Source organism: Jaculus jaculus, chromosome 1 (genome assembly GCF_020740685.1).
Source record: "Jaculus jaculus isolate mJacJac1 chromosome 1, mJacJac1.mat.Y.cur, whole genome shotgun sequence".
NCBI lineage: Eukaryota > Metazoa > Chordata > Mammalia > Rodentia > Dipodidae > Jaculus > Jaculus jaculus.
Genome location: NC_059102.1, coordinates 257,775,327 through 258,029,062, shown reverse-complemented (window position 1 = coordinate 258,029,062; position 253,736 = coordinate 257,775,327). Strand labels below are relative to the sequence as shown.

At 48.8% G+C, this 253,736-nt stretch overlaps 6 protein-coding genes across 11 annotated transcripts; 3 read left to right on the top strand and 3 right to left on the bottom strand.

Annotated features, from left to right (window-relative positions):
• Positions 1 to 28,213: 28,213 nt before the first annotated feature.
• Positions 28,214 to 105,077, bottom strand: Cngb1 (cyclic nucleotide gated channel subunit beta 1). Its single transcript, XM_045143079.1, has 36 exons — positions 104,871 to 105,077; positions 101,686 to 101,740; positions 101,337 to 101,409; positions 100,310 to 100,427; positions 100,155 to 100,197; positions 98,218 to 98,254; positions 96,500 to 96,575; positions 95,227 to 95,266; positions 94,780 to 94,927; positions 92,528 to 92,603; positions 91,081 to 91,117; positions 82,393 to 82,957; positions 80,434 to 80,508; positions 79,554 to 79,571; positions 78,285 to 78,336; positions 77,264 to 77,470; positions 76,934 to 77,064; positions 72,438 to 72,513; positions 71,867 to 71,903; positions 66,416 to 66,578; positions 64,135 to 64,242; positions 62,119 to 62,276; positions 60,467 to 60,625; positions 58,578 to 58,786; positions 56,021 to 56,071; positions 55,577 to 55,663; positions 53,465 to 53,529; positions 52,624 to 52,746; positions 47,517 to 47,658; positions 46,692 to 46,851; positions 46,021 to 46,118; positions 45,844 to 45,927; positions 45,271 to 45,389; positions 44,540 to 44,686; positions 34,256 to 34,475; positions 28,214 to 28,535 (listed from the first exon to the last, which is right to left on the bottom strand). The coding sequence occupies exons 1-36, from the start codon at positions 105,075 to 105,077 to the stop codon at positions 28,257 to 28,259; spliced, it is 4,443 nt and encodes a 1,480-aa protein (XP_044999014.1). The 3' UTR covers positions 28,214 to 28,256.
• Positions 105,078 to 118,298: 13,221 nt separating this feature from the next.
• LOC101596636 (testis, prostate and placenta expressed) lies at positions 118,299 to 124,489 on the top strand. Of its 2 annotated transcripts, none has more exons than XM_045141864.1 (7): positions 118,299 to 118,521; positions 121,361 to 121,422; positions 121,696 to 121,870; positions 122,252 to 122,333; positions 122,470 to 122,592; positions 122,763 to 122,795; positions 124,433 to 124,489. In XM_045141864.1, the coding sequence occupies exons 1-7, from the start codon at positions 118,299 to 118,301 to the stop codon at positions 124,461 to 124,463; spliced, it is 729 nt and encodes a 242-aa protein (XP_044997799.1). In that variant the 3' UTR covers positions 124,464 to 124,489. The 2 variants fall into 2 exon arrangements, with proteins under 2 accessions (XP_044997799.1, XP_004663565.2); XM_004663508.2 differs by having other exon boundaries at positions 122,252 to 122,313; positions 122,528 to 122,592; positions 124,433 to 124,480.
• Positions 124,490 to 129,945: 5,456 nt separating this feature from the next.
• Znf319 (zinc finger protein 319) lies at positions 129,946 to 136,376 on the bottom strand. Of its 4 annotated transcripts, none has more exons than XM_045152798.1 (2): positions 136,268 to 136,376; positions 129,946 to 133,729 (listed from the first exon to the last, which is right to left on the bottom strand). In XM_045152798.1, the coding sequence occupies exon 2, from the start codon at positions 133,477 to 133,479 to the stop codon at positions 131,731 to 131,733; it is 1,749 nt and encodes a 582-aa protein (XP_045008733.1). In that variant the 5' UTR covers positions 133,480 to 133,729; positions 136,268 to 136,376; the 3' UTR covers positions 129,946 to 131,730. The 4 variants fall into 4 exon arrangements, with proteins under 4 accessions (XP_045008733.1, XP_004663564.1, XP_045008740.1 ...); XM_004663507.2 differs by lacking the exon at positions 136,268 to 136,376 and adding an exon at positions 135,602 to 135,887; XM_045152805.1 differs by lacking the exon at positions 136,268 to 136,376 and adding an exon at positions 135,390 to 135,503.
• Usb1 (U6 snRNA biogenesis phosphodiesterase 1) lies at positions 136,132 to 149,541 on the top strand. 2 transcript variants are annotated; one of them, XM_004663505.2, is made up of 7 exons: positions 136,134 to 136,594; positions 137,467 to 137,630; positions 140,185 to 140,368; positions 143,726 to 143,779; positions 145,707 to 145,812; positions 147,387 to 147,470; positions 148,583 to 149,541. In XM_004663505.2, exons 1-7 carry the CDS (start codon positions 136,290 to 136,292, stop codon positions 148,685 to 148,687), a joined length of 1,002 nt encoding a protein of 333 aa, XP_004663562.2. In that variant the 5' UTR covers positions 136,134 to 136,289; the 3' UTR covers positions 148,688 to 149,541. The 2 variants fall into 2 exon arrangements, with proteins under 2 accessions (XP_045008766.1, XP_004663562.2); XM_045152831.1 differs by lacking the exons at positions 147,387 to 147,470; positions 148,583 to 149,541 and adding an exon at positions 146,993 to 147,155 and having other exon boundaries at positions 136,132 to 136,594.
• Positions 149,542 to 154,648: 5,107 nt separating this feature from the next.
• On the top strand, positions 154,649 to 186,202 carry Mmp15 (matrix metallopeptidase 15). The gene is made up of 10 exons (XM_004663504.2): positions 154,649 to 155,020; positions 177,343 to 177,491; positions 178,108 to 178,236; positions 179,463 to 179,770; positions 180,097 to 180,258; positions 181,258 to 181,511; positions 181,776 to 181,914; positions 182,783 to 182,933; positions 183,078 to 183,193; positions 184,359 to 186,202. The coding sequence occupies exons 1-10, from the start codon at positions 154,859 to 154,861 to the stop codon at positions 184,796 to 184,798; spliced, it is 2,010 nt and encodes a 669-aa protein (XP_004663561.2). The 5' UTR covers positions 154,649 to 154,858; the 3' UTR covers positions 184,799 to 186,202.
• A 50,441-nt stretch (positions 186,203 to 236,643) lies between these two features.
• Positions 236,644 to 249,188, bottom strand: Cfap20 (cilia and flagella associated protein 20). The gene is made up of 6 exons (XM_004663503.2): positions 248,859 to 249,188; positions 239,989 to 240,068; positions 238,869 to 238,980; positions 238,136 to 238,324; positions 237,499 to 237,609; positions 236,644 to 237,068 (listed from the first exon to the last, which is right to left on the bottom strand). The coding sequence occupies exons 1-6, from the start codon at positions 248,940 to 248,942 to the stop codon at positions 237,063 to 237,065; spliced, it is 582 nt and encodes a 193-aa protein (XP_004663560.1). The 5' UTR covers positions 248,943 to 249,188; the 3' UTR covers positions 236,644 to 237,062.
• Between the last annotated feature and the right edge of the window lie 4,548 nt (positions 249,189 to 253,736).

Here is a 253,736-nt window from a genome sequence, read left to right as displayed (position 1 = left end):
GGATCTGGAGAGTCAAACATGGGTGTGCCGGCCTGCAGCACGAAGGTCGAAACAGACCCCGCAGGAGGGAGTGGGGATGAATCTGAGACAAGAACACAAGGAATGGAGCCAAGACAAGTTCTGATCAAGGCTCGGGTTTATTCAGGCAGACTCAAGATTATATACAGAAGACAATGCCCTCGTGCCCAGGGCCATGTGGTAACGCCCCTCTATCAGGTGCCTATGCCTTATGTTCAATGATGCCTGGGGTTATTTCACCTGGGCTGCCTTCTCACCTAGGCTGCAGGATGAGAGATTAAAGACCACCTGGAGCTCCCCTGCGGCTCCCGACACATGGGTCCTTAGCCTTTACGGGCCAGTGCCTTAACTGCTAAGCCATCTCTCCAGCTCTGTTGTTTTTTCATGGCAGGGTCTCACTGTAGCCCAGTCTGACCTGGAATTCACTATGTAGTCTCAGGCTGGCCTCCAACTCATTGTAATCCCCCTACCTCTGCCTCCTAGGTGCTGGGATTAAAGGTGTGCACCACCATGCCTGGCTTGAGTTCTTATTTTTATATTTCCGTATTTGTTTGTTTGTTTGTTTTGAGGTAGGGTCTCACTCTAGCCCAGGCTGACTTGGAACTCTGTAGCTCCAGGCTGGCCTTAAACTCACAGCCTCACAGCAATCCTCCTCCCTCAACCTGCTGAGTGCTGCAATTAAAGGCATGTGCCACCATACTGCATATATATTTGCAAGGAGAGGGGGAGAAAGAATGGGTGTCTCTTGCTGCTGCAAATGAACCCCAGGAGCATGTAGCACTTCATGTATTTGGCTTTATATGGGTACTGGCAGGCTTTGCAAGCAAATGCTTTAAACCTCTGAACCATCTCCCCAGTCCTATTTTTTTTTTCCATCTTTTGAAACAGATCTCAGTATGTAGCCCAGGCAAGCCTTAAACTTATGATCTTTCTGCCTCAGACTCTTACTGCTGGGAGGATAGGCATGAACCACTATGCCTTGCTATTATCTAAACTGTTCTTTATTTGTGTGTGTATATGTGTATATGTGCTTATGTGGGTCCTGGAGAGCTGAGCCTGATCAGGCTTTGGAATCAAGGGCCTTTAACCACCAATCCATCTCCTCCCTCTCCTATCTAAATTATTCTTTTGAGGCTGGAGAGATGGCTCAATGGTTAAAGGGCTTGCTTACAGAACTTGATGACCCAGATTTGATCCTCCAGTACCCATGTAAAGCCAGATGACAGGGTGGTGTATGCATCTGGAGTTTGTTTGCAGTGGCTAGACACCCTGGCATGCCCATTCTGTCTCTCTGCTTGCAAATGGATAACTAATTTTTTAAAAAAATTTCTTTTGGACCTGTGTGGAATACTTCAAGTTTTGTTGCATGCTATTCCCTGTGTCTTCTCCAGGCAACCCTTTTCTTTAAGGACCAACACTGTCAGGTTCAGAAATCAGGAAATGTAAATTTGGGGTCCCCAGTGCCCTGAGACTCTTCACTTGGGTAATTAGTTCCAGAGCCATTTGTCTAGTTAATTGCTTTCTTGGGAGAGATGACAAAGTCTGTTACCTCTGGGAGGACAAATGACTGCATCTGAGTGAGGTCCCTAGGTCATGCCCCAAGGGGCCCAGAGGATTGCAGACTGCCTCCTCAGACACTGACATGCTTAAAAGCATGAAGCCCCAGACTCTGAACCCCCAAGGTTTAAAGGGAGACACTTGGATCTCTTACCCTGGAGAAACTTTACACGCTAAAGGGCTAGAGTTACGTTTCCTGTTTGTGGGGAGAATCTCTCAGGAAGGAAGGTGGGGATAGCTATATCTATCTCCTTCCCTACATAGAAGAAATGATCGTCCATGTACTTGACCTCCAGAGCAACCTGCTACTTGCATAGACCAGTGGTAAGGCCTCTGGAAGAAAGGGGGTGGGTGGGTGATGGTTTTATTACTTAAAGGTAATTAATAGGAAGTCTCTCTCTGATCCAGAACACTTCATGTGTGTGCATCTGGGACAAAATTAATGAAGATAAATGTTAACTACTGAACAATTACAGCAGAGAGTGACTGGTACCTTTTCTCTTCCTGTGATAGGCCCTTAGCGATCCATTCTGCTAAAAATCTTGGACTCCTCCCTTGGATCTGCACAGGACTGAAAGCAGGAGGGAAACCTGACACCTGTCCCTTAACGTTGGGTCACCTGCTTACCTCTGCAGTAGGTATCTTAACCACTCAAATAGTGTCTTCCTGCAAACTGGTGATAGCCAGGCATGGAAATGCATGTCCGTCATTCCAGTGCTTGGGAGGCTGACACAGGAGAATTGTGTTCAAGGCTAGCCTTAACCAAGTACTAAGCCAGCCCAAGCTACAGATTGAGGCCCTGTCTCAAAAACAGAAGCAAAGCCAGGAATGGTGGTGGACATCTTTAATCCCAGCCCCCAAGGAGGCAGAAGTAGGAGGATTGCTGTGAGTTCCTGGTCAACTTGGAGCTACAGAGTTTCAGGTCCACCTGGGCTGGAGTGAGACCCTGCCTCAAAAAAACAAAAACAAGGGCTGGAGAGATGGCTTAGCAGTTAAGGTGCTTGCCTCCAAACTGTAAAGACCTAGGTTCAATTCCTCAGTATCCACATAAGCCAGATGCACATGGTGGCATATGCATCTGGAGTTTGTTTGCAGTGGCCGGAGGCCCTGGTGTACCCATTCTCTCTCTCTCAAAAAAAAAAAAAAAAAAAAAAAAAAAAAAAAAAAAAAAACAAGCCTGTGGTAAGTGACCTATCCTCTTCAAGGCTAAAGGCACAAAGAGTAACTGAAATACTTTCCTGTCAGCTACTAGAAGGTCTTGTTCCAGACCCTCAAAAGGTGCATAAAGATCTGTTACCCTGCAGCCCCCTTAGATTCCAGACGACCCACAGGGCTGACACCGCCTACATGAAGGCAGTTGTCTGTCATGGCCAGGATTTCCCCAGAAGCGGCTCGTCCCCTCCAGCAGTGAGGACTCCTTCGGAGCCCCTTGAATAGCCCTAACTGAGCAGTGACCAACCAGACCACACCTCACCCAGGACTGCTTAATACGCAGATCTCCTGCCGCCCTGCCCCAATTCTTCTATTTGGACCTAAAGTTCATGTCCATTCCCCAAAGATGAACTTGGACTCACTGCACCCCTTTATCTGTTCCTTTTCCGAATGCACAGTGATCATCACGTCTGCACTCTCTGCTTTTTACCAGTATGTGTCTCTGCAAGCGGAGGTTTGGGAACCAGAGGCTGGGGCTAGCCTGGTGGAGCTGCCAGAGCTGGGGCTTTTACCCTATAACTCTGAGTTGAACTCCTCCACCAATCAGAAGTGATGCTGGAGAAGGGAGAGGTAAGGTGTCCAATCAAAAGCCTAGTCCCAGCTAGAGAAACGGCTTAGCGGTTAAGTCACTTGCAGGTGAAGCAGGTGCACAAGGTGGCACATGAGCTCCAATATGTTTGTTGTGGCTAGAGGCTCTGGTGCACCCATTTCTCCCTCTCTCCCCCTGCCTCTCTCTCTCAAATACATATAATTTTTTTAAAAGCCTAGGCCCACCTCCCCAGGCTATGAGGTACTGAGGGCTGCGCCCTAATTCTGCAGAACAGAATACTTTGGTCTGCCTTGAGTTGGCATGTAATATACACCCAAGTGAATTTCAATTTCAGATAAGTAACACATTTAAAAATACTTTTACTGGGCTGGAGAGATGGCTTAGCAGTTAAGCACTTGGCTATGAAGCCTAAGGACCCCGGTTCGAGGCTCAATTCCCCAGGACCCACGTTAGCCAGATGCATGAGGGGGTACCCACGTGTGGAGTTCGTTTGCAGAGGCTGGAGGCCCTGGTGCGCCCATTCATATTCTTTCTCTCTGCCACTTTCTCTGTTGCTCTCAAATAAATAAAAATTAAAATTTTTTAAAAAAACACCCTTTTATTTGCAAGCAGAGAAAAGGAGAGAGAGAATGGGTGCACCAAGGCCTCTAGCCTCTACAAATGGACTCCAGATGCATGTGCCATTTTGTGCATCTGGCTTTATGTGGGTACTGGCGAACCGAACTCCAGTGGGTTAGGCTTTGCAGACAAGTGCCTTAACCACTGAGGCATCTCTCAAGCCTCACCAATACATTTTTAAAAATCTTACTAATTTGGTATGCATGAGTGCTGCACGTGTGTTGGAGGTGTGAGGACAATTTGGGGGTTGGTCCTCTCCTTCCACTTAGTGAGGCAGGGTCTCTTGCTCACCTCTCCATTCATGATCTTCTCACTGAAGGGTCCCCAAGATTACAAGAGCCCGCCACAGTGTCTGGCTCTTTATGTGGGGTCCAGGAATCTGAACTCAAGTAGTCAGAGTGACTCAGCAAGTACTTTATCAATGGAGCAATCTTCCCAGGCAAAATAGCAAATGCATTTTAAAAAAAAATTATTTGAGAAAGAAGAGAGAGATGCACAAGGGGCGCATGCATCTGGAGTTCATTTGCAGTGGCTGGAGGCCCTGGTGTGCCCATTGTCTTTCTCTCTCTATTAAATAAAATGTTTAAAAATGTTTATCTGACATTTAAAATATTTATTTACTTATATGGTTATTTGAGAGAAAGAAGTAGAGAAAAAGAGAATGGGCACACCAGGGTCTCCTGCTACTGCAAACAAACTCCAGACACAAGCACCACGTTGTGCATCTGGCTTTATGTGGGTACTGAGGAATCAAACCCAGGTTGTCAGGCTTTGCAACCAAGCACCTTTAACCACTGAGCAATCTCTCCAGACCCTTCCCTAACATTTAAATTAACTGGGTATCCCAACTGTTTCTTGATAAATGTGACACTTTACCATGATAATCAGGGATGACCCTTGGAGATGCCAACACTTCAGGCCGTTTGAAAGAATAAAAGAAGATAGGCACTTAGCCTTCCTTCCCTTCACTCCTGGGATGCTGGACGAGGTGGGCGCAGCACATAGGGTCCAGGAGATGTTTGCAACCCCACGCTTTAGGTTATAGTTAATTCACCAAATATTGAGAGGGAGGTGTGGTGGTGCATGACTTTAATCCCAGCACTCAGGAGGCTAAAACAGGAGGATTACCATGAATTCAAGGCCAGATTGGGCTAGACTGAGTTTCTAGTCAGACTGGGCTGGAGTGAGACCCTGCTTTAGTCCCCTCCCACTCAAAAAATCCAGAGCAGGGCTGGAGAGATTGCTCAGTGATTAAGGCGCTTGTCTGCAGAGGACCCAGATTAGATTCCCCAGCACCCACATAAGCCAGATACACAAGGTGGCACATGCATCTGGAGTTTGTTTGCAGTGGCTGTTAGCCCTGGTGCACCCATTCTGTCTTGCACATGCTTCCTCTCTTTGCCTCTTTCTCTCAAATTGTGTGTGTATACACACACACATTTTTTTAAATCCAGGGATGAAGAAATAGTTTAGTGGTTAAGGCTCTTGCCTGCAAAGCCTAAGAATGCATGTTCAAATCTCCAGGTTCCACATAGCCAGACACACAGTGACATAACTTCACAATGCTGCACATGCACACAAGAGGGCGCAAGCGTCTGGAGTTCATTCACAGTGGCTGAAGGGCCCTGACATACCCATTCTCTCTCCCTCTCTGTCTCTTAGAACAACAACAACAACAAAAAAAAAATCCAGGGCTGGAGAGATCTTAGTGGTTAAAGCACTTGCCTGTGAAGCCTAAGGACCCATGTTCTACTCTCCAGATCCCACATAAGCCAGATGCATAAAGGTGAGCCAAGTGCAAGGTGGCACATGCCCACTAGGTGGTGCAAGCATCTGGAGTTCATTTGCAGTTCCTGAGGCCCTGGCCCACTAATTCTCTCTCTACAATTAAAAAAATAAAATCCATCAAGGGCTGGAGAGATGACCTAGTGGTTAAAGAGCTTACCTGAAAAGCCTAAGGACCTAGGTTTGATGTATAAGGTGGTTCATATGTTTGGAGTTTGTTTCTCTTTATCTCTGTACACCTGCTTCTCTCTCATACTCAAATAAAACAAACCCATTGAATGTTCCTATAATAACCTGGAAGGAATTGTCCCATCACTTCTACTTTAGATATGAAATCCCTGGGGCCCAAAGAGCAACTAGAACAGTGTCAATCTTCTTTCTTCAGCCTTCCAAGTGCTGGGATTATAGGTCTGACCTCCCAAACCTACACCAAAGGACTTACTGAATGAAGGTTGCATGGTTTAGATGATTGTATAGATTAGTGGGAGAGGCAGAACCATGGGGCTTTCTTCTTGGCTGTTTCTGTCCCTAGCCAAGGTGCTGATTCTCTGAGGATAAATCCTTTTGCCTATATTTTGTTTGTATTATTTATTTTTGATTTGCTTGTTTTTGTTTTTTCGAGGCAGGATCTCACTGTAGTTCAGGCTGATATGGAAATCACTTTGAAGCGTCAAACTCACAGCAATCCTACCTGACTCCCAAGAGCTGGGATTAAAGGCATGTACCACCACACCTAGTTTATTTTTGATATTTATGAGACAGGATCTCATGTAGCCCAGGCTGGCCTTGAACTCAATATGTACCTGAGGATGCCCTTGAACTCCTGATCCTTCTGCCTCTCTATCCCATGTGCTGGAATAACAGACATGTACCATCACTCTTGGTTCTAGTTTTATTTTAATTAATTTAAGAGCGGGGGGGGGGGCGCATGCCAGGACCTCTAGCTACTGCAAACGAATGCCAGGCGCATGTGACACCTTACACATCTGGCTTATGCAGGTACTAGGGAAGTGAACCTGTGTCCTTAAGTTTCATAAGCAAGTGCCTTAACCACTAAGCAAACTCTCCAGCCCTAGTTTTATTAGTGAGAAAAGGTCTTGCTATACACCCAGGCTGGCCTTAAACTCATCATGTAGCCCAGCTGGCCACCACAGACTCTCAGTCCTTTTGAGCTTCAGCCTCCAAGCACTGGGATTGTAGGTGTGCTTGAACTCCTGACGTCCTTTATCCGTATGAAGTTTGAATTTCCTCATCTGTCCTTCAAGTTGACCTTTGCCTTCTGATTACCTTGCAGGAGCATGGTAGACATGACCCACTGGATGGCAGAGATCTCTGCAGCCCCGAGAACAGTTGCCTCTATTTGTCATTAGGAATTCACAGAGGCAGAATCAGACTAGCGAGGCAGGGTCCATCCATAGGCTTTGGCTGGAGTTCCTCTGCAGCCTGTGAGGGAGTTGTAGAAAACCTTGATGCCCAGGTTCACCTCTCCCCGCCCCCCCCCACTAGTCACCCCATGTGCTGACTATTCATTCTCAAGGAAGTATTTGACCTCGGTCTTGGTCAAAACAGCCCACTCTCTCCTCTGTTGCCTTCTCTGAGCTATGCCTGAGATTAGGTTTGTGTCTAGAAACAATTACCTGTTGGTAAACATGTTCCCAACAGAAACCAAGGGCTGTGTGCTAGACCAAAAGTCACACCCAGTATGGATGGCCAAGATACTGAGATTTAAATCACCAGGAAACTTTCACATGCATCTGTAAGGTTTCTTCTTTCCTCATGAGCAACAGAGAGAAGATCTGACCCGCTGGAGCACAAGGTGGCTTGTGTCATTCTGGGAAAGGCTGAAGGCCAGGCCGGGAAGGGCAGGAACACAGCTAGTAGTGAGACTCTGACCAGGAACTAATGTCACCCCTCCTCAGGAGGTCCACATTGTGAGGTGTCTCATTTCAGTTTCCGTCGGACCTCCATTTCTTTGCTTACGTCAGGTTCAGAGAATGGCTTTTTTTTTTTTTTTAATTTTTTTGTTGTTGTTCATTTTATTTATTTGAGAGTGACAGACACAGGGAGAAAGACACATAGAGGGAGAGAGAGAGAATAGGCGTGCCAGGGCTTCCAGCCTCTGCAAACGAACTCCAGACGCGTGCGCCCCCTTGTGCATCTGGCTAACGTGGGACCTGGGGAACTGAGCCTCGAACCGGGGTCCTTAGGCTTCACAGGCAAGCGCTTAACCGCTAAGCCATCTCTCCAGCCCGAGAATGGCTTTTGTAACACCAACATACAGTTGCGTCTTACAACTGGTACTCTGGAATGGAGTGGTCTTGGAGTGCACTTGGCAACTTGAACATGGCACAGTCTGCATCTGTCTCATACTTTTTTTAGGCAGGGTCTCGCTGTAGCCCAGGCTACTTGGATATCACTTGGTAGCTCCGGACTGACCTCAAACTCACAGCGATCCTCCTACCTCTACCTCCGGAGTGCTGGAATTAAAGGCGTGCGCCACCATGCCTGGCTGCCTCAGATTTTGCTGAGGATCAGACCTAGGGCCTCACACATGCTAGACGAGCATTCTCTACACCCCCCCCCCCACCTTGGTTTTTGGCTTTGTGGTTATAACATGGCTGTTCCACATCAAATATATTTTTACATCAAGCATCACAAGGAAGGAAATGCCACAGTACCAGAAGGAAAGAAGGCGGACAGTGATGGAGGGCGATCCTTTTATCAAGAGCTCCTGTTATTTTTCTCTTCATAACTCAGTGGTCAGAACTGGGTCATGGGGCCCCTCCTACTACAGAGGAGCCTCAGGCAAGTGTCAGGCAAGAGAACAGTGGGAAGGAGCAGACTCAGACTGGCTTTGTCTCCTTGGGCTGGCATGTACTGCCCATAATCTCTTTTGTTGGCGAGGAAGAAAGGCCAATAGCTCTCAACATTCAGCTGCCCCAGGAAAGAGAGGCAGTAAATCTCACTGAAACCACTATGTCAGAGTCACCAAGTGAGACAGACAATCTTCCCAAAGAACTAGAGGAAGGACAACAGAAGATGAGTGCAAAAAAGACATCTCTACCTCCTTTTTCCACTGGCTTTTTCAGATATTGCATGATAGCCCAACTGTATTAGTCACCTTTTGTGGCTGTGACAAAATAGATAAATCAACTTCAGTTATGATATATATTTAATATTTTTATTGACAACTTCTGTACTTATAGACATTAAACCATGATAATTCCTTCCCCTCTTCCACTTTTGCCTTTACCACTCCACTATACATCATATCCCCTCCCTCTCTCCATTGGTCTCTATTTTGATGTCATCTTTTCCTCCTATTATGAGGGTCTTGTGAAGGCAGTGCTAGGCACTTCAAGGTCATGGATATCAAGGCCAATTTCTGTCTGGACAGTTGCATATTTGAGAGTGTGAATATGGGTGCTATAGGTCCCCTGGTCACTGTAAACAAACTTCAGACTCATGTGCCATTTTGTCCATCTGGCTTTATAAGCAAGCGCCTTTAACCACGGACCCATCTCTCCCGCTCAGATAAATCAGCTTCACAGAGGAAACACTGATCTTGGCTCAGAGTTTGAGGTCTCAACCCAAAGTCAGCTGGATCCATTGCTTTGGACCAGAAACAGTGCATCCTTGTGGCTGGACGGACGGAGGGAGGGAGGGAGGGAGGCTGCTCCCCTCATGGCAGCCAGGAAGCAGGACAACAAGACTGGCAAAACACTGTGCCAAAGGCAATAAGAACAATGCAGTCACATCTACCAGCCCCACATTAAGCCAAGAGGTTCTAGAGAAACGGTTTTCTCATGCATGGTTACCAGACACTAACCTTGGCTTCCACTGTACTGTGTTCAGGATATTTGTCTCAAGCCTAGACATATTTCAAGAATTTTACCTCCGATTCCTCAAGACTGAGGTCTAAAGACAAAGGGAAGTGTACCTATCCTGGCAGGAATAGAGGTGCCCATCCCTTCAACTATCCAGCTATTGAAACAGCAGACTCAAAAGGAGTTGGAAGAACTGGGATCTCCCCGAGAATCTCATGCTGGAGGAGGGAACATCGGAAGCCTGGTGCCAGCCAGAGGAGGAATTTGCCTCCCAGGAGGAGATGTCACACCATTCTGACAACTTGTCAAGCCGCCTTGCAGGACAGACTGGAGCTGAGACAAGGACAGGTCAGTGAAGGGCAGGACCACACCTTGGCTGGGACTGCAAACCTCTTGCCTTCTATCTGACCCGAACTTTATGACAGCACCCAAAGGATGGATTGGGGGCCGGGTAGTTGCCATCAGACCTCTTTATTTGTTCCTCTTCCTAATGTGGCCACATTGAATAAACCTGTTTTCCCACTTCTCACTACTCCTTATATCTTTAATTGGCCTCGTGAGGGTGGGTGGGCGGGCCTCATTTCTTAGGGATACCAGGGCCCAGACTCGGACTCTGAACTACAGTAGCAGCACCCCTGATCTCTGGAGTGTGCTGTTCAGTCTCTGTGTCTGTGTAGTTTCTCTTGCTATTGAGTTCTAGTCTTATTCCATTATAAGACACAAGAAACTGGGGCTAGAGAGATGGTTTGGTGGTTAAGGCGCTTGCCTGAAAAGCCAAAGGATCCAGGTTCTATTCTCCAGGACCCATGTAAGCCAGATGCACAAGATGGCATATGTGTCTAGAGTTCATTTGCAGCAGCTGGAGGCCCTGGTGCACCCATTCTCCCTCTTTACCTCTATCTCAAATATAAATAGACATTAAATTGCCAGGAGTGGTGGCACATACTTATAATCCCAGCACTCAGGAGGCAAAGGCAGGATTGCTGTGAGTTTCAGGTCAGCCTGAGCTAGAATGAGATCATATCTTGGGGAAAAAAAAAGAGGCTGTGGTGGCCTCGAAGCCGGGCAGCAGAGGAGCCGGGCCAGCATCGGCCGCCGCATGGACAATACATGTCTTTGTCCCAATAAGAAACTCAAAGAAGCTTTTGAGATTTAAAGGTTAGATGGGGCTTGATGCTGTTGGGCAACCCCCAGCTGGTTCCCTGGCTGAGCAGAGATGACTACAGAATGCAGAGAGGCCGTGGTCCTAGCCCCTTGGGACCTACTGAAGGTGAAAAAGGACGAGGATGAAAGTGTCCGGAGTCAGTCATCCAGCCAACAAGTGCACTCTGAGAATGGCCAGGTCTGGGCCCCAGGGGAGGGTCCTCAGGCAGGCCTTAATGTATCGGAAGAGAAGCAAAAGATGATAAAACTAAGAAGCTGCCATTATGGATTCCTAAAACTGAAGTCTCTGAGGAAGCTGAAAACTCCCTCATAGCAGGAAGAATCCAGAAAAGTGACCCTCAAGGACCTGAATTACGAGAAGCCTGTGAGAACGGAAATGTGTTCCAGAGACAGAGAAGGTCGAGGGAGAAAAGAGATTCCCGACGAGTGACTGAGAGAGACTGTTCATTATCTGCAAGCTTTAAAGAAAAGGAGGACCATACTTGTAGGAAGGCTGGAGGGAAATACGGGCTTGGCTCACAGAAACCCTATGTTTGTGCAAAATGTGGGAAAGCTTTCACTCAGAGTTCCAATCTGACTGTGCATCAAAAAATTCACTCTTTAGAAAAAAACTTTCAGTGCAGTGAATGTGAGAAAGCCTTCAGTTACAGCTCACAGCTTGCACGGCACCAGAAAGTCCACGTCACCGAAAAATGCTGTGAATGCAATGAGTGTGGAAAAACGTTTCCTGGGAGTTCAAACCTCATTGTCCCCCAGCGGATCACACTGGGGAGAAGCCCTGTGCCTGCAATGACTGTGGCAAAGCCTTCACTCAAAGTGCAAATCTCATTGTACATCAGCGAAGCCACACTGGTGAGAAACTATACAAGTGTAAAGAGTGTGGGAAAGCCTTTAGTTGTTTTGCACACCTTATTGTGCACCAGAGAATCCACACTGCAGAGAAACACTCCGACTGCAGTGAGTGTGGAAGAGCCTTCGGCCGGCTCTCTTGCCTTATTGTCCGCCAGCGAATTCACAGTGGAGACCTCCCTTACGTGTGCAATGAATGTGGCAAGGCCTTCAGGCAGAGGTCAAGCCTCACTGTGCACCAGCGAACCCACAGTGGGGAGAAGCCCTATGAGTGTGCAAAGTGTGGGGTGGCTTTCGTTTCTAACTCACACCTCATGCGACACCACAGAACCCATCTTGTTGAATAGCAAGGAAAAGAAGAGAACGATCTGCGGCTTGCTCAGACTCCTCCTCCGCCCTACATCAGACATCTCTGTGCTGCTGCGTCCTCCATTGTGAGCATCCTAGTTTGCAGGGAGATGGCCCAAGCATTGCAGAGGCGAACTGAGAAAACCAAACTCAAGCACCTAAAGGCAAGGAGGACCTTCTCTGAACTGTACTGGCCTAACCTGTCTTATTTTCTGAAATGAGATGTGGCTGTCTTAGGGAATGGGTCATTTTTTAGTTACCTGATAATGGGCCTATTGGGGAAAGGTGGATTTTTCTCGGTTTTGCTTTTTTTACACAGGGAATTAATTGAACAGCAGGCAGGTTGTCTGCCTGGTTGCATTCTGGAGCTTTAAATTTATATTCTGGGTGAATAAACAACTAGTTAGGGAAAAAGAAGAGATAAGGTTACTACTTGTTACTATAGGAATAATTTATCAGGATAATACAATGACATATATTGCACATACATTTGTGGACCATTGGTGCAACCAATTGCACAAGACGAAGGGACAAATAAGTCCAGATACAATAGTAGATGACTTTAATATCTTATTTTCATCATTCAGACCAAAAAAAAAAAATCATCCAAGAAACTTGAGTTATACTATACCATAGATAAATTGACATAAAAACATGTATAAACAATATTTCATCCAGCCAGGCATCAGCTTTTTAACATCTTTTTGTTTATATTTATTTGAGAGCAACAGAGAAAGAGGCAGAGGGACAGACAGAATGGGTGCACCAGGGCCCCAGCCACTGCAAACGAACTCCAGATGCATGCGCCACCTTGTGCATCTGCTTACATGGTACTGGGAGTCAAGTCTTGAACCAGGGTCCTTAGGCTTCACAAGCAAGCACTTAACCACTAAGCCATCTCTCCGCCCCCCTAGGCATAGGCTTTTAATCCCAGCACTTGAGAGGTTGAGGTAGGATGATTGACATGAGTTTGAGGCCAGCTTGACTACAGTGAGTTCTAGGTCAGCCTGGGCTAGAGTGAGACCTTGTTTCAAAAAAATTTTATGCCAGGCATGGTGGCACACACCTTTAATCCCAGCACTCGGGAGGCAAAGGTAATTGGATCACCATGAGTTTGAGGCCACCCTAAGACTGCATAGTGAATTCTAGGTCAGCCTGAGCTAGAATGAAACCCTACCTTGAACCCCCCCCCAAAAAAAAAATTATATAAATATTTCAACCAAACATGTTGGTGTATGCCTTTAATCCCAGAACTTGGGAGGAAGAGGTAAGAGAATTTCTGTGAGTTTGAGGCCACCCTGAGACTACATACATAGTGAATTCCAGGTTAGCCTGGGCTAGAGTGAAACACTACCTCAAAAAACCAAAAAAATATTTCATCCAATAATGTAAGAATAGACATTCTCCCAGTAGCCCATTGTATTCTCTCCAAAATAAATTGTGCTTTAGGTCATTAACTGAGTTTCAACAATGTGCTGATATTGTAATTACCTTCACGTTACTAGAACAAAACACCCATCCAAAAGCTCATGGGAGGTAAGAGTTTGTTTTGGCTGACAGTCTGTAAAGGACAGTAGAGCAGGGGCTGGTCACACTTCTTGGGACAGCAGGTGGAAGACAGCAGCAAGAGAATGACCTGAGGGCTGGAGAAATGGCGCAGTGTTTAAGCTGCTTCTTGCCAACCTTGATGGCCCAGGTTCAGTTGCCCAGGACCCACATAAAGCTGGATGCACAAAGTGGCACATGCATTTGGAGTTCATTTGTAGTGGCAGGATGCCTTGGTGCACTCATCTTCCCTCTTAAAAAGTTTTTTTTAAAAAAAGAGTGAGCTGAGCTCTGACAAGGGAGAGCTGGCTATAACACCAAACCCACCACCAGAATCACACCTCCAGCAAGGGTCTACCTGCCAAATTGCCATTGGTTCGGAATCAAATTCAAAACACGAATTTATGGGTGTATCTGATTTAGACCACCACAGCTGGGAAGATAGTTCGGTGTACAAAGTACTCTCTGCTCAAGCTGGAGTCCCTGAGCTCAACCTCCAGAAGCCACTGTGAACTTCTGTAATCCCAACACACTGCTATCGAAGGCAAGGTGGAAGCTGCAGAGAGAGACAGGAGAATTTCCCAAATGCTCATCATGAGCCCAGCAAAGACAGCAAAGCAAGAATTTAGCATGAGATACTCTGCTTTGAATGAGGTAGACAGGTCAAAAGTTGTTCTCTGGGCTGGAAAGATGGCTTAGTGGTTAAGTGCTTGCCTGTGAAGCCTAAGGACCTGGTTTGAGGCTCTATTCCCTAGGACCCATGTTAGCCAGATGCACAAGGGGGTGCACTCATCCGGGATATGTTTACAGTGGCTGGAGGCCCTGGCACGCCCATTCTCTCTGTTTCTTTGTCTCTCTCAAATAAAAGTTGTTCTCTGACCTCTATACATATATTGAGGCACTTACATGTGCACACACGTATATACATATAAGAAATTCGCTTTTGAAAAAATATGAGTTTCAACAAATATATAGAGGTTTGCTGGGCATTGTGGCACATGCTTTCAATCCCAGCACTTGGGAGGCAGAGGTTGGAGGATCACCATGTGTTCAAAGCCACCCTGAGACTACAGAGTTAATTTCAGGTCAGCCTGGTCTAGAGCATAACCTTACTTAGAAAATCCAAATACATACACATACATGTAATTTCTTGTATTTTTTTTCAAGGTGGGGTTTCACATTAGCCTAGCCTAACCTAGGACTCACTCTGTAGTTCTAGGCTGGCCTCAGACTCATGGTAAGCCGCCTCCTCCTGCCTCCCGAGTGCCGGGATTACAGGCGTGTGCCACCACGACAGGCAATTTCTTGTATGTTATATCACAATGGAATAAAACTAGAACTCAAGAGCAAGAGAAACTACACAGACACAGAGACTGAACAGCACACTCCCGAGATCAGGGGTGCTGCTACTGTAGTTCAGAGTCCAAGTCTGGGCCCTGGTATCCCTAAGAAATGAGGCCCGCCCACCCACCCTCACAAAGATACAAGGAGTAGTGAGAAGTGGGAAAAAAGGTTTATTCAATGTGGTCACATTAGGAAGAGGAACAAATAAAGAGGTCCGATGACAACTACCCAGCCCCCAATCCATCCTTTGGGTGCTGACATAAAGTTCGGGTCAGATAGAAGGCAAGAGGTTTGCAGTCCCGGCCAAGGTGTGGTCCTGCCCTTCACTGACCTGTCCTTGTCTCAGCTCCAGTCTGTCCTGCAAGGCGGCTTGATAAGTTGTCAGAATGGTGTGACATCATCTCCTGGGAGGCAAATTCCTCCTCTGACTTACACCAGGTATAAATAACACTTGCCTCTTAGAACTGGTACTCTGAAATGCAATGGTCTTGGAGTGCATTTGACAACTCGAACATGGTATGATTTGCATCTGCCTCATTTTTTTTTTTCCCCGAGGTAGGATCTCACTCAGTCCAGCCTGACCTGGAATTCACTATGTAGTCTCAGGTGGCCTCGGAACCCCTTGTGCATCTGGCTAATGTGGGTCATGGGGAATCAAACCTGGGTCCTTTGGCTTTGTAGGCAAATGCCTTAACCGCTAAGCCATCCCTCCAGCCCCCAACTTCTTATCCATGTTTCTGACTTGAAAGTATACCCGCAGGGGCTAGATTCTTAGATTTTGTTTCTTTTTAAAAAAATATTTTATTTGTTTAAGAGGGAGAGAGGGAAATAATGGGTCTGCCAGGGCCTCTAGCTGCTATAATCGAGCTCCAGATGCATGCACTACCCTGTGCATCTGGCTTATATGGGTACTGGGCAATCAAACCTGGGTCCTTAGGCTTCATAGGCAAATGCCTTAATCTTTAATCCATCTCTCCAGCCCCTAGATTTGGTCTCTTGATCATGTCCCAGCATTCTTGAGTTTTGTGGTCATGCTTGCTTTTTTAAATAAATAACTACATATGTATATTAAAAAATATATAATTTATAAATATATAATATATATATATATATTATTTACTTAGAGACAGAGGGGGGAAGATGGGTGCACCAAGGCCTTCTGTCACTGCAAACAATCTCCAGATGCAAGCATCTTTAACCACTGAGCCGCCTCTCCAGCTCTTTTTTTCCATTGTTGCCAGGGTGTAGCATTTCCTCACCCTTCAGCCTCTTGTCTTCCATCCCTGACATTCTTTCTTCTGCTTGATCTAGGCTGCTGGTGATGCTTTCCTTTTTTTTTTTGGGAGACAGAATCTCACTATATAGCCCAAGTTGTCCTGTAAATCTGGAACTTGCAGCTGTTCCCCTGCCTCAGCCACTTGAGTGTTGCATCTACAGGCATGAGCCACGAGCCACCATGTCCAGCTTTAGTTGGTTGGTTTGTTTGACAAAGTTTTTCATTACCAACATTTCTGTTTGTTTTTCTAAGATCTCAATTTTATTGCTGAATTTCTTCTTCTTTTTTTTTTTTTTTTTTTTTAGCTTATCCCTTCTGTTCCCTCTCCGGATAGGCATTGGCACCCCCACCCCACTGGCATCATACTTTATTCTTTACTCTGTTGCCACCTGGTCTCTCTCAACCCCACCCACCAACTTCTTGTCCATGTTGTTGACTTGAAAGTGTACCCTCAGGGGCTGCAGAGATTGCTCAATGGTTAAGGAGCTTGCCTGAAAAGACTAATGACCCAGGCTCGATATGACCCACAGATGCCAAAAAGAAGCCAGATGCATAAAGTGATGCACACATCTGGAGTTCATTTTCAGCATCTGGAGACCCTGGTATGCCCATTCTCTCTCTCTCTCTCTTCATTCTCTTGCAAAAATAAATAAAAAGAAAGTGTACCCTCAGAATTGATTGACTTCATCTGCTTATTTCCTCCTTGAAGTCATTTTAGAAGGAGACTTTTAGATTCTTTGGCCACCTTTTGTTTTTTTTTTTTTTTTCTTTTGATTTTTCGAGGTAGGGTCTCACTCTGGTCCAGGCTGACCTGGAATTAACTCTGTAGTTTCAGGGTGGCCTTGAACTCACAGTGATCCTCCTACCTCTGCCTCCTGAGTGCTGGGATTAAAGGCGTGCGCCACCACGCCTGGCTAAAACCTGATTTTTATCTTGAACTTGAGTTGCATTTGCTCAGAGGGTGAAGTAGCAAGTAGAGTGAAGTCTGATTTACCAGTTTCCTGCCGGTTCCTCCATTCTCCATCCCAGAAAAGGCGCCACTCTGAACTCCTGCAGCTCCTGCTTTGACTATGCTCTTCTACAGCTCTAAATTCTGCTTTTCAGTCTTGCTATTACTGTTCTGCCTGCTCTTTCTGGAAAACAAGGCTTATCTCCTTTTTACTGGCTCTCTAACATGCCATGCACCAGTGAATATGCACATCCACATACTTCTATCCCTGACATCACATTTTTGGATAAATAGAGTATTCAAGGCTGACACTATCATGATGGCATTCTATCTCTATTGGCCACCATTTTAACCATGGCAAAACCTTTGGATTCGGTAGTTGGGTTTGTCACTTGGAGGCATTGTGTTGCCTTGCCTTGTCTTGTCATATTTCTTGTGTTTCTGTGTTGTGTTTTGCACATGTTTTGCTTCTGGTTTTCTGTAGGGATCTTCTTAGTGATAGTCTACTTATTTTCTTTAAAACCCTTATTTGAGAGTGAGAGAAAGGCAGAGAGTATGGATGCATCAGGGTCTCTTAATGCTTGTTGCAACTGAACTCCATATGCATGTGCCACTTTGTGCATCTGGCTTTACGTGGGTACGGGGGAGCTGAATCCTGGCCCAGCAGGCTTTGCAAGCTAGTGCCTTTAATCACTGAGCCAGACCCCCAGCCTGAGTAGTGTAGCCCTGGCAGCTCAATTCCCTAGTACTACTCAGAAATAAAAACTTTTTTAAAAAGTTAAAAAAAAAAAAAAAGTCAGGCATGGTGGTGCACGCCTTTAATCCCAGCACTAGGGAGACAGGTAGCAGGATCACTATGAGTTCAAAGCCACCCTGAGACTATATAGTGAATTCTAGTTCAGCCTAAGCTAGAGTGAAACCCTACCTCGAAAAACAACAAAAAACAAACAAAAAGTTTGACTGGTATAATATCACCACCAAACTGAACAAGGCAGAAATACATGTAAAATCAACTAAAGCCAACCAATACACCACCAATGGCCATAGAACATAAATTGCAATAATGCAGAATATGCTATGAAGGGGCTGGATAGATTGCACAGGGATTAAAGTGTTTGCCTACAAAACCTAGTCACCTGGATTTGATTCCCCAGTACCCACATAAATCCAGATACACAAAGAGGTGCATGCAGCGGGAGTTCATTCATTTGCAGTGGCTGGAGTCCCTGACACATTCTCTCTGTCTCTTTCCCTCTCCTATCTCTGCTTGAAAACAAATAAAAATATTAAGAATGTGCTGTGGGGCTGGAGGGATGGCTTATCAGTTAAGGCATTTGCCTGCAAAGCCAAAGGATCCAGGTTCGATTCCCCAGGATCCACGTTAGCCAGATGCACAAGGGGGGCGCAAATGTCTGGAGTTCCTTTTCAGTGGCTGGAGGCCCTGGCATGCCCATTCTTTCTCCCCCTCCCCTCGCTTTCTCTGTCAAATAAATAAAATATTCTTAAAAAGAATGTACTATGAAGTTAAAAATTAAGGTAAATGTGGAAATTGTAAGTGAATGAAATAAATGAAGAAAGCAGGGGAAAGAGGTTTTAAAAAGTTTAAGCATGGTTAAATCAAAGAAAGGAAACAGGAGAATTGAGAAGATTGTTGCAAAACAGAAAAAAAAAAAGCAGAAATAAAAACAATTGATTTGGGGTTGGGGAGATGGCTCAATGAGTAAAGGCCCTTGCTTGCAAAGCCTGATGGCCTGAGTTCAATTCCCCAGTAGTCATATAATGTTTGATGCACATGAGGTGGCTTGTGCATCTGGAGTTCATTTGCAGCAGCAAGAAACCCTGGCTCACCCATTCTCTCTCTTTCTCTCTCTCTGCTTGCAAATGAAAAAATTGGAAAAGCAAAAAAAAGTTGATTTGCCCAATAACAAAAAAATGCATAAAATATAAATTTAAGTAAAGGAATAGAAACTGGGCTAGGGAGGTGGTTCAATGGATAAAGTCCTTGCTATGCAAGCCTGAGTTCCCAAGTTTGGATCCCCAGACTCTACATATAAGCCAGAAGTTATGGCAGGCTCCTGTAATCCAGGAGAATTTTCTGGACTCTCGCTGACCAGCTAGCTGGGCCAATGCAGTAATAATGAGAATGAGAGAATGAGATGGAAGCAAGGACCTACTCCTGAAAGTTGTCCTCTGACCTCTAAGCATGTGCTGTAGCACACACATCCTCACTCACATGCACATGAACATACGCAGACATATACACACATCACATATTTAATAAAAAACAACACAAAACCTTTCTATTTTTGCCTGTGTGTGTTACATGCATGTATACATGCTCCTGTGGCACTCCATGCACTTACCTGCGGTGGCCAGGGCAGAAAGTTGGGTGTCCTGCTCCATCTCTCTTCTGTGCATTCTTTCTTCTTTTTATTAACAACTCCCATAAATGTAGATAAAATACCATGAGCCTAAGCTCTTCCTACAACTCTCCATTTTCCCCATCCTCAATCCCCCCTCCACTGAATCTCTAGTTTCCAACTAGTCTCCTGTTTGTTTTTTTTTAATATTTTTTGTTCATTATTTATTTATTTATTTGAGAGCGACAGACACAGAGAGAAAGACAGATAGAGGGAGAGAGAGAGAATGGGCGCGCCAGGGCTTCCAGCCTCTGCAAACGAACTCCAGACGCGTGCGCCCCCTTGTGCATCTGGCTAACGTGGGACCTGGGGAACCAAGCCTCGAACCGGGGTCCTCAGGCTTCACAGGCAAGCGCTTAACCGCTAAGCCATCTCTCCAGCCCTAGTCTCCTGTTTTGATGTCATCATTTTTACCTTCTCTTATGCAGGGCTGGTGTAAGCCACATGACCTCTGTGAGGTCGTGGCTCTCAAGGCCCTTTTGCATCTGGAAGACGGTATTGTAAGCAGTCCTTCTCTTCTTTTGACTCTTACATTCTTTCCTTCACCTCTACCACAAATAGTCCCTAAGCATTGGAGGATGTGATAGAGATGTCTCACTTATGAACACTCCACTGTCACTTCATGTCCACACTTTGGTGATTTTGAGTCACCTCAGTGGTCACCACCATCTAAAAAGAGAAGCTCCTCTGACTGAAAGTGCGAGTAGGCAGCATTAGTATATGGGCATAAATATAAATATTTAGAGGGCAGTTTGGTGGGGATTACATATTCATTTAGTCAGACAACGGTAGTAGTTTCCCTGACACACACATACCCCTAGGGCTTATGGTCTTCTTAGCCAAAGACTTTTGACCAGGTTTTCAGTACCAGGCATGAATTCTCTCCTGTGAAGCAGGCCTGAAATCCAATAAGAGAGTAGTTGTTTCCCTCCATAGCAGACATTCCATCGTTGCACCAGTTGGCACATTTGGCCAGGCTGGCCGGCTCTAGAGCTTGCAGAGTCGCTGCTGGTTAAGACCACTGATGACTTTTCTCCCCCAACAGAGTGCATAGGTCTTTCCAGCATCCTGACACCTAGTCAACAGGGAGGAAGCTTCCAGCTCAGCTCCAGTTTGATTTCTCAGTGACCCACAGCCCAAGCATGTGGTGTCTTTAGCAATAGGGTCTTACCATCTAGTTCTGGTGAGCAACCAAGAGACTTGACAATAGTTTGTAATGTTTTGGGAGTCCCAGGGGCCTCCTGGCCAACATCTCGCTAGATGATATCCCATTCCTTACACTGAAAATGCTCTAATGACAGTCTATTGCTCCTGGGTACAACATTTTCCACCTCCACAGGATACTTCTGCCCAAACTCTCTCTTTTAAAGATTTTACACACACACACACACACACAGAGAGAGAGAGAGAGAGAGAGAGAGAGAGAGAGAGAGAGAGAGAGACTGAGTGCTAGAGAATAGAGAAGTAGGTTTTGATACCATTATTCAGAAGATCTTAAATTTTGATTAGTCCTCCTCCTACCCTCTCTTCTCCCCTGACCTTACTTAGACCCTTTTCTGCTCATTTTTGTTTGAGCCAGGATCTGTCACCAGAGCCTTACTGATTCCAGAGCTCTCCTACAGGACTGGGGTTGTAGACATATATGGCCATGGCCATTTACATAGCTTCTGGAGATTCAAACTCTGGAGGTCTCAGGCCCCCCAGGCCTTCATGCTTGCACAGGAAGCGCACTAAACCCTGTTGCAGTTACCCTCACAGGTCTGGGACAAAGCACCAGACCAAAAGCAGCTAATGGGGGTAAAGTTTTTATTTTGGTTTACAGTCTTGAGCTCCATTATGGCACAGGAAAGCATGGCATGAGCAGAAGCTGGACATCCCCTCTGCCACAGCAGGTGGAAAACAGCAGCAAAATGGTGAGCTGAACTCTAGCAAGGGGGAGCTGGCTGTAACACCCCTAAGTCTGCCCTGAACAACACACCTCCTCTGACAAAGCTCCACTCTCCATTGCCGTCACCTGGGAACTAAGCATTCAAAACACATGAACTTATGGGGGGAAGGAGCATCTGATTCAAACCACCACAATGACTTTTTAAAAAATAAAGTTCAGAGGGAATTAACATGGGATATTTTTTATAATCATGGAAAATGCTAATAAAAATAAAAAAAAATTAATAAAGTTCAAATACTACTAAGGTTATAACAAAAAAGAAAAAAGGGGAGCCCACAAGAGGGAGAATACACCAGGTATCTGAGAACTTTCTTCTGGGTGCTGTGAAATTGGAATCTGCCTGTTATGCCCAGTTCTTGGTGCCTCCAGTGACCACCAAGGAGAACCAAACACGTATGCAAAGGCAAGGAGCTTTATTTCGGGCTTAAGCTCAGTCTCTTGACTTCAGCAATGCAGTGGATCCGTACAAGAGCCCTGAGCAGCAGGGGGTGGGGGCAAGTTTTTTATAGGGATTTGAGCAAAGAAGTAGGGAGAAGTAGGAGAATGGTTACATGATTGGCTGATTTAAGCAGTAACTGCACTTTTATTTTTCTGACAGGCTTAGGATACTGGTGGGCAAAGCTGGTGGGCAGGGGGCTAGGGGGATTCCAAGCAGATTAGGTAACCTTTATTGTAATTGGCTATGTGTATTTGAGAAACTTTAAACAAACTTATTTTTAAGCAAACTTTATCTATGACCACAGGAATGCATGGTGCAGACAGTCTATTCCCCCTTATCAGGAAACTGACCTTGCTGGGAAGCAGAAACTTAGGCCTGTTGATGATTCTGAGGCTTATTGTGGCTTCCTGAGTTCTTCATGCCCAGTGGAGGCAGGGATGGGAAGAGGCAGTCCCTCTTAAGTCTTTTGTCTTTCCCACTATTCAAAGGCTGGTGCTGAGCTTGGATTGGAAGAGCGTCAGACCTTCAACGGACCACCTGTCCTCATTTAGTAGCTGCGTACCAGCACCCTCTGCTGGCCATGTTTGGCTTTGCAGCCTATGCGCTGGCGGGAGACCCTCCCCTTCCCCCTAGTCTATATCCCCTGTGTAGCTAATGTGCTGGTAAGGGGTGCCTCCCAGGTCGAGTGTATTAGTAGAGGGGGCAGCAAACAGCTGACATCTGTACAGGAGGGGACCAGTCTCTGCACTTTCAAAACCCAACTCAGCTTTAAGGCCCCTGCTGGACGAACGAGGGTGTGCATGGCAAGTTTCTGAGTCTTCTCGCCCCCAAGCCCTGGGCTTTCACACTCTTACAGCTTTCCTCAAGTGATGGGCTAAGCGTCTAGCCACCAAGGAGGGGATGGGACCACTGTGCGCAGTACCCTTCACTTTGCTGGAGCTGAGGCCCTGCCACCAGGACTTGGTGGCCTGTCAGCAACCGGCCCTTCTGTGCATGACTGTTTCCTGTGGCTGCCTGACTTGGGATTGCTCCTTGTTCTCAAAGGGCTCCCAGGGTTGCTCAATCTTAAACAAGTGGTTCCCTCTCAAAACCATGCCCAGCCAAAGCCTTCTGCGACAAGACCTGCTCTCCACTGCTGTCTCACAGAACCCCCAGCTGGATTTGAAGCTGTGGGCTCGTCCTGTGGAGAGAAGGGTGTTTTGAATCAAACCGTGATTTGATTCAGGTGTGCCCCATAAACTTAGGTGTTCCGAATGCTAGGTCCCCAGCTGATGGCAATTTGGGAATTGAATCCTCCTGGAGACAGTGACTGTGGGGGGCGGGCTTGTGGGTGTTATAGCCAGCTCCTGTTGCTGGTGTACATCTGATGTTGGCCAGGGGTGATGTCCACCCTCTGCTCATGCCATTGTTTTCCCCTGCCATCACGCAGCTTCCCCTTGAGCCTGTAAGCCAAAATAAACCCTTTCTTCCCACAAGCTGCTCTTGGTCGGGTGATTTCTACCAGCAATGGGAACGTGGTTGCAACAGATGGCCAATCACTCTTCACGGTCGTCTGGCTCACCTTTTGGGTAAGGGTTCTGCTTGCCCCCCTCTACCTGGAGCCCTGTGCTGCTTGCTCCTTTGCATTGTGTCATACCCCCTCCCTCTTTCGTCAGGGTGTCCCTGGGTAGCCCCAGCTGGTCTTGGACTTTCAATCTTCCTGCCTCAGCCTCCTGAGTGCTGAGACTTCAGGCTTGCACCTCTACACAGAGCTAGCATCGTCCCTTTGTTTCTCTGCACTTTCCAGCTTCCCTGTCACCCCCTTCATGGTTCCTGATGCTTTCTTTTTCTCTTTGGAATGGAGTCTCCTTTTTATCTGTCCTGCCTCTTCTCATTCACCACATCACACAGAAGCAGCTTCTAGTCCAACATTTTACCCCAGAAATCCTCAGAAGGGTGTTGTCATACATGGCTAGGGGTGTGTATGTGTGTGTGTGTGTGTGTGTGAGAGAGAGAGAGAGAGAGAGAGAGAGAGAGGGAGAGAGAGAGAGAGAGATGGTGACCTGTATGCTTGCTTATGTCAGGGTGTGCTTTCCCATGGTGGCCAGAGCAGAAGGGCAGATGTCTCCGCTGCACTGCTGTTTTGTGCTGGAGTCTTTATTCATTCCAGGGCTCCAACAATTCTCAGGTCTTTGCTCCCCTATAGGACTGGGGTTACAGGACTGACCATGCCCAGGGCATCTGGAGATTTGAACTCTGGCCATCTCCGACCCTCATGATTGTGAAGGAATTATACTTAACCACTGATCCATTTCTCCAGCCCTTGTTTATTTTAAACATTATTTTATTTTATTTATTTATGTATTTATTTATTTATTCAACAGAGAAAGAGGGAGAGAGAGAGAATGGGCACTCCAGGGCCTCCAGCCATTGCAAACAAATGCCAGATGCATGTGCCCCCTTGTGCATCTGGCTAACATGGGTCCTGGAGAGTTGAACCTGGGTCCTTTGGCATTTGCAGACAAATGCCTTAACTGCTAAGCCATCTCTCCAGCCCCCTTCTTTTGGTTCTTGTTTTGTTTTGTTTTTCAAGGTAGGGTCTCACTCTAGCCCAGGCTGACCTGGAATTCACGTGGTAGTCTCAGGGTGGCCTTGAACTCATGGCGATCCTCCTACCTCTGCCTCCCAAGTGCTGGGATTAAAGGCGTGTGCCACCATGCCCAGCAGTTTTTTTGTTTTTTGATGAAAAACTGTTTTATTCATTTTCAAACAAAGAGAAAGAGAGAGAGAGAGAATGGGTGCACCAGGGCCTCTACCCACTACAAACACTCCAGATACATGCGCCACTTTGTGCATCTGGCTGTATGTGGGTACTAGGGAATCAAACCCTTGTCATTAGGCTTTGCAGGCAAGCACCTTAACTGCTGAGCCATCTCTCCAGCCCCTTGCTTGCTAGTTTGTTGTTTTTTTGGGGGGGATTGAGGCAGGGTCATGCTGTAGCCCAGGCTGACCTGGAATTCACTATGTAGTCTCAGGCTGGCCTTGAGCTCGCAGTGATCCTCCTACCTCAGTCTCTGGGATGCTGGAATGAAAGGCATGCACCACCACACCTGGCTTGTTATTATTTTGATGCAGGGTTTTACTCATAGCCCAAGCTGGCCTGGGATTCTCTATCCCTCTGCCTTAGCCTTCTGAATGCTGAGATTACAAATATGTGTCACCAAGTCCGCCTTCAAGGTGGTTGGTTGGTTGAATAATTGTTTTCTTTTTTTTTTCTAATAAAAAAAATTGTATTTACTTAGAAGCACTCAGAATGTCAACAAAACAGAATAATTGTTTTCTTGAAGCCAGAACGCAACTCATGTCGCTTAGGCTGGCCTCAGTCGTGCTATATAGATGAGGCTGGCCTTGAACTCCTGATCCTTCTTTTATCTCCCAAGCACTAGGATTACAGGTAAGCACCACCACACCCATCTTTAGCTTCCAGTTTTTTGTTTTGCTCTTTTCTGGGGGGGGGGGGGCTGCCAATTTTTAAAATGAATATTTTAAAACAAAATAAAAGCCAGGAACATTTGTCTAAATACTTTAATTAAAATGTATTATAATATGAAAGTGTTGATGTACATAAAGTATTCATGTTTACTAAGAAAACAGATTACAATAGTCCTAGCAGCTGAACACATTTTGATAATGATATTTTAAATAGCTTATCTGTTTTAATTCTACTAAAATATTTGAGTAGTTAAAAAATGACTTACTATTCATGTTCTACCAAAATGCAGGACATGGTGAACTAACTATTTTAAACGAACAGAGAATCAACATAAATATATAAATGCCCTGTTTCAACTGCAGGATCACAGAAACCTTTGAGCTGTACCATTCATACCTCAGTGACTAGTCCAATTCAGTATGGAGAATACAGCCAGTCTCCAACTTGGTTTACCTCCCATCTGGGTTTTGGAAAGGTGTTGTGATGAATGAGATAGCTCAGAGAAAGGACGCTGCCAATCTCATTTCATTTCAGGACAATGAATAAGAACCCCTCACTTCATATAATGAGCAGTATACATCCAAGGGTTGCCATTGAGAAGACTAACGTACATTCATACAACAGATTCCTTGTGAGAAGAATCTGACAGTGAAGGTGTCATTGAAACATTTTCCCATCTACTGAAGGGCCACATGTTTACCATATGGGAGCCTCTGAAAGACTGGCTACAGGTGGAAGCATTGCATTACAGAATATAAGGTGCAAATATAGGGATCAAAAATAGGGTGGCAAAAGGTTGGAGAGATGACTTAGCAGTTAAAGTGCTTGCCTACAAAGTCAAAGGACCCAGGTTCGATTCCCCACGACCCACATAAGCCAGTTGCTCATCATGGTGCTTGTGTCTGGAGTTCATTTGCAGCAGCTTAATGCCCTGGCATACCCATTTTCTCCCTCCCTCCCTCCCTCCCTCTCTCTCTCTCTCTCTCTCTCTCTCTTGGCCTCTTTCTCTCTCAAATGAATATACATACATATATAACATATATATTGTATGTATGTATGTATGTATGTATGTATGTATGTATGTATTGGGTTTTTTGAGGTAGGGTTTCACTCTAGCCCAGGCTGACCTGGAATTCACTATGTAGTCACAGGGTGGCCTTGAATTCTTGGCGATCTGCCTACCTCTGCCTCTTAAGTGCTGAGATTAAAGGCATGTGCCACCATGCCTGGCAATAAATTTTTTTTAAAAAAATAGGGTGGCCTTGGAAAAACTGTCTGACTAGACTCCCAGACTCCTTTACATTTAAAAACAGTGTACCAGTGAAATTGCATACGATTTTTTTTTTTCAGTGCTGGATCAACCCTAGGGCTTCACTTGTTCTAGGCAAGTGTTGTATCACTGAGCAACATAACCATCCAGTAAAATATTTTTTTTAAATATTTTATTTATTTAGCTGGGCATGGTGGCGCATATCTTTAATCCCAGCACTTGGGAGGCAGGGGTAGGAGGATTGCCATCAGTTCAAGGCCACCCTGAGACTAAATGGTGAATTCCAGGTCAGCTTGGACTAGATTGGGACTCTACCTCAACACCCCCAACAAACATATTTTATTTATTTGCAAGCAGGAAGGGAAAGGTAGAGAGGGAAAGAGATATATAAAGAGAGAGAGAGGTAAATAAATGGGTGTAAAAGAGTCTCTTGCCGCTGCAAGCAAACTCTAGATGCAGGTGCCACTTTGCATTTGTGCATCTTGCTTTATGTGGGCATTAGGGAATTGAACCCAGACCATCAGGCTTTGCAAGCAAGCATCTTTAACTGCTGAGCCATCTCTCCAGCCATCCCCCCCAATGTTTTTAATTGCAGTGTTATTTTTTATATTTATTTTATTTGCAAGGAGAGAGAGGATGGGCACCAGGGCTTCTAGTTGCTGTGAACATACTCCAGATGTATGCACCACTTTGCATATCTGGCTTTATGTGGGTACTGGGGAATTGAACTGTGAGGCTTTGCATGCAAGTGCCTTAACCACCGAGCCATCACCGTAGCCCTTCCAGTGTTATTACCAGAGTAGTGAGGGGCTGAAATGTCCTGACACATTCATACAATGAACCACACTGCCATCAGGAGCAAACAAGCACATTTAGAAGAAAAATCTTTTTCTTTTTGAGACAGGATCTTGATTGCTATTTAGCTCAGCTGGCCTTGAACTTGTGATCCTCTTGCCTCAGTCTCCTGAGTGCTGCATTACAGCTTGTGCACTACCACGCCTGGCCATAAGCATACTCTTTAAGCACTGATGGGGAATAGTTAGTAGTTATTTAATAGTGGTTACTCCTAGAGAATGGTCCAGGAAGGATGGGCACCAGAGGTAGGATGGGGGCTTTTAATGTCATTATTGAAATCAATAAATTCTTTGTAAGCGGTAAAACAATAATGCCAATTACCATTGCACTCAATATGAAGATGATGCAGATCACATGACATGTCGTCAACTACATGAACGTGCTCATTATATGGGATCTGGAAATGCTGACACAAACTTTTGCTTGAGGTAATCTTGTTATACATCATTCACATATCCTCAAAACTCCCTGCCTCAGCCTCCCAATAGCTGGGTTTATAGGTGCACACTGTCACTCCCAATGCATCCCCATCATTTAAACAGGGAGATGGATTCCTGCCTACCGCCAACCCTTCTCCTGCAGAGTTTCCCATGGTATCCAAGTCCTTCTATAAAATTTCGAAGAGGGAAGTGCTGTTGTTCTTAGAAATAACAGTCATCTGGGAGAGGCAGGGCTCTCCTGAACTTAGGACCTTGGTTTCCACACCAAGTCTGTAAGGTGTTCTAGAAGCAGGAAGCATGGCTGCTAACTTGACAGACAAGGAGGAATCTTGGTTCTGGTGGGAGCAGGCAGACAGGGGCTGGCAGTTCCTTATGCTTCTTCCTCCTTCTTCTCTGGCATCTCCACGGACAGTGTCTGCTCATCTGGATCAAGGCCTGGGCTCACCCTGATCTGCACGGAGGGCTCTGAAGGTCCAGCCGCCTCCTCTCTGCTTCCCTCTGGCTTCCCTGAAGAAGCTGGAGGTGGAGAACTTGGGGCTGGTGGTCCCTGGGGTTCTTGGGGTTCCTGGGGCTCCCTGGGAGCTGGCTGGTCCACAGTAGGCACTGGGACTGCCTCTCCCTCTCCAGAGGCTTCCTGTGAACTCTTGGCCTACAAGCCAGAATGAAAGGGTGCAGTGAGAATTACTCAAAGGATAGTGGGAGACCTCCTTGTGGCCACCCTCTGGATCTCCCTAAGTGGACATCACAAGGTGGAGGTGAAACCAGATGGGTCAAGGTTCATTAGAAGAAACAAAACGCATTAAGGGGAGGTTGAGGATGAAAAGGCCCAGCTCGATTTGGTAGAAGCTATTGGGGGTCTCTTAATTTATTTTGTAAAAATTTATTTGCAAAAGAGAGAAAAGAGAAGAGAACAGAGGAGGGGAGGAGAGTATTGGCATGGAAGAGTCTCTCTCCACTGCAGATGAACTCCAGATGCATGTGTCATTTTGTGCCTATGGTTTTACGTGGACACTGGGGAATTGAACCAGGGCCAGAAGGCTTTCCTAGCAAGTATATTCAACTGCTGAGCCATCTCCCAGCCCATTTATTTCATTAGTTAGTTAATTAGTACAGGCTTTCCCTATGTAGCCCAGGCTGACTTTGAATTTTTGTTTTTTTTTTTCGAGGTAGGGTCTCACTCTAGCCCAGGCTGACCTGGAATTCACTCTGTAGTCTCAGGGTGGCCTCCAACTCATGGCGATCTCCTACCTCTGCCTCCCGAGTGCTGGGATAAAAGGTGTGCGCCACCATGCCTGGCCTGACCTTGAAATTTTTAGGAGACCAGTTGGCCTCACACTTAAGAGCTTTCTACCTCAGAACTGGAATTACAAGTATGAGCTACCATACCTCACTCTTAGGAATATTTTAGACTTTATTAAGGACAGGAAGCCTGTGTGAAGTTTGGGTTCAAATGCAGAGGCATCACTGATTTAATAAAGGGGCAGTCACCCAGGACTCTCAAAGACTGAGCCATCTTGATACCCACTCCATTACCAGGGATGGACAGTCCTGGAGCAAGTAAGAAAACCTCTAGGCCGGGTATAGTGGCACACACCTTTAATCCCAGCACTCGGGAGGCAGAGGTAGGAGGATTGCTGTGAGTTCGAGGCCACCCTGAGACTACAGAGTGAATTCCAGGTCAGCCTGGGCTAGAGTGAGACCATACTTTGAAAAGCCAAAAAAAAAAAACCAAACAAATAAAAAACAAAACAACAATAAAAACTTCTTAAGCATACAAGGTAAAGATGATGAGGGAAGAAACACATGTGCTTTTTGGAAAGTTCTAGTGGTTCAAGTCTGCATAGAAAGAATGGGGTGAGATGCCATGAGCTGAGCTGACCCTGTGTTTAGGAACTTGGTGGCACCTGCAGCCTCTAGCCTGTGCTTGCTCCCATAGGTGTTGGGCAAGATCTGTGTATCAGAGAGGAATTGGGGAAAAACAAGCCTTTGAGGATACCTGGAACTCTCTCTCACCCCAGCTTTGCAGAAAGGGAAACTGGAGTGCTACAGAAATGGCTTAGTGAGTAAGGCATTTGTCCACAAAGCCTAGGGACCTAGGTTTGATTCCCCAGTGCCCACATAAGCCAGATGCACGTGGTGGTGCATGTGTCTGGAGTTCATTTGCAGTGGTTAGAGGCCTTGGTGCACCCATTCTTTCTCTCAAATAAATGAATAAATATAACATGTAAAATATTTAAAGAGGGCTGGAGAGATGGCTTAGCGGTTAAGCACTTGCCTGTGAAGCCTAAGGACCCTAGTTCAAGGCTCCATTCCTCAGGACCCACATTAGCCAGATGCACAAGGGGGTGCACGCATCTGGAGTTCGTTTGCAGTGGCTGGAGGCCCTGGCGCGCCCATATTCTCCCTCCCCCTCCCTCCCTCTCTCTCTCTCCCTCCGTCTTTCTCTGTCTGTTGCTCTCAAATAAATAAAGATGAACAAAAATTTAAAAAATACATTTAAAGAAAGGGAAACCAGAGAGGGAACAGCCCCAGGGGATGAAGTCAGAGAGGTCCTTAGCTCCCCAAGACCCAAGGAACAGCAGCTGGCATGCTTGTAAGGAACAGAGAGTCTTGAAGTTTACTCACATCACAGGTACTCAAAGCAGAGAATGAATACCATGGGATATTGTTTACAGTTATGGAAGTTGTCAATAAAAAATAATTTAAAAAAGGAAAAAATAGGGGGCCAGTTGTGACGGTGCACGCCTTTAATGCCAGCACTTGGGAGGCAGAGGTAGGAGGATTGCTGTGAGTTTGAGGCCACGCTGAGACTACATAGTGAATTCCAGGTCAGCCTGGGCTAGAGTGAGACCCTACCTTGAAAAATCAATAAGTAAATAAATAATCAAATAAAAATAGGAAAAAAATAAAAGAGGATGAAGAGTGGACAACATGCTCCCAGAACCCCAGGCAGCTCTGGGGACCTGCCGTTCCTTGTTCCCACGTTTCTTCACGGTTTGGTGGCCCTGTCCCACCTCGCCCTCCCACCCTAAAGTCTGACATGCCCTGCTCGGGAGGAGGCTCGAGTGGGAATCTGGAAGCATCTATAAGCGGCACGATGAGCAGGAAGGCTGGGAGAGCACCTTGTCATGTTCAGCACGCTTTTACAAAAGGCATCCTGGCTTTATCTTTACAGCCCCTTGGCCACCATGAGCCATTGGGCTCGTCTCAGAGAGCACGGGGACCTTCCCCAAGGTCACGGAGCTAGCAGGTGATGCAGCTGGGACTTGGACCCCTACCTCTGCACTTGCAGTGAAAAGCTCCTTGCATTTGCCATTCCACGCTGATTATTCTAAGATGCTGGGGAAATGCCTTGTGTCATGCAGGTTTACTTCACATCTCTGACAGGAGCAACAAACGCATCTCAGCTAAAGCCTTGCATGTTCTAAGAGAGCCTTGGGTTTAAGTCTACCCGGGCAGCACAGAAGCCAGCACAAGAGACCCCAAGTTGCAGGTTCAACCTTGACATCGATAGCTGGTGAGCAAAACAAACTCTGACAATGTCCTAGAATCCTAAGTGGCTTTGATGTCATTCACCAGACACCTGAGGTTGAATGAGCTCCAGATGGGTCCCCCAACTTATGTAGTAACTTGGGCTGAGGTCAAGTTCATTGGGCTTCTTTTTTAAAATTTATTTTACAGAGAGAGTGAGAGAAAGAGAATTGGTGCGCCAGGGCCTCAGTCACCGCAGTTGAACTCCAGACATTTGCGCCATCTAGTTTAACTCGCCCCTGCAACTTGCTATCTACTTCTGCAGCAAGCTTCCTGCGAGTGCCCGTCTCCCCCAGCACCCCCTGGCCCCAGCAGCCTTTCTAAATGACAGTGATGAGCAGACACATAAGTAGTGCAATTATTCTAATTGCCCTTCTTGGCTTTAGTCACAGAAAAAAAAGTCCCAGAACTAATTTTAATATTCCCTTCAGGTTTACGGGAGTGGGGCAGTTGGTGCCATGCCTGGCTGCGGGATTTTTCCTTTCAAGTCTTTTAAATTGTCACAGACATAGTATTCAATAGGAGACCATCACTGTCACCCGGGGGAGGGATGCTCAGGGCTCACACTCCCTCCTTCACTTCTGTCAGCACCAGGACTTCTCCCAGGGAGCCTTGACACCCCCACTCCTGATCCTGCAGTGGGAAAGTCTGGGACTCAGACCTGTGCAAACACCCTGTTGTCCTGGACATACTGAATGGTTCAGAAAGTGGCATGCGACTCAGTTGTGTCCGATCATGCTGAGTCCTGAGGACTTTTGCTTGAATCTGTGGGGTGGCTGTGCTTTTGAAGGTCTGCCTAGCGATGGGTCATCATCCAAGGAAGCGGCGATGACAGAAGGGGAAAGGAAGTCCCAGGGCTTTGATGTGCTAGGAAGCACCACACCACTGAGCTATATCGCCAGCCCTGTGGGACTTGGGACCCAATCTTATTGAGCTTGTTAATTCTGGAAACATCTGTTCTCCCATCTTGCAATTTTCCCAACCCAATTTCTTATTCTCTATGTATTTATTTGTGGTTTTTTTTTTTTTTTTTTGAAGTAGGCCTCATTTGAAGTAGCCCAGGCTGACCTGGAATTCACTATGGAGTCTCAGGGTGACCCTGAACTCACAGTGATCCTTCTCCCTCTGCCTCCTGAGTGATGGGCTTAAAGGCGTACATCACCACACCCAGCTCCTTTATTTTATTTTTTTAATATTTCTGTTTGTATGTGTGTGTGGTGTGCTAGTGAGGGTATGTGGGGAAGCAGTGGGTGTCTTCCTCCACCTCTCCCTTAATATTTTACTAAGGTAGGGTCTCTCACTTGAGTGCAGAGTTGCCTATTCAGCTAGTTTTGCTAATCAACTTCCCCTGGGGATTCTATGCCTCTGCCTCCCACACACACTGGGATTGTAGGTGGGTGCTGGGGATCTGAACTGCATTCCTCATGAGACACACACAGAGAGAGAAAGAGAATGGGTATGTCAGAAATTTTTGCCTCTTCAGATAAACTCCAGATGCATGGGCCATTTTGTACATCTGGCTTTACGTAGGTAGTGGGGAATCAAACCCAGGCCAACAGGTTTGCAAGGAAGTACTTTTAACCAGGATGTTATCTCCCTAGTCCCCCATCCAGTTTTAAATTTTATTTATTTATGAGAGAAAGAGGCACAGACAGAGAGATAGAATGGGTGTGCCAGGACCTCTAGCCACTGCAAATGAATTCCAGACACATGTGCCACCTTGTGCATCTGGTTTGTGTGGGTATTGGGGAATCGAACCTGGATCCTTATGCTTCACAGACAAGTGCTGTAACCCTTAAGCCATCTCTCCATCCCTCCCCCCCACCACACACACATCCTTTTAAAGACACAGATTTACATTGTAGTACAAGCTGGTCTGGAACTCACTATGTAGCCCAGGCTAGTTTTGAATTTGAAGCCATCTTCCTGTCTCTGCCTCCTGAGTTCTGGAATGATGAGTGTAGTCCACAATGCTTAACTTCTCAATCTAATTTAGACTTGTCTCTTATATTTGCAACAAAATGGTTACTTCCTGATATAAAAGAGGGGCAGGGGCTACAGGTAGCTCAGTGGGTAAAGTTCTTGCCTTGCAAGCACAAGGACCTAAGTTTGGTCCCCAGAATTCACATAAAATGTCCAGTGTTGAGACAAACACCTGTAATACCAGTACTGGGGAGGTGGACACAGGGAGACCTACTTGGCAAGCTCCAGGCCAATGAGATACCCTGTCTCAAAAAAGTGAATGGAGGCTGGAGATATGACTTAGCAGTTAAGGCACTTGTGTGCAAAGCCTAAGGACCCAGGTTCCACTCCCCAGTATCCATGTAAGCCAGATGTACAAGGTGGCTCAAGCATCTGAAATTTGTTTGCAGTAGCTGGAGGCCCTGGCATGCCCATTTTCTCTTTGCCTCTCTATCTTCCTCCTCCTTTCTCTCTCTAATAAATAAAAGTAAAATAAAAACTAAGGCTGGAGAATAGCTTAGTGGTTAAGGTGCTTTCCGGAAAAGCTAAAGGACCCAGCTTCAATTCCCCAGTACCCATGTAAGCCAGATCCACAAGGTGGTGCATGTGACTGGAGTTTGTTAAAATTAAATTAAAAATTAAAAAAAAAAACTTTAAAAAATTTTTAAGTGAATGGTACATGAGAGGAAGGATACCCAAGGTTGTCCTCTGACCTCTACATGCTTACGTGCATTTGCGTGTACACACACACACACACGCACACACACACACACACACACACACACACACACTAAAACAGAAGAAGGTAACAAAAAGTCTGAAAGTATGACCTGCTGTCTGCACAAACCTGCCACGGCTGGGTCCCCACTCCATTACCTGTTCCAGCAACTGCTGCTGTTTGGCAGCTGCCTCCAGTGCAGCCAGTTCCTTGAGGCGGGCTCGGAGGTGGGCCAGCTTGCCGCCTTTGGCTCCCCTGGCACCCAACTTCCCTGTTGCAGCAAGAGCAGCATTAAAGAGCTTGGGGGTGCCCGCACGTGGGGGGAGGATGAGCACGCTCTTCTCCTCCTTGGGCTTGTTGTTACTTCTCAGCATTCGCCTGAAAGAGAGCAGCACCCATTTACAGGGCAGTCACCTGCCGGGGAGGGAGCAAGACCCTGGGGTCGGAGCTGCCTCTGGTGGCTCATGACTTTAGGGAAGATTTGCTCCAGGCTAAGCCCAGTGCTGCATGCACAGATCTTATTGGATGATTAGAGTCACTGTAATAAAGTGGTGACCTAGGGATAAGAACACTGAGCCTCAGACAGGCTGATGAGCTTGCCTGAGATCACAGTTAGGACAAGCTGAAGGACACGGCTATGGTTTGGATGTGGTTTGAGTATATCTCCAAAAGGCTATGGATTGGGAATCTGGCCTTCAGCGTAGTGTTGGGAGGGGAGCATCCTGGAATCCTTCAGAGGTGGATTCTGTTGGGAAGTCATTAAACATTGAAGGAATGAAGTTGTTTTCTCTGGGACCCTGGTGAGTTCTTGTGGGAGGGGTTGTTGTAAAAGAGTCTGGCTGGGGCTGGGGAGATGGATCAGGGGTTAAAAGTGCTTGCCATGCATGCCTGATAACCAGAGCTCAAATAATCCAGGACCCACATAATTATCAGAATTCAGTACCACATACATCTAGAATCCCAAAGTGCTGACAGCAATGGGAGGACACTCAGGCAGGAGAACCCAAAAGCTCACTGGCCAGCTGGTCTGCCATTTGCAGCAGCAACCAAGAGAGAGCTCGTCTCAAACAAGGTGGAAGGAGAGGACGGGCACTTTGAGGTCGTACTCTGACCTCCACGTGTGCACATGCGTGTGCACGTGTGCATGTGGTCCTCTCCACTCTCTCTGGCTTCCTGTCTTGCCATATGATATCTTCTCCCCTTTTCTTTCCCCTCCCTTCCCCGTACCTTTCTCATGTGCCCCCACCATGATGCCACCTGCCATGGGGTGCTCACCATAGCCAAGCCAGTACCAGCACCAATGCCACTGACCCTACAGACCTGGCTTATTCCCGGCTTCAGGGATTTCTTTCTTTCACTGGGCTTTGTTTCGCAGTGTTGGGTCTTCCTGCCTGCTAGGGAAGTGCTCTGCCACTGAGACACTCCCCCACCCCAGGTGCTTCTCATAGGATCAGAAAACAGTTGGATATAGACACATTAGCAGACAGAATCAGAAATGCAATGTCCAGATGAAAACAGACTCGGAGAGTTTCCTCCCTTTTCTGCATCTTTATCATATCCCACTGTGACCATCACCAGTGTCCCGCATGTGACAGACCTATGCCATGCCAGGTCCTTCACAGGCACCCCCTCCCCATAGTCCTCCTTGCTGATGATCAGGCCTTGAAGTGATCCCCACCTCCTTCCCCCCTGAAGATAAAGGCACACATTACTTGCTCTTAACCAATAGGACACAACCAGGGAGAAGGGCCATTTCTGGATGTCTTGTGGTGAGACGCTCCCTTGCTGGCTTTAATGGAGCCACCAGACTTGCTAACGAAGGCCACGTGGCCAGAGCCTGGAATAGCCACTGGCTAACAACCAGCTGGGACCTGAGGATCCCTGATCTAGAGCCACTGGAATCCGAATTCAAGATGAGAACCCATTCCTGCTAACACCTTGTTACCAGTCTTGTATGGGGTCCAGCTAAGGCAGCCCCAGACTTCTAAATCATAGACACCAAGGCAACATGCATGTGGTGTTAAGGTACTAAATGTATACATTCTCATTTAAGTCTCAAGGGGTCCTCACAAGTAGGCCTTACTACTCAGCCTTCTCTCCAAATGGGAATATGGAAATCCAGAGGGAATAAGGAACTTTCCCTAAGCCACACAGAAATGGTAGACCTGGGGTCCAAACCTATACCTGTGACCCCACCACCCCAGATCATAATCATTACAGGCACCTCACAGTCACTACCTTGTTGGACGCTGATAATATTTCCATGACACGGAAAAGGCTAGGACTGTTATGCTCCCGAAAGCTGGGTAAACTGAGGCTCGGAGTGAGGGCCAGGAGTGACCTGCTTGAGGTTGCCAGGAAGACACAGAGGCAAAACCACAACCCGGATTGAAGCCCTGTAGCTCCTGTTTCTCTGAACAAGGGTAGAATTTTCGATCAGACAGAGCCTCTTCCTCCAACAAGGAATTTTTCATGCTATGAATATGTGATGAGTGGTCTGGCTCAAGAACAAATGAATTTTGCCTGCAATCTAGCCGGCCGAGACTACTAATTGGCAAATTCATTCATCAGGGTGCCAGCGTAACTTGTTTGTTTAGAAACGAGGCTGCTACTGGCAGCGTGTTTAATCAGAGGCGATGGGTTTAAATGGCATGTGGTGATATTAATCGCTGGAGATTTGCATTTCTCACTGGCACCCCCAGGAGATGCAGGCGCGATCATTCATCAGAGGCCCCCAGGAGCCAGCCAGCAACTGTCACCTGCGCTATTTGAGTCCATAATTCATGGCACGGCAGTTGGCAGGAAGGCTCAGAGTGGTGCTAAAATGACACAAAGGAGCTATCTAGGGAATGGCTGCTACTTTGAAACACTAAACCGGCGTCTGGACACGCACACAAGAAGGGAGTGATTCCGACCCAGCCATCAGCCCTGGAAGAGGGTGCGCCTGAGAGTTGAGCACCTTGCTTCTCGGGGGCTTCAATCCCCATCTGTAAATTGAGGGGTCTTGAACAGAATCCCACAGTGACCCTCACGGACTCAGACGCCCAGTCGTTCTGACGGTCTCTCTCCTTTGACTGGCTGAGTTCACTCACACATGACCCCCACCTCTCCTGGCAGGTCACCTGATTCGAGAACAGCCACTGTAATGGGTCAGGGCCCTCCCATTACCAAACCCTTGGTGCTGGGGGCCAGCAGCCCCTCCTCTTCTTCTGGCTGCCTGGTGCAGCACTCTACCATTAGCACCCCCAAGATGTGGAGGCATCACCAGAAATAGGGCCCTGAAGGGGGGCTGACCCAGTGGATTCACCAACCTCTACTTAACCCACCCAGAGGAGGGAGTGACAGCAGTGAGTCTGGCTTTCCAGAACCTTCTTCTTGCTGCATGAGTAAACAGTAATCAAGTCATGTAAGGTCCCTGCAAGCCCTGACTAGCAAATACAGAAACACTGCTCCAGGGGAAACGGGGCTAGGGGCCTAGCATCCTTCGCCCTGTAAGGCTCTGGATTTGTCTTTAGTCATAAAGAACATGGACTTTTGGAAGCCGGGCATGGTGGTGCATGCCTTTAATCCCAGCACTCAGGAGGCAGAGGTAGGAGGATTGCCATGAGTTTGAGGCCACCCTGAGAATACAGAGCTAATTCCAGGTCAGCCTGAGCTAGAGTGAGACCCTACCTTGGAAAACCAAAAAAAAAAAAAAAAAACAAGGCCTTTTGGGGGGCTGTGGGATGGCTTAGTGGTTAAGGCACTTGCCTGCAAAGTCAAAGGACCCTGGTTCGAATCCCCAGGACCCACGTTAGCCAGATGCACAAGGGGGCGCATGCATCTGGAGTTCATTTGCAGTGGCTGGAGGCCCTGGCGTGCCCATTCTCAGTCTCTCTCTCTCCCCCTCTTTCTCTGTCAAATAATAAATGAATAAAAATAAAATATAAAAAAAGAAAAAGGACTTTTTATGGTCTTGCCCCTGCGTGCATATGTTTCACAACACTTCGAATATAGCTGATTTGTAACAATGGCTGCACAGCCATTAACTAGCATGTAATGCTGGAGCTTGGCACACATGCAGTCTCCCGTGGTTAGGGAGGTGAGGCAGCACTTGGCACCATGCTTGGGAACTGTTGGAAACAGCAAAAACACCATTGAAAACACACATGTGACACTAAATAGGTCACAAAAGACACCTGGCTTAGAATAGATCTTAAATGTCTCCCAAAGGCTACAGGGTTGAGGGCTGGGTCACTAGCCTATGGCACTTCAGGGAGGTGGAGGAGCCTTCAGGAGGTGGGGCCTGGTATGACCTTGAAGCAGATATTGAGGTTCCAGCCCACCCTATTTCTCTCTCTCACTCCCTATCTCTCTCTGTCTTCTCCTTTCCTCCCTCCCTCCCTCCTTCTGCCCCAGACCTTGGAGGCTGAGCAGCTTCGCCTCATCACAGGCTCCCAGGATGTTCCAACTCACTGCAGGTCAAGAGCTAGTAGGCCTAGCAACCATGGACAAGAACCTTTGAAACTATGAGCCTAATAAACCCTTCTCTTGAGCTGGTCACCTCAGGTGCTTTGAAATAAGAAGGCAGAGTATCACCTGGTTGGACATCAGCAGGAACCACCTCTCTGGAATAGAACTTAATTTGTGGGCACTCCGCCCATCTGTGAGAGACCACAGAGCCTGTGAGCCCTATGGTAGTCTCAGAGCTCCCTCTCCCTCCCAACTGGCCCAAACTGAGGGTTTCCTTCAAAGGGCCTCCTCACTCCATGGGGAATTCAACCACCTGTCTCCTTCCTAGGGCACTGGCCCACACCCCCACAAGTCCCCTCCCATGAGCCAGTCCATCATGCCCTCAGGGCATGGGCAAAAAAGCCCTGGCATAATTCGTTTTGCTCTCTTTCTTCTGATGTGGACACAGGTACACTTTTCTTTGTCTCTCTCTCTATCTCTCTGTTTCAGTATTCTGTTCACCTTCCCTTTCTCTTTCTCTTTCTGTATCTCTCTCTCCCTCACTTCCCACCTGGCTTGAGCCTCCTAACCTTCTGACTGATCCATTGCAACCCATGGATCCCCTCTGCTTCTCTGTCAGTGGGCAGTGGGCTCACTCTCCTCCTCCCCCTCCTTCTCCAAAGCCATGCCACCCTGAGCCTCAGGAGCTGATTCTCTGGCTCCTTGATCTCCCCCTTTTGTACCTTTGTCTAAAGGCTCCCCCTCCAGGCCATTTCTAAAAGTGTGGTCACTTTTAGAGCCTCTGTAGTTGGGCCTACATTACACACTGAGCTCAAATAAACATCAATACACAGGACAGTCCACCTAGGGTCTCAGCCAAGCATGGTGGTGTGACATACATTCAGGTGGAAGCCAGAGGATCAGGAGTTCAAGGATGGCTTCAGCTACATAGTAAGTTCATGGACAACCTGGGCTATAGGAGACCGTCTTTAAAAACAAACAAACAAAAAAGGAACACGTGGGGTTGAGGAGATGGCTTAGTGGTTAAGCGCTTGCTTGCCTATGAAGCCTAAGGACCCCAGTTTGAGGTTCAATTCTCCAGGACCCACATAAGATAGATGCACAAGGTGGCACATGCATCTGGATTTTGTTTGCAGTGGCTGGAGGCCCTGGCATGCTAGCGCTCGCTCTCTCTCTCTCCCTCCCTCTCTCTCTGTAGCTCTCAAATAAATAAATAAAAATTAAAAAATGAACACGGGCTATTATGATTTGGTGGTTCCAGCTGGAGGCATTTTTTGTTGTTGTTGGTTTTTCCAGGTAGGGTCTCACTCTAGCTCAGGCTGACCTGGAATTCACTATGTAGCCTCAGGGTGGCCTCGAACTCTCAATGATCCTCCTACCTCTGCCTCCCGAGTATTAGGATTAAAGGTGTGCACCATCATGCCCGTCTAGAGACATTCTTATACATTGTCTCACTTAGTAGTCTTCACAAAAGGCAAAGTAAGGATACTTACATTTTTTTTAACAGATGTGAAAACTGAGGCCAGAAAAGTTAAGTCACATAACCAGTACTTCACAGGGAAGAGATCGGAGCCCCACCACCCTCCCAAGTCTATTGCATGCTTCTGCCATGTCGTATTTTCCCATTTGCTAGGTTTAAACCCTTAAGCTTAAGGTTTTAAGCCTCAGGACTTGAAATCAAAAACTGCTTTTCTAAAAATAAAATAACCTAGGACTGGGGAGTTGCTCAGCAGTTAAAAGCACTTGCTTACAAAGTCTGCTAACCCAGGTTCAATTACCCAGAACCACATAAAACCAGATACAAGCTGGGCATGGTGACACATGCCTTTAATGCCAGTACTCAAGAGCCGGGGTAGAAGGATTGCTGTGAGTTCCAGGTCAGCCTGGGCTACAGTAAGACCCTGCCTTGAAACACAAAACAAAGAACAGATGCACAGAATGGCTCATGCATTGTACATTCTCTTCTACTCTCTCAAATAAAGAAATAAAAATTTACAATACAATAACCTATTCCCCCACAATACAAAATACAGATGCTCATGCATAAATACAGCAGCGCCATTCATGACGACAAACTACTGGCCGGGTTCCCAGTGCCGGCCCCTTATGGGGCACTCAGCCGCTGTGGGGAGGATCAGGCATGGGTTTGTGCCTGGTGGAGGAAGACTCCAGTTATTTCTCATCATAGGATAAAGCAAAGTGCAAAAATAAAAATGAATCTACAGTATGTTTAAAAAAAAAACACATAGCAAAGAAAAAGTAAAAAAAAAATTTAGTGATGGGCCTACCTATTTCTGCAAAAGTAAACACAGAATGGAAAAAGCAGGAATCTGTGAGTTTGGGTGTAGCACAAGATCAGGGCCCACCTGTATTACTGAGGTAGGCAAGCATAGGGAATATAGTTAGCCACCCAGGAAGCCGTTTGTCTTGAGCAGTCAACATGCCCTTCTCCTAGATACCTGTTTGGAATCTGGGATCTCCCGCTCCACCCCACCCCTGCTTCTCATGATCAACTAGTTTTCTCCTCCCCTTAGTGACCACTCTTCATGATCAGTTCCTATTCAAACATGTTCTTAGATTGGTATATCAGGGCGCATCCAGCTTGGACTGGTTTGGGGTACAATTGCAGTAAGACAAACTGTGTCCTCAAAGTGAATTTTTTATCATGTGCATAACTGGGTTTACATTATGACTGAAATCCACTGCATCATGGGCAAAAACACTAGCAGTAGAGAAAACATTACATAACCTGAATCTGTGACTCCAACCAGAGTACTACCCAAACTGCACACCTAACAACTGGTCCATCCTCCCCTAAAAATGCTCTGAATGGGCTGGAGAGATAGCTTAGGGGTTAAGGCACTTGCCTACAAAGCCAAAGGACCCAGGTTCGATTCCCCAGAACCCACATAAGGCAGATGTACAAGATGGCACATGTGTCTGGAGTTCTTTGCAGCAGCTGGAGGCCCTGGTATGCCCATCCTCTCTCGCACACACTCTCTCTGACTTTTTCTCTCTCTCATATAAATACATAGAATTAAGAAAAAAAAGATAAAAGAAAAAAATGCTCTGAAAAGACACTTCCTGGAGCCCTTGCATACTCTTTGCCCCTTTAGCAATGTTCAAACCTTTACTATAGCTTTGCTCTGAATGAAGCTTCTTGACAACTCAGAGTAACATTATGGAGCAAGTTCAAGAACAGCCTAATCAACTTAGCTAGATGCTGTCTCAAAATAAAAAGGAAAAATAAATAAATAAAGGGGAGAAGAGAGTTTCACTTAGAGGTAGAACACTTGTCCAACATGCATAAGGTCATGGCTTCAATCCCTAGCACAGAAATTAAAAAAGGAAAAGGAAGGAGAAGAGAAAAACAAACTAAAGAGGCTAATTGAAGGGTTAATAGCTTTCCCTGAAAATCAGAGAGAACTAAAGAGTTAATAACTATCTCTAAGGCTAGAAGGCCCCAAAAGAAACATCAGAGGGGTTCAGCCTGACTCCCTGAGCTCAGATGGCCTTGAAGGACCAGAGACCATCTGAGCACCCTCCCTTAGACAATACTGGCTGAAGAAGACTATTGTGAACAAGGGCACAAATAGCTCCAAGTTCCTGATCTACTGCACCTGGTACAGTCTGTTTCTTAGGATCCTCCTTATAAGTTTAAACCCCAGCCTGGCTCAGTGCTTTAGCCTTCATCCCACGGAAAGGCTGCTGAGCCCCTCACTGTTCCTCTCGATAAACAGTCTGTCTGTAGAGGTCAGGTCCCTTCTTCTCTCTTGCTTTTTTCTTATGCTTCCCTTACGTTGATCACCTCTGGGGGCAGGTGGCAGTGAAGATGGAGTTCAGTGTGAGGGGTCCTGTGACACTTTTCTGAGAATTTGGGATCACAGTGCTCAGGAAGCTGAGACAGGAAGTTCAAAAGCTCAGGGGTAGCCCGAGCTGCAGAGCAAGCTCCTGTCTCAGCATCAACAAAGACCAGGGTGGGTGGACCCCTGAAGCAGAATGTAAATCCAGTAAATGAACCCACCGAGTTTCTACCATAGAACTGAACAAACAAATAAGCATAAGGGCAGACAAGCTTCTGAGTGTTGGGAAAGGGATTTAGAAGTATGGAAAGGGAGATTAGAATGAACCCTGGTGTTAGATTGAAACTGTTTCATAGATAATTCATCATTATCAACAGAAATATCAACACAGACATGCATGTGGATATATTCATATTTATGTACACAGGTGTGTATGTGGACATGTTTCTTAGCTGTAATCACTGAGGAGAACTAGTCTCACCTCTGTAGCAATGAGTTCTCCTAGGGATCATATTTTGGTACACATCTATCTATAGCTACACAGTAAGCTAGCTTGGAACTTGCTATGTAGACCAATCTGCAATTCTCCTGCTTCTGCCACCCAGATGATGAGACTACATGAGACACCACAGCTCATCTAGATCTTGTTTTTTTTTTTTTTCTTTAAAAAAAAAATGCTGGGCTTGGGCTGTAACTCAGTGGTACAGTACATCCCTAGCATAGGCAAGGCCTTGGGTTCCTATACCCTTCCTCCCAAAAAGAAACAAATAGTTCCCATTAAAAAGAACCGTGGGGGGCTGAGATGGCCTAGCAGTTAAGTGCTTGTCTGCGAAGCCTAAGGACCCAGGTTTGAGGCTTGATTCCCCAGGACTCACATAAACCAGATGCACAAGCTGGCACATGCATCTGGAGTTTGTTTGCAATGGCTGGAGGCCCTGGTGTGCCCATTCTCTCTCTATCTATCTGCCTCTCTCTCTCTGTCACTCTCAAATAAAAAAAGAATGTTGGGGCCTGGAGAGATGGCTTAGAGGTCAAGGCATTTCCCTGCAAAGCCAAAGGACCCAGGTTCAATTCCCCAAGACCCACGTAAGCCAGATGCACAAGGTGGCACATGTGTCTGTAGTTTATTTGCAGTGGCTGAAAGTCCTGGGATGCCTATTCTCTCTCTCTCTCTCTCAAATAAATAAATAAATAAAGTTTTCTTTTGTTTAAAAAAAAAAAAAAGGAATTCTGGCTCCTTGAACAAACTACCATTTCCAGGGATATGGTGGGACAATCCCAAGGTCAGCCAGGTTGCTGTACCTGACTGCTCCCCACCAAAGCAAGGACATGCTGAACTATGTCTGATGGGGACATCACCGAAGGCAACAAGAGTATCTTGAAGAGGTGCCCACTGGCCAACAGAAGCAACTAGAGCCTCAAAATAGCACTTGCAATAGGACGTTAGTGAACAAATGCAATCCGTGCTCATGTAAACAGGTCAATGAAGAAACACGGGAGAGAAGGGCAGGCTCTGGAGAGCGCGCAGTAGAGAGCAGGCTGCAGGCGCAGGGGAGGGATGAAGTTGACTGATGACAGTCTACAGCCAGCACAGCGATCACTCAGGGCACAAGGAGCTGAGGGGCAGACGGAAGCTCAGTGGGAGCAAAGACATCTATTACACAGTCCCAAAGACACTCCCTTTATTATCACCGAGGATAATGTAGTGCCAAAACCTTGTCCATGTGATTGAGGCGAACTCACCGTAGTGGCAGAAACTAGGACCATGTGCCCTGCCACTTGCTCTACTCCTGTCCCAAATGTACTGCCAGAAGGTAATCATCAGAAAACACCAGACAAACCCAAACTGAGGGGCATTCTACGACTTGGCTGGCCTGTCCACTGCAAGCATCTGGAAAGCCTTAGAGATAGACGCTGACAAATAGAATCTGCTGGCTCAGAGGGGACAGGCGACAGGGAGCCTAACGCAGTGCGTGACCTTAGACTGGCTCCAGGAAGGGAAAGAAGGACAGCAAAGCTGCAAGACAATTAGCAGCATTTGACTATGGATTACAGAATCTGAATACGTATTTGAATATGAATATTAAATTCATTCCAAATGTACTGCAGCTATGTAAAACTGCTGATTCTAAGACTTTTTTTTCCCCCTAAGACTTTTTTTAACTGAAAAAAGAAAATACTATGTACCTGGCCTTCTTCCGGAGCAACTTCTGAGATTCAGGATAATGTACCAAAATCTCATTCAAATCTTTCTTGTCCAGAATGAAGAGGTTGGTGAACCCATGGGCCACCACGTTGGCTGTGCGCCGGTTCCCACCCCCAACAGCCAGCAAGCTGGAATGGCAAAGGAAGAGAGGTGAGATGGTGACACCCTTGTTATGTAGTCTCAGGGTGTCCTCCAAGTATTGGCGATCCTCCTACCTCTGACTCCCGAGTGCTGGGATTAAAGGTATGCTCTACCACACCCAGCAACATATAGTTAGACAATTATTTTTCAAGGTAGTGTTTCTCTCTTGCCCAGGCTGACCTGGAACTCACTATGTAGTCTCAGGGTGATCTTGAACTCACAGGGATCCTCCTACCTCTGCCTCCCGAGTGCTGGGATTAAAGGTGTGCGCCACCACACTCGGCAACTTTGTTCATTTTTTGAAATAAAGTGTCACTGTTTTGTCCAGGCTTATTTCGGGGCTCAACTGATCCTCCCACCTCAGAATCCCTGGTGGCTGGGACTACAGGTGTGTGCCACCATGCCCTGTGACTTTGGTCTTGGTCACCTTCAACTCTCCATTCTCCACCCCCACCCCCGCGTGGAGCCCACCGGCGGCACCCACCCTGCACATACTGGCAGGGATCAGCACCATACCCCCTAAGGACTCCCCAGATCCTGCCCCCAGCCTTTGACCCCAGTCCCTCCTGACCTTATCTCTCCAAACACAGATCCAGCCTTGAGCGTCACCAGCACGGCCTTTCCATCCGGGCCACCCAGCACCTGCACCTGCCCGGCCTGGATGATGTACATCTCACGGCCGATTTCCCCCTGGAACAGAGAAGGCCTGAGTCCCTCTGCCCAAGACTTCTCTAATCCTGCACCACCATGTGGCCCATTGTGTGAATAACACTGATCACAAGATAAGCAGGCCCAAGGCACTTTCATGCCCAGGAAGGGAGGATGAGGCGGGGCTTGGATTTGAATCCAGACAGCCTGGTTGCTATGGGTTAAACTGCTGGGGAACACCAGTTCATCTGCTGAAATGCTAATCTCCAGAACCTCTGAATGTGACTTCAACTGGCCGCAGGTGTAATTCAATTAAGATGAGGCACTACTGGAGTGACCCTAATCCAATCTGACTCGTGGGAAACAGGCATAGGAGGAAGAGACCTAGAGACCAGGGATCAGGTGATCTATGTCCCACACTGCGGCTGTTCCTCTCCCCTTCCTCTCACGGCTCCTCTAGCCCTGGTGCCGCTGTCCCCTCCCCGCCGGAGCTCACCTTCTTGCACACGTAGTCATTGGGCAGGTAGACAACAGAGCGAAGCCTCTTCAGCATGTCGAAGATCATCTGCCGGTCACAGCCCTGGGAGGGGCGGAGGACACAGAGAGGGGCATCAAGCAGGCGCCTGCTTACAGGAAGACTGGCGCTTGGCTTCACATTGGGGGGGGGCGGTACCTGAAAGAGTGCCACTTTGCTGACGATGTCATAGTTGACATCGATGGCCAGGTCCAGCCGCATCTTGTCGGGAAGCTGCACCATCAGCTCTGACTCGTCTGTGAAGGAGACCCCGCAGGGGCTGAAGGCCAGGCCTGGCCCCTCACACACGGGCACACCTCCACACTGCGGCTCTGCACTGGCTCAGCCCAGATGGCTCCCCTGCCACCCATGGTGGCTCCAGAGCCCAAGTGCCCTGGGCCTTTCCCAACACTGGTCTTTCTACCAGGAACGCCCTCCCCTCCTGCGCTTGTTAAACTCCCACCCATTCCTCGAACCCAGCATAATGTCACTTCCTCTATGAAACATGCCTCTGTGACAACCCACCCAGCTGCTGCCCTAATTTAAACAGTTCTTTCATCTTGGATTGTTCTGGGTCTCAAGGGTGGGGGGGGGGGAGCGAGGGGAATGTCGCTGGTCAGAGGACGAGACCCTCAAGTCTTAAAGGTCTCAGAAGAGCCCAGCTTAGGGCTCCTTCACAGGCCTCATGAGGCTCCTCTCACAGCAATGCTGGACCCTCACCCAAGAGAGGTGCCGGCACTTGGGACCTCAGGGTCAGAGAGGACGAAGGATGAACCTGGAAGTCCAGGCACAGGGTGACCAGGGTGGGCTGGGGACGTGGCCGGTCTTACCCAGCATGCCTTGCGAGTGCCAGGTGTACTCATACCAGGTCTTGACACGGTTCTGCACAGAGCTGGGGATCCGGTAGAAGTTCATGTACTTCACGGTGCTGTCCATGCAGCCGCGGTAGTAGGTCTGCCCGGCTGTGGCGGCCCCCACCACGTCTCTCATCTGGAGCAAGAGGGCAGTTAGTGGAGGTTAAGAAGCTCTGAGCCAGGACTGGGGAGGACACAGGTTTGGAATGTGCCAGCTTACACAGACCAGGGGCGCGGGGGGTGGAGATGTCGGGAGCAAGGAAGACAGATGTTCACACACACAAGACTCGCTGGTGGGAAAGAGTCTTGCTTTCAGCGTGGATGTGGGGAGCGAGGCATGAAGCTGCTGACCCTCTGCAGGTCTTGGGTCTCTGACTACCATGCGGGGGGGGGGGGGGGGGAACCTTTGGAGGCCAGGTTCATTTGGGGGCGTGGCCACTTTATCCAAAGAAGACTCTCTTGAGACTCCTAGCTCAGTGTAGAGCCCTTCCAAGTTTCCTTTGAGGACCCCTGTCATCTAGTGCACTGCCTACAATAAAAGTTACACCCCCCCATACACCAGGAACTCTTGGGGCTCTCACAGGGCACAGCCCAAGTCTTTCCTGTGCTCCCCAGAGGGACTCAAACAGATTGACCTCAATAAGTAATGGGACCTAGACACCTTCCTTTTACCCACGTGGCACGATCCTGACTCAGCCAGGGTAGAGTCTTTCCTGGCCTTTGAGACTGAGCCTTGGCACAGAAAAGGAGGTTTCCAGCAGCAGTGGGAGGGGCCCCAAGACAGATGGTCACCCCAGCTACCTGTCCGATCATCACAGAGAAAGCGAAGACACCGGTGAAATAGTTCAGCAGCTGGAAGACAATTTCAAAGAGCGTCTGGGGGTCAGGCAGGCCCCCGATGGTGATGAGGGTCTTCACAGCCCAGTAGTAGCAGCGAATGTAACTAGTACAAAGTGAGAAAAGGGACCTCGGTCATCACAGGACCCACCCCACCAGCCATGCTCCGAAGGGTCCCGTGACAGCCTCCCACCCAGGTGGCCCTGCTGTGCCAGAGGAGGCTCGCCAGTGTGGCTGTGGCTCTGCCCAGCCCTGCAGGAACTTGTCATCTCCAGGCACAAATGTGGAAACTGAGGTTCCAGGAGACATTAAGGATGGCCCAGCCTTAATGACCGGGCTCCTTCGATGGCACTCCAATTTCTATATTTTTTTCCTTTGTTCTCTCCTATGATGTCAGCTCACCAAAGCAACAAGATACCATCAACCCTCTACGTATGAAGGGTTTGCATTTGGATTCAACCCACTGAAATGGAAGAGTTTGGGAAAAAAAAAATACTGTGTCTAGTGGGGTCCAATCCCCACTAACACACACATGGTTTAAAATAGCTTGTCTGGGGCTGGAGAGATGGCTTAGTGGTTAAGCGCTTGCCTGTGAAGCCTAAGGACCCAGGTTTGAGACTCAATTCCCTAGGACCCATGTTAGCCAGATGCACAAGGGGGCGCACACATCTGGAGTTTGTTTGCAGTGGCTGGAGGCCCTGGCATGTCTATTCTCTCTCTCTGTCTCTCTATCTCTCTGTCTCTCTCTCTGTGGCTCTTTCTCTCTCTGTCTGTCGCTCTCAAATAAGTAAATAAAAATAAACAAAAAAATAAAAAATAATCCAGGCGTGGTGGCGCACGCCTTTAATCCCAGCACTCAGGAGGCAGATAGGAGGATCACCTTGAGTTGGAGGCCACCCTGAGACTCCATAGTGAATTCCAGGTCAGCCTAGGCTAGAGTGAGATCCTACCTCAAAAAACCACCAAAAAATAAAATAAAATAAAATAAAAAATAGCTTGTCTGCAATGATGACAGGCTTCTTTATATATAGATTTGTATTGTAAAAGGCATTGTGGGTAATCTACAGATGCTACAATGTATATGAGAGGATGGCACAGGCTACATGCAGCATTATACCATTTCATTTAGGGGACTTGAGCCTCTTCAGATTCTAGAACCCTTAGGGGTCCTGGAGCCAGTCCTTATAGGTATGAAGGGACAATAGTACCTTTTATTATCCCCCACCCACCCACCTTTTCCTCACACAGAGGTCCACAAAGGGACAAGAAGGGCTGATGGTCACCAGCTGGATTGTTCCAGAGCTGGGAAGAGAGCCCAGGGTGCAGTCTCTCTGAGCTGCCTCGAGCCATCAGCGAGTTTGGACCTGGGTTCATGATTTCCAAGTCAGGAGGTACAGGTGGTACAGGTCACGGGGTCCTACTGTGTGAGAAAAGTCACAAGAAATGCCCTGCACTTGTCTCATTGTCACAAAGCAGCAAGGGTTCTGTGTGTAACTGTCCATAGCTTGGGGCTGAGACTTCCTTGGAGAAGCCAAAGGGAAGACAACAGGGTCTACCTATGGGCAGTCCTGATAGGGTTTCCTTAATCTTCTTAGATTCCATTTGCCAGCTACCTGTGTACAATTACAGCTAGAATGCTGGCCTTGGAGCCCGAAGCCTCTTTCACTCTCTCCAAACCTAGGTCTCTTCCATTAGTGGACATTGAGAAAGTGTCATCCTTCACCTCGACTGTGAGACTGAGAGCATGTGGCCCTCTACAGCAGCAGTCAAGCCCATAGGGCCTGTGCCTGCCAAGTGCCTGCTGTGGGGAATGGAACAGATCCACCCGTGCGTGCTCGTCTAGTGGGACAGGCACATCATGTGCACCAAGGGCTGCAGTGGGAGCAGAGGCGTCTGGGAGTGGCCTGGCAGGAGTTGGATAGCTGCGAGGTCTTGGTGATTGTCACCTGTTTCCGGGCAGTCCTGCCAGCTCCTCCATGACCCAGTCCAGTCCCGACCACCAGAGGGCGTGCGAGGCAGCCTTTAGAGGAACTGGATGGTCCCCATCCCTTCTATATGGACTATAGGCCTGTGGGGGCAGCTGGGCATTTCTATAGCCACATTGTGAACAGGGAGAAGACATACAAGCTACGTCCCCATGGCCCTGGCTTCCCCGAATGCTTCCAGTTGAAGGAACATGGCACATCTTGGGGTCTCCAGGAGTGGCAGCGTGGGAGAGCCCACAGAACGCTGAAGGTCTGGCCTGGGTGGGATCAGAGGGTTCTGAAGCCCCCCAGCACAGGGCAAGTTCCCAACAAATGGCAGCTATTTTAAAGTTATTATTATCCATGCTATGGGACTTCTTGAGAAATTTTCTTTCACTGTTTGTATTTTGTGCACATAATGGAGTCCCTGCAGAATTTCACCTGGAAAGAAGACTGCTTTGACAAGTGTGCTCTCCTCTCTGTGGCGGAGCTAGAGCTCCCATGGGTCCTTGAGAAGGTTCTAGAGCCCTGTGCCTGCCCTCTCTTTCCTGCTCATATCCCTTCCAGAGATGCCAGCCTCACATGTGCCTCAAGGAAGGGAGTCCTGAGATTGTGGAGGCATAGACCCTTTCAAGACTTGAGGGAAAGCCAGGAAGCTCTTGAGAATAGCTGGCATGTTCTCAACATCTAGCTTCAGTTTCCAGGAGGGGGGTGTGAGAGTCTCTGGGGCCCAGGTACAAGCCCCTTTCCTGGCATGCTGGCTTCTGGAGGTGGGAGTGGACACTGTCCTGGAGTCCAGGCACTGACTGGACATCTCTCTCATGCACATAGGTTTCTTACTCCTCACAAGAATCCTGTCATCATAGCACCTAGGAGGCTGAGACGAATGGAAAGTTCAAGCCCTACTTGGGCTTCAAGGCCAAACTAGGCAACTTAGCAAGACCCTGTCTTTAAAACCTTTTATAAAGTTTTGCAAGGAGAGAGAGAGAATGCTGGGAGTGGGGGAGGGGGTTGCACCAGGACCTCTTGCTGCTTCAAATTAACTCCAGATGCATCCCCCATTTTGTGCATCTGGCTTTATGTGGGTACTGGGGAATCAAACCCAGGTCTTTAGGCTTTGCAAGCAAGTGCCTTAACCACTAAGCAATCTCTCCAGCCCTAAAACCTATTTATTTTCTTTTTTTAAGGACTGTGATATAGTTCAGTAGTAGAGCCCTTGCCTAGCATTGTGAGACTCTGGGTTCTATCCCCAGTACTGAAATAAAAAAATATATATTTATGGAAATAATTAGGCCAGAGAGCAGAGATTCCCATATAATGGTGTGTGTGAAATATGCACAGGATGAGGAAGCCTCATATTTTTTAAAAATATGGTTGTTAGGGCTGGAGAGATGGTTTAGCCATTAAGGTGCTTGCCTGCAAAGCCAAAGGACCCAGGTTCAATTCCCCAGGACCCACGTGAACCAGATGCACAGGATGGTGCGTCTGGAGTTGGTTTGCAGTGGCTGAAGGCCTGGTGCACCCATGCTTGCTCGCTCTCAGTCCCTCCTTCCCTCCCTCTTTCTATCTCTCAAATAAATAAATAAATAAGAACAGGATTCCTTAAGAAAAATATACGGTTATTAGAACATTTAAACTTGCTTGGATTCAAGCCTTATTGTTATTGGATGGAATTGCTTTAGGCAATGGGAACCCAACCAATGTTTCTTTCATGCTGTTCTTTGTCATATATATGTGTACATATGTGTATGCATGACGGCATTTTTGCTGATTATAAAAGAAAGTTCAAGGGCAGAAGAGGTGGCTTAGCAGTTAAGGTACTTGCCAGCAAAGCCAAGGGACCCAGGTCTGATTCCCCAGTACCCATATAGAGCCAGATGCACAAGGTGGTGCATGCATCTGGAGTTTGTTTGTAGTGGCTGGAGGCCTTGGTGCCACCATTCGCTCTCTGCCTTCCTCCCTCCCTCCCTCTCAAATAAATAAATAGTAAAAAAGAAAGTTAAGGCATGGACTGTCCTGTGTATTTATTTGGTTCTAAGATACATTTATTGCATGTCATAGTGACATGTGCATAGTACATGTCACAGTGAGCAATTCAGATTTTTTTTGAGGTGCTGAGAGTTGAACCCTTGTTCACGAAAGGCAAGTGCTCTAACACCTCGCTACATTCCCAGCCCCAATTCAGTTTTTCATACAAAAATAAATATTACATTAGATTTACATATGGATTACACGATACATCTCAATCTTAGGAATGCTAAAATCTGAAAAAAAAAAAGTAGGTCATCCAGAAAGAAGTAAAATAACGTAACATTGTGTAGACTTTTAAAACCATGCCATTGCTACCAGCCATCTTCTTACTGGTCCTGACGCTGCAGGGAGCGTCTTTACCCATGAGCCTCCTCCCCTGCCCCTCAGGATAAATGGTGCAGTGTGTCTGCCTACCTTCCTGAACATGGGGTGTGAAAAGATCTTTCTAGCAAATTTCATCATCTCTGGCACAGCAGGTACTTAGGAAACCTTATCTTAGGAAATTATGGGAAAGGAAAACTCGGTCCTTGAACTTTAGATGCCAATGACTCCTTTTTAAAAAAAATTATTTAGCCAGGCGTGGTGACGCACGCCTTTAACCCAGCACTCGGGAGGCAGAGGTAGGAGGATTGCCATGATTTCGAGGCCACCCTGAGACTACAGAGTGAATTCCAGGTCAGCCTGGGCTAGAGTGAGACCCTACCTCAAAAAACTAAAAAAAAAAAAAATTATTTATTTATCTATTTATTGGTAAGCAGAGAGAGAGAGAGAGAGAGATGATAGACAGATTGAGAATAAATATGGGTGTGCCAGGACCTCTAGCCACTGCAAAGGAACCCCAGGTTCATGTGTCACTGTGTATCTGCTTTACATGAACACTGGGGACTCGAACCCAGGTCGTTATGCTTTACTGGCAAGTGCCTTAACCACTGAGCCATCTCTCCAGCCCCATGATACCAATGACTTCTTAAGAATAAGATTGCCTCAGCAACATGGTAACCATGGACTCTTTGTGCTATGACTTGTAGAGAGCAAGAATGTCACGCAGGCAGTGCCCCAGGAGAAAGCCAGCTCACCTGTTCCCCACGCCGTCGTAAACCCAGTGTGTGGAGCCGATGCCCTGGTAAGCTGACGCCCAGTAGTACAGACACGAGTTCAAGTGTAAGCTATACAGCAAGTAGGCTGTGGTCCTGATGACTCTGCAGAAGGAGGCGGGGAGTGTGACACAGCCTTGATGGGAATGATACCTGCCCCAGGGGCAGGACTGCAGGGAACAAGCCAGGCCCCTGCTCCCCTGAAGCTCATTCAGAAGTTCCCCGGCTGGAGACCCCCACAGAAGTAGACACCTGACCACTGGGGACCAGCAGTGGCTAGGCTGATCCCAACAGATGCTGTTTTGAGGTTGTGAAGTTATCCCAAGGACCAGAGGGAAAATGTGGCCATGGGAAGGAGTCGAGGGGGGCAGGTACCTGAGGAGAAGTGACAATGAGGATGGTATGCCCCTTGAGATAGGCGCATGGCATCTTGGGGATTCCTGGAGTGTGGCCTGGTTGGTTATGCCCCTGCCTTGGGTGTCTGTGAGATACCCATTGGGTCCTCTTCTATTACAGTTGGTTGTTGGGGGGGGGGGTGATCAGTGCCCTGCACTGACACCAAAACGCTGGCTTGCCACACATGGGACCTGCACGTGCCCTCGTCACAATGGGAGGAAATAGGACATTCCTGGTTCTCGGAAAAACAAACATCTCTTCAGAGAAAAGGTTGGGCCAGGAAGAGGCTTGGCTTCCGGTGGAAACGGGGCCCAGAGAGCGGGGGAGCTGGAAAGGGATGGCCAGGGGACGGGTTTTGTGTATGTGCGTATGTGAACACTGACACGTGTGAGCGCATGCGTGTGCACACGCGGAGGCGGGCTCTCACCTGTAAATGTAGGCTTTGCTGAGGATGGCTTCCAGGCGGCTGTTAAACTCGAAGAAGGCCATGTACTGGGAGGGAGAGGAAGACATGGGAAACAGCTCTACACAGGCCTCACCTGCCGCCCTACCTGAGGGCTGCTAGGCCCCGGGCCCTCCCTCCCGGAGCGAGAGGGACGTGAGCTGTGAGCATTCACAACCAGAGGCCCTTAGCCCAGGAAATTGGCACCTTTGCAGGGAGGGGAGGTACTGAGGCACAGACCTAGGCACACTGGCGCTTGCCCCTGAATCCCATGCCCAGCCCCATCATTCTCCTTTGAGAGAGGAAATGGGCACTATGGGAAGTTTAGTAACATGCCCAAAGCCCACGCTGGGAAGTGGCAGAATCAACCTTTGAACCCAGCGGAGACCAGGCTGCCAGCTCTCCCCTTTCGGCTGCACTCTTCTACATCTCTGTCCGCATGTAGTTTCCCGTACTTGAAAATAACATTTGTGGGGCTAGAGAGGTGGCTTGGTGGTTAAGGTGCTTGCCCGCAAAGGCTAAGGACCCAGGTTCAACTCCCCAGAACCCACATAAGCCAGATGCACAAGGTGATGCACGCGCACTTGTCCGGAGTTAGATTGCAGTGGCTAGAGGCCCTCGCCCACCAATTCTCTTTTTCTCATTAAAAAAAAAAAAAAAAAGAAAGAAGAAGGAAAGAAAATAACCTTTGTGAAGGGCTATTAAAGGACATGGTAGCTAGCTCCCAGCCATTTACTCTGATTTCCATGTGGAGTTTGAATTGGATTCAGCACGGTCTCCTTGGGTCCCTCCTCGCACCTCTGAACTGTGCACAACACGAGGCCCACAGGCCATGGGCAGCTGCAGGGCTGCGGGCCCCCGCTAGGCGTGGGGCTCGTTTTCCTGTCTGCTGAACCTCACAGGCTGCAGGGCCTCCCTCACGGCAGCGCCCCGCCTGTCTCTCCAGGAAGCCCCGCACCTGCAGGAGGGGCGCGAGTCGAGGAGGAGCAGTGCTGCTTAGTACTCCCTGCCCAGGAAGCTCAGGGGCAGCGTCCGCGCTCAACCTCAGCCAGGCTGGTTTCTTTCTCAGGGGCTCGCACTCCTGCTCTGCCCCAGGTTGCTAACAGTATCGTGCTTGCTCTTGCATAAATTTACCCACTCACTGCTTTCATTTTATTTTTATTTATTTATTTTGAGGTAGGGTCTCACTCTAGCCCAGGCTGACCTGGGATTCACTATGGAGTCTCAGGGTGGCCTCGAACTCATGGCGATCCTCCTACCTCTGCCTCCCGAGTGCTGGGATTAAAGGCGTGCGCCATCACGCCCGGCTCCCACTCACAACGTTTAAAAGCAAAGCACCAGACATCCCGAAAGGGCCAAGGGAGTTTTATCAGTTGGCTAGAAAAGTGCACTTAGGGGATCCCAAGGGATCCCAAGGGCTTGGAGACCCTGCAGTGAAACCGCTTGTCCCCCACCAGCACACACCTCAAACTGGTGAGGCTTGAGGTAAATCGTCTGCCCTGGTCACATTCAACCGCCAGGTTTCCAGTCCACACTGCGCAAGGCAGACCCTGTGCGGGACCCTGCTTCTGCCCAGTGAGTGGCAGAACAAGCAGCTGAAATGACACTGGGCCATGATAGGTGATAAGTTGTGCATTCAAATCTGTCCTTGACACACCCTCATGCCTGTGACCTTGGGAAAGTCATACAGCCAGTCCAAGTGCCAATTTCCCCATCTTCTAGATGGGAACCATCATAAAGCAGAAACCCCTCCCTCCCTGAAAACACCGTGAGTGCCATGATAAAAACAGGAGACAAACTGTCTGCATGCAAACCCAAACTCCACTCCTGCCTAGCTGTGTGACTTGGGAAAGTCTCTTAGCCCGTCTGTGCCCCTTTGCTCATTTAAAAAACAAGAACAACGTTCACACCACTGAGGAACCAGTACTAGTTAAGCACCCGGAATCAGTACCTAACAAGCCGTGTCAAGATCAGAGGCCACTATAGTGAAGTTCTCTTAAAGATGCGTGGCCTCTGGGGATGCCTCCCCTTCCCCAGGTGTCAGTGCCCTCAATGAGCACAGAGGAGCTGAAGACCTTGGGGACCTGCCAGTCTTACCTTCAAACAGCGGGGCAGACGAAGGAGGGGGTTCACACCGAGTTTCAAGTAGAGGAAATCCAAAGGCAGGAGGCAGACTAAGTCCATCTGAAACCCCAGCAGAATGCCACAGTGTATAAAATGCAGAGCCCCAGGTCTGGGTGGGGGCGTCTCTAGAGAGAGGGGTCAGTGCCCCAGAGGCACATGGCTTCCCACCAACACCCACCTATGTGGTTTCAGAGTCCATTGCCCCAGGACAGCACTATTACCACAGTAAATGCCACCATGCCACCTAGCGGGAGCTGAAGTGGCACTGACATGGAATGCCCGTGGAGCTTGTGGTCTGGAGGGCACTCCCATGAAAGATGGGCCCAACCTCCCTTTGAGTGACAGGAACCACAAAGCATGGCCCCCAAAGCACTCCCTGAGACTCCAAGACAAGGCCACTTGTCCCTCAGCACACACCTTAAACCGGCGAGACTTCAGGTAGTTATTCCGCATCTCCTTTCTATCCATCTGGAAGGAAAGGGACAGTGGTGGGAAATGATTAGAACATAAGCCCTGACCTAGGCCTGGGATCCCTGTAAGCCCTGACCTAGGCTTAGGACCCCCTACCCATCAGAGCAGCAGCCTGCCCGCGTGCAGCCGCACTTCAGGGGAAGTCTTACAGTTAAAGGCCAGGGGCTGGGCTCTACCACAGGTCTTGCTGGGTTCACCGGAGGGATTCTGATGTTTGGGTGGAACTCCAGGGCTGGCAGCTCCTCCTTGGACCACACACTGCTTTATTTGCTGAGCTACTGCTGTGATAGGACTTCCCAACTCAAGTAACACTTTCTAAGTTTATCGTAAGTCCACGTTGTATGTTATCATTCACGACACCTGTTATTATTCTAGTACTCAGCCTGCAGAGCAACCCAGCATTACTTGTTATGGCATCAAACATATTTTGTACTCTATCCAAAATCTTAACCTTCTACAATGCTAACAATTATCTAACCTGCTATTATACTAACTCCTTAACATGGTACTGTCAAAAGCTGAAATCTGAGCTGGGCGTGGTGGCACACGCCTTTAATCCCAGCACTTGGGAGGCAGAGGTAGGAGAATCACCTTCAAGGCCACCCTGAGACTCCATAGTGAATTCCAGGTCAGCCTGGGCTTAGAGCAAAACCCTACCTTGAAAAAACAAAACAAAACAAAAAAGCTGAAATCATCTGAATTAATTCTACTTCCCATACATTAATTAATGATAGCCCTACTTATCTTAGTATTATGAAAATAAATGTTTCATAATTTTTTGATCCATTATCAGCTCCCCTCTTCTGATAACTACCTGACTTTCACCATCTTTCAAAAGAATATCTTATCTAAAGCAAATCAATAGCAAGTCGTTTTGGAGGTAAACCTCCTCTGGGCTGCAGTGTGGGATGTCTCCTTGGAGGTGCTGGGCATAGAACACACAGTGCTCCCCACCACTGAGCTGTACACCCAGCCCGGAGGGTGGGATTTTAGTAAGCGATTTGCATACAGTGATAGGGACAGCTGCCGCCTTGCCTTTGTCTATCTTATTCTCTATTCTATTCTATTCTATTATTCTATTCTACTCACTGTGTATGTGTCTATGTGTGTGTGAGTGTGCACACTCCAGTGTCTTGTCAGTAGAGCTGAATGCCACATGCATGTGCTACTTTACATCTGGCTTTCCATGGACACTGGGGAATTGAACCTGGGATGGCAGGCTTTGCAAGCAAGAATCTTTAACTACTGATCCATTTCTCTAGTCTCTAGACTTTTTCATTTTTTACTTTTATTTATTTTTGAGGGGTGGGTTGAGGTAGGGTCTTACTCTAACCCAGGCTGACTTGGAATTCATTATGTACTCTCAGGCTGGGTTTGAACTCACAGTGATCCTCCTACTTCTGCCTCCCAAATGCTGGGATTAAAGGTGTGCACCACTACGCCCTGCTTGAACTGTCTTTTTTATTTTTTATTTTTTTTTTTAAGGTAGGGTCTCACGCTAGTCTAAGATGGCCTGTAATTCACTATGTAGTCTCAAACTCAAGGCAATCTTCCTACCTCTGCCTCCCAAGTGCTAAGGTTAAGGGCATGTACCATCATGCCCAGCTTGGACTGACTATCTTTTTAAGACAAGGTTTCAGTATGTAGCCCAGGCTGACCTTGAACTCAAGATCCTCCTGTTTCTACCACCTGAGTGTTTAGATTATAGGCATGAGGCCCCTCAGTGAGGTCACCTGCTTTTGATGTCATAGTCAGAGCCTTGATTTCCTCCCTGGTCAGGAGCTGGCTCAGAGCACAGGGCCTTACGTCCTCTGGCAGCAGCGTGCCAGCATGCCCTCTACAGGAATCCCAGTATATGGGCTGGGGAGATGGCTTAGCGGTTAAGCACTTGCCTGTGAAGCCTAAGGACCCCGGTTCGAGGCTCGGTTCCCCAGGTCCCACGTTAGCCAGATGCACAAGGGGGCGCACGCATCTGGAGTTCCTTTGCAGAGGCTGGAAGCCCTGGCGCACCCATTCTCTCTCTCCCTCTATCTGTCTTTCTCTCTGTGTCTGTCACTCTCAAATAAATAAATAAATAAATTTAAAAAAAAAAAAAAGGAATCCCAGTATAGGTTGGCTGCCAGCAGTTCCTGCGCTGCACACTCTGCATGCATCATCTCAGTGGGACCCCCTAGCAAAGCTACCCCATGGAGGGAGCCGTTTTCATCCCCAGTGTAGAGATGGGAAGACAGGCACTCAGAGAAGAGATTGCGCTGGAATTTGAGGCAGGTGTGCCTGTTAACCACTTCCCCATCTTTAAATCCATCAGATGGTCAGCACCAGCATACCTACGAACAATGACTGATTTGTAATTTAGACACAGCAAAGCTATGCAAGATATGTGGGCTGCTGCTCCTGAAAATTCCTTGTTTAGACATTTTGTCATCTGTCACAGCACCAGGGCTCAGTGTCCTGAAGGCCTGGCTGTGGCCTGTGTCACCCCCTCTGCATGCACAGGACTCACAATGATGTCCCCGCCTTTGACAAACTGCAGGCGGGTCTGGAACACAGTGATGTCCAGAAAGTAGATGAGGTCACACAGGTAGTCCATCAGCAGCCACAGGTGGATGTTGCCCGGTGTCTGGTACGGGAAGGCCCAGCGCACAGGAATCAGCCAGCAGTTCCAGTTCCAGGCCAGCACCACGAAGAACAGCCACAGGATGTACATGAGGTCTGTACAGGGAAGGACCAGAGCTAGGTCATCAGAGAAGGGTCCTGCACACTGGCATTGGTGTGGCTTTCATCACATGGAAGATGGGCAGACAGTTGGATGAATGGAGAGATGGACATGGAGGTCACCACTAGGTCCTACCCAGTGAGAGTACTGTGAGGAGGGGACATGGTGGCATTAGGAGGTGGTAGACAGCTAGCTAGAAAGCCTTTTTGCTTTCCTTCTTTTTCCCAACAATATTATTTCCTGCCTTAAGAAAGCAAAGTACAGCGGTTAGGGGATGGTTCAGTTAGTAAAGTGCTTCCCATGCAAACATGAGGATCTGAGTTCGGATCCCCAGGACCCATGTAGAGAAAAGCTAGGTATGGTGGCACACACCTGTAGTCCCAGGGCTAGGAGGTGGGGTAGGAGCGGCAGAATAGGAGAATCCCCAGGACTTGCTGGCTAACTAATCTAACCAAATCAGTGAGCTCCAGGTTCAGTGAGAGACCCTTTCTCAAGAAAAGAAGGTGGAGGCTGGAGAGATGGCTTCGCTGTTAAGGCGCTTACCTGAAAAGCCAAAGGACCTTGGTTTGATTCCCCAGGGCCCACATAAGCCAGATGCACAAGGGGGTGCATGTGTCTGGAGTTCATTTGCAGTGGCTAGAGGCCCTGGCACAAACATTTTCTCTCTCTCTCTCTCTCTCTCAAATAAATAAATAAAAATAAAAATAAATAAATAAAAATAAAAGTTTAAAAGAAAATAAGGTGAAGAGCGATAGAAGACCAGCTGATGTCAGCCTGTGGCCTCAACATGCACACACACATGCACCGCCCCCCCAAACATATGAACCTGCACATGCACCCAAAAGCACACACACATCCCACGGGCACATATACATGCCAATACATACACTCAGAAGAAAGATATGCAGAGTAGCACGGGGCAGCTGGGTGGACAGACAGGTGAGCAGGTGGGTGTGTGGGTAGACTGTAGGTCACCTGATTGTTTAAAAACCCAGTGGACACCAGGGTTGCAGGTCTGCCCACTGAGTGACTTTCTGTCTAACCTTGAAGTCCCTCTCTGGCACCACCATGCTTTTCTGAAAGTCACAGGAAACTGCAGCTAAGGGCTCAGGGCTATTCTTTGTGAACTGTGAAGAGTTGCTCCTGAGGACTATGGAACGGGGTTAAAGGGAGGCAAGAGGAATTCGCTTTAGACACTGTGAGGAACTCCACCCTGTCCCTGCGCAGGGCAGGGACTCCAGGAAGGAGCCAGCATGCCCAGAGGGGAAAGAAAACTTGGCCAAGGTCAGAAGTTTAGCCGCCTTTTCAAGCTGGCTCATTCATTGCTCTGTGTCTCAGTTTCTCCACTCGTAAGATGGGTGCGACTTATGTTCCCATCCCAGGGGTTTGCCGAAAACTCAGATGAGGAAGCGCGACTCATTTAAAAAGCAGACACCCGTGGCCGGGTGTGGTGGCGCATGCCTTTTATCCCAGCACTTGGGAGGCAGAGGTAGGAGGGTTGCCATGTGTTCAAGGTCACCTTGAGACTACATAGTGAATTCCAGGTCAGCCTGAGCTAGAGTGAGACTCTACCTCGAAAAGCCAAAAAAAAAAAAAAAAGGTAGACACCCATGTTATCCGCACCCTTCCCACTTTCATGGTACACGGGAGGACCCCGTTTCTCTGAGGAGACTCACTGGTCAGCGGGTCAATGCTTTCGGGGAACTGGTATTTCTTCCAGGGCTTGCGCTTGAACTTGCAGCAGAGCATGTCACAGTAGTGTTCTTCCTCCTCGGGCTGCTGCACCTCCGCGGGCTTCTGGGCTGCCGGTGGCTCTGGAGCTTTCTTGGCTGGGGCTGTGGGATGGTATTAGCCGCTATTTGACCCAACCCTAAGGCCAGGTACAAGGTGCAAGGAAGAGGGTCCCAAGTGCAGAACTAAAACTGAGCCCCCCCCACCCGCCACAACCTGCCACGATCTCTGGACACCAAAGCCAACACGCTCCCCTGGAGTGGACCCCACAGCCTCTTCCACAGCAGCCCAGACAGCTCTTAACCAGCCCTGGCCAGGAGAGCTGCTTCCCGGGAGCTGCCCACGTGAGGCGCTCCTGGGCCACCTGGACATTTCAGCTCAGTGCCGTGCGTCCGTGTCTGCGTGTGGGCACGTGTGCACGTGTTTGGACTCCTTGCTACCTCTATGGTGTACTCTAAGGCCTCAACAACTCAGGAACGTGTTGCTTAAGGTTTCTCAGAGCAGGACTCCTAGCTCTGCCATCTCTATGGAGACCACTGGCTGGGATCCCAGGCTCCCTGTGGGCCTGGGGGTCTGTGCCTGATGACCACCGCCTTGGATCTTATGGGGCCAGCATAGCATCATTCCTGGTATTTGGACTGGGAAGCAGGCTCTGCTGAATCTATTGTGGGCATATGAGTTCCACGATACAACCCTTCTCCAGAAAGACATGGAAAAATATCTCTGGTAACACGCTCACTCTCTTTACTTTTCTTTCCTCACTTCTTTCTGTTTTGTGTTTCGTTTCTTGAGACAGAGTCTCGATGTGTAACCTTGGATGACCTGGAACTTACTATGCAGACCAGGCGGCCCTTGAATTTGCAACAATCCTCCTGCCTCTGCCTCCCAAGTGCTGGGATTATAAACTACCATACCTGGCTTAATAACATCTTCCCTCGCCTTCCTTTCCTTCTTTTTTTTCTTTCATTTCTCTTATTTAATAAGACAGGGTCTCACTATGTAGTCTAGACGGGTTCAAACTCAAGATCCTCCTGTCTCAGAGTTTACAGGCATGCACCACCTCATACAGCTTGGAGAATGTGCTTCCTCTTTCTTCCAGGCTTTTTAAAAAAACGGAAATGTTGGCCAGGCATGCTGCCTAATATTCATAATCTCAGCACTTGGGAGGCTGAGGCAGGAGGATTGCCATGAATTCCAGACCAGCCTGGGGCATATAGTGAGTTCCAGACTAGCCTGAGCTTCAGAGTGAGATCTTGTCTCAAAACCAAACCTTCAGAGAGGCTGTGAACATCCCTGGGACTAAGACACACATCTTTGGGTGGCTCACCCACCACCCCTTGGAGAGTCTCTGAGTCATGGGCCTGTGGGAGAGGGGACCAAGCTTACCTGGATTGTCAGTCATAAGTCTGACCTTGTTACCTCCCAAATATATACCTCAACCTGTGCACAGGAGTCCCCAAGTCTAGAGTATGGAGGCCTGGACTTCTCTTATGCACCTTGGCCTTTTGCTTGAGTCAGTTCTCCCTCCCTAGTATGCGATAGGGGCCCGTGGACACCCACCCTCCCTGGCCAGGCACCCAGCTCCAGCTCTACTCACAGGGCTTGGGGCTGTCCTCGTCAGAGGTGACATCGGGGTCAATGAGCTTCTCCTTCACCTTCTCCGTCCGCTCCTTAAACAGCTTCACCAGCTCTTGAAGTCGGTCGTTGATGATGGCGCTGTTCTGGCTGGCCACGGAGGCTGCACGATCCTGGCCACTGCGAGAACACAGCCTGAGGCTGAGGCTGGGGGCTGAGCAGGAAGGGGCCCTGGTACCCCAGGGTCTGCGACTCCCCTCCTAGCAGAGCCTGAGGGAAGTAAAGCCAGGCCATTTTCCCTCAGTGTTAGGCCACTTGACTGGCCTAGAAGGAAAGTCTTTCTGGAGTGACACCCAGGAGCTCTGGCCCAGATCTCAGGAAGTGGTCCACATCGCCTGATTCACACAGACCATTGGAGAACAAGCTTTCATTCCTTTTTTTTCTGAGATAAGATCCAAGGTCTTATGATGTAGCCCATGCTGGCTTTAAATTCACGATTCTCCTGCCTCAACCTCTAGAGTCACCAAAATTACAGGCCAGCACCACCACGTCTGGAGGCAGCTCTTTCTAGTGATGACCAGGGGATCTTGGAAGCTACACGCTTGTGGACAAGTCACTGTGTCACCTGTGTTTCTAAATGATTTCATGGAACAGAGCCTTTCATTGACCTGAAACACACAACTAGTTAGTGCCATGACTATGACGTGAGCTGTCTTGTCCCTTCAGCCATTGAACCTCGAAGGCCTATTGGTTATAGTGACTTAACCTGCCTAGCTAATACATGGGTCTCCATGTTGACCACCTTATGTTATGTCAAGAGTAATTTTTTTTTATAAGACAGAGAGAGAGAAATGGCACGCCAGGGCCTCTAACCACTGCAATTGAACTCCAGATGTATGTGCCACCTTGTGTGCATGCGTCACCTTGTGCATCTGGCTTACGTGGGTTCTGGAGAGTTGAAGCTGGTTCCTTATCCTTCTCAAGTAAGCACCTTAAGTGATAAGCCATTTCTCTAGCCCAAGAGTAATTTTTATTATGTGTGATCCCTGCTATATTTTCTTTTAACTCTTTTTTTAGTTAGCTTGTTTTGTTTTTATATTTTGAGGCCGGGTCTCACTTTAGGACAAGCTGATCTGAACCTCATTCTGTAGCACAGGCCGGTCTCACACTCCCAGTGCTGGAATTAGAAGTGTGCGGGCCACCATTTTTTCTGTTGTTAAATCCTAACGTCCTTATTCTGGTGCATAAAATGTAATTCCACTGCACCAAAAAGAACAACGGGGGATTCCCCGAGTTCTTTTCTCAACTTTCTATAACTCTGGTAAGTACAAACTGTATAAAATTATGGACAGAAAAAGGACTTGAAGGAAAAAGGTAGGCCGACCTAGAGTTTCCTGTAGCTAATGCAAGGGTCATGGTTGGGGATCATGATGATGTCTAAACCAGAGCTCGTAGCTGGGCGTTCACCATCAACCAGGGCTACTGAAACCTTTTAGAAAAACACCTAACACTGGCCCAGCCTTGGGGACAGTTAGATGCCAGAAACCCATGCTCCAATGCCATCACTGTGGCCTATAGCCACTGTTTTGCACATACCAGCTACACCAGAATCACCAGGGAGCTGTGGAAATGCAGATTCCCAGGTCCAGTCTGGAGATGTGGCCAAGTAGAGCTGAGCAGAGGTCAGGAACACTGAACTGGGACCCACTACGGATCCTGTGCCCACCTTCTCCCCACGGACTTGTTCAGGGCTTAGTGTGAGGATGCTTTGCAGAGACGCTGCCTACAGACCCCTCCCTCTCTGAACCCTGCTGCAGTGCGCACAGCTAGCCCAGAGTCCAAGCCCATTCTGCTAAGTCTGTAGAACTCCTGGGCCAACCAGGAGTGGCCTAGGCAGAACAGCCAGCCTTGTCTTACAGCCTCTGGCAGAGTGGGCCTTGGGTGCAGATCTATAACCATTTAGGTTCCCTGCTCATCCCCTTGCCTGCCCATCCTCCCAGCTTCAGCTTCCTGAGACTCCAGAAGTGACCCCACTCACTCAGCCTCCTGTGGGGTGGTGGGGTCCGACCAGGCGACCCCCAGGGGCTCAGTTGGTGACAGTGCCTTGAGCTCTTCAGCCTCATCATCCTGAGAAGGCAGCTTCTTCCTGCAGGGACCCAGACAGAAGAGGGGCCTAAGCAGATGGCTTTGACTCTGAAGATCACCTATAACCAATTCAGGGGAGGGGGGAGGAGGCAGGGCGGCATGGTGAAACTGCCCAAAGGGTCCTCTTTTGCCTGGAGGGTGGCAGAAAGGGAAGAGAGGTTCCTGCTCTTGGGATCACATTCTGCACATCTCCTCAGACTTAAGCCAACAGCATCGACTTAATATCAGGTAAATTTGGGTTTGTACTCCAATGCTATAACTTTGGTGCTATGAGCCACCTCCATTTCCTTCTCTGTAAAGTGCAGCTGAGTGAGGTTTTGGGTCCATATGAGCCAGGTCACAGGCAAAGGTCCAGCATATACAGCTATAGACAGTACAGTGATTTGTGAAAAACTGTATTTAAGCTGAGGGGGAACAATCAGTGATCATTCTGCACTTGCTGACTAGAAAGATGGCTATTTTCTCTCAATTTTTGCTCTTGTGATGAGCTCTTGAAGAACGTATCAGTTGAGATCAGGAGCCTTCCAGAACAGAGTGGCTGGACGTAGCAGCTGAAGACCCTCATATTTAAACACAAGAAAAGAATTACAGTCTCAGCGAGCCCAGGACACAGCTCACAGCTCCATCAGTTCCCTGTTGAATTCGCCGAATCAGACACAGGATACATTCGAGCCCTTGTACAGCTACTGAGAATACGAAATGCTCAGCCACTACGAAAGCTGATATGGAAGTTCCTCAGAAAGTAAATCAAATAAATAAAACCATATATGATCCATTAATACTCCTCGGAATATTTACCTAAAAGCATTTGAATGAGGCTCTTGAATTTGCACCCTCACATTCGTATTAACCATGAAATGGAAACAGCCTACATGCCACTGCCTGACTGGGCGAGGAAGCTGCAGTCAGCACGTGAAGAACAACGTGCAGAAAGCAGGAAGTTCCATCACGAGCTATACTGAGGTCGTGACAGTGGTGCACAGTGATAATCGGCGAAATCAGTCACAGAAGGTCAAACAGCATCAGAGTAGCCCAGCCCATGGGGACAGAAAAACGGAGTGATGGAGGCCAGGGGTTGGGTGGGGAGGGAGGAGAGGGCAAAGGGCTGGTAGGTGGATATGGAGGTTGCCATGCAAGACTGTTCCAGGGAGCTGTTGTTTGATGCTGTGCAAACATGTCACTATACTGTACTGCACAGTTAAAAACGTGCTAAGTGATAGATCACTTGCCTAGCACGTGAGGGCCTAGCTTGGATCCTGCGCATGGAAAAGAATTGTTAAGAGGGTAAAAATAAAAACCCTCTGACAACCTAGAAATTCCTAACCATATATATAGGAAATGCTTAAAAGTAAATGTTTTTAAACCTTTTTTGTTGCTTTGCTTTTCTTAAAATTTTTTTGTTACTTTTATTTATTTACTTGAGAGTGGCAGACAGAGAGAGAAAGAGGCAGAGAGAGAGAATGGGCGTGCCAGGTCCTCCAGCCACTGCAAACGAACTCCAGACACATGTGCCCCCTTGTGCATCTGGCTAACGTGGGTTCTGGGGAATCGAGCCTCAAACTGGAGTCCTTGGACTTCACAGGCAAGTGCTTAACCGCTAAGCCATCTCTCCAGCCCTTGTTTTGCTTTTTTGATGGAAAGTCTCAGTCTAGCCCAGGCTGACCTGGAATTCATTATGTAGTCTCAGGGTGGTCTCAAGCTCACAGCAATCATCCTACCTCTGCCTCCTGAGCACTGGGATTAAAGATGTGGGCCACCACACTCAGCTAAAACCTTGTTTTAAACAATATGTTAGTCTATTTCTAATAATATTCTTAGTCTATAAATATATATAATCTTAGTAAACAACATTCCACTAGACAACAAAAGAGGGCATAGAAGTCGTTTGTCACATTATTATGTGCCACTCTATTACTTATTACTTATTACAGTACCTGTCTAACCTGCCTCTGAGGGCAGCTGGGACAGGCCTCCTCTAAGAGCTCATTTACAGAGCCCTAAGCCAGGCAGTAGAGGAGCAGGAGCGGGGATTTAGCCCGGCTCCTGTCACCGGTAGCTGGGACCTTTAAAACCCACTGCTTCTCTCTCTACCTCATGTTCTCCTCTTCAAAGAAAAACAAAAAACAGGTGGTACAATGCTGACAAAAAGCCCCAAGTAAAGCATAAAGGGTGACCTGTGGGTGCCCGTGGCTGAGCCAGGGACCACGAGGGTGTCACAGGTGGCTGGTGAAGTTGGTGGCAGAGGTGGCGAAAGCGACTTTTCCTCCAAGATGAGGGGGTGGTTGTCAGCATCCGTGTCTTCCACTTGCACCTCTGGGTGCTCTTCCGTGGCAGGCACTGGGGAAAGGGAGGAGAGGACAGTCAGACAGTCAGGTCCTCGAGCCAACCAGCCCTGAAGAAATCCTCAAGGCATGCTTGGAGGGTGCTGGCAGCATTATCCCCCCATACACACCCACCCACAGCAGAGCTTCATACACCCATCACCCTCTGAGCACCACTGCCACCCAGCCTCAGCACAGGACCCCCCCCCCCAAAAAAAAAAACACCTGCATGCCACTGAACCCTCTCCTGGCCTCCAGCATGGCAAGCAGAGGTGATCTTTGGGGGGGAGGATGAGTGAATCCACGTGCCTGGGACCTGGCCACTCCCCCTCTAAGACCCTCGGTTTCTCTATCTCACAGTGAGGGCAACAGTGCTTTCCAAGCCTGTAGGAAAGGGCAGGGGGCAAAGTCTCACAGTCTCGAAGGACTCCGGTGCAGACACGGGAGGTCCCTCCTGCCACAGGAACGAGTGTCTTGGCCATACTTCTCCCAAGAGGGAAGCTGCCTGGCACTTGTCCGTATCCACACCAGGAGTCCCAAGAAGTCACCCTCTGTCCATCTGAGACTCTGAAGAGCTTACTGCCCCACCCTGAGAATCAGGTCCTCTCGGGGATCCCGGGTGTGGCTTGCACCTCTGGGACTCAGAGGATGCTGGTGTCTGGCTTGGTGCCCTTCACCACAGCAGAGGCAGCTGGCCCCAGGCCTGGCCTTTAGCAGGGAGGAGCAACCTTGGCAATAACTTTCCCTAGGGAAAGCCTTTATAGCTGGATGGAGGAAGCTAAGATGCTGGGTTCGTGATAAAGGTTTGAGACAGCTTCTTGGGCCCAAAGTTTTACTTAACACCAAGCGAGGGAGTGTCAGGGTTCAGAGGAAATGAGATCGAAGGGGACTCTGAACCACCCAGTAGAAGAAGAGAAGTAATTAGCAACCTTTTTTGGAAGAAGGGGAGCCGAGTACCTCTGACTCAAAACTATGTGATGGAGGAGCGTTTCTTTTCTGGCTCCAAGCTGAGCCCTGCAACACCTATTAGAGCTCTCTGGAGTGCCTACAGAAAGGCCTTTAGGGAGGTAGGGTTTGGATTGCCACATCCTCATCCAGGCCACTGGTAGGAGCTGGGAGAAGGGCTCATTCCTTATGGAAGCCCTGGAGCAGGAAGGGTTAGTCAATTCCCTTACCAGAGCCCACAGGATTATCTAGTGCTGGGCCTGCGTGTTGGGAGGGGATGGACAGGCAAGGCAGCTTCCTCGAAGTCTAAGAAACTTCAGCAACCTTCCAGTTTTGGGACCTAAGCTCTCCTTGGGAAGACAACCAGAAAGAATGGGAAGTTTTGAAAACTTGAAGGGAGATCCTTTATAGACTGACAAGAGATCCTCTGGGCCCCAGGGAGAAAGAAGAGGCAGCCCCGAGCTAGGGGCTGCAAGAGAAGGACTTCAGGGGCAGCCAGGCCACGCGTGCTCAAGGTCCCCGCCCTGCAGGCAACGGAGAGCTCTGCCTGCAGCAAGACTGCCTCCTTAAGCCTGGGCTGAGGATGGATCCGCAAGTGGCTGAGCTCAAATAGCAATGGCATTGGTTTGTATGATATTGATTTCTAGACTAAGAATAACGTTAGAAATAGATTAACATTATATTATTTACAAGGTTTTGAAAACAATGCTTACTGTTAAGCACTGCCAATGTGCCTGCCTGTGACCAGCAATTCCTTCCTTTGGTTTTTTTTGGGTTTTTTTTTTTTGGGTTTTTTTTTTTTTGGTTTTTTGAGGTCTCACTCTAGCCCAGGCTGACCTGAAATTCACTATGTAGTCTCCGGTTCTCACCACCACTCCCAGCTATATTAACTTTTAACTTTTCTAGACGCTTTCTGGAAAAGTTGTTATCTTTGTTCCACTTTATGGATCAGGAAACTAAAGTATAGGGAAGTTACAAGCTGCAGAGCCAGAGTTCAGATCTGGGCCAGAAGGTGCCAAGTGGCATCCCTGACATGCTTTGACTTGAGACAGTCTTGCTGTGTAGCCCAGGCTGATCTTGAACTTTCAATCCTGTCTCAAGTGTGATCCCCCATGCCCAGACCAGGAATGGCGTTGCTGCTATTCTTTGTTGTTTCCTTGTCCGTAACATCTATTTATTTATTTATTTAACAGAGAGAAAGAGAGGGAGAGAAAGAGAGATGGAGAGAGAGAGAATGGGCACGCCAGGGCTCCAGCCACTGTAAATGAACTCCAGATACTTGTGCCCCCTTGTGCATCTGGCTTACATGGGTCCTGGGGAATTGAACCTGGGTCCTTTGGCTTTGCAAACAAATGCCTTTACCACTAAGCCATCTCTCCAGCCCCTCCTTGTCTAAACACCTAAAATCATCATGTGTCACACTGTCACTGAGTCAGCCACTGTCTCAGAGTATTATAGGGAATATTTCCCATTGTGGAGTCCCCAGGGCCCAGGAAGATCAGAGATGATTCCAGATGCACAGACTAGACAAAGAGTAACATAGACTGAGACACAATACCACTTTATTCTCTTTCCATCCTTAGTATAGAGGGTATGCATCAGGCCAGTACTGTCATAGCTAGTGCCTCTGGGGCCAAAAGCCATGTGGGCTATGAGACTTCAGCAAGCTCCTGTGTCTTACCGGGATCCCCAAAATACACAACACCAGGGTGGTTGTGGTTATTTCTATCAACACCATCTGTTTTGTTTTTATTTTGAGACAGGGTTTCAGGGTGGCTTTGAACCTTTGATGCTCCTATCTCTGGAGTGCTGGGATAGGTACATGCCAATATGTGTAGCTTGCCACCTTCCATTAGAATGGTAGAGATTTCTCTGTTTACAAAAAATTACTTTAAGAAAAGAGGATTCAACCCAGTGTTTTGGGCCTGTCTGGGCACATTGCCATTATCAGTGGGCAGTGGTAACCTGAAGACCACTCCAGACAGACCCTCCACCTGCACTGGGCCCCCACAGAATCCTTCCTGTTGGCCTGCCCATTCACATGTGCCAGCTTCTGCCTTCCTGAAATGGAACTCACTGACCACATGTCAACAGTGCTCAGGAGTACAGCTGGCATCAGACTCATAGTTGAGAGATTCTATCTGAAGTAGGCCCACACACTTCTATTTTCCTTCTTTCATGGCCCTTGCCCCCTCCACCAGCTCTCTTCCCAAGCTTCATGGGTCTAGAGATCTGAGTGACATGTTTAAACTAGAGTATGAGTGACTATGTGGAATTCAAAGAACCAAATTGCTAATTGTGGAATTTTAGGCCTGAGGAGAAGGTCAGTGACTCCCCCCCCCCCCCCAACAAGTCATCACAATGCAGGAGGAAGGTCTTGATCAGTAGAGGAACAAAGGAGGAGGCTTCCATGAGCACAGAGCAGGTTCCCACACCACAGCCGTGGAAAGAAGCCCAAGCCATGCAGAAGCCCATGACACGCTTTGGCCAGAACATGCTGGAGCAAGAGCACACTACCCAGGCGACGGATGGAGCTCCTGGCCTCCTTGGCGAAGCTGGAGTTGGACAAGGCTGTCCTCCGGTGAATGAGGACAGGGATGCGAGTGACTAGGGGACGGTAGCTGGGCACATTGGGTAGGTGCTCAGCTGGGTTTGGAGGTCCAGGTTTGGGGGCCACCTGACCAGGTGGTTGGTCCTGGACCAGGCGACTCAGCTCCACATCCCGGCCTGGCTTAGCCATAGTGCTCAGTCCAGAAGGTCGCAGGCAGAGGGGTGACCCTGGGGACTATAATCAGGAATAAAGTTGGGGAGGTAGTAGCTGGAACTCCTCCCCAGCACCAACACAGAGCAGCCTGCTAACCACCTGCATCCATAGCAGCTCCGCCTGAGATCTCAAGTGTCACTTCTATCCCCAAAACTCAAGATCAACAGGCTCACCAGATCATGTGGCTAGTGGTCCACCCAGCAGTTCTGATGAACAGCCCAGTACCCCAACTTATCCTGGTATATTTGCATACCACCCAATATAGCATCCCCACATCAGACTTAACCCAGAGCTCAAAGACCCATAGTGCCCCAGAGCCCAAGACTCAATGTGCTTAGATGAGCAGGATTTTCTATCCAAGGAAACCCTGTGGGCCGATTCACCATCCTGAGAACTGGAAGCAGTCACTTTTCCTGGCCCCAAATGGGCTGTGGATTAGAATTACCCAGGGAGAGCCATGCATTCTAGCATTGGCCTGGCCATCCACTTTGAGAACCAGGGTTCAAGGCCTCTCAAACACTAATGTGAAGGCCAATCACTAGACCTCATTTAACAGGCAGATTGGGGTTCTGTGGGTTTTGTAGGTCCCAGGATTCTGCTAATTCCCAGGGGTCTCTGAAGCTGCCAGCTCCTGGGTTCACACTTTTGAGTAAAGATGGACATGTGGCTTCCAGATCATCTGGGAAAGGGGACAGAGCTCACTCAGCTGCACTTCTTTGATCCTAAACTTCTCATTGCTGTGGAGACCCAGTGTCCCACCTGGACTCTGTAAATCTCCTATGAGGCATGTTGACATTAGCAAAGAAGACTTTTGAAAGACCAGCTGGGGTGGGGGAGCATGCTCAGGACGCCCAGTGGGACATGATATTGTCTCCGTGAGCACAACGCGGGGTGCATAGTGCCCCCTGTACTCCCTCACAGACTATGAAGAAAGCACTGGCATCATATCAAGCCATTTAGTTAAAATTAGCTCTTAGTCCTACACCAAAGAAGAGGAAGAGGAACCAGGAGCCACACACAGGCCTGAGCCTTGGCTTTTGGACCAAAACGGGGACACACCAAGCCTCCGTTCTGTCATGTATGAAGTGGCCTGTCTGCCTCTTTGGATACCTGCAGCACAAGGGCCTAAGGAATAAGGCAGTGGGAGGCGCACGCAGCTGTTGGCGAGGACGCGCTGCCATCTACCTAATCATCCCTTAAGTCCCCTGGGACCTTCATCTGTGCCTCAGCCATCAACCTCAGGCCTGAGGATGGGGTGGCGGGGAGCAGAGTGAGTGGACAGAGTGCAGCTAGAGACCCCAACACATTAGCTCACAGAGGGGTTCAGCTGCACCATTAATGGGCTCAGGCCTCACACGTTGTATGGGTTATTCTGGGTGGAAGTCCACAAGGGCTGCATTCTCTTTGAAGGAGGGGAGCACAAGCTTTGTAGCTTCCCCAGTTCTTGGGAGACATTCCCCGAAGACCTTTTAATGACTCCGTCCCATTGAGACTTTCCCCATGACAGGGTGACAGGACCTCAGGCAGGAAGCAGAGTGAGTGAGTGGAGAAGGATCACCCCGGAACATTCTTGGGCAGCTCCCCTATCCCCCTACCTGCTGAGTCGATGTCCTCGACGTCCTCAGGCAGCTCCTACAGAGACATGGAAGAAGTGAAGCAAGATGCCCTTCACCCTCTCAGGGCATCCCCCTTCTAGTCCAGACCACCCAGCGGTCAGCCCTGCCTCCTATCTCCTTGACCAACTAGGGAGGTAACCTACCACCTGTGGAGGGCAGCATGTTCCCCACGCTGTGACTGTGGTCTTTGTCCTATATGTTGAAGGGACCCTATGCAGCACTATTCATAGGGGACAAAGCCACTTAAGCAGCGCCCTCCCCCAACACACACACACCTAGGACCTCACAGTTCATTGTTCCATTGGGATCTTCTTACATTCCCTGGAGATGTCTATGTATTTTACACAGATGGCCGCCTTAGGCCCAGAGTGAGGCCCACCTACTTCCCATCATGACCAAGGCCTTTCCTGGCAGTGGAGGATCCCTGGGGCATGTGTTAACCCTCCCCTGATCCCTCAGTGCTGTAAGCAACTGCCCCTACCATCTCCCTACTGCCAGCCTTTGCCAACATCAGCTGGCTCAGGTACCTGGGTGTATGTGGCCCTCCTACCTGGAGTGTCTGTTCCCAGTCAGCTTGGCTCTGGTCCACACCTGCCTGCACCACCAAACAGCTATCCAGCAGGACACTGTGACCCCAAGGCGTAGAGGAAAGAGCTGAGGTTAGAGGTCTGCGGCATTTTGAAACCCTGCTGAGGGCTAAGCTGTGGCTGGGAGCTGGGGACATAAAGATGTCTAAGACCAGGTCTCTGCCCATGCCAGACCCTCAGGGATGCATCCCACAGACAAGTCACCTTGTCTGCAGGCCAGCTAGTCTGACATCCACAGAGCTAAAACAAGAGAGACTCAGTCTCAAACGAGGTGAGAGGTATGGACCAATACTTAACTTTGTCCTCTGATTTCCACACATAAACTATGGCATATGTTTAACACACACGCACACACACACACACACACACACACACACACACACACACACACTAGAAAAGCAAGGGCTGCGGGTGTAGTTTACTAGTTGAGTGCTTTCAAGTATGCAAAAGACCCTGGGATTAATCTCCAGAAGTGCAGCCGAAGGAAGAGAGGGAAGGAAGGAAGGAGGGAGGAAGAGAGGGAGGGAATCAAGAAGGAAAGGGTAGGGAGAAGACGGTTGGTAGATGACTTCCCTATTACACACAAAGTCCTGGGTTCAGTTCCAGGAACCACAAACTGGACATGGTGGTGCACTTCTGTAATCATAGTTAAGAGGCAGGAGATTCAAGGGTTCAAGGGCATCCTCAGCTACATAGCAAGTTTGAGGCTAGCCTGGGTATGTAACCTTGATTTGAAAAGAAGAGAAAGAAAAAGAGAAGGAAAGGAAAGAAGAAAAGAAAGAAAAGTAAAGGGGAAAAAAGGAAAAGAAACGAAATGAAAGGAAAGGACCAAAGAGGTGAACTGACTCAGCCAAAATAACTCAGTAAAGCTCCCAAAAGGTACACCCCTGACTCAAGGCTGTGGTTGTCTCTACAGCGCTGGTACAGAACTACAGGGCAATGCCAATGAGTCTCTGGCACAGGTATCAGGTGTACATGAGTGTCAGGGTAGGATATGGGGAAGAGATCGCAGAGCAGAGAGAATGGTAGAAACTGGGAGAGGCTTGCTCCCTGAAAGGGGAATGGCACTCCACTTGGAATGGGAGCTCTGAGGAGGGGGTTCAGGTCCTCCCATTTTCCAGAGAAACCTAAGCTATCTGGGTTTTTTTTTTTCAGCTAAATTTCTCAATATTTGGATTCTGATAATTCCCAGTAACATATCCATATTAATGTGCTACATATAACTATGTAACTATCCAAAATTTTTACCTGGACATGGTAGTTCATGCCTGCAATCCCAACACTAGGAAAGCTAAGGCTGTAGAGTCAGGAGTTCAAGACTTGGCTACATAGTGAGTTGGAGGCTGGGCTACCCAAGACCCTGTCTCAAAACAAATAAACAAAAAGTACCCTCCAACCCTCACCCCTGCCACTCTGCAAATAAACAACACTAAGAAGCAATCTCTAGGTAGAATTAGGCCCTTAGGTGTCTATGGGTGACCTCCATGTTACAATGATGACTCAGGCTGGGCATGGTGACTCACACCTATAATTTCAACACTCTGGAGTTTGAGGGAAAAGGATCACTGTGAGTTTAAGGTCAGCCCTGGGGTGCTGAATGAGTTCTAGGTCAGCATGAATTAGAGTGAGATTTTGTCTTAATTAAAAAAGGGGGGGGGCTGGGGAAATGAATCAGTGATTAAAGGCACTTGCTTACAAAGCTTGCTGATCCAAGTTCAGTTTCCCAGTACTCATGTAAGCCAAATGCACAAAGTGGCTCATGTGTCTGAAGGTTGTTTGCAGCAGCAAGAGAGCCAAATACACCAATACATACATACACAAACTCTCTCCCCGCCTCAATTTCTTTCTTTTTACTTTACTTTTCTTTTGTTTTTGTTTTCTGAAGTAGGGTTTTACTCTAGCCCAGGCTGATTTGGAATTCACTATATAGTTTCAGGCTGGCTTTGAACTCAGCAATCCTCATACCTTCACTTCCCAGCTGGGATTAAAGGCATGTACCACCATGCCCAGCTTGCTCTCACTCTCCCGCGCACTCGCTCTCTCTCTCTCTCTCATGATCTTTATCTCTCTTTCTATCTATCTTACATGCATGCGAACAAATAAATGAATTTTAAAAAAAGAAAAGATGAGCTTTGCATGGTGGCACACACCTTTAGTTCCAGCACTTGGGAGGCTGTGATAGGAGGATCACTGTGAGTGTGAGTGTGAGGCCAGCCTGGAAGTACAGAGTGAGCTCCAAGTCAGCCTGGGCTAGACTGAGACCCTGCCTGGAGGAAGATGACTCAGGACCAGGAGCTAAGGTGAGTGTGTGTGTGTGTGTGGTGTGTCTGTGTGTGTGTGTTCACGTGTGTGCTTTGAAACAGGGTCTTACTAAGCTGCCCTGCCCAGGCTGGCTTGGACCTTGTGATCCTCCTGCCCTTCAGCTTTCCTAGTTCTGGCACTCCAGGCATGCACCACCATGCCCAGCTTCTAATATGATTTTTGTAGTTAGAACTAGTTCCTGCTTCCTAATAGCCCCGCCTTCCCTCTCAGAGTCCTGTTTCAAGGCGCTCATGGTGGGTGCTGTGGGTATCTGCTACCCAGAATACTTGGATTCCCCATCCTCTATCCAGGGCCCATGTTTCAGTCCTCCCAAGATAGAAGCAGATGGGACAGGATAGAGTGGAGTCTTTGTGGAGCCTGCGTACAGCCAGCCACCCAGGAGCTTGAATCAGCCCACAGTCATATGGCCACAGTGGCTCCCATGGGCTGCAAGCCAGGCACTGGGCCAAGCACTTTGCAACACAGCGTTCTTCTGAACCTTCAATGCTCAGAGACCTGAGCAGGGGCTGAGACCGTGCCAGCTTAGAAAATGCAGGCTCAGAGAGGTCCCATGATCACACAGCCTGCTCAAGGCACGATGTCTCTGAGCCCAGGAGCATCTGTTTGTCCTGCTGCCCTCACTGAGTGTCTACATTGCCGCATGGCTTGGGGCAGTAGGATCAATGTCAGAATGAGCCAAGCACTTAACTTGTTTTGTTTCTTTCTGCTAGACAAACACAACTCTGCAAGACCAATACTCCCTACCCAAACCAAGGAAAACTCCAGTTTCTTATAGAGACTGAAGTTACAACAGCAAAGCCATACTAGACGTTCATTAGCCCTCACGGGTCCCTGCTTCCCTAGAACATATGAAAAATGACTTCGTGACTGCATTTGTACACAGCTGTACATTAATATGTCTTGCAACATTTTCTTCTATTTAAAGCTTCTTCTGTTTTTTTTTTTTCTTTTTTAGTTTTGCTCTGATTTTAAAATAAAACGAAAGGTTCTCAGTGAGGAGCACTTGGTAGCATGTATGAGGCCCTCAGTTCCATATCTCGCACAGTAAGCAATGAGATATCGAAAGTTCTCCCAGGCTTCTAATAGATTTTGGGTGCCTCCTGCACCAAGAAGCCGACCTCATGGGTTAACTTTAGGTCTCCTGCGGTGGAGGGATCTGATTGCAACAAGCACACTGTCCTTCTGGAATCCGCCTACAGCACAAAACACAGACATGCACTGTCCACAGTACCAGCCAAAAGCCCCTGGGGCCCTGCTCCTCCCAGTCAGGCCAAGATGGCATTGTATGGCTTTGGGTGAGCCAGGCTGAACCCTAGGGCCATCTCTGCTGCACATCTCTTAAAGGGCAAGACTGACCTTCGTGTATAGCCTAAGGTCAGGGGATCAGTGACCCTGTCATGGAAAAGTGACAAGATGTCACTTTTGGTACTACCTAGTAACTCTTCTGGATTCTTCTCTGTAAACACTGTGAGCCTCTTTTCCTTCTTTTTCTTTCTTGTTTATTTACTTGAGAGAGTGAGAGAGGGAAAGAGGCAGACACACACACACACACACAGAGAGAGAGAGAGAGAGAGAGAGAGAGAAAATGCACCAGAGTCTCTACCACTGCAAAGGAACTCCAGATGCATGTGCCACCTTGTGCATCTTGCTTACACAGGTCCTGGGGAATCGAACTGAGGTCCTCAGGTTTCACAGGCCTGCACCTTAACTGCTAAGCCATCTCTCCAGCCCGAGCCTCTTTTCTTGCTGTAGCACCAAGTGTTCAATTTGGAGGAACCCAACTTGAGACAGAGCACATCTCCATGCTTCCTGGCCAGGCAGTCCTGGCCACAGGGGCACCATCTCTGAACCTCATAGTTCCTATCTGTGACAAGGGATCAGTAACAGGCCTATCATTCCAACTGCCTTAGCCTGGTGTCTGGCACCATTATTATTACTGTTCTTATTGCTCTTACTGTTAATTCCAAAGGAGGAGGCCTCCTCCGCAGGGTTAGGAAACTGCCACGTGGATCACAGAATGTTTTGCATGAAATAGCCTCTGCTAGTGAGGCAGCTAACCGTCAGCATCAGTAAGGGATGCTGGGAGCAGTCCATGGACCAAAGCCATGTTGCCCCTACTCAAAAGCGCTCCCTGTACCTGCCATGGCTCCCTTTGGCCCAATCTAGAAGCAGCAGCAACCTCAACTTCGAAAGTTCCCAAGCCCCAGCGATCTCTAAGCAGAGGAGCACAGAATGGCTAGGGTAGGTTTCTGCCAGGGCCCCTGGATCCTAGAAGGTCTCAGGGGTCAGTAAATGACAGCCAGCTTCAAGTTTTACCAGTCCACTCAACTCCCTCAACTCCCCCACAGGCCATGCCCCCTAAGTGAAAACCTGAACACCAGTCACCTTCAGAAAGTCACTCCCCTAAATTCCAGCCTGGAAGGAAGAGAAGGGAAAAGGGAGCTCAGAGGCAGAACAGGCCACCTACTTGGGTCTCTTGAGCTCTGTCAGCAAGGGCGTCCATGGTACCAGAGGTCAGCTGGGGGCTGTGGCAGTCACCCCAAGCCTGGGGTCGGTGCATGGGAGTGGAGATGCCCAGAGCCTCTGCCTGGCCAGGGTAGCAGCTCCTGAACCAGTGCGGCTGAGACAGGAGCTTAATGAACTGCGCCTCCGTGCTTCCCGTCACACCAAGGGGCTGCAGAGAACTGCAGAAACGCCCCAGGGAGGCCAGGTGGGGACCAAGAGGCTACTGTTGCTAGGGCAAGCCGAGCTGCTGCCTGCAGAGGTGGGGTTGCTAGGCGACCATGTGCGTTACCAGGGCCCTCGCGTCATCAGTAACCTGTATCTCAGCAAAACTGGCCAAGAGCATCCTTCCCCACTGACAGTCTAGCCCCACTTGACCCCAGCTTTACATGCTCTGCCTGTTCCTGGGACCACTGGTTCTGTCACCACAGAGAACCTTGTTCTACACTGGGCCTGGGACCCAACTTTTCCCGAGTTTAAAACTGCAGGTGACCGTGGGCCTATGGTGTCTGTGTAGTGTGGCCACATGGAAGTGTGTGCATGTGCAAGCGAGCACATATCTGTGTGTACTTGTCAGAGGGCACAGCCCAGTGAATAGCCGTGTGTGGGGATGTGTGTCACACACATGTGTGGGCCTGTGTGCACTGAGTCTGAGGACACATGTAGCTGTGTGTGCATGTGTACGGGCATAGGTAGCCACTGGCCAACTGGGGTGTTTAAGCTCAGGAGGAGGCGTGCATGCAGGGGCTTTCAGGCCTGCGTGCCAGGCACAGGGTTACTGGGGGAACAACTCAGCTCTGCATAGTGGTGAGTCAAAAGCAGCGTACAAGGGCTGGGGAAATGGCTTAGCATTTAAGGCACTTGTTTGTGAAGACTAAGGACCTAGGTTCAATTCCCCAGTATCCATGTAAGCCAGATGTACAAGATGGTACATGCATCTGGAGTCCATTCTCTCGCTCCCTCTCCTCCTCTTTCCCTCTCTCTCTCTCTCTCTCTCTCTCTCTCTCTCTCTCTCTCTCTCTCTCTCTCTCTCTCTCTCTCAAATAAATAAAAAATTTAAAAGAGCAGAGTACAAACCAGGCTGCACTAAGAAAGTGGGGTGGCATCTGAGATTAGCACCTGGTTCCGGGTGTAAGGGGAAGGCCCAGAGGGCAGAATGCAGAGGGACACAAGGTTAGTTTTCCTATAAGAAATACTTTCACAAGTCAGGGGTATCTGTGGATGGAACAGACAGCTTTCCAGAGGTGGTGGGTGAGCTCCCCCCACTGCAGGAGTACAAGGGCGGGTGCCTGCCTTCCAAGGTTGTCCCGGAAGATGGCATGGGAATGGAGCAAAGGGGTACTAAGAGCCAACAACACCCTGTAGACTTCCAGCTCTGAGAGCCTCTGCTGGTCTCGTGATAGCTATTTCCTGCCTGGGGCTGAAGTGGCCCTCTGTGGAGACAAGAACATCAGTGTATTAATGGGGTTCTTAATTTAGGCAGGCCCACTGTGTCCACTCATAGCTGCCATCCCTGTGACCCTTCTTCAGTGGTGGAGGCGATGCTCAGCAGGGACTCTTGCCAGGTGACCCTGCTAACTGGAGTGAGTACTGCTTCTGGGCAGAGCTCAAGCTGGGACCACCCCAGCAGCCCTGGACGCTCTCCAGCCACACACCTCTGAATTGCGCTGGTGGTGCTGTGAGCTTCAGTGGGCCTCGGTTTCCCCTTCTGTATTTCTTAGTGATGTAGATCATGAGCTCGAATTGTTCATTATCTGGACCAAGGGTGCACTCCTGACATTCATGGTACCATCCAGCCTCAGGCTATGGCCAAAGGGACACTCAGAGGGGACAGTGTGGGGCTAGAACAGGGGACAGATGAACTCCCAGTCTACAGCACTGCCTCCTGTCCTCCTTGCCTGCCTCCCTCCCTCCCACACAGCTGCAAGGCCATGGCCCCCTCCTGCTCATAAACCCTCACTGGCTCCCCCTTGATTCTGGGAGGCCAAGTCCAAGGCCACCAAAGCCATCCTTGAATGCAGCCGGCGGTGCGCTCTCCTCAGCCCACATCCCGTCACTGGGGGAGCCCTCTCCGGTGTGCCTCATCTCCTGACCTCTGATCTAGTCTTTGGGTCTCTCTTCTCTCCTCACTCACTCCCTCCATCTCTTCCAGCCCCTACCTTCCAGTTCTGTCAGATCTTCCTATAGGTTTCTGTCTCCCAACTCAGCTCAGGCCACTGGCCGCCACCTGCCTGTCACTCATCCCGGCCCTTCACTCTCTTCGCTCCCTCTTCCTGATCTCTGAACCCTGGTTTTGAGAGAGGAAGAGAGATTAGTGTTATGCTACAGTTGTTTGAGATGGGGACTGGCGATGTGGGCCAGGCTGGCTTTGAACTCATAGCAATCCTTCTGCCTCAATGCTCCCAATTCTTGGTATTTCAGGTATGCACCACCATACCTGTCTTCCATTTTCTTTTATTTGACCTCTATGCATTTCAGTGCTGACATCTTTATGAAAGTGGGTGGGAATCAAGCAGTAATGGACAGTAAAACAGAATGCAAGTCAGCCTTAGCCACTACAGGATCACAGGTGTGCGTGCGTGTGTGCATGCGTACGTGTGTGTTGTAGAGGAGGTAGCCTTGGCTTTGTTATTAAGCAGCTCGCCATGAGTTCCGGGCCACTCTGATACTCATTGTGAATTCCAGGTCAGCCTAGCTGAGTGATAGAATGAGACCCTACCTTGAAAAAAAAAAAAAACGAAGAAGAAGATGAATCTGTGAGCCCAACACACGCATCCACTCATGCATCCATTCCTACATTGAGTCGACATTTATTTAGTGCTTACTGACTACCAGGTATGGTGCTGGACTCTGAGGGTGTGAAAGTGAAAACAACAGACGGAAGTCTCAGCTCTCATGGAGGGTGTGCTGGGTGTGTACACATGCGTGTGTGTGTTGGCAGGGGGCAGGGTACTGAACAGTGAATAACAAGATCCTCAGTTCAGTATGAGCACAGTAGGACCCTAGTTTCTTGTAGCCCTCTGGTCAGTACCCTGCACAGAACAGAGAGGCACTGGTATGGGCAAAGCCTCCCACCCAGGAGCCCCAACATTCCTCATTGGAACCCCATCATCCAGACAAGCAACTCACGCTAGCTCCTCGTCCTCTTCCTCTTCCTCTTCCTCTCCCTCCTCCTCATCTTCTCTTTCCTCTTGAATCTGGGGCAGCTCCCTACATTGGGGTCAGAGGCAGGAGATAAGCTCAGGGCTGCTGCCCAGTCCCCCTCTTGCCGCATCTTCTACTGCAGGTCCTGTGACTACCTGGAAAGGCCTGGGTAGAACTCGAACTGGTAGCATCCCAGTAGCCATGGGCTCTCTTCAGCCCCGAACTTCTGTACTGCACTGCTGGTGCTCTGAGCCTCAATGGTCCTCAGTTTCCCCTTCTGTGTTTCTTAGTGATTTAGGTCATGAGTTTAATTGTTCGTCATAATATTTTGGAATCAACCTGCTATAGTTTAGATCTGGAATGTCCAGATCCAAAGGCCTGCGTGCTAAGGGTTTGGCAGCAGCCAGAACATCACAACTGGAAGGTGATGGTACTTTAACAGGTGGGACCTAAGGAGAGGTCTTCAGGTCATTGGGACAGGCCCTCAAAGGGACAGTGGGAACCAGTCCCCTCTTTCTTTTGCTTATGTTCCATTGCCATAAAATTCATTCTTTTTGTGTGTGCTTTGTTTTTTTGTTTTTCAAGGTAGGGTCTCACTTTAGCCCAGGCTAACTGACCTGGAATTTACTCTGTAGTCCCAGGCTGGCCTCAAACTCGGGGTGATCCTCCTACTTCTGCCTCCCAAGCACTGGGATTAAAGGTGTGCCATAAAGTTCATTCTTTTGTTCTCCCACATACTCCCACTTGGGTCTTACCACAGACCAAAGAGGAACAGGCCCAGAGACTGAAACCCCTGAAATATGAGCCAAAAATAAACCTTCTCTCTTTGAAAGTTGGTGATCTTGGGCTGGAGAAATGGCTTAGTGGCTAAGGCGCAAGCTTGTGAAGCCTAAGGACCCTGGTTCAATTCTCTAGGTCCCACATTAGTCAGATGCACAAGGGGTGCATGCATCTGGAGTTCGTTTGCAGTGGCTAGAGGCCCTAGCGTGCCCATTCTCTCTCATTCTCTTTCTCTCTGTGTCTCAAATAAATAAAAATAAAATCTTTTGTAAAAAGTTGGTGATCTTGGGTATCTCGTTACAGTAACAGGAAGCTGTCTAACAAAAAAAAAACCTCAATGTCCCCCAAGGTGAACAGATTAAACAATAGAATGTCCATGTGATGGAATAGTATACAATGGTGAAAACAATAATGATGATCTCTATGTAGTGAATGTAGAGGACCTCATTATATATTATTGACCAAGTCCATCAAGGAGCAGATGATAGGTACATGTGAAACACCATCGTTGTGTTAAAAAGAAGGAGGAGGAAGAGGAGAAGGAGCAGGAGAAGAAGTCAGGTATGGTGGTGCACACCTTAAATCTCAGCACTCAGGAGGCAAAGGAGGATCGCAGTGAGTTGGAGGCCACCCTGAGACTACATAGTGAATTCCAGGTCAGCCTGGGCTACAGTGAAATCCTACTTAAAAAAAAAAAAAGAAAAGAAAAAAAGACGGGGGGGGCTGGAGAGATAGCTTAGTGGTTAAGGCATTTGCCTGCAAAGCCTAAGAACGCATGTTCAAATCCCCAGGTCCCCATATCCAGATGCACAGTGACACAAGTGCACATTGTCCCACATGTGCACAAGGAGGCACACGCATCTGGAGCTCGTTCACAGCGGCTGAAAGGCCCTGGTGTGACCATCTTTTCTCGCTTTCTCTCTGCCTCTCTCGCTCTCTTTCAAAAATAAATAATAAAAAGAGAGGGGGGATTGCAGATGTGCCTATGCCCGAACAGTTTCTGGAAAGGGGCATCAGAACCTGGTGCCCACGTGTCCATGAGGAGAGGGCAACTACTGGGGGTGGGTGTGAGGACAGGGAGGCCTTTTGAAACCTGTAGCATCCTGTGCTGGCACCTTCTGAAACAATAGTTTTTGTTTTTTTTTTTCAGGGATGTCTTTGATTCCGTACCTGGGCATCTCCACCATGGCTTCGCTCTCTTCTTCATAAGCCAGAATCACCTCTGCCTCCTGCTCCTGGGGGCTGGCTCTGTTGTCCTGCTGCGTGTCCTCCCAGTGGGGGTCATCCTCCTCGAGGACAAGATCGGGCTCCTCTCGCTGCGTGTCCTCCCAGTGGGGGTCAACCTCCTCGAGGATAAGATCAGATTCCACTCGCTGCGTGTCCTCCCAGTGGGGGTCATCCTCCTCGAGGACAAGATCGGGCTCTGCTCGCTGCGTGTCCTCCCAGTGGGGGTCAACCTCCTCGAGGACAAGATCAGGTTCCACTCGCTGCGTGTCCTCCCAGTGGGGGTCAACCTCCTCGAGGACAAGATCGGGTTCCACTCGCTGCGTGTCCTCCCAGTGGGGGTCAACCTCCTCGAGGACAAGATCGGGTTCCACTCGCTGCGTGTCCTCCCAGTGGGGGTCATCCTCCTCGAGGACAAGATCGGGCTCCGCTCGCTGCGTGTCCTCCCAGTGGGGGTCATCCTCCTCAGGGATTAGGTCCGGCTCCACTTGCTCCATGGGAATGACGCTGACTGCAGGGGACACAGAGGAGCCAAAGGCGTGGTGTGAGGAGGATGGGCTGCAACTGTGCACGTCAGGGGTCTGTCCCCAGCAGCGCCCCAGCTCCTGGCTGGCAGCATGACCTGCACTCAGATCAGTTCCTCAGGGACCAGTTGAAGCCATGGGGAACTCTCTGTCTCCTTCCTTCCTCTTCTGTCTTGATTACATAGCTTTGCTTACAGGTGATCAAAAACAATTTGTTTTTCCTCACCAGGACCTCCTTCTCTTTGGCCCAGAGCAGAAAGAATGTTCTACTCCCAGCATCATAGCTGATGCCAATGGACCAGACTCTTGACACCTTGCCACATGCGGGTTAGAGTGGCCTGGTTGGCCCGGGGGTACAGTGAGTGACTGACTGTCCACTGTCTATCCTGAGAGTTCATCCCTTGCTGACAGCATGCCCACTTGCTTCTGGGTGCCCTTCTCTCTCCTGGGTAGGGGCTCCACTCTCCTTCTTCAAGGGACTTCCTCATGGGGCAGAGAATGAGTGTCTGTCATTTTCAACATTTATCCAGTATACCCTGACCCCAGACCAGGAAGACTATCCCGGGTCTGGACTCTCAGGAGAAGCAGGGACAGGCAGCTGGGCAGGGTAAAGGGCACCTGAAATCCCAGCACTCCAGAGGCTGAGGCAGGAGGATCATACATAATACAGTTGTGCTCCAGGCCAGCCTGGGTCACACAGGAGGACCCTGTCTCAAAATTCAAAGAAGTGAGCTGGGCATGGTGGCACACACCTTTAATCCCAGCACTTGGGAGGCGGGGGTAGGAGGATCGCAGTGAGTTCAAGGCCACCCTGAGACTACAGAGTGAATTCCAGGTCAGTCTGGGCTAGAGTGAGACCCTACCTTGAAAAGCCCCCCCCCCACAAAAAAATCAAAGAAGTGAGTGTAGGAGGGTCTCATGAAGAACCGACGCCCACCCTGGACAGGTGTCAGGAAGAGGGGAGACTTTCTGGACATCAGGTATCCCCAGCGGTCTTAGTGGGCCTCAACCTGAGCATGGGTTAGTAATGGTGACTTCGTTTTTGATTTTTTTTTTTTTTTTTTTTTTGGTTATTAGAGACAAGGTCTTGCTATGCAGCCCAGACTGGTCTCAAACTTGTGATCTTCCTGTCTCCATCTCCAGAGTGCTGGGATTACAATATGTGCTACCACACCTGGCAGATAATAGTGACTTTAAATGGACATCAGCCTTGAGTCTTCGCTAGTGACCCTGGATGTCATCGCTGAGGGTGAAGCCTGAGGACTGTGGCGTTAGCACAGTCCCATTCCTGCATGCCAGGCCCCTGCACATGGGGCCTGCATGTGTCAACTCACTGGTCCTCACAGCAACCTTTCGAGATGAGAACTATTCTCCTCTTTTCATTGCCCTGGTTCTATATTCTATTCTCCATTTTTCAGATGGGCAAACTCCACTGTAATTACCATTTTCTTTTGAGAGGTGTTTCCTGTGGGCCAGGCTTGGATGTCTGGCTTCTAGCTTCAGATATTATCCCTCCCAGCCCACTCAGGAAAGGCCCATGCACACCCAGAACTGTTCTTCTGCTTCTCCGACACCACAAACATCCCTGGGATTTGACCCAGGAACTCCTCCAACTGTGAAGCACCCCAAAGGGGTGAGGACAATATTGTTAGGACAATATAGAACAAAGAGCCATCTCAGAGAAGCTAAGCCATGGGTCCTGGGCCACATGGCTATCAGAAGGCTGATATCCATAGATGTCAGGAGACCCACAGACCCACTTCCTTGGTGATCCGATCCAGATGCTAACGCGTCTATGAGTGCCTGCCTGTGTGGCACTGGGTGCCACTTCACACTGGGTACTATACCCCAGTGTCCCACTGTGCTTCTTTCCCAGCCTGCTTTCCTCCTCATTCACTCTTTTTTTCATAGGTGCTACTGGGGAGTGAGGCGATGAGATATGCCCTAGACTGTCCCATTGACAGCCAAAGATGCCCCAGCTCAGCACCCTGGTCTCCAGCTAGGAAGAGTAGAGACGGGGTCTACTGTCACACTGGGCTCTGGTCCCTCTCTGCGAGAGTCTGCTTCCTTCGCTTCTCCAAGGCCAACCCAAGGAGCCTAGTGACACTTGGCTCCGCCCAGCTAAACATCCCTCCTGGGATTGCTTATGGACACACCACCTTGGGGTCAGCAACTTCTCTGACCCTAGGGTTATTAAATAAGTTCTGACACTGACCAGTGGCCACCAGTAGCATGTAGCATCACAGAGAAAAGAGCTCTGTTTGCAGTAGGGGAGCCTCCTGCCGTGCCCTTAGGTCACCAGGAAAACCCAAGCCCTGGTTCAAAGATGTGAGACTCCCTTGCTCTAATCTAGGTGACACCTCCTGACACGTCCTCCACCCAGAGCGCTGACCCTCTCTCACTGTGCATTTCTGAACATATGGTACCAGCAGTCCCCATTACCAGAATCATTTGGGGAGGCAGTTGCTTCTGGGAAATGCAGATTCCCAGGCTTCCTACACCCAGTCGTGAGGTCTGGGGTGGGCTGTTCTTCATGGTGGACCCCAATAGTATTTTTAATTTTATTTTTATTTATTTGAGAGAGAGAGAGAGAGAGAGAGAGAGAATGGGTGCACCAGGGCCTCCAGCCACCACAAACAAACTCCAGATCCATGTGCCACTTTGTGCATCTGGCTTATGTGGGTCCTGGAGAATCAAATCATGGTCCTTTGGCTTTGCAGGCAAACGCCTCAACCACTAAGCCATCTCTCCAGCCCCTCCCTAATAGTTTTGGATGCTTTGATTGCTTTCCCTGCCCCCATTGCTTGCTCAGGGCTGAAGTAAGTAAAGTCTGGCCTCTGCTCAGCCACCTTACATGGCTTCCCATTGCCTATAGCCTAGTCCACAAGTCACACCCCAACTCCTTTGTTCCTCAGGGGTCGCAAACTCAAATGGTGGATCCAAATACAGGGACAGGTGGTAGCTGCCTGGAGGTGGCCACTGTAAGAACCAGAATGACTCCGTCTTTGGACTCTGCCATTACATTGTAACCCTCTATTTTCCAAGAGTGACTCAACCACCCCTCCCAATTATCACATTCCTGGAATGACCTGGGCCACCTGTCTGATTATCACTTCTCTGAAGTGGCCCAAGCCCTGATGCAAGGTAGACTGCACTGCAACCAAGGGATTCCAGTGAGCCCTACGGTCCCCTAAGTATCCCCTAGTCTGGAAGGGAAAGGCTTCTCACCAGGCCTGCTCAGCGCCCTTCTCAGACGTTCCCAAGTAAAGCCTGTCCTGGCAGTTGAGCCGAGTCTTCCCTCTCACTTCCTTCCTGTTCTCGCAACAGCCTCGGCTGTTCAAACCATCCTCATAAACACAGGGTAGCCCTTCCAGCCAGACCTTCCTTTCCAGTTTCTGAGGGAAGCCAGGCTTTTTCTGTGTGAAGCCAGTTATGGTTGTTTGAGTGGAAACTGTTCCCATAGCCTCATGTGCTTTTGAATACATGGTCCCCAGCTGGTGGCAATTTGAGAGAACTGTGGAGCCCTTGGGAGGTGAAGCCTTGCTGGAGACGCTGTGTCATGGGGCCAGAGCTTGAGGATTATTAATCCAGCCTACTAGCTGTTCACAGTCAGCTCACTCTGGCTGCTTCCTCCCAGCTGGTATGACAAGATGTCGTGTCCCAGCTGTCTGCTGTGCCATGCTTTCCCTGCCATGGTGAAGTTCCCCTGGAACCTGTGCGCTGAAATAAATCCTTCCCTCCCAAAGCTGCTTCTACACAGATGTCTTTCCCCAGCAACAAGAAGGTAACTGCTACACCACTTGATTTTTTTTTTTTTTTTTTTGACGTAGAGTCTCACTCTAGCCCAGGTTGACTGAAAACTCACTCTGCAGTCCCAGGCTGGCCTTGAACTCACAGTCATTCTCCTACCTCTGCCTCCTGAGTGCTGGGATTAAAGGCATGCAACACCACACCTGGCCTACACCACTTGATTTCTAATTATTTTTGTTTTATCTTTATTTATTTATTTGAGAGGGAGAGACAGAGAGAGGAAGAGAGAGAGAAGGGGCAGGCCAGGGCTTCCAGCCACTGCAAACGAACTCCAGACATGTGCGCCCCCTTGTGCATCTGGTTAACGTGGGTCCTGGGGAATCGAGCCTCAAACTGGGGCCCTTAGGCTTCACAGGCAAGCGCTTAACTGCTAAACCATCTCTCCAGCCCACCACTTGATTTTGAAATGCTGACTCCCTGATAGAAAGAAAGACACCAGGGATCAGCAGAGATCTCAGGGCTCTGGCAATTTCTTCTTCCAACACAGCCCCAGTACCTCAAGCCATACCTATTCAGCCCATCTCCTTTTAAAACTTAAATATTGCTGGACTAGTGGTGCACACTTATAATCTTATCTGTCTGAATGCTGAGGCAGAATGGAGAGTTTGAGGCCAGCTTGGGCTGACTAGCAAAACCCTGCCTCAATAAAAGAATAAAATTGCCAGGCGTGGTGGCGCATGCCTTTAATCCCAGCACTTGGGATGCAGAGGTAGAAGGATCGCCGTGAGTTCGGGGCCACCCTGAGACTACATAGTGAATTCCAGGTCAGCCTGAGCTAGAGTGAAACCCTACCTCTAAAAACAAACAAGTAAACAAAAAAGAATAAAGCCTAAAACTTGTTTCAGCTTTATCCCAAGCAAGAAAATCACAAGGTCACAGGCTTGAAAATCTAGTTCGTGTTTTTTAATGTCAATTATAATGTCTTGTCACTGGTGGTTCCCTGCTTGTAGAGGAAGAGAACATGGCCAGGCCTCAGGAGATCCACTGGTGGGGGAGTTGGGTTCTACAGAGGCATAGATGTGCAGGACACCCCATGAAAACTGTGTGAGCTCAGCATCAAGGCCTCTGTGGGGCCACACTAACTACCAGGAAGGCCTCCTGGTATCTAGCCTGGATCCAGGCTCCCTATGCCTGACCTTGCCCTTGCTGTGGTCTGGATGCTATGCCCTGGCCAAGAGCCCTCAGAGGGCCTTTGGGGCTGTCGCTGGAGACTCTGGTTGACTTTGTCCTATCTGGGAGTTTGAAGAGTCAGGAGTTCACTGCTCAAGTAGGGTGGGGATCAGCTGCCACTACCCCCTGCCAAAGGTCTTCTCTTCAGGGTATCCTTCTGTCCTTTATCCATCCATTCGTTTGTCCATCCGTCTCCCCAGCTCCCCTTCTCCCTTGTTTCAGAGGCCTCCAGCTGCTGCCACCCCTGAAACGAAGGAGGAGACAGAAGGGTAGGCATCTGGGTGGGCAGGCGAAGGGATGGATAGATGAATGGGTGGGTGAGTTGATAGGTGGGTAGGTGGATGGATGAGTGAATGGGTGGGTGGACTGGTGGGTAAATGGGAGAATGGGTGGATTGGTAGATGTGTGAGTAGATGGGCAGATGTGTGGGTATGTGGGTAGATGGGTGCGTGGGTGGGTAAGTGGATTGATGAATAGATGGAAAGATGTGTGGGCAGGTGGATAGATGGGTGGGTGGGTGAGTAGATAGGTAGGTAGATAAATTGAGTAAGTGGGTGGATGTGGTGGTTTGAATCAAATGTTCCCCATGTGTTTTGAATGCTTGGTGGCAATTTGGGCAGTGGAGCCTTGCTAGAGGAGGTGTGTTGCTGGGGGTTGACTTAGGGGTGTCATAGCCAGATCCCCCTTTCCAGAATTGGGCTCAGTCTCTAGCTGCTGTTTTCTACCTGCTGTGGCACAAGCGATGCTCATCCATGTTTTCCCCAGCCACCATGAAGTTTTTCCTTGAGACTGTCAGCCAAAATAAATGCTTTCCTCCCAGCAATGGAAAGGCAACAACAACCGTGAGTGGATGGATGGATGGATGGATGGATGGATGGATGGATGGATGGATAGGTCAGAGAACAGAATAAGGGAAGGAAAAGGACGTGCATCCCCCATTCCCTTACTTCCCCCATGTAATGGGTTGAATGGTGTCCAAGTCCTACGCTATTACCGGTGAATTTGGAAATAGGATCTTTGCAGATGTGATTGCTCTCAAGATGTCACAGCAAGAGTCTCCTAGATTTGGGGCGAGCCCCTGACCCAGCAAACACATGGCCTCCAGATGACAGAGGAGCAAAGGGGACAGGGCATGCAGATACCCAGAGGAAAAAGCCAGGCAGCAGGGCAGAGACAAGAGGGAAGCTAGGGGCTGGAGAGACGGCTTAGTGGTTAATGTATTTGCCTGCTAAGCCAAAGGACCCTGGTTCGATTCTCCAAGACCCATGTAAGCCAGATGCACAAAAGGCACATGTATCTGGAGTTTGTTTGCAGTGACTGTAGGCCCTGGTGAGCCCATTCTCTCTTTCTACTTTCTTTCTGTCTCAAATAAATAAAATATATGTTTATAAAAAAATAAGGAAGCTAAAAGTCAGAGTGGCCCAAGATGGGGCCTCAGGAGGGCCTGACCCTGCCGGAACCCCCATTCTGGACCCTGAATAGGGAGGACACACCTCTTCTGTGGTAAGCTTGCTGTGTGCATTATTCATGACAGTCCCAGAGACAACCATCCAGGCTCCTGTCCCTGTGCCAGGCCTATAACCACTGTTGCCTGGTGTCCACCCAGGACCACGTGTTCCAAAAACTGCAGGGGGCCCTAACTGAGCTGGTTAAGAACCCTGCATCCTTGGGCTGGAGAGATGGCTCAGCAGTTAAGGTGCTTGCCTACAAAGCCTAACAATGCAGGTTTGATTCCCCAGTATCCATGTAAGTCCAGATGGTGCATACATTTGGATCAACCACTGCCAGGTTGTGGAGGGTCTAGTTCCTGCTACACATGATTTGCCCTGTGTCCTGGGCAGGTGTCTTGGTTCTCTGAGCTCTGTCCCTTGCCTGCCCCAACAGTGTGGGGATGCTTCCTCTGCACATTCTTGGATGTTCAGAGCCCCATGAGAGACCAGACATGTCATACTAAGGCTGGCAGAGTCCCTTCCCCTTCATGATGTGGTCAAGGCTACTGTGAACTGTCTTGCCTCCCGTGGCCAAGCCACTTGTCTGTGTCCTCCTAGCTTCAAAATGGTCACCCAGCTTCAGAGTGCTAGGACCAGACATAGCATTGTAGACCCTGTGGGGACAGGCCCTGACCAAGGTCTGAGGGCGTGTGTCCAGGAGGGAGCAGGGCCTTCAGCACACACAGGCCTGAGAACAGCTTTGCTTACACCCCAGGAACCCACCACAGCCCAGTACACAGGCCCATTTGCCCATCGCTGTTTGTTGAGTGAATGGGTGGATAAACGCCTATCTATCACTTTCCAGGACTACAAAGGGAAGGAAAAGCCGCTTCTGGGCTGGGAAGATGGCTTAGCAGTTAAGGCACTTAGCTGTGAAACCTAAGGATCCAGGTTCCATTCCCCAGTACCCACGTAAGCCAGATACATGTGGTGGTGCATGCATCTGGAATTCCTCTGCAGTGGCTAGACACCCTGGTGTGCCAACTCCCTCTCTACTGCCTTTTTCCATAGATAGATAGATAGATAGATAGATAGATAGATAGATGGATGGATGGATGGATGGATGGATGGATGGATGGATGGATAGATAGATAGATAGATAGATAGATAGATAGATAGATAGATAGATAGATAGATAGATGATTGATTGATTGATTTAAGCCAGTTCTCACTACTGTCCTACTGCCTGACTTCAGTACTCTGTTCGGCAATCCTAGGGCCATATGCTTCCTCAACCCACCACAGGGGTGGCCACCCCCAGGTCAAGGACCTGGAATCCCTAACATCTGGTTTTCCAGGGATGCCCCGCCCTTCACCTCATCCAGCCACCTAGACTCTACTCTGCCAAGCCCATATGCCCAGCTGCCAGAGCCCAGCCCCCACCTCTAGGACTACTGCCAATGGGAAAAGGCTGTACACTTGGCCTTGGGACTGTTCTGCAGGCGGAAGCGGAAGCCAGTGTGTGTTGCGTGAGGGGCGGGGAGCAGCATTGACTGGCTCCAGCTCCCAGGACAAGCTGGGCACGGGAGTGGCTCTCAGCTCCAGGTCAAGCGACACCAAGTATGTCCCCAAGTCAGACCTGAGGATACCAAGCAACCCTCCCAGAGACACACACAAGGACCCATGAGTGTGGCACTTACCGGTCTGCACGTCACACGCCCCAGAGCAGCCAGGCTCCTGCAAGGGGAGAAAAGGGTGGAACTGCCACAAATGCTTCCCATGCCTCCTGCTGCATCCCACTGAAACCCTGCAGAAGGCTACTGCCTTGGGTAGCTGCTCCCGACTCCCGCCGGAGGTCTTCGGCTGCTCTGCTCCCTATCCTTCTGGGACCCCAGCTTTGACCCACCTGGACACCTGCCCTTTCTTCTGCTCCCTTTATGAAACGGCACCCCCTTCCTTCCCAGCGCCTGGAAGGACTCGCCACACTCCTACTATCCCTGTTCCTCCCCAGGGCCTTCTGTCACTGGGGGCACCTCTATCAGCTGATGGGTTCTGCCACGTGCCCCCTTTTATACCTTAGAAATCTCTGAAGGCAATGCTCTCTATATCTGAAGTGACAGCAGTGTGTGTGTGTGTGTTACTTCTAGCACCTTCTGCCTAGCTTTCCCCATGTAGGAGTTGGCATGGGGGTGGGGGCAGGTGGCGGGAAAGGCCAGGATGTGTATGTGGGACAATTGGCTTCTGACTCCCCGCTAGGATCCTGATTCACTTATCTGGGCTTCAGCTCTCAAATGGATCCCTGCTGTTCCCAGAGCCAATGAGGGAGGGTGGGGGGCTTTTGCTCCACAAGGCATGATGGGGTGCCATAAAGTAGCTATAGCAAGGGAACCTGCTCAGAGGGGTGAATGAGGGCCTTGAGGGACCCAGCAGGCCAGGACTTGTCCAGGCCCTCCTCCCTCTTGGGCTTAGATATCTTTGCTTACATAACTTTCTTGCTTTCTCACAACATGGAATGGTGATAGGGAGTTATCAGCACATCATTTGCATGGGACAACTGAGGTCCCCAGAGGACCAGGGCTCAGGTCATAGAGCCAGGCTGAGATTGGGCCTCCCACCTCCCAGATCCAGATGCTCCTATGAGAATGAGCAGTTGTCCTCAAGAAGGAAAGGCCAGACCCCCAGGATACTGGGGGAGAAAAGAAAGGGATGGCTGAAGCCCTGCTCTGCCATGCTAGCTGCCAAGAATGCCCACAGGGCCTGTGGATTTCCGTGAGCTTCACTTCTTTCCAGAACATTCTAGCCCCCCCCCCCCGTCTTTGCACATTCATGATGACCACCTCCACTAGAGAGCCTCTCTTGATGCTCTAAGGAAGGTCCATCTCTGCGCCCCACTGCATGTATGGAAGTGCTCCCCCACCCCAACCCACAGACTATGTTCCTGGCAGGTGAAAGCGGACCAGTGTTTCTCTCAGCCCTGTGGTCACAGTGTGTGAGCAAGTACGTATGCAGATAAGCAGGCTGCAAGGCTGAGTTTTCATGAGTGGCTTTCTTCTCTCTATGTCCCCACCCCAAGAACCAGGGCCAACCACCCCATCCTCATCTGAGTTCCCAAGACCCCTTCTGCCACCACCCAGGGCCCCCACATACCTGCTCCTCAATTTTCCTGTGGAGCACTGGCTGTGGCAGGGCCATCTCCAGCCTGTGCAAGAGCCACGCTATCAACCTGCAGTGGAGAGATAGGCTGAGTCCACACCGGAAGCCTTCAAATGGGGACACCTTCCTGGGAGCTGGCAGATATGCCAGAAGCCAACCCCAGGTTCCTAATCCTCCCGTCTTTCCCAGGCAGCCCCAGCAGGTGGCTTAACTCAGCTCCCGCCTGCTCCCCACCCCAGGTGCATTTCCAGCCTCTAACACAGTGCCCGGGTGCAAGCACTGGGCAACACCCATTCCCGCTTTAAATGCATGTGTAACCTTGGGCTCAGCAACTCCACTTGTATTGATTTATTCTGCACCGTTACTTGTGAAGTTCCAAACGATGCGCACACATTTCGCTTGCATAAAACGTGTGAAAGTGAGTCTAAATGTCCCCTGGGTACTGAAATAAGCACGAGTACAGGGGCTGGAGAGACGGCTCAGTGGTTACGGTGCTTGCCTGCAGGGCCGAACAACCCAAGTTTGAGTTCCCGGTATCCACGTAAAGCCGGATGCATAAAGTGGCACTTGCATCTAAAGTTCATTTGCAGTGGCTAGAGGTCTTGGCACACCCATTCTCTCTCTCTCTTTCCCTCTCTCCAAATAAGTAAATATAAATAATTTTTTTGAAAGCTAGTACATCCATAGAATATTGTGTAGCTCTTTGCAGCTATTGAAAGACTGAAGTAGAGCTATGTTGATAAACCACCCGTGAGGTGGCTGGAGGTTAACTCAGTTGAGAAAGTGCTCACCTCACAAACAAGAAGTTTTGAGTTTGATCCCAGACCCAGGGAAGCTGTTGAGTGTGGTAACAGTTTCCTGTAGTCTCAGCACTGGGGAGGCGGAGCCAGGAGCATCCCTGGGGTTTGCTGGCCAGCTAGTGTAGACTAACTGGTGAGCTCCAGGCCAAAGAGAGACCCTGTCTCCACAGAGCTGGGCAGCATTCCTGAGGATGACACCTGAGGTTGTCCTCTGGTCTCCACATGTATGTGCACACATGTGCCTGCACACCCATACACACATGCACCTATACATACATGAACAAGCATGTTAACACAAAAAAAATAAAATAAAATAAAATAAAGACATAACCACCTCCAAGAGACTTTAGAGGTACTCGACTACAGAGCTACACCTCAGCCACTTGAGGACCTTTTAAGTGAAAAAAAGTAAAGCAAGGTATAAGGGTATACATGCAGTTTGCTCTTAAATGTGTGGTTTTGTTATGTGGGGGTGGGGGACTGTGCCTACACATGTATGTGTAGAGTATTGTAGCATGGTACGTAGTGTGGTGTGTATATCCCATATACACGGGGGCAGAGTATTATATGTGTGGAGCATTATAGTGTGGTGTGTATGTGCCATCTACACATGTGTGCACAGATATGTACATGCGTGAGGCAGAGAATGTCGGCCCCTCCGCTACAGCCCATCCCTTCATCCCCTTGAGCTAGAGTCTCTCCCTGAGTCATAGCTCTCAGCCTTGGGGCCCCAGGACTTCTCTGCTCTCCACCCCTCACACAGGATAGGGTTACAGATGTCCACAGGTGTGGTCTCTCAAGATCACCCAGCAAGCACTCGTACCTGCTGATCTGCCCAGTCCCGTTACTTGTTTGGCTTCACTATGAGACGGGGGCTGGTTATAGAGTGCGAGCGACCTTCAACGTGCCATTCTCCTTCCTCTGCCTGAGATCTGGGAGCACAGGAAGCCCAGGCCTAACCCCACCCTTGGCTGAGGGAAGAAACAGGCCGATCGAGACTACCAAACGGTTGATGGCTGTATCTGGAGACGGCTCCAGGGAGAGAGCTTGGATTTTCTCCCCAGAGCACATGTGAATTTTCTAATTTGGTAAAAGAGTTTGGTAAAGGTTATGTTTTAAACAATATGTTATTGTTTTTGCAAGGAGAGAGAGGGAAGGGGAGAAAGAGAGAATGGGCCCATCAGGGCCTCTTGCCACTGCAAATGAACTCCAGATGCATTCACCACTTTGTGCATCTGGCTTTACATGGGTACTGGGGAAATCAAACCTAGGCCATCAGGCTTTGCAAGCAAGTGCCTTTAACTGCTGAGCCATCTCTCCAGCCCAAGGTTGGGTTTTGCTAGCAAGGTCCTCTAAGCGCTGAGCCATCTCTCCAGCCCCGGGGGGCGGGGGATTTGAACTGAGGCAAAGCACTTATCCTGCCCCATGTGGCATTTAGGGGCTCACCTGGCAGGGTCCCCGGGTGGTGGAAGGGAGGAGACGTGTAAGCCAGGCTGGGTCTCTGTAGCTGGATCCTCCTCAGGTTCCAAGGCACCAGGATTGGGTAGGGAGGGGCTCTCTGGGGGCTCAGTCTCCACGGGCAGTACTGGCGGCTCTGAGTAGTGGGAAGAGCAACGTACTAAAACCCCACAGCGGAGCTTCATTCAACCCTCTCAGGGTGCAGATTCTAAGCCCCTTTGGAACCACCCCAAACAAGCCCAGTGTCAAACAAGAAGGGGATGGAGACTTGTCTAAGACCCTGTGAGGTCCAGGCCTCTGGCATCCCAGCTAGTAATAGGGTGCGAGTTCCTGCCCACTCTCTCCCTGACAAGATCTAGGATCCCCACGATCTCAGCTTTCCCCCAACCCAGCCTTTGACTACCCAGGTAGCCCCTCCCCACACCCTGCCTGTACCTGGGTCCAAGACAGCATCTGCAGGCTCAGCCTTCAAGGCCTGGATGACAGAGGACAAACAGGGAAGTGGGTCACAGTCAAAGGCAGCCCTGTGCACACTCCACCCCGTCCACTGTGCTCTGGTGGCAGACGTGTGTGTGTGTGTGTGTGTGTGTGTGTTGGTTAACTGCCAACCTTACTGGATTATTTAGCATCTCCATTGAAACACACTTCAGAGAGGGTCTATGAGGGGGTCTCCAGAAAGGTTTAATGAGGTGGAAACACCCCTCCAAATGTGGGTGGCATCATCTATGGGCGACCATTCCAGACTGCATAGAAAGGGGAACAGCGATCTGAGCACCAGCATTCACCTCTCTCTCGCTCCTTCTTTTTGTTTTTTTTTTTTTTGTTTGTTTGTTTTGTTTTGTGTTTTTGTTTGCTTTTCAAGGTAGGGTCGCACTCTAGCTCTGGCTGACCTGAAATTCACTATGTAGTTTCAGGATGGCCTCGAACTCACAATGATCCTCTTACCTCTGCCTCCCAAGTGCTGGGATTGGAGGTGTGCGCCACCGCACCCGGCTCTCTCTGCTTCTTTTAAAAAAAGTTTTTAAGAGCTAGAGAGATGGCTTAGCGGTTAAGTGCTTGCCTGTGAAGCCTAAGGACCCCAGTTCGAGGCTCAATTCCCCAGGACCCACGTTAGCCAGATGCACAAGGGGGCACACATATCTGGAGTTCACTTGCAGCGGCTGGAAGCCCTGGCATGCCCATTCTCTTCTCTGCCTCTTTCTCTGTCTGTGTCTGTTGCTCTCAAATAAATAAATAAAATTTATTTAAAAAATTTTTTAACATTTTTTAAACTTTAAAAAAAAATATTTTTATTTATTTGAGAGACAGAGAAAATGGGCATGCCAGGGCTTCCAGTCACAGCAAACAAATTCCAGATGCGTGTGCCACCTTGGGCATCTGGCTTACGTGGGTCCTGAGGAATCAAACCTAGGTCCTTTAGCTTTGCAGGCAGTGCCTTAACCACTGAGCAATTTCTCTGCTTCTTGACTGTACACACAAAGCAGGCAGCTGCCTCACACTTTACCGCCACGTGTGCCTTCCCTGTCGTTAGTGACTGCACCCTCTCAAACCCCCTTTCTAAGCTGCCTTTATTGCACCAATAAGAAAAGTGGCTCTGCTCTGCCCTCAAATACCCCAGCTCTGTGAATGATGCTGCAGGTTCTGAGGGACGGGCATAGTCTCTAACCTGCCCGGGTGGTCTTCTGCCACCCTCTGACTTTCCACTTACCTCAGAGGGCTTGGGGGGCTGAGGTAGCACTTTCTCCAGGTTATGTTCCAACCACCTGAGCAGCCATGGGCTGAGCCTGTGGGGGGACCAGGGATCAGCAAGTAAGTGGCCTGAAATAAAGGTCACCCACGCTACCTTGACTGCCCACTGGGCATTTAGGCCAGGCCAATTTTCCATGCCCTGAGCAATGAAGGAAGGAAGGAAGGAAGGAAGGGAGGGAGGGAGGGAGGGAGGGAGGGAGGGAGGGAGGGAGGGAGGGAAGGAAAGAGGCTGGCTATAATCAACATGACTCATGCTGGGCATGGTGGCGCACGCCTTTAATCTCAGTACTCAAGAGGCAGAGGCAGGAGTATCACTGTGAGTTTGAGGCCATCCTGAGACTACACAGTGAATTCTATCTAGGTCAGCCTGGACTAGAGTGAGACCTTACCTAGAAAAAAAAAAAATCAACATGACTCAAATCATAAAGTGGATGCTTCAGGCTTGCCAATGTAAGACACACAGACCAGAAAGCTTCTCAATTAGTTGGCAATAGCAACTCATTACTGACTTTACACAAATTTCTAGATTTCTAGCTTTCAGGATGTTTTTGTTTTGTTGTTTTTAAAAATATTTTATTTATTTATTTACAAGCAGAGAGAGAGAATGAGAGTGAGAGAGAACTAATGAGTGTGCCTCTCACCACCACAAACAAATTCCAGATGCATGTACTACTTTGTGCATCTGGCTTTATGTGGGCACTGGAGAACCAAACAACAGGTCATTAAGCTCTACTGGCAAGCACCTTAACTGCTAAGCCATCTCTCCAGCTGTTTTCCCTTTCTTTCTCTCTTTCTTTCCTTCCTTCCTTCCTTCCTTCTTTTCTTCCTTCCTTCCTTCCTTCCTTCCTTCCTTCCTTCCTTCCTTCCTTCCTTCCTTCCTTCCTTTCTTTCTTTCTTTCTTGAAGCAGGGTCTCCCTCTAACCCAGGCTGACCCAGAACTCACTCTGTGACCCAGGCTGGCTTTAAACTCATGGTGGTTCTCCTACCTTGGCCTCCTGAGTGCTGGGATTAAAGGCATTCACACCATGTCCAGCCCTCGGTTTTGTTTTTGAGGCTGAGTCTAACTATGTGGCTTCAAACTTGTGATCCTCCTGCCTCAGCCCACACAGTGCTGGTGTTGCCAGCATGAGTCATCACGTCTAGGTTGATTTCTAGCTCTTCTTAAAATGCCAGAGGTGCTGACCACACAAGCCTGCAGTTACAGCAGGCAGAGGCGGTTGGGACTACGCGGGGCTCCTCCCCTGAGTAGGTGTTCACACCCCTGTGTATGTCACTGTCCCCACTAGCCTAACACCCTCATTGATGAGCTAGCCACTCCTGAGAAGTCAGATGCTGTGAGGATGAGACAATTAGATAGCCAGATGTCTCCCATGGTGGTCCAAACCCTGCTTGCAGGTGCCATGTGAACCCCCCCATGAAGCCCTGTAGGAGGGGTTTATCCATGCTCCCCCTCTCCTCAGAGGCATCCCCATCCAGAGTGCCCAGCAAGCAACAACAATGTTCCCATTCTACAGATGTGAAAAGTAAGTTCCAAACGAGGGAAGAAGCATGGTCTTGGCCACACATGGAGATGGCAGCAGATCCTGACCCTGAACTCAGAACACCTGCTCTGGGCACACTGCTTGGCCCACAACATATACTACAGACGACTTTGAACCCTCAGTGACAGGGACTTACCCGGTGTCATGGATCTCATTGGAGCCATCTGCAGACCCTGAGGGTAAGAAAATAGAGAAGGATAGGAGTCAGGGAGTGGAGCGATTGCATGGTGGACATGAAGTTGCAATTAGATATCTTAGAAGTCCTGGCTGTACAGTAATGACCACAGACAGTGATTGAGTACTATCTATCTCAACAAGCTAGAAAAAAAAAGAACTCAAGTTTTCACCAAAATAAACAATAAATGCTCAAAAAGATAAATAAGTTGAACCTGCTTACAAATGCATACATGGGATGAAACATCATTGGTACTCCCATTAAGATGAACAATGTTGTGTTTTATATATTAATTAAAACATAAATTTGAGGGGCTGAAGAGGTGGTTTAGTGGTTAAGGTGTTTGCCTGCAAAGCCTAAGGACCCAGGATCAACACCCCAGTATGCACATAAGCCAGACCCATAGGGTGGCCCATACATCTAGAATTCATTTGCTGTGGCTACAGGCCCTGCCACACCCATTCTCTCTATTTGACTCTTCTATTTCGGTCTCTTTCAAATAAAGAAAGAAAGGAGCTGAAGAGATGGCTTAGCGGTTAAGCACTTACCTGTGAAGCCTAAGGACCTCGATTGGAGGCTTGATTCCCCAGGACCCATGTAAGCCAGATGCACAAGGGGGGGCGTACGCATCTGGAGTTCATTTGCAGTGGCTGGAGGCCCTGGCACGCCCATTCTCTATCTATCTGCCTCTTTCTCTCTCTGTCACTCTCAAATAAATAAATAAATAAGTTTTAAAAAGAAAGAAAAAAATTAAAAATATAAAAATAAGCTTGAAAGCCAGGCATGGTGGCACATGCCTTTAATCCCAGCACTCAGGAGGCAGAGGCAGGAGGATCACTGTAAGTTTCAGGCTGCCCTGAGACTACACAGTGTATTCCAGGTCAGCCTACTTCGAAATATAAATAAAGAAATAAACTTGGTCTGAGGTGGTTGAGTGGCTAAAGGCACTTGCTTGTGAAGCCTGTGCACACACGTGTGATCCTCACCAGCACCGTGTAAAGTTGGATGCAAAGTGACGAGGCCTGTGACAATGGGAATCCAGAAGACTCTGAGGTTCACAGAGCAGATGGCCTAGTGTTTGTTTGCAGTCCCAAGAGACCCTGTCTCAAGAAAGGTGGGAGGGGCTGAGGAGATGGCTCAATGGTTAAAGGCATTTGCTTGCAAAACTTGCTATTCAGGGCTCATCTTCCCAGTACCTGAGTAAAGCCAGACACACACTCACACTTCTTAATTAATTAATTTAAACAAAGAAAGGTGGGAGAAGAGCACAGATACCATGAAGTTGTCCTCTGATCTTCATGTGCACACCCATACACACACCCTCAATTAATTTTTTTGTTTATTTTTATTTATTTATTTATTTGAGAGTGACAGACAGAGAGAGAAAGAGGTAGAGGGGGAGAGAGAGAGAGAGAATGGGCACACCAGGGCCTCCAACCACTGCAAACGAACTCCAGATGTGTGCGCCCCCTTGTGCATCTGGCTAACATGGGTCCTGGGGAACCGAGCCTCGAACTGGGGTCCTTAGGCTTCACAGGCAAGCGCTTAACCACTAAGCCATCTCTCCAGCCCATCAAATAATTTTTGAAATAAACTCAACTAGAAAATATTAACCAAATGAAAATAAAACTATAAAATCAATGGAGAAAAAAGAGGGAGAGGAGGAGGAAAGAAGGAAGAAGGAAGGAAGGAAAAAAAGAAGAAAGGTCAAAAGCAAGACACCTGCCCACAGTCCTGGGGCAGCCTGAAGCAGCACCAAGGCCAGCATAAAAGGTGGCTCAGGGCACATCGGGCAATGTGAAGTGCTAGCCTCGTGAATTCTCTCCAGGGCAGAGCTCATCCCAGCAGCCCTGGGAGGACTCTCTCCCCCAGAAAGCCTTCCTGCTTCTGGGCCTTACCTGCATCCCCAGTGCCACAGGTCCCCAGGGTCTGATCTCCGGCCTGTGAAGACAGACAGACATTACATGCTGTCTGGAAGCAGCCTCCTCCCCATTACCCATGATGGTACTTCTCCCTGCCTGGACACACACGCCCTGCCCCGTCCCCTTAGTACCTGAGCTGGGTCTTCCACTCCAGCAGCTGTGTTATGGGCTCCCCTAGCATTGCAGACAGGCTGTGGCACGACTTTATCCATGCTCTTCAAGAGCCAGGTCAGCACCCAGTTTCTGGGACTGCCAAGGGAGGGACAAGACACCAGTCTACCCTCAGCTCCCACCCATCCAAGTGTCAGTCCATTGTATCCCAAAGGACTTGATTTGAATCAAACCACTCTCCCCCACTGTGGTCCTCATGTCCCTCTCTGGAATATGGGAGGCACTCCCCAGTCTCCAGGGAGGCCACGTTTACGCACTGCACCTGAAGCGCACCCTCCATCTACTCTATATAAGGCAGCCAGCCTCTCTCCACCTAATCCCACTAGCCTGCCCCAGGCTGCCCAGTATTCCCACATTTGGCACTTCAGAAGGACTACAGCTTCCCATGGGGGTGTCCTTGGGGGGGCTGAAGCTGATCAGCTGATATGAGGGTCCTGAGTTGAGTCCCTGCCTGGACGCCAGCCCCAGCCCTGGCCTGGGATGCCCTTGGCTGGACAAGTTCGGTGGACTAAAATGTCTGAGATTCATGCTTGAGTAGCTCCAAGTCTGATCTAAAATCACCCCAACCAGGCGTGTTGGTGCACGCTTTAATCCTAGCACTTGGGAAGCTGAGATAGGAGGACTGCTGTGAGTTCGATACCATTCTGAGACTACATAGTGAATTCCAGGTCAACCTTGGCTAGAACTAGGCCCTACCTCAAAATAAATAAAAATAAAATCACCCCAGCACTGACACACTTCAGCCCCCTCCACCCAGGGGTGCTCACTACCGCAGCCCCACCCTCCAGGTCTCTTCCCCCCTATGCTCAGTGATCCCAGGACATTCCCACTCTCCACTGAAGCTTCCTCAACCAGGATGCTCTGGGCTTTTCTATGAATGAGTGCAGATCTAGTCCAGAGCTATGCCCTGGCTCCCTGGCTGGGGATATGTGGAGGAGGGAGGGGTGGAAACAAGGACTCAAGAGAGAGTGGAAGGTGGTCTGGTACCTGTTCACCTGAGCATCCACAGGAACTGGGGGCTGGAGGGCAGTGGGCAGAGGAGGAGCAGCTTCCTGGACCTCTGGAAAAGAGTCCCTGTATTCAGATACAGGTTCCTAGAGAGGCCATTTACCCTTGCTGGGGAGGTAGCCCCAGAGGCAGAGCAGGGAGGGGAAGCGAGAATGCCAGGGGCTCCAGAGCTCAGAACATGTGTACTGCAGCTCGGCTCGGCTCAGATTCCCCCCGGAGCCCGCTTTGAGCTTCCCTGGGCCTCAGTGTCCTCCTCTGTGGAGTAGGCTACTGCCAGACTCAGAAGAGACCCAACCTCTACCCTGCCAACTTGGGTCCCAGCACTCACCCTGGTCTGGGTCAGCCTCGGCCACTCCTTCCCCGTCGACTGGCTCCTCCAGTGGCTAGAGGGTTCAAGCAGGACCTGTAAGCCTCAGAGGAAGCTGACTGGCTCCGACACCACTGCCCCCGATTTGCCCACAAGGGACCTGGACTCTGGAGGCTGAAAGACTCGCTTCTTCTCAGGATCATCTCCGTATATCCTGTTGGCTTCATTCTCTACCCAGGACCCTCCTTTCCTCTCACCCCCCGGGCCTCACATGCACATGGGGACTCACACTCAAGGTGACCTCCAGCCTCCTGGGTCTCATAGACCCCAGAAAGCTGCACCACTTCAGTGGCATCAGAAGAGAGCGTGGTGGGCTGGAGAGAAGGCTCAGCTGTTAAGGAACTTGACCGCAAAGCCTAACAACCTGGGTTCAATTCCCCAGTATCCACATAAAGCCAGATGCACAAAGTGGCACATGCATCTGGAGTTCATTTGTAGTGGCTAGAGGCTCTGGCATGTCCATTTTCTCTCTTTCTCTCTGTTTATAAATAAATAAAAGAAAAGAGAATCTGGAGAGATAGCTTAGTGATTAAAGCATTTGCCTGTGAAGCCTAAAGACCCAGGTTCGATTCCCCAGTACCCACATAAACCAGATGCACAAGGTGGAACATGCATCTAGAGTTCATCTGCAATGGCTAGCGGCCCTGGTGTGCCCTTTTACTCCTCTCTATCTGCCTTCCTAACTCTGTCTCTCAAATAAATAAATAAAATATTTTTAAAAAGAAGAAGAAAGAGACTGGAAAGATTGCTTAGTGGTTAGCTTAGTGGTTAAGGCACTTGTCTGCTAAGCCTAAGGACCCAGGTTGGATTCCCCAGGACCCATGTAAGCCAGATGCACAAGGTAGCACATGTGTCTGGAGTTTGTTTGCAGTGGCTGGAGGCCCTGGCACACCCATTCTCTCTCTCTTTCTCTGAAATAAATAAGTAAATAAATAAAATTCTTAAAAAGCAGAGGTGGGAGCTGGAATACAAAGACTCAGGGCAAGCTAAAAGGAAGCAGGAGGAAGAAGAGCCCCTCATTTCCAGCCCCTCTCTTTTGTGACCAGAACTTTCCTCCTAACAGCCAGGGATCCAGCCTCTGCCATCAGCCTCATCCCTGCCTCTTCGGCCTCCCCTCTTCTGCGCCCACCTGTGTGCAGGGACAGACAACCATGCTGCATCCACCCAGACACCCACATGTGGGCACTCACACCTGGGCCTGGAGGGAGGTAGGCAGGGGATAGGCAGCTTCTTGAGCCTCTGGAAGAGTCCCAGTCCTTTTGATCTGGGTCCCTAGAGAGGCCCATTTGTCTCTTGCTGAGAAGGTCAGACTTATGGATGTGCACACACCAATATGAACATTCACATCATACATAGACACACAATAGTATTTATGTCCACACATACAAAACAAGTGCAGCCTTACATATACATATGCTTAAATACACTTGCACATACACACATGTATGCTCCAAAACACATGCACACATACCAGCAATACAACCATGTACATATGCACATGTAACATGCATGTTCACACATATGCATAGATTTGCCAACATGCAGACATTGGCTTGCAAATACATTTGCATATGTATGTAGACAGAAACATGCATCCACATGTCCAGTCATATCAACAGGCATTTCCACAAACATGCTAGCAGGGGTGTTATACATGTGTACATGTGTGTATACAAGTGTGTGCATCTAAAAATATACACAAGATACACATGGCACACAAGGCATGTATGTATGCAAAAATGTGCAAATGTGTGAATATTCATGTATATGAACAGACAAGCATGTGCACACACAGAAACACATGAATACACATACATAGGAACACAAACACATGGTAGCATGTCATACATGTATGTAGAACCACATATACACTTATATGTGTTGAAACAATAAACATATATGTGTGTGCACATATAAATGCACACATTGGCATGCATGCCTAATTTCCAAATGCCCATGTGTGCAAACAGAACAGCACCATAAGTGCTCCACACGCATGGGCAGATACACATGTGTACACACACCCCCATCTTCATTTCAGAAACACTCTGTATGCTACCCCCGAACAGCCTTTCCTCTGCCAGGAATGCCTGCCCCTGCATCTCCCTCATTTAAAAGTCTGCCAGCCTCCCTCCATGTATGTCTAAGAATCGCGCCCACTAGCCAACCTCCAAATTTAAATGACTCTTATGAGCTCCTGTAGTTCTCAGTCTGACAAAGTGATTTGGTAGTGCTGAGGCCAATTGGAACTCACATTACTGTGTCATCCCCATCTCCTGGGAGCATGAGCTAACTGGCATTTGTCTGCCAACCCTCGGGGGCAATGCCTAGTTCATCTTCATGTCTTCAGCGCCGAGCACAGGACCTAGCATCAATTAGAAGCTGAATGAAATCTGTTTAATCGAATTGCTAAATTAGTGTCATTGGGCCTCTGAAAGGAAGGGATAGACAACTGGACAATTTACATATGCTTGAAGGAAAGTTCTAGAGAAATGCTCTCCAGTGAGTGGCATGTGGACCAGTGTCAGCCTGTCCATTCTTCCTGGTCTGTGGTGATTGAATATCATAATACACATGAAACCCTTGCCTTTTCCATCAAAGCCTCCCTACAAGCCAGGAAGAACTGGACTAAGTAAGCAGTGTGCTTAAGTTGCATCATCGTCTTTTCTGGAGTGGTTTCCTAATCGCCTCATAGAATGGTAACCAACAGAACATAGACTGGAGTCTACAGTGGTTCAGCTCTGTAGTTTAGAGACTGACAAATGATGGCCCCTGAGCCATGTCCAGCCTACTGCTTGCTTTTGTAAATAAAGTTTTATTGGTACATGCTCATTTTGCTATATGGTACACATAGCTGTTTTCACACTATAAAGGCAAAGCTGAGCAATTAATTAACAGATATGGCATGGTCCACAAGGTGCACAAAGCCTGAAGTAGTTTCTGTATAGCCTGTCATAGGAACATCTTGAGCAAGCGTAGCCACTCTCAGGGTTGGGCAGCCCCCCTCGTATGCGGACTGACTAGGTTACCACTCCAGCCCTCTGGCCCCTACACCCTCTGTGGTTGAAGGTCCATGGGAAGCAAGTAGCCTGAGTTGGCACGTCCTTGAGCAGCGAGGCCAGCCTGGCCCCTCCCTCACTCCTCACCTGGGGCATGTCCTCGGGCGCCTCCTCCTCGGGAGCTGCTTCAGCCTCTTGTTGGGGTCCTGGTTCTGCCTCGAGCTCCAGCTCAGGCTCGGGCTCAGGCTCAGGCTCAGGCTGTGGTTCTGCTTCCTTCTCCTCTTCCTCCTCCTCCTTGGTCTTCTGACGAGTCCCTGGGGGCTGAGGCAGCACCCTCTGGACCCAGCCCAACATCCTGAAGCTGTAAAGGACAGAGTCCTCAGGCTCCCCACACTGCTCCCAGGGCTCCCACACCTCCCTCCTGCGCAGCACGTTTCATAACGTCTCTGCCAGCCAGCCGGGCTCGGCGGCTCGCTCCTTCCACTCCAGCAATGGTGAGCTGGAGAGACGGCTCAGCAGAAAAGCGTGCTTTCTGCACAAGCATAAGGCCTGAGGAAGCCTGAGACTGAGACTGCCCAATTTCTGATCTCCAGCACACACAGAAACAGCTGGGTGGGGCCACATGTCCTATGGAAGAGAAGAGACACTGGGGTTCATGAACAGCAAGTTCCAGAGTCAGTAAAAGACTTTGTCATGATGAAGCAAGTTAAAAACAGATGGGTCTGCGGTGGAGGGGACACCCAGTGCTCTCCTCTGGCTGCCACAGCAAGCCCAGGGGTGCTGCAAGGAAGCACATACTCATGCACACATCACACACACACGTACAAATAAATAAGGGAGAAGGATTGCCATGAGTTCAAGACTATCCTGGACCTTAAGTGGCAGAGTGAGTTCTTGGGTTAGCCTAGGCTAGAGTGAGACTTTGCCTCAAATAAATAAGCCAGCGGTGGTGCACACTTTCAATCCCAGCACTGGGGAGAGGAGGAAGGTCTTCATGGGTTCAAGGCCACCCTGAGACTACATAGTGAGTTCCAGGTAGCCTGGGCTAGAGTGAGAACCTACCTCAAAAAATAAAATAAAATAAAAATGCCTGCCATTATGGTCAACCCTTTCCCAATCCCAGCCCTGACATGCATGTATCCATTTCTTGCCCCTTCCAGAATGCAATATATTTCTACATAGTATGTGACCTTTGAGCCTGACTTCTTTCACTGAGTACAATGGATTAGAGATGTCTGTGTGGCTACTCCTATTGCTGACTCATTCACTTCTACTACAAAGTCTTTTGTTGCATGGATTTATCATAGTTCGCTTATCATTTCCAAGTTCAGGGAATGGTTTTAGGGGATTTCAAAAGCTTCCATAACAACAACAACAAAAAAAAAAGTTTGGCAATTTTTTTTTTTTCTTGAGGTAGGGTCTCACTCTAGCTCAGGCTGACTGGAACTCCCTATGCAGTTCCAGGCTGGACTTGAACACACAGTGCTCCTCCTATATCTGCCTCCTGAGTATTAAAGACACATGCTACAACGCCTGCTTGTTTCTACAGTTTTATCGCCAGATATTTACCTTTTAGAATTACTCAAGGCCATATTGCCTATGTATAAAGAGGTTTCTGCAACAATATTACAGCCAAATAACCCCCCCCCAAAAAAAATCCATCAGAAGCCAAGCGTGGTGCACACCTTGAATCCCAGCACTTGGGAGGCAGAGGTAGGAGGATCATAGTAAGTTCAAGGCCACCCTGAGACTACATAGTGAATTCCAGATTAGTCTTGGCTAGAGCAAGACTGTACCTCAAAAAAACCAAAAAAAAAAAGAAAAGAAAAGAAAGAAATCCATCAAAAAAGAACCTAAATGTTCATCCATAGGAAGGGTATGTATTATGTAAATTAAAATGTATCCAGGCTGGGGCTAGCGAGATGGTTTAGTGGTTAAGACACTTGTCTGTGAAGCCTAAGGAACCAGGTTTGATTCCCAAAATCCCATGTAAACCAGATGTACATGGCAACTCATGTATCTGGAGTTCATTTGCAATGGCTAGAGGCCCTGGTGCACCCATTCTGTCTGTCTGTCTCTCTCTCTCTCATAAATAAATAAATAACTAAATATAAAATATTTTTAAAATGTATCCAGGCTGGAGAGATGGCTTAACAGTTAAGGTGTTTGCCTGCAAAGCCTAAGGACCCTGGTTCGAGGCTCAGTTCCCCAGGTCCCATGTTAGCCAGATGTACAAAGGGGTGATGCGTCTGGAATTTGTTTGCAGTGGCTGGAAGACCTGGTGCTCCCATTCTCTCTCTCTCCCTCCATATGTCTTTCTCTCTGTGCCTGTCGCTCTCAAATAAATAAATAAAAAATAAATGAAAAATATTTTTTAAAAAATGTATCCGCCGAGTGTGGTGGCGCACGCCTTTAATCCCAGCACTCGGGAGGCAGAGGTAGGAGGATTGCTGTAAATTCAAGGCCACCCTGAGACTCCATAGTGAATTACAGGTCAGCCTTGGCTGGAGTAAGACCCTACCTCGAAAAACCAAAAAAAAAAAAAAAAAAGTATCCAAATGATAGAACATATGAGCTCATTAAAAAGGAAGAAGCAGGGGCTGGAGATGGCTTAGTGGTTAAGGTGTTTGTCTGCAAAGCCTAAGGACCAAGGTTCGATTCCCCAGGACCCATGTTGGCCAGATGCACAAGGGGGTGCACACATCTGTGGTTCGTTTGCAGTAGCTGGAGGCCTTGGCGCACCCATTTTATCTCTTTCTCTCTTTTTGTCCCTCTCTGTAAAATAAATAAATAAAATATCATTTTTTAAAAAAGGGAACAAACAGGACTGGGGATATGGCTCAGTGATTAAAAAAGCTTGCTTACAAAGCCTGCTGGCCCTGGTTTAATTGCCCAGTACCCATGCATGTCAGATGCACAAGATGGCTACAAGCGTCTAGAATTTGTTTGCAGCAGGAAGAGACCCTGGAGTGCAGTGCCCATTTTTTCTCTCTCTCTCTCAAATAAAAAATAAATAAATAAAAATATTTAATTTTAAAAAGGAAGAAACAATTTGCTTGAACTAACATGGGAGTCTATACATGCTCTGGAGTTAAGTCATGAGCAGATCCACTAGATTTCTGCCTTTGTTCGTCTATAAAATGGGGACAGTGAAGTCAGGTATGGTGTCATCATTGGTTCCCCAGAACTCAAGAGGAAGAGACAAGAAAATCAAGCATTCCAGACCAGCCTGGACTATATAGTGAGACTTTGACTCAAGAAAACAAAAGGAGGCTGGGAAGATGTCTCAGCGGTTAAAGGCACTTGCTTGCAAAGCCTGTTGACCCAAATTTGATTCCCTAGTACCCACATAAAAGCCAGATGCACAAACTGTCACATGTGTCTTGAATTCGTCTGCAGCAGCAGGAAGCCCGGGAAAGCCTATTCATTCTTCCTCTAATAAGTAAATAAATAATGTTAAAGGAAAAGAAAACAGGAGCATGAGACGCTGATAGTCTCTGCCTGGTGAGCAGCTAGTGAGGATAAACTGAATCGGTGAAGGCCACATATTCAGATCATGACTGTCACATGCTGAGAGCTTTGTAGACATTGGCCGTGGAGACTGGGAAGATAGCTCAGTGATTTTTTAAGTGATTGCCATGTAGCATGAGGACCTAAGTGTGAATCCCCAGGACCCATGTAAAATAAGGCGGAGAGCAACTGTGGCATCTGACATCAACCTCTGCCCTCCACACATGCACACACATGTACATGAGCACTCGTATGTGCACACATTCACATGCACACACACCACACTCACATACATAGGCCAGAAACAAGTTACCCATGACTACAGGGTGGCATTGAATGAGAACACTGATTGTAGGAGATCACATACTTCAGAATCTCATAATAAATAAAATATATATTGTGCTGGGCATGGTGGCACATGCCTTTAATCCCAGTACTTGGGAGGAAGAGGTAGGAGGCTTGCTGTGAATATGAGGCCAACCTGGCCAACCTGGAACTACGGAGTGAGTGCCAGGTCAGCCTGGGCTACAGTGAGACCCTACTTCCAAAACAAAAAAAACAAGCAAACAAAAAATATAGAGAAAGAGGGCTAGAAAGATGGCTTAGAGGCTAGGGCATTGCCTGAGAAGCCAAAGGACCTAGGTTTGATTCCCCAGTATCCACATAAGTCAAATGCACAAGGTGGCACATGCATCTGAAGTTTGTTTGCAGTGGCTGGAGGGCCTAGCATGCTCATTCTCTCTGCTTCTTTCTCTCTTTCTCAAATAAATAAATGAATAAAAATGTTTAAAATATACATATGCATATTGAGTGGCACATGAATAGAAAGTCTGTACTATTTAAGATAACATTAACCTATATTTAATAGTTTTTTAATTTTAAAAACTTTATTTTATTTATTTGAGAGAGAGAGAGAGAAAGAGGTAGGTAGAAAGAGACAGAGAGATAATGGACATGCCAAGGCTTTCAGCTGTTGCAAAGGAACTCTAGACACATATGCCCCCTTATGCATCTGGCTAACATGGGTCCTGAGGGAGTCGAACCTGGGTCCTTTGGCTTTGCAGGCAAGCTCCTTAACTGCTAAGCCAACTCTCCAGCTCCAGTTTTTTAAAAAATATATCTTATTTATCTATTTGAGAAAGAGAAAGAGGCAGAGACAGAGAGAAAGGAGAGAGAGAGAAAATGAGGGTGCTAGGCCTCCAGCCATTGCAAACAAACTCCAGATGCGTGCACCCACTTGTGCATGTGGTTTATGTGGGTCCTTGAGAATCGAACTGGGATCCTTTGCTTTGCAGGCAATACCTTAAACACTAAGCCATCCCTCCAGCCCTCCAGCCCCAGTTTTTTTAATTTTAAAGATAAAAGGGTCATGGTTGATGGTGCATTATGGTTTGAGTGTAGAATGTCCCCCTTGACCCATGTGCTTGAATGCTTGACCCCCAGCTGGTGGCACTGTTTGGGAAGGCTGTGGAACCCTTAGAGAGCCTTGCTGGAGGTAGTGTGTCTCTGGGGTGGGTCCTGGGGTGTCATGGCCCCGCCCTGCTTCCTGCTGTCTTGTGCTTCTTGGCTGCAACGTGACCACCCGGCAACTGTCATGACTTCTCCTTGATGGAATCCATCCCTTGGAAACTGGAAGCCAAAATCCACCCTTTCCTTCCTTAAGTTCATTCTGCTCAGGTATTTGTTCACAACAATGAGAAAGTGACTAATACCTGGTGATATTTCAGTCCCACTTCATATCCATTCAATTTCTCGTTCGTGGTCTTCAGCAAATGGGCACCCCAAGGCCCTGGAACTGAATCTTGCAGGATGGCCTGGCTCAAAGGCACCATGCAAGCCAATTTGCATACCCCCCCCTCCCCAGAGGCCCTGAACAGATCTGCAAAATGCCACCTTGCACCCAGACCCACAGGACACCATGCCTCTTTGCTTCTCTCTGCCAGAACTCCCAGCAGGACCCCAGACTAAATAACAGCAGGTCCAGAGCTTGCGGCTAGTGTCAGCTCCCAAGACACCCGGGCTATTCTGCCTGCCTAACTCACACAGCCCTGACTTTTGTGCCTGCTCTGGCTCAGCAACCCAGCTTCTCCCAAGATAGGCTGCAGTGGAAGGTGAAATGAGCCCCCGAATCCCTGTGCTCTTCTAGTTACCTGCTGGCTGAAGTGACTTCCTCCTCAGATCACATGTTTGGGGGAAGCAGAGTCACAGACCCCAGCCAACACCAGCAGCCCTGAGAGCCACGCTGAGCCAAGTGCGTGCTTCCCAACACACTCGCCTTCCTTCTGACCACCGTGCCCCTCCCGCCCCCAGTAAGGTAAGCCTTTCCATCCTCAACACAGGTCAACAGTCTTGCTGAGGGTGGTGCAAGCAAGTTTACACACAGGTCTTCCCAATTCCAGCTGTCCCACATCTGCGCTGGGTCCTGATGTTGTCCACCGTTTATCTCTTCTGTGTGCTGGACCCCCAGACCCTTCCCAGTGGGCAACAATCCTGGCTTGTATTTCTGAGCCTTCTGGAAATGACAAGGGAAGCTGCCTCCAAGCAGTTTATTTTCCTGCCCTAGGCACAGCCATTTCCTCCTGGACAAGAATTTGGGAAGCCGGGCCCCTCCTGTTTTGCTGCTGTGTCACTACTGCCCTACTTCAAAGAGGGAAGCTCAGGCCAGAAGAGAATTTGAGGGTGGCTACCCAGAGAACTGTGGCATTAGACTGCCGGCAATTTGAGAATCTTCTGGGAAGCTGGAGAAAGCAGGGATTCTATGCTTCCTCAAACCCTCTGGGGGACCCTGAAACCTGCAGTTCACACATAGCCCTGAAGATTCTAAAATCGGAGCCATGGGCTGCGGTGTGAGGAGAGGGAGCTGTGCTCCCCTGTCTGGTCCGTTTCATCATGCCTAAATGCCTTGCTGGAAGCTGAGTGTGGGGATCCCCCCAACCCCAGGAGCCTCCACCTCATCTACAATTACCTGGTCAGATGCCAATGGCTAGCGGGGAATTGCCTTTTCGCTGCCCTCCACAGCTGGCCTCTTGGACACAGTGGGGATTAATTGGCACTTGCTGGGCCGGGTGCAAAGGATTATCCAGTGCCAAAGTGGAGGAGAAGGGGGGGATGGAAAGGAGGAGGCTGGTGCCCAAGGAGCCAGCGGCCACGCCCATGTGTCCAGCAGGGGTCTGGACTTCAGGTTTGGGGTCCCATGGGGTTGCTGGGGAACCTGCCCCAGTAGAAGGGTCTAGCTCCCCATATCCTGGCTAAGCTACAGAGAAGCTGCTCAGGGAGAGACTGTGTGGTCCTGGGTCCCCTCAAAGTGGCAGGAGTCCTGCAGCTCAGCCAGTGGGGGGAAAGGGTACTCAGCTCTCCTGCCTCAGTGCTAGGATCCCCCAGGCTCGCTGTGACCAGCAGTCTTCAGCAGCCTGAGGCCTCCCAGAACAGCCATGGGCCCAAGGCAGGGCCTTAGTCCAGTCTATAGTAGCCAGGGTTCTCCAGAGAACGAGAACAAAAAAACCAAGAAACCGCAGAACCAAGAAGGCCTAGAATATGACCTCAGCCCAAGGTTTCTGGCCCCCCCGGGCCCCCCCGGAAGGCAGCTGATCCAAGTTCTTAGAATCCAAAGGCCAAAGGCCCAGGAGTCTGGGTCCAACAGCAGCAGGAAGAGTGGCACCCAGTCAAGGATGTAGAACTACAAACCAGAACTTCCCCTCTTTTCACTGTCCTATACCCTCGAGGTCCCAGCCAAGCAGTTAGCATCTACCCGCCCTGAGGACAAGTCTTTCCCACTCTCAGTGAACTGAGAGTTCACTGGCCACACGTCAGTCTTCTCTGTTACAACCCTCACAGGCACACCCAGAAGTCCTGATTTCCCAATTCTATAAGTACTCCTAATCAAATAAAGTTGATGTCCAACATTAACCATCACAGGTCCCAAGGCCTGGTAGGTAACTGAAGACACTGGTGAACTGAGGCTAGCCCCTTAGAGAAGACTGTTGTAGAAGAGGTGCAAGGGGCCCAGGGAAGAGGGACTCCGTGAGGAGTCAGAGCCTGACTTGCTCGTCTATGGTATTTTACTTACTGGGTGCCCAGCAGTGTTGATTGGACAAGATACAGGCTTAGGACCCACCCTCAAGGAGCTCATATTCTAGGGGTGGAGGCAGAAAGGAAGACAATCAATGATCAATAAAGAAACATTGCCGGACGTAGTGGTGCACGCCATTAATCCCAGCACTTGGGAGGCAGAGGTAGGAGGATCGCCGTGAGTTCGAGGCCACCCTGAGACTACATAGTGAATTCCAGGTCAGCCTGAGCGAGACCTACAAAACCTACCTCAGAAAACCAAAGAAAGAAAGAAAGGTTGCACAGGGCACAGAACCATGAAAGAGACCAGCAGGCCAGCCATGTGTGTTGGGGAAATAGGTAGACAGAGCCAGGAAGAAGTAGACATATACTTGAGCTAAAACATGACAAACAAGGAAGCTACGAGCAGGGTCAGGGAGCAGTACTCCAGGTAGAGGACTCTGTGAGGGGATAAAAGTCCTGAGGCCAGAATGGACCTTGAAGATTAGAAAGGGAATGGAGGTCTGGTGCCTCGTGGTATGGGGGAAGAGTGGTGGGAGATGAGGGTGAGAAGTGGGTGGGCATCGGATCCCACAGGACTGTCAGGTTTTCGCTGAAGGAAGGTAGAAGCCCAGTCTTTGGACAGTGCACCTTAGCATGGGTAACTTACCCAGCAACTGAAATACGCTGCTCACAGTTCGAGGGGCCAGACACCAAGACAGCTGCAGGTGTGCAGCCTGGTAGAGCTTGCTGCTCATAGGGGATTACTTCTAGGTGTGTTTACATGGCAGAATGGGTGAACAAGTTTCCTCTGGCCTCCTCCCAACCACCTGCCTCATAACACAGTCACACTGCAGATTCGCTTTCAACGTGTAAATATAAGGGAACACGCTCAGACCACCGCACACCTGTGGTGGTTTTTTAAGTTTTTATTTGCACACGTGCATGTAGGCATGTCAGGGCCTCTTGCCAACACAAATGAACACTAGACGCTTGCTCCACTTTTTGCATCCAGCTTATCTGGGTGGTTTGGAAATCAAACCTAGGCCAGCAGGCTTTGTAAACAAGCACCTTTAACTGCTGAGCCAATTCCCTTGCTCTCTTGCTTTCTTTTTTTATTTTTTCTAGCTTCTATTTTTTTCAAGCTAGGGTTTCACTCTAGCCCAGGCTAACCTGGAATTCACTATGTAGTCTCAGGGTGGCCTTGAACTTATGGCAATCCTCCTACCTCTGCCTCACAAGTGCTAGGATTAAAGGTGTGCACCACCATGCCCAGCTAGCTTCTATTTTTATTATTACTATTGTTGTTTGAGATAGGCTCTATAGCCCACGCTGGCCTGGACCTTACCATGTAGCATAGCTTAACCTTGAATTTGTGATCCTCCTGCCTCAGCCTCTTTAGTAGTGGGATTCTAGGCCTGCACCACCACCATTCCTGGCTGTAACTCTTTCAGAACAACTTCATTGATGTATAGTTTGTTTATTTGCAAGCAGAGAGAGATAAAGAGAAGAGACAGCCAGAGAGAATGGGAGCATCAGGGCTTCTAGCCACTGCAAACAAAGTACAGATGCATGTGTCACTTCGTGCATCTGGCTTTACGTGGGTACTGGGGAATCGAACCTGGGTCCTCAGGCTTTGCAGGCAAGTGCCTTAGCCACTGAGCAATCCCTGCAGCCCTGAAGTATAGTTTATATGAATAAAATCTACCTGTTTCAAGAAGACAACTCTTTTAAAATGCTTTTTTAAATTTCTAAGAAATTAACTTTTTAAGATATATTTTATTTATTTATTTATTTATTTGAGAGAGAGAAAGAGGCAGAGAGAGACAGAAAGAGAGAGAGAGAGAGAATGGGCGCACCAGGGCCTCCAGCCACTACAAAGGAACTCCAGATGCATGTGCTCCCTTGTGCATCTGGCTTACGTGGGTCCTGAAGACTTGAACCACAATCCTTTGGCTTTGAAGGCAAATGCCTTAACTGCTAAGCCATCTCTCCAGCCCAAAAATTAAAATTAACATTATTTAGCAGCTAAGTGCTTGCCTGTGAAGCCTAAGGACCCCGGTTCGAGGCTCGGTTCCCCAGGACCCATGTTAGCCTGATGCACAAGGGGGCGCATGCATCTGGAGTTCATTTGCAGTGGCTGGAGGCCCTGGCGTGCCCATTCTCTCTCTCTTTCTCTGCCTCTTTCTCTCTCTGTCTGTCTCTCTCAAATAAATAAATATACAAACAAAATTTTTTAAAAATTATTTATTTGGGCTGGAGAGATTGCTTAGTGGGTAAGACACTTACCTGCAAAGCCTAAGGATCCAGGTTCAGTTCTCCAGAACCCATGTAAACCAGATACACAGTTACGCATGCACACAGGTGGCCCACACATCTGGAGTTCATTTGCAGTGGCTAAGGCTCTAGCACATACATTCTCTCTCTCTCTCTTTCATTAAAAAAATAAAAATTGCCAGTCATGGTGGTGCACACCTTTAATCCCAGCACTCAGGTGGCAGAGGTAGGAGGATCACCATGAGTTCGAGGCCACCCTGAGACTCCATAGTGAATTCCAGGTCAGCCTAAGGTAGAGTGAGACCTTGCCTCAAAAAACCAAAAATATATATATAAATAAATAAATTTAAAAATAAAAATTATTTATTTGTAGGGCATGGTGGTGTATGACTTTAATCCCAGCACTCAGGTGGCAGAGGTAGGATGATTGCCATGAGTTTACATAATGAATTCTAGGTAAGCCTAGGCCAGAGCAAGATATTACCTTGAAAAAAACAAACAACAAAATTATGTTTTTATCCAGTTGCAAAGGGAGAGAGAGAGAGAATATGAGCCCACCAGGGCCTCTTGCCACTGCAAACAAAGCCTGGGCTACATTGTGCCTCTGGCTTTATGTGGGAACTGAGGAACCATACCCAGGCTTTCACGCTCTGCAGGCAAGTGCCTCCAGCTGCTGAGTCATCTCTCCAGCCCACCACTCTGATTTTTTTTTTTAATTTGTTTTTGTTTTTTTTTGAAGCAGGGTTTCATGCTAGCTCAGGCTGGCCTGGAACTCACTATGTAGTCTCAGGTGGCCTCAAACTCATGACAATCCTCTGACCTCTGCATCCCAAGTGCCCAGCCACTCTGATTATTTTCAATATTTATTTTATTTACTTATTAGAAACAGAAAGACAGAGAGAGAATGGGCACTCTAGGACTTCTAGCCACTGCAAACTAACTCCAGATGCCCCTTGTACATCTGTCTGGACCTGGAGAATCGAACCTGGATCCTTAGGCTTCACAGGCAAGCACCTTAACCGCTAAGCCATCTCTCCAGCCTCACTCTGAGTTTTAATGTAACTGTCTCATATTAGGACACTCCTACATTCCCATAAACACTTGCACACTGGATGGCAGCCTTTCTTCATTCCTCCCTCCCTCCAGGAAACTGCTAATCTGCTCCTGTCTGGAAATTTGGCTGGTGTGGACATTTTATGTAAACAGATGGCATAATTTGTGGAGTAGTCTGAGTCTGGTTTCTTTCATCAAACATGTTTTTGAGGATCACCCAGATTGTAGCATGCACCAGTACTGATTTCTTGTTACCCAAGAGTGGTCATACTATAGAAACGTTTGTTTCCGCACTCACAAGCCCGGGGGCACCAGGCTTGTTTCTACTTTTGGGGTATACACCATGTTGCCATGAATATTTACATGCAAGGATATTGTGTGGGCATATTTTCACTTCTCTTAGGACAATCCCTAGAGGTAGACTCTTCCATGTGACTCAATTCAAATTACAAACTTTTGTCTCACTTGTTATTTTATTTATTTTATTTTATTTTATTTTGGAGTCAGGGTTTTACTATGCAGCCAGGCTGGCCTCAAGCTTGAGATCCTCTAGCCTCAGCCTCCTCAGTGCTGGAATTACAGACATGCCACCATGCTCATGCTTTACTTTAAAAAAATATTTTTTATTAATTTATTTATTTGAGAGAGAGAAAGAGGCAAATACACAGAGAGAATGAGTGCTCCAGGGCTTCAACTGCTGCAAACAACTCTGGACACATGCACCACCTTTCCTGGCTTACCTGGGATCTGGGGAATCGAACCTGGGTCCTTAGGCTTCACGGTCAAGAGTCTTAACTGCTAAGCCATCTCTCCAGCCCTTCATGTTTTACTTTTTAAGAAACAAGTGAGCTGTTTTGCAAAGCTAGTGCCCCATATCTTGACCTGAGCAGCAATTACAGAGGGTCTGAAGTTATAAATGACTAGCTAAGCTATATATAAATATACTTCCTATATTCCTTTCTGTTTTCTAACATATAAAGATATTTCTTTTGCTAAAAAGTTCAGGCACAACTTAAAGATGGCTGTGAATGGAGTCAACTCTGCACAAGTCTCTGTAAGGGGACGGACTTGGAGATGCCACAATGAGGCCTTGGGTCCTGCTCAAGGACCAAGGGATGACCAACTGGAAAGCAAATCTTACAGGAATCCAACAGAAGAGGCTCCAGGACTCATCGGGCTCAGCAGGTAGGCAAGGATCTGTGAAGCATATGTGAATAAGCAATATATGAGAAAGAACAGGCTCTCCCCATGTTTCCCAACCTCACAGTATCTATCTGTCTCTAATCCCAGGGCTTTGAGGTGCTGGGTTTAGAAACCTATAGCCTGGCTTTCCCAGGAGGGAGGAGGCCTGTAGCTCCCCAGGTGGGGTGCGTGTGTGTGTGTGTGTGTGTGTGTGTGTGTGTGTGTGTGTGTGTGTAGTATCACCTGCTAATCCTCAACCTGCTGAGGCCACCACTCTTCCTGATCCCCAGCCTGACTATGGCTAATCTCTATCCCTAAGACCCAAGGGCTGGCAGACAGTGGCATGCTCTTTCCTGAGGTTTGCAGGGAGAGAAGAAGCCCTCCAAGTTCCTAGCAGCCCTATTATAGGGCCTAGGTTATGCGCCTAACAGAAAAGAGTCTTGAGGCCCAGAGAAAAGCTGTGGTTCCTCCAAGGTCATGCAGTCTGCTGTGAGGCCAGCAGCCATCCCTCCAGAGAGCCCCAGCTCTGACACTTCTGAGGTGTCTGCTGCGTACAGAGACCACAGTGACCACAACTTTCAGAAAATGGGAGTGCTCAGTGCCTAAGGGCCCTAGCCAACTACATTGCCAGGGTTGCCCCCGGGAGCCACAACCTCACAATCAGGCTGCAGTAGGCATTGTCTGTGCACAATGCGCCCTTATCCAGCTGCTGTCCATTAGGCCCACCCACCTCCCCTCCTCCTAGTGAGCAGTTGAAGAGGGAAAGCCCTTACCAGCCTGTGCACCTGGGCCTATGCCCCACACATGAGGTAACCACTGTGGCAACAAGGAGCCCTCTCTCCCTTCCTCTCCTCACCCTACTTCCCTGCCTCTCCCCATGCAGTCCCATCCCCATGGTCCAAGGTCCTCTTTTCTCCTGTCCACCTAACTCCCAACCCATCTCTCACCTCTAACTTGGGGTCAGGCAGCAAGCAAGCAGATTCAACCAATGTTCACTAAAGTATAATGACTGGACCTTGGAATATCTGGTTTTTAAGAGAGGCATTAGGTAACCAGCAATGTTCTACAGTTTAAATCTATCACGTCTCTCATACATCTGCCTGCAGAATTCAAGATAATTGCCTGATACTTGAGCAAAAGCAAAAATTCAGAGTTGGCTCCTTAGAACCATCCAGCATTCTGAGCTACATCCTGATCCTGCTTGCTGCTGTCTTTTCCTGCTCAGTATTTAATGCCACCTCTCTCAGACCATCCTGAGAATGTCCCAGACCCCCTATGTGCTGTGCTGATCCCCTCACCGCCCTGGGTGCAGCTTGTGAATGTGTATGTGTATATATGTGCATATATATGCATATACGTGATCTTGCCGCCCCATGTGGAGCTCTCAAAACATTAACTGGCACACAGTAGTGCTCAAGAAATGCTTGGCACCTAGTCACCTAGGCATAGGCCAAGGGTGTGTGTCTCATGGAAGAGCATGTCACTCAGACCTTCTGCTCCCCAGCCATGGCCCGCAGCTTTGACATGGTGCTCTGGGATGATGGTTCCGCTCACATGCTTGCTTCCCCGGCCATCCTGTTCCCACCGGAGTGCTCACGAAACCCACTGGCCGGTGTGAAACATCAGCTCTACCACCCAGCCCTGCCCACCCTGCGGCGCATGGACATGGACAGCGTCAAGGCCTGCCTCTCGGATGAGCACTGCCAGTCCTCCACCTACTGCCGCAAAGGTCGCCACCCCCCACCAGCAGCCCTGGGTCCCCTGTGGGCCGTCAGAGAAGGGGTGTGGGTGTTGGAGGACGAAAACCTCAGAGGAACGGGCTGAGATTGGCAGAGGAAAGGATAAGTGGGGAAGTTCCACCCTCTCCTCCTTTCCAGAAGCATCCCCCAGGGTCCTCAGTAGTAAATTCAGGCAAGGATTGTCCAGGGTTGTTGTGAGTCTGGCATAAGATAAGTCACAAAAAGCACTGAGCGGCTGCCAGCACAATGTGCTCGATAGATGCTACTGCCTCGTCACGGGCCCTGTTCTTTCTTTCCTCTTTCAACACGAGATTTCTTGTGGCTCAGAGTTCTGGAGGCATGAGGTAGCCAGCAGTGTTCTTCAGTTCAAATCTATCAAGTCTCTCAATGTCTGCCTGTAGAATTCAAGGTAGTTGCCCAGCACTCTACAGAAAGCAAATTCAGAGCTGGCTCCTGAGAGCTTCACAGCATGCTGAGCTGCATTGTGAACCTGCTTGCTGCTGTCCTTCCCTGCTCATGTTTAATGCCACCTCTCTTGGACCTTTCTGAGAATGTCCCGACTCCAGCTCCCCAAGGCTGAGGGGGTCACATCAGGTGATGACCTTCCTGTCCTGTGTGTTTTGTTTGGAGACAGAATATGTCTATATAGACCAGGCTGACCTTGGAACACTTCTCCCCCGTCTCAGCCTCCTGAGTACTGAAAATGGCTGTGCACCCCACAGCCTGGCTAGTACTGGCAAAGTCATCTGTGGTGGGATGAGTGAAGTATGCGTGTGTGTGCAGCTCTTTGTTGTTATTGGTGGTGGTTTTGTGAGGCAGGGTCTACCTCTAACCCAGGCAGACTTGGAACTCACCCTGAAGCTCAAGCTGGTCTCAAACTCATGACGACCCTCTTACCTCAGCCTCCCAAGTGCTGGGATTAAAGGTGTGTGCCACTATGCCCAGCTTGCATCTCTTTTTAAAAAATATTTTGTGCGTTCATATGCTTTATGTGTATGTGTGTGTGTGAGAGAGAGAGAGAGAGCGAGAGAAAACTTTTGGGTTTGTCCTTGCTTTTCCACCTCACCCGAATGAAGCAAAGGGTTTCTCTGGATCTCGCGCTGATGTTGAGATTTGCTCTACTGTTGTTCTTTGCCGTGCTTGCCAAGAGCCTCTGGGATATTCTCCTGTCTCTGATCCCCATCTCACTGCAGCATGCCAGGCCACGCAACTTCCGCCTAGAGCAGGGGAAGACTGAACTCAGGTGTTGAGGCTGAGCCATCTCCCCAGCCCTAAATGTACTTATGGCTCTCATCAGTGCAGAGATGGGTCACTGCCATCACAACAGAACAGCTTCTGCCCAGCTGCCCTGCATCTCCTCAAGGGAGTGAAAGGTCTCCCCACATCTCCCATGAAAATGTAAGGGCATCGTACGCCTTTGGGGTGAAGGGCCTCACAGGCCCGTGGAATTACTGTGCATGGATTGAGAAGGTATTTAGGAGATAAAGGCCACAGGATTTGGTGCCAGGGTGGGCAAGAAGGGAGGGGAGAGTCCAGGGTCACTGCTTGGCCCCATTGGGTTACAAAGCTGAGGATGTCAGTGTCCGGTCCGGCTACAGGAGCAGCTGCAGCACTACCCCCGCCCAGCTGAACAAAGGTTCTAGACTCTAGACTTACAAGGAAAACTCTGGTTTTTTAAATTAAATATTTTTATTTATTTGAGAGAGAAGCAGATAGAGGGAGAGGATGGGCACACCAGGGTCTCTAGTCACTGCAAACGAACTCCAGACACATGTGCCTCCGTGTGCACCTGACTTTACATGGGTAATGGGGAATCAAACCTGGGTCCTTTGGCTTTGCAGGCAAGTACTTGCCTTAACTGCTAAGCCATGTCTCCAGCCCAACTCTGATTTTTATGTCTATTCAATTATAACCATTAAGTTTAAAAAAATTTTTTGCAGTGCAAAACCTCAGGGTCTTGCACCTATTAGGCAAGTGTTATACCACCAAGCTACAAGGACCCACCCTGCCCCAGATGCCTTTTTGTTTTTTGAACCAAAGTCTCACTATGTCGACGAGATTGGCCTGGAACTAGTGATCCTCCTGCTGCAACCTCTTGAGTGTTGGGATTACAGACCTGTACTGTCACACTTGGCTTCTATATGCTTTCAATAAAAGCGATAAAGTGACAGTTTCAAACCTTAAAGTGCTATAACAATTCACTCATTGACATATACGCACACCCCTGAAAGGGATCAGCCTCAGTGTCTAATGATGTGTGTTTCCATTGCTTGCTAATATAAACACATTTCATAGATTCTCATCTCCCCTCTATATATGTATGTATGTATGTATGTATGTATGTATATTTGGGGGCTGTTCGAGGTCTCACTCTACCTCAGGCTGACCTGGAATTCACTATGTAGTCTCAGGGTGGCCTTGAACTCATGGTGATCCTCCTACCTCTGTTTCCCGAGTGGTGGGATTAAAGGCCTACGTGCCCGCCTAGCTCCCATTTGTCTTTTGATTCTTTCTTGTTTATTTTTATTTAGTCGAAGTTACTGATCTTTTTCTTTCAGCTTGTGGACTTTTGGGTGGAATTAGTAAGGCATCCCTCCACCCCAGGCTAACAGGACATTTTGTCCATACTGTTTTCTAATACTTCTATGGTTTCATTTTTTTTTTTAGATTTATGTATGTAGTTTATTTTATTGCAAGAATATGGATACTATTTTATTTTAGATATTTAAAAACTTAGTGTGTTTTTTTCTTTTAATTAAAGCACTGTGTGGGCCTATAAGGGCTGGTGGAACGGACACCATCTCCTCTTCTTTTATTTTCTTTCAACAGATGAGTTTGACAACGCTCACTTCACACTCCTGGGGGTCCCCAACCAACCCCTGCAGTGCTTGGTGAGTGTCCTTGACCCTAGCTCTGGGTTTGCTCAGAGGTACCATCAGCACCCAGGCCCTGCTGGCACCTCAGGTTCTAGGCTCTGCTTCCAGAGCAGACACCGAGAACCTCAGACGCCTGCTTGGAACCCCACCCCATCCAACCCAGGTCCTGGCTTTCAGCACCCCCGTGGTCAGGGGGGACCAGTGTCAGCTCAGGTGCTTGGGGCGGTCTGGGAAGCGTGCAGGCTTTTGCCCTTGCCACTGTGGGCCTGACCTCCATCCCCCCCGCAGAACTTCACAGCAACAGGCCAGAAGCTCCGACGCAGGTACCACGATGGAAAGCTCGCGCCCATCGCGCCAGGCATCAACCGGATCGACTGGCCCTGCTTCACGCGCGCCATTGAGGATTGGTCCCACTTCGTGTCCAAGGCTTGGGAGTGCAAACTGCCCTGCGTGAACAAGAGGGGTCAGTCTGCCAGGCGCGAAGGATGCCCTAGTGCGGAGGAGGGGGCAAGCGGAAGGTGGCACTCCTGGAACCCGGAGCGAGAACTGTGGGCACACAGACCAGCATTGCGGGCGCAGGGAAGAGGCTGGGGAATCGTTGGGTACAGGCCAGACTGAGACCGGCACAGGGACCTGGACTCGACGCCCGTTTGGGGCAGGGGCACCATGTCCAGGCCAAGGAGGCCACCGACGGTTCTGGAACGAGCCCTGCCGAACAGGGAGGCGATGCACATGGGCGGGGCTTGTCTGGGGAGGCGCTTGTGGGTGGGTGGGCGGGGCTTCGGTGAGGAAGGGGGCGCCTACCCGAGCTGCGCTAGGTCCCTAAGGTGGGTTCTCTTCGCAGTTGAGAGTTTCAGCGGCTACGCGGTGCGGTACTTGAAGCCCGAAGTGACGCAATGCTGGCGGGTAGGGAAGGATGCTCGCTGGCTGGTCCCCTAGGGGTCCTGATGTGGGGCGCCTAAAGCGGGGGGTCACAAGGGGGTAGGGAGCGAGGAGATCCGGGGCCGGCTGTCCCAGCGTCCTGGGCCGCGGTCTCCGGGCGGGGCCGGCGTGGGGCGTGAGTGGGGTCCGCGCTGCCCTGGCTTACCCGTCCCTCCCCCGCGCCCGTGGCCCGCCCCAGTACTGCCTCAACCAGAACCCCAGTCTAGACCGCTACGGACAGAAGCCTCTACCCTTCGACTCGCTGTAAGTGACGCCACGCGCCCCGGGGCCCCGCCCGGAGGAGGGGAGGTGGGGGCTTGGCCACTTGAGCCTGTCACCTCCATCCTCGGGGAGTGGGGGTGCTCATCGGGGCTGGCGGGGCGTACCCTCCACCCCGGCTTACCTCGCCCCTCCCGCACCCCGTTCTTCCGTAGGAACGTCTTCCGGAGCTTCAGCTCCCACTACAGGTAGGGGGTGCCCCGCCCTGCCCGCAGCCCACCTCGCCACTTGTGAAGTGAGCTTCCAAAAGAGGGGCGACCCTCTTAAGTGTTGTCGGAAGTACGGCTCACTGGGCGCACGGTGGGAGTGCATTTCCCACCAGGAGTGACCCACAGAAGGCTGGTGGGTGGGGGTGCGGTGAGAGTGAGGGGCACCTGGGAAACAGGTAAGCAGACATAAAAACCATGAAGGACAGAGCGGCAGTCTGTCTCCCGGGATGTGCACAGTGGCACTCTCAGCAGGGTCGCCCATCAGTAAAGGCTCAGATGTAGGGTGCAAATGTGCAGCGTTGTGATACCTTGGGCCAACTATGACAAGTAAGTTGGCTCTGCCGCTCCTCTCCGGCCCTGCCCTGTGAAATTCAGCAATGCCAGACTTGTTGGTGCCTCCAGACACCAGCACAACCCAAGAACCCCGTTCCCCAGCCTTTGCTTGTGCGCTCTGCACTCACAAAGTCCCTCCTCGATCATTTTTAATTTTTTATTTATTTGAGAGACAGATAGGCACTATGGGCACACCAGGACATCTGGCTTTATGTGGGTACTGGGGAATTGAACCCAGGTCCGGCAAGCTTTGCAAGCAAACGCCTTTAACCACTGAGCCATCTCCTCAGCCCTGCCGTCATTAAAAAAATTATTAGCCGGGCCTGGTGGTGCAAGCCTTTAATTCCAGCACTCAGGAGGCAGAGGTAGGAGAATCGCTGTGAGTTCCAGGCCACCCTGAGACTACAAGGTGAATTCCAGTTTAGCCTAATCTTGAGTGAAACCCTACCTCGAAACTCCTCCCCCCCCCCCCAAAAAAATGTATATATAGGAAAGAGAGTGAGACAGAGAGCATGGGCACGCCAGGGCCTCCTGCCACTGTAAAGGAACTCCAGATGCATGTGCCACTCTGTGCATCTAGCTCTATGTGGACACTGGGGAATTGAACCTGGGCCATCAGACTTTACAAGCTAGCCCCCTGAAGCTCTGAGCCATCTTTTCAGCACCCCTCCTCGTTCTTCAAGCTAGCCCAGATGCCCATCTCCTTAGCCTCTCCCTACCAGCTCTGTTTCACACTAGTTTATAGAATCCAGACTGTGGTATTATTGTTCATGTTAAATTACCTTCCCCATGTACACATGGGAAAACTTGTTTACTACCATTTAATACCTAATGGAGAAGGTTTATAAATGCCTGAAAAACCTATGACTTGCTAGGCATGGTGGCACATGCCTTTAATCTCAGCATTCCAGAGGTAGAAGTAGGATTGCCATGAGTTTGAGACAAGCCTGGGGCTACAAAGTGAGTTGTTCCAAGTCAGCCTGAGCTAGATTGAAGACCTATCTTGAAACAAACAAACATACAAAAAAATATCCTATATGTCTCATAGTTGGGGGTCAGTGGGAGATAGAGATGAGGCAAATTGAAGGTGTAGGGGAGAGAATAGCCAAAAGTATATGAAAAGAAAATAGGGAGCATTGAAGGCTCTGGGTCCATGCAGAGACTGGATAGAAACTGTTTTCAGAGCCCGGAAGGAGAAAGGTGGGCTGGGAGTAGGGGCTAGGAAAGGACAATCTGATCAGGACACCCTAGAGTCTCCACCTCACCCCTCTTTCTCTCCACAGTCGTGTCAACTACCTGACCCCCTGGCATTAATCTGTGAAAAGGAGCTGATCCCCCCCACCCACCCAGGGGCTGGACCATGCCGCCACAAGTCTCCCAGCGGGACAGAGGGCATATGGTGGCACCACCCATCTCTCCAGAAGTTCAGTTCAGCTGGACAAGAAATAAACCTATTTCTCTCTTAAGGAGGCCCTAGGCCTTGGGCTGGGAGGGGGAGGGTGCAGACTAGCGGAGAGTAAGAACTATGTGGTGTCCTTGCATGCAGTAGCTGTGAAGTAGACGCACCTACCAGACCCCTTGAGAACAGGCTGGGAAAAGGCTGGTGAAGGATCTTGGGTGACTTTGAATGCAGTGCCAGTCTAAGCCTTCAGGCTAGCTGGGGTTGAGGCACAAGGGCAGGCCTGGGCTGGGGTTCCCTTGTGTTCCTCTTCCTTGCTTGAACCCACTCCCCTTTGGCCCCCACACAAGAGCCTGAATTTGTGCCCTCTACCTCAGAGCCTGAAATGGAGCCCCAAGGAGAAAGGAAGACATGAGACAGAGCCTATGGCACCTCTTTGTGATCCCTCACTATACTGGAGCACTTTGAGCTTTTCTGTCACCCATGATTTCCGTGAAGGGGAGGCAGCAGGCTAGGCCTATGGCGTCCATTCCCTGTGAAGCAACAGAACTAAAATGAACCTGTGTGAGATGCCTGAGACAGAACATTCCAGACACCCCAAGGCCCTGCCAAGAAACATTACCTGAGCAAAGGGCCCTCTATTCCACCCACAAGCAGCAAGACTAGTCCCAAGTCCCTCCTGTAATGGCAGTCCTGTGTACCTGGCACTTGGCCCAGGTACAGGAAAGTCCCAAGGAAGAAGGTCTCAGCCTGGTGCTATGTTAGGGCACCTTGCATTTGTACATAGCTTCTGGGTTTTCCCCACCTCACCCCACTTGTGGGTGGCTACTGAGCTCAAGAACTCTGTTGGAATTTCTGTTCCTGGGGCTTGGAGGTTGAGGGATCCTCAGACATGAAATCACATGCAAAGCCAGGGGTCCACTTGATGCCATTTTCTGTGGAAAAACTCCTTGTTTTCATCTGTTCTGCAGCAAAGTGGGTGTCCACAAAGGTTCAGGACTTCTTGTTAGCACTCTTTCCTTCCCTGCCTGAACCTGCTTTCTGCATAGCTACTGTGTGGATGCAAGGCCAGGATCTTGGGAGAGATTGAAAGAAAAGCACTCTCCCTCTCCTGCCCTGTGTTACATGGTTTCAAACACATTTGTATTTCCTCTGAGTCTTACCAGATCTCCAAGAAGTGAGCAGAAGCAATGAATGCTCCCTGTTTCACAGGTGGGAACACAGAGGCCTAGGTTAAACAAGAGATTAGCCTCGGGCCAAACCCAGAACCCAGATCTCCAAGTCCCAGCCCTTGGCAAAGTGTTCACATATAGTTTGTGCTCAGCTTTGTAGAATCAATTATTTTCCAGAACATCATTCTTTCTGCTTAATGAGCAAAAGACAGGTTGTGGACTGGGCTGTTGCTCAGTGGTACAGCGCTTGCCCAGCATATGTAAGGCCCTAGATTCCCTGCGCAGCACCCCAAAACAATAGGCTTGTGTTGTGGTGTGATGTGTGGACTGAGCCTGTGTTATAGTGTTATCGTTCTTTTAAGGGGGAAGGGACAGTCACTGCCCACTGAGAGGAAGGCCATCGTGTCCATCTCTCTGTCCTCAGTATGGGGCTGTACTTACAGCAGGGCAGGAGGCAGAAGTCTGGGGAGGGGCAAGCAGGAGCCCCTTGTTCCTCAGGCTGTTGAGGGTGTTCCCAACCCCTCCCTGCAAGCTCATTTGACAGTCTTGGGAAGCCACTGGCAGAGTCCCCTGGGGTATCAGAGCCCCATATGACCCCTTCAAGTGACAGAGAAAACAGTCTTGCCCAAGGCCCCCAGCAGGGACACCAGAGCCCTGCCCTATGTGAAAAGGGACACTAGAGAGCTCTAGTGGAGATGGGGAAATGTGCAAGGAGGGATCAAGTGACTGGCTTCTTTTCCTGGCCCTGCTTCCTTGACACTAAGATTGAGCAAGTCTACCCCAGGGTGTGGCTGACACTTAAGGCCAACACTCTGCTGAGCACTGGGGTGGCACAGACAAGATCTACCCCTGTCTTAGAGGTGCTTCCAGTCCAAGGGGAGAGACAGGCAGGGAGACCCAGCCACTCAAAACCTGAAACCATGTTCCTCCAGCCCAGGACACTGAATGCCAACCTGCGCCACCAGTTGAAGGTTCCTGCCCATTGACTGTACATTTGATCCTGGCTTCATAAATATAAAACACCATGCCTAAGAGCAGGCCTGATTGAGTGTGCGCTGTCTACTTTTAAGTGGAAGGCCATGCTCTACATGCTTCACGGGCCCTACAAGGTGGGTCATTTTGAACCCATTTCACAGCTGGTGAAATGAGTAGATGTGGGTGACTGGCTGATGACTGGAAGAGCTAAGATTGAAACCTGCCTGCCTGACATCTAGAAACTGGCCACTGCATTTTGTTCCTTTCCTGCTATAGTAACAAGCCAAGAGTGGGGAGGATAGCAGAGGGATTTCCTGGGGCTATGGTCATCAGACTAGGGCTTTGGAGGAAGTGTTCCCTTAGAAAGTGTCTCAGAAGCCTAGCCTGGTGGGTGTATACTTGTAGACCCAGCTAATTGAAAGGTTGAGACAGGAGGAACAGCTGATGCCAGGAATTTGAGATCAGCGTGTACAACATAGAGAAATTGCCTCTAAACAAACAAAACACTCAGAATTGCTGCCAACAGTGACTGACTCCCAACCTGGAGTTGCTCTGGCTCTCCCCTCTTTTGTTTTGTTGTTGATTTTTTTTGTTTGTTTGTTTTTTGAGGTAGGGTCTCACTCTAGCTCAGGCTCACCTGGAATTCACTATGTAGTCTCAGGGTGTCCTTGAACTCACAGTGATCCTCCTACCTCTGTCTCCCAAGTGCTGAAATTAAATGCATGTGCCACCATGCCCAGCTTCACAGGTTCTTTTTCAGCTTTTTTTTTTTTTTTTAATTTTTTAAGTTGTACTTATTCGAGAAAGTCAGAGATGCATGTGCCCCCTTGTGCATCTGGCTTACGTGGGTCCTGGAGAATCGAACCAAGGTCCTTTGGCTTTGCAGACAAATGCCTTAACCACTAATCCATCCCTCCAGCCCTCCATAGGTTCTTCACTCATCATAAACATTAGAAGTCACCACTGCAAACACGGCCTTGGGGAAAGCCCAGCCACCGTGGCCTTGTTGTCTAGGCCTTTCAGGCTTGACCCTGATCCAATTCTCTCTCTTTTCCTCAACACAAACCCACTAGCAGCCTCCTTACTGTCCCAGCTCACACCAGGCACTTCTCTGCCTTTAAAGCATCCTTCAAAGCCATCTTTTTGCCCAAAATGCTTTCCCTGCCTCTTCCTAGCTATTCCCCACCCTTGCTTCCAGAAAGACCTCTCCCATCCTCTCCTCTCCATACATTATCTTCCAAGATACAAGGGCAGGGACCTTGGCTGTTTCAGTGAGGGAACTCACGAGTGCTGTCTGGCTCACTGGGCTCACTTGCTGATTCCTTTTATTTAACTGGGGCTCAGGGATAGGACCTGAAGCATCTCAGAGCCAGTGTGCCAGTCTGGACCAAATGCAGTTCCCACTACAAAATAATATTGGTGTTTGTTACAAAGCAGCATGTGAAACCCACATCATAGCTGAGAGCTTGGGACTAGCAACCCAGGCAGGTCCAGGAATGAGGGTAAGGTCCAAGCCAAAGGTGGGATAGGTAAGGTGAGGGAGGACTGTCCTGTGTGCAGCAGTTTTGACGGTTTCTAACTCTGCCTCTTCTGATTTGTGAAAACCTGCAGTCTTATCTGAAGTTCTTGCTTTGTGCTTGGTAAACATTAGGAGCTCAGTAATACTTGTGGATGAAAAGCAGGAATGCAGAGCTGGGGTGGGGATAGGAATACGCCATGTGGAGGAGACCCTACAGTACCCCAGCACACATTGAATATTTTGAGATTACAGCAGAAATCTTTGGAGCTGTGAGATCAATAGCAGTCAAGGCCCCTGGCTTGAGAGGCACTACCAACAACAAAGAACCCACTTACTTGAGGATGGGATGTGGAGCTTGTCTGGAGACTGGGATTCATGTGGGAGATGGCCCTCCACCAAAGTGCCTGGACAGTGCAGGCCCTCTATGGCACTCCCTCTGCACACTCGGGAGTGTGCAGGAGCTTCTGTCCCTCAAGGAGCTGAGTGCCAACTGGAAGGGGCTGCGTGCTGATGAAAGTGGTCTTGGTCTTGCTCCCCTGATCAGACCGAGTGCCCAACCAGTCCTGGCCGCAGTCATGGCCCAGCTTCCTGTCCAGCAAAGAGTGGCCTGGAACCAGAGTCCCTAGTATTTGGGGACTAAGCTGGAGCTCTACATGGTCCAGCGCCCAGGGCCATTGTGGCCACACTGCCCATCCCCCACAGGTGTGCAAGCCCCAGACTCATCGGGCCAGCATCCACAGTTCCAGGCCACTTGTGCCACTTACATGGCTTTGACAGCCCTGAGGCCTCAGAAGGGTCTGAAAGGCCCACCCTGCCCACCAAATATTTTGCCTGAGATCATACAGAATGGAAGCCAAACCTTAACACTGGTGTGTAAACAAAGGGTCCTGGGCTATCCCTTGCTGGGCAGTAGGGGTTCATAGAAAGGAATCTCCTGGCTTCTTGGGTCACACAGAGGGAGTAAGAGGGAACATGAGTCTAGATCACATCTTTAGGGACACCTGCGATATGGGAAGCCACTTATCCTTTGAACTTTCTACCCTCACACCTACCCAACCAGAGCAGTGTCCCTGGCTCTCAGATGGCAGGCCTGGTAGGCTGTTGCTCCCTTCGCCCAGTCCCAGTCTGGCCTTTGAGAAGTACAGTGCTTGAGTTGCTGAGGGTAGGGATGGGTTACAGGAGCGTGCAGAGACACAGAAGTAGAAAGGGCTGGGGGCGGCCTACAGAGGGACCCAGGCAGGGTGTCACTAGAGCATGAAAGAGGAAGCCAGCCTCTGTAGCTGGACAGGTCCACTGCTACTCAAGCAAGCTCCCTTACCAGGCCCAGTCTCCAGCCTCTGGCCTTCTAGAACTTGTTGGCTCCTCACAGCCCAGCTCCTTTCCTCAGATGCTGTGGTTAAAATCCCGGACAGGTGGATGCAGGTGTCCTGCACTGGATACCTGTCAGTATGCTTATACCTTCCCCCGAGCCTCACCAATGATTCCGTGTAGTTCTCATAAGAGCTAGACAAGGCTAGAGTTAATCTCCCAATTTTCTTTTAAACAGATGAGGCAATTAAGTCTCAAAGAAGTTAAGCTACTGGCCCTAGGCCATACACCCAGACGGTTTAAAGCTCAAGGTTCAAACCCAGCACTGTGTCCCAGACCCAACCTGCCACTGTGGGGGCAGGCCACTCTCAGCCTCTTCTTGTGTCATCATTTCCCTGTGGAAAAATGAAGAGAGCTAAGGTCTGCAATGGTCAATGTCTTTACTTCTAAAGCATACATTGGACTCACTATATATTAACATCAAAAGTGGCTACCTAAAATGGAGTCATTCTTTTTAAAAACCCAAACTCTCACATTTATATATGATCCAAAATGACATGAAATTAAAACTATACAATGTTACGAATAGTAATAACAAACTGCTTTTAGAAAGCAAAATTTGGAAAGGGACAAGTTAGCAGTTGGGACTGAACTGTCATAAGCCTGAGTTCCAGTCTCTTCAGGCTTTGTGACTGAGAGCCACCCAAAGGAAGCCAGCCCATCTCTGCAGGCACAGGCGGAAACCTGGGCAAGTAAGAGCAGGCAGATGTGGCTGATCAGACTTCAGAAGGTGGAAGCTGAAGTGGCTTCTTTCTGCCCATCTAGACCCTTGAAGTTTGTGCTGGTCAGTCGTCTTTCAAGACCCATGACCAGGGAGAAAAGAGGGCCCAGGCAGGGCTCTGCTAAAAACAGTAACAGAGGTCCTCTGTGCTCCTGAGGCGGTCCTGTCCCCATACAGTAATGTTGGCTGGTTACGCACCTGCCAGGAACACTGCCTACCGGACATCTTAATACACTTGCTCCTCCTGTTGACTACACCATGGATACCTGCTCTGAAAGCCCAGTAGGTAGCCACACATCTGGGGGGGGACTCTAGGAGGGCTCAAAGAGGAGCAGGGTATTTTGGCTACAGATGATCTTTGGGGTCCAGGCCTGCATCCAGATTGATGGAGGGTGGTACCCCATGAGCTGAAAGAGCACTGTGAGGTCAGAGGCTATTACCCATCAGGGTACTCAGGCCTAGGCTTGGCCCTGAGAGAGGGCTGGGGCAAACTGAGACCACACCCCTGAGTCCCCAACACTTTGGTTTACACAATCTGGGGGAGAGGGAGGCTTATTTTATTTACTGTGGAAATCCTGGACTTCCTCTCAGTCCAGGGTATCAATGATGGGAAAGGGAGGTGGTCTACCAGTCTTCTCTTCCACACCAGCAGCACTGCCTGGCATGGACACATTCCCCATCACAGCTCAGAACCACTCACTCACAGGCAGGAAGGGTGCATCCACAGCCTCAGGATCAATCCTCCGCACACAAGCTGTCTTCCTATTCTGGGACAGCGCTCTTCCTAGATGAAGGAACATCTCTGCTTTTCCTCCTGGCCGGGCCCCTAGTCTCCAGGCCAGACCCTGCTGGAAGACTCTCATCCTATTCATGTCACTATCAGAAACTTGTGGGACACATCACCCTGAGCAGAGAGGCCTGCAGCTCATGGTCTACACTCCTGGTCTCCAGCTCTGCCTTCAAGCTAGCCTTCCCTAAGCGGTAATGTGAGGGAGGATGGCCTAGGCCAACCCACTTCTAGGGTCCAGGCCATACCATAATTCTCCTCCATCCAGACCTACCTGGCTTCTAAGTAGGCTGAAAGATTTGGGGAGGCTGGGTTGGGTATCCCCCATCCTTGGGGAAGAGAGGGCCCCTTGACTGTCCATAGGACTACAGTCCCAGGTAGATGTGAGAGGCTGGTGGTTCTCAGAAAGCGGATCCTGCCTTGGGGAAGAGTACCAGTACTGCTGGCCACAGCAATTTGGCTCTCCCACTGCCAGGCTGGTGCCAGGAGTGCTGAGCACAGGAGCACCGGCATCTTCTATCTGCCCAGGGCCTTTTGTCCTCATTCCTGAGGCCTCGTTGGGAGCTGGATGGGGGGGCTTGGTACCATGCAGCCGCAAAGAGGTGAGTCTGGGCAGGGCAGGCAGTAGCTGTCCACAGCCTTAGGGCAGGCAGGCAGCCACCTGGTAGGCACCCTCTGCAGCTGCAGCGGCAGCGCTGTGCTGAGCGCTGTGCTCCTGCAGCAGCGCCACATCCAGGAAGCGCTCGCCACACCACACGCACTTGAACTGCTGCTCACGGGCGTGCACACCCTGGTGCTTGTTGAGATGCTCGCGCTGCTTGAAGGCCTTGTCGCAGTTCGGGCACTTGTAGGGCTTCTCACCCGTGTGCACCCTCCGGTGCCGCTGCAGGTCTGAGGCATACTTGAAGCGCTTCTCGCAGTCAGGACATTTGAGCGGCTTCTCGCGGGCTGGGTCACAGCGGTGCTGCACGAACTCCGAGGAGGAGAAGAAGCGGCGCTCACACAAGGTGCAGCGCAGGGGCTTCTCGGCTGTGGCACAGTGCGACAGCTGGTGCTTCTGCAGGGCCGATGCCCGCTTGTAGGCCTTGTTGCACACTGGGCACTTGAAGGGCCGCTCTGCGGAGCCTGGCAGGCACTTGTGCCTGAGCAGCTCGGCTGACTGGTCGAAGCCCTTCTGGCACACGGGGCACTTGAAGAGAGTCTCCAGGGTGTGCACGTGCTGGTGGTAGAGCAGGTGGCTGGGCTGCCCGAAGCCCTTCTCGCACAGGCCGCACTTGAAGGGCTCCTCGGTCTTGTGCGTGCGCCGGTGCCGCATGAGGGCGTACTGCTGCTTGAAGCCCATGGGGCACAGGTCACACTTGAAGGGCCGCTCGGCGCTGTGCGTGCGCTCGTGCTGCCGCAGGTCCGAGGGCCGCTTGAAGGCCTTCTGGCACTCGCCACAGCGGAAGGGCCGCTCGCCGCTCGGGGTGCAAGGGTGCTGCAGCAGTTCCGAGGACTCCTTGAAATGCAGCTCGCACACGTTACAGCGGAACAGGTGGTGCTCGCTGGAGTGCGCGTACATGTGCCGCACCAGGTGCGAGCGGTGCTTGAAGGTCTTCTCGCACACGGCGCACTTGTACGGCCGCTCCGAGCTGTGCGTGCGCTTGTGGTGCACCAGGTGCGAAGACTGGCTGAAGCTCTTGTCACACAGCGTGCACTTGTACGGCTTCTCGCCCGTGTGGATCCGCTCGTGCCGCGACAGCTCCGACAGGTGTTTGAAAGGCTTCTGGCAAATTGAGCAGCTGTAGGGTTTCTCGGGCTGTTCGGAATGGGTGACAGCAGTGGGTGGGGGCGCTGAGGGCAGTGATGGGGCAGCAGTGGTGGCTGGCTCCGTGGCCTCTGCTGGCTTATACGTCTTATCGCAGATGGAGCACTTCACCAGGCCGCTGTGGGAGCTGTGGTGCTGCGCCAGCGAGGTGAGCAGGGAGAAGCCCATTTTACAGACGCCACAGACAAAAGGCTTCTGCTCCACCTGCACACACTGGTGCTCCAGCAGGTCTGTGGCCTGGTGGAAGATCTTGAGACACTGTGTACACTGGAATGAGCGGTCGTGGCCCGCCAGGCATTGGTGCTCATGTGGACTGGACAAGTGTGCCAGGTCATGACCACACACCCCACATTTGGGGCCCGGCTCACCTGCTGCCTGCAAAGGTGCATGCTGTGGGGGCTGCAGGCCAGGGTCAGGCTGCAGGAGTATGCCATAGACAGCACAGCCCAAGGGGTTCTCAGCTGTGCCTGGGGGCAGCGTGTGCTCAGCCAAGGTGGGTGGTGGCTCGGCATGGTGCTGAGGCTGTGGTGGCTGGGGCTGCTGAGGCTGTGTCTGAGGAGGTTGCTGCCAGCTTTCCGACATGCTTGGGAAGATGGAACAGGGTTTGGACAGTAATGGCTTCAGTTTCCCGCTTAAGGTGATCTAACCCAGAGAGAGAAGCTGCCCAATATCAGAGATGGACAAAGACCCCAGACAAGGCACAGAGGACTGGTCAAATAGCTCCAGCCAATTGCCAAAAAGGCCAACTACAAGACAGTGTCGACAGGGCAGGGTTCTTCAAGGCAGCATCCTAGTCATGCCAGGGAGGTTCTGTTTTCCCCGGTGATCAGTTCTGTAGGAGAGAGAGAGACAGTGAGCTTGAGACCACAACAAGCAGCCCTTCTTTTTCCTGTGTTGCCCGCAATATCCACTCAGACATAAGCCACATCAGGGAAGGGAGATGCTCAGGGCTGGAGACCTGTTCCTTTCATATGCCACCAGAGAGGTCTGTGGTAACTGTGCTCCTCCAGCCAAAGGCAAGGGGAGCAGTCTTCATGCCCACCAGCCTCAGTTCTCCATCCCTGCGTATCCCAGCCTTCACAAGTCCCCTCAGGCTTCCTCCCAACTCTCTGCAGCCAGGTGTCTCACAGGTGGGAATCTAGTGTGACCTGTCCCTGAGATCTGCCAGTCCCTCTCCCATTGCCACCAGACCATCACTGCTCATAGGCACAGCCTCCTGGGTTTGAAAAGTCCAACAGCATATTGCCTCTGGCAGCTAATATTAAGACAATGACTACATCTCCCTTCACCCTTCCTCGGGCACATGCCTATTCTCACCACAAAATAGGATGGATGGCCTTATGAGGGTTAAGGACAAGTGCACAGATTCACCCAGCCTAGAGGTTCATAGAGTCAAACTCCTTCACTCTGGCATCTCCCAGAGAACCACACATACACACACAATTCTCAGTCTTCTGAATATCTGACTGTTGAGGCCTGCAAGAAGATGTAAGAGGGCTGGAGAAATGGCTTAGCGGTTAAGCACTTGTCTGTGAAGCCTAAGGACCCCGGTTCGAGGCTCAATTCCCCAGGACCCACATTAGCCAGATGCACAAGGGGGCACACGCGTCTGGAGTTCGTTTGCAGTGGCTGGATGCCCTGGTGTGCCCATTCTCTCTCTCTCTCTGTCTGCCCCTTCCTCTCTCTGTTAGCTGCTGTCAAATAAATAAAAATAAACAAAAAATTAAAAAGATGTAAGAAATCGTACTGTTTTGCCTCAGTGGTGCAGCAATGCTAAAGATGCACAGTATTTCTCCTCCAGGTCCTGTGGACCCATAACATTCTGGGTAATAAACTCTAAAAACCCACTCCACCCCAGCAAGTCTCTAACTCACCACTTTGTGGCAGCATAAAAGTAAGACCAGGTTCTCAGCTCACTTGCCTCTTGCATTTCAAAGTTTTGAAGTGTCTTCCTGAGACAAGGCAAGATAGCAGATGCCCTCACAAGCCAGTCTGGCTTCTTCTGCCAAAGAGAGGTAAGAATGGAGCTAAAAGCTGTCCACCTCAGCATCTTGAGGAGGGGAAGGGAGGAAAAGAGCTGCTGCTTTGAGGAAGTTACCAGGGTGTGTGAACAGCAGGTAGTGCTGGTCAGCTTAGCTTTCCTGAGGGAAAGGGGAAAGGTGGGCTGCCCTGAGCGCTGCCTGGGTCTGGCTACACCAATCCAGCTGTATGTTGTTTTCTTGGCATGAATAGCTGCCAGACCCAGCCAGAACTGCCCCCCGCCAGCACCTCTGAGCAACCTTACTGCCTACCCTGGCCCTCCTCCACGAAGGTGATATCAGGAACCCTTTCAGATCACTTTGAAAAGGAGAGAGGTAAGGTAAGGGAGGCAAGGAGAAGGCCCCACCTGCGCCCCCACCCCCAGCCCTTCTTCTCTGGGCAACTGAATGAAAGCCGATCTTTTCCCACTCCGGACAGCCCACCCAGCTGAGCTGCCTCCTGTCAGCTCTCACCCTAGAGGGTCAGGTTGCTGCGGCCCGGAGAGCTGGTGGCTGGGCCAGAGGAAGGCCCCAGGGCCTTAAACCGCGCCCGAGAAGCGGTCGAGGCCAGGTCAGGGCGGTCCCGGAGCTCAGGAGGCCGCTGGGACCAGCCCGAGGGGCGGGTTGAGGAAGGGGTGCGGCAGGCGCGGGAGTGGCCCCTGGATGCAGCCCCGGATGCCGCTCACCTGCTCCAAGCCGCCCGCGGGGCCAGGCGTAGGGAGAGCCGCGACCAGCTGCTTTCTCTGCCGCCCCTTTATTCCTGTTCCATCCGCGGCGGCGAGGCCTACGCGCCCTGCCAATCCCCGGCCTCGCGTAGCGGCAGCGGCCGGCCCGGGGGCGGGGGACCGGTTTGTAGCGGCCGGAACCGAAGACTCAACGAGCGCAGTCGGGCTAGCGGGGCCGGGTTGGAGAAGCGCCGGGAGGGCGGGCGGACGGGCGGACAGACCGACTGATGGCCTTGCAGAGACCCGCGGACAGGCGGGCGGCGCGAGGCCAGGGAGGCGGGGCCGGGGGAGGAGCGGCGGCCCGGACGGCAGAGACCGCTGCGGAGGAGCCCGCGGCGCGCTGCGAGGCCGCCCCCTGCCGGGGACCCCGCGGCCCAGCCCGTGGGATCCGCTGGGCACCAAGGGGTGGTGCTCGAGCCGCGGGATCCACAGGCTTCTGTGGACGGACGGAGTCCCGCCCACACGCTGGGCCTCCGGAGCCGAAGCGCCCGGTCCGGGCCCCGCCCGACTCTTGCACCTTACAGCGGAGGCCCGAACGAGCCCAGTGGTCTTCCGCAACTGATCTGCTCTTAGGACGAGCCCCGGGCCTAGGGTCTTAGGCAGATTTGAGAAGAGGAAATCCCAGACCTGTGAAACTGGCACACCCGGGATGGAGCGCTCCGGAAGGCCGTTGGAAGCGCTTTCCGTGCAGCCAGTGGACACAGTCGGAGCTTGTATCCCGCTGCGTCCCGCCCCGAGGCGGTGCTACCCCAGGCCCCGCCCCCCGACACCACTTCCGGCTCAGCGGAACTCGGAGTTCGGGGTGAGGTTGCTTGCGGACCTTGTCTGTGGTCTCGGACAAGGAGGCCCCATGAGTGAGGCGCCTCTGGTGGGCTACAGCAGCAGCGACTCGGAGGATGAAGCTGAGGCCGAGGCCACGGGGCGGAGCAGGCCGGGTTACGGGGACCGCCGTTGGTGAGGAAACGAGGAAGTCTCTAGCAAAAGCGCGATTCACTTAAAATCCCGGCGGGACCCGATCGTCTAGGGTGACAGGGAGGATGTGGGTCTGACACTAGGGGAGAGGGTCCCGAGCACACACCCCTTCCTTGCTGAATACTTTTCACGCAGTATGTTAGCTCTTTGCACGAAAGGCCCATCAAGTAGAAATGAGTTTTACACGTGAGGAAAGTGATACACACAAGAAGGGCATAGATAGCACTTGCCCAAGATCGCAGGGCTAGAATGTCCTCCAGCTCAGTCCTCCAACCCGCACGTGGCTACCTGCCCAGGTGTTTCCCACTAGGACCAAGAACACTGCTAAGTTCTGCCTCTCAGAGTAACGGGGAGATTCCAGTAATACTGAAGGGATAGTTTTGTGGTTCTCTAGAAGCTGCTTCTAGCACCTGCCTGGAAATGCATACTCGGAGTTATTTGGCTTAGGCAGGAGGATCACAAGTTTGAGGGCAGTCTAAAGCACGTGGCAAGACCCTTCCTCAAAAAAAAAAAAAGATGGCTCCGTGGTTAAAGGCACTTGCTTGGAAAGCCTGACCACCCAGGTTCTGTTCCCCAGTTCCCATGTAAAGCCAGATGTTCAAATAGCGCATGTGTCTGGAGTTCTTTTGCAGCAGCAAGAGGCCCAGGAGTGCCCATACTTGCGCGCTCTCTCTCTCTCTCTCTCTCTCTCTTTCTTTCTCTTCCTTCCTCTCGTTCCTTCTCTCTGCCTTCTTGCAAATAAGTAAAAAAAAAATTTTTAACTTATTGCATAACAGGTTAGAACTTTCGTTTGTATGAATGTAGAGAATGCACGGTGGATAAACGCTTGTTTTCTTTTTTCCCTTCCCTTACAGCGGCCAGAGCTCCCTGCCCAGCCAGAGGCTTCCGGTACCTGATAGTGTGCTGAACATGTTCCCTGGCACAGAGGAGCCTGAGGATGATAGAGCAAAACATGGAGGACGTGTGCGCACCTTTCCTCATGAACGGGGAAACTGGGCCACCCACATCTACATACCATGTGAGTTACATATGGAAGGCAAATGGTGGAACCATCACGTGCCACCTTAGCCACAGCTAGGAGGACGAAGCCAGAGGCCCTGTGTGCTATGTTCATTACTCCCCACCCCCCACCAGCCCTGATGAGCTGACAGGCTGAATCAGATTGCACTCCACTGACCACTGTTGTGGGTGTTCTGTAGTAAGTTGCTAGGTTTCTCAGAGTCTCAATTTCCTTACCTCTAAAATGTTGGAAATAGGTGGTAGCAACACCTATTTCCTAAGAAGATAAAGTCAGATAATCAAGTTCTTAGCACAGTATCACAAAGTGGTGGCTCTTATTTTATGTTGAGTGTCCCCTTATCAATATCCTCCTGCATTTGTGCTGCATTTGTCACAACAGATGAGCCTGCGTTGGCACATCATATTCACCCATAGCTCAGTTTGTGCTGGGTCTAACTCTGTGTTGTACAATCTGAGTTTGGATAAATTTATAAGTACATATCTATATTATTATATAGAGTAATTTCACTGCTTAAGGATTTTTGTGTTCCACTTATCCCTGTCCCATTTGTAGAGTTTTTCCTTTTCCAGAATGTCACAGAATTGATGACTATAGCCTTTTCAGATTGGCTTCTTTTGCTTAGTAATATGTATTTAAGTTTCCCCCATGCCTTGTCATAGCTTGGCAGTTCATTTATTTTTATTTATTTACTTATTTATTTAAGAGAGAGAGAATGGGCAAGCCAAGGCCTCTAGCCACTACAAAGGAACTCCAGACACATGCTTCACCTTATGCATCTGGCTTATGTGGGTACTGGGGAATTGAACTCTGGTTGTTAGGCTTCGCAAGGAAGTGCCTTAACCAATAAGCCATCTCTCCAGCCCCCATTTCTTTTTGGTGCTAAATAATATTCCATTGGTCTAGCTGTAGCATGTGTATTGACCTACTAAGGGGTTGCTCCTAAGTTTGAGCAGTTATGATTAAAAATGCTATAGACTTTTGTGTGGATGAAAGTTTTTAACTCCTTTGGGGAAATCACCAGGAATGTGAGTGCTGGATTACATGGTAAAAGTATATTTAGTGTGTGTGCCACACGTCATGGCTGTATCCTGATAGGTCCCCACCATCAATGAATGGGAGTTCCTGCCGCTCTGTGGCCTTGACAGCTCTGAGTGTGTCGGCACTATGCAGTAGAAGCATTCTGATAGGTGTGCAGTGGTGTCTCATTGCCCCTGACGACATGGCATGGTGAATTTTTCATATGCTGCTTGCTCTCTGCATCTCTTTGGTAAAGCATATATTAAGGTTTTGGGCCTATTTTTTGAAATTTTTATTTATTTGAGAGAGAGAGAGAAAGAGGCAGCTAGAGAAAATGGCCACTCCAAGGCCTCTAGCCACTGCAAACAAACTCCAGACACATGTGTATCTGGCTTACTGGGAACTGCTAAGCTATCTCTCCAACCCCTTGGCCTACTTTTTAATCAAGTTGTTTTCTTATTATTGAGCTTTAAAGATTTTGTATTATTCTTTGTTCTTGACCAGATATATCTTTTTCAAATATATTTTGCAAATATTTTTCTAAGTCTGTATTTTGTTTTTTCATTTTCTTTCTTTTTTTTTTGGTTTTTCTAGGTAGGGTCTCACTCTGGTCCAGGCTGACCTGGAATTAACTCTGTAGTCTCAGGGTGGCCTTGAACTCATGGCAATCCTCCTACCTCTGCCTCCCAAGTGCTGGGATTAAAGGCGTGCGCCACCACACCCAGCTTTCCTTTTTGGGGGAGGGGAGGGGTTTGAGATAGGGTCTTACTCTAGCTCAGGCTGACCTGGAATTCACTGTGTATTCTCAAGGTGGCCTTGAACTCAGTGATCCTTTTACCTCTGCCTCCCGAGTGCTGGGATTAAAGGCGTGCACCACCACGCCCGGCTGTTTTTTCATTTTCTTGGCAGTGTCTTTCACAGAGCAGAAATTCTTCAGTGTGATAAAATTGATCTTATTGACTCTCATAGCTAATAAACAATACAGTGGTCTGAAGGTGAACCTTTGGGGTACAGTACCCATTATCAAACCATATCACCAGCTTTGAGTTTTGTGAACTTTATCAAATTTCCTGTTTTCAGTTTCATTGATTTTTTTATTTTTATTTTTATTTACTTATTTGTCTGTGTGCGTACACACTCACACATCAGGGTTTCCTGTTGCTGCAAACAGATACCAGGTGCTTGTACCAGTTTATGCATCTGGCTTTACATGGTGCTAGGGAATTAAACCCAGGCCAGCAGATCTAAGAAGAGCTTTTGGCTTTTCAGTTGGTTAAGTATTTTGCTTGCTGGGATGGGGTGGCAGCTGCCAAGCTTCTTACATGCTGGAAACCCCTGAAGTCCCCTGGTAATTTCATATTTAGCCAATTTCTTACAATGAACATGTGTTGGCTTGACAGACAGAAATGTGAGTTAAAACACTAGTGGGTTCTGCAGACATACACTGCTCTTGAAACTGGAGAAATAAGGCTTCCCTGCCTATGGCTCTAACCTTGGTGAAAAGAATGGTCTACCTTGTCCACTATTTCTCCAGATGAAGCTGGGGAGGAGTTCCTGGATCTGCTTGACACGTTGTTGCCCCAGGCCCAGACCTGTGTGCCCCGGCTAGTGAGGATGGAGGAATTCCACCTCAGCCTGTCTCAGAGTGTCGTTCTCCGCCATCACTGGATCCTCCCTTTTGTCCAGGCGCTCAAAGACCGGATGGCCTCCTTCCAGAGGTGAATGCTTTTCTCCTCCTCTCAGCCTCCTTTCCTGAGCTGTGGTGGGCTTAGAGGCAGGGTAGAACAAGGCAGATCTCTTGGGGCTGTATGCTGTACCTCCCAGTTGGTGTATTGTGGGCACACTACCTAAGCCCTTACTCCTCCTTCCTTGTTTACTGAATACAAAACCTTACTATCTTTCTCTAAGCTTATACTTACTACTTCGCACATTTCTGTGACCAGATTTGAGGAATCTTCTCCCATACCAACTAATTCTCCTAACACTCTCCTGTTACCAACTGGGTAGCCTGCGATTTATTTCAGTTCTGACTTCTGTGACCTGAAAGTAATGTAGCCCTCACAGACTAAAGACTCAGTCCCACAAGACTGCCTTCCACTTTAGATACCAGATCTATAGGTTAAGACCCGGCGTTATCCAAACTGTCTGCCTTGCTACAAATCAGATCCTTTCTCTGGCTTGACATTTGCTGGAAGGACGTAAGAATTCAGGAAACCAGTACACTTCCTAGATTACTGATTGATTTACTTAGAGGTGTTTTTTTTTGTTTGTTTGTTTGTTTTGTTTTGTTTTGTTTTTCAAGGTAGGGTCTCACTCTGGCCCAGACTGACCTGGAATTAACTATGTAGTCTCAGGGTGGCCTCGAATTTATGGTGATCCTCCTACCTCGGCCTCCCAAGTGCTGGGATTAAAGGTGTGTGCCACCACACCCAGCTTTCCTTTTTGGGGGAGGGGAGGGGTTTGAGATAGGGTCTTACTCTAGCTCAGGCTGACCTGGAATTCACTGTGTATTCTCAAGGTGGCCTTGAACTCAGTGATCCTTTTACCTCTGCCTCCCGAGTGCTGGGATTAAAGGCGTGCACCACCACACCCGGCTACTTAATTTTTTACATGTATTTATTTATTCATTTGCAAGCAAAGAGAAATAGACACACACACAGAGGTAGATAGAATGAGCGTGCCAGGGTCTCCCGCCACTGCAAATAAATTCCTGATACATGTGCTACTTTGTGCATCTGGCTTTATGTGGGCACTGAGGAATCGAACCAGGGTTGTCAGGCTTTGTAGGCAAGGGCCTTAACTGATAAACCATATCCCCAGCCCTTATTTTCAGTTTTTTGAGACAAGGTCCTGACTTTGCAGCAGTACTGCCTCAACATTCTGAGTGTTGGGATTACAGATAGCTCTGCAAAGGAGACAGGCAGACAGAGATAGGTACATTTTTCTTTGCAGTGTTGGGGATTGAACCCAGGGCTTCATACGTGCTAGGCAAGTGCTCTACTACTCAGCTGCATCCTCGGCACTTACAGATTTTATTTGTTGTATTTTTTGCCTGTGTATGTGACATGCACTTGGCTGCAGGGTGCACGTGGCTGGAGCGGAATGTCTAGTGTCTTGCTCCATTGCTGTTCTGCTCGTTCTTATTTAAGCCAGAGTCTCTTACTCTGATCCCAGAGCTTAATTTCACGAGCTCCAGCGATTGTCAGGTCTCTGCTTCCCTGTGGGACTGAGGTTACAGTGGGTGCCCACACCCAGGGATCAAAACTGAGTGGTCTTCTCAGGCCTACTCATAATCTCATGCTTGCACAGGAAGTGCTGTTAACTGCTGATCCATCTCTCCATCCCAAAGGATATGGTTAAACTTTTTTTTTTTTTAACTTATTTGAGAGAGAGAGAGAGAGAGAGAGAGAGAGAATGAATGGCTCCAGGGCCTCCTACAAACAAACTCCAGATTCATGCACCATTTTAAAGACACTAATCACCTAGAAAATCCCAAAGGATTTAGGAGCACTGTGTAGGAACCAGGGTCAAACACCAAATAATAGAATAAAAGATGATCTTAGCTAGGTGTGGTGGCTCACACCTGTAATCCTAGCATTCAGGAGGCTGAGGCAGGAGGATTACCATAATTTTAAGGCCAACCTGGGGTAGTCTGGGCTACAGAGTAAGACTCTGTCTCAAGAGCACATATACAAAAGCACATGATGCTTTTATCACCCCTGCTATTTAGGAAATTGCATGGATTTAGAAGCTCTGTGCCACATATATTGCTTATTTAACATTTGCATTCAGCTTATGGTAGAATGGTGACTTTTGGTTTTTCGAGGTAGGATCTCACTCTAGCCCAGGCTGACCTGGAATTCACTATGTAGTCTCAGGATGGCCTTGAACTCACAGTGATCCTCCTACCTCTGCCTCCCGAGTGCTGGGATTAAAGGCATGCACCACCACCCCTGGCCTGATGGTGACTTTTTCAGAGGGAATTTGTAGGAAAAAATAGATTGTAGGGCCTGGGATGTAGCTCAGTGGTAGAGCACTTGCCTGACATATGGATGGCCTGACTTCCATCCCTAGGACCTCAGAATTTAAAACTTTAAGAAGGGAGGTGGAGAGATGGTTCAGCTATTAAAGGTGCTTGCTTGCAAAGCCATATGACCTAGGTTCAGTTCTCCATTATCCACATACAGCCAGATGCACAAAGTGGTCCATGAATCTGGAGTTCATTTGCAAAGGCCTTGACACGCCCATACACATACTTTCTTTCTCCTTTTCTCTTCTTCCCACTTCCCTCCTTCTCTCAAATAAATAATTTTTTTTTAATTTGAAGATATTATGCATACCCTCAGTGTAATACCTGGTAAAGGGTCAGAACTGGCCCCAAGTCTGGTTTTCCTACTGAACTATTTTGTAGGACTGCAGACATGCCTTACTGCAGGCTTGATGGAATCAGATGCCTGTACTTTCACTCATCTCTTCCAGTTGACATTTCCCTCAGAATGCCTCAGTCCCAGGGGTCCTGTGGTGGTTTGAATAGCTGGCTCCCAATATATACCATTTTCTATTGTTTGTAGTTTGCATCTACAGCCACCTGGCTGGAGGCAATGTCACTGGGTGGATCTTAAGGTGTGGTGGTGGGTTTCAGATTTCAATCTAAAGACATGCAAATTGTGCCTAGCTGGAGTTCCTGAAGTGTGCTGTGGCTTTTGGCTTTTTGGCTGGTGCTTCCTCTCTCTCTGATTGGGCCTGTGAAAGCAGGCCAGCTTCTTCTACCATTATGGAACTTCCCCTAGATTTAATAAATTTTAAATAATAAATTTTAAAGCTTCAATAAATATCCCTTCCTCCATAACTGTGCCTGGTCTGGAAGTTCACCTCAGCGAACCTGAAGCTGTCTGCTGCAGGTCCTATGGTCCTGCCACTGCCTACAGCTCTAGAGCTCGGTGCACACCTGACCTCCCAGTGCAGACCTACAGCACCAAGCACAGCTAAAACTGCTGCTTTTGTTAAAACTCAAAACTAATATTTCTGGTTTTTTCTTAGTGTTCTTTCTGAAATAGCTTTGTTCTAAATTTCAGGTTTTCCTTCACTGCTAACCGTGTAAAGATTTATACCAACCAAGAGAAAACCAGGTGGGTCCCTGGCCCTGAAGAAGATTCTTGTTGCAAAGACTGAGGGGTGCATTTTTTTTTTTTATTTTGTTTATGTGAGAATGGATATACCAGGGTCTCCTGCCACTGCACATTAACTCCATACACATGCTCTACTTTGTACATCTGGCTTTACATGGACACTGGGGAATTGAACCTAGGCCATCAGGCTTTACACTAAGTGACTTTAACCACTGAGCAATCTCTCCAACCCCACTTTTTTCCCTTAACCAAGGGCACCTGTTCCCCAATCTGAATTTTCATTCATGGAAAAAAAAAAAAAAAAAAAAAAAAGCAAGGGTGCATTGGGAGAGAATGCAGAGGTCTGAAACCATCTTGTATTGGAAAGAGCTTGTGAAGTCAGAAGACTATTCCTGCCCAGGATCTATTCCTGACTGTAACGATTGGGTTCTGTGACTTCCTGTTTCCATACTATCATATCAGTCCCCTTACTCATCCATTGTCCAGCATTCAAGAAGCCTAATGACACAATGGATTTTGAAAAGCGTTAAAGTATTAAATGAACAAAGAGGAAGTTATTGTGACCACAGCCTCAGAAGGAGTCTCCCTATCAGATCCTGTCCATTGAGCCACTGCTTCTCAGCAACTCTGAAAGCAATTGTTCCTTCCTTCATTTCAGGCTGTCTAATTTTTTTTTAAATTTTTTATTTATTTATTTGAGAGCAACAGACACAGAGAAAGACAGATAGAGGAAGAGAGAGAGAATGGGCACGCCAGGGCTTCCAGCCTCTGCAAACGAACTCCAGACACGTGCGCCCCCTTGTGCATCTGGCTAACGTGGGACCTGGGGAACCGAGCCTCGAACCGGGGTCCTTAGGCTTCACAGGCAAGCACTTAACCACTAATCCATCTCTCCAGCCCATGCGTGTCTAATTTTTTAAGCTAAAGGATGTCTAGAAGGGAAGAGTCAACTACCACATAAGGCCAGTAAAGATATGCTAAGTGGAGCTGGGGAGACAGCCAGGTGGGTAAAGAGCTTGCCACACAAACCTGAGGACCTGATTTCAGATCCCTAGAACCCATGTTAAAAAAAAAAAAAAAACCCTCACAGGGTGATGCACCTGCAAGCCAGGCTCACTGGCTACCTACCTACTCCAGTCAAATCCTTGAGTTCTAGGTTCACTGACAGACTCTTCTCAAAAAGAATAAGGTGGAAGGTAGCAAAGGAAGACTCCTGATGTCAGCTTCTGTCATCCACATGTACCCACACATTCAATAAAAAAAAACATACTAATGATGGCAGGAGGATCCATGGTTTTGGTGGAAGGATAGAAGCCACTGGAACTTTTGTTGTTGTTGTTGTTGTTGAGGTAGGGTTTCACTCTAGCTCAGGCTGACCTGGAATTCACTCTGTAGTCTCAGGGTGGCCTTGAACTCATGGTGATCCTCCTACCTCTGCCTCCTGAGTGCTGGGATTAAAGGTGTGTGTCACCATGCCCGGCTGCCACTGATGACTTTGACAAGAACATTTCTGGGAAAATGTTTTTTTATGAAGTTTCACTTAGAATGGCATGGGGGCCAGCAGAAGGTGATCAAGGGAGGGTTTAACTACTGAGGTCAGCAGGCCTGAACACTTGCAGGAGGAAGGTGGTACTAGAAAGCAGGGCCTTGAGAAGGTGCTAAGTCTGGGAGTCTGCAGCAGGAGCTGACAGAGTGCCCTGGGCACATGGCCGTGGAGAGTAGATAGTGGTGGGTTTCGAAAGGGTTGAAGTCAAGGCAGGAGAGGGATTGAGCCAGCTTGTGGAATAGCAGAGGGACACACAGATGGGTGAGCAGTGGCCCAAGACCTAGGCTTCCTGTTGGTGGACTTCGGATGCTTCTTGGATGGTTTGTGCTCTCAGAGGCTGTGTCTTGTACCCATGTTGTATCCACTTCTGCCTCTCCCTAGGACCTTCATTGGGCTTGAGGTCACCTCAGGGCATGCCCAGTTCCTGGACCTGGTTTCAGAGGTGGATAGAGTCATGAAGGAATTCGACCTCACCACTTTCTACCAGGTAATGCACAAAATTGCAGATCATGAATGGAGACAGTACTGCTCGAGGGGACTACTGCTGCTCCACTGGCCCATCTGTAACTGGAGCAAAGCATCCTTAAAGAAGCCCTTGTCAGAAACCAACTAAATAGCCCTGCAGTACTTAGCTGTGTGGAGGGTCCTGGGTGCAAGGCCAGAAGACACAAACCCCTGGGGTCTGAGGGTTAGCTGGTTGCAGCCCACCTTTATGCAGTCCTACATTTTAAGAGCTCTAGGGATTAGGCCTTTCCCATAATGTATCCATGTTTGCTTTATATTTCCTCAGCATTTATACCCAACACATAATAAAATTGACCTTCCAGAGAAAGGTATAATTCACATGTCTTACTATGCCCTCCCCTATGCTCTCCAGCGTACTCAGAGTCCAGGTTGGATACACAATTTTAAAGGAGCATTGTTTTTATTTGACATGTTTTTTAAAAAACATGCTGATGGGCTGGAGGGATGGTTTGGCAGTTAAGACACTTGCCTGCAAAGCCAAAAGGCACAGGTTTGATTCCCCAGGACCCATGTGAGCCAGGTGCACAAGGGGGGTGCATGTGTCTGGAGTGTTTTTGCAGTGGCTGGAGGCCCTGGTGCGCCCATATTCTCTCTCTCCGTCAAATAAATAAACAATATTTAAGAAAACATGCTAAGGTATGTAATTGTGACTGACTAGGAATATTTATTGTTTCTTCAAAGTTGTAGACATTTTGGGGTTTGTTCATTTCTTCTGAAAAGTATGGCATCTGCTGGGATGTTCTGGTTCAGAAAGTAACTCAGTGCCTAGATTCTTGTCCCCCTCCCCAGGGCCAGGGGATCTCTGTGGTATGTAAAGGAAAGCACCTGAAAACACTGCTCATCAGCTCAGCCTGGCATAATAAAACACAGCAGAAGGCTGGAGAGGTGGCTCAGCTGATAAGGCACTTGCCTGCGAACCCTAACTATCTCAGTTCAATTCCCCAATACTGATGTACAAAGTGCACAAAGTGGCACATACATCTGGAGTTCGTTTGCAGTGACTAGAGGCCCTAGTATGCTCATTTTCTCTCTGTGTGTGTCTGTCTCTCTTCTCTCTGCTTGCAAATAAAATGAAAAAAAAAATTAATATAGCAGACTGGGACAGACCCCAAACAACTGGGATTTATTTTCTTACGTTCTAGGGGCAGGAAGTTGAAGATTTAAGGTGCTAGCATGGTTGGCTTCTGATGAGGGCTCTGGCTGAGAGATAGCTGCCCCGTCTGTGTCTTCTCTTTTAAGGACATACATCCCATCATGAGAAACCCACCCTAACGGCCTCATCTAACCCTAATTACCTCCAAAAGACAAATGCCATCCCACTGGGGGTAAGGCCTTATGTGTATGAATTTGGGTTAGTGGTACAACTTAGTCTGTAGCAAGGACCAGTACAAGCTATTTTGTCTTTTCTACCTGAGCAGGGTGCTTAAGATCAGCACTGAGGGACTGGCCAGGGATCTTGTAATGAGACCCTGACATGGTGGCTGGGCCTACCATGGTATCCAGGTGACATTCAGCTTCCCTGCTTTTCCTTCCCAGGATCCCTCCTTCCACATCAGTCTGGCCTGGTGTGTGGGTGATGCACGTCTCCAGCTGGAAGGACAGTGCCTGCAGGAGCTGCAGGTGAATGCCCAGGGCCAGAGCTCCAGAAGTGATGGGATGGGTATGGGGGCTAAGGAGGGGTAGTCACTCAAACCTGACACCATGGGAAACCAGTAACATGGCAGGAGACTCTTCCTCTTACCATCTTGCTCAGAGTAACTGGTTCCAGGACCAACTGCAGACCTGGAAGCTGGTTAGTAGTACATGTGTTTGGCTCCACACCTGGCCTAGGGAGGCAGGACTGGATTTTAACAAGATTCTGTATGCACTGCCTTAAAACCCTGGTGGCCGCAGGCTCCCCTGGAAGTCCCAGACTGTCACCTGAGATCAGAGGTTTGGACCTGCCGGTATTGGGAAGAAAGTGTGCCACATTTGTGGAACATTCAGCCTTGGTGCCAGTCTCATTTTGGCTTTGGGCAGTTTTTTTGTTTGTTTACTTTTGAGACAGTATCTCACTGTGTATCTCTGGCTGACCTCGAACTCTCTATGGAGACCAAGCTGGCCTTGAACTCCTGCCTCTGGCTCCTGAGTGTTGAGATGACAGGCATGCACCACTACTGCTGGTCTTATTTTAATAGCAAGTGGAACAATTCACTTTCCCTGAGAGAACCAAGAGGGTACATGCACAGCTCCTGACAGGGAGCAGTGTGGCCCAGTGTTACTAGCATTTTTGTTTCTTAGGAGAAGCCAAAACACAAATCAAAACAAAACAAAAAACAGATTTTCATGTGCGTTCTCCAAGTCTTCAAGTGTTGGCAGCTGATTTGGCTTTCTGAAAAATATAATCTGTGCAGCCCCATCTGTAGGGGCCTGGGCCTCGGCCTCCTCATGCTGCAAAGAGCTCTGATGTCTGGCTGCAGCAGACCTGGCCCCTAAACCAAACCAGATTAGGTACTGGACACTGTACCCCAGAGCTCCAAGTGTCTATGTCCTTGCCTAGAAGTTGGTGGGGAGACAGACCCTACTCACAAAATGGTGACGTGATTAGACAAGCTAACAAAAAGCCTGAGCCTGCATGGCCTGGGTCCCCTGTGCGTGGGCCCATCTCTGAGGGAGTTTGCTAGGATGGTTTTATCTGTGGTGCGTCTGCATCCAGATTCCCATTAACATGGCTCTCTCACTGCTGACTAAAGGAAATCGTGGATGAGTTTGAAGACTCTGAGATGCTGCTCCGTGTGCACGCCGAACAGGTGCGCTGCAAGTCTGGGAACAAATTCTTCTCGATGCCTTTGAAGTGAACACCACCTCCTTGGTCGGGGCCTGTCTGCAGGCTGGATACAACCTGCTTCCCCATCTATGGAGGTGCCTTCAGCCTACTCGGGCATTTACAGCTGTCCCTGTTGACTGCTTCTCTCCTGGTCCCTTTGAGAGTGATGTTGGTTGCTGCTCTTGAGCCATTCCCATAAATCACCAGTAGAGGGCAGCCTGGGCCTTCTAATTCTTCTGGACTATTGTAGAGAAAGAAAAAAAGCATTGTTAAAGGGAGCCCACCCATTCAGCAGAGAATATCTCCTGTGGCCCCTGTAGACCATCTCCTCCCCTCGGAAGCCATTTATATTGCAATGCTATTGGTCTCACACCAGGTTTTACATTCATCGTGCCTTGCCTCACCCTCTCTCCTGGAAGTGTGCCACCTTTCTCTCCTTTTCTCTCACCAGTATTATGCCAGCAGAGGCCATCTCAGGGCCAGGCACAGGGTGCTAATTTGTGGTCAGCATCAGTTTTCTCCATTCCATTCCTTCCTCCCACTCTCCCAGCCAGGTGCCTGGGGAGAGGCAGGCAGATGTTTCATTTTGGCTTGCATGTGGCTGGCTGCCCAGCCTCCAACACTCTGACCCCTAGCTTCCCCATCAGCTTTCCCAAAGAGGCAGAGAGGAGCCTTCTTCCAGTCCAGATCCTCCTGCTGCTGTGGCTTGAGCATTCTGAGGGGTGTGGCCAGAGGGCCCAGCTGCACAAGACTTTCATTTTTCATCAGGCTCTCACTAGAGCAAAGGACCGGTCCTCCCCAGTTGTCATGGGGATTTCTGGTGATAGATGAAGAGATATTTTGTTACAGTTTTGAATTACGTCAATAAATAAAACTTGTAGTTTTTTTTCTGTGGGGTCTTATTTTGGACTGCTTTTGTTCAACAAGGTGAGAAATGCCTTTTCTCTGCCCTTACCCTCATGCTGTGCTTCACAGTTTGGGAGGCTTTTGAAGAACTTGTTATGACTTCTAAGGTGAGTTTGAAGGGTGGTAGCTATACCTCAGAAGAAAGAGGGTGAGGAGGCTGGGAAGATGGCTCAGCAGTTACTTGCAAGGGTGCCAGCCCTGGTTCAGTCCCCAAGCCACCCATCTAAGCTGGACACAAAAAGTGGTACAAGTGTGTGGCATTTGTTTGCAAAGGCAAGAGGCCCTTACACGCCCATGCATACACACACACACACACACAAAATAAAAAAAGGGGGTAGGGTTCCTACACCTATCAGGCCTGCAAACAGTGGGGCTGCATATACACAGAGAGGCCAGGGCTTGGCATGTGGCAGGGAGTTGCCATCCCCGACCCCTCATGGGTATAAGCACAGACCTTTAGACTTTATGCTGTTGTGACCTTTACCAAGGCCTTTCCAGGGCATTCCCATTCTCAGCAGCTCAGCCTGTTGAAAGGCAACTTGGTGGAGTTGACTGCTGTTTGATGGAAGAACAGGTTAAGCGACTTACCTGGAACATAAGAAATGGCTTGTTAGGACCTGACTCAGCTCTAGCCCAAGTTTCTACCCCGGTTCTGCCCAGGCCAGCCCTGCACACACCTTCCACTTGGGCCCATGGGAAAGATGTTGAGAGTCTGTTGCTTTGGCTGCCACTGTGCATGCTCCTTGCGACTCTGCCTTTTCCTAGCACAAGAAACCATATCCATACCTCACCCCCTAATGCCACCACACAGATCAGCTGACCAGCTGCTTGGTGTTCCTGGCATCTGAGGTCACGCTGGAGAGGAAGAAGCAGCCAGGCATACTTTTTGGCCTGTAGACAACATGACTACCCTGGATGCACAGCCCATGTTTCTGATGCCTACTCTGCCAGGTCCTGAATTAGGTACTTGGCTGAATCAGTCCAGGCCTGGCCCTCTGGGTGCTCACAGTGGGGAAAGCAGGCCAGGCGTGCTGAGCAGAATCCTCATCACCAACAATGCACTTGCCCAAAGGACTGCTCCCTTGGGAGGGGATATGGCTCTGCAGGTCATCTGGGCCGAGGATAGACTTAAGAGTGCAGCCACTTTGAGAGCTGGACCAAGATCAATAAAGGGCTCTTCAATGGTGAACGGAAGGTGGCCATGGAGGGAAGGGAGTGGGAGCTTGATGGGGGCGGGGAGGATGGGGACAGGTGGGCGGGGACTGAGGATGCTGGCAGCAAGCACCTGGCAGGCACCCAGACTTGCAGTGTGCCTCCAGCAAGCACTGCGCCGACGGTGCAGAAGCAGCTGGGGCTCTTCCATAAGAGGAGAAGTGTTCCAGAAACCCAGATGAGCGGAGACAGGGGAGACAGGGAGCAGGCTGGGGCCTCTCCTGGGTGGACGGTGTGTAAGGAAGAGATGCTCTTGATGGGGATTGTATCACACCAGGAGAAGTACACAGTCAACACATCTGGCCCTGGCACCCTCAGATGTTCCCTCCATAGGGCAGGGACTGGCTGATTTCCACCTGGCACTATGGCCTTTTCCCTCGCCTCTCCAGACCACCCCAGCTGTTTCTGAGGGAGAGGGAAAGTACTTGGTTTGTTTGTTTATTCCTTGTCTTGGCACGCAGACCCAAAGACTGCCCTATTAACCAAGCAAGCTCATTTTGCCAGAATCACATGCTGTAGTGGTTTGATTCAGGTGTCCCCCATAAACTTAGGGAAAGGTTTTTCTTTCTTCTATGTTTTTAAAAATTTCTTTTTAGAGCCAGGCATGGTGGCACATGCCTTTGATCCCAGCACTCAAGAGGCAGAGGTACGAAGAATGCTATGAGTTTGAGGCCAGTCACTAAAGAGTGAGTTCCAGGTCACCTTGAGCTAGAGTGAGACCCTACCTTGGAAAATCCAAAAGACAAAACAATCTTTTTTTAATTTTACACAGAGAAAGAATGAAAATGGGTGCCCTAGGTCCTCTTCTCACTGCAAACCAACTCTAGACATATGTGCCACTTTGTGCATCTGGCTTTAACGTTGATTATGGGGAATAGAACCCTGGCCATCAGACTTTGCAAACAAGTGCCTTTAACTGATGAACCATCTCTCCAGCCCCAAAAGAGAAAAAGTTTATTCACCAGGTGACCAAATATAAAAAGGTCTCTTGAGGTGCTTGTCTGCAAAGCCTAATGACCCAAGTTTGGTTCCCCAGTACCCACATAAAGCCAGATGCGCAAAGTGGTGCATGTATCTGAAGTCTATTTGCTGTGGCTGGAAGCCCTGGCATGCCCATTCTCTCTGTCCCTCTTCTATTTCTGCTTGAAAATAAATAAATTAGTTAATTTTTTTTAAATATAAAAAAGGTAGGAGTCTCAAAGCTGCCTTCCCAACAATGGGGTTGAAGGTCATTTAGGGAGTAAAGCAGTGGGGTGATGTGAGGCCAGAGAAAGGTCTTAGATGCAGAAAAGAGAGAAGTACTCTGTATTCTATACATTCACAGTTCACTGGGCATCTGTGAGAACCTAAGCAATGGGTTAGTGGTTTCATTCCGTTTAGAGCTCCCAAGTCCTCAAACGCAGCTTAGGCAATTTCATTTTTATTTGTAGAGGAAGGAAACAGTAAGAGTGAGGAAACAAGGAACTCCAGATTCTGGTAAATTAGACGATGGAAAGGAAGCCAGTGAACTGGCTTCTTCTAGAGCTTTCTGTATAACCCCTCACACCACATGTGGGTCTCAAATGAAACTGCTGTGAAATGTCATATCCAGGCTTTGATTTAAAAGTTTCCAAGGGAAAAAAAGGTGTGTGTGGTGGGGAATCAAGACATAGGTGAAATAATGGTAGCAAAATGTGGACAATGTTTAAAGCTGGTTGGTGAAAGTTTACACATCATGGTCCCACTAGTCCTCTTAAGCTAGCTCTGGATAGTAGACCCTTAGTCCCTGGTGATGCACATGTGTACCAAGCTAATTTGATTGGGAACTTCATGATCTGGCCACATGGGCTGTTATTTCCATGACCCAAGAACCTGCAATGGGAGAAAACAATTACCAACCTTGTCTGACCACCATCCTGGTCTCTTAACTCAGTTATTTCTTACTAAGTAAACTGTTTATCAGTATTTTTAAAAATAAATTTTGCAAATGATTGCAGTATACTCTGGTTAGACAGAGGCAATCCTGTTGTTTGCCTGAACACTGCAGATCACCCAAAAGCAAGTTTCAAACTGGGGAATTTAGCCAGCTGTGGCGGCACATGCCTTTAATCCCAGAATTTGGGAGGCAGAGATGGGAGGATCACTGTGAGTTTGAGGCCAGCCTGAAGCTAGAGTTCCAGGTCAGCCTGGGTTAGAGTGAGATCCTCCCTAGGAAAAAAAAAAAGAGGGGGGGGTAATTCAGAAACAAGGTGAGGGATCCCCAGAAAAGTGAGTTGGTGATGGAAATAGATGAAATTGCCTCTGCCTTTCCCCCACATCCAAACTTCCTGTTCACACGAAGCTTTGCCAAGTGCCAGATGATATCCATCATGGGCTTTTTTTTTTTTTTTTTTTTTAATGACACAGAATTGGTAGGCCAGGGCCTCCAGCCACTGCAATCTAACTCCAGATGCATTGCATGCACCACCTTGGGTGAGACCCTTCCTGGACTTTTGATCAGGCTCCATGGTATCTACAGCATAATAGAATCAAATAGAGCACAATCATGTTGTTGAGACACAGCCACACACTTCATTTCCCCCAAGATCTGAGGAGAAAATGGACTCCCTGCTCTGGGGCCTCTCCTCTTGTGAGGTCTGTTTCTGCCTCTCTTTCTGTGTGAATTTTCTTTCATGTAGCTTTCCAGAAAGCTTCACCTGGCTATGCACTAATTTAGATGATCTACCCCAAACCATAGATGGTATCATGTGGGGGCTTGGCCGGGATCTACCACATTTTCAGTATGGACCATGCCTAGCCAGGAAGGGTCTGAGGGAATGACCATTGAGCTCTGCTACCTCCTTCAGTTCCTTACAGGGGAAACCTCCAGCCACATTTAAGCCCAAGTGGAGAAGAACCAAGATATAAGGTGGATAGCACCCTCTGTCATGTGAGGACACAGGCTTTGGTATACCTTTTCTGGGGTTCTGGGGCTCCCTTTCCCTAACTGCCTACCGAGGAGACCTACCTTGCTCATATTTTCCCTCATTCTCCCTACTCCAGAGGTAACCCTAACTGTTGTTAGAGAATTAGGTTTAAAACAGGACATTTGGGTTCTGACTCCCTTACCCATCCTTCCTGCCCATCCTCACCTACCAAGTGGGAGGAGGAATCTTCATTCTTTCTTCACAGGAAGGCCATGCCTTCCTTGGGCCCTCTCTCAGCATGGGGTCGATTTAGGGTCACCCCTCTCCAGAAGCAGGGATGGGCCCAAAGTGGGCCAAGGAAGATTTGCTGCCATCTGGAAAGAGTTAAAGGGCCACCCACCGGCAGGGGCTGTATGCAGGCACCTGCTATGAGAAAGCCTGGGTTAGGGTGCTGCCCAGAGCCCCTGCCTGGGTCCGCCTACTGAGATCAAGCGAGAGAGCACACTGGCGCTTTAAGAGCAGCCGCGGTGGCTGCAGCGCTCAGCGCTGGGAGGAGGGTTTGGAAAGGCTGGAGACGCACCGAACTCGCCAGGGACACAGTGACTGGAGAGTAGGCTTACTTGCTCGCCAGCTTGCTCGTTCACCGAGACCTGTTCCCTGCATTTCTCCCGTGACCGCCTGGGGGACCCAGGCCCAGCTGGGCCCAGCGGCCAGCCGAGTGACTGCGTGGGGATCCGGGCCCCCGCTGGGCGCAGCAGCGACTGGAGTAGCTTAGCTACCGGGGTGGGAGCGCCCGGCCCTGGGCATGGAGAGAGGGAGCTGGGCGCGCAGGGGGCGCCGTGGGACCGGGCGGCCAGAGCGCTGAGCCAGACAAAGGCTCACGAGTTGCGCTCCGGGCCGGGCGCGGAGGCTGCAGGACCCCGCAGCGGGCAGCTCGGCCGGTCCCCTCTCCAGCCGGCGGGCGGGCGGGCGGGCCCGGCGCGCTCAAACCTGCCCCGCCCGCGTCTCCTCGGGCTTGGGAATTTGCTGAGGAGACCTGAGCGGCTCCGGGGGGCACGCGGAGCCCCAGGTCCGCCCCACGCCAGCCGGGCGGGGGGCCAGGGATCATCGCAAGTTTCCAAGCCACACGCAAGAACCCGGAGACCGCCAGGCAACGAGCCCCGCGTGCAGCACTCCGGATCCGGCTGGGAGCCGAGAGCATGGGCAGCAACCGGAGCGCGCCCGGGCGGCCGGGCCGGATTGGCAGCTGCCTCGGCGGCCGGGAAGCGAGAGCACGGCCCCGGCTGCTACCGCTGCTGCTGGTGCTTCTGGACTGTCTGGGCCGCAGCGCAGTGGCCGAGGACGCAGAAGTCCTCGCCGAGGTAAGGACCTCCTGCCGGCCCCTTGGCAAGGGGTCCGGGGTGGGAGCCACGCCCGCAGCCCGAGACCTGCGAGGGAATGGAGACGCGCTCCCAGTTGGAGGTGGGGGTTGACCTGGGAACCCGAGCCTGGGAAGAAAGGGGAGCTGGCAGTCTGCCCCTCCCCAGCTCTCCCCCTGCAGCACGCCTCGTCCCCAGCCCCGGACCTAGGGCTCGGGCTTGCCCGTTACCCTGCAAGTGCCCGGGTCCCTGATCTTCCCCAGCCTGGGTCCCAAGAGACGCATCTGCAGATCCCAACCCTCGCCCCTAGCTCTTCCCTCGCCGGCGGCCAATTCCTCGAGAGCCCGGAGGGTGCACTGTGGGCTCTTTGCAAGTGGGAAGGGGCGCTGGGGGTGGGGGGAGTTCGGGCGCAGCAGGAGCTGGGCAGCGCTCATGCTTAGGTAGTGGGTCGTTTGGGTGACACCGTGCGTCGGCCGGCGGGCTCGGATGGGGGGGGGGGGGCGCAAGGGGCGGAGTGCGAACTAGCAGACTGGTTGCAGGGTGCTTTGGCGACTTTCTTGCCTTCTTGCCCGGAAGTCTCCCAACGCTCGGGTGGAATTGGACGGACGGACCCTGTCTCTCCCAACATTTCTTCCTACCAGCTCTTCTAAGCACAAGCATGGGTGGGAGAGGGTAGAAAACATGCCTTTTCCTCTGCAAGTCCCTACACTGACTGCTCTCTGGATTAGTCTTGTGAGTGACCTCACGCGGTCTGTCTACACAGAGCCAGGTCCAAGTAGCAACTCCGACTCGAGGTGTGTGTGGGGGCGGGGGGGTTCCCAGCGACAGTGACAACTCAGTTATCCTGGTTGTGCGTGCACTTTCCCCCAACTTTTGGATATACGGCTTCCCACTTCCCAGTTCTGGGGAGATGAGGGGATTGGACTAGGAGTGTGGCAAAGAGGACGACCGGGAGCTATGGGCTCTCATGCCCTTGGGCTGTCCAGGCTTAGCGCCCTGGAGTCGGGGCGGTTTCTATTTGCAGACAGCCTGGTGTTCCCTCCCAGCGCTCCACCTCCTGGGTTTGCCTGAGAGATTTTTCCGATGGAAGCTTGCCCCTTCCCCTTCCCCACCCTACTTTAATAAAAGCTTGGAGGAAGGGCAAGGAATTCCTCCCTGGCTCCAGTTACTCAGTTCTCCACCTGCTCTGCCCTCCCTCCCTGACCAGGGAAAGTTGCAGGGCACAGCCCATGCTCAGTCTGCCCCCATCCCATTTCTTCCAGGCACGAGGCTCATGGGAGGGGGCGGGGGGGGGGGGTCCTGCAGGTGGCGATTGCCTGTTTGCTTGTGATCCAGGTACTGGGAGGCGAGGGCACCTCCCACTGGAGCAGATGTGGAAGAATTTTAAGTCGTTGATTCACCTTACAGAGTTTGTAATCTACTTCGGGGTGCATGTGCATGCAGGGGTGATTACAGACCAAGCTGGAATTTGGTATATACGGCAGGAGCTGGTACCCTGAGGGGCTTTAAGCACTTGTCTCTGGTTCTTCCATCCTATTTCTTCCCAGCTGAGGGGACACCCACAGCTCAGCATGCCTAGGGCCCACCGTCTCTAGGGGAGAGAGCCCTGGTGGCCCAGCTAGGATCTCTAACTGGACTACAACACTGCTCCTGGGAGACAGCTTGGATCAGACCTGGGATGTGGCTGAAAGGACTGAATGGTTCATGTTGGAAGTCACAGGAAATGGAAGATATCTTAACCCCTGTCATTGGCTTTCAAGTGCAGGCTACTCCTAGAGGCCTATCAGGCCTAGCCAGATTGGGTCTGAGGAGCCCCATGGCCTAGGTGGCCAGCCCATCTGCTCAGAGACGTCTAGGCCTGGCTAACAGTGTCCAGATCCCCTTGCCTTGGAGAAGGGCTCTGGTCCTTGCCCCAGGCTGTCCATACTTCCAGCCTACTGGCTAACTCATGGTTGCAGTCTTCTATGAGCATCTAAACAAATGAACCAAGGCCAATAACCGCCCCACCAACACACACTACCTGGGTAGCAGCCACATGAATTCACCAAGTGTGTGCTGGGGGCTTCCATATAGCTGCACCTTGTCAGAGTCTGGCCTGGAGAGACCCATCTTCCTTGGAGCAGCCATCCAAGTCCCATCCTTCCCTTAGACAGTAAGGTCTAGTCTCCAGCCACTGTGTAGCAGAGCTCCACCCAGCTGAGGTGCCCGCTCTGTTACTCAGTCAGGTCTCTTATGTACTGGCTGCAGTACCTAGCTGTTCTGAGTGCCTTTGGTTCTCACCAGAGAAGCCCTGCACCTGTGCCCACTCTCCACACACAACTGCCCTCTCTCAGGCTAACCTGTGGTAGTGACTCCGGCTGCCAGAGTTCACAGGAGTGGTGCCACCACCTCCAACACACGGGCACCCCCACCTGCCTGAACAGAGCCAAGTGTCTTCCTGCCCACATCTGGCTACTGAGCAGGATTGAGCAAAAAGAGGCTGGGGTTAACTGGAGTTCTCATTTTGACCTTCACATCTATCTAGAGAACCACAGCCCACCTTCCTGCAAATCCTTCTCTCCTTGAACTTAATTGGTCACCCCTCTAAGTTCCTCCATAGTAATACTCTTTCTTAGCTATGGAGTACAAAGTGCAGAAGTCCTCTGTGCCCACCCTCAATGGGAGGGGGCTTCATGTCTGGGAACCCACAGAGACTTTCTTCTCCTCCCCTTCTCTCCCTTCCTCTTTTCTCCTCTCCTCTCCTCCCTCTCCCCTTCCCTTCCCTCCCCTTCTTTCCTCTCTTCTCTTCTTTCCCCCTCCCCTCCTATCTTCTCCTCTCTTCCCCTCCCCTCCTGTCTTATCCTTTCCTGCTACTTATATACTGCTCCTTTCCATGCTGCGTCAATACCCAGGGGAGAACCCTTATGATTGACACAGCTGGGGGTTGGGATCTGATGGGGACTTGCCTTTCATATCAGGTCTTGCCATGTCCCTGTGTTTGGGCCACCCTTGAGCTCACCCATCAGCTGCCTCCTTGGGTGTCCTCATCTGAACAGCATATGGGCCTGCCCTGTCCACTGTGACCCCTGGACACACACACACACTGTCTCTCTCCTACTGTCCACTGCCCCACCCCAAGGAGGGGGGATACTTTTGACAGATATCCTTGAATGTGAATAGAAACCACCCAGAAGCATGCCCAGACCCTCTTCTTCTAAGGAAGTCTCTCCAAAAGCCACCACCTGATCACTGATGCCAGCTGGGAATGACACTGCTGTAGACATGGGAAAGGCCCTCCCTCCCTGCCACACGCAGCTCTAGCTGACCCTCCATGCACCTTTTGTGGCTTAATCCAGATATTCCCTGTCCTTGTTGCCTCTGCCCAGTTGGGAGTTTGGCTTCTGAATGAAGGTAGCTGCAGTGGTCAGTATGGGGCATCACTGGTCAGAGTTGACATCCCCAATGTCATGTCAAGACTTGTGTCTTATGCTGTTAGACACTAAGGCAATGGGGAAAACATCCCATGCCTAGCTCTATTTTAGGTATGAAGATGTGATCTGTGAGTCAGCAGAAGCAAAGAGGGCTTGGGCACACGGCTTGCCATTTCATTACAAAGTGGCTACTGGGAGAAGCCAAAAACCAATGTGAGAGCCTGGGATCCTGAAAGTAGCCGAGCACTCCAGGCCTGAAGCACATAGTCTGCACCTTCTGGATAGACAGGCCCCCTGAGGGCTTGAGGATTAGGGTTCCCATGTACCGTTCACCAGAAGAACCTGGGGTCTGGGAATGCCTGGAGACTAGGGAGGTGGCAGACTCTGCAGCCCTAGGCACCATGGCAGATGTACATGAGTTGGTCATGGGTCAGAGGACAAAGGGATGTCTCTTACCAGATCCCGTGCCCTTCCAGGGAATAAAAGGAAATGAACAGAAAGACCTGACTGCCCTCCTCTGCTATCAGGATAGGTCAGGGCAAATGGGTGTGGAGCCAGGGAATGGCCATTATTAGCCTTTGGAAATGTTCCTTACCTATGGCAATTGATGGCTGAGCCACCAGAGCTGCTCAGCCTGGAGGCCAGGGTTGGAGTCAGCTCTCTAGCTTTGTCTAGGAGTAACTGCCACTCTGTAGAGCTGAGGACTCCAGCTCCGTGTCCAGCACCTAACAACACACCACCTGGTACATAGGGAGTGCTTGCAACATGGTGGTAAAACGTGTGACTGAGAAGGAAGTGACATTTGCTGTTGGTCTCCTCAAACCTATCTGAACCTCAGTTTCCCTGCCTATAAAATGGGAATAACCACAGCATCCATGGGATTATGGGGAAATTTATCATATTTACAGGCAATTCTGTAGATACAGGCTATGCACAGTGGAACCAGGAGGTCTGGAGTTATTTTCATTTTTTTTGAAGCAGGGTCTCACTCTAGCCCAGGCTGACCTGGAACTCAGTAGCCCTAGGCTGGCCTCAAATTCATGATGATCCTCCTACCTCAGCCTCCCAAGTACTAGGATTAAAAAAGTCAGCCACCATGTCTGCCTTCTAGGGTTTTGAGTACTTTCAGTAAAGAAATTCTATTCTGGGCTGGAGAGATGGCTTAACAGTTAAGGCGTTTGCGTGCAAAGCTAAAGGACCTCAGTTCGATTCCCCAGGATCCACATAAGCCAGATGCACAAGGTGGTGCATGCATCTGACGTTCGTTTGCAGTGGCTGGAGGCCCTGGCCTGCCCATTCTTTCTCTCCCTCTTTCTCTTCCTCTGCCTCATTCTCTCTCTCAAATAAATAAATAAAAATTAAAAAAAAAATTCTATCCTGAAGTATTTCAGAAGCACCTTCATATTTCTTCCTCCTTTTAAATTTTAAACATGTGAGGGATAAAGCTAATCCCTTTAAGTGAGAGAGAAAAAAAAAAAAAAACCTCAGATTCCACAGCCAGAGACTACAAAGCTGGGTTTTGAACCCAGATCCCTGAAGCTTGGAGCCTCAACTGGGTTAAAGGTCAAAGTCCAAAGTCCTGTGAGTTTCTACCTGGTGCTGGCTGGAGCCTGCTGGCCCTGAGCCAAGTGGGAAGGATGCTTAGCAGTGGGGCCAAAGCTGTCCCACCAGCTACCACCCAGGTCCTTCCCAGTGGGGAGTCCCATGGAAGAGCTGTCAGGTGGGGGTGGGGGAGAGGGCCAGGTGAGGCCAGAGGCCTGGTCTCCAGCCAACCTCGAAACTCTAGGCAAACAGAGGCACCTTCTGCCCCACCCCAGCCCGCCCACAGGCCAAAGGACCCATTTGTTTTTTCTCCAGGTTAAGGCATGCAGGGGCGGGTTGGGTGGCTGCCTCCTTCCTGCTTGTGGCTCACCCATCATAGCTCTCTCTACCACTCATGGTGTGATAGGAAGGGAAAGCATAATGGCATCAACATACAAGAGAAACTAGTTGAAAAGAAAGGATTCAGTGGAGACAGTTTGGGAGGGGGAAAAGGAAGGGTGGTGAGAGGGGATTATGGTCATGGTATACTGTCTATATTTATAGAAGTTGTCAATAAACAGTTTAAAAAAGAGAGTCATGATGGAGCATAGTCCGAATGCACAGGCCTGTAATCCCACTCCCAGAAGGCAAAGGCAGGATTGCAAGTTCAAGGCCTGCCTGGGCTACAGAGTGAATTCAAGGGCAACCTCAGCATCTTAGTAAGACCCGGTCTCAAAATAAAAAGAGGACTGGGTGGAGCACTTACCTTGCATGCTCAAGGCCCTATGTTCAATAAATTTCTAATACTACCAAAAAATGCCATTATAGTCTGGGCATAGTGATACATGCCTATAATCCCAGGATCTGGAGGCCAAGGTAGTAACTCAAGTTCTAGGCCAGCCTGGGCCACATGTTGAGACCCTGTGCACCCCCCTGACACACAGTGGGAGGCAGATTCATGCATATGTCTTAAAAGTTGCCCTTAAAGGAACCAAGCAACCAGCAAGCCATCAAGACCTTGATGACCTGGTTGTGTAATGGGGGTTTGGAGGGAATTGGGGTTCTAGGGTGTTTTCTGTAACCCCAAGCCCTGAGTTCATATCTGTGAACTAACCAAAGAATTGGCAATTCCAGATTCAAGGAAATGATTTTTAAAATACCACATATTATTCAGATCTTACAAAGGCGTGGGGAAGGGAGAAAACCAGAAGGTAAGGGGAGGATAAAGTGGGAAGAAGAGAGGTACACCATGTGGAGTCCAAAAGCCCATGTAGGCCATGTGTAGCCCAGGATCCCATGTAACTAAACGTGGATCTTAGGGGGGAAAAATATGAGAAGGGATTTTAGAAACATGTGCTTCCAAGAAATATCAAAAGTGAAGGCAGTAAAAAAAAAAAAAAAAAAGGTGGGGGGAGTGTCTCTTCCCACCCCAGAATGGCTGCCAGAGCGAGAGAGAGCTCTTACCTGTCCGGAGACCCAAAACAAGTTGCTGCCAGCTCTGGGGAGAGAGAGAGAGACACACAAAAGAGCCCACTCTCTCCATGGGTCCAGGAGATACAGGATTGTGCCATCCCATCTGGACACAACTACACCAGGTGTCTCAGCCATTTGGCCTAGGCTTAGAGGAGAAATCCACCCATACCTGGGCAGGGTGTGCACTTGAGAAAGATCTAAGTAGGTGAGAAGGACAAACACTAAATCCCAAGTCTGGTGGGGCAAACTGAGATAGGTGTGGCAAGCTGGGTAGGCATGGCAAGGGTGTGAAATCCTAAGGTCCCTCCCTTTAAGGGCTGCTCTGGTCCTGCCTAATTCATATAACTGCCTATTCTGACAACCCCCTCCCCAACATTTCTTCCTCTCATGAGAAGATACTCTAACTACTGTTAGATGAAAAGGGATGATGAAGTTAGATAGTGAACTACTTCCTGCTGAATGGGGCAGGGAGATGTGCCAGAGTGTTTCCCAGAGAGGGGAACTATTCTAAAGGCCTAAGGGAGAAATCTGTCAGTCAGACACCACATCACTTAGATCTCTTTGGCCTGGTATAAAAATTATAAGCATTAGTAACATAAGTATTGGGGCCTATCTTAGAGATGGAGATGTCTAGATTGTAAGGTAGGGAGAATAGGTAGCCCCATCAGAAATGGTGAGTATTCTACTTTCAGTGGGTGTTCAAGTGGGCCCGTATAGATGGAGTTGGATTGCTGTATAACCATCTTGGTGTGAGCTGCCTGTAAGCAAGCAGAGATAAAGTTAAAACAGCAGTTGATTATACAAGGGTCAAAGATGAACAAAACAAGTATGAAGATTATAATGGGTATGATCTTCCTTTACCATGAAAAATTTGAGATCCACTCCCATAACTGTTCACCGAATGGCACCATAGCATCTGACATGGTCTGAACCTGTTTATGCAGGTCTTGTAAAACAGAGGAGACACTAGCAGAGTTATCAGGAATGTATACCCAACATTCATCCTTGATAATGGCATATGTGCCACCTTGGGCTGCATTGAGTATGTCTAGAGCCATGTGGTTCTGTATGAAGGCTTTTCTTATTGGTTTAAGCTCAGAATTAAGGAGAGTGATTCCTTCAGCTGTCATTTAAAATCTTTTGGGTATACTTTGTGAGAGTTTCCATGTGTCAGATGACATCTTCCAGTCTGACAGATGGAAGAAAGACTAAGTGATCATACCATTGGAAAACACTACTGGTCCACTGGTGTTTTAAAACCTGTATATTGGCTGGGTGCTCTAAGGTTTCTACTTGTCACCCTTGCATCCAGGGAAACCCAAGAGTACACCTTTTAATCTATCCTTGAGGCAACCAAGGCCAAAGGTTGATACTACAGAGCCATTGGGTGCCATTAGGGGCTGCCCAGCATACACTTGGCCTCAGGGTCCATTCAGTAGCAAACTATTCTGATGGTTGAAGGGTAATGATGTTTTGGCACAAGTCTGAAATAACTCATCTAGAAAATGCACATTACTGGGATATTTTGAGAGAGCATGGGTTTTTTGTTCCAATCATAAGGATGCCTTTTGATATCTATGATTGTCTTCCTTATCATGAAGTTCGAGCTTCAGAGAGGAGGCCAACATACCTTCTCAAGAATTTGTCAGTCCCCTTTTGAGAAGCTCTTTCTGTGTCCCAGTTCATTCATGGTAGAGTTGATAGGCCATTGAGAAACATCCCAGCTAGTAACCTGGGTTAAGGTAGGAAAGCTAGCTCTTTTCTGGTTAATATAGACTTGTAACTGATTTCAATCATACCCTTGGAGAGGAGATACCTGCCAGGGAAGTCCAGAGGCACTGGAAGTGGGCAAGAGCCCACAGACCCAGCAGTTAGTCTGATCACTATCCTGTGCATACAAGGAATGAATTTCCATCCTGACGATAGGCAGGTAGAATGAAAAGGCTGAACAGCAGCATGGATAGAAAGTGAGGCCTGCTTTGTGATGAGAGGAAGAGCAAACTTAGCCATTGGTGTTGAGTTTTACCTTCCAAGGTACCCCTTTGTGTTTGGTTATATTTCTCTCTCTCAATGTTTAAGACCAAACAGATAGCCAAAATTTAATTCAAGATGTAATTTTTGTTTCTTTTTTGTGGGGGGGATCACTAATGGCTCTCCATTAGGGGATTTTAAAGACCTGAGAGTAGCAGTTTAGCTTCTCCAATACTGGTGGTGTTTGTTAGGATGAGTCAGGGCCATGATGGCCAAGTAGTTTTCCCTTCATTGGGATGCCAGGAGGACTGATCGTTCCTCAGTCGTGACTCTCCTGTTTCAGATCGTACACCGATTTTTTGTTTTTGGTTCTCTGTATCCTCCCTGCTCAGGAAGACAGGTGACTTACCAGAGGGACAGTATAGAAGTGTCCCATCATCTCCAGTGGCCTTGTGACCTGGGAGCAGGGGCCAAAATATTGGCATTTTAGCTCCAGTGATTCCAATTGGATTTGGCTTCTACACAGGTGATTAATACACTTAGAAAAAGAAGTTACACCAGTGACAAGGGTAGTAACTTATCTTAAGTAAGCATATTTGGAGTCTGTATAGATACGATACTTACCCATTTTCCTGTGCTAACCTTCAGGCTTTGGTCAGAGCTATTAGCTCTGCTAACTGGGCACTTGTATTAACTGGAAGTGGGCCATCTTTGAGAATCTCATGTTCTCTTGCCCCCGCATATCCTGCCCTTTTAGTTCCATCCTGAACAAAAGAACTCCCATTTGTAAATAACTGGAAATAAGGATTTTCTAGGAGCTTGTCCTTAAGGTCTGGTCTGGCAGCATAGCCTTCTAGTAAGACCTCTTCGCAGGAGTGCTCAAGCGCTTCCTCATGTGGGAGCTAAGTAGCAGGGTTGAGAGAAGAGCAAACCTTGAGGGTGATTTCACGTCCCTCCATCATGAGGGCTTGATATTTTACCACTCGACTATCTGACAACCGCACGTGTCCCTTTGAGTTAAGAATGCTCCCTAGACTTCCGGCCAAGATGGCGACCGCCTAGCTGCGCTGCAGATACCGGGGAAAGAAAGATAGATGCAGATCCTAAGGAGAGAGCTGCCCCATCATACCTCAAAAGGGGCCCAACTGAAACTAAGGACAATTGGTGAAACAAGCAAGGGTGATGTTTTCCTGATGAACCGGATACCAGCACAAGGGGGAAGGAGACCAACGCAGAGAAAAATCAATGCCTACCAAATCAGAGAGCCAGAGCCTCAGAGGCCCCCAACACCTCAGCACTGAAGCAGACCAAAGATGAACCCAACATGGCTCAGGGAAATTTTGCAGAAGAGGGGGCGGAAAGAATGTCAGAGTCACGTGTTGGGTCATGCTATGCATAGACATTTATCGTACCAATAACTGTGGGCTAACTCCACAATGCACGACCCATTTACATCAACAAGGAGGGTCCAATGGGAGGGGGTAGATCATGGATGAGCCTAAACAATGGTACCAAACTGCCTGTATTTGCTGAAAAGAAAACTAATAAATTAAATTTAAAAAAAGAAGTTTCCATAGGATTGTGACAAAATTAGATAGCACTACATAATGTGAATTAAATAACAACAATAACTAAAGTGGCATAAATATGAAAGAGGATTTTCAGTAAGAATTTTTTTAAATTATGTTTTTACAATGATGCTAATAAAGCTATGATAATTTTTTTTTTAAAAAAAAGAATGCTCCCTATGTCATGGGGAGTGTGTACAGTAAGAGGCCTTCCCAAGGTTGGTTTATGTGGCTCCTATGGCTGTGATTGCCCTTAAGCATCCAGGCCATCCCTTAGTACTGAGTCTAGTTCATTGCTGAGAGATATACTACCAGTTGGGGGGACTGGTCCCCTAAGTTGAGTTAAGACACCCAGAGCTATACCTTTTCTCTCTGTCACATAAAGCAAGAACCGGGGTTGGGTAGATAGTCTCAAAGCAAGGGGCCTAAGTCAGTGCATCTTTCAGTTTTTGAAAGGAGCAGTGTGCCTCAAGTTCACATATTAGAGGGGCTGAGAGACGCTTCTGTGTCTCTTTAAGAAGTTGGTACAAGCCAGGCATGGTGGCACATGCCTTTAATCCCAGCACTTGGGAGGCAGAGGTAGGAGGATCGCTATGAGTTCAAGGCCACCCTGAGACTACATGGTGAATTCCAGGAATTCCAGGTCAGCCTGAGCTAGAGTAAAACCCTACCTCGGGGAAAAAAAAAAAGTTGGTACAGGGCTAGAGAGATGGCTTAGCAGTTAAGGTCCTTGCCTGCAAAGCCAAAGGACCCAGGTTTAACTCCCCAATACCCACATAAGCCAGATGCACAAGGTGGCACATGCATCTGGAGTTCATTTGTGGTGACTGGAGGCCCTGATGCACCCATTCTCACTCTATCTGCCTGCCTCTGTCTCTCTCTCCTTCTTGCAAATAAATAAAAATAAAATATTTTTAAGGTTTTTTTTTTTTAAAGAAGTCGGCACAGAGGTCTTGTCAGTTCTGCAAAACCTGGAATCCAAATCCTGCAAAAGCTTATAACTCCCAGGAAAGCCATTAGTTGTTTTAGTGTGAGGGAGGGGGTAGGCTAAAATAGGCTGGGTCTGTTGAGGACTTAAACTTAAACTCTAATATCATTGCTAGGTAAATAACTTAGATTGGCACAATTGAGCTTTTTCCCTTGAGACATTGTATCCCTACTTAGCCAGCAAGTTAAGAAGGGTCATGGTTTCTTGAGAGACCGTTTTCCCAGAAGCTCCACAAAGCAAAAGATCTTCTACATACTGTAACAGGGTGGTCTTAAGACTCTTCCAGTCTAAGAAGTTCTGTGCCAAGGCTAAGCCAAACAGATGGGGGCTGTCACTAAAGACTTGGGGTAAAACTGTCCAAGTAACTCGTCCTGTTCTACGAGTTGGATCTTCAGAGGCAAGTAGAGGCTGGCTATCTGGATGTAGAGGAACACAGAAAAAGGCATCCTTTAGGTCCAAGATTGAATAATGAGTAGGCCCAGAGGGCGTCTGAGTTAAGAGCATATAAGGATTGGCTACCACAGGATGAAGAGGGACCACTGCATCATTAATTAATCAACGGTCCTAGACTAGCCTCCGTTTATTAGGGCTCATTTGTACCCCAAAAGTAGGAGAATTATATGGACTGGAATACTCTTTCAGGAGTCCCTGTTCCTTTAAGTCCCTCAATTGTTTCTGACTTAGGTGGATACTGCTTCTGGTAAGGAAAGTAAGTGGGGTCCTAAAGATGTATTTGGAAAGGAGTGGCAGTGACAGCTCGACCTGTAGTTTCCCCATCGGTCCTAGCTGACAGATCTACATTTTCCTCTACTAAGGAAGACAGGCTTTCTCCTAGAAGTAAAGTCATTTTTACCTGACATTTGCCCAGCAAAGGAGTTGGTGTCTCTGTGACTCTAAGGAAGGAATGATGGAAGAGATTGTCTCCCCAGGAACAAGCCAAAGTCTCTGTAACGAATCTTTTCTGAACCTGACCTGAGATGCCCCTAAAGGCCCCTGTCTGGTTAGATCTAGTCCCAGGACAAAAATCAAGCACGAAAGGTGAGCACCTGGGGCAATGAGGAGGTTTCTGGTATATCGTACCACCTGTGTAGTTACCCAGGGCTCCTCAAGGTGGACTGGAATTACAGGAGCCTGTATGGGAAGCCCCAGGGCCCATCTATAATCTGCTGAGGAGGGCAACCTCAGGTCTGTTTGACTCAGAGGGCACTGGCTTTTTTAGTGGTTCCCTTGGCATTTAGGACAGGGTCTGGCGAGGACCTGGCAGAGCCTCTTTTGGGACAGTGCTTACAAAAGTGTTCTCTCTCTCCACAGAGAAAGCAGACCCTATGGTGTATTGTGAAGCCCTATGGGTGTATTGTGAAGGGACCTTCCTCTGAGCAACCTTCATTACCACTATGATCTCCTGGTAGCATTTCTTTTTCTATTTTTTTCAATTCTTTTTCTGCTCTTTGAATTTTCCTTTTTTTCTTTTTCTGTTTCCCTCTTTCCCTCTCAGCTTCCCAGTTAAAATAGACCAAAGTTGCAGCCAGGAGCAACTGATCAAAGCTCTTATCTGGTTCAGCTACCAATTTTTATAATTTCTTATGAATATCAGGTGTTGACTGAATTAAACTTTTATCTTTAAGAAGAATTTCCTCCTCTGAGGTATCTGGAGTTACATTAGTATGTTTTCTAATTGTCTCCATAAGTCTCCCCATCAATGCAATGGGCAACTCCTCCCTGCATTATAGTGAATAGTAAGTTATAGTTCAAAGGCTTTGTTTTAGCTTTACGAATCCCTTCTGGTATTGGAGGGTCAGGGCAGTTGGGCTACCAACAGCAGCTGGGGTGGTCAGGTCCAATTGGTGGTCAGCAGCCCACTCAGGATGGTCACATAAGTGAAAGAATAATTGTATGTATGACACTTCTTTCTTTCCTTTTCCTGCAATAACAATCAAGTTGAAATATTGTAGTGTACTTAAAACTGCCCTATGGTGGCTATTTGTCTCCATTCACTAGGTGGTATTTTGGCCATGCCTTTTGGCAATAAAATATTGAATAAATAATTAGATAATGAAAGATTGAAGCTTCTTTCCTGAAACTTAGTAGATCTAAATGAGCCCAGATCTCAAGGAGACAGGCTAGTGGAGACTTCTGGAGTATCTTGGAAGCTGATTGTCCCATCTGAAATGAAATGGAGGAAGAAAATAGAAGAATATAGAGTCAGGTTATGCCCCATCCTGTCTCTCATCTTCTTGTGGGAGAGGGACATCCCTCCAGCCAGATTTGGGAGAAGAAATTAGGTGTTTTTGTTTTCTTGAGGTAGAGTCTCGCTCTACCCCAGGCTGACCTGGAATTCATTATTTAATCTCAGGATGGTTTCAAACTTACGGTGATCCTCCTACCTCAGCCTCCCAAGTGCTGGGATCAAAGGTATGTGTCACCGTGCCTGGCTGAAATTAGGGTTTTTTAAATCTCCCTGTTTTCTCCCCAATCAAAAAGGGACACATAATGTGATCTGTGTACCTCCTGAAGCAAGGAAGGTCCAAGATAGGATATCCATTCTCACCCCACAAGGCCAGCTTCCATGCTTCGGTTCTTCTGGACCTTTCCCCCAGCCCTTGCATATACTTTACATCCTGGCATATAAGGACTACTGCTGGCCATTCTAAGCCCAAGTGCAAAGATTTCCACCGTTACTCCCATTTTGGTAGCTTAGATGCCCTACTGTAGGGGGGAGGGGTCTTTTCTTCTCCCCTCTATGGGATCCTGGGACATGGGTCCCCCATGGTCTGTGAATAATTGGGACTAAAGGGTTGTTGTTAATGTTTTGAAGGTAATCTCTGGTTTTATTACCTTAAGTATAGGGATTAGAGGTATGATTGATCATACCCAGCAGAATCCTGCCTTTTTAAAAAATTATTTGCATGCAGAGAGATAGAGAGGAGAGAGAAAAAGAGAGAATAGGCATGGCAGGGCCTCTAGTCACTGCAAGTGAACTCCAGATACATGTACCACTTTTTGCATCCTGCTATACATGGGTACTGGGGAATGGAACCCTCCTCGTCAGGCTTTGCCGGCAAGCTCTTTGACCACTGAGCCATTTCTACAGCCCCTAGAATCCTGTCTTTGGTAACTTTTTAAAAATATCAAGTTATGTCGGGCATGGTGGCGCACGCCTTTAATCCCAGCACTCGGGAGGCAGAGGTAGGAGAATCACTGTGAGTTCCAGGCCACGCTGAGACTACAAAGTGAATTCCAGGTCAGCCTGGGCTAGAGTGAGATCCTACCTTGAAAAACCAAAAAAAAAAAAAAAAAATCAAGTGCTGGGCTTAGAAATGTAAGACAACACATTCAGCAAGATCTTATCATTTCTCTTTAGAGGCCTTAAAGTCTAAGTTAGGGATTGGGGGATGACAGGTTTGAACTATTTTTATTAGCATTTTCAAAAAGGAAATTAAAATGATTTTTCCAACATTCTCAACACTTTATCACTTACTCAATGCCTTTCTGTGGTCTTTCTGATGTCCTATAAACTTCCATCCTAGATTTCTCTTATAATCCTTTAACTTAGGCACATTAAGAGGATCCACACCCAGTTAAGCTCCATTCTTAGTGCCTTCTACCAATATAACACTTGCTATTATCCCAAAATCTTACTACTGAAATAATTCATTCTTATTAACCCTATGACACCCAACGTTTGCAATTTCCTTTCATCAATTTTATGGAAAACCATACTAGTACCTATAGGGTAGTCTAGGAAAGAACAACAGTTATGAGCATTATGAACCGTTGTCATGTGTCAGGAGTGTCACTTGAATCAGGAACATAGCCACCCTGATGCCAGTTGCCAGGCAGTGGCTTTGTTGGTTGCCAGTACCACAGAAACTGCAAGTTTGTAGCTGGCTCGTTGGCTCTGCCTTCTTCAGCATATCTGGTTTTCCCTTTTTATTTCTGCTTTTAGTTGCTACTAGAGCGAAGTAATCCTGTATAAAAGCAGCTAAATCAGTTATAGAAATTATTAAATTAGAGTACAGAAGGAGAATCTATTGTTGCATCTGGGAAAACCAAACAGCAGACACCATCTTTAGTTGGGGAAAGGTCACGTGGTCAACGCCATCTTTTATTAGGGAAAAGACACATGGTGGAAGCCATCTTTAATTAACCATGTGTTCACTAGTATTGGTTAGAACACATATCTTAGTATTCCAGAGAAAAAAGAAGATACATTTTAACTTTAAATTTGAGGGAAGGAAAAGGGAGTCTCAGGGGTAGGCCCAGAATTATTTATGTAGTCATAGAGCACAGTAAAGTTAGTCCAGAGAGAGAGCAAAATGCAAACCACAAGTCCAATTTCTGTTCAATTTATACCCTCCTCAGTGTGAGGCTGCAAGCAATGAGTCAATTTCTTTCCTCTGGGGGAGTTGGTTTCCTCCCAGAAACTGCTGAGGCATTGAGCTGCTAGCTGTTTTTTCTCAACCTAGAGTTCCAGCAGAGCGGATGGAAGTGGCGACTCATAGAAGTTTTAGTAAGGGGAAACTGAATAAAAATTTGGCTTATGTATCATTCTCAAGCTATCTCGGTGAGACTAATATCCCATAATGGGGGGAAATGGGGTTCTGGGGTGCTTTCTGGAAAACCCCAAGTCCTGAGTTCATATCTGTAAACTAACCAAAGAATTGGCAATTCCAGATTTAAAAAAATGATTTTTTAAAATTTTTTTGTTTTTGTTTTTTTTGAGGTAGGGTCTCAGGCTGACCTGGAATTCACTATGTAGTCTCAGGGTGGCCATGAACTCATGGCGATCCTCCTACCTCTGCCTCTTGAATGCTGGGATTAAAGACACGGGCCACCACACCCGGCTGAAATGATTTTTAAAATACCACATTTTATTCAGATCTTACAAAGGAGTGGGAAAAGGTGAAAACTGGGAGGTAAGGGAAGATAAAGCTGGGAGGAGGGAAGAACACCACATGGAGCCCAAAAGCTCGCGTAGGCCATGTGTAGCCCAAGAACCCAAGTACCCAAACATGGATCTTAGAAAAAAACATGGGAAGGGGTTTTAAAACCATGCACTTCCAAGAAAGATCAAAAGTAAAGGCAGTAATAAAAAGGGGGGGAGTCTTTTCCCCATCCAAGGGCCCCAAAAATGTTGCTGCCAGTTCTGGAGAGAGAGAAAAAATGGTCCACTCTCTCCTTGGATCTAGGTGGATAAAGGATTTGTACCATCCCACCTGGACGCACCTACCCCAGGTGTCCCAGCCAATTGGCCTAGGCTTAGGGGAGAAACCCACCCATACCTAGGCAGGTACACACTTGAGAGAGATCTAATTGGGTGAGATGGGCAAACACTAAATCCCAAGATTTGCGCAGGCAGGGCAAGCTGAGACAGGCATGGCGAGGGTGGGACGTCCTAAAGTCCCTTCCTTTAAAGGCCGCCCGAGTCCTGCCTAGTTGATCTAACTGCCTACTCTGGCACTCCCCCCCCCACCCCACTGGTCCCCTCTTTCTTGACCCTGGGTTTAGTTGTCATTTGTGCTGCTAGACCTGTCGTGCACGATGCCATTTTGCAGAGGTAAGCTAAGGTTCCAAGAAGTTGTCTTAGCCATATTTAGTCTCAGTGGCCTGTGATGGCTTAGAGATGTCACCAAGAACTTTCTCGGTGTCCTTGCTGCCACAGATGGAACGGGCTGTCTAGGACAACCGTGACAGCCCCCTTTCTGAGGAGAGCAGGCTGGATAAGTCATTGGCTCTGCTTCAGGGAGATGGCCCTGTTCGATGGCTTTGGAAGTCCCTCCCAGTGGGAGACAGGATGCATCCTGGTGGCAGAGAGCAGGCCTGGCCTGTGGCGAGGACCCTGGCTGGCCCAGGATTGATTCTGTTCAACACTTGCTTCTTCTCCAGCAAGCAGAGAAGGCAGAACCAGGCACAGCACTGGCCTGTGCCAAGAGCCCTCAGTGGCAGGAGTATGGGCAGGGGAGACAGTCGGTAAGGACCTCACAAGGCCATGCAGGGTCTGAGGGACTGATCCCTGTTGGTGGCCCTGACAAGCCACCCTTTGTGCCTGGCTGGGCAGACTTGCCTGGGACTGCTCAAATTGCAGAGAGATTGGGTAAGAGAGGTTGAGCAGAGCCAGTTAAGATTGTCCTTATCATGGCTCAGGGCCTGATAAGGAACCTGGGGGCGGGGCTGCTGCACCTCTGGCCAAACCCCTGGTCTGGTCCCTGGGGAGCTGGCTGTGGTGACAGGAATGGCGCTGGCCTCTGTCCCCTCCCCCACAGCTGCTCACTGCCTAGTATTGATCTGGCGCTTCTTCCCAGACAAGCCCTCCCTGCAGGTCTGAGTGCCTCCTTACTGCCTCAGCAGTCCTGCGGGAGGACAGCCTGGCTCAGTGCCCAGACTCAACGAGAGATGTTGAGTGTGGGGAGGATTAGGTGCCCTCCCCCACTGCCGTGCTGGTCACTGTTTCTGAGAAGGGCCAGAGCCCAGTGTCCCCACATCAAGCCCAGAGGAGCTGGTGACGCTTCAGAAGCATCCTGGGCCAGCGGGCCCAATTCTAGCCCAGATCATCTGTGTGGCCTGGAGTAGGTAATTCACCTTCTCTGGACCTTGCACTCTGTGATGGGAATGGATAAACATTTCCCTTTCGGGAGTGGTTGAGAGAATGAAATGGGGGTGAGCAGCCCATACCAGTTCTGAGGTGTGGCATTTATGGTCCCTTCTGGGCACCAGGATTTCCCCTTATGAAGCCTACTGCCCCTGTCTTCTTGCCGAGGGCCAGCTACTCACATGCAACAGCAATAAACACTTATAGGAGAGGGGCTAGAGGTTAAGAGGTGGCTACGAGAGCTGTGGCTCAGAGCTTGGGAGCACCTCCCCGGGCTGCAATGGGAGAGGCTCATAGCCCAGAACCTTCTTCAGACCTTCCTACCCTTTCTGGATCATGGCCTGAAGACCTTCCCCTACTTTAACCTTTATTTCTGCACCTCAGTTTCCCCACCTGAGAAACACAGCTTCACCTCATTGGTTCACTCCTCCTATGAGACCCTTGGAAAAGGAAGCACCTAGAATCTAGTATAAGGAAGGGACAGATACCAGCAGTGGGGGCTTTGAACACAGCTCTCTCCTGCTTTCAGACTAGATGGTCAAACCTTAGGTGTTGTCTCCTCCCCTTCTCGGTTGCCCTGGAGCAGCAGGGTGCCTGGGCAAGCTGGGGCTCAAGAGCCTGAGCTGTCCCTTACCCCAAGGCAGTAGCGGCTGTCATGCACCCTACCCCAAACTGTCCTCTCCATTACAGCCAGCCTCCAGAGCCTGTCACACTCAGTTGCTGTAATAGGTTGGTGGGTCACACTTCTGACATTAAAAAGGGCGGGAGAAGGGCTAGAAAGATGGCTTAGCTGTTAAAGCGCTTGCCTGCAAAGCCAAAGGACTTCGGTTCAATGCCCCAGTATCCACATAAGCCAGATGCACAAGGCAGTGCATGCATCTCAAGCTAGTTTGCAGTGGTTGGAAGCCCTGGTGCTCCCATTCGTTCTCTCTCCCTCCCTCCCTCCCCCCCCCCCCTCTCTCTCTCACACACACACACACACACACACACAGCCTTTTGCCCTCTTGCAAATAAATAAATAAAAATTTTTTTAAAATTTTAAAAAGAAGAGGGGGAAAAAATTCCCATTGCCCTACGGTGGTGTCTGCTGCCTCCTGGCAGATTTATAGGCACTTGGTGTTCAGCCACCCTGAGCACGTGTTTGCCAGAGTCAGACAGGCCGGCAGCTCTGCCGCGTCCTCGGCCTCGGAGGCTTGGCTGTCCATTACCAAGACCGTGGTTCTGCTCATTAGCTTCCCGCTGCCCAGAGGGTGTCACCAGTCCTCACCTTCACCCCACCAGTGGCTGCGAGGCGGTTTGGCTGGCAGGGCAACGGAAGCACCCCACTTCCTAGGGACTTGAACTTGCTTGTCTGTGTGGAGGAGGCCTGGCAGCCCCCATGGTGGAGGGGCACTCCTGCCAGATCCCTGCAGGTCTCTGGAGCACTTTCCTGCACACAGGCCAGCTCCCCTCCCCTCCTTGCCCTGCCTGAGCCTCCCTTCCCAGCCCTCCCCCCTTGTAGCTCTGCAGACACGCTAATCAGCCCCTCACTGGCTGTGATTGCACTCGGCAGATATTTTTACCTTATGCAAATAGGTGAGGTAGAGGTGCCCTTATCTGTCAGCAGCTATTCCCTGCCCCCCCCCCCCCGCGCCCCCCAGCTGGATGCCTTTTGCTATTACAGCCTGGAGGCCTTGCCCTCCGTCCTTCCCATGCAGCTTTCGGTGCTTGAGAAGAACGGGGTCTTTGTCATGGAGTTACCAGTACCTGATAGAGCAGAGGGAAGGAGCCCTGGGCCAAAGGGGTAAGGAGAATTGGTGGAGGGCAACAGGCTGCTCCTGCCTCCCAAACTGCCTTCCTCCTTGGCACACCAGAAGCCTGAACTCCCCACCTCCAGCCTGTAGACACAGACAGAATGCTACTGACCCAGGTCGAACCTACTGACCAGGTTCCCAATCTACCTACCTTGCTTTCCTTCCTTCCTTCCTCCCTTCTTCTCTCCCTTCCTTCCTTCCTTCCTTTCTTTCCTTCCTTTCCTTTCCTTTCTTAGGGTCTCACTCTAGTCCATGCTGACCTGAAATTCACTATATAGACTCAGGCTGGCATCAAACTCACAGTGATCCTCCTACCTCTGCCTCCCAGTGCTGGGAAGAAAGGTGTGCACCACCATGCCCTGCTTGAGGTCCCCAATCTCTGTCATACATATATTTATGGATACATGCATACACTTAATCCTTGCAGAACCCCAAGATGGTAGGGGCCCTAAGCCAGCCCCCTTTTACTGAGGACAGGCTGAGGTACAAGGTGACACAGAGGCCTGGTCCAGCTCTGTCCATCTGGAACTGCCACTCACTCCTTTCCCAGCTCCGCGCTTCCACCTTGCTGTCTGTGCCTGCCACCAAGGCCCTGAGGCCTTGCGGGGTGCCTGCACTGCCAGACTCAGAGCTGCTTCAGCGGTTCCCTCCCAGTAAGTCTGGACATGGATGCCCTGAGCTGGGCAGGCTGATGGCATACGGGAGGGAGCATCTGAGGAGTTGGCAGGTGGATGTGTAACCAGGCTGCCACCACCATGTCTAGCTACCATCCTGCCTTAAGGGCCCTCCCCCTTCAGATCCACCCAGAATGGGCTTTCCAGTTGAGGCAAGGAAAGGTGGGAAGGTCACACTTGCATGTGACCAAGATCCATGGCCAACCCTTGGCCTCTGTTCCCCACCTCCCATGTGGTGTCCATGCTTTTGCAGCCTTAAGGGCGTGAAGCAGTTTGGGTGGAGTTACCTTTCCTGACATTATGAAGCTGCTACTTTGAGTGTCTTGTCTGCTTGTCTCAGTCAGGTTCGCAGTGCTGGTAGAAATCACCTGACCAAGAACAGCTTGTGGCGGGGGGGGGGGGGTTATTTTGGCTTTCAAGCTCGAAGGGATGCTCCATGATGGCAGGGGAAATGATGGCATGATCAGAGGGTGGACATCACCCCTTGACCAACATAAAGTGGGCAATAGCAACAGGGGAGTGTGCCAAACACTGGCAAGGGGAAACTGGCTAAAACAGCAATAAGCCTGCCCCCAACAATTCATTCCTTCCAGGAGGTGTTAATTCCCAAATCTTCATCAGCTGGGAACCTAGCATTCAGGACACCTAAGTTTATGGGGGACACCTGAATCAAACCACCACACTGCTCATGGTCTATTGAGGTGGGAAGCCCTCCTTTGTGGTTATCTTGGGTTTCCTGGGGAGACTATAAGCTCTGGACAGAAAGATGCTGGTCATGACACCCACCTCCCCCACCTGGCACACTATCTGGCACAGTCAGGGTACTGAGAGACACCTGCTCAGATGGATATTGGCGGGTAGGTAAGTGCAGATGGGGGGGATTTGTCTGCCAAGCTCTAGAAAGATAAGAGCCCCCATTTGTGTACCGTTCCTAGGGCTGTGCCTCCTCAGACCTCACTGCTTAACAACCCTATTGGTTCCCACTCTGCAGATAAGGAAACTGAAGCCCCCAACAGATGACAGGGGCAGGTATGGCTCAGTTGGTAGTGTGTTGTGTAGCATGCATGAGATCCTAGGTTCTATCTCCTGCACTGAATGGAACTAGGCACAGTGGTATATGCCTGTAATTCCAGAACTTGGGAGATAAGAGGCAGGAGAATCAGAAGTTCAAGGTCAGCCTTGATTATGTGATGCCTGGTCTCAAAAACAAAAGAGAAAGAAAGAGCTAGGCAGAGACAATGGGATCACTGTGAGTTCCAGGCCAGCCTGAGACTACATAGTGAATTCCAGGTCAGCCTGGGCTACAGTGAGACACCCCCCCCCCACACACACCTCAATGAGAGGGAGGGAGAGGGAGATAATAGAAAGAAAAAAGAGAGATAAAGAATAAAGAGTTCATAGTAGAATAAGGAAAGGACTTCATGCTCTTGTCATTCTCTCTGGTATCTGTCTGCCCTCCTCCTACAAGACTTGAGGCTTGCTGGGGAGAGGAGCCAAGGGGCTGGTTTTCCCACTAGATGAGGCCTCAGGACCTTCTGAATGCTGTAAGGGTCCCCAGCAGCCTGCCTGGAGCAGAAGAAGCCTGTGTGGTCATTAGAGCAGCTGTGTGGACTGTCCTCATGGACACAGCTCTGTCCTACTAGAGAAGACACGTCGCCATCCCGAGTGTAGTAGTATACCATGAATGTCACGTGCTCGAAAGTGCCGACCAGCAGAAGAGGGGGTGCAGGTGCATCCAGTGAAGTCTTTCCTACATAATGCCAGGGAACACCTCTCCTACAAGAGAGGTGCTGCTGGATCAGAGACTGGATGAAAATGAGGCTATAAGCCCAACCAGTGTGTGGGGAAGAGCAGGCCAGGCAGCAGGAAGACCAGGTGCAAAGGCCCTATGACCGGAGCCCTCCTGGCTGGGTGGGCAGCCGTGAGATCAGATTGTGAAAGTGGGGTCCAGGTGGTAAAGTGATTGTTGTCCCTGAAGGAACTAGAGTTTTCTCTGACCTAGGAAGTTGTGGAGGGTTCTAGGCAGAGATCAGATTGTGAAGGTGGGGTCCAGGTGGTAAAGTGGTTGTTGTGCCTGAAGAAATTAGAATTTTCTCTGAGCTAGGAAGTCTTGGAGAGTTCTAAGCAGAGGATTGAACCGACCTGGCTTGGAAGGCCCTAGGTTTTCCCCCTGGGTGAAAACAGACAAGGATGTTTTCGTAGCTGCTCATGCCATCACAGGTGGGAGGCAGGGCAGCTCTGGGTCGCAGTGGAGGTGGTGGAAGTGGGTGGGGTCAGGCCATGCCTGCTTGGCAGTAGCAGAGCCTGGATGGGCTGACGGAACCTGGCTTCTTTGCAGAACTGGCTGCGGCTCTATGGCTACCTGCCCCAACCCAGCCGCCACATGTCCACCATGCGCTCCGCCCAGATCCTGGCCTCAGCCCTGGCTGAGATGCAGCGCTTCTATGGGATCCCTGTCACTGGTGTGCTTGATGAAGAGACCAAGGCGTGAGTCCCCCAGTCCCACCCCGTGTGGCCCCTCTCGGACCTCATGAGCCACCTGCCCCTAGGCTTGCTCTGAAGGAGGCTTGGTCTGTGGAGTTTCCAGAAAAGAGTGGCCTAGATAAGGAATGCCAAATGGCTCGATTCTCTATGCCAGTTCTGATTGGTAGTCATGACTGTCGAAGCTTTGTGTTAAGAAAGATGAGACCGAATCCAGGCTTGACAGTCAAGAGCACAGTGATTGATTAGTGCTGTCTCACACAGGATGGAAATTGGGTGGTGCAGACCACAAGCCCCGAATGAGACATCCTAGCTCTGAATCTAATACAGGTGACAAGACCTATAACTACATCCTTGAGAAGCACAGAGCATGACATAACCCAGGACAGGAGCACCCCCTCCCATGCCTCAGTGACATGGTTGAGAGGGAACTCACTTTTTGAAGCCGCTGCTGGGCGCTCAGTCTTCCAGGATGGGATCGCTTTGACCTTTACACCAGAAGCCAGAGATGAGCGGCTCCTTGCCCCTATCACATCTCTACAGGGGGCAGCTGGGAGGCAAGAGGGGTTTGAATCACCTGGAAGAGGTGGCTTACGCTGGCCCCTTCGCACCCACGGCCCAGGTGGATGAAGCGGCCACGCTGCGGGGTGCCCGACCAGTTCGGAGTGCGCGTGAAGGCCAACCTGCGACGTCGCCGGAAGCGCTACGCCCTGACAGGGCGGAAGTGGAGCAACCACCACCTGACCTTCAGGTAGAGGCCCGGCGGCCCAGCCAGCTGCCCTGCCCAACCGAGGGCACTCACTCTTCCTTTCCCAGCAGCCCACTCCCATGCCGACAGGTCCAGCTGCCGAATCTAGGCAACTTCATTCCAAGGAAGACCAAGCCCCTTCAAGCCATGCCTGCCCTGCCTTTCCCTGGCTCCGCGTGGCCCACCGGCTCCCGTGCCAGTCCAGTGGAGGGCTGTGGGGATCCAGCCTGCATCACGTGTGAGGCAGCAGGTCACCTGAAAAAGCCCTGCTTTGGGATGTCCCTCCTACCCATGAAGTACTTGAGCAATAACATTTTGTTGCTGTTTTTATTTTTTGAGTTAGGGTCTCGCTGTACCCCAGGCTGAAGTAGAACTCACTATGTAGTCTCAGGCTGGCCTCGAACTCACAGCACTCCTCCTACCTCTGCCTTCCAAGTGCTGGGATTGAAGGTGTATCTCACCACACCCAGCTCCTAGTTTGCAGTTTTCTACTCACTTGTTCAAGGTTCTACAGATGGAGTTAGAACTCAGGTCTGCCTGGCCTAGGTGTTGACATTCAGAGTGGCCCGGCCTGTTTCCCAAACCTCAGCTCTCTGTGTGCTTGTGAGGTCTTTTCTCCAGCCACAAGGCATCTGTACTTTCATTTACTGTCTTTTAAATTTATTATTCTTACTTATTATCATCATTATCATTATTCTTTTAATCTCCTAATACAAGGTCCCATACTGCCCAGCTGGCCTCAAACATGCTATGTTGCTGAGGCTGGCCTTGAACTCCCAATCCCATTGCTTCTATCTCCTGAATGCTGGGATTACAGGCATGTGCCACCACACCTGGCTCCTTACTGTCTTTCTTAATTAAAACCTGCTGACCTACCATAATGAAAACACACACACCACACATATGTTGTTGGGTTTGTTTTTGTTTTTGTTTTCAAGCTAGGGTCTTACTCTAGCCCAAGATAATCTGTAATTGACTATGTAGTCTCAGGGTATCCTTGAACTCATGGCAATCCTCCAACCTCTGCCTCCCAAGTGTGGGATTCAAGACATCCACCTGGCTAATTTAGTGATATTTTAATGAACTAGTTTCACAAATTCTAATGTATATCAAAATAAACTAACGGTAATGATGGCTCTAAGCACATGAACTTCCTGGGAAGATAGATGCTAGAAGATGATAGTACTCACGGGCTTTTTGTCCCCTCTCATCTGCCTGCCCACCCACAGCATCCAGAATTACACAGAGAAGCTGGGCTGGTACAACTCGATGGAGGCAGTGCGCAGGGCCTTCCGCGTGTGGGAGCAGGCCACACCCTTGCTCTTCCAGGAGGTGCCTTACGAGGACATCCGGCTGCGACGGCAGAAGGAGGCTGACATCATGGTACTCTTTGCCTCTGGCTTCCATGGCGACAGCTCGCCGTTTGATGGCACAGGTGGCTTTCTGGCCCACGCTTACTTCCCCGGCCCTGGTCTGGGTGGTGACACGCATTTCGACGCCGATGAGCCCTGGACCTTCTCCAGCACTGACCTGCATGGTGAGGACAGCTGACCAGGGTAGGGGCGGGGCAGGCGGTGCCAGAGCTGGGCAGGTCCCTCCCGCTCAGCAGTTACAGGATAAGGAGAGGAGAACTTATCCTGCTCAGGTCTCTGGAGCTCTACACTTGACCTCTGTCTGTTGTCCCACTAAAGGAAGAAGGGAAGGGAAAGGTGTGTTGGACCCATTGCTAAGACGCAGAAGTTAGGTGTCAGAAGTCAGAGCGGCTCAGCCTTAAGCGAGAGGAAAGGATGACAGGTTCTGTGAAAGCCTGGGAGGCCAGAGCCTGGGACCAGCCAGGTGACAATGCCTGCTGTCTCCCTGCAGGAAACAGCCTCTTTCTGGTGGCAGTCCACGAGTTGGGCCACGCACTGGGGCTGGAGCATTCAAGCAACCCCAGTGCCATCATGGCTCCCTTCTACCAATGGATGGACACTGACAACTTCCAGCTGCCCGAAGACGACCTCCGAGGCATCCAGCAGCTATATGGTGAGTGGGCCGTGACTGGCTGACCCCACAAGAAGGCACTGCTTGTTGACCCTGTTGTGTAGATGAGAAAACTAAGGCCCAGTGAGTGACTCACCCGGGTCCATTGGTAAGTGATAAAAACCGAGCAAGGGCTACCTACATGCATATTCAGGATTCAGTGTTATTTCTGTCCTTCCTTCCTGTGTATATGAATGCAGGTTCCGACTCTTTGCATGCTTTTTATGCTATCATGGACTTCACCTGAAAGTATAAACTAAAAATAAAGCCCTTCCATTTAAATAAAAGCAAAAAATTGAAGCTGGGTGTGGTGGTGGTGCACACCTTTAATCCCAGCACTTGAAAGGCAGAGGTAGGAGGACAACTGTGAGTTCAAGGCCAGACTACATAGTGAATTCCAGGTCAGCCTGGGCCAAAGTGAAACTCTATCTTGGCAAAAAAAAAAAAGAGCTAAGGTCCAAACTTCACCTACAGCTCACACTGTGGCTCCGGCCTGGGATTATAGGTGACTTGAGTCTCTTCTTGGACTTCCCGGTGGCTTTGAGACAGATGTATGCCCCTCCCAGGAAGGTCTGCAGGGGCCAGGTCTCCTGAGCACTAGTTCTGCTGGTCAGGGTCTGTGCCCTGTGCCAACACCAAGTCCTCCTTGGGTGGAAATTTGGCATATTCTCCTGGCTACACCATTAGCAATTCAGTAATGAGATGTGTGCAGGCTAGCATCCCTGGTATTGTGGCTGTGGAGAGTAGAGGCAGGCAGCTTTCTGGTTCAGCATAGAGGCCAAAGAGGGAGCTATATCATACAGGTTCAAGACCCCTATGGATGATGGTGGGGAGAGGGAAGAGCCTGCTGTGGACAGACAGGACCTGACCTTCAGGGTCCCTAGTAGGACCCAGGTCTCTCCAGGCTGGTTTCCCCAGGATCCTGACAATCAGAGTAGGGGAACATGGAATCCAGGCTGAATTCTGGGCTGCTCTCACTTCTTACTCCCTGTGTCTTTGCAGGCACCCCAGATGGTCAGCCACAGCCCACCCGGCCTCTCCCCACTGTGACACCCCGGCGGCCAGGCCGGCCAGACCACCGGCCTCCCAGGCCTCCCCAGCCACCACCTCCGGGTGGGAAGCCAGAGAGGCCTCCCAGGCCAGGCCCTCCAGCCCAGCCCCGAGCCACAGAGAGGCCCGACCAGTATGGCCCCAACATCTGCCATGGCAACTTTGATACAGTGGCCATGCTTCGCGGGGAGATGTTTGTGTTCAAGGTCTGTCCTGGCTCTCCCAGAGCCTTTCCCTGCCCCTCCCTTGCTGAGCAGTCCCTGAGTATCCACCAGACCCTAGACCAGGAAGGAACCAGCCTAAGAGGACAAGGGACTTGCTGGATGTTGCACAGCAAGCCCAGTTAGAGCTCCCCTCTACCACTGACCTGACCCCTCTGGAGTCTCTCTGACCTGGAAGGGGCAGTGTGAGCCCAATGCCTCCCCAGCCTCTTGCACATGCTGCCCACCAACACCCATATCTCTCCCCAGGGCCGCTGGTTCTGGCGAGTGCGGCACAATCGTGTCCTGGACAACTATCCCATGCCCATTGGCCACTTCTGGCGTGGTCTACCCGGTGACATCAGTGCGGCCTATGAGCGTCAGGACGGACGTTTTGTCTTCTTCAAAGGTGAGTCAGGGTGGGTGTAGAAGGGACAGCCTTCATGCTGTGATTGCTGGCCCAGCTGAAACTGGGTAAGAAGAGAGCCCTGTGTTCCCCATGGTGGGTTTGATGTGGGAGGAAGAGGATGCATGTGGGGATCGAGTGCATCTGGCAGCAAGGTGTGAATGAGAGTGTAGACAGAGGCTGGGGTATCGGATGGATCTGGACCCAAAGGCCAGAGACTAACTGCATTCAGGGTGTGTCTCGGGCCATCTTCCATGGCACGGGAGCCCTGCTTCATTGCTCCGCACCCTTGCCTCCTATCCTCTGGAGAATGGGTCCTCAAATGCAGCAGCTTTTCCTCCTGAGAACAGGTCTCCTAGCACACTTGGGCAGGACCCCTACAGCCTATCTGCAGAGCAACAGCCTTGGGAGGCGGCACCCCCAATGGATCAGCTGTAACTGCAGACTGCCGGCTTGAGCATCCAGGAGGCAGGAGCTACCCAGGGACAAGACTGAGCTCACACTTACATGGTGATCCCTGGGCTGTGTACCATGAAGGCCCATGGAGTGCCTCACGAATAGTCCCCAGAGACCAGGCCGAGCCTTCGTTCCTGAGAGGAGGCATCCCTTGGGCATCAAATCCCATGTTTAGTATGTGGGTAGAACAGGGGAGAACAGCTGACTTGTGCAGAGTAGTGAGTATCTCATAGGTGTCCATGAGTGCCCGACATGTGGGCGTAGCTGAATGTGTGGATGTCAATCTGTACCCAGGGCCTGGAGTTTGTGCACACATGTGTGTCGAGATGGACAAGTGTTGTATGTGAGTAGATAGTGGGACAGTCCCGTCCCCAGCACAAGACCATACTCACACAGCCACCTACTCGTCCTGAAGGTGACCGCTTCTGGCTCTTCCGAGAAGCCAACCTGGAGCCTGGCTACCCACTGCCACTGAGAAACTATGGCACAGATATCCCCTATGACCGCATTGATGCAGCCATCTGGTGGGAGCCCACAGGCCACACCTTCTTCTTCCAAGCAGATAGGTGAGCAGTGCAGCCCTTCCCCACAGGGGACAATGTCCCAACTAAACTGTTGGCCTCAGGCTCAGGAAGAGCCCACCCCCTGTGGGGTATGGGCTCAACGCAAGCAGGGTGTGTAGATCCATAGCCTGGTGTTTCTGGTCACAGGTACTGGCGCTTCAATGAGGAGACACAACATGGAGACCCTGGCTACCCCAAACCCATCAGTGTCTGGCAGGGGGTTCCTGCCTCCCCCAAAGGGGCTTTCCTGAGCAACGATGCAGGTACCAAGCCCCCCTTTTCCAGAGGACCCCATCACTTGCCACACTGCCTGCTATAGACAAGAGGACAGGGCTTGCCCAAAGTCCCAGAGCATGGTGATGACAAGCTCGGGGAACCCAGCTGTGTCCTGCTCCTACCTGGGAGTTTCTACAGCATGACCTCCTGCGCTCCCTGCATCTTTCCCATCACCCCCTTTCAATGGAGGGAGCAGGAACCTTCAGTCCCATAGCTGAAGACTGCCAGCCAGATGCCAGTCTGTTCTATCTGTGTCCAGAACTGGAGCTAGGGCTGGTCTTTCTGCCCTAAGAGTCCAGAAGCCCTGAGCTTCAGGGCAGTGGGCTTGGTTCAAAGTGTTGGGGGCAGGGTTCTCTCAGGGTGGCACTCATGTGCCTAGGAGAGAAACCTGGTCTCTGACATTATACCTGAGCCACGTGGTGTTCTGGCTCTTTTATTTCTCCAGCAGGGTCTCTGTGCATGTAAAGGAAACCATTAGCCCTGGTTCTGTGTTGCAAATGCTTGGGTTAGAGGAGAACTGCTGACTTTGCCAGGGCTCTGTCTGCTCACCTGGCTTCTTATATGGCCTGTTATTGCGATTGCTCTGAGCTCATTGAGCCCAGTAGAGCACGGACTTGCCTCTTGCTTCAAAAGGGACCCTTCCTGATGCCAGTGGGATGCAGGCAAGGTGCCCAAGACCAGGGAGCCAATCCGAGGCAGTTCTGGGTTCACCCCAGGTTTATGTAGACTTGAGGCCACGCAGCCATGCTGGTGGGTGATGAAGCCAATTCAAGGACGAGACATCAGGACTCTGGTGGTGGCTCCTACCCCAGCACACCATGGACCCTTTCTGTGCCCTGTCAGCTTAGCCAGGAAGCTCAAACCCCCTTGAGCCACCATCTGGCTCCCATAATCTAGGAAGCAGCAGATTTGAAAGTGCTTTAGAGGAACAAATAAGAAGGGTTATTTTTCTGTTTATTATCTGGCTTGGTTTTGGTGCTAGAGATGGAACCCAGACCACGTACATGCTACCATTCTCTGCCACTGAGCTACGTACATCCCCCTGGCCCCAAAGAGGGTGTCTTAAAGCCAGGGCCCCTGGTTTATTTTGAGGGTATTTTGGCTTGTGGGTACACCCAGTCTGAAGTCACTCTGGTCTTTTTGTCCCTGCAGCCTATACCTACTTCTATAAGGGCACAAAATACTGGAAATTTGACAACGAGCGCCTGCGGATGGAGCCTGGCTACCCCAAGTCCATCCTGCGGGACTTCATGGGCTGCGAGGAGCACACGGAACCCGGACCTCGGTGGCCTGACGTGGCCCGTCCACCTTTCAACCCCGACGGGGGTGCAGAGCCTGGGGTGGACGGTGACAGCGAAGAAGGCGACGTGGGCGGTGGTGGCACCGGCGAGGACAGGGACAAGGACGGGGGCAGCCGCGTGGTGGTGCAGATGGAAGAGGTGGTGCGGACAGTGAACGTGGTCGTGGTGCTGGTGCCCCTGCTGCTGGTGCTGTGCATCCTGGGCCTGGCCTTCGCCCTGGTACAGATGCAGCGCAAGGGCGCTCCCCGCATGCTGCTCTACTGCAAGCGCTCGCTGCAGGAGTGGGTCTGACGCGCCACCCGCTCTGCAGTGCGCCTGGTGCTCAGGGCCAGTCGGCTGGTTCCCATATGCTCCCTCGGCCCCTTGGGGCCCCTCCCAGCACACACATCTCCAGTCAGCCCGGCCCTTCTTCTTTATTTATGCCCAGGTATCTGTTTTCTCTCTGGCATCCTCTCCAAGCATTCGTTTTCTCTTTCCTGATCAGGGCTGGGTGCTACGTAGAGGTCTCTAAAAGTATGTCTGCTCCAGACAGGGAATTGACTGTGGCTCAGCCACGGCCAGAGGGACAAGGGACAGAGGCCCACCCAGAAAGGTGGCAGAGGGCTGGGCTAGGGAGTTTCTTTCAGCACTGGCCCTTCTCAGCCTGAGCTCCTAGGCCATAACCATGGGCTCGGTTTGCCTTGAATGAGCCTCGTTGTGGTTCCATCTTCCTGAATCTGCCTTACAAAATTTGTTCCCAGGGGCCACCCCAGCTGGAGAGAGAAGAGTCCACTGGCCCTGAGTTACCCTGAGGTTTGGCTCGAACTCAAGCCACCTCTAAGAGCCAGGTAGCCTGGGTGCCCCACCCCATCCTGGCCAGCCAGCAGCTCCCACACTCCCCTAGGCCCATGGCACCTTCCCTCTGGGGAGTGGCCCTGGGCCTGCCTCACCAAGGACCAAAGGGAGTCTGCTAAGCCCCCTCTCAACACGAATGTGGGCCTCACGCCTCCAGCTACCCCTTCTCTCAGCTGTGACCGCTTCTGGGCTTCTCCCCACTCTCTTGTACTCCTCCCTCCCGCTGGCTTCCGGGTCTCAGAATTTCCTGAGCTTCAGGCTCTGGCTGCCCTTTTCAGACCCTTGACAAGAACTGGGCTGACCAGTTCCCCGGGCTGAGGCAGCGGAGTCCACAGACAGTGTCCACTGGTATGGAAGCCCACGGTGCCACACACTAGGCTTGTGGACTTCTTTGCCTCCAAGTCCCTATGTCCCCCACCCACAAGACACTGGTAGGAACATGCTAGCCCATAAAGCACTCGTAGGGGCAGGCTAGCAGCTCGTCCCATACACCCACTGTGGAACCCCCCAGAGGAGCAGTCCACCGTAGCCTGGAGGGAGGAGGTTCCCTTCCTCTTTTCCCTCCCAAAATCAGCAGGAGGCTGCTGTGGGAATCGGTACTGTACAGCTGGCTCTGTCCCCTCTGTTCCCCTGAAGCCCTGAGCAATAAGAGCCACCACCCAGGATACCCTGGGCCACTCTCCAAGTGATGGCTTCTTATCACCTTGCACTGAAGGACTGGCACCCAGCAACTTCTCCCTAGACCCACCTCTGCAGAATCAGAGCCAGCAAGGGGTGGGGAGTGGGGTGGTGTCCACCACCATCTGTTGAGTTCTGTAAATAACCTACACTGATTGAATAAATGTCCAGCCAGTGACTGTGGCTGTGTGTGGGGACCTGGCCTACAGTTCGCAGCTAGGAAGGTCTGCTCAAATGGTTCGAAGCCAAGCTGAGATGATGAAAAGACCCTGCTCTCAGTTCTGTGGGGTTATTTCCCAGTGGCCTCTGGGACTGAGGCCTGGAGGGCCGGGGTGGGGGGGGGATGGGAAGGATGGGAGGGAATGGATTTAGTGGTGAAATGAAGACCAAGCTTCCCAAATTGCCGTCCATCTAGGAGGAAAGGAGAGAGCCAAGCAAGGCCACCAGCCCTCCCTCCTGGACTGGGTCTGGGCAGCCTGAGAGGTGACTGGACAGGAGCTCAGCACTCAGTCCACTGGGATTCTGAAAACTTCCCTCACATACCGTTCAGAGGGGGAGGCATACCCAAACCCGCTGCCATGTCTTTGAAGAGGCAGACAATTCCACCATAGGCTGCAGATGCTGGTACCCCAGGAGAGCAGAGATGGGGCGCTGCCATCTTGGGGGCATGCCTGAGATCCCTGTCCATACTCACAGGGATATGAAGCTCAGCCTAAGCCAGGCCCCCACCCCCATCATGGAGCAAGCTGGGCCTCCACAAAGCCTGGATAGGGTCCCCAACCCCTCCTCCCCCGGCAAGGTCCCACCCCTTCCTCTCTTTGTGTGGGAACAGGCTAAGGAGAGTCGGAAGGGCAGACTCTTGGAAGCCCAAGGTCTCTGGCTCATCCAAGAGGTAGCCACAAGGTCCTACAGGGACCTTGGCAGCAGGGGACCAGGACCCAGAATGGTGCCATTTTTTTGGCTGTCCTGTGCAGAAGCCCTGGGTCCCCGGCTGGGCTGTCACTGCCTGTGGTTTTGGGGAGGTGAGAAGCTCAGGTGGGGAGCAGTGTGGGGCCTAGGGGAAAAGAAGAGCCAACCACTGGCTCTGCTCTCATGGGCTCTTAAAATCAGGGGCAGAAGAGAGACTTGGTGGAGGCTATGGCTCCTCAGGAAACTATGGCCCTTGCTCCCTCAGCATCCTTTTGTCCTTGACATTTTGCCAATTCCCAGGTAAGAAAAGTTAAGGTGAGGCTGAGTGTGGTGGCACACACCTTTAACCCCAGCATTCGGGAGGCAGAGGTAGAAGGATTGCTATTGTAGGAAAAAACCCCCGCAGAGGGCCCCCACGCTCTGCCCGGATAAGGCGACACCCCAAATCACTCACGAGAAGCGATCCTGATGCAAACTGCAAGAGGATTTTATTCCAAGCGCGCTGGGGCCCACAGTCGTACACCTCACAGGGGTAGAGGACTGCAGAGCCCCAAATGCAGGAACAGGACAGTTTTTATAGGGTTTCTAACAAAGCCTGTGCATTAGACCAATCATTTTCTAATATTAGGAGCCCCGCAGGGTGTTAGCCAGTCAGTTTGTGCCACCCCATAGTTTCTAAGCCAATTAGTTTATGACCTTGGTGGTCAGCATTTGCGCAGGTCCTTGGGTGGGAGTAGCAGTGTGTGGTATCAGCCTCCTATGACCTTGGTGGTCTGAGGCAGGCTGTTACAGCTTATGGTGCGAGCTACTAAGGCTAACAGTGTGGGCTATTAAGGCTTATAGTGTAAGGCTTATAGTGCAGGCTATTTACAGAACCAAATAAGTGGTTCACTTTATTACTCATTTCCCATCCTTTAGGGCTATCTCATGCCCTTTTTACCTAGTTTTATATTAGGAGTGGGCTCTGATATAATGAGAAGAGGGATTCTTTACTTGCTTCTAACAGAGAGTAAAGCCTGGAGTTTGAGGTATGCAGGGGGCCCGCTTAAGCTCCCTTTGGAGCGTGATAGTATTTCTGAGCTTCTGAATTCTTGGGCCTTTCACTATGAGTTCAAGGCCACCCTGAGACTGCATAGTGAATTCCAGGTCAGCCTGAGCTAGACCATACCTTGAAACAAACAAACAAATGTTAAGGTGTTAGAAGATCGATAAGTGGCCATCATTCCCCAGCCAGGTGTTTACAGGTTGGTATTTCTTCCAGCCATTTTTTTTTCCCACAGGTATTTGTCTGGAGCCCAGGATCTCAAACATCTCAGGGTTATCCCCTACCTATGGTTCAGAAGCCATGGGAGAGGGGTGGTGCATCTTAATTCCTGGAAGAGGGGTGACTGGCTGCAAGGTTCTGACAGCCAAGCCTGGTGCTGCATGTGTGTTAAGTGTCATTGTGACTCCAGCCAACCAGCATGCTGACATTTTACTTAGGAGGAAGGTAGGGCTCTGAGAGGGGAAGTGACTTGGCCAAGGTCACACAGCTAGGAAGTGTCACAATGCTGGGATCAGACCTAGGCAGACCTACTTGGCAGATACCCCACTGTCCCCACCTGGCACTGCTGGCAGGTGGGACAGAGATGGGGGAACCTACTCCCCACATTCTATATAACCAAGGGCCCCCTAGAGCCTCTGACAGAGCCTCTTTTCAGGCTGGGGCTGGCCCAAGCTGGCCTGGCTGCTTCCTCCTCCTCCACTTGGCAGAAAAGCCTTTTTGTTATGGTGCACACAGAAGTCCTTCTCCAGACTGCAGAAGGAATGGCCAGCTTCCTGTCCATCACTGCCACCAGGCTGCCACCACAGGACCCTCCATGTCAGAGAGGTGAGGGCTTCCTGCCCCTGTGTCCTCCAGTCCTACCTCCTGGCCTCTGGGCTGCCAGGGCTTGTGTCCCATTAAACTCAACCCAAGAAACCAAGAAGGTGTCCAGGAGAGTCATCCCTCAGCTATCCCAGAACTCCCTGCGAGTTGTGAGCCCTCAGGGCACTTTCCATGGCACAGTAGTCTCACCCTCAGCCACCCATCATACCTCAGAAGACCTTGGTAACTGTGTGTCTGACCCACCACAAAGGCCCATGCTCCCCACCACCACCAGAAAACCCTCCCTTGCTCAATTCATCCCATCCAAATTGTCCAGCTTCTTCAAGGGCCAGATTAGATCTTGCCTTTCCCAGCATTCCAATCTCTGTGCTCAAGACAGCTAACTAACCCAGCCGTCCTAAGCTCAGCCTGGTTCATAGACGCCCAGATGGTGACCATGGCTCCATCCCTCACAGGCTGTGTGTCCTTGGGCAGGTTGCACCACCTCTCTGTGCTCAAAGTCCCAATCTATAGAATGGGACCGGCAGCTATGCCTAGTTCGTCATGAGACCTGCCCTTAGAAAGCGTGGAAGAACTACTGCTGACAGAGGCTCTCAGGAGTGCAAGACAAGAGCGTTGCAGAGGGACACTGGGGCGGGGGTGGGTGACTTGCTGCCTTTCCACCAGGGTTTATGGAATGGGATCAAAGGTTGAGACTGAGGACAGGTGTCTGGGAGGAGGGACATTCCCGTCCCACCCACTCTCCCTTCAGCTGCCAGGCCTTTCCCTGCCCCACCCCTGAACCTAGCCTGCAGTACTGGCCCAGTTCCTCAGCCCTTGGGCTCTTGCTTCAGCTTAGGTTTCCTCTCCAAGTGCCCTGACACCTCCCACACCCACGTGTCTCACCCATCTCAGGCCTTCCAAAAATAGCCTCCACTCTACGCCTTCAGACACTTAACGCCCAAGTCCCTCTGGGCAAACTGTTATCACCACCCAGCATACCTCAGCAATTGACCAGAAGCTACTAAAAAAAAAAAAAAAAAAAAATCATCCTGAGTCTCTGGACTTGGAAAAACAGCTGTGCCCAAGAACTTCACCCAAAACACCCAGCGTAATCCTTGAACCTGTGGTTTTCAGCCACATCAACTCCCTTTGACTGATGGAGATCCAAGGCCTAGAGAGAAGGCTGACTTAGCTGTGGCTCCTTCTTGAGGATTTTATTTTGTCTTTGGGTTTGAGATGGGAGCTTGCTATGTAGCCCAGGCTGGTCTCGAGCTCATGATCTTCCTCTTAGCTCCACACCCCAACCCTGTGTTGGGATCACAGGTGTACTCCTACCCCCCCTTGCTGAGTATGTGAACCATTTGTTCCCCTCTATCACACAGAGCTCTCTCCATACATGGGTGAGTCAGGACTGGGTGCACTGAAAGTCCAGCTCTCCAAGTAAAGGGCACCTCTCTTGAGGAGCACAGTTTCCCCTCATCCATCCGGCAGCTCTCCCTCTACCAGTAACCCCCACGGTCTGGGAGGATGACCCCTTCTCCTCCATCTGGTAGTGCTGACCTCACCTGTAGTCTGAATCCAGGGCCAGCCAGTTGGCACCCCAGGGCATGGTTAAGAAGGGGCTGAGGGCTGGAAAGATGACTCAGTGGTTAAGGTGCTTGCCTACAATGCCTAACCACTGGGGTTCAATTCCTCAGCACCCATGTAAAATCAGATGCACAAAGTGGCGCATGCATCTGGAGTTTGTTTGCAGTGACTACAAGCCTTGGCACACCCATTATCTCTCTCTCTCTGTCACTGTGAGGTCATGAATATCAAGACCACTTTGTATCTGGATGACAGTATTTTAAGCAGTCCTCAACTTCCTTCAGCTCTTATATTTTTTTTTTGCCACCTCTTCCACAATGGCCCATGAGTCTTGGAGGGGGTGATAAGATGTCTCATTTAGTGCTGAACATTCCATTGTCACTTCTTATGAGCAGTTTTGAGTCAACCCAGTGGTCACCACCATCTGAAAAGAGAAGGTTCTCTAACCAAAAGTTTAAAAAAGCATTAATATATGGGCATAAGCATAAGTATTTAGAGAGCAGTTGGTTCTTTTAAAAATACTTATTGGGGTGGAGAGATGGCTTAATGGTTAAAACACTTGCCTACAAAGCCAAATGCCCCAGGTTTGATTCCTCAGGACCCACATAAGCCTGATGTACAAGGTGGCACCTGTGTCTGCAGTTCCTTTGCAGTGGCTGAAGGCTCTGGTATGCCCATTCCCTCTCTCTCTCTCTCTCTCTCTCTCTCTCTCTCTCTCTCTCTCTCTCATAAATAAAGTAAATTAAAAAAATTTTTTTCGAGGTAGGGTCTCACTCTAGCAAAGAAAAAGTACTTATTTTTATTTATGTCTGTATGACACAGAGAGAGAGAGAGTGGGCAAGACAGGGCATCTAGCCACTACAAACAAACTCCAGATCCATGCGCCACCATGTGCATCTGGCTTCAGAGAGTTCTAGGGAATTGAACCTGGGTCCTTAAGCTTTGCAGGCAATTGCCTTAACCACTAAGCAATCTCTCCAGACACTTATTTTTTAAAATTTATTTTAGGAAGAGAAAATGAGCACACTAGGGCTTCTTACCACTGTAAACTCCAGATTTATGTGCATCAGGCTTATTTGGGTCCTGGAGAATCAAACCTAGGGCAGCAGACTTTGCAGACAAGTGCTTTAACTGCTGAGCCATCTCCCTAGCACTTCTTTCAGATTCTTGCCAGCCCCCAAGATCACAAAACATACAGCCTTCGTCCCTCAACCTGAAGTGCCAACTAAGAAGCAAGGTTCACTTGGGGCCCTTGGCACAGCTTCCCAGCCATGAGAGTGCCAAGACAAGCAGAGGACACTTGAGTTCTCTAAGAGTGCCTGGGAATCAAGAAGCAGATGGTAAGCCAGTGTGGTGGCGCATGCCATTAATCCCAGCACTCAGGAGGCAGAGGCAGAAAGATTTCTGTGAGTTCAAGGGCACCCTGAGATTACATAGTGAATTTCAGGTCAGCCTGGGCTAGAGTGAGACCCTACCTTGAAAAATCAAAAACCAAAAAACAAACAAACAAAAAAGCAGCAGCAGCTGGTGGCAGGGCAACACACGGTCAAGTGTCATGGACAATGACGAAACCTTGGGAAACCAACATGGATGCAAATGACAATCAACAATCTGCCTTCCCACCAAACATATTTTGAGGTTGTTTTGTTTTGTTTTGTTTTTGGTCTCATTTCATTTATTTGAGAGAGAGAGAGAGAGAGAGAGAGAGAGAGAGAGAGAGAGGGAGAGGGAGAGGCAGATAGAGAGAATGGGTGCACCAGGGCCTCTAGCCACTGCAAACAAACTCTAGACACATGTGCCACCTTGTGCATCTGGCATTTACATGGGGAGTAGAACCTGGGTCCTTAGGCTTCACAGGCAAGCACCTCAACCACTAAGCCATCTCTTCAGCCCTTCATTTTTTGCCCAGCTCCCACATTGACTTTCCCCTCACCAGGACAGGATGAGGGATGCCTCTGAAGACATCTTTCTGGCATAGGAAAGACAATGGCGGCTGGGGTGATGTCGCTGGGATTAAAGCGTGCGCCACCACACCAAGCCACATGCTGCGTTTTAATGTCAGTTGCCCAAGCTTTTCCTTACGAGTGTGAGCATACATTAGCATTTCCTTTTCCTTTTTCCTTTCTTTTCTTTTCAGACAAGGTCCCATATGGTAACCCTGGCTGGCCTGGAACCTGCTATGTAGCTCAGGCCACCCTCAGACTTGCAGTGATCCTCCTGCTTCTGCCTCTTGGGTGCTGAGGCATGAGCCAACACACCTGGCACATATTTTATTTTTCAAAGGTAAATTATATAGGTATTTTATCTACCAGCTGTTTTCATCTAGTATCTCACGGGAAAGAGACTTTTTCCAATGCTGGGAAGGGAACACAGGACTTTGCACATGCCAGACTCTAGCTTTAGCACTGAGCTACATCCACAGCCCAGGACACTGATGATTTTATTTTCATTGTTGTGTAAACATTTCTTTTTCCTCATTTTTTTTTTCAAGATAGGATTGCTCTGTAGCCCAGGCTGATTTGGAATTCACTATGTAGTCTTAGGCTGGACTCGAACTCATAGCGATCCTCCTACCTCTGCCTCCCAAGTGCTGGAATTAAAAGGGGTGCACCACCACGCCCAGCTTGTGTGTGAGCTGTTATGAGTATGCACCATACATGCACGATAATGAAATGAGTAATTAGCAATCAACCTTAAGCTATCTTCAGATCATTTTCCTCAACCTCATTGTGGCAGACATAGGACATAGTCTTCAAACAAATGCCCTAGAGCTTCCTCAGCCCATGTCAGGGCAATTATAGATAACATTTGGAATGTCTACAGTCACTGCAAACAGTTGTGTACACTACAACAGAAAAGCCCAAGGCTTGAGGGGTGAAGGAACTTGCTCCGGGCCACACAGCCTGATGAGCTCATGCTTTAATGGTCAGAGTCCAGTTCCTTAGTATCAGTCAGCTGGGCCCCACTACTACAGGTGCCGGACAATCAACATGGAGAGGGAGGAGGTTGGTTATGGCTCACAGTTTTGAAGGTTCCAGTCCATGATCCACAGGCCCCTTTGTTGTTCTGGCCTGTGGTGTGGCAGTGCATAGCCAAAGTGTGTGACAAAGTCACTCGCCTCACCATGAGTCAGGGAGCAAAAGAGAGGAAGAGGAGGTAGCTGGTGTCCCACGGTGTCTTCCAAGGGTACACTCCCCATCACCTACAGATTTCGCATCAGGCCCTACTTCATAGGTCCTACTGCCTCCCAGTAGTTTCACCCTGGGACAGAGCATCTACACATGGATCTTTGATAAACACTTCTCCCACCTAGCACCTCTCCTTCATGCAGTGAGCAGCTACTGACATCAGGGTGTCTGGCCAGAGAGTCAACCACGAATGCATCAAAGATGGTCCTCCTCCTTGAAGGCTCACTGCAACACAGAGGTCCAGAGGCTGGACCCAGTGACGTGCTTGAGAAGACAGGAAGTGTTGAAAGGGGATGGAGGGGTCAGGGCCAGGCCACATGGTAAGGAACTGGATCAGTTCTAAGCCTGATGAGACAGTTCTGGAGTATTCTAAGGAATGAGGAGGAAGGTAATATGATCTGACTTGTGATTTTGAGAGTATTTCTCTAGCTACTGTATATGTTCTGCTAAACTACCTTTGCAAGAGCAAGGTATGGTGGGGCAAATCTGCAATACTGAGCATTGAGAAGACAGGGCAGTGGGACTATCACTTTAAGGTCAGCCCAGCAAACACAGAGGGACCCCGTCTCCAAATACATAACTACTTTTGTGAATACCCATGACTCTTCAGAGAAAGTTCTAGAAGTAGAATTGCAACCACAGTGTCCTAAGGCTTATGTCACACACAACAGGTCCCTCTCTCAGGAGAGCATATTTCTGCTGATTGGCTATGTGCCTGCCCACCGTCACCAACTATGAGAACATCAGTGAAAGGCTTGGGGAGACCCAGGATGCTCTTTACTGACTGAGCCTTCTCCCTAGCGCCCACATTCTTAGTAGTTCATCCCCACACTGCCGGGTACATTATAAAAATCAAGCAAGACCACGTGTGTGCAAAGCACACGCAAGTTCACATGGATGTGAGAGAGACGGACTGGGTTTGCGCGACTTAGGAGTTAGCAAGCAGCACTGAGCAGAGTGACCCTTCTGGGGATGCACACATCTGGACTTCTGGAGCCTTTACTCAGGGTTGACTCGTATGACTTGAGCAAGTCTGTCCCTTTCCTAGAGCCCAATTTTGGTGATAAGATGGAAGGACCTCATTAAGTGGCCACTGCATTTGTTTGGAGATATATATGGTATATATGTTTTGTTGTTGTTGTTTTCTTTCTTTCTTTCTTTCTTTCTTTCTTTCTTTCTTTCTTTCTTTCTTTCTTTCTTTCTTTCTTTCTTTCTTTCTTTCTTTTTTTTTTGGCTTTTCGAGGTAGGGTCTCACTCTAGCCCAGACTGACCTGGAATTCACTATGTAGTCTCAGAGTGGCCTTGAACTCACGGCGATCCTCCTACCTCTGCCTTCCAGTGCTAGGATTAAAGGCATGCGCCACCATGCCTGGTTTATATGATTTTTTTTTTCAGTGACAAATCCTAGAATTTCCAAGTGAAATTGGATTGATCAAACAGAGATAATTCATTGCCTCTTATCAAAGAGTGAGGGGTATTGATTTCAGGTCTGGCTGTATCCAGAAGTGCAGACAAAGCCATCTTTCTGTCTTTGTGGCTGTTGCCTTGGGTGACATTCATTTTGTGACACTCTCCTCATGCATGGTCAGTGTGTATGTATGTGTGAGATGCATACATGTGTGTGCATGTTTGTATGTTTGTGGATGCATGTGTATGTGCAGTGCAGATGCACGTGTGTGCACGTGCCTGTGAAAACCAGAGGTTGACATCAGGTGTCTTCCTCAGTCCCTCTGCCAGGGCACCCAAGGTCACTCTAGCAGCCAGGCCATTGCCAGCCCCTATCAGCACTGCCAACTGAGACCAGCCTGGGCCACCTTCCTCTGTCCTGCTCAGAGGCGGGGACGGAAACCTGACAAGCATGTTTTCACCAACCTGAGAGTTTCGGCCCCTCTCTGGGGACTGTTTGTGTTTCGGGTCATGTTATTAGCTGGCCCCGCCCCCTTCTTTCCTCTGCCAAGTTGACATTCCCCAGGCTGCCAGGCCTCCAAGAAATGGCAGTTCCTGCCCTGAGCTGCCCAGTGGGAATCTCCTGTTCCTGTTCCAGGCGCTTCCACAGCCTCTTTCACATTTCATCTGCTTGGCACAGTCCAGCAGACGGGAGTGTTGCTTCCTTTTTTATTGACAGCGAGCTGAGGCCCAGAAAGGAGCAGCAGCTTACCTGAGGTCACACAGTGACTGAGGGCGGAGGTAACATGAAAATCGACCTCCACTCAGCACACGCGCTTGCCCTCCACCGGCCAGGGCTCAGGTGTGGTTAGCAGCCTCCCCTTCAGTACATTCATTCATCCAGCAAACACTAGGTGCTATTGATTGCAGAGATTACAAACCAGGGTCCTCTGACCTAACCCATCCCCCCATCTGTTTTTGGAGAGTTCAGTTGACGCTTGACCACACCACCTATTTCTGTGTAGTCCGTAGCTGCGCCCGGCTACAAGGTAGTCTAGTTACAACAATGACCTTGTGGCCACCAAGCCTGAAATATTTACTATCCAGCTCTTTACAAAGTTTGCCCAGGATTGCATGAGGACTCTAGATACTTGTATTCATGAAGCACTTTATTAAAAAATATGTATGTGTGTGTGTGTGTATGCATATATGTGTGTTCAAAATTGGGCTGGAGAGATGGGTTAGCAGTTAAAGCACTTTCCTGTGAAAGCCAAAGGACCCAGGTTCAATTCCCCAGTACACATGTAAGCCAGATACACATGGTGGTACATGGGTCTGGAGTTCATTTGCAGTGGCTGGAGGTCCTGGCACGCCCATTCTCTCTCTGCCTCTCTCTTTCTCTCTCAAATAAATAAATAAAATAGGGCTGGAGAGATGGCTTAGTAGTTAAAGCACTTGACTGCAAAGCCAAAGGACAAAGGTTCAATTCCCCAGGACCCACGTAAGCCAGATGCACAAGGTGGTGCATGTGTCTGGAGTTTGTTTGCAGTAGCTAGATGTCCTGACATGCCCATTCTCTCTCTTTCTCTTCCTCTCTCAAATAAGTAAATAAAAAAATAATAAAATGTTTTAAAAAATAAATAAATAAAACATTTTTAAAATTATGAACATATAATTTGTATTAATACATATTATTTTTTTATTTTATGACTATATTCATGTGAAAAGGGAATATAACATAGTCTGGATTGTATTCATACTTTAAAATATATATTTTTTTGGTTTTTAGAAGTAGGGTTTCACTCTAGTTCAGGCTGACCTGGAATTCACTATGCAGTCTCAGGCTGGTCTGGAACTCAGTAATCTTCCTACCTCTGCCTCCCATGAGCTGGAATTAGGCATGTGCCCGCACTCCTGGCACTTTCATTTGTTTATTTATTTATTTTTCTTTTCTTTTTTTTTTTTTTTTTGAGATAGGGTCTCACTCTAGCCCAGGCTTACCTGGAATTCACTCTGTAGTCTCAGGCTGGCCTCAGACTCACAGTGATCCTCCTATCTCAACTTCCCGAGTGCTGGCATTAAAGGCATGTGCCACCACACCTGGCAAATTTTTCAATTTTAATTAGTTTTTTTTGGAATAAATAACAAATGTGGGGCTGAGGAGATGGTTCAGTGGTTAAAGGGACTTACAAAGCCTGATGACCTGGGTTCAAATCCCCAGTACCCATATAAAGTCAGATGCACAAAATGGCACATGTGTCTAGAATTCATTTGCAGTGGCAAAAGACTGGTGTGCCCATTCTCTCTCTCTTTCTTTGCCTTTCTCTACCCGACCCCCTGCTTGAAAATATATAATAAATAAAATTTTTAAAGTAATAAGAAATGCACATGGATTCTAAAATGTTTTGAGTGCCCCAAATGATTTGTAAAGAAATGCCACTGTCCCTCTCCGTCTGAGCTCCCATTCCCTTTCTGTCTCTGGCTGTGTTTCCTTCCAAGTGGGTTACATGAGACAAGAAGAGATGTGTACACATGAGCTGTCCTCCCCTTACTTTTTCCCTCTTATATCTATATACCCCTGCATAAGTTCACCTTTGTTCTGCTTTCCACACTACTCTTGAGTTTTCCATTAAATGGATATGCCCTAAATAGGGCATTTGAGCATTTTCAGTCTTTTGTTTTATTTTTAAATTAAAATTATTTTAATTAATTAATTATTTGCATGCAGAGAGAGATAGAAGAGAGACAGAAAAAGAGAATGGATACACCAGGGCCTCCAGTCACTGCAAACAAACTCCAGATGCATGTGCCACTTTGTGCATCTGAAGGCAAGCGCCTTAATGGCTGAGCCATTTCCATCCCAATATTTTCTTGTTTTAAAAAATATTTTGTGATGAGGGACACTGGCAGGGGAGTCACAACAACTGTGAGTTGTTCTGTTTGGTTATCTCCAGGCCTCCCCAGCCTTCTGTCTAGAAGCAGCTCCTTTTTCCTAAAGTGACGTGAATGGACACAGATGTTCTCTACAACTGGAGTGCTGAGATAAGCAGGCGGAAGCGCTCAGCTTCTGCTGTTCCATGCTACACTTGCCACACTGGGCTCAGCTCAATTGCTTAAACAACAACGAGGACAGGGCTGGAGAGATGGCTTGGTGGTTAAGGCGCATGCCTGTGATGCCTAAGGACCCAAGTCTGACTCCTCAGAACCCACATGAGCCAGATGGCGCATGCACCTGGAGTGTGTTTGTAGTGGCTAGAGGCCTTGGAGCACCCATTCTCTCTATTTCTAGCTCTCTCTAATAAATAAGTAAATTATTAAAAAAAAAATATTTTGTGGTGGCACACGCCTTTAATCCCAGCACTCAGGAGGCAGAGGTAGGAGGAGCACAGTGAGTTCGAGGCCACCCTGAGATTACATATTTAATTCCTGATCAGCCTGAGCTAAAGTGAGACCCTACCTCGAAAAACCAAAAAAAAAAAAAGTTATTTATTTGTTTAAGAAAGAGAGAGTGCTCATGGGCACACCAGAGCCTCCTGTCTCTGCCAACAAACTCCAGACACATGTGCCACCTTATACGTCTGGCTTTATGTCGGTACTGGGGAATCAAAACCCTGGGCCATATGGCTGTGCAAGCAAGAGCTTTTAACTGCTGAGCCATCTCTCCAGCCCCTTCGATCTTTTCTTTGCAACAGTGGGATATAGAACACTTTTGTGCAAACTGATTATGTTGGGATAGAAGGCAAACTTTCCACCATCCCTTTCAATAAAAAAAAAAGAATCCTTGGAAAAGAGGGTATCCCTGATATGTACACGTTCTGATACAGGCTCTGCCATTACCTGATGCTTTCTGATTCCTGTATTTTAAACAAGGAAATACTATTTGGGGAAGACACAATAGCCTGAAATGACCTCAGTGAATTCTAATTTTGGATGTTGGTGGGCAGGCACCCAACAGAACTCCTTGGGGGGTGGGGGAGGAGAGAAGGTATTTAATGCAGATTTAGTAATTTCCCTGGGGATGTGACTTCACAATTGCAAGTGTTTAACAGCACTGTAAACACACCTTTGAAGACTCCTTGAGAAAGGGTGCCTCCTCCAGGAGCCTCCGCTCCCCAGATTCCATAAGAGATAGAACAGAGAGTGTGACCGTCCAGACAGAAGCCTTCCACCCAAATATGTGAGGAACTTCTGCAAAACAATAAGAAAACCAGATGAGCATGGAAAATATGAATAGAAAAACTTGGCCAGTACTTCATTTTAAAAGGATATCCCCTTGGCTAGTAAACAGATGAAAACACTCTCTATTTTGAAGATTCGCTGTCAGGCAAAGGTAAATGAAGACACCACTGGCCCACCAGGATGGCTGAAGTGCAAAGACGACAATACCAAGTTATGGACGGGGCACAACCCCACCTCACACCCTAGTGATGAGAAGTTGTGTGACTTGGAGCACTGCGGCCATAGCTCAGCGGCAGAGCGTTTGCTTAGCACACAAGACCCTGGGGCCCATCCTCAACTCACTAAGAAAACAAAACACAACAAAGCAACAAAGAAATTGTACCACACTGGAGAGCCGCTTGGCATCATCTGTCCAAATTAAACTCATGCCACATGCCCAGGAGCTTTATTCCACAAACTTCAGACACGCATTCATGAGAAGACAAGCACTGACTGGAGAACTACCATTTGGAAGAGCCAAGGGTTGTAAACAAAGGGTCCATCAATGGGAGAATGGTTACATTGTGGTATATATGCCTACAAAGAAATACTCCACGGTACTGAAAATGAACAAACGGCAGCTTCACGTAGAGAATCTCAAACACACACGCAAAGGAAGCCGGAATGAGGCGGTGCAAGTGGAAATGAGCCATCACACAGCAACTTCTTGGCTCTCGTAAGCTTTTTGAGTTACTTTTCAGGCTCCTGGTGCAGAGCCCCTCACCTGAGATAACCTTTAGTCTGGGGGCACCCAGAGGCCCCCACAAGCAGAACATGAGAAAGGAGAACATGACTTTGCAACCCTCTAAAAGAAGTGAGAAGGGGACTGGAGAGATGGCTTAGAGGTTAAGGTGCTTGCCTGCAAAGCCTGAGGACCCAGGTTCGAGTCCCCAGATGCACAAGGTGGCACATGCGCCTGGAGTTTGTTGGCAGTGGCTGGAGGTCTTAGTGCACCCATACTCTCTCTATATATGCCTCTGCCTCTCTCTCTCCCCTTCTCTCTCTCTTTCTCAAATAAATAAATACAATTTTTGGAAAAAAAAATGAGGAGGACTGAAGAGATGGCTTAGCAGTTATGGTGTTTGCTTGCAAAGGCTAAGGACCTGAGTTTGATTCCCCAGTACCCATGTAAAGCCAGATGCACAAAGTGGCACATGTATCTGGAGTTTGTTTGCAGTGGCTAGAGGCCCTGGCATGCCTATATTCTCTCTCTCTTTCTGCTTCCAAATAAATAAAAAATATTTAAAAATAAGATTTCTCTAAGAAGTGGGAGACAGTGACACTAAGGCTCCTGGTTTCAGCCATGGAAAGCCCTATGCATGATAGCCAGCAAGCAGGGAGAGAGAGGAAGAGGGAGAGAGGGAGACACTACCATTAACTACATAGACAGGCAACCAAGCCTTTAACACATGGTCCTTTAGGGTGTATTTAAGATTCAAATTGTTTTTTTCCACCATCTTTCTTTGCCCCATCATGGTACTCATGAAGGGCCTGCTAGATACTTCTGAACATAAATGATGCTGCAAAGAGAGGCAAACACCAGGTCCTTTTTAGGCCATGCTCCAAAGTCATTGTCCAGTTTCTGACTGTGACAAGGAAGCATGGTTACATTGGTGAATTTGAAATCATTGATAAGGGCTGGAGAAATGGTTCAGCCATTAAGACATTTGCCTGAGACGTCTAGGGACCTGGGCTTGATTTCCCAGTAGCCACATAAAACCAGATGAACAAATGGTACATGCATCTGGAGTTTATTTGCAGCAGCTAGAGACCCTGGTGCTCCCATTCCCTCTCTCTCTGCCTCTTTCTCTCTCAAATAAATAAACAAATTAAAAAAAAAAAACAGAAATCACTGATGAAAACAAAGCTGAGAAAATTGTTTTTGTGACTCTCACAGGCAGGATAAACAAGTGTGTTCAGCCCTAGATCTGACGGTGCAGTTCAAAGACTTAGAAAAGTGGCAGAATCATCTGCCCATCAGTCAGTTTGATTGCATTGTACTGACAGTTCAGCTGGCATTATGGATCACGAGAAGAAGCAAGATGAAACCACAGAGGGAAGATCCTGGGATTCTTTTTCTTTGTTTTTTTGAGGTAGGGTCTCACTCTAGCTCAGGCTGACCTGGATTTCACTGTGTAGTCTCAGGGTGGCCTCGAACTCACAGCAATCCTCCCACCTCTGCCTCCCGAGTGCTGGGATTAAAGCATGCACCACCACGCTTAGCTCTTTTTCTTTTTAAAATTGTTAATTCATTTATTTTATTAGAGACAGATTTTATATATAATATATATATATGAAGAGAGAGAATATGAGTGTGCCAGGACCTTTAGCCACTGCCAACAAACTCCAGAGGCATGTGCCATGTGCACCTGGTTTACGTGGGTTTGGGGAGTTAAGCATAAGTCCACAGGCACCACAAGCAAGTGCCATAACTGCTAAGCCATCTCTCAAGCACTGGGATTCCTTTTCTAGGGATGTAAAGCATCCATAACATGGGTAAACCCTGAAAACATCTTGCTAAGTGAACTAAATCACACATGAAAGTGTAAACATCGCATGAACTCTGGCGTAGGCATAGTCATAGAAAGTCTATTAGAAGTTACAAGTTGGGGGCTGGGGTCATGGCTCAGTGGTTTAAGGTCCTTGCTTGCAAATCATGACAGCCTGGGTTCAATTCCTAAGCTACCCACATAAGCCTGATGCAAAAAGTTATATTATTCTTGCTTGCAGTAGCAAGAGACACTGGCGTTGTGTGCATGTGTGCACACACACACACACACACAGACACACACACACACACAAACTTTAAAAGTTACAATATGAGCTGGAGAAATGAGTTAGTGGTTAAGGCACCTGCCTGCAAAGCCAAAGGACCCAGGTTCAATTCCTCATGACCCTTGTAAGACAGATGCGCAAAGTGGCATATGCATCTGGAGTTTGTTTACAGTGGCTGAAGGATCTGGTATACCCATTCTTTCCGCATCCCCATCTCTCTCTAAAATAAATTTAAAAAATTTTTAAGTTACAAGTTGCTAGACATGGTGGTGCATGCTTGTAAACCCTGTGTTTGGGAGTCTGAGGCAGGAAGATTGCAAATTCAAGGCCAGCATTCCCCAAAGGGGGGAAAAAAAGAAACAGGTCATAATTTTTTTACTGAAGTATGACAGAGAGACAAAACTACATTCCTAAGGCTGCTTTGCTTCAAATTAATACATTATTATTTGGGGTGGGGCTGAGGTAGGATTTCACTCTAGCTCAGTGTGGTGGTTTGATTCAGGTGTCCCCCATAAACTTAGGTGTTTTGAATGCTAGGTGCCCAGCTGATGGAGATTTGGGAATTAATGCCTCCTGGAGGGAGTGTATTGTTGGGGGCGGGCTTATGGGTATTATAGCCAGTGTCCCCTGGCCAGTGTTTGGCACACTCTCCTGTTGCTGTGGTCCACCTTATGTTGGCCAGGGGTGATGTCCACCCTCTGCTCATGCCATCGTTTTCCCCTGCTATCGTGGAGCTTCCCCTCGAGCCTGTAAGCCAAAATAAATCTCTTTTTCCCAGAAGCTGCTCTTGGTTGGGTGATTTCTACCAATGTGAACCAGACTGCAACACTCAGGGTGACCTGGAATTCACTATGTAGTTTCAGGCTGGCTTGAATTCACAGTGTTTCTCCTACCTTGGCCTCCCGAGTGCAGGGATTTAAGGCACACGCCACCACACCCAGCAACATTATGTTCTCTATATGCAGTTGTAGGGATTGAACTCAAGCCTTGCCAGGCAAGCAGTCTACCATTAAGCTATATTCCCAGCCATCATCTAAACTTTTTTCATAGTTTTAAACATTTTTATTTATCTATTTTATTTATTTATTTATTTATTTGAGACAGAGCGAGAGAGAGAGTGAGAGTGGGTGTGCCAGGACCTCCAGTCACTGCAAACGAACTCCAAACACATGCGCCACCATGTGCATGTGGCTTATGTGGGACCTGGAGAATTGAACCTGGGTCCTTAGGCTTTGCAGGCATGTGCCTTAACCATTAAGCCATCTCTCCAGCCCCATTTGAGCTTTTTTGAGGATGCAGTGTGAATACACTCATTTTACACACTCATCACCAACATCCATCTACAGAATGGACACTCTGTATTCATTAAACAATACCTCCCTTTCCCTCATATTCCCTGGCAACCACCATGCTAATTTCTTTCTTTATAAATATCAATTATTGTTCCAGGTTCATTATTTAAGTGAAATCACACAGTATTTCTCTTGTGATTGGATTATTTCAGTTAACAAAATGTTCCCTGGGTCCATCCCTGTTGTAGTATATGTAAGAGTTTCCTTCATTTTTTTTTCAAGGTAGGATATTGCTGTAGGCCAGGCTGACCTGGAATTCACTATGTAGTCTCAGGCTGGTCTCAAACTCATGAAGATCCTCCTTCCTCTGCCTCCCAAGTGCTGGGATTAAAGGCGTGCACCACCACATCCAGCTAATTTCCTTCCTTTTCAAGGCTGAATGAAAGCCAGGAGTGGTGGCGCACGCCTTTAATCCCAGCACTTGGGAGTCAGAGGTAGGAGGATAACTGTGAGTTCAAGGTCACCCTGAGACTACATAGTAAATTCCAGATCAGCCTGAGCTAGAGTGAGACTACCTCAAAAAAAAAAAAAAAAAAAAGCTGAATGATATTCCATTGTATGGATATACGACATTTTGTTTATCCATTCATCAGTTAAAGAACATGGATTGGGGCTGGAGAGATGGCTTAGCGGTTAAGCGCTTGCCTGTGAAGCCTAAGGACCCCGGTTCGAGGCTCGGTTCCCCAGGTCCCACGTTAGCCAGATGCACAAGGGGGCGCACGCGTCTGGAGTTCGTTTGCAGAGGCTGGAAGCCCTGGCGCGCCCATTCTCTCTCTCTTCCTCTATCTGTCTTTCTCTCTGTGTCTGTTGCTCTCAAATTAAAAAAAAAAAAAAAAAAAAAAAAAGAACATGGATTGTTTCCACTTTGGCTACTGCAAATAACAGTCCTTAAGAACACTGGTGTACAAGTATATCTGAACCTCAGCTTCCAGTTCTCTCAGGTATATATCAGAAATTAAATTGCTGGGTCATATGTGATGTCATGTTAAAGTCACCCAACTATTTCCATAAAGTGAGCCCCATTTCCCATTGCCACCGGTGCACAGTGTGGAGAGAGCCTGTTTGCTCTGAGTGCACCATTGCACTGTGGGAGTGAATGCTTTCGTGGGGGAATGTGCCCTTCTAGCCTCCCTGGGCTCTGAGAGGAGGGGGAGGCAATCTCTGCTGTTAGTTCTAAGCCAGAGCCCTTCTCCCCCACCCCCAACAAAGCCCTGCTTAAGGTGCCTCTCCATTCAGTCATCTCTACCCTGCCACCCTCCACAGAGGTTCCCAGAAAGATTTTCCCAAACAGCTGTGCTCCAGGTTTGGAACGTTTTGGGCTCCCTTTCACATAGTTGCATATGTCTCAACAGGACTCAAGGCCGATGAGTCACTTTGTGAAAATCCATAGAGCAGCTGTCACTCTATGCTGCAGTCTGGGTCTCCCTAGAAGGAGCCCATGAGGCAGGGATTCCGGTGGACATCCTGCTGGTGATTCAGGAAAGCCAGGGCAGGAGTCCTGGAGCCACAAGAGAGGGACTAACAGAAAACACAGGGCACGTTACCCAGCTTACCACTGTGGGTAACTGTACTGCTGGTACACCCCGGAAGGTGAGCCAGTGGGGCCCTCCACTTCCAGGTCATGCCATCAGCTGCCAGAGCTTAGCTCTCATTTCCTGGTTCCTCTAGCTACGGCATGGGCAGAGCCTGCTCCTGTGGAGGGCACAGGAAATCCTTCAGAGAGAAATGCAGGAGTCAGCATCTGGAAGTTGGGCCACCAAATCTAGATAGGACAGGTGAAGGGCCTGACAGCTCTGCCAAGCCTGATGGCCCTGTCTTCTGGAGGGACAGGAGACTGAGAGTCCAAGAAGACTATTCGAGAAGCTCATTTCATGCGAGCCTCAGGACTGGACCAGCATCTGTCTCACTGTGTCCTGCTGTCCTGTTATAGCCTTTTCCATCCATACCTTCTGAAATCAGCATCTAGGCTTTCCTTGAGGAAATCACAGCCATGCCAAGGTCTCAATCACCACCATTGTCCCCGCCCCCTCAGATCTAGGGCTAGGATCCAGGCCTTGCCAGTCAGCAGATGCTAACTTGTGGGCCTTAGCGATTGGCTCATAGGCGATTATATAATCCAATCCTGAATCTCAAATGTATCCAGCCACCAATGGGAAGGCACAGCTCCTTTTCTGGTGGGCTCGTGGGTCTCAAGCTACTACTAAATGGCATCTTGCCATTCTGAGGTATGTGTTGGGGGTAGGGCCCGCTAAGAACCATTTCACAGGAAAACCTGCAGACACATAAGCCCAGTTACTAGTGTCTCTGAGTCCTGGATACACCTGGGTGTAAAGTGGGTTTTGCTTCAGCACTGTTCAGATAACCTGGCCAACAACTGACCTTTTTACTAAAGCCAGCTTCAGTTGGACTTCTAATGCTTATAACCAATAGAACCAGGAACCAACCAGTGTCCCAAGGCACCTCAAAAGTTGTAATCACTGAGCATAACTGGGGCTCTTTGATTGTCCACACATTTGGGAGGAGTCATAAAACTGGGTTTCGAGGCCCTGAAACAGGGTGTTCTCCTCCAGTATACCTGCCTCTCTGCTTCGTGGCCTCGCTGTCCACCCTACTGCGCTGCCTACCAGCTCCTTCTCCGTCCTAGTCCTGTTCCCCACACCTTCCCACCCCCACCTGGCCCAACACAAGCATAGCCACGTTGTGAAGCGTGTCTGGACAAGACCTCAATAGAACGACTTGTTCCTTTTCCCCGGCTCCTACTGTGCTGTTTTGTCCTTTAAAGAAATATATATATTTCATGGGGCTGAAGAGATGGCTTAGTGGTTAAGGCACTTGCCTGTGAAGCCCAAGGACCCAGGTTTGATTCCCCAGGACCCACATAAGCCAATTGCACAAGGTGGCACATGCATCTGGAGTTCGTAGCAGCAGGAGGCCCTGGCATGCCCATTCTCTATCTGTCTCTCCCTTTCTCTTTCTCGCTCTCTCTCAAGTAAATAAATAAACTTTTTAAATTAATTTATTTATTTAAGAGAGAGAAAGGGGTAGATAATTAGAGAGAATGGATGTGCCAGGACCTGTAACCATTGTAAATGAACTCCAGACACATGCATCACCTTGTGCATCTGGCTTACATGGGTGCTGGGAAATCAAACCTGGGTCCTTAGGCTTCTCAGGCAAGTGCCTTAACTGCTAAGCCGTCTCTCCAGGCCTGTTGTGTCCTTCTCTGTGAAGAGCATGGGGGGCAGAGGCTCACTGGTCCTCTGAGCTTTTGGTTATTGAGCCAGGTCTCCCATCATTCTAGCACCGTTCCGTTGGGAATTCATGGAGAACAGTGCAGTCAAAGGTCTGTCTTCATGGAGCTTATCTTCTGGTAGAGGAACAGACAAGAAACATCCATAAATGAATCACGTACGCACATTAGCTGAGAGGAAGTGCTATCAAGGGATGAGGGTAAAGAGAGCTAGAGTAGGAGATGGCTGTGCTTTCAAGTGATGAGGCCAAGAAATGTCTTTGCTGAAAGATAATATCTGAGGAAAGGCCTAAAGAAGATTAGAAAGAGTAGAGAGGGACTGGAGATATGGCTCAGCAGTTATGGAGCTTGCCTGCAAAGCCTAACTAACAACCTGGGCTCAAGTCCTCAGTACCCACAGAAAGCCAGATGCACAAAGTGACACGTGCATCTGGAGTTCGTTTGCAGTGGCTACAGGTGCTGGTGTGCCCGTTCTCTCTCTCTGTCTTTCTCTTTCTCTACTTGCAAACAAAAAAAAAATATTTTACAAAAGAAAGAGTAGAGGGTTGGATGACAGCAGTGCAGAGATATTTCAACACCCCACTGTCCCAAACCTCACTTATTAAAGGGCTTTTGAAGGTGTTCTTACATGAAGAGTCTCAACATGAGATCACTCTAGATTAGCCAAGGACCCCCTAAATCCATGGCAAGAAATACATGAAGAGTGGTGTGATGGTTAGTCTTTTGTTTTTCTGTGGTAGGGTCTCACTGTAGCTCAGGCTGACCTGGATTCACACTGTACTCTCAGAGTGGTCTTGAACTCACGGCGATCCTCCTACCTCTGCCTCCCAAGTGCTGGGATTGAAGGTGTGCACCACTAAACCTGGCTCTTCTCCATGATTTTTATTACCATTGTGGAGGTTTAAATGCAAACTGTCCCCCATAGTCTCATGTGTTTGTGATTAATCCTCATATTTAATCTCTAGCAAGTGGAGACTTTGGGAAGTAGAGCCTTGCTCGAGGAGGTATGTCACTTGAGGCAGGCCTTGGGGGTTTTATAGTGCAGTCCCACTTGCCACACTCAGCAAGCTCATTCTCTCAGCTTTTCTCTGCTGATGTGACAATGTGACACCCAGCTGTCGGTTCCTGCCATGCCTTCCCCATCATAATAAAAGTGCCCCTCAAGACTGTACGGCAGGAACAAACCATTTTCTTCTGCTGCTCATGTGTTTCATACAGCAACAAGAAGGATGCTACACAGTAACAGCAAGGCCAGCTCGGGTGGGAGGATCTCTGGGGATGCTCATAGGGAAATGAAAGAAAGAAGACTCCTGGAGCTCACTCACCAGCTAGTCTAGCTGAATCAGTGAGCTCTGGATTCTATGAAAGATCCTGCCTCAAAAAATAAGGTGGAGAGGACTAGAGAGATGACTCAGTGGTTAAAGTACTTGCCTGCAAAGCCTAACAACCCGGGTTTGATTCCCAATTCCCACATAAAGCCAGATGCACAAGGTGGACAAGCATCTGAAGGTCATGTGCAGCAGCTAGAGACCCTGGCATGCCCATTCTCATTCTCTCTCTTCCTCTGTCTCTGCTTGCAAATAAATAAAAAAACTTAATAAAAAAAAAAAACTAAGGTAGACGGTGATTGAGGAAGATGCCTACCATTGATCTCTGGCCTCTCCATGCATGCACACACCCGTGCATGCTCACCTCCTCCCACACATGCACAAAGACACATACACACATGAGTTCACACCACACATATACACATACAAAAATTTATGCTTTGGCACTGATGTTTCAATTACAGCTCAACTTGCTATTTTTAATATTTTATTTTATTTATTTATTTTTTTTTGGTTTTTTTTTTTTTTTTTTTTTTGAGATAGGGTCTCACTCTGGTCCAGGCTGACCTGGAATTAACTCTGTCATCTCAGGGTGGCCTTGAACTCATGGCAATCCTCCTACCTCTGCCTCCCAAGTGCTGGGATTAAAGGCGTGCGCCACCATGCCCGGCTTAATATTTTATTTTATTTATTTGAGAGAGAAAAAAATGGGTCCACAAGGGCCTCTTACAGCTATAAACAAACTGCAGACACATGTACCACATTGTGTATCTGGCTTTATGTGGGTACTGGGAAATTAAACCCATGCTTTGCAAGTAAGTGCCATTAACCCTTGAGCTACCTCCCCAACCTTCATACTTTTCCATTTTTTTAGAGGTATTGATGATGAATATGAGGCCACTGAAGAAACAGCTTCATTAGTGTCATTAAAAGACATAACTAGGGCTGGAGAGATGGCTCAGTGGTTAAAGGCGCTTGCATGTAAAGTCTGACAACCAGGGTTCAATTCCCCAGTACCCACATAAGCCAAGGTGGTGTATGTATCTGGAGTTCCTTTGTAGTGGCTAGAGGCCCTTGCATGCCCATTCTCTCTCTCTCAATTTCTCTCTCTCTCTCAAATAACTATATATATATATTTTGAGGTAGGGTCTCACTCTAGCCCAGGCCGACCTGGAATTCACTATGTAGTCTCAAGGTGGCCTCGAACTCATGGTGATCCTCCTACCTCTGCCTCCCAAGTGGTGGGATTAAAGGCGTGCACCACCACAACCAGCTCAAATAACTAAATATTTTTTTTAAAAGACATAGCTCAAGAAATTTATACAAACCAGTAAAGAACTTGTTAAAGCAATTTTCTTTGTCCATCATCAATGTATCTTGTTTAGTTACTGATGGTACCCAAGTGACAGTGATGGCAGGTCAAAGAGAGGGACTCGTAAAATTCATAGAAAGTGATGCAATTGCTGCCCCAAACTCGTTAATGAAGTATCATTGCATAGTACATCAAGAAAATTTATGCTCTGCCAATGATGTAGTGTGCTCAAAGGACTCTCCAGTGGAGCTACCTGAAAGTGGTGCAGTGTGCCCCAGAGACTCAGCTTCCATGAATCCCCACCTCTGCTGAGGCGGGCTTGCTGGTGTTGCAGCTGCCTTTGAGTGGAAGCAGTTACGGGGGCGGGGGGGGGGGGTCATCATTCAGGATGGGATGAGACGTCTCATGGGGTGGCTGAGTTTGAGTTATCGATTGCTCCTGTAAGCAACCCCTCACCCTGCTCTATAAGTAACCCCAATAAACTAATTGGTTCACAAGAAGAAGAAAATTTATTAAAAATGGATAACATCATTCAAATCATCAAGACACTGAATTGCGTAAGGGCCAAGGAATCAACATATCACTGGTCTCAGGAATTCTTTAAAAGTGTTAATGCTGATGGGCTCACGCCTTTATTTTTAATTATTTATTTATTTATTTGAGAGCGACAGACACAGAGAGAAAGACAGATAGAGGGAGAGAGAGAGAATGGGCGCGCCAGGGCTTCCAGCCTCTGCAAACGAACTCCAGACGCGTGCGCCCCCTTGTGCATCTGGCTAACGTGGGACCTGGGGAACCGAGCCTCGAACCGGGGTCCTTAGGCTTCACAGGCAAGCGCTTAACCGCTAAGCCATCTCTCCAGCCCGGGCTCACACCTTTAATCTCAGCACCTGGGAGGTAGAAGTAGGAGGATCATGAAAAAAAAAAAAGGGTTAATGCTGTTATACAACATCCTTTACTTTTTGGAACTAAATGGCTAAGTCAAGAACAAATATTGAAAAGATTTTATGGTTTGTGATATGTTATCAAGTCATTTTATCAAAAAACAAAACTTGTGCCAGAACTTGATGAAAACTGGCTTATAAACATAGCACTTTTTTTTTTGTTTGTTTGTTTTGTTTTTTTGTTTTTTTCTGGGGTAGGATCTTGCTGTAGCCCAGGCTGACCTGGAATTCACTATGTAGTCTCAGGGTGGCCTTGAACTCATGGTGATCCTCCTACCTCTGCCTCCCAATTGCTGGGATCAAAGGCACGTGCCACCACACCTGGCGAGACTTAGTACTTTCTTTTTTTTTTTTCAGGCTTATTTTCACCAAGTTTATTTCTACTCAGAGCCTAGTATCACCTATGAAATAGAGTTCCTTACTGGAGAGACTGTCTGGTGTGGTCTTCAATCAATTCTAAAGAAAATATACAATGAATTATTTTATAATATATGAAAACATCTGTTTGAATTTTGTGGCACGCATATACTAATAGGCAAACATATCTATGAATTGGAAAATTTTAACTTATGTTAAGTCTCTTTTGACCACTTTTCTACCAATGAATATTGTGTGGAGATGGCAAAATAAAAACAAGGTGTTGTTTTTTTTTTTGTATTTTTGAAGTAGAGTCTTTTATCCCAGGCTGACCTGGACCCACTCTGTAGTTTCAGGCTGGTCTTGAACTCACAGTGATCCTGCTATCTCTACCTCCCAAGTGCTGGGATTAAAGGCATAAGTCACCACACCTGGCTAAAGATAAATTTTTTGTGAACATCTCTTTGCATGATTTTACTTATGGAAATTCCACAACATGCTTTGTTGCAATGCATAAAACCTTTTGCATTGTAAACAAAACGTTTGAGAACTATATCTCAAAAGAGCTAGATATCAATTTCTGGTTTTAGCAGGATGATTGTAAAAACATTCTAGAAAATGGTTCTCTCTGCTTGGACCACATGCTTCCTCTCACCTGCCTCTTCTCAGTCTGAAGTTTTCTTTTTATCTTTTTCTTTTTTTTTTTTTTCTTTTCACAATTTTTATTAACATTTTCCATGATTATAAAAAATATCCCATGGTAATGCCCTCCCGAGACTTAGTACTTTCAATGGCTTTATTAATTTAACTATCTGAGTTAAACGTGTTTCTTCAAGGTAAAACCCAAGTTATCAATACATTGTTTCAAATAATAACAGTCTTCCAAATGAAGCTTAAATTATAGCAAGCTCAAATTAAGGCAAGGAACTTTATGCATTTCAGAACATTGACAGTCCTGTGAATGGTGAAAAATATACGGCCTTGCTTTTTTAAAAATATTTTTATTAATTTATTTGTGAGCAGTGGGGGAAAAGGGTGTGCCAGGCAAACTCCAGGTACATGCGCCACTTTGTGCATCTGGCTTTACATGAGTACTGTGGAATTGAACCCAAACCAGCAGGCATTGCAGGCAAGTCCTGAGAAGGCATCTCTGTAGCCCTTGTTTTGTCTTTCAGGCAAGGCTTCCTCTAGCCCATGATGGCCTCAAACTGATTACGATTCTCCTACCTCAGCCTCCCGAGTGCTGGAATGAAAGGTTTGTGCTGCTATGTCCAGCTCTGACCTTGCTTTTTGATGTGATAAAGCAATTTGAAGGTCAGGCATGGTGGTGCATGCCTTTAGTCCCAGCACTCTTGAGTCCTTAAACTCATGGAGATCCTTCTATATCTGATTCCTGAGTGCTGGGACTAAAGGCATGCACCACCACACCCAGCAATGAATTGTTCTTAAATTTTATTTATTTATAAGCGGGGGGGGGGTGTGAATGGATGTGACAGCACCTAGTTCCACCACAAACTCCTGACACGTATACTGGGGAATCGAACCCAAGCCTTCAGGCTTTGAAAGTAAGTACCCTTAACTGCTGAGCCATCTCTCCAGCCTGAAGCTTTGTTTATTTATATATTTATTTTATATTTTTACTTATTTCAGGGAGGAGGGAAATGCCAGGGTCTTTTGCCACTGCAAACTAATTCCAGACCCATGTGCCACATTGTGCATCTGGCTTTTACATGGGTGCTAGAGAATTCAACCCAGGCCAGCAGGCTTTGCAAGCAAGTGCCTTTAACCAGTGAATCATCTCCCCAGCCCTTATAATCTTTTTTGAATGGGAATTACCTGTCCCATGCCTTCCCACCATAGTATTTTAGAAGCAAGTAACTCTTTTTTAAAAAAAATATTTTATTAGTTTCTTCCTCCTTTTTGTTAGAACTGGAGGGCGGGGAGAGAGGGAGAGAATGGGCATGCCAGGCCTCTAGCGACTGCGAGCAACCCCCAGATGCGTGCTCCACCATGCGCAGCGGGATTACGTGGGTTCTGGGGAGTCCAACCTGGACCCTTAGGCTTTGCCGGCAAGCACCTTAGCTGTTCTGGGTTGCGGCCATCTCCCAGCCCAGAAACATGTAAGTCTTTTTCTAGTTTCTCAGGTCCACAGGTGAAGAGAAACTTCACGGCAAGATGGATTGTACTCAGATTCTCACCTGTGCCTCATTTAGAAAATGTGGTTTGAGGCTTTTCCGAGAAGATAAATTTTTTTTTATGTTTTTTTCTTTGTTTTGTTTTGCTGGTTTTTTTCCGAGGTAGGGTCTCACCTGAACTCAGGCTGACCTGGAATTCACTATGTAGTCTCAGGTTGGGCTCGAACTCCCAGCGATCCTCCTACCTCTGCCTCCCGAGTGCTGGGATTAAAGGCATGAGCCATCACACCCGGATTTGTATTTTTTATTTTTTTATTATGGTTTTTTGAGGTAGTATCTCACTCTAGCCCATTTGGGAGACTGAGGTAGCAGGATCACTGTGAGCCAGCCTGAGTTTACATAGTGAATTCCAGTCAGCCTGGGCTAGAGTGAGACTCTACCTAGAAAATCAAAAAAATAAAAAAATTTAAAAAAAATAAACAAGGCTGCAGGGCACAGACCGCAGGAGAGGATACAGATCCTTGAGTGAGCGGAGCGGGAGACTTTGGGCGGAGTGAGGAGATCAGACTATAGTCTAAATAAACAAAGCCATGAAAGAAGGCGGGGAAGCAGCCACATCCAGGCTCCCTCAAGGCCCGGTCTATCTACCTTCCTAAAGCAGGAGCAATTTTAGGTCAGAAATTAGGCTTTGATTTTCTTCCCTTTTTCTTTTTGAATCCATCACTAATAATCAAAGAGCTTCAACAAACGAACAAACAAAAAAGGCCAGAAGAAAGAAATTCAAGTGCCTAATAAATATGAAAAGAGGCTGACTCAATTGCATTCTTAGGGGGAAAATGTTCATGTTTTTTCTTAATAATATGTCTCAAATCATAAAAGCTTTTCATCAGAAATGAAAGCATGAGGGCTGGAGAGATGGCTTAGCAGTTAAGGTGCTTGCCTGCCAAGGCTGAGGACCCATGTTCCACTCTCCAGATCCCACATAAGCCAGATACCCAAGGTGATAGAAATGTACAAGGTCACATGCAAACAGAAGATGACACATGCATCTGGAGTTCCATTGCAGTGTGGATGGAAGCCCTGGGGTGCCAATTCTCTCTCTCTCTCACCCATAAAAATGAAATCTAAAAAAGGAAAAAGAAATAAAAGCGTGAACTCACAACAGTACTCGTCCAGGAGCATTCACAGGAACTGTGTTCATAAGAAAAACACAGACAGCGCAGGTGATCATCAACAGGACCCACAAGCTGTGTACCCAGGTAACGGAACACTATTCAACAACAAAAACTAGCTGACTGTTGCAATGTCACAAATATTGTGGTGAATGAAAGAAGTCAAGTTGCTGGGTGTGGTGACACATCTTTAATCCCAGCACTTGGAAGGCAGAGGTAAGAGGATTGCTGTGAGTTCAAGGTCAACTTGGGCTAGAATGAGTCCCCACTTCAAAAAATAAAAAAGAAAAGGAAAAAGGAACTAAACATAATCGTATGCAAACGATGTGATCTCATAAGAAATTCCAGATGGTGAAGTTAACCTGCGTCAGCCTCTGGGGCTGGGAGTATAGAGATTGGCAGGAACAGGAGGGAGTTTTCGGGGGTGGGGAGGGTTCTAGACCATAGTAGGAGACCGGGGTACATAGGCATATTCATTTATCATAACTAATCAAACGAGGCATTTACAATTATCGTATTACTCTATATAAGGTTACCCAGGAGGAGACAAAAACAAACCAATATTGACCTCAGGTTAATGAGGTGAGCTGCTATTTAGGGGTATAGTGTACAGAAGTCTGCAACTTACTTTGAAATGTACAAAAAAAAATAGGACTTAAAATTTGGGCGTGGTGGCACAGACCTTTAATCTCAGCACTAGAGGGGCAGAGATAGGAGGACTGCTGTGAGGCTGAGGCCAGCCTGGGACTGCAGAATGACTTCCAGGTCAGCCTAGGCTAGAGTAAGACCCTACCTGGAAAAAAAAAAATAAGCCTTAATAGATGTGTATATGCATGCTAAAGGAAATCTAGTGAAACATTAATGGAGCCTATGTGGTGGGCTGGCAATGTTCACTGTATAATTCTTTCTCCTTTCCCAGATAATAAAATTCTTTCGTCCTAGTGTTGGGAAAACAGGCTTAGTGCAATGCTCAAGTGCAACTTACAATCAGACTCTGCCTTGCCTTGTGCACATGGACTTGCCAAAGATGTCTATGAGTGCTGCTTGGTGTCCGTGGTGTGGGGAGCGCCCTGTGCTGCAGGTGAGCAGGACCGTGTGACATCAGCACTTCCTTCCTGTCCCTCCTGCCCTGGGATCTCATCCTTTACATATAATGTACATACGTTGGTATTCTGTTTTCCCCACCGCATTCTACCAATATTTTCTCACTTACTTAAAAGCTCATGATAAACACTGTCCTTTAAAAAGAAAAGAAAAAAGTTGGGCGTGGTGGCGCACGCCTTTAATCCCAGCACTGGGGAGACAGAGGTAGAAGGATTGCTGTGAGTTCGAGGCCACCCTGAGACTCCATAGTGAATTCCAGGTCAGCCTGCACTAGAGTGAGACCCTACCTTGAAAATCTAAAAAAAAGAAAGAGAGAGAGAGAGAGAGAGAGAGAGAAAGAAAGAAAAGACAAAGAAAAATACTGGTATTGAGCCAAGCGTGGTGGCACATGGCACATGCTTTCGATGCCAGCACTCAGGAGGCAGAGGTGGGAGGATCACTGAGAGTTCGAGGACAGCCTGAGACTGCAAAGTGAGCTTCAGGTCAGACTGGACTAGAGTGAGACCCTACCTCAGAACTCCTCCTCCCTATCTCCCAAAAATATTATTTTAGGATTTGGATGGTTTTGTTTTTAATGATTACAAAGTTCCCTGTAGAAAAACAGAAAATCAAAGTCCCTGGCAATCTTATGAAACTGATGTTTTGTGGTCCCCTATCTGGCTAGTCTGTGTGGTAACACTTAGTTCACACCACTATGTCTACATACATTGTTAGCATTGGGATCTTTAACAATGTGAGGTTTTGTTATTTGTTTTTCTTATTAAATAAGATTCTTCTGGAACATGCATTTTCAGACTGCCTAGTCCTCTAATGAAGGTTCACATCCTATATCCATGGTTGGGGTACAGGTCGTAACCCTGTTGCTTATTAGGCCCCTTGGGAAGCCCAAAGCAGAGGTGTTGGAGGGTCTGGCAGATGTATCCAATGGTCCTGGAGACAGCCACCCCCTTTCCCAGCCCAGCCCGACTGCCCCGGCAGCTTCCACCATTGCCTGGTGCCAGGGCTCAGCTGGGAGCCCACCAACAGCTACTATCCTCCTGGCATTCTACTGCCCGTCCTGATTTCTCCTGACCACTCCAAGCTGCCCTCAGGGCGAGTGAGGTTGGACCCTGAGTGTCTGAGGGCTGTGGGGAGAGTGGGCTTCTGTGGTCAGCAATCAGGGAGTGTTGCTTCAATAAGGCTTTTGGGCCCAGACGCATCCTCAGGCTGGTCCCGGGCCTGGAGGAAACCCCTGCACACCAGGCTTCATTGTGTTCCAGGATTTCCTGCTTCCTGACCGCCTAACCTATTTATGGGCCACAATGACTCCTTCCCCAGAGAGTTCTACTGTACTCGGGCCCAGCCAATGGAGCCTCTAGGCTCTGCCCACATAGGATGGCCCCAGCTTGGGCTTGGCCCAGGGCAGGAACAATAAATGGCTGTCATTTTACTTGCCAGGGAAGGAGTGATGATTGTGAGTCTTTGCTTGAATATAACAGTCCAACAGAGGCCATGTGTGTGCATGCAAGACAGGCCTGGCCTCCCAGACCCTGGCTCACAGAACTGTGACAGGGACTCTGCCCTGACCCCAGCTTCCTTTCTCATCTCACTTCCTGCCTCCCTCCCCTAGCCTTGCTCTCCAGCTGCAGGCTCACTCCCTTCTTAGAATCTGCTTGCCCTTTCCTGACCCAGGGCCTTTGCTTGTGACACTTTTTGTCTAACATGCCCCCCCCCCACCCGCCGCCCGCCCCAACAGGAATTAAATCAGTCAAGACTTAGAGCAGAAACAGTACAGCTAAACAGTTCTTATTCAATCTTCAAGACCCCCATTCACCAATCACTTCTGAGAGGACTTCCTGTGTTCCCAGGCCTGGGCCACACCCTCACCTTGTCCTGATAGCATTCTAGGTGAATGTTGTGGGCATCCTGGGCATATTCTCCCAGAAGCAGAACCTGAAAATCTTATTTTTTGTTTTGTTTTTGTTTTTTTGAGGTAGGGTCTCACTCTAGCCCAGGCTGAACCGGAATTCACTGGAGTCTCAGGGTGGCCTCAAACTCATGGTGATCCTCCTACCTCTGCCTCCTGAGTGCTGGGATTAAAGGTGTGCATCACCACGCCCTGCTAGAACCTGGAATTCTTGCTCGAGTGGTTTGTTGAGAGTTTAAGGATCCCAGTAAGAGAGGAAGATAGGTGGGGCAGGGAAGGGTGGGAGCAAATTTCTATCCAGAGAAACCGTCCTCTACTGGACCCCATGAGGAGCTCCAGAGCATGGGTGACACCCATCACATTATGGGATGTAGAGGTCTGCTCTCTCCTCAGTACCACTGAGAACCTTGCCAGACCTGTTCAGGGAATGAGGCCGTGTTGGTCCACCACAGTCCTTGGCCAATACCCACAATAGTTGAGAGAAGGATGACAGCCTGGGGACCAAAGAAACCAAAAAATCCCCTGCCATGGAACGTTCTGTACCCCACCACTTGAGAGCTCTCCAGAATAAGTGTGTCATGTGGGCACTGGAGGAGCCCACATTCTCCACCACGCCCAGAAAGCAAAGCTGCTCTGTTCGGGTCCTGGTGATGGATATAATGATGGCTCACTACAACCTTTGACAAGTGGCAGCAGTAATAGCCATTGGCCTAGTGTGGATTAGTTGTTATGGGCCAGATGGACAATGGCTGTTGAGAGCCTGTATGCTATTGGACAAATACATACTATGGACCAAAGCATAGCCTTTATTTTTGCGCTGTACTCGTTTGAAGTCAAGGTCTCTAAAGCTCAAACTTATGGTGTGGTGGTTTGATTCAGGTGTCCCCCATAAACTTTGGTGTTCTGAATGCTAGGTTCCCAGCTGATGGAGATTTGGGAATTAACACCTCCAGGAGGGAGTGTATTGTTGGGGGTGGGCTTATGGGTGTTATAACCAATTTCCCCTTTCCAGTGTTTGGCACACTCTCCTCTTAATATGGTCCACCTTATGTTGACCAGAGGGTGATGTCCACCCTCTGCTCATGCCGTCATTTCCCCTGCCATCATGGAGCTTCTCCCTCGAGTCTATAAGCCAAAACAAACCTCTTTTTTCCCACAAGCTGCTCTTGGTCAGATGATTTCTACCAGAAATGAGAACCTGACTACAACAGTAATGTTGGTACAGAGAGTGGCATTGCTGCTAGACACCTGTCTGTGTGGCTTTGGCCTTTTGAAACTAATTCTCAAGAGGAATGTGGGAGGATTTAAAATCTTGGTCTAAGAGATGCCTTTGAGTGCTGTAAGTACAGCTTGATGGACTTTTATGGTCAGAGTTGAAAGACCTGAATGCAGGAAGAACTGTGGACTGTGAGGTTTGGCATATGAGTGTGAGAAAGAGCTTTGCCTGGACTAGGCTAGCAGTTTGTGTCAGAAGCTTGCTGTTATGCCCATGTCCTGAGAAGTTGTGCAGGGTTTGCGTAGAAATGGACTGGTGTGAGCAGAGGGATATGGCACAGAAAAAAAAAAAAAAGAAAATCTGTGGGTGAACTGCTGCCTGTTCAGCTGCAATTGAGAGATTACAACCTTTGAAATTGGGCCAGCTGACTTGCACTGGGCCAACAGGAAGAATGTAAACTCTTTTGAAGGGGCTGAGTGTTCAAGGAATGTCCTATTCTTCAAAATCTACTTTATTCCTACCTATTATTGTGGAGTATAAGAAATGCAGGAAAGAGAGGGCCATTGAGTTTGCAACGAGGTCTTGTGTTTTGGAAATGGCCATGGGCAGTGTGAAGCAGGTTTGGATGGATGGATCTGAACAAATGGGGAAGTGCCTGCTTCATAAATGGGGAAATGGCAGATCTAAGAAATAGTGGTCGCATGGGAAATGTGGCTTGTGCTCATGGTCAAGAATAAACTGGTGGGTTTGGGACCCACGGAAAATAGGGGAAGGGAGGAGTATCTGGCTGACAGTGCCTGGGAACTAGGTCTGTTTGGAGGGAGGAAGGACAGCCCACTGTCTGGGCCTGCAGACAGGAAGCTGAAAGCCCAGCTCTGCACGTGTGTTTTGCAACCCTGAGCCCTATGCTGGGGCTTCAGTCTCCCCAAACTGATGACAAAGGTTGAGCCAGATAGGCAAAAGTGGAGATGCTTTGGGTTGGCACAAAGTGCTCATATTCAGGTGAGGGCCTCTGCTCCTTTAGACTGAGGAGGAAGAATTCCCTAGCAGCCAGGAGCTGAGTTTCAGAGTCCTGGAGGGAAGGAGGCAAGAGACTTCTGACAGTCCCTGGGGTCTTGGTGTGGCCTTGAGTTGGGGAAGATGCCCTGAAACTGTGTCATAACTTGAAGTCAGTCAGATCTGGGTTCCAGACTCTAGGGCCATTTGCAAGCACTGTGCCAATTTATCCCCCAGAGCCTCCAGAGGGACAATAACAGTATTTGCCTTGAGGGTTAGGATAGGAGCAATAGTAGGAGTCAAGGGACATGTTCCTGCTCTTCCTGTCCTGCCTTCCCTGTGACATCCTCCTCAGGAAGCAGCGCCAGTGCTGTTCTCATATCTCAGGTGACAAAACAGAGGCTCCAAGCTGGGTGTAGTGACGCATATCTGTAGCCCCAGCTACTCAAGAGGCTCAGGCAGGAAGACAGCTTGAGCCCAGGAGTTCAAAACCAGCCTGAGCAATATAGCAAGTTCGTGTCTCAAAAGAACAAAAACAAAAACAAATAAAAGGCTAGAGAGATTGCTCAGCAGTTAAGGCGCTTGCCTGCAAGGGACAATGACTGGGATTTTGATTCCCTGTTACCTCATATAAAGCCAGATGCACAAAGTGACACATGCATCTGGAGTTTGTTTGCAGTGGCTAGAGGCCCTGGTGTGCCCATATTCTCTCTCTCTCTCTCTCTCTATCTCTATCTCTGTGTGTGTGTGTGTGTGTGTGTCTTCTCTCTCTCTGCTTGCAAATAAATTTTAAAAATATTTTAAAAAATAAGATCTTCAACAAGACAACCCCAGGCTCAAAATACCAACAAATCCTTAGGCTCAGGTGGTCACCTTAGGCCTTCTTCCCTGTGAGGCAGCTGCTTCAGTCCCAACCTTGGCATCCATGACCATGATCATGATCAGGTTGCCTCCATTTATTTTTGCTTATTTATATTTATTTATTTGAGCATGACAGAGAGAGAATGGGTGTTCCAGGTCTTCAGCCACTGCAAATGAACTCCAGATGGATGCACCCCCTTGTTCATCTGGCTAATGTGGGTCCTGGGGAATGGAGCCTTGAACTGGTGTCCTTTGGCTTCACAGGCAAGTGCTTAACTGCTAAGCCATCTCTCCAGCCCTTGTTTCCATTTTTTAAAATTTAATTTATTTGCACGCCAAGAGATAGAAAGGATGGGGAGAGAGAATGAGAGAAAGGGAAGGAGAGAATAGGCACGCCAGGACCTCCAGCCACTGCAAATGAATTGCAGATGCATGAGCCACTTTGTGTAACTGGCTTTATGTGGGTAGTGGGGAATCAAAACCGGGTTGTTAGGCTTTGCAGGCAAGTGCTATAACCACTGAGCAGCCTCTCCACCCCTCCGTCCAGTTTTTACCAACACCTGGACTCTGTCAGTTGTAACAATGTGTGTGTGTGTGTGTGTGTGTGTGTGTGTGCATGAATACAGTTCACAACACACTTGCACAAGCTGTCATGCATACACACACTCCCACACACTCATAACTCTACCACATTTATACATGTATACAGCACACTCATGCACACGCATGCACCCTCACATGCATGTATATGTGCACACATGTTCTTACAAACATATTTTCTCACACTTACGCACTTACATCACCTGTTGGTACCCAGGTCCAGCGCTCAGGGTGGAGCTGGGGAGGAAGCCAGGTTTGTGAACTTGTTGGGCTTCTTCTGCCAGTAGGGGAAGGAAGACAAAATAGAGGGGTGGGGGGGCACGGGGGGCAGGAAGTGGGGGACGAGTGGTAGTGGCAACTGTCCACCCGTTCCATGGAAGGTTCAGTTTTTCCCTGGAAACACCCAGCTAGCTCTTGCCCTCTACCCCTCTTCCCCAGTGACCTTTTCCTGATTTTTCTGGAATAAAGGCAGGGGTGGGAAGTTACAGGCTCCAAGGCCCACCTGGAAATGGTCACACATTGACCTCACCAGCCCAGCTCAGGTTGAAGAGCCCCTGCCCACCATCCTCACTAACCACAGCTCTGTCTTGCAGAGAGAAACTGAGGCAGAGAGCAAGAGAATTTTCCTTCACAGTAGGTGCTGTCAGCTCTCAAAGGCAACATGCAGTCCATGCCCTTTGAGGGGTCATGGTGGGTAATCCCCTGCCTGGGGCCCTCTGGGAAGCCCTCTTCCCTGTAGGACTGCTCAACAGTTTGTCAGGAAATGCCTGCTACTGTCCAGCCAGATCCTTCTCTCTTGCCTCCTTCTCTTCCTCAACTAGCACCAGCCTTGGCCAGGGTTCTCCTAGCTTTTCTGTCTCCTCATTTCCCGTCTCCTCCTGCTATCTTTTCTTCCGTGGCCTCTTGCTTTCTCCTTTCCTCACTGCTTTCACACTCCCCTTCCTCCCCGCACCTTCCCCAGCCCCTCGCACTTTCCTGCAGCTCCTCTTCTTCCCTGGTGCTCAGGCCCTTGCTGGGTCCCACAGCTCCCATCCCGCTGATGTCAGAACCCGGGTGTGTCCTGAGGTGGTCCTCAGTCCTGGCCAGGCCTCACCCTTCCTCACTTTCTTAGGCACTCACTAACTCTACTTCCACCTGCTCCTTGGATCTCTCCCCTGCAGGACCCTCCTATGGGTGCCCACGGTTCTACCGCAGCTGCAGGTTTGTCTCCTGCCCTCCCCCCAGCCTTGGCACTCCACCTGGGCATGTTGTCTTCCCTCCTCCCCATAAAGACTCTCCCCTTGGGACAACTTAACCTCAGGTCACTTCCTGACCAAGGGACTCTCCCAGCTTCTGAGTGGAACCCTCTCTACTACCCACTTCCTGCCTGATTCTTCCAAGGGCAGGACTCTGTCTAGCACACGATGTGGCTGCCACTGCAGTGAGAGAGTTGGCACAGGGTGGGGTGCAACATCCGGGCCAACTCTGCTAGAAGACTTGCTGACACCCAGAAGAGGCCAGTCCACATGACCCAAGACAAGTAACCCCTTCTCTCGACAGCTGGGAAGTTGTGGGTCTCTCCTCTCCTGGGGTACTAGACAGGGCCCCCACACCCCAGTGAAGGGCTGTTTTGCCTATAGCTGAAAACTGCTGCTGTTTGCTGCCACTCCAGCAGCCACCCAGACCCACAGGCTGTAAATCACCTCCATTGTCTGGCCTGGCCCTGGTCTCCACATACTTTCAAAGAGAAGGACAGAATCTCTCTGCCCCCAGCTGCTGCCCCCGCCAGCCCAGAGCTGGTGCGGCAGAGGAGAAAGGGGGTCTTTATGCCCGCAAGCAGGAGGGCACCATGTCTCCTCTTGGTCCCCATACAATATCCCCTGGTGAAAGGGCCTTTTGTGATGGCTTCTGAGACTGGGCACAAAACCCTTCCCACTTAGGAGGAGGAGTCCTCCAGCTTAAGACCCTGCCCTGGATGGAGGTCACCGGACATAGTGGGGGAAGCCTTGGGCCCAAAGACTCCAGGAAAGAGACCATGTAAAGAACACAACATAGCTTGAGGGGTGGCGATAGGGTCCCTGTGTCCTGTGTCCACACAGCCCGAGGTCCCACAGCTGATCACTTCCTGGTGGAACTGTCATTGAGGAAGCTTAGTCCATTCCCAGAGTGCTGTGTCCTCAGCTTAGAATGCTGTTCCTGGAGATATTTATCTATGCTCCCACTGTCTTAAAGGGGCCAAAAGGGACCACACACCCCCCCCCCACAATCTTCTGCTAGCTGCCTCCTAGTACCCTGTCACTTCTGACCCCTTCGTATAATTACTGTGTCTATGTCATTCTGTTTTGGGCTCCCTAGCTAGGGGGGAAGGTAGACAAGGGAACTTGCATTCATTTACTTGATGACCCAGTGCCTTTCAACCAATAGGTGCACAGTGAATATTTGTTTATTTAGCCTTCCTTCCACCCTGAGAGACAGCCCAGTGATTCCATTTATAGATGAGGACTCTGGGAGCAGGGGATTGTTTCCCAAGCCACGCAGAAAGAAAGAGGTAGAACTGAGATTCAGAAACATTGTGCCGGGCATGGTGGTGCCTGCCTTGAATCCCAGCACTTGGGAGGTAGAGGTAGGAGGTTCGCTGTGAGTTCGAGGCCACCCTTAGACCACACAGTGAATTCCAGGTCAGCTTGAGCTACAGTGAGACCCTACCTCGGGAAAAAAAAAAAAGTCCTTGCTAGTGTGTCAGTCTGTCCTGTCACCTGGACAAATTCCTCCAGCATGCCCTGCAGAGGCAGCTCTGAGGTTCCTGGTGACAGATCGTACCCTCACAGGCTGGACAGGAGCCTATACCAGGATCTGGGCAGCAGGCCTCCATCCCTATGAGAATGGGGAGCTGCCCCAGTATCCCCCAAACTCCAACTCCTGTTGAGCTGTGTACCATCAAGCAAGGTTCCGAACCCCTTACCCTGGCCTCCATTCAGCACCCTATCTGTGACAGGAAGTAGTCTCTCCTGCCCAGCAGGTGTTTCTGTGGGGACATGTGCAGGAAAGGGCTCCTGGGATTGGAAACAAAGCTATGGGTGCAAACGAGACCTTCAACGCTCTCTCCTTAAAGGAGTAGACCACAGTGTCAGCCTGGGCCCTCACCAACTCCCAGAACCCCTGCTGAGTCAGCCTCCTGAAAAGGCAGGCTGGGGACAGGACGTCCAGGTTCACCTTCATGGATGAGGGGTCCTTTCAGAAGGAGCAGCATGGGGCCAGGAACCCAGCAGAATCGCTCTTTAGGCCTAATAGGAGGATTAAGCAGCTTTGATTCTGCCTTGCTTGGGACCCCCCAGCTCTCCTCTCAGACTACTTGTCACGCCTCTCTCCATCCTACCTTGTGATAGGACAGGGCGTCTAGAACAGCAAGCTGGCCTTTGACTATGCAGGTGAGGCTGAGGAGCCCTGGTGACCACGTCTCTACAGCCCCAGCTCCTCCCAGTCCAAGGCCTTGCACCTGACTCTGTTTTGAAGACAAGTCACCAGGTACAGCTGCGCCCTCAGTTGCTGCTTGGATCTTCTGGCTCAAGGAAGATCCTTCCAATGCCGCATCATGTCCTTCTTTCCATGCTCCAGATATTCTTCACACTGACCACTGGCTAGCCTCCTGGTCTTGCACATGCTATACTTCTCGCCTGGAGTCCCTTCCCTCTCTGCTCTCCAGGGTCAACTTGCAGTGTTCCCTCAACTCTCTGCACAGACTGCACTCTTAGCCCTTCCCAGGAGCACTCCTGATGTCTACCCACCTACTCATGCCCTCTCTGACTCCCACCAATATGGAGGTCCCTCTGTATAGTCCTGGCTCAGTCTGGCTCCACACCATGGCCCGATGGCGGGTACGCAGCTCACAGGGTGTGAACCCCTTGCAGGCCCTTGGCTCCTCTGGGCACTCCAGGAAGCTAGGAAAGCTGCAAAGAGGCTGGCAAGCACTGCCACTCCACAGTCGCCTCCTTTTCAGAAGGACTGACTCTGTTGGCTCCATCTCTCCCAAGTTCCCACTGCTCCCTGCCCCTTTATTAGCTCCTTGTTCAAACTCCAGAGAGAAACCAGATGGCCACATTCTGCTCACTGACTAGCCCTGGAATGCACTATCCACTTGTGTTCAGCCAGTGGCCCGATCTAGTCCACATTCTGGGGAGCCATCATTCATTCATTCAGTCACTCCTCATTGCATTTGTTCATCAGAACTGCTCTGAGCACCATTCCTGTGCCAGGCACTGTCCAGGTAAGATCCCTGCTCTCTCAGGACACATGGCACAGCATGTCCTCTGTCTCTCTCCCTGACTTTCTGGGGCCCTCCATCTTCCTCCTAGCTCAGGTCATTGTCATTCTCCTCTCCTCATCCTAAGGCCCTCCAGGTGCCTCAGCGAAAATGGTCAAGGCTGAAGAGCAAAGCCAATTGCAGCAGTGCCCCAGTGACAACTACAGTCACAATGACCACACTCACTGCTCCCGTCCTAAGTGTCTCACCCACCCCTAAGGGAATGCCCACCCCTCCCTAGGAGGTCCTTGTTGTCCCCACAGTTCCCATTTCTGTAAGGGAAGGCTCAGTGTGGTGACCCATGCGTCCCATGAGCACACAGCTATAAGTGCAGGATTCACATCCAAATTGGTATGCCCTAAGGGATGGGTTTAACTGCTGGGCCACTTGGCTTTTCCAGGCCCATTAGGTCATGTCCACTTGGCTCCCTCACCAGAAGGAAGGGTAGGCACCAGCGGAGGTGTTAGGTCTCCACCACGCCTGCCTTCTGACAGGAAGGAGGCACTGTGGAGGGCCAGTCTGGAAGGGGAGGACTGCCACCCCAGAAGCCAGTTCAGCCAGCCTGGTCCCTTACAAAGAGAGGCACACCCCTTCCCCAGCTGCTCCAGTCTTGGCCACTATTGCCAGGGCACAGGGGTCAAACTGGGGAGACGAAGTCCTCCTTACTCCTACCCCAGGCCACACTGAGGACTCCAACTCCCAACTGGGTCACCAGTCCTTGACACGGCCATGGCGTTTCCTGGTTGGAAGCCAGTGACCCACTCAAAATAACTAGTCCCTTTGCACAACTGTCTTCCCTGGGCCTGAGAACAGCTGCAAGGGATTAGGGTGGGACCGGAACAAGAGAACTCCCACCCAAAGACCCACACCCACAGAGCTGGAGCAGGTGGCAGTGGCGTGGGGTGAGGAGGCTGCACCAGCCGGGAACCCAGGATAGCCTTGTCCTAGAAACCAGGCCCCCTCTCACAGGGGCAGAGAAAGTGGGATGGGAACCTGAAGGGCGGCCTTGCACCCTTCAGCCCCCCGCCTGGCCCATCCGTGGCTGGAATTGGACCACTCCACGCCTGGAGCTGCTGCTTAGAAATCGGATGGACGTCAGAGGACCGCCTCTTCCACTCGACAGGAAGTCTGCGCTCTCAGCCTCTGTGCTTGCTTCCCTCCGCCCTTTCCCGCAGTCTGGGGTCCACATCATCTAGCTCAGTCTGCTCCCAGGGATGAGATTTGGTTACTCATGGCTGTAGGGTGGTCTGCACATGCATAATCATGCTTCCCTAGCCCACATGGCTGTGCACATGCCAGAGGTGTTAGTTAACTGTACCTCCAGGACTAGTGCTTTGGAACTCAACTTAAAGCAAGTAACTAAGAGCAGTTAAAGCTAGAGGCTTATTCAGATGTCCCTTCGGTTTCAGGAGAATTTGAAATTTCACTGGTGTAATAGAACTGAAATTTTAACTTTAATTTTTTTAAAAAATATTTATTTTTTTATTTGCAAGAAGAGAGAGATAGATAGAGAGAATGGCCATTCCAGGGTCTCTAGCCACTACAAACAGACTCCAGGTGAATGTGCCACTTTGTGCATCTGGCTTTACCTGAGTAATGGAGAATCAAACTTGTGTCATTAACGTCATAACCACTGAGCCATCTCTCCAACCCAACTTTATTTAATTTTAATTAATAAAATACTAAGTGAAGGACTGGAGAGATGGCTTAGCAGCTAAGCCCTTGCCTGTGAAGCCTAAGGACCCCAGTTTGAGGCTCAATTCCCCAGGACCCATGTTAGCCAGATGCACAAGGGAGTGCACACATCTGGAGTTTATTTGCAGTGGCTGGAGGCCCTGGTGCACCCATTCTCTCTCTGTCTCTCTTCCTCTTTCTCTCTCTGTCACTCTCAAATAAATAAATAAAATAAACAAAAAATAGAAAAATTAAGTTAAAAATCATCACACAGGACTGGAGAGATGGCTTAGTGGTTAAGCCACTTGCCTGCAAAGCCCAACAACCCAGGTTCAGTTCCCTAGTACCCACATAAAAGCCAGAATCACAAAGTAACACACGTATCTGGAATTTGTTTGTAGCAGCTGGAGGCCCTGGCACACCCATTCTCTCTCTCTTTCTCTTCTGTCCCTCTCTGCTTGCAAATAAGTAAAATTAGAAAAAAATCATCACACACATTGAGCAATGTAAAGTTGAAATCTACCCTGTTTTCTAATGGCACACTAACCTAGAAAGTTGCCACCAGTCGGACCTCCTCTACTTCCAAGGGGATTTGCACAGCCTCCCGTTCCCTTGTTATATTGGTTGAACAGATAAGGCCCATGGACACGCCCGAGGGAGGGAGGAGTCTGACCTGATCCCCACTGGTGAGCTCAGCCTCCTTTGAGAAGGGGTGGGGTACAGAGTGCACCACTCCCACAGGAAAGGCCCAGCCTCCTGAGGGCTCTTCTGCTTCAAGACCCCAACGTCCTCACCTCCCTCACTTGAGGGAGGGCTTTCCTGGGGCGCAGTGCAGTGAGAGGATTTGAGTATAGCTCATTCCCCTCTCCTGCGGCTGAGTCCAGCACAAATGACCAAGCATTCTGCAACGAACCCCTCTTTCCCTGTCATTAGTACAGCGATCTCAGAAATACCTTCTCATTAGGGAGGTGAGTCAAGTTCAAAGTACATACCTGACCAGAGACATTTGTGTCTCTGCTCCCATAAAAGCCAGCCATAAGAATTTGGCGAGCCCAGCCATGTATGGGATGCCTCAGTCCAGAATTCCTATGGGACCTTCAACCCCACCCTAGAGCAGATTTGCCATCATCCCACTTCCTCTGTCTGAGGCTGCTGCACTCCCAGCCAGGAGGGGGCCGAAGCATCCTGACGCAGCAGAGCTTTAGGATCCGATCTGGTGCCATTGACTTGCTCTACCACTCGCCAGGAAGTTCTGTGTCTCTCAGATTTGCTCCCATTCCAGTGCAGCAGCTGGCAGTCTGTTCAGGGGAAAGAAAACCCCCAGCTCTCCCCCGGTCATAGCTGCAAGATTAGCGAGGTTTCCAATGGCAAGAAGAGAGGCCCCAAGCTGCTTTCGCTTCAAGTGAACAGGGAAGCTCTGGGGGACAGCGAAGGCTTTGGAGTCGCCTTGGAACCTGAAGGACTGATCCTGAAGCAGCCATGATTTTACTGTTTTTCTCCAAATGCCAGGGTTCATGATTTCACTGCGGAGGCAAAGGTTGGGGGAAACCAGGCAGTGGGGGCTCTTGCTAATATTTATTACTCTCATGCAATAAAACAGCACAGCATTTACACCCTTTGACAGGGATCTGCTCAGTCTGTTCCACATCCCACCCTTACACTGTTTTGCTTTGCTCTAACACCATGGATACCAAGAGGCGCAACTTTCCAGAGGTCCACGCTTCATCCAGATGTTTAGCACCTTGAGGATTTACAAGTTGGGAGTCCCCATAACAGCCCAGAGGCAGTGCTGGTCATCTTGCAGTACCCCCACATTGCCGGGGTGCTCTCCTTTCCCAGGGCGCCTGTTTCTCTGCACTCATCTGCTTCATATCAAGCTGCTCACTCCAGACTGGAGAAGCTCATGGGACAGAACTGCCCCACACCAGGAGAGGGTGGCCTACAGGGTTCTCGGCTAGCCTCAGAGATAGAGGGAGATTGAGAAGATATATCTCTTGCGGTGACAATTAAACTTCATTTGAACAAGATAAGTCAGGACCGAGGAATCTGAATTTGACCTTTTTTAAAAATTTTATTCAGGGCTGGAGAGATGGCTTAGTGGTTAGACGCTTGCCTGTGAAGCCTAAGGATCCCAGTACGAGGCTCGATTCCCCAGGACCAACGTAAGCCAGATGCACATGCATCTGGAGTTTGTTTGCAGTGGCTGGTGGGCCCATTCTTCTCTCTATATCTCCCTCTTTCTCTCTCTGTCTGTCACTCTCAAATAAATAAAAATAAACAAAAAAATTAAAAAAAATTTATTTATTTGAAAGCGACAGACAGAAAGAGGCAGATAGAGGGAGAATGGGCGCACCAGGGCCTCCAGCCACTGCAAATGAACTCTAGACGCGTGCGCCCCCTTGTACATCTGGCTAACGTGGGTCTTGGGGAATCAAGCCTCGAACCAGGGTCCTTAGGCTTCACAGGCAACTGCTTAACTGCTAAGCCATCTCTCCAGCTCCCCTTTTTTTTTCTTTCCCCAAGGTAGGTTCTCATTTGAGGCCAGGCTGACCTAGAATTCACTGTGTAGTCTCAGGGTTGCCTTGAACTCATGGCAATCTCCTACCTCTGCCTCCTGAGTGCTGGAGTTAAAGGTGTGTGTCACCATGGCTGGAAAGAGAATTTGACTGTCTAGGAGCCATGTAAAAAGTTGGGCCTGGCCATGCACGCCTGCTATACTTGGGTAGAATCATTTCTTTGTCCTGCCATTAGTGCCCTATCTGAGGTGAATAGACATCCGTTCATGTCTCTTCAGGAAAAGTCACACAACACAACTGGTGCCTGAACAGGGACTGGGAGGACCAAAGATGAGCTGGAGAGTAGCTGCATGGCCTTTGATGTCAGTGCTGAGACATGCCTCTGAGGCTGATGTTTGTGAGCCCACCCCAACATGGCTCCCTTCCCGTGCTGTGGGATGCTTGCTGTGCCTCCTTGTGAGGTGGCAGCTGCTCGCTCCTGCTATGGGGATAGGACACACAGCCAAGGCTGAGCTGTCTAAGGGTAGTGTCCTTCGTGATAACCCCAGAGTGATGGTTGTCTTCCTCTAGTCAGTATGGGTTGGCACATCATCTTGACAAATGGGCTCTGCCATATGTGTTCTGGTATGCCCTCAACATGACTAATGGACTAGAGAGCATGCTATGATCCCTGAAAGTAGCATGTATAGGATGGGATTGTAAACAGGTTGTGGCAGTAGGTGTGTAGCCTTTTCTATGGGTGATAAAACATGCACCTGAGGTTCATCTATCTGCTCAGAAAGAAATTGCCCATGTAAGGGAGGAATTGCAATGAGAGAAAGACATGCAGATGCTATTCACTGCATTGGCTTTTGATTTGGCAGGGAATGTGGGTGAAGGTGGGGAGTGAGATGAAAGTGTTGGCTTGCCATTCTTAAAGCAGGGAGGATGCAAAAGAAAAGTACAAAATCGATCTGTGCTAAAGACCCCTTCCTGGAATCCAGAAGATTTGGAACCCATGGCAATAATCAGACAGTGAAGAGGGAGTGAGCAAGACAGAATGACCAAAGATATCTTGACCTTCAATACAGAGGGAGGGAAACCCATGCTACAGTGTGTAGGTGGGGTGTTCATAATGGCCTACTCAGGGAATAGTCTGTATCTGAACTGACTAGTTAAGGAGGACTTTTTATCTTTTGTTTTATTTCTGTTTTGTTCATTTGAGATAGGGCCTTGCTCTATCCTAGGCTCACCTGGAATTCACTTTGTAGTCTCAGACTGGCCATGAACTCAGCAATCCTCCTAACTTGGTCTCCAGAATGCTGGGATTAAAGGCATGTGCCACCACACCTGACTAGGGAAGACTTAATTTTTTTTTTTATTTACTTATTTGAGACAGAGAGAGAGAGAGAGAGAGAGAGAGGGAGGGAGAGAGAGAGAGTATGGGTGTACTAGGACCTCCTGCCACTGCAAATGAACTCTAGACACATGCACCACTTAGTGCATCTGGCTTTACGTGGGCACTGGGGAATCAAACCAGGCCATCAGGCTTTGCAGACAAGTGTCATTAACCACTGGGCAATCTCTCCAGCTCTGAGGAAGACTTTTAAACAAGTAGTAAGGGAGCAGGACTTTGAGGCAGATGGGATCCTTCTAAGTGCTGTGGAAGCAGAAGAGCTGAGTAATCTAACTGCTCACTTCTCCTTTAGACACAGGGGACAATAGTCTGAAATGAAATAAGGACTGGCTCATACAAGCTATAAGGACAATTGGTTATTTCTAGCTGAGGTCCCCATAAATATGAGGGACTGAAGGACAATAGAGTGATCTGGTGCCCAGTTTACTGGGCTGGATGGGACTGTGTTTACAGAGTTTAAAAAACAGAAGACAGCCAGGTGTGGTGGCACACGCCTTTAATACCAACACTTGGGAGACAGAGGTAGGAGGATTGCCGTAAATTCAAGGCCATCTGAGACAACATAGTGGAAAAGGCACTCCAGGAGGCCTCTAAGGGTGTTGAGTAAAAATCCCAATGCGAGGGGTGGGCTATCTCCCTGTAAGTTATTGGCCTGGAAGGTCCCTGGCACTCCATAAATCACAGTCTACAGCCTCTGCTATTGATTGCATGACAGAACTGGTTGATAAAACTATTGCTGAAGACACTGAATACTTTGGCTTCAGGACATGAAAAACTCTTGCTGGGACTGAGTTGGAAGCTCCCTTCCCTATTGGGTGGTTTTCCTAGTGTTGGGAAGGTACTATTCAGGCTGCTGGGGGAGGATTATCACTCACAGCTCTGCTCAATTGTGGAAGCTGTGTGCCATACTACCATCAGGTGAGGCAAGATATGTCCGCTGGTACAATAGTGGCATGACTGGTAACAGTGCAACCAGCTACCTTCTACTCAGATTTGGGGCTCATACCACAGTAAGAAACTCATGTCTAATACTGTAAGGCACAAAGGAGACCACAGGTACTATTGTCTTGTTAACCAGATGTTATGTCCCTATCAAATTTCCTTCCAAGTATTTCTGTTTATGGCCTCAGAGTCCTGCTATCAGCCTCCATTATGCAGTGGACAGTGGCTATCTGAAAACCACCAGCATAACCTATCACATTGCTAAGAAAAAGAGACATAGTGGCCCAATGCTCAGAGAACAAGTGACAGAACTGGGAATCTGAACAGGCCATTCCTGTTTGCAGGCCAGATATAGGAAGGGCACCTATTTTATTAATGTGTTCACATACTTTTATTCAAGAATGAGAACTGGGCTATTAACTATTAATATATATAGTAACACAAGAGAGTGACCAAGTGAGAGATGGAGAGAGAATAAGAGAATTGGTGTGCCAGGACCTCCAGCCACCAGTCAAACTCCAGATGTGTGCACCATCTTGTGTACATGTGCAACCTTGCGCATGCATCACTTGTGCGCCTGGCTTACATGGGACCTGGAAAGTTGAACATGAGTCCTTAGGCTTCACAGGCAAACACCATCTCTCTACTCCTGTTTATTTATTTATTTATTTTGAGGTAGGGTCTCACTCTAGCCCAGGCTGACCTGGCACTCACCCTGTAGTCCCAGGCTGGCCTTGAACTCACAGTGATCCTCCTACCTCTGCCTCCCAAGTGCTGAACTAAAGATGTGCACCACTATATCCAGCTTCATATTGTCTATGAATCCATCATGGGCATGCTATTCTTAGGATACATCTGTGAAACACACAAACCTTGGTATTTCAGCTTTTTACCCTCAGCCTCAGGAGACTTCAGCTAACATGCAACCATGTGATAACTGGCCAATAGCCCTCACAGCCAAGGCAGAGCCAACTCTAGTCCTTGAGATAAGGGGATGCCAGCATAAGGGAGGCCAGGGCTGGCTCAGGACTCCTATAAAATGAGCTGGGGTTCTTGCTCCTGTCATTACTGCAGTGGCCACCCCTTTCCTCATCAGTAAAACAAGAGGTGTGGGAATGCAGGCAAGATGAGCTCCAAGATTTTTGTTTGTGTTTTTGGTTTGTTTGAGGTAGGGTCTCACTATAGCCCAGGCTGACCTTAAACTCACAGCAATCCTACCTCTTCCTCTAAAGTGCTGGAATTAAAGGCGTGTGGCCACCACAGCGAGTCCTCGGACAGAGCTTTTAGGGAGAGCCAGTGCAGGTTCAGGGAAATCATTTGCATCCCTGGAAAGTGCTACAAGAAGTCTGGCCTGCCAGCAGCCAGTCTCTGAGGCTGGCTACAGAGGAAGCAGTCACTGGGCCAGTGGCTAATAGGGCCAGGGCAGGCCTCCATTGGGAAGTCCCATTACACTGCTTCCGCTTGGTGTTCATCGGGAAGTCGCATTACACTGCTTCCGCTTGGTGTCCATGTCTAATAGGGCTGGGACAGGTCTCCATCAGGAAGTCGTATTACACTGCTTCCACTTGGTGTCCATGTCTAATAGGGCCGGGCCAGGTCTCCCTTGGGAAGTCGCATTGCACTGCTCCTGCTCGGTGTCCATGTCTAATAGGACCAGGGCAGGTCTCCATCGGGAAGTTGCATTACACTGCTCTCCCTTGGTGTCCATGTCTAATAGGACCAGGGCGGGTTTCCATCGGGAAGTCGCATTACACTGCTCTCACTTGGTGTCCATGTCTAATAGGACCAGGGCAGGTCTCCATCGGGAAGTCGCAGTGCACTGATCCTGCTCGGTGTCTATGTCTAATAGGGCCAGGGTGGGTCTCCATCGGGAAGTCACCATTACATTGCTCAGCTTGGTGTCCGTCAATGAACACTCTCATTTAGAAGGCAGCTCCGCCCTTCTAAAACACAATGACTTCCAGATAGCTCCATAATGCAGCTCTGCCACTCCAATTACAATCCCAGACACACTGGCCCTGAGGGACTCGTCTGCTTCAGAGGCCTGCTCTCCCTGTGCTTCCTCCCTCAGCCTCTCCACAAGCTGTTTTCTGGTGAGCTGGAAACCAAAGGCAAGGCTGTACTGAGGTTGATGGAGCTGTTCTGTTGGCCCAGCTCCAGCCTAGATAATTAATATCCATCATCTTCAGGATCCTCTTACTTCCTCTCAGATGGGTATGCGAAGCATCTTGGAAGTAAGCAGTTGTGGCCTGCCACCCTGAGGAGGATGGTGAGGTAACCCCAGGGTGAGCCGATGAAAGCGAGGAGTTGTACTGTTCCTCTGCACGTCCAGGAGCCCTTCACTGGCAGCAAGAGATGCAGAGCTAACTCGGACTTCCGTGCCCCCACAAAAGCATTTCATCCCTCAGTAGATTCCAGATGGAAGGGGAGATTTCCCCACAGTGGTCAGAGAAAAAGTTCAGTTGAAGTCAATGACCACCCCACCCCCATGCATGTCAGGGATTCCCTCTGTATCCTAAAGCCAGGGAGACAGGAGCACAGCACCCTGCATGATGCAGCGACCTTCATGTGGTGGGGACCAAACACTCAACCAAAGCTAGCTGATGGGAGGAAAGGATTTATTTGGGCTTAGTCTTGGGAGAAAGCTTCATGATGGCAGGGGGAAAGATGGCAGAGCAGAGGCTGGACATCACGTCCTTGCCACACACAGCAGGTGGGAAACAGCAGCAGGAGAGTGAGGTGGTCTATAACACCCCTAAGTCCACCCACAACAACACACCTCCAAGAAAGCTCTGCCTCCCGAATTGCAACCAGCTGAGGACCAAGTATACAAAACACATGAATTTACGGGGGGGACATCTGATTCAGACCACCACACTGCATGTAAATGAAAGCTGATATGCCCAAGTGCAAAGTGGGCAACACTCTTATTTGACTCAGTTGTTACCTGGTTTTGGAGTGCTCAGCGATGAATGCTGAACTGACAGGGATTCTCCTAAGACGCAGCATCTATGGACAGTGCGCCTCTGATCTCCCTGGTAGCACAGGAAGGGGAGCATTGTCATAACTGACCCTGAAACCCAGGACCCTGACAAGTGAGCACTTGGTGATGGGCCCATCAGGTAGCAAAGGAGTGAGCACACTTTTACCCACCTCCATTGCTCCTGTCCTCCGGCCTCTATTTGGCCACACTTGCCTCCAGAACTTTGGAGGATAAGGGCTTTTTTATCTCTCAAAAAACAAATAGTTTCTATTTAGAAATTAAAAAGCGGGGTGGTGGTGGAGAGATGGCTTAGTGGTTAAGCACTTGCCTGTGAAGCCTAAGGACCTTGGTTCAAGGCTTGATCCTCTAGGATCCACATAAGCCAGATGTACAAGGTGGCAAATGCATCTGGAGTTCGTTTGCAGTGGCTGGAGGCCCTGGAGCGCCCATTCTCTCTCTCTGTTGCTGTCAAATAAATAAACAAACAACAACAAAAACACCACAGAACTAGTAATAAGAAATCTCAGAACTTTTTTTTTTAAGTTAGGGTTTTCTATAACCCAGATTGGTCTGAAAATTACTATGGTGCTAAAGATAACTCTGAACTTCATATCATCTGAATCCACCTAAAGTACTGTGATTAACAGCACACACCACCATGCCAGGTATAGGCAGTGCTGGGGATCAAACCAAGGGCTTCATGCATAGTAGGTAAGCATGCTGTATCTCCAGACCAGAACTTTTCACCATCAACCAAAGTCAAAATGGCTGGCATCCAGGAATCAAGTCTCATTCTTGAGTGATGAAATCAAATCCAGAAGTGATGAGGAGCACAGGAGAATGGCTTTTTGCTTTGGAATTTTGCTTATTTTTCAAGAGGTAGTGTCGAGAGGTATGGTCTTATTCTAGTCCAGGCTGACCTGGAATTCACTATGTAGTCTCAGGCTGGCCTTGAACTTATACTGATCCTCCTATCTTGGCCTCCCAAGTGCTAAGAATAAAGGCATGTGCCACCAAGCCTGGCCTGGAATTCTTATAATGTATTAGCCTTTAACCTTTTTTTCGTTCTTTTTTAAAAATTTTTAATTTATTTATTTGCAAGCAGAGAGATAGAGAGGAGACAGAATGGGCACACCATGGCTCTAGCCATTGCAAATGAACTCCAGGTACATGCACCCCTTATTCATCTGACTTATGTGGGTACTGGGGAATTGAACCTGGGTCCTCTAGCTTCATAGGCAAATGCCTTAACCGCTAAGCCATCTCTCCAACCCAGCCATGGGAGGTGAGTGCTTTGGCCACTGCGCCATCTCTCCACTCTTCTTTACTCTATAAAGTATTCAAGGGCTGGAGAGATGGTTTAGCGGTTAAGGCATTGGCCTGTAAAGCCTAAAGGACCTAGGTTTGATACCCCAGAACCCACATAAGCCAAGATGCATGGTGGTACATGTGTCTGGAGTTTGCTTGCAGTGGTTGGAGACTCTGGTGTGCCCATTCTAATAAATAAATTATTTAAAAAAATTAAAGCATTCCAAGGCAGGTGTGGTGATGAACACCTTTAATCCCAGCATTCAGGAGGCAGTGGTAGAAGAGTCACTGTGAGTTTGAGGTCGGCCTGGGATTAGAGAGAGACCCTACCTTGAAAAAAAACAAAATATTTGGGTGCTATACAATTTGTTCTGCTGAGACAAACAGCTCTGCACCAGTTCTGAGTCCTTGAAGATCCCCCAGGCATGTTGGCATATGCTCTACTCTCCCCAAGTTGCTTTTCCTCCCCAGATATTATACACAGTAGAGTTGCATCATATAAAAGTCCTAACCCTTTTGCAAACTTAACTATTTGTGCCTAGCCACATAAAAACCAAGTCAAACCCCAAAGCAACAGTGTCCATCATTCCCCTCAACCATCATATGCCCTAAACAGTGGGAACGCTACAAGAGCTGCAAGGATTTGGCTCGCCTGTCAGGTTCTAGTATTCTCCTAAGTCCCTACACTCAAATTAAGTTTTTCATCTGGGCATCTGTTCAAATGCTGGGGAATCCTACATTAGCTGAGAACCACATAGGGTTGTAACACTCTAAAAGGGGTCTAAAAGCAATCTGAGCCAGATGTCATTTTGTGTTAAGCTCACCTTAAAATCTAACCCTTACTAAGATCATTCTACTGGTCACATCCTGTTTTGTTTTCTCATCAGCATATTTTGAAGTTGTTTCGCTTATCTCTAAGGGCTCCAGGCAAGCTGCTTCACGCATGAAAAATATGGCACAGGGGCACCACACGCCTATAGTCTCAGCACTTGGGAGGCTAACACAGGAGGATCACTGAGTTCAAGACCTCCCTTGACTAGAGTGAGACTTGATTGGGAAGGGAGGGGGAAACAGAAACAAATTTACAAAGCAAGAATATAGTATTTTATTCATTCTGATTATGAGTATTACACAACATATACATATACTTAGGTAATATATAAAAAAGAACAAACTGCAGGAAGAAATATTGGTCTGAACTGCCTTGCAGGACATATTGAATTCTGAGTTCATGGTAAATATATCTCCCCACACATCAGGGCAGGCAGCAGAGGAAACCCCAGAGGTGTGTGTCATTCAAAGCACTGCTTTTCTCCCACTTACAATGCAATTGACAGAGTTATGGTATGGTCACTGGTGTCTACAACATGGGACACTAAGTAGTATGAACCATAACACAGTGAATTAATATAAATATGGTTCTTTGCATTGTCTCCATATAGTTTCCTTGTAAAACTAAGAGTCAGCATCAGGGTCTATCTCCCTTGAGTTGCACTCCAGTTATTGCTGAAGGGGAAAAAAACAGAAAAAGAGGCATTAGTTTAAGTTGTTAAAAAAAAAAAAAAACACACACAAAAAAAAACAGACGGTCAGTGTCATCAGCTTCCTACTTCTGGTGATATCTGGGTTATGGGGAATGCATGCATGTCTGAAGCAAGCACCCACCACTGTCCAGGGGTACCTATTGTTTATAAACATGGGGCTGCCCAGAGTGAGGACATTCTTGCAGCAAGAGGCCTTTAGAGGGAGAGAGGAAGGGGCACTGCAGTGGAGGGGACAAAGGTTAACAGATCCCAGTCTCATCCCCGCCCTGGCATTGATATGTTGAAAGAACATTTAAGAGGCTGTGGTGTAAAGGCATTTCTCCAAGTGTCTAACCAGGCCAGTGGCCAAGTTCTCCGACTAAAGCATGCTCAGAGACTCTGAGGTGCCTTACCTTGGCCTTATTCTGAACTGGGAGATACAGTTTGAACTCTGCTGGCAGCTCATCTTCTGAGTAGAGTCTGTCTGAGAAGTAAACCCGTCGGATCCGACAGTTTGCATGGATCTGAGAAGGCAAGACTTATTTAGACAGGATCGATACAACTCCTCCTTTCCTAATATCCCAGTGTCCCTCCCATAGCACATCATCTTGTTTTTTATTTTTTTTTGGGGGGGGGGCACTATCCTTTGGTGACTGAGGGAATCTGGGTTTTACTTCATTTATTTGAGTGAGAGAATGGGTGCACCAGGGCCTTCAGCCACTACAAATGAACTCGAGACACATGTGCCACCTTGTGATCTGACTTATGTGGGTCCTTTGGCTCTGCAGGCAAGCACCTAACTGCTAAGCCATCTCTCCAGCCCAGCATATCATCTTTGCCAGCAGCTTGGCTTTGCTTTGGGATGGATTCCAGGAAGTGAATTTACCTTATATCTGAGCAGATTTCTGGACTTTTTTGAAGTGAGAACACCCTGGGCAATTACTTGGGAACTTTAGCCTGAAACCCTCACTGTTCTGCCCTTGGGCCATAAGCCTACCAGGCTGAGTGCACTCAAAGTTCCCAGTAGGTAATGTGTGGCAGGCACAGTACCTGTACTCTCAGGGTCTCAATGTAGTTTGTTCCATATGCCCGCCGGGTGAAGTCGGATAAGTTGAACTGAATCTGGTTCCATCCGTCATCCAGCCGCATGGGCATGGTGCAGATGAAAGGCTTCACACGGGTAGTGCTCTGATAGTTACTTGCTCGAAACCTCCGACGAACATTCTTGTCATCTAGTACCTACAGAACACAGAGAAGAAGGGCCATGTGAATTCCATGTCAGCAGGACCAGATAACCTTGTTAAGACAACAACCATAGCCTGCTTCCCAAGGCCAAACTCAGACAGGTCATATATTAGTTGCAGATGGCCTGGAAATAGCAAGTTTATCTTGTTTGTTGCCAAGAGAACACAAGCTGCTTATGACAAATGATGCACCTAGCAGGATCCATGACCACATGAAAATGATTTTATGTTTTCCCCCTTAAAAATTCAAAAATACTCAAGTAGAAGCAGTGAGTATTAAAAAACTATTCCCCAATTAATGCAATCCTTAAGCGGTTGGACTTTCTAGGTACTGTTTCTCTAGAAACTTGACATTAACTTTTGATTATAAGCAGCAAATGTTTACCATCATAGAAAGAGCTGTATGGAGCTTAGCAGAGGTCAGGAAGAAGAAATACAGAAGGATGATGCAATTGCAGTGCCATCCATTACTTCTTGAAGTAGAAAGGGTATCCGTTTGGTAGAGCCGAGCATGGGTGCAATACTGTGCACTTACTCACCTGTACTTCAAAGGTAAAATATTTCTTCAGGTTTTTGATAATCATAACAAGGAAAGGAAGCTTAATTCCCAGTGTCTTCTTAGGGTCTGCAGGACATGTGATATATGTGGTGCTGTTGAGAGGAAATACCAATAAACACATTACTTGTTTTTTTCCCCCTTTGTGATATGTACACCACCACACAGGGCCCAAGGGGAAAACCTGAAAAGCCAATTTCACAGACTCAGATGCATCAGCCAATGTGTCATTTGACCATTAAGCCAGTGAATGGCTTAAGTCAGAAGGCTGAAGCAAGAAGACAGCTGGAGGCCAGGAATTCAAGGTCAGTTTGGGCAATAATCAACAGCCAAAAAATGCTGGGCTCAAACAAAAGCTGATACCAACAGTGAATATCTAAAAAACAAAGTTAGATAGGTGGAAAGTGGGAAGTCCTTTCCAGCAAAAGAAAAGAAGTCTTCAATTCTGGTCCAACTCAACTATGAAATGATAAAAAAAAAAAAAAGAGAGAGCTGGGTGTGGTGGCACATGCCTTTAATCCCAGAGCACTGAGGAGGTAGAGGAAGGAGGATCGCCATGAGTTCGAGACCACCCTGAGACTACATAGTGAATTCCAGGTTAGCCTGAGCTAGAGTGAGACCCTACCTCAACCCTCCCACCCCCAAAAAAACCCAAAACCAAACCAAACAACAACAAAAAACTAATGGGGAGGTAATATGATGGAGAATGGAATTTCAAAGGGGAAAGTGTGGGGGTGGGGAGGGAGGGAATTACCATGGGATATTTTTTTTATAATCATGGAAAAAGTTAATAAAAATTTAAAAATTAAAAAAAAACACTGGCTATTCACTGGGTGATTCCATACTCTAGCTAATATTAATAACATGATTATCACTTCCAATGTGCTTACTACTATGCTGAGCATGGTTCTAAGTGTTTCACACATAGTCACTTGTCTAACGTTCCTAATAACCCTCAATGAAGGTAGGTTGCTATCATATGAGGAAACAGGCAGGGGGAATAAGGAACAGCAGTGTCAGCAGCACAGCTGGACGCCACACAGGCAGTCTCTGTAGCCTGTGCTTGGTGGAGCACACCTGAAAGAACAGAGCTAGCAACCTACCTAACATTTGTCCCTTCGATCTCCAGCACCAGGGACTGGATATCATTGTCAGTGATTCTTTTGATGTGGCCATTCCGTACCTATAAGGAAGAAAATTAGTCAGTATTGAAATATTTGGCAGCAACCTTACAAAGATTTTGAAAGCAGAATGGGACCATTTAAAGAAAACCCCAGTAGCCCAAGGCACATAACATGTTAAGTTTGTGTCTCAGCATGTCAAAGCCTGTATGTGAGGAAGCCATGCTGTTCCCAGGTTCCCATCAATGACCTCAGGAATCCCAGGGAATTTGGCAATCTGCAAACCAGCATTTCTTTCTTAAAAAATCAACTCAAGCCAGGCGTGGAGGTGCACACCTTTAATCCCAGCACTCAGGAGGTAGAGGTTAGGAGGATCGCCAAGAGTTCGAGGCCACCCTGAAAATACACAGTGAATTCCAGATTATCCTGAGCTGAGTGAGACCCAACCTTGAAAAACAAAACAAACAAAACAAACAACAACAACAAAAAGCAAAACCTCAATTTAGATTCAGCTAACATTTACTATCTACTCTATATCCCCTTCCAGAGCAACACTAGCAATTATAAGGTAAGTGATATGACTGCCATAGTGGCCAAGGACTATAAAATGAGAGACCCTAAGTAGGACACTCTGGAGTAACCACATTTTGCACTAAAGGTATCTTCTTTGGCCACAAAGGTCAACAAATACTGTGTGTATCACTGAGAAGGAAAGTGGCTACAAAAGGGCAAAATGATTCCCCCAGTTGTACACGGTGGTGCCCTCTGTAATCCCAGCTACTACGGAGCTGGGGCAGGAAGACTGGATTTCAGGCCAACCTGGGCTACACACATACCCTGTCTCAAAACAAAACAAAAACGACCTTCCAGATTTACTCCTAATTCATGCTTTCTTTCTTCCTTCTTTCCCTAATTTATACTTAACTTTTAAGTATGCATTCCTGTGCCACACACACATCACTATTTCCAGACCCGTGGCTTTTTCCTTCTGATTTCTTTCCTGGGCTCATGTTGCCTATACTGCCTAACTTAGCACTTCATCTATCATACCTTTACATATGGTTTGTTGCATATATACAAGAGGCACATGAGGAAGATTCATATTCAATATTGATTTCATCTCTCAAAATATTTAAGCTGAAACAAGTATTTCCAAGTACTGAGCACCTAATGTGGACAGGGCAGACGTGTAAAGATACTTGGAAGCTGTGAGTGAGTGTTCTACCATAGAAATGATAACCAGACACAGAAAAGGAGACCTGACAAAGACACACGCCTTTTTCTAGGTAATATGAAAACAGCTGTGTTGGGCTGACATAATCAATGACTAAATCATACTGACTAATGCTCCCTTGTTCATTAATCAGCCTTTCATTACTGTTTTATTTTCCATTAAATCTGCATTATAGGGAGAGGGCACCAGGTTGAATCTGTTAGTATTTTTCCACACAGACCATCAATAATACAGTACTGTTTTACAGATTAGACTCTGGGCTCTGTCTACCTTGTTCTTCAACTACACAAAAGTAGGGAGCTCAAGTAAGAGGAGGACTCAAATACTAAGCATCCTTTGTATCTGCTACAGAGTACAGCATACTGTGCTAGGCATGAGCTAAGTGTTCAAGTATGCTGCCTTCTGGGATCTGTCACCCTAAGAGCTGGCATATATGAGTAGGTTCAAGGAGGGATTTAAACATTCCTGGATAACGTATCCACCTCCACCGTGGGGTATTTATTGTAGGAAGCTGGAGATCCTGGGGAGCGTCACAAAGCCCAGGAGGCTGCCAACATGAAAAATGCCTTCCCACAAAACATCCTTTGGTGCCATTGTCAGAGGCAGAGTGCTGGGCTAGATGGGCCTGGAATCTCTGCCAATGGAGCATTTCTCAGGATCTCAAGACACAAACGTCACATTGAAATGCTTCTCAAACAAAGCCAGCCACATTCATGCCCTCCTGCTTTGAATTCTTGGCCTCTTTCCAAGGGAGATTAAGAGCACAAAGCCTCAAGTCTGTAGAATATGCCCACACTGTCCACCTCGTTCACAATACTCCCAACCAGAGCAGCAATCTCTCTCCTGTATCTTCTGTGGAAAATCAAGCAGACTTGTTGGTGAAGGAAGAACCAGCCAAGAAATTTAAGTAACAAGAGGCAGCTCTGTTGATAACAGCTGGCAGTAATCCAGTAAGACACAAACACTAATTTTATAACAGATCACGAATTAATCTCAGTAACATAAAGTGTCTTTCCTTAAAAGGTATCTACTGCAAAGGTAAACTGGAAGGGCTAAGAATAATTAAAGGCAACATGTTGATATTTGTCCAATATCATTTTAAATAATGGCCTCAAACCTAACCCCTCAGAGAGCTCTGCAGCCAGAATCAACAAGAGGCCTGACCTTCAGCTGCAGGAAGACTAGCCCGATTTCACAGGGAGGAAGTGTTAGGGAACCTGCCCTCTGCCCATCTAGTCTGCATAAGAGGCTGGCTTCACTAGAACACTCCGGCAAATCTGACCTACTCATCTTCACAGAAGGAAACAATACTTTCCATCATATGCAGAGGCCAGAAGTGCATAAATTCTAGTAGTCCTAGGCTCTACCCACCCCAGAGGCAAGCTAACTTAACTGGTGAGTGGGTTTGATTTTCACCTTTATACAGTCCTTTTCAAAGGGTGGCAAATACAAACTCACTGCAAGCAAGAGTGTAGTAGAGGTGATGAATCAAGAATAAAAGCATTCAAAGATAGGAGACTTCCCACACCTCTTTTCTACAGTTTTCAAATGAGGAGCAAAGGGGCAAGGGGAATGGTTCTTGGGGGAATGCTTCTAACCATTCCGAAATCACCAAATTAAATTCCAGGGGCTGAAGTCAGGGTGTGGCACCACCATGCCAGTAATTCAAGCACTTGGAAGACAGGCAGGAGAATAGAGGCAAGTATGTTCTACATAGTGAATTCCAGGCCAGTGCTGACTACAAAGCAAGACTGCCTCAAACACAAAAACAAAACAAGACACAGGCTGTCACTGCCTTCCATTGTGCAGGTCCTTCCAGGAAGCAACCCCTCCCCCACTCGCATCAGAAAATGGGCAATTTCCTTTCCTAAGCTCCTTCTGGTTCACAGGTCACTAGGCAGGCCTGGTTTGGGATGAAGATAAAATGAACTTGCTTGTAATTAGTCCACAAGATAGGCGCAGATTTTATTTAACTTCCTCTAACTGAGAAAGCAGTCTGCCTCTGGTCTTTCTCATTCATGACACAGTCTCAGTATCAAATGTGGCTTCTGAATGCTTTTTTCTTTTTCAGTGGCTGGTTAATCTTCATTGTGAATTGACTGGATTTGGAATAGCCTGGAGACATACCTCTGGGTGTCTGTGAGGGTGTTTTCAGGGAGAGAAACCACCCTGAATGTGGGCAGACAATATCCCATCGCCTCACTCACTGAATAAAGAAAAGGGCAAGTCTGCTTTCTGCTTCCTGGGCTGCCCAGATGTGAGAGTCCCAGCCACATGCCATGACCATGCTCTTGCCTTGATACCATCGTACCATGATGATCTTAAACCATGAGAAAACATACATCTTTCTTCCCTTCAGTTACTTCTGTTGATACCTGGTCACAGCAACAAGAAGAGTTTAAGTTTCAGCCAGGTGTGGATGGCTCATGCCTGTAATCCCAGCCCTTGGGTGGCTGAGGCAGGAGGACTATTTAGGTCTCAGGCACTCTAGGCTATATCTTTAGTTCCAGGCTAGCTAGGGCTATAATGTGAAACCCTGCCTCAAAAAACTAAAGTGGGGGGAGTAATGGGTTTCTTTATGGCATTTTCATGCATATACACCATCATACCTTGTTCTTAATCATGCACCTCCCCAAGTAAATAATTTCTTACATGGGTTCTGGGGACTCAAACCGAGGTCCTTGGGCTTTGCAGGCAAGTGCCTTAACCGCGCTAAGCCATTTTCCAGCCTAATAGTTTTATTTCTTAAGAGGAAAGCTGTGTCCTGCCCATGAACTGGAATTATGTAGGAGCTTCCAAAGCCAGGTCACTGGCAGAAACAGATGATAATGGTCCTCAGCTCCAGACACCAACAGAACAAACTTCCAAGCCCATCTCAGTCACTCTCCCAGGCTTTCCACGGTTGCTGGGCAACTAATACAGAACACTGATTATTCCCCCTCAGTGTAAGCCCCAGGGAGGAGGGTCAAGTTGAGGGGGGAAAATACTACAGTAATAGGGAGGAAGCTGGCCAATCTCCACATTTCTAGAGCACTTTAAAAATAACACATGAGCTGTACTGTCCCCTCCCCCCACTTTCATTTTTTTTTCTCCACCCACTCATCCTGGAAGGCAGCTGAACCCAGAGCCATCTGGCATCATGGTCTTAATGACACATGTTCCAATTTACATTAAGCCTTTATAGCTGTCCATTGCAGCAGGCAAGTGTCTGCTCAGGGTGAGGGGGCCAGATCCATGTCAGAAAACAGGCAGAGGGAGCCCTCTGTGGGGAGATAGGGGCATAGCTCCAACTCAAGGCTTTCCTCCTTTCACTACATTACTGGACTACATCCACAGCTGACTGGCAAATACAGTCATATCACAACAGCTCCATAGTTAGCAGATATGCCTTGAAAGGGCACAAATACCCGGAACTCATGGCCTTTTCCACTCACGGTAAAAGCTATTACTCAGACTAACAAAGACCAGCAATGGGCTAACACACAGAAAGCAAAAATCGTTTTACTTTCTCTCCAAATGATATTCATTTAACATATACTAACAGGGTTGCTAATTAAAAACTAGAGTCTAGAAACTTTTTTTTTTTTTCTACTGGAGAGGGAGTTTATTCATCCTTGAAATGAAGAAAGGGCAGAGAACTGTTAATACTATGCATTAACTAATATCTAGTTTGGAAATAGGGAGAAACAGTAGCAAACGAAAGAAAGATTAGGTGGGAGAAGAGAAAGAAATAGAATTCATGGATTACTTATCTCATGGAAATTTAAAGACAGTACCAGTGAAGACAAAAAATAAGCAGTATTTTACACAGATCTGACTGGGAACAGAACTTCCCAGTACTCACCAGAAGTAGCAGTGTTAAAATGTGTAAGAGCTGCTGTCCCAGAGTTAAGAAACATTAATGTGGGCTGGAGAGATGGCTTAGCGGTTAAGCGCTTGCCTGTGAAGCCTAAGGACCCCGGTTCAAGGCTCGGTTCCCCAGGTCCCACGTTAGCCAGATGCACAAGGGGGCGCACGCGTCTGGAGTTCGTTTGCAGTGGCTGGAAGCCCTGGCGCGCCCATTCTCCCTCTCTGCCTCCTTCTGTCTGTCACTCTCAAATAAAAAAGAAAAAAGAAACATCAATGAATCCCCTAATTCTTCTAACCTCTTGGTTTGAAAACTTCAAACTTACCTTGGCTTGGAAGATCACTATTAGGAACCGTAGTGTAGCCAGACCTTAAGCTAAATTCAAGTGTGCAGAGAATGAAGCAGAAGTTCTCTGAGTGGCTAATAAGCTTGCAGAGTCAAGCAGTCGCTGAGGCACTGTCTGTCTCCTTTGAATTGTGACTTAAAACTACTAAAGACTTCGAGGAGCGGGATAAGGGCTAGGGACCAACAAGTGCAAAGGGTTAGGTGAAAGAGAATGAGGCTTCACGAAGTAGGTTACTGTTAAGGGGAGAGGGAGATTTGGTGAAGTAAGCCCGGACCATAAGCAATGAAGCCCAAGACATGGGGTTCTGGAGTTGGAAAGTCACAGATCAATCAATATAATAAAATATATTCTATTTTCATATTTGAATTTCACAAGTCTTGCTTATTTGTTTGTTTGTTTTTTAAGGTATGGTCTCACTTTAGCTCAGGCTGATCTGGAACTCACTATGTAATCTCAGGATGGCGCTCACTGTGATCCTCCTACCTACCTCTGTCTCCTGAGTGCTGGGATTAAAGGCATGTGCCACTATGTATGGCTAGAAGTCTTGTTCTTTTTTTTCTTTTTTCTTTTTTAATTTATTTTAAAGAGAGAGAGAGAAATAAGGAGGGAGGGAGAAAATGAGTATACCACGGCCTTTCGCCATTGCAAACAAACTCCAGATGTATGCACCACCTTGTGCATTTGGTTGATATGTGTGGGTACTGAGGAACTGAATCTGGGTCTTTAGGCTTCACAGACAAGTGCTTTAACCGCTAAGCCATCTCTCCAGCCTGAGACATTATTCTTAAAAAAGATATTATTCTTTCCTTTAAGGAATGTGCAGTCAGCAATGCAAATTAGGAAGCTGCTATACAGTGGGATGTAGAGCGCTAAAGGCAGCATACAGGTGATCCCATTTGAAAATGACTAACTTTATGTTGAGATTGGAAGGAGATGGGATAGGAGAGGTTGCCAGTGTCCACGTGGCTGATAAGCCACACTTATGACCCTAGTGAAGTTTGCAAATTCAGTGGTATTGTGAATATAGCATGTGCTTCTCAGATTCCTAAATCAAAAGCCTAAACTGAAGCCAAACCTAGTTTTTCAAGATTTTCACAGAAACCAAATAGACAAACTCAAAAGTCAAAATAGTAAATTCATGTGCAACATAAGTGACTCAAAACAGACACCACAGGCAGTAGGTAGTACCTAGTAGCACAGGGCCAACCCATGTCTAGGTCAGCACAGACAGCCCCCTGTGCCGCTACTCAACAGTCAAACTCCACCCTTATTTTAGGTCTGCCTTATTTACTTCCTGGGATAGGGGAAGTGTTTTCGCTAATCTGTAGCTTTCCAGGTCCACATAGTGCCCGTCACTCAGAAACTGCTCATGAATCTTTCATAGGTCTATCAATTCCCAGAATTTCCTTAACTGGGCTGGATTCCCAGTCACTTTCTCATAACTTCCTACTGTGGCTGGGGAAATGCATGGCACAAAAAAGCCAATGGCCTAAAGTGTTCCCTTTTCCTCCCGTCTCAGGGGAGAAACTGCTCTCCCCTAAACACTCTTCAGTATAGTCTAAATAAAAGTTAAAAACACATAATTAACTTTTGCTATTGGGAGTGTTGTTCTGAGTTTTCTTTGCCAAAATGTCTATTTAATTTGTTTCTTGTAACCCTGACAGTGGATCTAACAATGTTTCTTATGTGTTTATGTCATCAGGGTACCACCGACCTCTAGTGGCGTGGCGTTGTTAAGGAACACAATGCACCATGGTTACTTTGCTTTCATATTCCATGTGTAAACATGTTGACTAGTCAAAAAGCACATTTGAAAAACCAAACACACCACAAAAGATCAAAACCAACAAGGTTAATTGGGCCTCTAATAAAACATCACTTCACAGGAACTGAGGCCTCCCATGAAAGTTCTCTCTTAGGGCAAACCTCACCTCTATTTCAACTGCCTTATACTGACACTTCATGCAGTTCAATTTGCAAGTTCAACTCACACACAAGACTGTTCTCTCCATGTCTTCTGACTGCCCATACCTGAGGCAAGTGACCATGACTGGTAGGCTATCATCCTTACAAAGTTCCCAAGTACACACACTCACTCTGGGGTCTATTCGCAGAGGTACAATTTCAGTTTACAATGCTTCAAATTCATTGTGAGCAAAACCACAGAACTGAAAATCTTAGGAACATAGGAAAAAGAAAGCTCAAAGGCCTACTTTCTCTATGTAATCCTCCACATTAACTCTAGCTTATGGACAGAACCCTTTTTAAGAGAAGTGTGGTGAGACTGCTCATGTGTCAAAGGCCCGCCTGTGTTATGTTCAGATCTTTCAACTACCTTACCCAGATGATGCTGAACATGCCTCCCTGAAAGCTGATCTCAGAGCACAGCACTGCCTCGTGGTGACAAGCAGAAGGCTGTCTGTGTGCTCTCCCAACCTTATGTAGCCCAAAGCTCTCATCTGTGGATAAGGGAAGACATGAAATTGTTTTGGCTTCATTTCAATAAATGTTACTTACTTTAGCCTGTTCCGCGGGTACCTCTCTAAAAACCCCACTCTTATTTTCACCTGTCTCCATCCTTCCTTGAACTAAAGTGACTATAAATCACCTGGCTTCCACATCAGAACTTTCTCTTTAATTCGTATTTTAAAAATGGCACAAACTGGGAATTTTCATGAGAAATCAGTTACCATGAGAATAAAATGCAGACCAACTCAGACTTAACATCTCAGAAAAGTCGACAAGGTCATCATCTTCTGAGGGTGGTGAAAATATCATCTAGAGGATGAGGGAACAAGCCAGGAAGCCTGCAGTGGGCTCTGAGTTTATGACTTCAGACAAGACTTTGGCAATCACCACGTCGAAGTTTTCCCGATGGAGAAACCCAGCATGGGGGGACAAGTATGCACAACTCTCGGTCCCGGAAAGTGGAGAAGGTGCCAAAGGCTGGCTGGTTCAGGACCAGCAAAAGGAAGACAACGAATGAATGAAGGCGCAAGCCTGACTGACCCGTGTGGCTCTGTCGGTGCGCCTGAGAGTCTGGAACAAAGGCACTGTGTCTCAGACACCAGCACACAGCCTGGCACAGAACAGAACATCCGTAAACAAGTGTGGGTCGGGGAACAGGAGTTCCCTGCCTCTGAACGTCCCAAAGCGTCCTCATTCGACTCTACAGCGCAGGGGATCCCTCTATACTGGTGGAGCACCCGAGGCTCAGAACCGACCCAGCCAGTGGGTGGCGAGGGACCACCGGGCTGCCCACAGCGCGGCCACGCCCACCCCACCTGCAGCCGTCCCCATCTGAGGAAGCCCTCCCTCCCGCCACACCGGGCCTCGGTGGGCCAGGCTGGGGGACGGAGCGGCCTGCCACGCTCGCAGGGTCCCCACTCGGCACAAGTCCCCGCGCCGCCGCCGCCTGCCCTGACCTTTTTGTCCCAGATCTGCAGGGGCTTGCTGCCGATGCTGTAGAGGATGGAGAGGAAGCCGCTCTGGAACGTGTTTTTGAACATCTCGCCGGCCGCCTTCCCGGAGGGAGGGGCAGCCGCGCTAGGCCCGGGACGAGTGGACACCAGCACCGAGTGGCGGAGGAAAGCAGGGTCGCTGGTTACAGAGAAAGGACGCCGCGCTCCCGACCTGCAGCCGCCGACGCCCGGGCTCGGCCGCGGAATGCTTGGGTCCGCGAACTGCAGCGTCCACACAGCCACGTCTAGAGCGAAGCCTCGGCAACTGCCGCCCGCGCCGCTCTCCAGCCTTAAGTGGAGGCGGAGCGCCGGCCGCGTCCTGACCCAGATCCCTCCGCGCGCCCAGCACGCACCCCGGAAGCGCGGCGTCCAATCGGCTTCCGGTTCCTTCCTCTCGCACCGTTTCGCTCTGGCCCCGCCCCGGAGCGAGAAGAACTCAGTTGCCAAGGGACTAATTTTTCCCAGCGACATCTCCAGATTTGTTTCACGAGAGCGGAAGGAGACACAGGATTATGGAACCTGTTGATAGTGCCTTCGCGGTGTCATGGGAACCCGGCGGGCTGGCGCCCGGGGAACACGTCACTCGAGGCCACGCCCCCTAGAGCGCGCGCCGGCGTTGCCAGCGCTCAAGAAAAGGGGAGGTGCACGGTAGGTGGCTTTACCAAAGGGCTTGCTTGGAAATAAATGTTCGTTGGCCTAAGACGGAATGAACTTGAAGGGGGCTAACAAACACTGAGCACTTACCTTATGCTCATCATTGCCTGTAATTAACAGTGCCACTATGTATGAGATGCAGTGAAAACAATACTCTATGAGGAAAATGTATTGCCTTTAAAATGCACTGATTAGAAAATTAGTCTGAGCATTAAAATAAAAGCAGAAATTAATAAAATTAACGTTGAATAGGTTGAGTTGAGCCAACAGCTGACTTTATAAGATTAATATCTAGAGCATCTCTTAGGAAGGACATAAGGTATGATATTTCAAGTGAAAGGAACTCTCAAATGCGGGAGACATCTACAACTCTGCTTCTTCCTAAATAGTACATTGTGTCTGGGTCTGTGCCACATTTCCTGGAACACAGAAAAACAGTTTGCAGGGAACATAATCGTCTTAGCAATTTTTATCACTACAGCAGTAAATTAGATATATACTATGTGTCCAATATATCAAATGCCTTACCCCGTATTAATTTATCCAATCCTGAATAATCTAGCCAGAGTGAAACATATATAAAAATCTTATTACTGTATGAAGATAAAACTTAAAAATGAAAAACCTGCCGGGCTTGGTGGCGCACGCCTTTAGTCCCAGCACTCAGGAGGCAGAGGTAGGAGGATCACCGTGAGTTCAAGGCCATCCTGAGACTTCATAGTGAATTCCAGGTCAGCCTGGGCTAGAGTTAGACCCTACCTCGAAAAAACAAAACAAAACAAAAAATGAAAACCCTTTAGTTATTTTTAAAAATATTTGTATATGCAAGGAGAGAGAATATGAGCGCACCAGGGTCTCTAGCCACTAAAACGAACTCCAGATGCATGCACCACTTTGCATATCTGAGGAACCAAACCGGGGTTGTTGGGCTTTGCAGGCAAGCACTTAACCACTGAGCCATCTCTTCAGCACCTATAAAACCTTTAATTTTACTTAAATTTACTGTTTGGATGATTTATGAAGTATATAGGTTACAGAATGTTTTGTACCTTTTTATTATGATAAATAATTGTATACATCTGTATTTTGTCTACCCTACCCATGTCCCTGTCCTTCTTACATGTCCTCTTGAGTTAATCCATTTTCCGTTCTCATGCAGACATGTACAAATATATGCAGATAGCCATAAGAATATTGCTTGTTCTAAAACAGACATGTATTGAGCACCTCACTCAACATTATGGCTTTTAAGATCCGTTGTAGGACCCATGCATATGGACTCCACTGTTGTAGCTCTGGCAGTTCTCCCAGGCATGCTTTCTCTGTCTACTGTTCCAGTAGTGGGTACATGTGCTTGCCTACATGGATCTTTAAGGTCATGTACCCATCCACACACCTATCAACAATGCATGAATGTTTCCAGTTTCATCTGCCTCCCAACTCTTGGCATTTTCCCTTCTAAATTTTGCCATAAAATGATAGTTTTACTTATCATTTTTAGACTACCAATATGCTCATCTTTTCATAGGCATTTAAGTTGCTTTGTTTCTTATTCTGTGGTCATATGTGTACACGTGTGTATGTGTGTGTACATGTTTGTAGAGGCCAGATGTCAGCATTGGGTGTCTTCCTTGACCACATTCCAACTTATGCATGTACCACCTTCTAAACCAACATAAAAGGGCTATTATATGATTCTCTGAAAATCCAAGCCTGCTGTGGATGAACTACAAGGCTCCTTATCCCCATCTCAAGGTCACAACAACCCAGTAAAAACTATTTCTTTTTTTTTGTTTTGTTTTTTGAGGTAGGTATCACTATAGCTCAGGCTGATCTGGAATTCACTCTGTAATCTCAGGATGGCCTCAAACTCACAGCAGTTCTCCTACCCCTGCCTACCAACTGCTGGGATTAAAGGTGTGCGCCACCACACCTGGCTTATTTGCTTTTGTAATGTTTTTTTTCCTGTGTGTATGAGCAGGTGCACGTGCATGTGTGGAGACCAGAAGTTGACTGGATGTCCTGGAGAGTTCTGCACATTACCCAGGCCCGGTCTCTTCACTGGCCATCTTGCCTCCAGGATCCCATCTGTCTCCTGAGTGCTGAGATGAGGTAGGCCTAATACCTACTACCTGACATGTGTGCACGACAAGCGTTTGACTCAGGTCCTGGTTCTTGTGTGGCAAGTGCTGTATCCACGGAGCCATCTCTCCAAGCTGAAAAAACTCCCTCCTAGTCATCCTCAAAACCCCAGTATCTAATATGCATTGGAGATTTCTCTTTCAGAGAAACTTCCACACTGGGAAGTGAAGGAGAGCCAGGGTTAAAAAGCAGGAGAAAGTGAAGGTAACACTCGCATCCTAAATTCTTCATGAGTTCTAAAGGAGAATTTCCATGCCTACACCTGTGGATCTATTTGGCCAAGACACTCATTTGTAAAGGACTTTAAATGCCACAACATCCGCTCAGAGCAGTCGCTGTGTAGATAAGTATACACATGCAAATGAGATAGATGTGTGTGTGTGTAAATGAGGTATTATGACACTGTCCCTGAGATCTGGAAGACCAATGGAAATTTATGTTATAGAGCCTGAATCAAAAAAGGGTCCCATGAGAGGCAACTTGAGAAAACGAGGCAAGTGCTGAGGCTAAAAACCAATCCCATACCTTCCAGTGAGTTGTTGGCCAGGGAGGTCCCTGATGCCACCAAAACATTACAGGTCATTGCCGAGGCCCTTGGTTTACCAGGAATAGATGCTAAGATCCTATTACTGAAGATTTCACATACTTGGGCTGTAAGGCCACTGAAAAATCCTGCTGGAACTGAACTGATAACCTCCTCCATGTAGACCAGCCGACAGAAAGCTAGGAGTCATTCTGTATGCAGTTCAATTGGAGAGAGAGAAATCACCAGTGAAGACACTTCACAGTGGACACTGCAAGCCTTACATCTGGCCAGCCAGACTAAATGAGCCAATGGGTGCAATAGTGGCATGTCTGTCTTGGTAGAAACCAACTGTCTTCTAATTGGACTGGAGGCCTGCTATGGGAGGGAATGTATCCCTGATACTGAAAACCTACAACGGGGTAGTCATGAGCCCTAGGGGTGTAATGTCTGTTGCTGTCTGGCTAAATGTATATACTATGCTCATCAAATTGCCCAGTAAGCACTTCTCTTAATGTTCATACCTATATATTAATGCTACTCTCATTGTTGGTAGAGAACCTTGTCTTTTCAGATGGCAGTGACCCTGGGATGACAGAAGGCATCATGGTGCTGGGAAGAAGGGACAGGAGTGCTCAGCACTGCAATATCTCTATCACACCTTCCAAGGCTCAGGGTTTAATGCGGAAGAGGTGGTGGAAAGAATGTAAGAGCCAAAGGAAGGATAGGACTCCTTATAACGTGCTCCTCCAGACACAAAATAAGCCTGGATGTCCATGACCTCTCAGTGCCTGATGCCACCTACACAGGACCATCATAATAGGAGGAAGAGATCATGACATCAAGATAAAAAAGAGAGCGTGAGAAGAGGAGGAGATATGACGGAGAATGGAGTTTCAGAGGGGGAGGTGGGGGAAGGGAGGGAACTACCATGGGATATTGTTTATAACCATGGAAGTTGTTAATAAAAAATTAAAATAAAAAAAACAATGACCCCAGCTGTTTACACCCCACTGCCTTCAGCCTGTGGTTCATGGACCTGTGGGGCACTTGCTGGCATCCAGAACAGCTTCAAGCCCTCACGCCTTTAGAAATTACTGGGTATGATAGAAATTAGAACTAAACGACACTTACATCATGGTGGCCCTGGAAGAGTACTTATTAGTTCCCCCCTGAGTTGCTATGAGTGTTTACACTTTGGTTCACACAACAACTAAGAATGAGCAGCGGAGGAAGGGGAGGGATGCAGAGCAATCTGGTACTCTACCCCACTGCCTGAGTTCCCAAATCTGCCCATGCTTCCACTCTGTTCACGAAGCACGATGCAAGCCAGTAGCTAGGGTGGGTGGCCATCACTATTTTTACTTCCAGTGACAATGCTGTGCTGGGAGCATGGCCATTGTAAACAAGGTATTTTGTGTTAACAACTACAATCACTGCTCTACCCCAGGCTCTTCCAATCTGGGGGTCACCTTTCCTCCCGTTCCTGGGAGCCTCAGGTTGTAACCAAACAGCCTTGGCCC

What these genes read in the sequence shown, in the direction of transcription:
- Cngb1 (XM_045143079.1), bottom strand. Translation starts at nt 105,077, where the DNA reads ATGTTGGGCTGGGTCCAGAGGGTGCTGCCTCAGCCCCCAGGGACTCGT. An exon ending in GAGTGGAAGACCCAGCTCAG is followed by an intron (nt 100,198 to 100,309) that starts GTACTAAGGGGA and finishes CTGTCTTCACAG; the next exon opens with GCCGGAGATCAGACCCTGGG. An exon ending in TCTGTGTTTGGAGAGATAAG is followed by an intron (nt 44,687 to 45,270) that starts GTCAGGAGGGAC and finishes TTGCCATTCCAG; the next exon opens with CTTGCTGGCTGTTGGGGGTG.
- LOC101596636 (XM_045141864.1), top strand. Translation starts at nt 118,299, where the DNA reads ATGGCCCGCAGCTTTGACATGGTGCTCTGGGATGATGGTTCCGCTCAC. An exon ending in CTCCACCTACTGCCGCAAAG is followed by an intron (nt 118,522 to 121,360) that starts GTCGCCACCCCC and finishes TTCTTTCAACAG; the next exon opens with ATGAGTTTGACAACGCTCAC. An exon ending in ACCAACCCCTGCAGTGCTTG is followed by an intron (nt 121,423 to 121,695) that starts GTGAGTGTCCTT and finishes TCCCCCCCGCAG; the next exon opens with AACTTCACAGCAACAGGCCA.
- Znf319 (XM_045152798.1), bottom strand. Translation starts at nt 133,479, where the DNA reads ATGTCGGAAAGCTGGCAGCAACCTCCTCAGACACAGCCTCAGCAGCCC.
- Usb1 (XM_004663505.2), top strand. Translation starts at nt 136,290, where the DNA reads ATGGAGCGCTCCGGAAGGCCGTTGGAAGCGCTTTCCGTGCAGCCAGTG. An exon ending in ACCAACCAAGAGAAAACCAG is followed by an intron (nt 143,780 to 145,706) that starts GTGGGTCCCTGG and finishes GCCTCTCCCTAG; the next exon opens with GACCTTCATTGGGCTTGAGG. An exon ending in ACCTCACCACTTTCTACCAG is followed by an intron (nt 145,813 to 147,386) that starts GTAATGCACAAA and finishes TTTCCTTCCCAG; the next exon opens with GATCCCTCCTTCCACATCAG.
- Mmp15 (XM_004663504.2), top strand. Translation starts at nt 154,859, where the DNA reads ATGGGCAGCAACCGGAGCGCGCCCGGGCGGCCGGGCCGGATTGGCAGC. An exon ending in CTCCAGCACTGACCTGCATG is followed by an intron (nt 179,771 to 180,096) that starts GTGAGGACAGCT and finishes GTCTCCCTGCAG; the next exon opens with GAAACAGCCTCTTTCTGGTG. An exon ending in TTCTTCTTCCAAGCAGATAG is followed by an intron (nt 182,934 to 183,077) that starts GTGAGCAGTGCA and finishes TTCTGGTCACAG; the next exon opens with GTACTGGCGCTTCAATGAGG.
- Cfap20 (XM_004663503.2), bottom strand. Translation starts at nt 248,942, where the DNA reads ATGTTCAAAAACACGTTCCAGAGCGGCTTCCTCTCCATCCTCTACAGC. An exon ending in ATTTTACCTTTGAAGTACAG is followed by an intron (nt 238,325 to 238,868) that starts GTGAGTAAGTGC and finishes TGTGTTCTGTAG; the next exon opens with GTACTAGATGACAAGAATGT. An exon ending in TTGAGACCCTGAGAGTACAG is followed by an intron (nt 237,610 to 238,135) that starts GTACTGTGCCTG and finishes TTGCCTTCTCAG; the next exon opens with ATCCATGCAAACTGTCGGAT.